A 274,694-nucleotide genomic window follows, 5' to 3' on the forward strand; every position below is an offset into this window, starting at 1 on the left:
ACTGTCGGTATCTGTGCGCACTGTCGGTCTCTGTGCGCACTGTCGGCCTCTATCCGCACTGTCGGTCTCTGTCCACACTCTCCGTCTCTGTCTACACTGTCCATCTCTGTCCACACTGTCCATCTCTGTCCACAGTGTCTTTCATGTCCGCACTGTCGGTCTCTGTGCGCACTGTCGGTCTCTGTGCGCACTGTCGGTCTCTGTGCGCACTGTCGGTCTCTGTGCGCACTGTCGGTCTCTGTCCACGCTGTCGGTCTCTGATCGCTCTGTCGGTCTCTGTCCGCACTCTCCGTCTCTGTCCACACTGTCCATCTCTGTCCGCAGTGTCTTTCACGTCCGCACTGTCGGTCTCTGTCCGCACTGTCGGGCTCTGTGCGCACTGTCGGTCTCTGTGCGCACTGTCGGTCTCTGTGCGCACTGTCGGTCTCTGTGCGCACTGTCGGTGTCTGTGCGCACTGTCGGTGTCTGTGCGCACTGTCGGTGTCTGTGCGCACTGTCGGTGTCTGTGCGCACTGTCGGTCTCTGTGCGCACTGTCGGTGTCTGTGCGCACATCGGTCTCTGTGCGCACTGTCGGTCTCTGTCCGCTCTGTCTGTCTCTGTGCGCACTGTCGGTATCTGTGCGCACTGTCGGTCTCTGTGCCCACTGTCGGCCTCTGTCCGCACTGTCGGTCTCTGTCCGCACTGTCGGTCTCTGTCCACACTGTTGGTGTCTGTCCACACTGTCTGTCTTTGTCCATAGTGTCTTTCTCTATCCACAGTGTCTGTGTCTGTCCGCACTCTCCGTCTCTGTCCGCGCTGTCGCTCTCTGTCCGCACTGTCGGTCTCTGTCCGCACTGTTGGTGTCTGTCCACACTGTCTGTCTTTGTCCATAGTGTCTTTCTCTATCCGCAGTGTCTGTCTGTCCGCACTGTCGCTCTCTGTCCGCGCTGTCGGACTCTGTCCGCGCTGTCGGTCTCTGTCCGCAGTGTCTTTCTCTGTCCGCGGAGTCAGTCTCTGTCTCCACTGTCAGTCTCTGTCCGCAGTGTCTTTCATGTCCCCACTGTCGGTCTCTGTGCGCACTGTCGGTCCCTGTGCGCACTGTGGGTCTCTGTCCGCTCTGTCGGTCTCTGCCCGTACTGTCGGTATCTGTCCACAGTGTCTTTCTCTGTCCCCACTGTCTGTTTCTGTCCGCACTGTCTGTCTTTGTCCATAGTGTCTTTATCTATCCGCACTGTCGGTGTCTGTCCGCGTAGTCAGTGTCTGTCCGCACTGTCGGTCTCTGTCCGCACTGTTGGTGTCTGTCCACACTGTCTGTCTTTGTCCGTAGTGTCTTTCTCTATCCACAGTGTCTGTGTCTGTCCGCACTCTCGGTCTCTGTCCGCGCTGTCGCTCTCTGTCGACGCTGTCGCTCTCTGTCCGCACTGTCGGTCTCTGTCCGCACTGTTGGTGTCTGTCCACACTGTCTGTCTTTGTCCATAGTGTCTTTCTCTATCCGCAGTGTCTGTGTCTGTCCGCACTGTCGCTCTCTGTCCGCGCTGTCGGACTCTGTCCGCGCTGTCGGTCTCTGTCCGCACTGGCGGTCTCTGTCCGCACTGTCGGTCTCTGTCCGCAGTGTCTTTCTCTGTCCGCGTAGTCAGTCTCTGTCTCCACTGTCAGTCTCTGTCCGCACTGTCGGTCTCTGTCCGCACTGGCGGTCACTGTCCGCACTGTCGGTCTCTGTGCGCACTGTCGGTCTCTGTGCGCACTGTCGGTCTCTGTGCGCACTGTCGGTCTCTGTGCGCACTCTCCGACTCTGTCCGCACTCTCCGTCTCTGTCCACACTCTCAGTCTCTGTCCACACTGTCCATCTCTGTCCGCAGTGTCTTTCATGTCCGCAATGTCGGTTTCTGTGCGCACTGTCGGTCTCTGTGCGCACTGTCGGTGTCTGTGCGCACTGTCGGTGTCTGTGCGCACTGTCGGTGTCTGTGCGCACTGTCGGTCTCTGTGCGCACTGTCGGTCTCTGTGCGCACTGTCGGTGTCTGTGCGCACTGTCGGTGTCTGTGCGCACTGTCGGTCTCTGTGCGCACTGTCGGTCTCTGTCCGCTCTGTCTGTCTCTGTGCGCACTGTCGGTATCTGTGCGCACTGTCGGTATCTGTGCGCACTGTCGGTCTCTGTGCGCACTGTCGGTGTCTGTGCGCACTGTCAGTATCTGTGCGCACTGTCGGTCTCTGTGCGCACTGTCGGTATCTGTGCGCACTGTCGGTGTCTGTGCGCACTGTCGGTGTCTGTGCGCACTGTCGGTCTCTGTGCGCACTGTCGGCCTCTATCCGCACTGTCGGTCTCTGTCCACACTCTCCGTCTCTGTCTACACTGTCCATCTCTGTCCGCAGTGTCTTTCATGTCCCCACTGTCGGTCTCTGTGCGCACTGTCGGCCTCTGTGCGCACTGTCGGTCCCTGTGCGCACTGTCGGTCCCTGTGCGCACTGTCGGTCCCTGTGCGCACTGTCGGTCCCTGTGCGCACTGTCGGTCCCTGTGCGCACTGTCGGTCCCTGTGCGCACTGTCGGTCCCTGTGCGCACTGTCGGTCCCTGTGCGCACTGTCGGTCCCTGTGAGCACTGTCGGTCTCTGTGCGCACTGTGGGTCTCTGTCCGCTCTGTCGGTCTCTGCCCGTACTGTCGGTATCTGTCCACAGTGTCTTTCTCTGTCCCCACTGTCTGTTTCTGTCCGCACTGTCTGTCTTTGTCCATAGTGTCTTTATCTATCCGCACTGTCGGTGTCTGTCCGCGTAGTCAGTGTCTGTCCGCACTGTCGGTCTCTGTCCGCACTGTTGGTGTCTGTCCACACTGTCTGTCTTTGTCCATAGTGTCTTTCTCTATCCACAGTGTCTGTGTCTGTCCGCACTCTCCGTCTCTGTCCGCGCTGTCGCTCTCTGTCCGCACTGTCGGTCTCTGTCCGCACTGTTGGTGTCTGTCCACACTGTCTGTCTTTGTCCATAGTGTCTTTCTCTATCCGCAGTGTCTGTGTCTCTCCGCACTGTCGCTCTCTGTCTGCGCTGTCGGACTCTGTCCGCGCTGTCGGTCTCTGTCTGCACTGGCGGTCTCTGTCCGCACTGTCGGTCTCTGTCCGCAGTGTCTTTCTCTGTCCGCGTAGTCAGTCTCTGTCTCCACTGTCAGTCTCTGTCCGCACTGTCGGTCTCTGTCCGCGCTGTCGGACTCTGTCCGCGCTGTCGGTCTCTGTCCGCGCTGTCGGTCTCTGTCCGCGTAGTCAGTCTCTGTCTCCACTGTCAGTCTCTGTCTCCACTGTCTGTCTCTGTCCGCACTGTCGGTCTCTGTCCGCACTGGCGGTCTCTGTCTGCACTGTCGGTCTCTGTCCGCACTGTCGGTCTCTGTCCGCACTGTCGGTCTCTGTCCGCACTGTCGGTCTCTGTCCGCACTGTCGGTCTCTGTGCGCACTGTCGGTCTCTGTCCGCGTAGTCAGTCTCTGTCTCCACTGTCAGTCTCTGTCCGCACTGTCGGTCTCTGTCCGCACTATCGGTGTCTGTCCGCGTAGTCGGTCTCTGTCCGCACTGTCGGTCTCTGTCTCCACCGTCGGTCTCTGTCCGCGTAGTCGGTCTCTGTCCGCACTGTCGGTCTCTGTCCGCACTGTCGGTCTCTGTCTGCACTGCCGGTGTCTGTCCGCGCTGTCGGTCTCTGTCCGCTCTGTCGGTCTCTGTCCGCACTGTCGGTCTCTGTCCGCACTTTGTGTCTCAGTCCGCCCTGTCTCTCTGTCCGCCCTGTCTCTCTGTCCACCCTGTCTCTCTGTCCACCCTGTCTCTCTGTCCGCCCTGTCTCTCTGTCCGCCCTGTCTCTCTGTCCGCCCTGTCTCTCTGTCCGCCCTGTCGGTCTCTGTCCGCCCTGTCTGTCTCTGTCCGCACTGTTTGTCTCTGTCCGCACTGTCTGTCTCTGTCCGCACTGTCTGTCTCTGTCCGCACTGTCTGTCTCTGTCCGCACTGTCTGTCTCTGTCCGCACTGTCTGTCTCTGTCCGCACTGTCTGTCTCTGTCCGCACTGTCGGTCTCGGTCCGCACTGTCGGTCTATGTCCGCACTGTCGGTCTATGTCCGCACTGTCGGTCTATGTCCGCACTGTCGGACTATGTCCGCACTGTCGGTCTCGGTCCGCACTGTCGGTCTCGGTCCGCACTGTCAGTCTCTGTCCGCACTGTCGGTCTTTGTCCACAGTGCCTTTCTCTATCTGCACTGTCCATCTCTGTCCGCACTCTCCGTCTCTGTCTGTGCTGTCAGTCTCTGTCTGCGCTGTCGGTCACTGTCCACAGTGTCTTTCTCTGTCTGCACTGTCGGTCTCTGTCCGCACTGTCGGTCTTTGTCCACAGTGTCTTTCTCTATCCGCGCTGTCAGTGTCTGTCTGCATAGTCAGTCTCTGTCTGCACTGTCGGTCTCTATCCGGACTGTCTATCTTTGTCCACAGTGTCTTTCTCTATCCGCGCTGTCGGTGTCTGTCCGCACTGTCGGTGTCTGTCCGCACTGTCGGTGTCTGTCCGCACTGTCGGTGTCTGTCCGCACTGTCGGTCTCTGTCCGCACTGTCGGTCTCTGTCCGCACTGTCGGTCTCTGTCCGCACTGTCGGTCTCTGTCCGCACTGTCGGTCTCTGTCCGCACTGTCGGTCTCTGTCCGCACTGTCGGTCTCTGTCCGCACTGTCGGTCTCTGTCCGCACTGTCGGTCTCTGTCCGCACTGTCGGTCTCTGTCCGCACTGTCTGCCTCTGTCCGCACTGTCTGTCTTTGTCCATCGTGTCTTTCTCTATCCGCACTGTCGGTGTCTATCCGCGTAGTCAGTCTCTGTCTGCTCTGTCGGTCTCTGTCTGCACTGTCGGTCTCTGTCCGCATTGTCGGTCTCTGTCCGCACTGTCTGTCTCTGTCCGCACTGTCTGTCTCTGTCCGCACTGTCTGTCTCTGTCCGCACTGTCTGTCTCTGTCCGCACTGTCGGTCTCTGTCCGCACTGTCGGTCTATGTCCGCAGTGCCTTTCTCTATCTGCACTGTCCATCTCTGTCCGCACTCTCCGTCTCTGTCTGTGCTGTCAGTCTCTGGCTGCGCTGTCGGTCACTGTCCACAGTGTCTTTCTCTGTCTGCACTGTCGGTCTCTGTCCGCACTGTCGGTCTTTGTCCACAGTGTCTTTCTCTATCCGCGCTGTCAGTGTCTGTCTGCATAGTCAGTCTCTGTCTGCACTGTCGGTGTCTGTCCGCACTGTCGGTGTCTGTCCGCACTGTCGGTGTCTGTCCGCACTGTCGGTGTCTGTCCGCACTGTCGGTGTCGGTCCGCACTGTCGGTCTCTGTCCGCACTGTCGGTCTCTGTCCGCACTGTCGGTCTCTGTCCGCACTGTCGGTCTCTGTCCGCACTGTCGGTCTCTGTCCGCACTGTCGGTCTCTGTCCGCACTGTCGGTCTCTGTCCGCACTGTCGGTCTCTGTCCGCACTGTCGGTCTCTGTCCGCACTGTCGGTCTCTGTCCGCACTGTCGGTCTCTGTCCGCACTGTCTGCCTCTGTCCGCACTGTCTGTCTTTGTCCATCGTGTCTTTCTCTATCCGCACTGTCGGTGTCTATCCGCGTAGTCAGTCTCTGTCTGCTCTGTCGGTCTCTGTCTGCACTGTCGGTCTCTGTCCGCATTGTTGGTCTCTGTCTGCACTGTCTGTCTCTGTCCGCATCGTCTGTCTCTGTCCGCACTTTCAGTCTCTGTCCACTCTGGCGGCCTCTGTCCGCTCTGTCGGTCTCTGTCCGCACTGGCGGTCTCTGTCCGCACTGTCGGTCTCTGTCCGCAGTGTCTTTCTCTGTCCGCGTAGTCAGTCTCTGTCTCCACTGTCAGTCTCTGTCCGCACTGTCGGTCTCTGTCCGCACTGTCGGTCTCTGTCCGCACTGGCGGTCTCTGTCTGCACTGTCGGTCTCTGTGCGCACTGTCGGTCTCTGTCCGCTCTGTCTGTCTCTGTGCGCACTGTCGGTATCTGTGCGCACTGTCGGTCTCTGTGCGCACTGTCGGCCTCTATCCGCACTGTCGGTCTCTGTCCACACTCTCCGTCTCTGTCTACACTGTCCATCTCTGTCCACACTGTCCATCTCTGTCCGCAGTGTCTTTCATGTCCGCACTGTCGGTCTCTGTGCGCACTGTCGGTCTCTGTGCGCACTGTCGGTCTCTGTGCGCACTGTCGGTCTCTGTGCGCACTGTCGGTCTCTGTCCACGCTGTCGGTCTCTGATCGCTCTGTCGGTCTCTGTCCGCACTCTCCGTCTCTGTCCACACTGTCCATCTCTGTCCGCAGTGTCTTTCACGTCCGCACTGTCGGTCTCTGTCCGCAATGTCGGGCTCTGTGCGCACTGTCGGTCTCTGTGCGCACTGTCGGTCTCTGTGCGCACTGTCGGTCTCTGTGCGCACTGTTGGTGTCTGTGCGCACTGTCGGTGTCTGTGCGCACTGTCGGTGTCTGTGCGCACTGTCGGTCTCTGTGCGCACTGTCGGTGTCTGTGCGCACTGTCGGTCTCTGTGCGCACTGTCGGTCTCTGTCCGCTCTGTCTGTCTCTGTGCGCACTGTCGGTATCTGTGCGCACTGTCGGTCTCTGTGCCCACTGTCGGCCTCTGTCCGCACTGTCGGTCTCTGTCCGCACTGTCGGTCTCTGTCCACACTGTTGGTGTCTGTCCACACTGTCTGTCTTTGTCCATAGTGTCTTTCTCTATCCACAGTGTCTGTGTCTGTCCGCACTCTCCGTCTCTGTCCGCGCTGTCGCTCTCTGTCCGCACTGTCGGTCTCTGTCCGCACTGTTGGTGTCTGTCCACACTGTCTGTCTTTGTCCATAGTGTCTTTCTCTATCCGCAGTGTCTGTCTGTCCGCACTGTCGCTCTCTGTCCGCGCTGTCGGACTCTGTCCGCGCTGTCGGTCTCTGTCCGCAGTGTCTTTCTCTGTCCGCGGAGTCAGTCTCTGTCTCCACTGTCAGTCTCTGTCCGCAGTGTCTTTCATGTCCCCACTGTCGGTCTCTGTGCGCACTGTCGGTCCCTGTGCGCACTGTCGGTCCCTGTGAGCACTGTCGGTCCCTGTGCGCACTGTGGGTCTCTGTCCGCTCTGTCGGTCTCTGCCCGTACTGTCGGTATCTGTCCACAGTGTCTTTCTCTGTCCCCACTGTCTGTTTCTGTCCGCACTGTCTGTCTTTGTCCATAGTGTCTTTATCTATCCGCACTGTCGGTGTCTGTCCGCGTAGTCAGTGTCTGTCCGCACTGTCGGTCTCTGTCCGCACTGTTGGTGTCTGTCCACACTGTCTGTCTTTGTCCGTAGTGTCTTTCTCTATCCACAGTGTCTGTGTCTGTCCGCACTCTCGGTCTCTGCCGGCGCTGTCGCTCTCTGTCGACGCTGTCGCTCTCTGTCCGCACTGTCGGTCTCTGTCCGCACTGTTGGTGTCTGTCCACACTGTCTGTCTTTGTCCATAGTGTCTTTCTCTATCCGCAGTGTCTGTGTCTGTCCGCACTGTCGCTCTCTGTCCGCGCTGTCGGACTCTGTCCGCGCTGTCGGTCTCTGTCCGCACTGGCGGTCTCTGTCCGCACTGTCGGTCTCTGTCCGCAGTGTCTTTCTCTGTCCGCGTAGTCAGTCTCTGTCTCCACTGTCAGTCTCTGTCCGCACTGTCGGTCTCTGTCCGCACTGTCGGTCTCTGTGCGCACTGTCGGTCTCTGTGCGCACTGTCGGTCTCTGTGCGCACTCTCCGACTCTGTCCGCACTCTCCGTCTCTGTCCACACTCTCAGTCTCTGTCCACACTGTCCATCTCTGTCCGCAGTGTCTTTCATGTCCGCAATGTCGGTTTCTGTGCGCACTGTCGGTCTCTGTGCGCACTGTCGGTGTCTGTGCGCACTGTCGGTGTCTGTGCGCACTGTCGGTGTCTGTGCGCACTGTCAGTCTCTGTGCGCACTGTCGGTCTCTGTGCGCACTGTCGGTGTCTGTGCGCACTGTCGGTGTCTGTGCGCACTGTCGGTCTCTGTGCGCACTGTCGGTCTCTGTCCGCTCTGTCTGTCTCTGTGCGCACTGTCGGTATCTGTGCGCACTGTCGGTATCTGTGCGCACTGTCGGTATCTGTGCGCACTGTCGGTATCTGTGCGCACTGTCGGTATCTGTGCGCACTGTCGGTCTCTGTGCGCACTGTCGGTGTCTGTGCGCACTGTCAGTATCTGTGCGCACTGTCGGTCTCTGTGCGCACTGTCGGTATCTGTGCGCACTGTCGGTGTCTGTGCGCACTGTCGGTGTCTGTGCGCACTGTCGGTCTCTGTGCGCACTGTCGGCCTCTATCCGCACTGTCGGTCTCTGTCCACACTCTCCGTCTCTGTCTACACTGTCCATCTCTGTCCGCAGTGTCTTTCATGTCCCCACTGTCGGTCTCTGTGCGCACTGTCGGCCTCTGTGCGCACTGTCGGTCCCTGTGCGCACTGTCGGTCCCTGTGCGCACTGTCGGTCCCTGTGCGCACTGTCGGTCCCTGTGCGCACTGTCGGTCCCTGTGCGCACTGTCGGTCCCTGTGCGCACTGTCGGTCCCTGTGCGCACTGTCGGTCCCTGTGCGCACTGTCGGTCCCTGTGAGCACTGTCGGTCTCTGTGCGCACTGTGGGTCTCTGTCCGCTCTGTCGGTCTCTGCCCGTACTGTCGGTATCTGTCCACAGTGTCTTTCTCTGTCCCCACTGTCTGTTTCTGTCCGCACTGTCTGTCTTTGTCCATAGTGTCTTTATCTATCCGCACTGTCGGTGTCTGTCCGCGTAGTCAGTGTCTGTCCGCACTGTCGGTCTCTGTCCGCACTGTTGGTGTCTGTCCACACTGTCTGTCTTTGTCCATAGTGTCTTTCTCTATCCACAGTGTCTGTGTCTGTCCGCACTCTCCGTCTCTGTCCGCGCTGTCGCTCTCTGTCCGCACTGTCGGTCTCTGTCCGCACTGTTGGTGTCTGTCCACACTGTCTGTCTTTGTCCATAGTGTCTTTCTCTATCCGCAGTGTCTGTGTCTGTCCGCACTGTCGCTCTCTGTCTGCGCTGTCGGACTCTGTCCGCGCTGTCGGTCTCTGTCTGCACTGGCGGTCTCTGTCCGCACTGTCGGTCTCTGTCCGCAGTGTCTTTCTCTGTCCGCGTAGTCAGTCTCTGTCTCCACTGTCAGTCTCTGTCCGCACTGTCGGTCTCTGTCCGCGCTGTCGGACTCTGTCCGCGCTGTCGGTCTCTGTCCGCGCTGTCGGTCTCTGTCCGCACTGGCGGTCTCTGTTCGCACTGTCCGTCTCTGTCCGCACTGTTGGTCTCTGTCCGCACTGTCGGTCTCTGTCCGCGTAGTCAGTCTCTGTCTCCACTGTCAGTCTCTGTCTCCACTGTCTGTCTCTGTCCGCACTGTCGGTCTCTGTCCGCACTGGCGGTCTCTGTCTGCACTGTCGGTCTCTGTCCGCACTGTCGGTCTCTGTCCGCACTGTCGGTCTCTGTCCGCACTGTCGGTCTCTGTCCGCACTGTCGGTCTCTGTCCGCACTGTCGGTCTCTGTGCGCACTGTCGGTCTCTGTCCGCGTAGTCAGTCTCTGTCTCCACTGTCAGTCTCTGTCCGCACTGTCGGTCTCTGTCCGCACTATCGGTGTCTGTCCGCGTAGTCGGTCTCTGTCCGCACTGTCGGTCTCTGTCTGCACCGTCGGTCTCTGTCCGCGTAGTCGGTCTCTGTCCGCACTGTCGGTCTCTGTCCGCACTGTCGGTCTCTGTCTGCACTGCCGGTGTCTGTCCGCGCTGTCGGTCTCTGTCCGCTCTGTCGGTCTCTGTCCGCACTGTCGGTCTCTGTCCGCACTTTGTGTCTCAGTCCGCCCTGTCTCTCTGTCCGCCCTGTCTCTCTGTCCACCCTGTCTCTCTGTCCACCCTGTCTCTCTGTCCGCCCTGTCTCTCTGTCTGCCCTGTCTCTCTGTCCGCCCTGTCTCTCTGTCCGCCCTGTCGGTCTCTGTCCGCCCTGTCTGTCTCTGTCCGCACTGTTTGTCTCTGTCCGCACTGTCTGTCTCTGTCCGCACTGTCTGTCTCTGTCCGCACTGTCTGTCTCTGTCCGCACTGTCTGTCTCTGTCCGCACTGTCTGTCTCTGTCCGCACTGTCTGTCTCTGTCCGCACTGTCGGTCTCTGTCCGCACTGTCGGTCTATGTCCGCACTGTCGGTCTATGTCCGCACTGTCGGTCGATGTCCGCACTGTCGGACTATGTCCGCACTGTCGGTCTCGGTCCGCACTGTCGGTCTCGGTCCGCACTGTCAGTCTCTGTCCGCACTGTCGGTCTTTGTCCACAGTGCCTTTCTCTATCTGCACTGTCCATCTCTGTCCGCACTCTCCGTCTCTGTCTGTGCTGTCAGTCTCTGTCTGCGCTGTCGGTCACTGTCCACAGTGTCTTTCTCTGTCTGCACTGTCGGTCTCTGTCCGCACTGTCGGTCTTTGTCCACAGTGTCTTTCTCTATCCGCGCTGTCAGTGTCTGTCTGCATAGTCAGTCTCTGTCTGCACTGTCGGTCTCTATCCGGACTGTCTATCTTTGTCCACAGTGTCTTTCTCTATCCGCGCTGTCGGTGTCTGTCCGCACTGTCGGTGTCTGTCCGCACTGTCGGTGTCTGTCCGCACTGTCGGTGTCTGTCCGCACTGTCGGTGTCTGTCCGCACTGTCGGTGTCTGTCCGCACTGTCGGTGTCTGTCCGCACTGTCGGTTTCTGTCCGCACTGTCGGTCTCTGTCCGCACTGTCGGTCTCTGTCCGCACTGTCGGTCTCTGTCCGCACTGTCGGTCTCTGTCCGCACTGTCGGTCTCTGTCCGCACTGTCGGTCTCTGTCCGCACTGTCGGTCTCTGTCCGCACTGTCGGTCTCTGTCCGCACTGTCGGTCTCTGTCCGCACTGTCGGTCTCTGTCCGCACTGTCTGCCTCTGTCCGCACTGTCTGTCTTTGTCCATCGTGTCTTTCTCTATCCGCACTGTCGGTGTCTATCCGCGTAGTCAGTCTCTGTCTGCTCTGTCGGTCTCTGTCTGCACTGTCGGTCTCTGTCCGCATTGTTGGTCTCTGTCCGCACTGTCTGTCTCTGTCCGCACTGTCTGTCTCTGTCCGCACTGTCTGTCTCTGTCCGCACTGTCGGTCTCTGTCCGCACTGTCGGTCTATGTCCGCAGTGCCTTTCTCTATCTGCACTGTCCATCTCTGTCCGCACTCTCCGTCTCTGTCTGTGCTGTCAGTCTCTGGCTGCGCTGTCGGTCACTGTCCACAGTGTCTTTCTCTGTCTGCACTGTCGGTCTCTGTCCGCACTGTCGGTCTTTGTCCACAGTGTCTTTCTCTATCCGCGCTGTCAGTGTCTGTCTGCATAGTCAGTCTCTGTCTGCACTGTCGGTCTCTATCCGGACTGTCTATCTTTGTCCACAGTGTCTTTCTCTATCCGCGCTGTCGGTGTCTGTCCGCACTGTCGGTGTCTGTCCGCACTGTCGGTGTCTGTCCGCACTGTCGGTGTCTGTCCGCACTGTCGGTGTCTGTCCGCACTGTCGGTCTCTGTCCGCACTGTCGGTCTCTGTCCGCACTGTCGGTCTCTGTCCGCACTGTCGGTCTCTGTCCGCACTGTCGGTCTCTGTCCGCACTGTCGGTCTCTGTCCGCACTGTCGGTCTCTGTCCGCACTGTCGGTCTCTGTCCGCACTGTCGGTCTCTGTCCGCACTGTCTGCCTCTGTCCGCACTGTCTGTCTTTGTCCATCGTGTCTTTCTCTATCCGCACTGTCGGTGTCTATCCGCGTAGTCAGTCTCTGTCTGCTCTGTCGGTCTCTGTCTGCACTGTCGGTCTCTGTCCGCATTGTTGGTCTCTGTCTGCACTGTCTGTCTCTGTCCGCATCGTCTGTCTCTGTCCGCACTTTCAGTCTCTGTCCACTCTGGCGGCCTCTGTCCGCTCTGTCGGTCTCTGTCCGCACTTGCGGTCTCTGCCCGCGCTGTCGGTCTCTGTCCACACTGTCTGTCTTTGTCCATAGTATCTTTCTCTATGCGCACTGTCCATCACTGTCCACACTGTTGGTCTCTGTCCGCACTGTCCATCTCTGTCCACACTGTCGGTCTCTGTCCGCACTGTCGGTCTTTGTCCACAGTGCCTTTCTCTATCTGCACTGTCCATCTCTGTCCGCACTCTCCGTCTCTGTCTGTGCTGTCAGTCTCTGTCTGCGCTGTCGGTCACTGTCCACAGTGTCTTTCTCTGTCTGCACTGTCGGTCTCTGTCCGCACTGTCGGTCTTTGTCCGCACTGTCGGTCTTTGTCCACAGTGTCTTTCTCTATCCGCGCTGTCAGTGTCTGTCCGCACTGTCGGTGTCTGTCCGCACTGTCGGTGTCTGTCCGCACTGTCGGTCTCTGTCTGCACTGTGGGTCTCTGTCTGCACTGTCATCTCTGTCCGCACTGTTGGTCTCTGTCCGCACTGTCGGTCTCTGTCCACGCTGTCGGTCTCTGTCCCCGCTGTCGGTCTCTGTCCACGCTGTCGGTCTCTGTCCGCACTTTGTGTCTCTGTCCGCCCTGTCTCTCTGTCCGCCCTGTCTCTCTGTCCACCCTGTCTCTCTGTCCGCCCTGTCTCTCTGTCCGCCCTGTCGGTCTCTGTCCGCCCTCTCTGTCTCTGTCTGCACTGTTTGTCTCTGTCCGCACTGTCTGTCTCTGTCCGCACTGTCTGTCTCTGTCCGCACTGTCTGTCTCTGTCCGCACTGTCTGTCTCTGTCCGCACTGTCGGTCTATGTCCGCACTGTCGGTCTATGTCCGCACTGTCGGTCTATGTCCGCACTGTCGGTCTATGTCCGCACTGTCGGTCTATGTCCGCACTGTCGGTCTCGGTCCGCACTGTCGGTCTCGGTCCGCACTGTCGGTCTCGGTCCGCACTGTCGGTCTCTGTCCGCACTCTCCGTCTCTGTCTGTGCTGTCAGTCTCTGTCTGCGCTGTCGGTCACTGTCCACAGTGTCTTTCTCTGTCTGCACTGTCGGTCTCTGTCCGCACTGTCGGTCTTTGTCCACAGTGTCTTTCTCTCTCCGCGCTGTCAGTGTCTGTCTGCATAGTCAGTCTCTGTCTGCACTGTCGGTCTCCATCCGGACTGTCTGTCTTTGTCCACAGTGTCTTTCTCTATCCGCGCTGTCGGTGTCTGTCCGCACTGTCGGTGTCTGTCCGCACTGTCGGCCTCTATCCGCACTGTCGGTCTCTGTCCGCACTGTCGGTCTCTGTGCGCACTGTCGGTCTCTGTCCGCACTGTCGGTCTCTGTCCGCACTGTCGGTCTCTGTCCGCACTGTCGGTCTCTGTCCGCACTGTCGGCCTCTGTGCGCACTGTCGGTCTCTTGCGCACTCTCCGTCTCTGTCCGCACTCTCCGTGTCTGTCCGCACTCTCCGTCTCTGTCCACACTCTCAGTCTCTGTCCACACTGTCCATCTCTGTCCGCAGTGTCTTTCATGTCCGCAATGTCGGTCTCTGTGCGCACTGTCGGTCTCTGTGTGCACTGTCGGTCTCTGTGCGCACTGTCGGTCTCTGTGCGCACTGTCGGTCTCTGTGCGCACTGTCGGTGTCTGTGCGCTCTGTCGCTGTCTGTGCGCACTGTCGGTGTCTGTGCGCACTGTCGGTCTCTGTGCGCACTGTCGGTCTCTGTCCGCTCTGTCTGTCTCTGTGCGCACTGTCGGTATCTGTGCGCACTGTCGGTCTCTGTGCCCACTGTCGGCCTCTGTCCGCACTGTCGGTCTCTGTCCGCACTGTTGGTCTCTGTCCACACTCTCCCTCTCTGTCCACACTGTCCATCTCTGTCCGCAGTGTCTTTCATGTCCGCACTGTCGGTCTCTGTGCGCACTGTCAGCCTCTGTGCTCAATGTCGGTCTCTGTGCGCACTGTCGGTCTCTGTGCGCACTGTGGGTCTCTGTCCGCTCTGTCGGTCTCTGTCCACGCTGTCGGTCTCTGCCCGTACTGTCGGTATCTGCCCACAGTGTCTTTCTCTGTCCCCACTGTCTGTTTCTGTCCGCACTGTCTGTCTTTGTCCACAGTGTCTTTCTCTATCCACAGTGTCTGTGTCTGTCCGCGTAGTCAGTGTCTGTCCGCACTGTCGGTCTCTGTCCACACTGTTGGTGTCTGTCCGTACTGTCTGTCTTTGTCCATAGTGTCTTTCTCTATCCACAGTGTCTGTGTCTGTCCGCACTCTCCGTCTCTGTCCGCGCTGTCGCTCTCTGTCCACGCTGTCGCTCTCTGTCCGTACTGTCACTCTCTGTCCGCACTGTCGGTCTCTGACCGCACTGTTGGTGTCTGTCCACACTGTCTGTCTTTGTCCATAGTGTCTTTCTCTATCCGCAGTGTCTGTGTCTATCCGCACTGTCGCTCTCTGTCCGCGCTGTCGGACTCTGTCCGCGCTGTCGGTCTCTGTCCACGCTGTCGGTCTCTGCCCGTACTGTCGGTATCTGTCCACAGTGTCTTTCTCTGTCCCCACTGTCTGTTTCTGTCCGCACTGTCTGTCTTTGTCCATAGTGTCTTTCTCTATCCACAGTGTCTGTGTCTGTCCGCACTCTCGGTCTCAGTCCGCGCTGTCGCTCTCTGTCCCCACTGTCAGCCTCTGTGCACAATGTCGGCCTCTGTGCGCACTGTCGGTCCCTGTGCGCACTGTCGGTCCCTGTGCGCACTGTCGGTCCCTGTGCGCACTGTCGGTCCCTGTGCGCACTGTCGGTCCCTGTGCGCACTGTCGGTCCCTGTGCGCACTGTCGGTCCCTGTGCGCACTGTCGGTCCCTGTGCGCACTGTCGGTCCCTGTGCGCACTGTCGGTCTCTGTGCGCACTGTCGGTGTCTGTGCGCACTGTCGCTGTCTGTGCGCACTGTCGCTGTCTGTGCGCACTGTCGGTGTCTGTGCGCACTGTCGGTCTCTGTGCGCACTGTCGGTCTCTGTCCGCTCTCTGTCTGTCTCTGTGCGCACTGTCGGTATCTGTGCGCACTGTCGGTCTCTGTGCCCACTGTCGGCCTCTGTCCGCACTGTCGGTCTCTGTCCGCACTGTCGGTCTCTGTCCACACTCTCCGTCTCTGTCCACACTGTCCATCTCTGTCTGCAGTGTCTTTCATGTCCGCACTGTCGGTCTCTGTGCGCACTGTCAGCCTCTGTGCTCAATGTCGGTCTCTGTGCGCACTGTCGGTCTCTGTGCGCACTGTGGGTCTCTGTCCGCTCTGTCGGTCTCTGTCCACGCTGTCGGTCTCTGCCCGTACTGTCGGTATCTGTCCACAGTGTCTTTCTCTGTCCCCACTGTCTGTTTCTGTCCGCACTGTCCGTCTTTGTCCATAGTGTCTTTCTCTATCCACAGTGCCAGTGTCTGTCCGCGTAGTCAGTGTCTGTCCGCACTGTCGGTCTCTGTCCGCACTGTTGGTGTCTGTCCACACTGTCTGTCTTTGTCCATAGTGTCTTTCTCTATCCACAGTGTCTGTGTCTGTCCGCACTCTCCGTCTCTGTCCGCGCTGTCGCTCTCTGTCCACGCTGTCGCTCTCTGTCCGCACTGTCAATCTCTGTCCACACTGTCGATTTCTGTCCGCACTGTCAGTCTCTGTCCGCACTGTGTGCTTCTGTCCGCACTGTCAGTCACTGTCCGCACTGTCAGTCACTGTCAGTCACTGTCCGCACTGTCAGTCTCTGTCCGCACTGTCAGTCTCTGTCCGCACTGTCAGTCTCTGTCCGCACTGTCAGTCTCTGTCCGCACTGTCAGTCACTGTCCGCACTGTCAGCACTGTCAGTCACTCTCCGCACTGTCAGTCACTCTCCGCACTGTCAGTCACTCTCCGCACTGTCAGTCACTCTCCGCACTGTCAGTCACTGTCCGCGCTGCCGGCCCCTCTCCGCGCTGCCGGCCCCTCTCCGCGCTGTCAGTCACTGTCCGCGCTGCCGGCCCCTCTCCGCGCTGCCGGCCCCCCTCCGCACTGCCGGTCCCTCCCCGCGCTGTCTGTCTTACTCCGCGCTGTCGGCCCCTCTCCGCGCTGCCGGCCCCCCTCCGCGCTGCCGGTCCCTCCCCGCGCTGTCTGTCTTACTCCATGCTGTCGGTCTCCGTCCGCACTGTCTGTCTCCGTCCGCACTGTCTGTCTCCGTCCGCACTGTCTGTCTCCGTCCGCACTGTCTGTCTCCGTCTGCACTGTCTGTCTCCGTCTGCACTGTCGGTCTCCGTCCGCACTGTCTGTCTCCGTCCGCACTGTCAGTCTCCGTCCGCACTGTCAATCTCTCTCCGCACTGTCGGTCCCTGTGCGCACTGTCGGTCCCTGTGCGCACTGTCGGTCCCTGTGCGCACTGTCGGTCCCTGTGCGCACTGTCGGTCCCTGTGCGCACTGTCGGTCCCTGTGCGCACTGTCGTTCCCTGTGCGCACTGTCGGTCCCTGTGCGCACTGTCGGTCCCTGTGCGCACTGTCGGTCCCTGTGAGCACTGTCGGTCCCTGTGCGCACTGTGGGTCTCTGTCCGCTCTGTCGGTCTCTGCCCGTACTGTCGGTATCTGTCCACAGTGTCTTTCTCTGTCCCCACTGTCTGTTTCTGTCCGCACTGTCTGTCTTTGTCCATAGTGTCTTTATCTATCCGCACTGTCGGTGTCTGTCCGCGTAGTCAGTGTCTGTCCGCACTGTCGGTCTCTGTCCGCACTGTTGGTGTCTGTCCACACTGTCTGTCTTTGTCCGTAGTGTCTTTCTCTATCCACAGTGCCTGTGTCTGTCCGCGTAGTCAGTGTCTGTCCGCACTGTCGGTCTCTGTCCGCACTGTTGGTGTCTGTCCACACTGTCTGTCTTTGTCCATAGTGTCTTTCTCTATCCACAGTGTCTGTGTCTGTCCGCACTCCGTCTCTGTCCGCGCTGTCGCTCTCTGTCCGCACTGTCGGTCTCTGTCCGCACTGTTGGTGTCTGTCCACACTGTCTGTCTTTGTCCATAGTGTCTTTCTCTATCCGCAGTGTCTGTGTCTGTCCGCACTGTCGCTCTCTGTCTGCGCTGTCGGACTCTGTCCGCGCTGTCGGTCTCTGTCCGCACTGGCGGTCTCTGTCCGCACTGTCGGTCTCTGTCCGCAGTGTCTTTCTCTGTCCGCGTAGTCAGTCTCTGTCTCCACTGTCAGTCTCTGTCCGCACTGTCGGTCTCTGTCCGCGCTGTCGGACTCTGTCCGCGCTATCGGTCTCTGTCCGCACTGGCGGTCTCTGTCCGCACTGTCCGTCTCTGTCCGCACTGTCGGTCTCTGTCCGCGTAGTCAGTCTCTGTCTCCACTGTCAGTCTCTGTCCGCACTGTCGGTCTCTGTCCGCACTGGCGGTCTCTGTCTGCACTGTCGGTCTCTGTCCGCACTGTCGGTCTCTGTCCGCACTGTCGGTCTCTGTCCGCACTGTCGGTCTCTGTCCGCACTGTCGGTCTCTGTCCGCACTGTCGGTCTCTGTCCGCACTGTCGGTCTCTGTGCGCACTGTCGGTCTCTGTCCGCGTAGTCAGTCTCTGTCTCCACTGTCAGTCTCTGTCCGCACTGTCGGTCTCTGTCCGCACTATCGGTGTCTGTCCGTGTAGTCGGTCTCTGTGCGCACTGTCGGTCTCTGTCTGCACCGTCGGTCTCTGTCCGCGTAGTCGGTCTCTGTCCGCACTGTCGGTCTCTGTCCGCACTGTCGGTCTCTGTCTGCACTGCCGGTCTCTGTCCGCGCTGTCGGTCTCTGTCCGCTCTGTCGGTCTCTGTCCGCACTGTCGGTCTCTGTCCGCACTTTGTGTCTCAGTCCGCCCTGTCTCTCTGTCCGCCCTGTCTCTCTGTCCGCCCTGTCTCTCTGTCCACCCTGTCTCTCTGTCCACCCTGTCTCTCTGTCCGCCCTGTCTCTCTGTCCGCCCTGTCTCTCTGTCCGCCCTGTCTCTCTGTCCGCCCTGTCGGTCTCTGTCCGCCCTGTCTGTCTCTGTCCGCACTGTTTGTCTCTGTCCGCACTGTCTCTGTCCGCACTGTTTGTCTCTGTCCGCACTGTCTGTCTCTGTCCGCACTGTCTGTCTCTGTCCGCACTGTCTGTCTCTGTCCGCACTGTCTGTCTCTGTCCGCACTGTCGGTCTCTGTCCGCACTGTCGGTCTATGTCCGCACTGTCGGTCTATGTCCGCACTGTCGGTCTATGTCCGCACTGTCGGTCTCGGTCCGCACTGTCGGTCTCGGTCCGCACTGTCAGTCTCTGTCCGCACTGTCGGTCTTTGTCCACAGTGCCTTTCTCTATCTGCACTGTCCATCTCTGTCCGCACTCTCCGTCTCTGTCTGTGCTGTCAGTCTCTGTCTGCGCTGTCGGTCACTGTCCACAGTGTCTTTCTCTGTCTGCACTGTCGGTCTCTGTCCGCACTGTCGGTCTTTGTCCACAGTGTCTTTCTCTATCCGCGCTGTCAGTCTCTGTCTGCACTGTCGGTCTCTATCCGGACTGTCTGTCTTTGTCCACAGTGTCTTTCTCTATCCGCGCTGTCGGTGTCTGTCCGCACTGTCGGTGTCTGTCCGCACTGTCGGTGTCTGTCCGCACTGTCGGTGTCTGTCCGCACTGTCGGTGTCTGTCCGCACTGTCGGTCTCTGTCCGCACTGTCGGTCTCTGTCCGCACTGTCGGTCTCTGTCCGCACTGTCGGTCTCTGTCCGCACTGTCGGTCTCTGTCCGCACTGTCGGTCTCTGTCCGCACTGTCGGTCTCTGTCCGCACTGTCGGTCTCTGTCCGCACTGTCGGTCTCTGTCCGCACTGTCGGTCTCTGTCCGCACTGTCGGTCTCTGTCCGCACTGTCGGTCTCTGTCCGCACTGTCGGTCTCTGTCCGCACTGTCGGTCTCTGTCCGCACTGTCGGTCTCTGTCCGCACTGTCGGTCTCTGTCCGCACTGTCGGTCTCTGTCCGCACTGTCGGTCTCTGTCCGCACTGTCTTTCTCTGTCCGCTCTGTCTGTCTCTGTCCGCACTGTCTGTCTTTGTCCATCGTGTCTTTCTCTATCCGCACTGTCGGTGTCTATCCGCGTAGTCAGTCTCTGTCTGCTCTGTCGGTCTCTGTCTGCACTGTCGGTCTCTGTCCGCATTGTTGGTCTCTGTCTGCACTGTCTGTCTCTGTCCGCATCGTCTGTCTCTGTCCGCACTTTCAGTCTCTGTCCACTCTGGCGGCCTCTGTCCGCTCTGTCGGTCTCTGTCCGCACTTGCGGTCTCTGCCCGCGCTGTCGGTCTCTGTCCACACTGTCTGTCTTTGTCCATAGTGTCTTTCTCTATGCGCACTGTCCATCACTGTCCACACTGTTGGTCTCTGTCCGCACTGTCCATCTCTGTCCACACTGTCGGTCTCTGTCCGCACTGTCGGTCTTTGTCCACAGTGCCTTTCTCTATCTGCACTGTCCATCTCTGTCCGCACTCTCCGTCTCTGTCTGTGCTGTCAGTCTCTGTCTGCGCTGTCGGTCACTGTCCACAGTGTCTTTCTCTATCCGCGCTGTCAGTGTCTGTCTGCATAGTCAGTCTCTGTCTGCACTCTCCGTCTCTGTCTGTGCTGTCAGTCTCTGTCTGCACTGTCGGTCTCTGTCCGCACTGTCGGTCTTTGTCCGCACTGTCGGTCTTTGTCCACAGTGTCTTTCTCTATCCGCGCTGTCAGTGTCTGTCTGCATAGTCAGTCTCTGTCTGCACTGTCGGTCTCTATCCGGACTGTCGGTCTTTGTCCACAGTGTCTTTCTCTATCCGCGCTGTCAGTGTCTGTCCGCACTGTCGGTGTCTGTCCGCACTGTCGGTGTCTGTCCGCACTGTCGGTCTCTGTCTGCACTGTGGGTCTCTGTCTGCACTGTCATCTCTGTCCGCACTGTTGGTCTCTGTCCGCACTGTTGGTCTCTGTCCGCACTGTCGGTCTCTGTCCACGCTGTCGGTCTCTGTCCACGCTGTCGGTCTCTGTCCGCACTTTGTGTCTCTGTCCGCCCTGTCTCTCTGTCCGCCCTGTCTCTCTGTCCACCCTGTCTCTCTGTCCGCCCTGTCTCTCTGTCCGCCCTGTCGGTCTCTGTCCGCCCTCTCTGTCTCTGTCCGCACTGTTTGTCTCTGTCCGCACTGTCTGTCTCTGTCCGCACTGTCTGTCTCTGTCCGCACTGTCTGTCTCTGTCCGCACTGTCTGTCTCTGTCCGCACTGTCTGTCTCTGTCCGCACTGTCGGTCTATGTCCGCACTGTCGGTCTATGTCCGCACTGTCGGTCTATGTCCGCACTGTCGGTCTCTGTCCGCGTAGTCAGTCTCTGTCTCCACTGTCAGTCTCTGTCTCCACTGTCTGTCTCTGTCCGCACTGTCGGTCTCTGTCCGCACTGGCGGTCTCTGTCTGCACTGTCGGTCTCTGTCCGCACTGTCGGTCTCTGTCCGCACTGTCGGTCTCTGTCCGCACTGTCGGTCTCTGTCCGCACTGTCGGTCTCTGTCCGCACTGTCGGTCTCTGTCCGCACTGTCGGTCTCTGTGCGCACTGTCGTTCTCTGTCCGCGTAGTCAGTCTCTGTCTCCACTGTCAGTCTCTGTCCGCACTGTCGGTCTCTGTCCGCACTATCGGTGTCTGTCCGCGTAGTCGGTCTCTGTCCGCACTGTCGGTCTCTGTCTGCACCGTCGGTCTCTGTCCGCGTAGTCGGTCTCTGTCCGCACTGTCGGTCTCTGTCCGCACTGTCGGTCTCTGTCCGCACTGTCGGTCTCTGTCTGCACTTCCGGTCTCTGTCCGCGCTGTCGGTCTCTGTCCGCTCTGTCGGTCTCTGTCCGCACTGTCGGTCTCTGTCCGCACTTTGTGTCTCAGTCCGCCCTGTCTCTCTGTCCGCCCTGTCTCTCTGTCCGCCCTGTCTCTCTGTCCACCCTGTCTCTCTGTCCACCCTGTCTCTCTGTCCGCCCTGTCTCTCTGTCCGCCCTGTCTCTCTGTCCGCCCTGTTGGTCTCTGTCCGCCCTGTCTGTCTCTGTCCGCACTGTTTGTCTCTGTCCGCACTGTCTGTCTCTGTCCGCACTGTCTGTCTCTGTCCGCACTGTCTGTCTCTGTCCGCACTGTCTGTCTCTGTCCGCACTGTCTGTCTCTGTCCGCACTGTCGGTCTCTGTCCGCACTGTCGGTCTATGTCCGCACTGTCGGTCTATGTCCGCACTGTCGGTCTATGTCCGCACTGTCGGTCTATGTCCGCACTGTCGGTCTCGGTCCGCACTGTCGGTCTCGGTCCGCACTGTCAGTCTCTGTCCGCATTGTCGGTCTTTGTCCACAGTGCCTTTCTCAATCTGCACTGTCCATCTCTGTCCGCACTCTCCGTCTCTGTCTGTGCTGTCAGTCTCTGTCTGCGCTGTCGGTCACTGTCCACAGTGTCTTTCTCTGTCTGCACTGTCGGTCTCTGTCCGCACTGTCGGTCTTTGTCCACAGTGTCTTTCTCTATCCGCGCTGTCAGTGTCTGTCTGCATAGTCAGTCTCTGTCTGCACTGTCGGTCTCTATCCGGACTGTCTATCTTTGTCCACAGTGTCTTTCTCTATCCGCGCTGTCGGTGTCTGTCCGCACTGTCGGTGTCTGTCCGCACTGTCGGTGTCTGTCCGCACTGTCGGTGTCTGTCCGCACTGTCGGTCTCTGTCCGCACTGTCGGTCTCTGTCCGCACTGTCGGTCTCTGTCCGCACTGTCGGTCTCTGTCCGCACTGTCGGTCTCTGTCCGCACTGTCGGTCTCTGTCCGCACTGTCGGTCTCTGTCCGCACTGTCGGTCTCTGTCCGCACTGTCTTTCTCTGTCCGCTCTGTCTGTCTCTGTCCGCACTGTCTGTCTTTGTCCATCGTGTCTTTCTCTATCCGCACTGTCGGTGTCTATCCGCGTAGTCAGTCTCTGTCTGCTCTGTCGGTCTCTGTCTGCACTGTCGGTCTCTGTCCGCATTGTTGGTCTCTGTCTGCACTGTCTGTCTCTGTCCGCATCGTCTGTCTCTGTCCGCACTTTCAGTCTCTGTCCACTCTGGCGGCCTCTGTCCGCTCTGTCGGTCTCTGTCCGCACTTGCGGTCTCTGCCCGCGCTGTCGGTCTCTGTCCACACTGTCTGTCTTTGTCCATAGTGTCTTTCTCTATGCGCACTGTCCATCACTGTCCACACTGTTGGTCTCTGTCCGCACTGTCCATCTCTGTCCACACTGTCGGTCTCTGTCCGCACTGTCGGTCTTTGTCCACAGTGCCTTTCTCTATCTGCACTGTCCATCTCTGTCCGCACTCTCCGTCTCTGTCTGTGCTGTCAGTCTCTGTCTGCGCTGTCGGTCACTGTCCACAGTGTCTTTCTCTATCCGCGCTGTCAGTGTCTGTCTGCATAGTCAGTCTCTGTCTGCACTCTCCGTCTCTGTCTGTGCTGTCAGTCTCTGTCTGCACTGTCGGTCTCTGTCCGCACTGTCGGTCTTTGTCCGCACTGTCGGTCTTTGTCCACAGTGTCTTTCTCTATCCGCGCTGTCAGTGTCTGTCTGCATAGTCAGTCTCTGTCTGCACTGTCGGTCTCTATCCGGACTGTCGGTCTTTGTCCACAGTGTCTTTCTCTATCCGCGCTGTCAGTGTCTGTCCGCACTGTCGGTGTCTGTCCGCACTGTCGGTGTCTGTCCGCACTGTCGGTCTCTGTCTGCACTGTGGGTCTCTGTCTGCACTGTCATCTCTGTCCGCCCTGTTGGTCTCTGTCCGCACTGTTGGTCTCTGTCCGCACTGTCGGTCTCTGTCCACGCTGTCGGTCTCTGTCCACGCTGTCGGTCTCTGTCCGCACTTTGTGTCTCTGTCTGCCCTGTCTCTCTGTCCGCCCTGTCTCTCTGTCCACCCTGTCTCTCTGTCCGCCCTGTCTCTCTGTCCGCCCTGTCGGTCTCTGTCCGCCCTCTCTGTCTGTCCGCACTGTTTGTCTCTGTCCGCACTGTCTGTCTCTGTCCGCACTGTCTGTCTCTGTCCGCACTGTCTGTCTCTGTCCGCACTGTCTGTCTCTGTCCGCACTGTCGGTCTATGTCCGCACTGTCGGTCTATGTCCGCACTGTCGGTCTATGTCCGCACTGTCGGTCTCTGTCCGCGTAGTCAGTCTCTGTCTCCACTGTCAGTCTCTGTCTCCACTGTCTGTCTCTGTCCGCACTGTCGGTCTCTGTCCGCACTGGCGGTCTCTGTCTGCACTGTCGGTCTCTGTCCGCACTGTCGGTCTCTGTCCGCACTGTCTGTCTCTGTCCGCACTGTCTGTCTCTGTCCGCACTGTCTGTCTCTGTCCGCACTGTCTGTCTCTGTCCGCACTGTCTGTCTCTGTCCGCACTGTCGGTCTATGTCCGCACTGTCGGTCTATGTCCGCACTGTCGGTCTATGTCCGCACTGTCGGTCTCTGTCCGCGTAGTCAGTCTCTGTCTCCACTGTCAGTCTCTGTCTCCACTGTCTGTCTCTGTCCGCACTGTCGGTCTCTGTCCGCACTGGCGGTCTCTGTCTGCACTGTCGGTCTCTGTCCGCACTGTCGGTCTCTGTCCGCACTGTCGGTCTCTGTCCGCACTGTCGGTCTCTGTCCGCACTGTCGGTCTCTGTCCGCACTGTCGGTCTCTGTCCGCACTGTCGGTCTCTGTCCGCACTGTCGGTCTCTGTCCGCACTGTCTTTCTCTGTCCGCTCTGTCTGTCTCTGTCCGCACTGTCTGTCTTTGTCCATCGTGTCTTTCTCTATCCGCACTGTCGGTGTCTATCCGCGTAGTCAGTCTCTGTCTGCTCTGTCGGTCTCTGTCTGCACTGTCGGTCTCTGTCCGCATTGTTGGTCTCTGTCTGCACTGTCTGTCTCTGTCCGCATCGTCTGTCTCTGTCCGCACTTTCAGTCTCTGTCCACTCTGGCGGCCTCTGTCCGCTCTGTCGGTCTCTGTCCGCACTTGCGGTCTCTGCCCGCGCTGTCGGTCTCTGTCCACACTGTCTGTCTTTGTCCATAGTGTCTTTCTCTATGCGCACTGTCCATCACTGTCCACACTGTTGGTCTCTGTCCGCACTGTCCATCTCTGTCCACACTGTCGGTCTCTGTCCGCACTGTCGGTCTTTGTCCACAGTGCCTTTCTCTATCTGCACTGTCCATCTCTGTCCGCACTCTCCGTCTCTGTCTGTGCTGTCAGTCTCTGTCTGCGCTGTCGGTCACTGTCCACAGTGTCTTTCTCTATCCGCGCTGTCAGTGTCTGTCTGCATAGTCAGTCTCTGTCTGCACTCTCCGTCTCTGTCTGTGCTGTCAGTCTCTGTCTGCACTGTCGGTCTCTGTCCGCACTGTCGGTCTTTGTCCGCACTGTCGGTCTTTGTCCACAGTGTCTTTCTCTATCCGCGCTGTCAGTGTCTGTCTGCATAGTCAGTCTCTGTCTGCACTGTCGGTCTCTATCCGGACTGTCGGTCTTTGTCCACAGTGTCTTTCTCTATCCGCGCTGTCAGTGTCTGTCCGCACTGTCGGTGTCTGTCCGCACTGTCGGTGTCTGTCCGCACTGTCGGTCTCTGTCTGCACTGTGGGTCTCTGTCTGCACTGTCATCTCTGTCCGCACTGTTGGTCTCTGTCCGCACTGTTGGTCTCTGTCCGCACTGTCGGTCTCTGTCCACGCTGTCGGTCTCTGTCCACGCTGTCGGTCTCTGTCCACGCTGTCGGTCTCTGTCCGCACTTTGTGTCTCTGTCCGCCCTGTCTCTCTGTCCGCCCTGTCTCTCTGTCCACCCTGTCTCTCTGTCCGCCCTGTCTCTCTGTCCGCCCTGTCGGTCTCTGTCCGCCCTCTCTGTCTCTGTCCGCACTGTTTGTCTCTGTCCGCACTGTCTGTCTCTGTCCGCACTGTCTGTCTCTGTCCGCACTGTCTGTCTCTGTCCGCACTGTCTGTCTCTGTCCGCACTGTCTGTCTCTGTCCGCACTGTCGGTCTATGTCCGCACTGTCGGTCTATGTCCGCACTGTCGGTCTATGTCCGCACTGTCGGTCTCTGTCCGCGTAGTCAGTCTCTGTCTCCACTGTCAGTCTCTGTCTCCACTGTCTGTCTCTGTCCGCACTGTCGGTCTCTGTCCGCACTGGCGGTCTCTGTCTGCACTGTCGGTCTCTGTCCGCACTGTCGGTCTCTGTCCGCACTGTCGGTCTCTGTCCGCACTGTCGGTCTCTGTCCGCACTGTCGGTCTCTGTCCGCACTGTCGGTCTCTGTCCGCACTGTCGGTCTCTGTCCGCACTGTCGGTCTCTGTGCGCACTGTCGTTCTCTGTCCGCGTAGTCAGTCTCTGTCTCCACTGTCAGTCTCTGTCCGCACTGTCGGTCTCTGTCCGCACTATCGGTGTCTGTCCGCGTAGTCGGTCTCTGTCCGCACTGTCGGTCTCTGTCTGCACCGTCGGTCTCTGTCCGCGTAGTCGGTCTCTGTCCGCACTGTCGGTCTCTGTCCGCACTGTCGGTCTCTGTCCGCACTGTCGGTCTCTGTCTGCACTTCCGGTCTCTGTCCGCGCTGTCGGTCTCTGTCCGCTCTGTCGGTCTCTGTCCGCACTGTCGGTCTCTGTCCGCACTTTGTGTCTCAGTCCGCCCTGTCTCTCTGTCCGCCCTGTCTCTCTGTCCGCCCTGTCTCTCTGTCCACCCTGTCTCTCTGTCCACCCTGTCTCTCTGTCCGCCCTGTCTCTCTGTCCGCCCTGTCTCTCTGTCCGCCCTGTCTCTCTGTCCGCCCTGTTGGTCTCTGTCCGCCCTGTCTGTCTCTGTCCGCACTGTTTGTCTCTGTCCGCACTGTCTGTCTCTGTCCGCACTGTCTGTCTCTGTCCGCACTGTCTGTCTCTGTCCGCACTGTCTGTCTCTGTCCGCACTGTCTGTCTCTGTCCGCACTGTCGGTCTCTGTCCGCACTGTCGGTCTATGTCCGCACTGTCGGTCTATGTCCGCACTGTCGGTCTATGTCCGCACTGTCGGTCTATGTCCGCACTGTCGGTCTATGTCCGCACTGTCGGTCTCGGTCCGCACTGTCGGTCTCGGTCCGCACTGTCAGTCTCTGTCCGCATTGTCGGTCTTTGTCCACAGTGCCTTTCTCAATCTGCACTGTCCATCTCTGTCCGCACTCTCCGTCTCTGTCTGTGCTGTCAGTCTCTGTCTGCGCTGTCGGTCACTGTCCACAGTGTCTTTCTCTGTCTGCACTGTCGGTCTCTGTCCGCACTGTCGGTCTTTGTCCACAGTGTCTTTCTCTATCCGCGCTGTCAGTGTCTGTCTGCATAGTCAGTCTCTGTCTGCACTGTCGGTCTCTATCCGGACTGTCTATCTTTGTCCACAGTGTCTTTCTCTATCCGCGCTGTCGGTGTCTGTCCGCACTGTCGGTGTCTGTCCGCACTGTCGGTGTCTGTCCGCACTGTCGGTGTCTGTCCGCACTGTCGGTCTCTGTCCGCACTGTCGGTCTCTGTCCGCACTGTCGGTCTCTGTCCGCACTGTCGGTCTCTGTCCGCACTGTCGGTCTCTGTCCGCACTGTCGGTCTCAGTCCGCACTGTTGGTCTCTGTCCGCACTGTCGGTCTCTGTCCGCACAGTCGGTCTCTGTCCGCACTGTCGGTCTCTGTCCGCACTGTCGGTCTCTGTCCGCACTGTCGGTCTCTGTCCGCACTGTCTGCCTCTGTCCGCACTGTCTGTCTTTGTCCATCGTGTCTTTCTCTATCCGCACTGTCGGTGTCTATCCGCGTAGTCAGTCTCTGTCTGCTCTGTCGGTCTCTGTCTGCACTGTCGGTCTCTGTCCGCATTGTTGGTCTCTGTCTGCACTGTCTGTCTCTGTCCGCATCGTCTGTCTCTGTCCGCACTTTCAGTCTCTGTCCACTCTGGCGGCCTCTGTCCGCTCTGTCGGTCTCTGTCCGCACTTGCGGTCTCTGCCCGCGCTGTCGGTCTCTGTCCACACTGTCTGTCTTTGTCCATAGTGTCTTTCTCTATGCGCACTGTCCATCACTGTCCACACTGTCGGTCTCTGTCTGCACCGTCGGTCTCTGTCCGCGTAGTCGGTCTCTGTCCGCACTGTCGGTCTCTGTCCGCACTGTCGGTCTCTGTCCGCACTGTCGGTCTCTGTCTGCACTTCCGGTCTCTGTCCGCGCTGTCGGTCTCTGTCCGCTCTGTCGGTCTCTGTCCGCACTGTCGGTCTCTGTCCGCACTTTGTGTCTCAGTCCGCCCTGTCTCTCTGTCCGCCCTGTCTCTCTGTCCGCCCTGTCTCTCTGTCCACCCTGTCTCTCTGTCCACCCTGTCTCTCTGTCCGCCCTGTCTCTCTGTCCGCCCTGTCTCTCTGTCCGCCCTGTCTCTCTGTCCGCCCTGTTGGTCTCTGTCCGCCCTGTCTGTCTCTGTCCGCACTGTTTGTCTCTGTCCGCACTGTCTGTCTCTGTCCGCACTGTCTGTCTCTGTCCGCACTGTCTGTCTCTGTCCGCACTGTCTGTCTCTGTCCGCACTGTCGGTCTCTGTCCGCACTGTCGGTCTCTGTCCGCACTGTCGGTCTATGTCCGCACTGTCGGTCTATGTCCGCACTGTCGGTCTATGTCCGCACTGTCGGTCTCGGTCCGCACTGTCGGTCTCGGTCCGCACTGTCAGTCTCTGTCCGCATTGTCGGTCTTTGTCCACAGTGCCTTTCTCTATCTGCACTGTCCATCTCTGTCCGCACTCTCCGTCTCTGTCTGTGCTGTCAGTCTCTGTCTGCGCTGTCGGTCACTGTCCACAGTGTCTTTCTCTGTCTGCACTGTCGGTCTCTGTCCGCACTGTCGGTCTTTGTCCACAGTGTCTTTCTCTATCCGCGCTGTCAGTGTCTGTCTGCATAGTCAGTCTCTGTCTGCACTGTCGGTCTCTATCCGGACTGTCTATCTTTGTCCACAGTGTCTTTCTCTATCCGCGCTGTCGGTGTCTGTCCGCACTGTCGGTGTCTGTCCGCACTGTCGGTGTCTGTCCGCACTGTCGGTGTCTGTCCGCACTGTCGGTCTCTGTCCGCACTGTCGGTCTCTGTCCGCACTGTCGGTCTCTGTCCGCACTGTCGGTCTCTGTCCGCACTGTCGGTCTCTGTCCGCACTGTCGGTCTCTGTCCGCACTGTCGGTCTCAGTCCGCACTGTTGGTCTCTGTCCGCACTGTCGGTCTCTGTCCGCACAGTCGGTCTCTGTCCGCACTGTCGGTCTCTGTCCGCACTGTCGGTCTCTGTCCGCACTGTCTGCCTCTGTCCGCACTGTCTGTCTTTGTCCATCGTGTCTTTCTCTATCCGCACTGTCGGTGTCTATCCGCGTAGTCAGTCTCTGTCTGCTCTGTCGGTCTCTGTCTGCACTGTCGGTCTCTGTCCGCATTGTTGGTCTCTGTCTGCACTGTCTGTCTCTGTCCGCATCGTCTGTCTCTGTCCGCACTTTCAGTCTCTGTCCACTCTGGCGGCCTCTGTCCGCTCTGTCGGTCTCTGTCCGCACTTGCGGTCTCTGCCCGCGCTGTCGGTCTCTGTCCACACTGTCTGTCTTTGTCCATAGTGTCTTTCTCTATGCGCACTGTCCATCACTGTCCACACTGTTGGTCTCTGTCCGCACTGTCCATCTCTGTCCACACTGTCGGTCTCTGTCCGCACTGTCGGTCTTTGTCCACAGTGCCTTTCTCTATCTGCACTGTCCATCTCTGTCCGCACTCTCCGTCTCTGTCTGTGCTGTCAGTCTCTGTCTGCGCTGTCGGTCACTGTCCACAGTGTCTTTCTCTATCCGCGCTGTCAGTGTCTGTCTGCATAGTCAGTCTCTGTCTGCACTCTCCGTCTCTGTCTGTGCTGTCAGTCTCTGTCTGCACTGTCGGTCTCTGTCCGCACTGTCGGTCTTTGTCCGCACTGTCGGTCTTTGTCCACAGTGTCTTTCTCTATCCGCGCTGTCAGTGTCTGTCTGCATAGTCAGTCTCTGTCTGCACTGTCGGTCTCTATCCGGACTGTCGGTCTTTGTCCACAGTGTCTTTCTCTATCCGCGCTGTCAGTGTCTGTCCGCACTGTCGGTGTCTGTCCGCACTGTCGGTGTCTGTCCGCACTGTCGGTCTCTGTCTGCACTGTGGGTCTCTGTCTGCACTGTCATCTCTGTCCGCACTGTTGGTCTCTGTCCGCACTGTTGGTCTCTGTCCGCACTGTCGGTCTCTGTCCACGCTGTCGGTCTCTGTCCACGCTGTCGGTCTCTGTCCGCACTTTGTGTCTCTGTCCGCCCTGTCTCTCTGTCCGCCCTGTCTCTCTGTCCACCCTGTCTCTCTGTCCGCCCTGTCTCTCTGTCCGCCCTGTCGGTCTCTGTCCGCCCTCTCTGTCTCTGTCCGCACTGTTTGTCTCTGTCCGCACTGTCTGTCTCTGTCCGCACTGTCTGTCTCTGTCCGCACTGTCTGTCTCTGTCCGCACTGTCTGTCTCTGTCCGCACTGTCTGTCTCTGTCCGCACTGTCGGTCTATGTCCGCACTGTCGGTCTATGTCCGCACTGTCGGTCTATGTCCGCACTGTCGGTCTCTGTCCGCGTAGTCAGTCTCTGTCTCCACTGTCAGTCTCTGTCTCCACTGTCTGTCTCTGTCCGCACTGTCGGTCTCTGTCCGCACTGGCGGTCTCTGTCTGCACTGTCGGTCTCTGTCCGCACTGTCGGTCTCTGTCCGCACTGTCGGTCTCTGTCCGCACTGTCGGTCTCTGTCCGCACTGTCGGTCTCTGTCCGCACTGTCGGTCTCTGTCCGCACTGTCGGTCTCTGTGCGCACTGTCGTTCTCTGTCCGCGTAGTCAGTCTCTGTCTCCACTGTCAGTCTCTGTCCGCACTGTCGGTCTCTGTCCGCACTATCGGTGTCTGTCCGCGTAGTCGGTCTCTGTCCGCACTGTCGGTCTCTGTCTGCACCGTCGGTCTCTGTCCGCGTAGTCGGTCTCTGTCCGCACTGTCGGTCTCTGTCCGCACTGTCGGTCTCTGTCCGCACTGTCGGTCTCTGTCTGCACTTCCGGTCTCTGTCCGCGCTGTCGGTCTCTGTCCGCTCTGTCGGTCTCTGTCCGCACTGTCGGTCTCTGTCCGCACTTTGTGTCTCAGTCCGCCCTGTCTCTCTGTCCGCCCTGTCTCTCTGTCCGCCCTGTCTCTCTGTCCACCCTGTCTCTCTGTCCACCCTGTCTCTCTGTCCGCCCTGTCTCTCTGTCCGCCCTGTCTCTCTGTCCGCCCTGTCTCTCTGTCCGCCCTGTTGGTCTCTGTCCGCCCTGTCTGTCTCTGTCCGCACTGTTTGTCTCTGTCCGCACTGTCTGTCTCTGTCCGCACTGTCTGTCTCTGTCCGCACTGTCTGTCTCTGTCCGCACTGTCTGTCTCTGTCCGCACTGTCTGTCTCTGTCCGCACTGTCTGTCTCTGTCCGCACTGTCGGTCTCTGTCCGCACTGTCGGTCTATGTCCGCACTGTCGGTCTATGTCCGCACTGTCGGTCTATGTCCGCACTGTCGGTCTATGTCCGCACTGTCGGTCTCGGTCCGCACTGTCGGTCTCGGTCCGCACTGTCAGTCTCTGTCCGCATTGTCGGTCTTTGTCCACAGTGCCTTTCTCTATCTGCACTGTCCATCTCTGTCCGCACTCTCCGTCTCTGTCTGTGCTGTCAGTCTCTGTCTGCGCTGTCGGTCACTGTCCACAGTGTCTTTCTCTGTCTGCACTGTCGGTCTCTGTCCGCACTGTCGGTCTTTGTCCACAGTGTCTTTCTCTATCCGCGCTGTCAGTGTCTGTCTGCATAGTCAGTCTCTGTCTGCACTGTCGGTCTCTATCCGGACTGTCTATCTTTGTCCACAGTGTCTTTCTCTATCCGCGCTGTCGGTGTCTGTCCGCACTGTCGGTGTCTGTCCGCACTGTCGGTGTCTGTCCGCACTGTCGGTGTCTGTCCGCACTGTCGGTCTCTGTCCGCACTGTCGGTCTCTGTCCGCACTGTCGGTCTCTGTCCGCACTGTCGGTCTCTGTCCGCACTGTCGGTCTCTGTCCGCACTGTCGGTCTCTGTCCGCACTGTCGGTCTCAGTCCGCACTGTTGGTCTCTGTCCGCACTGTCGGTCTCTGTCCGCACAGTCGGTCTCTGTCCGCACTGTCGGTCTCTGTCCGCACTGTCGGTCTCTGTCCGCACTGTCTGCCTCTGTCCGCACTGTCTGCCTCTGTCCGCACTGTCTGTCTTTGTCCATCGTGTCTTTCTCTATCCGCACTGTCGGTGTCTATCCGCGTAGTCAGTCTCTGTCTGCTCTGTCGGTCTCTGTCTGCACTGTCGGTCTCTGTCCGCATTGTTGGTCTCTGTCTGCACTGTCTGTCTCTGTCCGCATCGTCTGTCTCTGTCCGCACTTTCAGTCTCTGTCCACTCTGGCGGCCTCTGTCCGCTCTGTCGGTCTCTGTCCGCACTTGCGGTCTCTGCCCGCGCTGTCGGTCTCTGTCCACACTGTCTGTCTTTGTCCATAGTGTCTTTCTCTATGCGCACTGTCCATCACTGTCCACACTGTCGGTCTCTGTCTGCACCGTCGGTCTCTGTCCGCGTAGTCGGTCTCTGTCCGCACTGTCGGTCTCTGTCCGCACTGTCGGTCTCTGTCCGCACTGTCGGTCTCTGTCTGCACTTCCGGTCTCTGTCCGCGCTGTCGGTCTCTGTCCGCTCTGTCGGTCTCTGTCCGCACTGTCGGTCTCTGTCCGCACTTTGTGTCTCAGTCCGCCCTGTCTCTCTGTCCGCCCTGTCTCTCTGTCCGCCCTGTCTCTCTGTCCACCCTGTCTCTCTGTCCACCCTGTCTCTCTGTCCGCCCTGTCTCTCTGTCCGCCCTGTCTCTCTGTCCGCCCTGTCTCTCTGTCCGCCCTGTTGGTCTCTGTCCGCCCTGTCTGTCTCTGTCCGCACTGTCTGTCTCTGTCCGCACTGTCTGTCTCTGTCCGCACTGTCTGTCTCTGTCCGCACTGTCTGTCTCTGTCCGCACTGTCGGTCTCTGTCCGCACTGTCGGTCTATGTCCGCACTGTCGGTCTATGTCCGCACTGTCGGTCTATGTCCGCACTGTCGGTCTATGTCCGCACTGTCGGTCTCGGTCCGCACTGTCGGTCTCGGTCCGCACTGTCAGTCTCTGTCCGCATTGTCGGTCTTTGTCCACAGTGCCTATCTCTGTCCGCACTCTCCGTCTCTGTCTGTGCTGTCAGTCTCTGTCTGCGCTGTCGGTCACTGTCCACAGTGTCTTTCTCTGTCTGCACTGTCGGTCTCTGTCCGCACTGTCGGTCTTTGTCCACAGTGTCTTTCTCTATCCGCGCTGTCAGTGTCTGTCTGCATAGTCAGTCTCTGTCTGCACTGTCGGTCTCTATCCGGACTGTCTATCTTTGTCCACAGTGTCTTTCTCTATCCGCGCTGTCGGTGTCTGTCCGCACTGTCGGTGTCTGTCCGCACTGTCGGTGTCTGTCCGCACTGTCGGTGTCTGTCCGCACTGTCGGTCTCTGTCCGCACTGTCGGTCTCTGTCCGCACTGTCGGTCTCTGTCCGCACTGTCGGTCTCTGTCCGCACTGTCGGTCTCTGTCCGCACTGTCGGTCTCTGTCCGCACTGTCGGTCTCTGTCCGCACTGTCGGTCTCTGTCCGCACTGTCGGTCTCAGTCCGCACTGTTGGTCTCTGTCCGCACTGTCGGTCTCTGTCCGCACAGTCGGTCTCTGTCCGCACTGTCGGTCTCTGTCCGCACTGTCGGTCTCTGTCCGCACTGTCGGTCTCTGTCCGCACTGTCTGCCTCTGTCCGCACTGTCTGTCTTTGTCCATCGTGTCTTTCTCTATCCGCACTGTCGGTGTCTATCCGCGTAGTCAGTCTCTGTCTGCTCTGTCGGTCTCTGTCTGCACTGTCGGTCTCTGTCCGCATTGTTGGTCTCTGTCTGCACTGTCTGTCTCTGTCCGCATCGTCTGTCTCTGTCCGCACTTTCAGTCTCTGTCCACTCTGGCGGCCTCTGTCCGCTCTGTCGGTCTCTGTCCGCACTTGCGGTCTCTGCCCGCGCTGTCGGTCTCTGTCCACACTGTCTGTCTTTGTCCATAGTGTCTTTCTCTATGCGCACTGTCCATCACTGTCCACACTGTTGGTCTCTGTCCGCACTGTCCATCTCTGTCCACACTGTCGGTCTCTGTCCGCACTGTCGGTCTTTGTCCACAGTGCCTTTCTCTATCTGCACTGTCCATCTCTGTCCGCACTCTCCGTCTCTGTCTGTGCTGTCAGTCTCTGTCTGCGCTGTCGGTCACTGTCCACAGTGTCTTTCTCTATCCGCGCTGTCAGTGTCTGTCTGCATAGTCAGTCTCTGTCTGCACTCTCCGTCTCTGTCTGTGCTGTCAGTCTCTGTCTGCACTGTCGGTCTCTGTCCGCACTGTCGGTCTTTGTCCGCACTGTCGGTCTTTGTCCACAGTGTCTTTCTCTATCCGCGCTGTCAGTGTCTGTCTGCATAGTCAGTCTCTGTCTGCACTGTCGGTCTCTATCCGGACTGTCGGTCTTTGTCCACAGTGTCTTTCTCTATCCGCGCTGTCAGTGTCTGTCCGCACTGTCGGTGTCTGTCCGCACTGTCGGTGTCTGTCCGCACTGTCGGTCTCTGTCTGCACTGTGGGTCTCTGTCTGCACTGTCATCTCTGTCCGCACTGTTGGTCTCTGTCCGCACTGTTGGTCTCTGTCCGCACTGTCGGTCTCTGTCCACGCTGTCGGTCTCTGTCCACGCTGTCGGTCTCTGTCCGCACTTTGTGTCTCTGTCCGCCCTGTCTCTCTGTCCGCCCTGTCTCTCTGTCCACCCTGTCTCTCTGTCCGCCCTGTCTCTCTGTCCGCCCTGTCGGTCTCTGTCCGCCCTCTCTGTCTCTGTCCGCACTGTTTGTCTCTGTCCGCACTGTCTGTCTCTGTCCGCACTGTCTGTCTCTGTCCGCACTGTCTGTCTCTGTCCGCACTGTCTGTCTCTGTCCGCACTGTCTGTCTCTGTCCGCACTGTCGGTCTATGTCCGCACTGTCGGTCTATGTCCGCACTGTCGGTCTATGTCCGCACTGTCGGTCTATGTCCGCACTGTCGGTCTCTGTCCGCGTAGTCAGTCTCTGTCTCCACTGTCAGTCTCTGTCTCCACTGTCTGTCTCTGTCCGCACTGTCGGTCTCTGTCCGCACTGGCGGTCTCTGTCTGCACTGTCGGTCTCTGTCCGCACTGTCGGTCTCTGTCCGCACTGTCGGTCTCTGTCCGCACTGTCGGTCTCTGTCCGCACTGTCGGTCTCTGTCCGCACTGTCGGTCTCTGTCCGCACTGTCGGTCTCTGTGCGCACTGTCGTTCTCTGTCCGCGTAGTCAGTCTCTGTCTCCACTGTCAGTCTCTGTCCGCACTGTCGGTCTCTGTCCGCACTATCGGTGTCTGTCCGCGTAGTCGGTCTCTGTCCGCACTGTCGGTCTCTGTCTGCACCGTCGGTCTCTGTCCGCGTAGTCGGTCTCTGTCCGCACTGTCGGTCTCTGTCCGCACTGTCGGTCTCTGTCCGCACTGTCGGTCTCTGTCTGCACTTCCGGTCTCTGTCCGCGCTGTCGGTCTCTGTCCGCTCTGTCGGTCTCTGTCCGCACTGTCGGTCTCTGTCCGCACTTTGTGTCTCAGTCCGCCCTGTCTCTCTGTCCGCCCTGTCTCTCTGTCCGCCCTGTCTCTCTGTCCGCCCTGTCTCTCTGTCCACCCTGTCTCTCTGTCCACCCTGTCTCTCTGTCCGCCCTGTCTCTCTGTCCGCCCTGTCTCTCTGTCCGCCCTGTCTCTCTGTCCGCCCTGTCTCTCTGTCCGCCCTGTTGGTCTCTGTCCGCCCTGTCTGTCTCTGTCCGCACTGTTTGTCTCTGTCCGCACTGTCTGTCTCTGTCCGCACTGTCTGTCTCTGTCCGCACTGTCTGTCTCTGTCCGCACTGTCTGTCTCTGTCCGCACTGTCTGTCTCTGTCCGCACTGTCGGTCTCTGTCCGCACTGTCGGTCTATGTCCGCACTGTCGGTCTATGTCCGCACTGTCGGTCTATGTCCGCACTGTCGGTCTATGTCCGCACTGTCGGTCTCGGTCCGCACTGTCGGTCTCGGTCCGCACTGTCAGTCTCTGTCCGCATTGTCGGTCTTTGTCCACAGTGCCTTTCTCTATCTGCACTGTCCATCTCTGTCCGCACTCTCCGTCTCTGTCTGTGCTGTCAGTCTCTGTCTGCGCTGTCGGTCACTGTCCACAGTGTCTTTCTCTGTCTGCACTGTCGGTCTCTGTCCGCACTGTCGGTCTTTGTCCACAGTGTCTTTCTCTATCCGCGCTGTCAGTGTCTGTCTGCATAGTCAGTCTCTGTCTGCACTGTCGGTCTCTATCCGGACTGTCTATCTTTGTCCACAGTGTCTTTCTCTATCCGCGCTGTCGGTGTCTGTCCGCACTGTCGGTGTCTGTCCGCACTGTCGGTGTCTGTCCGCACTGTCGGTGTCTGTCCGCACTGTCGGTCTCTGTCCGCACTGTCGGTCTCTGTCCGCACTGTCGGTCTCTGTCCGCACTGTCGGTCTCTGTCCGCACTGTCGGTCTCTGTCCGCACTGTCGGTCTCAGTCCGCACTGTCGGTCTCTGTCCGCACTGTCGGTCTCTGTCCGCACAGTCGGTCTCTGTCCGCACTGTCGGTCTCTGTCCGCACTGTCGGTCTCTGTCCGCACTGTCGGTCTCTGTCCGCACTGTCTGCCTCTGTCCGCACTGTCTGTCTTTGTCCATCGTGTCTTTCTCTATCCGCACTGTCGGTGTCTATCCGCGTAGTCAGTCTCTGTCTGCTCTGTCGGTCTCTGTCTGCACTGTCGGTCTCTGTCCGCATTGTTGGTCTCTGTCTGCACTGTCTGTCTCTGTCCGCATCGTCTGTCTCTGTCCGCACTTTCAGTCTCTGTCCACTCTGGCGGCCTCTGTCCGCTCTGTCGGTCTCTGTCCGCACTTGCGGTCTCTGCCCGCGCTGTCGGTCTCTGTCCACACTGTCTGTCTTTGTCCATAGTGTCTTTCTCTATGCGCACTGTCCATCACTGTCCACACTGTCGGTCTCTGTCTGCACCGTCGGTCTCTGTCCGCGTAGTCGGTCTCTGTCCGCACTGTCGGTCTCTGTCCGCACTGTCGGTCTCTGTCCGCACTGTCGGTCTCTGTCTGCACTTCCGGTCTCTGTCCGCGCTGTCGGTCTCTGTCCGCTCTGTCGGTCTCTGTCCGCACTGTCGGTCTCTGTCCGCACTTTGTGTCTCAGTCCGCCCTGTCTCTCTGTCCGCCCTGTCTCTCTGTCCGCCCTGTCTCTCTGTCCACCCTGTCTCTCTGTCCACCCTGTCTCTCTGTCCGCCCTGTCTCTCTGTCCGCCCTGTCTCTCTGTCCGCCCTGTCTCTCTGTCCGCCCTGTTGGTCTCTGTCCGCCCTGTCTGTCTCTGTCCGCACTGTTTGTCTCTGTCCGCACTGTCTGTCTCTGTCCGCACTGTCTGTCTCTGTCCGCACTGTCTGTCTCTGTCCGCACTGTCTGTCTCTGTCCGCACTGTCTGTCTCTGTCCGCACTGTCGGTCTCTGTCCGCACTGTCGGTCTATGTCCGCACTGTCGGTCTATGTCCGCACTGTCGGTCTATGTCCGCACTGTCGGTCTATGTCCGCACTGTCGGTCTCGGTCCGCACTGTCGGTCTCGGTCCGCACTGTCAGTCTCTGTCCGCATTGTCGGTCTTTGTCCACAGTGCCTTTCTCTATCTGCACTGTCCATCTCTGTCCGCACTCTCCGTCTCTGTCTGTGCTGTCAGTCTCTGTCTGCGCTGTCGGTCACTGTCCACAGTGTCTTTCTCTGTCTGCACTGTCGGTCTCTGTCCGCACTGTCGGTCTTTGTCCACAGTGTCTTTCTCTATCCGCGCTGTCAGTGTCTGTCTGCATAGTCAGTCTCTGTCTGCACTGTCGGTCTCTATCCGGACTGTCTATCTTTGTCCACAGTGTCTTTCTCTATCCGCGCTGTCGGTGTCTGTCCGCACTGTCGGTGTCTGTCCGCACTGTCGGTGTCTGTCCGCACTGTCGGTGTCTGTCCGCACTGTCGGTCTCTGTCCGCACTGTCGGTCTCTGTCCGCACTGTCGGTCTCTGTCCGCACTGTCGGTCTCTGTCCGCACTGTCGGTCTCTGTCCGCACTGTCGGTCTCTGTCCGCACTGTCGGTCTCAGTCCGCACTGTTGGTCTCTGTCCGCACTGTCGGTCTCTGTCCGCACAGTCGGTCTCTGTCCGCACTGTCGGTCTCTGTCCGCACTGTCGGTCTCTGTCCGCACTGTCGGTCTCTGTCCGCACTGTCTGCCTCTGTCCGCACTGTCTGTCTTTGTCCATCGTGTCTTTCTCTATCCGCACTGTCGGTGTCTATCCGCGTAGTCAGTCTCTGTCTGCTCTGTCGGTCTCTGTCTGCACTGTCGGTCTCTGTCCGCATTGTTGGTCTCTGTCTGCACTGTCTGTCTCTGTCCGCATCGTCTGTCTCTGTCCGCACTTTCAGTCTCTGTCCACTCTGGCGGCCTCTGTCCGCTCTGTCGGTCTCTGTCCGCACTTGCGGTCTCTGCCCGCGCTGTCGGTCTCTGTCCACACTGTCTGTCTTTGTCCATAGTGTCTTTCTCTATGCGCACTGTCCATCACTGTCCACACTGTTGGTCTCTGTCCGCACTGTCCATCTCTGTCCACACTGTCGGTCTCTGTCCGCACTGTCGGTCTTTGTCCACAGTGCCTTTCTCTATCTGCACTGTCCATCTCTGTCCGCACTCTCCGTCTCTGTCTGTGCTGTCAGTCTCTGTCTGCGCTGTCGGTCACTGTCCACAGTGTCTTTCTCTATCCGCGCTGTCAGTGTCTGTCTGCATAGTCAGTCTCTGTCTGCACTCTCCGTCTCTGTCTGTGCTGTCAGTCTCTGTCTGCACTGTCGGTCTCTGTCCGCACTGTCGGTCTTTGTCCGCACTGTCGGTCTTTGTCCACAGTGTCTTTCTCTATCCGCGCTGTCAGTGTCTGTCTGCATAGTCAGTCTCTGTCTGCACTGTCGGTCTCTATCCGGACTGTCGGTCTTTGTCCACAGTGTCTTTCTCTATCCGCGCTGTCAGTGTCTGTCCGCACTGTCGGTGTCTGTCCGCACTGTCGGTGTCTGTCCGCACTGTCGGTCTCTGTCTGCACTGTGGGTCTCTGTCTGCACTGTCATCTCTGTCCGCACTGTTGGTCTCTGTCCGCACTGTTGGTCTCTGTCCGCACTGTCGGTCTCTGTCCACGCTGTCGGTCTCTGTCCACGCTGTCGGTCTCTGTCCGCACTTTGTGTCTCTGTCCGCCCTGTCTCTCTGTCCGCCCTGTCTCTCTGTCCACCCTGTCTCTCTGTCCGCCCTGTCTCTCTGTCCGCCCTGTCGGTCTCTGTCCGCCCTCTCTGTCTGTCCGCACTGTTTGTCTCTGTCCGCACTGTCTGTCTCTGTCCGCACTGTCTGTCTCTGTCCGCACTGTCTGTCTCTGTCCGCACTGTCTGTCTCTGTCCGCACTGTCTGTCTCTGTCCGCACTGTCGGTCTATGTCCGCACTGTCGGTCTATGTCCGCACTGTCGGTCTATGTCCGCACTGTCGGTCTCTGTCCGCGTAGTCAGTCTCTGTCTCCACTGTCAGTCTCTGTCTCCACTGTCTGTCTCTGTCCGCACTGTCGGTCTCTGTCCGCACTGGCGGTCTCTGTCTGCACTGTCGGTCTCTGTCCGCACTGTCGGTCTCTGTCCGCACTGTCTGTCTCTGTCCGCACTGTCTGTCTCTGTCCGCACTGTCTGTCTCTGTCCGCACTGTCTGTCTCTGTCCGCACTGTCTGTCTCTGTCCGCACTGTCGGTCTATGTCCGCACTGTCGGTCTATGTCCGCACTGTCGGTCTATGTCCGCACTGTCGGTCTCTGTCCGCGTAGTCAGTCTCTGTCTCCACTGTCAGTCTCTGTCTCCACTGTCTGTCTCTGTCCGCACTGTCGGTCTCTGTCCGCACTGGCGGTCTCTGTCTGCACTGTCGGTCTCTGTCCGCACTGTCGGTCTCTGTCCGCACTGTCGGTCTCTGTCCGCACTGTCGGTCTCTGTCCGCACTGTCGGTCTCTGTCCGCACTGTCGGTCTCTGTCCGCACTGTCGGTCTCTGTCCGCACTGTCGGTCTCTGTCCGCACTGTCTTTCTCTGTCCGCTCTGTCTGTCTCTGTCCGCACTGTCTGTCTTTGTCCATCGTGTCTTTCTCTATCCGCACTGTCGGTGTCTATCCGCGTAGTCAGTCTCTGTCTGCTCTGTCGGTCTCTGTCTGCACTGTCGGTCTCTGTCCGCATTGTTGGTCTCTGTCTGCACTGTCTGTCTCTGTCCGCATCGTCTGTCTCTGTCCGCACTTTCAGTCTCTGTCCACTCTGGCGGCCTCTGTCCGCTCTGTCGGTCTCTGTCCGCACTTGCGGTCTCTGCCCGCGCTGTCGGTCTCTGTCCACACTGTCTGTCTTTGTCCATAGTGTCTTTCTCTATGCGCACTGTCCATCACTGTCCACACTGTTGGTCTCTGTCCGCACTGTCCATCTCTGTCCACACTGTCGGTCTCTGTCCGCACTGTCGGTCTTTGTCCACAGTGCCTTTCTCTATCTGCACTGTCCATCTCTGTCCGCACTCTCCGTCTCTGTCTGTGCTGTCAGTCTCTGTCTGCGCTGTCGGTCACTGTCCACAGTGTCTTTCTCTATCCGCGCTGTCAGTGTCTGTCTGCATAGTCAGTCTCTGTCTGCACTCTCCGTCTCTGTCTGTGCTGTCAGTCTCTGTCTGCACTGTCGGTCTCTGTCCGCACTGTCGGTCTTTGTCCGCACTGTCGGTCTTTGTCCACAGTGTCTTTCTCTATCCGCGCTGTCAGTGTCTGTCTGCATAGTCAGTCTCTGTCTGCACTGTCGGTCTCTATCCGGACTGTCGGTCTTTGTCCACAGTGTCTTTCTCTATCCGCGCTGTCAGTGTCTGTCCGCACTGTCGGTGTCTGTCCGCACTGTCGGTGTCTGTCCGCACTGTCGGTCTCTGTCTGCACTGTGGGTCTCTGTCTGCACTGTCATCTCTGTCCGCACTGTTGGTCTCTGTCCGCACTGTTGGTCTCTGTCCGCACTGTCGGTCTCTGTCCACGCTGTCGGTCTCTGTCCACGCTGTCGGTCTCTGTCCGCACTTTGTGTCTCTGTCCGCCCTGTCTCTCTGTCCGCCCTGTCTCTCTGTCCACCCTGTCTCTCTGTCCGCCCTGTCTCTCTGTCCGCCCTGTCGGTCTCTGTCCGCCCTCTCTGTCTCTGTCCGCACTGTTTGTCTCTGTCCGCACTGTCTGTCTCTGTCCGCACTGTCTGTCTCTGTCCGCACTGTCTGTCTCTGTCCGCACTGTCTGTCTCTGTCCGCACTGTCTGTCTCTGTCCGCACTGTCGGTCTATGTCCGCACTGTCGGTCTATGTCCGCACTGTCGGTCTATGTCCGCACTGTCGGTCTCTGTCCGCGTAGTCAGTCTCTGTCTCCACTGTCAGTCTCTGTCTCCACTGTCTGTCTCTGTCCGCACTGTCGGTCTCTGTCCGCACTGGCGGTCTCTGTCTGCACTGTCGGTCTCTGTCCGCACTGTCGGTCTCTGTCCGCACTGTCGGTCTCTGTCCGCACTGTCGGTCTCTGTCCGCACTGTCGGTCTCTGTCCGCACTGTCGGTCTCTGTCCGCACTGTCGGTCTCTGTGCGCACTGTCGTTCTCTGTCCGCGTAGTCAGTCTCTGTCTCCACTGTCAGTCTCTGTCCGCACTGTCGGTCTCTGTCCGCACTATCGGTGTCTGTCCGCGTAGTCGGTCTCTGTCCGCACTGTCGGTCTCTGTCTGCACCGTCGGTCTCTGTCCGCGTAGTCGGTCTCTGTCCGCACTGTCGGTCTCTGTCCGCACTGTCGGTCTCTGTCCGCACTGTCGGTCTCTGTCTGCACTTCCGGTCTCTGTCCGCGCTGTCGGTCTCTGTCCGCTCTGTCGGTCTCTGTCCGCACTGTCGGTCTCTGTCCGCACTTTGTGTCTCAGTCCGCCCTGTCTCTCTGTCCGCCCTGTCTCTCTGTCCGCCCTGTCTCTCGGTCCACCCTGTCTCTCTGTCCACCCTGTCTCTCTGTCCGCCCTGTCTCTCTGTCCGCCCTGTCTCTCTGTCCGCCCTGTCTCTCTGTCCGCCCTGTTGGTCTCTGTCCGCCCTGTCTGTCTCTGTCCGCACTGTTTGTCTCTGTCCGCACTGTCTGTCTCTGTCCGCACTGTCTGTCTCTGTCCGCACTGTCTGTCTCTGTCCGCACTGTCTGTCTCTGTCCGCACTGTCTGTCTCTGTCCGCACTGTCGGTCTCTGTCCGCACTGTCGGTCTATGTCCGCACTGTCGGTCTATGTCCGCACTGTCGGTCTATGTCCGCACTGTCGGTCTATGTCCGCACTGTCGGTCTCGGTCCGCACTGTCGGTCTCGGTCCGCACTGTCAGTCTCTGTCCGCATTGTCGGTCTTTGTCCACAGTGCCTTTCTCAATCTGCACTGTCCATCTCTGTCCGCACTCTCCGTCTCTGTCTGTGCTGTCAGTCTCTGTCTGCGCTGTCGGTCACTGTCCACAGTGTCTTTCTCTGTCTGCACTGTCGGTCTCTGTCCGCACTGTCGGTCTTTGTCCACAGTGTCTTTCTCTATCCGCGCTGTCAGTGTCTGTCTGCATAGTCAGTCTCTGTCTGCACTGTCGGTCTCTATCCGGACTGTCTATCTTTGTCCACAGTGTCTTTCTCTATCCGCGCTGTCGGTGTCTGTCCGCACTGTCGGTGTCTGTCCGCACTGTCGGTGTCTGTCCGCACTGTCGGTGTCTGTCCGCACTGTCGGTCTCTGTCCGCACTGTCGGTCTCTGTCCGCACTGTCGGTCTCTGTCCGCACTGTCGGTCTCTGTCCGCACTGTCGGTCTCTGTCCGCACTGTCGGTCTCTGTCCGCACTGTCGGTCTCAGTCCGCACTGTTGGTCTCTGTCCGCACTGTCGGTCTCTGTCCGCACAGTCGGTCTCTGTCCGCACTGTCGGTCTCTGTCCGCACTGTCGGTCTCTGTCCGCACTGTCGGTCTCTGTCCGCACTGTCTGCCTCTGTCCGCACTGTCTGTCTTTGTCCATCGTGTCTTTCTCTATCCGCACTGTCGGTGTCTATCCGCGTAGTCAGTCTCTGTCTGCTCTGTCGGTCTCTGTCTGCACTGTCGGTCTCTGTCCGCATTGTTGGTCTCTGTCTGCACTGTCTGTCTCTGTCCGCATCGTCTGTCTCTGTCCGCACTTTCAGTCTCTGTCCACTCTGGCGGCCTCTGTCCGCTCTGTCGGTCTCTGTCCGCACTTGCGGTCTCTGCCCGCGCTGTCGGTCTCTGTCCACACTGTCTGTCTTTGTCCATAGTGTCTTTCTCTATGCGCACTGTCCATCACTGTCCACACTGTCGGTCTCTGTCTGCACCGTCGGTCTCTGTCCGCGTAGTCGGTCTCTGTCCGCACTGTCGGTCTCTGTCCGCACTGTCGGTCTCTGTCCGCACTGTCGGTCTCTGTCTGCACTTCCGGTCTCTGTCCGCGCTGTCGGTCTCTGTCCGCTCTGTCGGTCTCTGTCCGCACTGTCGGTCTCTGTCCGCACTTTGTGTCTCAGTCCGCCCTGTCTCTCTGTCCGCCCTGTCTCTCTGTCCGCCCTGTCTCTCTGTCCACCCTGTCTCTCTGTCCACCCTGTCTCTCTGTCCGCCCTGTCTCTCTGTCCGCCCTGTCTCTCTGTCCGCCCTGTCTCTCTGTCCGCCCTGTTGGTCTCTGTCCGCCCTGTCTGTCTCTGTCCGCACTGTTTGTCTCTGTCCGCACTGTCTGTCTCTGTCCGCACTGTCTGTCTCTGTCCGCACTGTCTGTCTCTGTCCGCACTGTCTGTCTCTGTCCGCACTGTCTGTCTCTGTCCGCACTGTCGGTCTCTGTCCGCACTGTCGGTCTATGTCCGCACTGTCGGTCTATGTCCGCACTGTCGGTCTATGTCCGCACTGTCGGTCTATGTCCGCACTGTCGGTCTCGGTCCGCACTGTCGGTCTCGGTCCGCACTGTCAGTCTCTGTCCGCATTGTCGGTCTTTGTCCACAGTGCCTTTCTCTATCTGCACTGTCCATCTCTGTCCGCACTCTCCGTCTCTGTCTGTGCTGTCAGTCTCTGTCTGCGCTGTCGGTCACTGTCCACAGTGTCTTTCTCTGTCTGCACTGTCGGTCTCTGTCCGCACTGTCGGTCTTTGTCCACAGTGTCTTTCTCTATCCGCGCTGTCAGTGTCTGTCTGCATAGTCAGTCTCTGTCTGCACTGTCGGTCTCTATCCGGACTGTCTATCTTTGTCCACAGTGTCTTTCTCTATCCGCGCTGTCGGTGTCTGTCCGCACTGTCGGTGTCTGTCCGCACTGTCGGTGTCTGTCCGCACTGTCGGTGTCTGTCCGCACTGTCGGTCTCTGTCCGCACTGTCGGTCTCTGTCCGCACTGTCGGTCTCTGTCCGCACTGTCGGTCTCTGTCCGCACTGTCGGTCTCTGTCCGCACTGTCGGTCTCTGTCCGCACTGTCGGTCTCAGTCCGCACTGTTGGTCTCTGTCCGCACTGTCGGTCTCTGTCCGCACAGTCGGTCTCTGTCCGCACTGTCGGTCTCTGTCCGCACTGTCGGTCTCTGTCCGCACTGTCGGTCTCTGTCCGCACTGTCTGCCTCTGTCCGCACTGTCTGTCTTTGTCCATCGTGTCTTTCTCTATCCGCACTGTCGGTGTCTATCCGCGTAGTCAGTCTCTGTCTGCTCTGTCGGTCTCTGTCTGCACTGTCGGTCTCTGTCCGCATTGTTGGTCTCTGTCTGCACTGTCTGTCTCTGTCCGCATCGTCTGTCTCTGTCCGCACTTTCAGTCTCTGTCCACTCTGGCGGCCTCTGTCCGCTCTGTCGGTCTCTGTCCGCACTTGCGGTCTCTGCCCGCGCTGTCGGTCTCTGTCCACACTGTCTGTCTTTGTCCATAGTGTCTTTCTCTATGCGCACTGTCCATCACTGTCCACACTGTTGGTCTCTGTCCGCACTGTCCATCTCTGTCCACACTGTCGGTCTCTGTCCGCACTGTCGGTCTTTGTCCACAGTGCCTTTCTCTATCTGCACTGTCCATCTCTGTCCGCACTCTCCGTCTCTGTCTGTGCTGTCAGTCTCTGTCTGCGCTGTCGGTCACTGTCCACAGTGTCTTTCTCTATCCGCGCTGTCAGTGTCTGTCTGCATAGTCAGTCTCTGTCTGCACTCTCCGTCTCTGTCTGTGCTGTCAGTCTCTGTCTGCACTGTCGGTCTCTGTCCGCACTGTCGGTCTTTGTCCGCACTGTCGGTCTTTGTCCACAGTGTCTTTCTCTATCCGCGCTGTCAGTGTCTGTCTGCATAGTCAGTCTCTGTCTGCACTGTCGGTCTCTATCCGGACTGTCGGTCTTTGTCCACAGTGTCTTTCTCTATCCGCGCTGTCAGTGTCTGTCCGCACTGTCGGTGTCTGTCCGCACTGTCGGTGTCTGTCCGCACTGTCGGTCTCTGTCTGCACTGTGGGTCTCTGTCTGCACTGTCATCTCTGTCCGCACTGTTGGTCTCTGTCCGCACTGTTGGTCTCTGTCCGCACTGTCGGTCTCTGTCCACGCTGTCGGTCTCTGTCCACGCTGTCGGTCTCTGTCCGCACTTTGTGTCTCTGTCCGCCCTGTCTCTCTGTCCGCCCTGTCTCTCTGTCCACCCTGTCTCTCTGTCCGCCCTGTCTCTCTGTCCGCCCTGTCGGTCTCTGTCCGCCCTCTCTGTCTCTGTCCGCACTGTTTGTCTCTGTCCGCACTGTCTGTCTCTGTCCGCACTGTCTGTCTCTGTCCGCACTGTCTGTCTCTGTCCGCACTGTCTGTCTCTGTCCGCACTGTCTGTCTCTGTCCGCACTGTCGGTCTATGTCTGCACTGTCGGTCTATGTCCGCACTGTCGGTCTATGTCCGCACTGTCGGTCTCTGTCCGCGTAGTCAGTCTCTGTCTCCACTGTCAGTCTCTGTCTCCACTGTCTGTCTCTGTCCGCACTGTCGGTCTCTGTCCGCACTGGCGGTCTCTGTCTGCACTGTCGGTCTCTGTCCGCACTGTCGGTCTCTGTCCGCACTGTCGGTCTCTGTCCGCACTGTCGGTCTCTGTCCGCACTGTCGGTCTCTGTCCGCACTGTCGGTCTCTGTCCGCACTGTCGGTCTCTGTGCGCACTGTCGTTCTCTGTCCGCGTAGTCAGTCTCTGTCTCCACTGTCAGTCTCTGTCCGCACTGTCGGTCTCTGTCCGCACTATCGGTGTCTGTCCGCGTAGTCGGTCTCTGTCCGCACTGTCGGTCTCTGTCTGCACCGTCGGTCTCTGTCCGCGTAGTCGGTCTCTGTCCGCACTGTCGGTCTCTGTCCGCACTGTCGGTCTCTGTCCGCACTGTCGGTCTCTGTCTGCACTTCCGGTCTCTGTCCGCGCTGTCGGTCTCTGTCCGCTCTGTCGGTCTCTGTCCGCACTGTCGGTCTCTGTCCGCACTTTGTGTCTCAGTCCGCCCTGTCTCTCTGTCCGCCCTGTCTCTCTGTCCGCCCTGTCTCTCTGTCCACCCTGTCTCTCTGTCCACCCTGTCTCTCTGTCCGCCCTGTCTCTCTGTCCGCCCTGTCTCTCTGTCCGCCCTGTCTCTCTGTCCGCCCTGTTGGTCTCTGTCCGCCCTGTCTGTCTCTGTCCGCACTGTTTGTCTCTGTCCGCACTGTCTGTCTCTGTCCGCACTGTCTGTCTCTGTCCGCACTGTCTGTCTCTGTCCGCACTGTCTGTCTCTGTCCGCACTGTCTGTCTCTGTCCGCACTGTCTGTCTCTGTCCGCACTGTCGGTCTCTGTCCGCACTGTCGGTCTATGTCCGCACTGTCGGTCTATGTCCGCACTGTCGGTCTATGTCCGCACTGTCGGTCTATGTCCGCACTGTCGGTCTCGGTCCGCACTGTCGGTCTCGGTCCGCACTGTCAGTCTCTGTCCGCATTGTCGGTCTTTGTCCACAGTGCCTTTCTCTATCTGCACTGTCCATCTCTGTCCGCACTCTCCGTCTCTGTCTGTGCTGTCAGTCTCTGTCTGCGCTGTCGGTCACTGTCCACAGTGTCTTTCTCTGTCTGCACTGTCGGTCTCTGTCCGCACTGTCGGTCTTTGTCCACAGTGTCTTTCTCTATCCGCGCTGTCAGTGTCTGTCTGCATAGTCAGTCTCTGTCTGCACTGTCGGTCTCTATCCGGACTGTCTATCTTTGTCCACAGTGTCTTTCTCTATCCGCGCTGTCGGTGTCTGTCCGCACTGTCGGTGTCTGTCCGCACTGTCGGTGTCTGTCCGCACTGTCGGTGTCTGTCCGCACTGTCGGTCTCTGTCCGCACTGTCGGTCTCTGTCCGCACTGTCGGTCTCTGTCCGCACTGTCGGTCTCTGTCCGCACTGTCGGTCTCTGTCCGCACTGTCGGTCTCTGTCCGCACTGTCGGTCTCAGTCCGCACTGTTGGTCTCTGTCCGCACTGTCGGTCTCTGTCCGCACAGTCGGTCTCTGTCCGCACTGTCGGTCTCTGTCCGCACTGTCGGTCTCTGTCCGCACTGTCGGTCTCTGTCCGCACTGTCTGCCTCTGTCCGCACTGTCTGTCTTTGTCCATCGTGTCTTTCTCTATCCGCACTGTCGGTGTCTATCCGCGTAGTCAGTCTCTGTCTGCTCTGTCGGTCTCTGTCTGCACTGTCGGTCTCTGTCCGCATTGTTGGTCTCTGTCTGCACTGTCTGTCTCTGTCCGCATCGTCTGTCTCTGTCCGCACTTTCAGTCTCTGTCCACTCTGGCGGCCTCTGTCCGCTCTGTCGGTCTCTGTCCGCACTTGCGGTCTCTGCCCGCGCTGTCGGTCTCTGTCCACACTGTCTGTCTTTGTCCATAGTGTCTTTCTCTATGCGCACTGTCCATCACTGTCCACACTGTCGGTCTCTGTCTGCACCGTCGGTCTCTGTCCGCGTAGTCGGTCTCTGTCCGCACTGTCGGTCTCTGTCCGCACTGTCGGTCTCTGTCCGCACTGTCGGTCTCTGTCTGCACTTCCGGTCTCTGTCCGCGCTGTCGGTCTCTGTCCGCTCTGTCGGTCTCTGTCCGCACTGTCGGTCTCTGTCCGCACTTTGTGTCTCAGTCCGCCCTGTCTCTCTGTCCGCCCTGTCTCTCTGTCCGCCCTGTCTCTCTGTCCACCCTGTCTCTCTGTCCACCCTGTCTCTCTGTCCGCCCTGTCTCTCTGTCCGCCCTGTCTCTCTGTCCGCCCTGTCTCTCTGTCCGCCCTGTTGGTCTCTGTCCGCCCTGTCTGTCTCTGTCCGCACTGTTTGTCTCTGTCCGCACTGTCTGTCTCTGTCCGCACTGTCTGTCTCTGTCCGCACTGTCTGTCTCTGTCCGCACTGTCTGTCTCTGTCCGCACTGTCTGTCTCTGTCCGCACTGTCGGTCTCTGTCCGCACTGTCGGTCTATGTCCGCACTGTCGGTCTATGTCCGCACTGTCGGTCTATGTCCGCACTGTCGGTCTATGTCCGCACTGTCGGTCTCGGTCCGCACTGTCGGTCTCGGTCCGCACTGTCAGTCTCTGTCCGCATTGTCGGTCTTTGTCCACAGTGCCTTTCTCTATCTGCACTGTCCATCTCTGTCCGCACTCTCCGTCTCTGTCTGTGCTGTCAGTCTCTGTCTGCGCTGTCGGTCACTGTCCACAGTGTCTTTCTCTGTCTGCACTGTCGGTCTCTGTCCGCACTGTCGGTCTTTGTCCACAGTGTCTTTCTCTATCCGCGCTGTCAGTGTCTGTCTGCATAGTCAGTCTCTGTCTGCACTGTCGGTCTCTATCCGGACTGTCTATCTTTGTCCACAGTGTCTTTCTCTATCCGCGCTGTCGGTGTCTGTCCGCACTGTCGGTGTCTGTCCGCACTGTCGGTGTCTGTCCGCACTGTCGGTGTCTGTCCGCACTGTCGGTCTCTGTCCGCACTGTCGGTCTCTGTCCGCACTGTCGGTCTCTGTCCGCACTGTCGGTCTCTGTCCGCACTGTCGGTCTCTGTCCGCACTGTCGGTCTCTGTCCGCACTGTCGGTCTCAGTCCGCACTGTTGGTCTCTGTCCGCACTGTCGGTCTCTGTCCGCACAGTCGGTCTCTGTCCGCACTGTCGGTCTCTGTCCGCACTGTCGGTCTCTGTCCGCACTGTCGGTCTCTGTCCGCACTGTCTGCCTCTGTCCGCACTGTCTGTCTTTGTCCATCGTGTCTTTCTCTATCCGCACTGTCGGTGTCTATCCGCGTAGTCAGTCTCTGTCTGCTCTGTCGGTCTCTGTCTGCACTGTCGGTCTCTGTCCGCATTGTTGGTCTCTGTCTGCACTGTCTGTCTCTGTCCGCATCGTCTGTCTCTGTCCGCACTTTCAGTCTCTGTCCACTCTGGCGGCCTCTGTCCGCTCTGTCGGTCTCTGTCCGCACTTGCGGTCTCTGCCCGCGCTGTCGGTCTCTGTCCACACTGTCTGTCTTTGTCCATAGTGTCTTTCTCTATGCGCACTGTCCATCACTGTCCACACTGTTGGTCTCTGTCCGCACTGTCCATCTCTGTCCACACTGTCGGTCTCTGTCCGCACTGTCGGTCTTTGTCCACAGTGCCTTTCTCTATCTGCACTGTCCATCTCTGTCCGCACTCTCCGTCTCTGTCTGTGCTGTCAGTCTCTGTCTGCGCTGTCGGTCACTGTCCACAGTGTCTTTCTCTATCCGCGCTGTCAGTGTCTGTCTGCATAGTCAGTCTCTGTCTGCACTCTCCGTCTCTGTCTGTGCTGTCAGTCTCTGTCTGCACTGTCGGTCTCTGTCCGCACTGTCGGTCTTTGTCCGCACTGTCGGTCTTTGTCCACAGTGTCTTTCTCTATCCGCGCTGTCAGTGTCTGTCTGCATAGTCAGTCTCTGTCTGCACTGTCGGTCTCTATCCGGACTGTCGGTCTTTGTCCACAGTGTCTTTCTCTATCCGCGCTGTCAGTGTCTGTCCGCACTGTCGGTGTCTGTCCGCACTGTCGGTGTCTGTCCGCACTGTCGGTCTCTGTCTGCACTGTGGGTCTCTGTCTGCACTGTCATCTCTGTCCGCACTGTTGGTCTCTGTCCGCACTGTTGGTCTCTGTCCGCACTGTCGGTCTCTGTCCACGCTGTCGGTCTCTGTCCACGCTGTCGGTCTCTGTCCGCACTTTGTGTCTCTGTCCGCCCTGTCTCTCTGTCCGCCCTGTCTCTCTGTCCACCCTGTCTCTCTGTCCGCCCTGTCTCTCTGTCCGCCCTGTCGGTCTCTGTCCGCCCTCTCTGTCTCTGTCCGCACTGTTTGTCTCTGTCCGCACTGTCTGTCTCTGTCCGCACTGTCTGTCTCTGTCCGCACTGTCTGTCTCTGTCCGCACTGTCTGTCTCTGTCCGCACTGTCTGTCTCTGTCCGCACTGTCGGTCTATGTCCGCACTGTCGGTCTATGTCCGCACTGTCGGTCTATGTCCGCACTGTCGGTCTCTGTCCGCGTAGTCAGTCTCTGTCTCCACTGTCAGTCTCTGTCTCCACTGTCTGTCTCTGTCCGCACTGTCGGTCTCTGTCCGCACTGGCGGTCTCTGTCTGCACTGTCGGTCTCTGTCCGCACTGTCGGTCTCTGTCCGCACTGTCGGTCTCTGTCCGCACTGTCGGTCTCTGTCCGCACTGTCGGTCTCTGTCCGCACTGTCGGTCTCTGTCCGCACTGTCGGTCTCTGTGCGCACTGTCGTTCTCTGTCCGCGTAGTCAGTCTCTGTCTCCACTGTCAGTCTCTGTCCGCACTGTCGGTCTCTGTCCGCACTATCGGTGTCTGTCCGCGTAGTCGGTCTCTGTCCGCACTGTCGGTCTCTGTCTGCACCGTCGGTCTCTGTCCGCGTAGTCGGTCTCTGTCCGCACTGTCGGTCTCTGTCCGCACTGTCGGTCTCTGTCCGCACTGTCGGTCTCTGTCTGCACTTCCGGTCTCTGTCCGCGCTGTCGGTCTCTGTCCGCTCTGTCGGTCTCTGTCCGCACTGTCGGTCTCTGTCCGCACTTTGTGTCTCAGTCCGCCCTGTCTCTCTGTCCGCCCTGTCTCTCTGTCCGCCCTGTCTCCCTGTCCACCCTGTCTCTCTGTCCGCCCTGTCTCTCTGTCCGCCCTGTCTCTCTGTCCGCCCTGTCTCTCTGTCCGCCCTGTTGGTCTCTGTCCGCCCTGTCTGTCTCTGTCCGCACTGTTTGTCTCTGTCCGCACTGTCTGTCTCTGTCCGCACTGTCTGTCTCTGTCCGCACTGTCTGTCTCTGTCCGCACTGTCTGTCTCTGTCCGCACTGTCTGTCTCTGTCCGCACTGTCTGTCTCTGTCCGCACTGTCGGTCTCTGTCCGCACTGTCGGTCTATGTCCGCACTGTCGGTCTATGTCCGCACTGTCGGTCTATGTCCGCACTGTCGGTCTATGTCCGCACTGTCGGTCTCGGTCCGCACTGTCGGTCTCGGTCCGCACTGTCAGTCTCTGTCCGCATTGTCGGTCTTTGTCCACAGTGCCTTTCTCTATCTGCACTGTCCATCTCTGTCCGCACTCTCCGTCTCTGTCTGTGCTGTCAGTCTCTGTCTGCGCTGTCGGTCACTGTCCACAGTGTCTTTCTCTGTCTGCACTGTCGGTCTCTGTCCGCACTGTCGGTCTTTGTCCACAGTGTCTTTCTCTATCCGCGCTGTCAGTGTCTGTCTGCATAGTCAGTCTCTGTCTGCACTGTCGGTCTCTATCCGGACTGTCTATCTTTGTCCACAGTGTCTTTCTCTATCCGCGCTGTCGGTGTCTGTCCGCACTGTCGGTGTCTGTCCGCACTGTCGGTGTCTGTCCGCACTGTCGGTGTCTGTCCGCACTGTCGGTCTCTGTCCGCACTGTCGGTCTCTGTCCGCACTGTCGGTCTCTGTCCGCACTGTCGGTCTCTGTCCGCACTGTCGGTCTCTGTCCGCACTGTCGGTCTCTGTCCGCACTGTCGGTCTCAGTCCGCACTGTTGGTCTCTGTCCGCACTGTCGGTCTCTGTCCGCACAGTCGGTCTCTGTCCGCACTGTCGGTCTCTGTCCGCACTGTCGGTCTCTGTCCGCACTGTCTGCCTCTGTCCGCACTGTCTGTCTTTGTCCATCGTGTCTTTCTCTATCCGCACTGTCGGTGTCTATCCGCGTAGTCAGTCTCTGTCTGCTCTGTCGGTCTCTGTCTGCACTGTCGGTCTCTGTCCGCATTGTTGGTCTCTGTCTGCACTGTCTGTCTCTGTCCGCATCGTCTGTCTCTGTCCGCACTTTCAGTCTCTGTCCACTCTGGCGGCCTCTGTCCGCTCTGTCGGTCTCTGTCCGCACTTGCGGTCTCTGCCCGCGCTGTCGGTCTCTGTCCACACTGTCTGTCTTTGTCCATAGTGTCTTTCTCTATGCGCACTGTCCATCACTGTCCACACTGTTGGTCTCTGTCCGCACTGTCCATCTCTGTCCACACTGTCGGTCTCTGTCCGCACTGTCGGTCTTTGTCCACAGTGCCTTTCTCTATCTGCACTGTCCATCTCTGTCCGCACTCTCCGTCTCTGTCTGTGCTGTCAGTCTCTGTCTGCGCTGTCGGTCACTGTCCACAGTGTCTTTCTCTGTCTGCACTGTCGGTCTCTGTCCGCACTGTCGGTCTTTGTCTGCACTGTCGGTCTTTGTCCGCACTGTCGGTCTTTGTCCACAGTGTCTTTCTCTATCCGCGCTGTCAGTGTCTGTCTGCATAGTCAGTCTCTGTCTGCACTGTCGGTCTCTATCCGCACTGTCGGTCTTTGTCCACAGTGTCTTTCTCTATCCGCGCTGTCAGTGTCTGTCCGCACTGTCGGTGTCTGTCCGCACTGTCGGTGTCTGTCCGCACTGTCGGTCTCTGTCTGTACTGTGGGTCTCTGTCTGCACTGTCATCTCTGTCCGCACTGTTGGTCTCTGTCCGCACTGTCGGTCTCTGTCCACGCTGTCGGTCTCTGTCCACGCTGTCGGTCTCTGTCCACGCTGTCGGTCTCTGTCCGCACTGTCGGTCTCTGTCCGCGCTGTCGGACTCTGTCCGCGCTATCGGTCTCTGTCCGCACTGGCGGTCTCTGTCCGCACTGTCCGTCTCTGTCCGCACTGTCGGTCTCTGTCCGCGTAGTCAGTCTCTGTCTCCACTGTCAGTCTCTGTCCGCACTGTCGGTCTCTGTCCGCACTGGCGGTCTCTGTCTGCACTGTCGGTCTCTGTCCGCACTGTCGGTCTCTGTCCGCACTGTCGGTCTCTGTCCGCACTGTCGGTCTCTTTCCGCACTGTCGGTCTCTGTCCGCACTGTCGGTCTCTGTGCGCACTGTCGGTCTCTGTCCGCGTAGTCAGTCTCTGTCTCCACTGTCAGTCTCTGTCCGCACTGTCGGTCTCTGTCCGCACTATCGGTGTCTGTCCGCGTAGTCGGTCTCTGTGCGCACTGTCGGTCTCTGTCTGCACCGTCGGTCTCTGTCCGCGTAGTCGGTCTCTGTCCGCACTGTCGGTCTCTGTCTGCACTGCCGGTCTCTGTCCGCGCTGTCGGTCTCTGTCCGCTCTGTCGGTCTCTGTCCGCACTGTCGGTCTCTGTCCGCACTTTGTGTCTCAGTCCGCCCTGTCTCTCTGTCCGCCCTGTCTCTCTGTCCGCCCTGTCTCTCTGTCCACCCTGTCTCTCTGTCCACCCTGTCTCTCTGTCCGCCCTGTCTCTCTGTCCGCCCTGTCTCTCTGTCCGCCCTGTCTCTCTGTCCGCCCTGTCGGTCTCTGTCCGCCCTGTCTGTCTCTGTCCGCACTGTTTGTCTCTGTCCGCACTGTCTCTGTCCGCACTGTTTGTCTCTGTCCGCACTGTCTGTCTCTGTCCGCACTGTCTGTCTCTGTCCGCACTGTCTGTCTCTGTCCGCACTGTCTGTCTCTGTCCGCACTGTCTGTCTCTGTCCGCACTGTCGGTCTCTGTCCGCACTGTCGGTCTATGTCCGCACTGTCGGTCTATGTCCGCACTGTCGGTCTATGTCCGCACTGTCGGTCTATGTCCGCACTGTCGGTCTCGGTCCGCACTGTCGGTCTCGGTCCGCACTGTCAGTCTCTGTCCGCACTGTCGGTCTTTGTCCACAGTGCCTTTCTCTATCTGCACTGTCCATCTCTGTCCGCACTCTCCGTCTCTGTCTGTGCTGTCAGTCTCTGTCTGCGCTGTCGGTCACTGTCCACAGTGTCTTTCTCTGTCTGCACTGTCGGTCTCTGTCCGCACTGTCGGTCTTTGTCCACAGTGTCTTTCTCTATCCGCGCTGTCAGTCTCTGTCTGCACTGTCGGTCTCTATCCGGACTGTCTGTCTTTGTCCACAGTGTCTTTCTCTATCCGCGCTGTCGGTGTCTGTCCGCACTGTCGGTGTCTGTCCGCACTGTCGGTGTCTGTCCGCACTGTCGGTGTCTGTCCGCACTGTCGGTGTCTGTCCGCACTGTCGGTGTCTGTCCGCACTGTCGGTCTCTGTCCGCACTGTCGGTCTCTGTCCGCACTGTCGGTCTCTGTCCGCACTGTCGGTCTCTGTCCGCACTGTCGGTCTCTGTCCGCACTGTCGGTCTCTGTCCGCACTGTCGGTCTCTGTCCGCACTGTCGGTCTCTGTCCGCACTGTCGGTCTCTGTCCGCACTGTCGGTCTCTGTCCGCACTGTCGGTCTCTGTCCGCACTGTCGGTCTCTGTCCGCACTGTCGGTCTCTGTCCGCACTGTCGGTCTCTGTCCGCACTGTCGGTCTCTGTCCACACTGTCTTTCTCTGTCCGCTCTGTCTGTCTCTGTCCGCACTGTCTGTCTTTGTCCATCGTGTCTTTCTCTATCCGCACTGTCGGTGTCTATCCGCGTAGTCAGTCTCTGTCTGCTCTGTCGGTCTCTGTCTGCACTGTCGGTCTCTGTCCGCATTGTTGGTCTCTGTCTGCACTGTCTGTCTCTGTCCGCATCGTCTGTCTCTGTCCGCACTTTCAGTCTCTGTCCACTCTGGCGGCCTCTGTCCGCTCTGTCGGTCTCTGTCCGCACTTGCGGTCTCTGCCCGCGCTGTCGGTCTCTGTCCACACTGTCTGTCTTTGTCCATAGTGTCTTTCTCTATGCGCACTGTCCATCACTGTCCACACTGTTGGTCTCTGTCCGCACTGTCCATCTCTGTCCACACTGTCGGTCTCTGTCCGCACTGTCGGTCTTTGTCCACAGTGCCTTTCTCTATCTGCACTGTCCATCTCTGTCCGCACTCTCCGTCTCTGTCTGTGCTGTCAGTCTCTGTCTGCGCTGTCGGTCACTGTCCACAGTGTCTTTCTCTATCCGCGCTGTCAGTGTCTGTCTGCATAGTCAGTCTCTGTCCGCACTCTCCGTCTCTGTCTGTGCTGTCAGTCTCTGTCTGCACTGTCGGTCTCTGTCCGCACTGTCGGTCTTTGTCCGCACTGTCGGTCTTTGTCCACAGTGTCTTTCTCTATCCGCGCTGTCAGTGTCTGTCTGCATAGTCAGTCTCTGTCTGCACTGTCGGTCTCTATCCGGACTGTCGGTCTTTGTCCACAGTGTCTTTCTCTATCCGCGCTGTCAGTGTCTGTCCGCACTGTCGGTGTCTGTCCGCACTGTCGGTGTCTGTCCGCACTGTCGGTCTCTGTCTGCACTGTGGGTCTCTGTCTGCACTGTCATCACTGTCCGCACTGTTGGTCTCTGTCCGCACTGTCGGTCTCTGTCCGCACTGTCGGTCTCTGTCCACGCTGTCGGTCTCTGTCCACGCTGTCGGTCTCTGTCCGCACTTTGTGTCTCTGTCCGCCCTGTCTCTCTGTCCGCCCTGTCTCTCTGTCCACCCTGTCTCTCTGTCCGCCCTGTCTCTCTGTCCGCCCTGTCGGTCTCTGTCCGCCCTCTCTGTCTCTGTCCGCACTGTTTGTCTCTGTCCGCACTGTCTGTCTCTGTCCGCACTGTCTGTCTCTGTTCCCACTGTCTGTCTCTGTCCGCACTGTCTGTCTCTGTCCGCACTGTCTGTCTCTGTCCGCACTGTCGGTCTATGTCCGCACTGTCGGTCTATGTCCGCACTGTCGGTCTATGTCCGCACTGTCGGTCTCTGTCCGCGTAGTCATTCTCTGTCTCCACTGTCAGTCTCTGTCTTCACTGTCTGTCTCTGTCCGCACTGTCGGTCTCTGTCCGCACTGGCGGTCTCTGTCTGCACTGTCGGTCTCTGTCCGCACTGTCGGTCTCTGTCCGCACTGTCGGTCTCTGTCCGCACTGTCGGTCTCTGTCCGCACTGTCGGTCTCTGTCCGCACTGTCGGTCTCTGTCCGCACTGTCGGTCTCTGTCCGCGTAGTCAGTCTCTGTCTCCACTGTCAGTCTCTGTCCGCACTGTCGGTCTCTGTCCGCACTATCGGTGTCTGTCCGCGTAGTCGGTCTCTGTCCGCACTGTCGGTCTCTGTCTGCACCGTCGGTCTCTGTCCGCGTAGTCGGTCTCTGTCCGCACTGTCGGTCTCTGTCCGCACTGTCGGTCTCTGTCCGCACTGTCGGTCTCTGTCTGCACTGCCGGTCTCTGTCCGCGCTGTCGGTCTCTGTCCGCTCTGTCGGTCTCTGTCCGCACTGTCGGTCTCTGTCCGCACTTTGTGTCTCAGTCCGCCCTGTCTCTCTGTCCGCCCTGTCTCTCTGTCCGCCCTGTCTCTCTGTCCACCCTGTCTCTCTGTCCACCCTGTCTCTCTGTCCGCCCTGTCTCTCTGTCCGCCCTGTCTCTCTGTCCGCCCTGTCTCTCTGTCCGCCCTGTCGGTCTCTGTCCGCCCTGTCTGTCTCTGTCCGCACTGTTTGTCTCTGTCCGCACTGTCTGTCTCTGTCCGCACTGTCTGTCTCTGTCCGCACTGTCTGTCTCTGTCCGCACTGTCTGTCTCTGTCCGCACTGTCGGTCTCTGTCCGCACTGTCGGTCTATGTCCGCACTGTCGGTCGATGTCCGCACTGTCGGTCTATGTCCGCACTGTCGGTCTATGTCCGCACTGTCGGTCTCGGTCCGCACTGTCGGTCTTTGTCCACAGTGTCTTTCTCTATCCGCGCTGTCAGTGTCTGTCCGCACTGTCGGTGTCTGTCCGCACTGTCGGTGTCTGTCCGCACTGTCGGTCTCTGTCTGCACTGTGGGTCTCTGTCTGCACTGTCATCACTGTCCGCACTGTTGGTCTCTGTCCGCACTGTCGGTCTCTGTCCGCACTGTCGGTCTCTGTCCACGCTGTCGGTCTCTGTCCACGCTGTCGGTCTCTGTCCGCACTTTGTGTCTCTGTCCGCCCTGTCTCTCTGTCCGCCCTGTCTCTCTGTCCACCCTGTCTCTCTGTCCGCCCTGTCTCTCTGTCCGCCCTGTCGGTCTCTGTCCGCCCTCTCTGTCTCTGTCCGCACTGTTTGTCTCTGTCCGCACTGTCTGTCTCTGTCCGCACTGTCTGTCTCTGTTCCCACTGTCTGTCTCTGTCCGCACTGTCTGTCTCTGTCCGCACTGTCTGTCTCTGTCCGCACTGTCGGTCTATGTCCGCACTGTCGGTCTATGTCCGCACTGTCGGTCTATGTCCGCACTGTCGGTCTCTGTCCGCGTAGTCATTCTCTGTCTCCACTGTCAGTCTCTGTCTTCACTGTCTGTCTCTGTCCGCACTGTCGGTCTCTGTCCGCACTGGCGGTCTCTGTCTGCACTGTCGGTCTCTGTCCGCACTGTCGGTCTCTGTCCGCACTGTCGGTCTCTGTCCGCACTGTCGGTCTCTGTCCGCACTGTCGGTCTCTGTCCGCACTGTCGGTCTCTGTCCGCACTGTCGGTCTCTGTCCGCACTGTCGGTCTCTGTCCGCGTAGTCAGTCTCTGTCTCCACTGTCAGTCTCTGTCCGCACTGTCGGTCTCTGTCCGCACTATCGGTGTCTGTCCGCGTCGTCGGTCTCTGTCCGCACTGTCGGTCTCTGTCTGCACCGTCGGTCTCTGTCCGCGTAGTCGGTCTCTGTCCGCACTGTCGGTCTCTGTCCGCACTGTCGGTCTCTGTCCGCACTGTCGGTCTCTGTCTGCACTGCCGGTCTCTGTCCGCGCTGTCGGTCTCTGTCCGCTCTGTCGGTCTCTGTCCGCACTGTCGGTCTCTGTCCGCACTTTGTGTCTCAGTCCGCCCTGTCTCTCTGTCCGCCCTGTCTCTCTGTCCGCCCTGTCTCTCTGTCCACCCTGTCTCTCTGTCCACCCTGTCTCTCTGTCCGCCCTGTCTCTCTGTCCGCCCTGTCTCTCTGTCCGCCCTGTCTCTCTGTCCGCCCTGTCGGTCTCTGTCCGCCCTGTCTGTCTCTGTCCGCACTGTTTGTCTCTGTCCGCACTGTCTGTCTCTGTCCGCACTGTCTGTCTCTGTCCGCACTGTCTGTCTCTGTCCGCACTGTCTGTCTCTGTCCGCACTGTCGGTCTCTGTCCGCACTGTCGGTCTATGTCCGCACTGTCGGTCGATGTCCGCACTGTCGGTCTATGTCCGCACTGTCGGTCTATGTCCGCACTGTCGGTCTCGGTCCGCACTGTCGGTCTCGGTCCGCACTGTCAGTCTCTGTCCGCACTGTCGGTCTTTGTCCACAGTGCCTTTCTCTATCTGCACTGTCCATCTCTGTCCGCACTCTCCGTCTCTGTCTGTGCTGTCAGTCTCTGTCTGCGCTGTCGGTCACTGTCCACAGTGTCTTTCTCTGTCTGCACTGTCGGTCTCTGTCCGCACTGTCGGTCTTTGTCCACAGTGTCTTTCTCTATCCGCGCTGTCAGTGTCTGTCTGCATAGTCAGTCTCTGTCTGCACTGTCGGTCTCTATCCGGACTGTCTATCTTTGTCCACAGTGTCTTTCTCTATCCGCGCTGTCGGTGTCTGTCCGCACTGTCGGTGTCTGTCCGCACTGTCGGTGTCTGTCCGCACTGTCGGTGTCTGTCCGCACTGTCGGTGTCTGTCCGCACTGTCGGTCTCTGTCCGCACTGTCGGTCTCTGTCCGCACTGTCGGTCTCTGTCCGCACTGTCTCTCTGTCCGCCCTGTCTCTCTGTCCACCCTGTCTCTCTGTCCGCCCTGTCTCTCTGTCCGCCCTGTCGGTCTCTGTCCGCCCTCTCTGTCTCTGTCCGCACTGTTTGTCTCTGTCCGCACTGTCTGTCTCTGTCCGCACTGTCTGTCTCTGTCCGCACTGTCTGTCTCTGTCCGCACTGTCTGTCTCTGTCCGCACTGTCTGTCTCTGTCCGCACTGTCGGTCTATGTCCGCACTGTCGGTCTATGTCCGCACTGTCGGTCTATGTCCGCACTGTCGGTCTCTGTCCGCGTAGTCAGTCTCTGTCTCCACTGTCAGTCTCTGTCTTCACTGTCTGTCTCTGTCCGCACTGTCGGTCTCTGTCCGCACTGGCGGTCTCTGTCTGCACTGTCGGTCTCTGTCCGCACTGTCGGTCTCTGTCCGCACTGTCGGTCTCTGTCCGCACTGTCGGTCTCTGTCCGCACTGTCGGTCTCTGCCCGCGCTGTCGGTCTCTGTCCACACTGTCTGTCTTTGTCCATAGTGTCTTTCTCTATGCGCACTGTCCATCACTGTCCACACTGTTGGTCTCTGTCCGCACTGTCCATCTCTGTCCACACTGTCGGTCTCTGTCCGCACTGTCGGTCTTTGTCCACAGTGCCTTTCTCTATCTGCACTGTCCATCTCTGTCCGCACTCTCCGTCTCTGTCTGTGCTGTCAGTCTCTGTCTGCGCTGTCGGTCACTGTCCACAGTGTCTTTCTCTATCCGCGCTGTCAGTGTCTGTCTGCATAGTCAGTCTCTGTCCGCACTCTCCGTCTCTGTCTGTGCTGTCAGTCTCTGTCTGCACTGTCGGTCTCTGTCCGCACTGTCGGTCTTTGTCCGCACTGTCGGTCTTTGTCCACAGTGTCTTTCTCTATCCGCGCTGTCAGTGTCTGTCTGCATAGTCAGTCTCTGTCTGCACTGTCGGTCTCTATCCGGACTGTCGGTCTTTGTCCACAGTGTCTTTCTCTATCCGCGCTGTCAGTGTCTGTCCGCACTGTCGGTGTCTGTCCGCACTGTCGGTGTCTGTCCGCACTGTCGGTCTCTGTCTGCACTGCGGGTCTCTGTCTGCACTGTCATCACTGTCCGCACTGTTGGTCTCTGTCCGCACTGTCGGTCTCTGTCCGCACTGTCGGTCTCTGTCCACGCTGTCGGTCTCTGTCCACGCTGTCGGTCTCTGTCCGCACTTTGTGTCTCTGTCCGCCCTGTCTCTCTGTCCGCCCTGTCTCTCTGTCCACCCTGTCTCTCTGTCCGCCCTGTCTCTCTGTCCGCCCTGTCGGTCTCTGTCCGCCCTCTCTGTCTCTGTCCGCACTGTTTGTCTCTGTCCGCACTGTCTGTCTCTGTCCGCACTGTCTGTCTCTGTTCCCACTGTCCGTCTCTGTCCGCACTGTCTGTCTCTGTCCGCACTGTCTGTCTCTGTCCGCACTGTCGGTCTATGTCCGCACTGTCGGTCTATGTCCGCACTGTCGGTCTATGTCCGCACTGTCGGTCTCTGTCCGCGTAGTCATTCTCTGTCTCCACTGTCAGTCTCTGTCTTCACTGTCTGTCTCTGTCCGCACTGTCGGTCTCTGTCCGCACTGGCGGTCTCTGTCTGCACTGTCGGTCTCTGTCCGCACTGTCGGTCTCTGTCCGCACTGTCGGTCTCTGTCCGCACTGTCGGTCTCTGTCCGCACTGTCGGTCTCTGTCCGCACTGTCGGTCTCTGTCCGCACTGTCGGTCTCTGTGCGCACTGTCGGTCTCTGTCCGCGTAGTCAGTCTCTGTCTCCACTGTCAGTCTCTGTCCGCACTGTCGGTCTCTGTCCGCACTATCGGTGTCTGTCCGCGTCGTCGGTCTCTGTCCGCACTGTCGGTCTCTGTCTGCACCGTCGGTCTCTGTCCGCGTAGTCGGTCTCTGTCCGCACTGTCGGTCTCTGTCCGCACTGTCGGTCTCTGTCCGCACTGTCGGTCTCTGTCTGCACTGCCGGTCTCTGTCCGCGCTGTCGGTCTCTGTCCGCTCTGTCGGTCTCTGTCCGCACTGTCGGTCTCTGTCCGCACTTTGTGTCTCAGTCCGCCCTGTCTCTCTGTCCGCCCTGTCTCTCTGTCCGCCCTGTCTCTCTGTCCGCCCTGTCTCTCTGTCCGCCCTGTCTCTCTGTCCGCCCTGTCGGTCTCTGTCCGCCCTCTCTGTCTCTGTCCGCACTGTTTGTCTCTGTCCGCACTGTCTGTCTCTGTCCGCACTGTCTGTCTCTGTCCGCACTGTCTGTCTCTGTCCGCACTGTCTGTCTCTGTCCGCACTGTCTGTCTCTGTCCGCACTGTCGGTCTATGTCCGCACTGTCGGTCTATGTCCGCACTGTCGGTCTATGTCCGCACTGTCGGTCTCTGTCCGCGTAGTCAGTCTCTGTCTCCACTGTCAGTCTCTGTCTTCACTGTCTGTCTCTGTCCGCACTGTCGGTCTCTGTCCGCACTGGCGGTCTCTGTCTGCACTGTCGGTCTCTGTCCGCACTGTCGGTCTCTGTCCGCACTGTCGGTCTCTGTCCGCACTGTCGGTCTCTGTCCGCACTTGCGGTCTCTGCCCGCGCTGTCGGTCTCTGTCCACACTGTCTGTCTTTGTCCATAGTGTCTTTCTCTATGCGCACTGTCCATCACTGTCCACACTGTTGATCTCTGTCCGCACTGTCCATCTCTGTCCACACTGTCGGTCTCTGTCCGCACTGTCGGTCTTTGTCCACAGTGCCTTTCTCTATCTGCACTGTCCATCTCTGTCCGCACTCTCCGTCTCTGTCTGTGCTGTCAGTCTCTGTCTGCGCTGTCGGTCACTGTCCACAGTGTCTTTCTCTATCCGCGCTGTCAGTGTCTGTCTGCATAGTCAGTCTCTGTCCGCACTCTCCGTCTCTGTCTGTGCTGTCAGTCTCTGTCTGCACTGTCGGTCTCTGTCCGCACTGTCGGTCTTTGTCCGCACTGTCGGTCTTTGTCCACAGTGTCTTTCTCTATCCGCGCTGTCAGTGTCTGTCTGCATAGTCAGTCTCTGTCTGCACTGTCGGTCTCTATCCGGACTGTCGGTCTTTGTCCACAGTGTCTTTCTCTATCCGCGCTGTCAGTGTCTGTCCGCACTGTCGGTGTCTGTCCGCACTGTCGGTGTCTGTCCGCACTGTCGGTCTCTGTCTGCACTGTGGGTCTCTGTCTGCACTGTCATCACTGTCCGCACTGTTGGTCTCTGTCCGCACTGTCGGTCTCTGTCCGCACTGTCGGTCTCTGTCCACGCTGTCGGTCTCTGTCCGCACTGTCGGTCTTTGTCCACAGTGCCTTTCTCTATCTGCACTGTCCATCTCTGTCCGCACTCTCCGTCTCTGTCTGTGCTGTCAGTCTCTGTCCGCACTGTCTGTCTCTGTCCGCACTGTCTGTCTCTGTCCGCACTGTCTGTCTCTGTCCGCACTGTCGGTCTATGTCCGCACTGTCGGTCTATGTCCGCACTGTCGGTCTATGTCCGCACTGTCGGTCTCTGTCCGCGTAGTCAGTCTCTGTCTCCACTGTCAGTCTCTGTCTTCACTGTCTGTCTCTGTCCGCACTGTCGGTCTCTGTCCGCACTGGCGGTCTCTGTCTGCACTGTCGGTCTCTGTCCGCACTGTCGGTCTCTGTCCGCACTGTCGGTCTCTGTCCGCACTGTCGGTCTCTGTCCGCACTTGCGGTCTCTGCCCGCGCTGACGGTCTCTGTGCGCACTGTCGGTCTCTGTCCGCGTCGTCAGTCTCTGTCTCCACTGTCAGTCTCTGTCCGCACTGTCGGTCTCTGTCCGCACTATCGGTGTCTGTCCGCGTAGTCGGTCTCTGTCCGCACTGTCGGTCTCTGTCTGCACCGTCGGTCTCTGTCCGCGCAGTCGGTCTCTGTCCGCACTGTCGGTCTCTGTCCGCACTGTCGGTCTCTGTCCGCACTGTCGGTCTCTGTCCGCACTGCCGGTCTCTGTCCGCGCTGTCGGTCTCTGTCCGCTCTGTCGGTCTCTGTCCGCACTGTCGGTCTCTGTCCGCACTTTGTGTCTCAGTCCGCCCTGTCTCTCTGTCCGCCCTGTCTCTCTGTCCACCCTGTCTCTCTGTCCACCCTGTCTCTCTGTCCACCCTGTCTCTCTGTCCACCCTGTCTCTCTGTCCGCCCTGTCTCTCTGTCCGCCCTGTCTCTCTGTCCGCCCTGTCTCTCTGTCCGCCCTGTCGGTCTCTGTCCGCCCTGTCTGTCTCTGTCCGCACTGTTTGTCTCTGTCCGCACTGTCTGTCTCTGTCCGCACTGTCTGTCTCTGTCCGCACTGTCTGTCTCTGTCCGCACTGTCTGTCTCTGTCCGCACTGTCTGTCTCTGTCCGCACTGTCGGTCTCTGTCCGCACTGTCGGTCTATGTCCGCACTGTCGGTCTATGTCCGCACTGTCGGTCTATGTCCGCACTGTCGGTCTATGTCCGCACTGTCGGTCTCGGTCCGCACTGTCGGTCTCGGTCCGCACTGTCAGTCTCTGTCCGCACTGTCGGTCTTTGTCCACAGTGCCTTTCTCTATCTGCACTGTCCATCTCTGTCCGCACTCTCCGTCTCTGTCTGTGCTGTCAGTCTCTGTCTGCGCTGTCGGTCACTGTCCACAGTGTCTTTCTCTGTCTGCACTGTCGGTCTCTGTCCGCACTGTCGGTCTTTGTCCACAGTGTCTTTCTCTATCCGCGCTGTCAGTGTCTGTCTGCATAGTCAGTCTCTGTCTGCACTGTCGGTCTCTATCCGGACTGTCTATCTTTGTCCACAGTGTCTTTCTCTATCCGCGCTGTCGGTGTCTGTCCGCACTGTCGGTGTCTGTCCGCACTGTCGGTGTCTGTCCGCACTGTCGGTGTCTGTCCGCACTGTCGGTCTCTGTCCGCACTGTCGGCCTCTGTCCGCACTGTCGGTCTCTGTCCGCACTGTCGGTCTCTGTCCGCACTGTCGGTCTCAGTCCGCACTGTCGGTCTCTGTCCGCACTGTCGGTCTCTGTCCGCACAGTCGGTCTCTGTCCGCACTGTCGGTCTCTGTCCGCACTGTCGGTCTCTGTCCGCACTGTCGGTCTCTGTCCGCACTGTCTGCCTCTGTCCGCACTGTCTGTCTTTGTCCATCGTGTCTTTCTCTATCCGCACTGTCGGTGTCTATCCGCGTAGTCAGTCTCTGTCTGCTCTGTCGGTCTCTGTCTGCACTGTCGGTCTCTGTCCGCATTGTTGGTCTCTGTCTGCACTGTCTGTCTCTGTCCGCATCGTCTGTCTCTGTCCGCACTTTCAGTCTCTGTCCACTCTGGCGGCCTCTGTCCGCTCTGTCGGTCTCTGTCCGCACTTGCGGTCTCTGCCCGCGCTGTCGGTCTCTGTCCACACTGTCTGTCTTTGTCCATAGTGTCTTTCTCTATGCGCACTGTCCATCACTGTCCACACTGTTGGTCTCTGTCCGCACTGTCCATCTCTGTCCACACTGTCGGTCTCTGTCCGCACTGTCGGTCTTTGTCCACAGTGCCTTTCTCTATCTGCACTGTCCATCTCTGTCCGCACTCTCCGTCTCTGTCTGTGCTGTCAGTCTCTGTCTGCGCTGTCGGTCACTGTCCACAGTGTCTTTCTCTGTCTGCATAGTCAGTCTCTGTCTGCACTGTCGGTCTCTATCCGGACTGTCAGTCTTTGTCCACAGTGTCTTTCTCTATCCGCGCTGTCAGTGTCTGTCCGCACTGTCGGTGTCTGTCCGCACTGTCGGTGTCTGTCCGCACTGTCGGTCTCTGTCTGCACTGTGGGTCTCTGTCTGCACTGTCATCTCTGTCCGCACTGTTGGTCTCTGTCCGCACTGTCGGTCTCTGTCCACGCTGTCGGTCTCTGTCCACGCTGTCGGTCTCTGTCCACGCTGTCGGTCTCTGTCCGCACTTTGTGTCTCTGTCCGCCCTGTCTCTCTGTCCGCCCTGTCTCTCTGTCCACCCTGTCTCTCTGTCCGCCCTGTCTCTCTGTCCGCCCTGTCGGTCTCTGTCCGCCCTCTCTGTCTCTGTCCGCACTGTTTGTCTCTGTCCGCACTGTCTGTCTCTGTCCGCACTGTCTGTCTCTGTCCGCACTGTCTGTCTCTGTCCGCACTGTCTGTCTCTGTCCGCACTGTCTGTCTCTGTCCGCACTGTCGGTGTCCGTCCGCACTGTCGGTGTCTGTCCGCACTGTCGGTGTCTGTCCGCACTGTCGGTGTCTGTCCGCACTGTCGGTGTCTGTCCGCACTGTCGGTCTCTGTCCGCACTGTCGGTCTCTGTCCGCACTGTCGGTCTCTGTCCGCACTGTCGGTCTCTGTCCGCACTGTCGGTCTCTGTCCGCACTGTCGGTCTCTGTCCGCACTGTCGGTCTCTGTCCGCACTGTCGGTCTCTGTCCGCACTGTCTTTCTCTGTCCGCTCTGTCTGTCTCTGTCCGCACTGTCTGTCTTTGTCCATCGTGTCTTTCTCTATCCGCACTGTCGGTGTCTATCCGCGTAGTCAGTCTCTGTCTGCTCTGTCGGTCTCTGTCTGCACTGTCGGTCTCTGTCCGCATTGTTGGTCTCTGTCTGCACTGTCTGTCTCTGTCCGCATCGTCTGTCTCTGTCCGCACTTTCAGTCTCTGTCCACTCTGGCGGCCTCTGTCCGCTCTGTCGGTCTCTGTCCGCACTGTCGGTCTTTGTCCACAGTGCCTTTCTCTATCTGCACTGTCCATCTCTGTCCGCACTCTCCGTCTCTGTCTGTGCTGTCAGTCTCTGTCTGCGCTGTCGGTCACTGTCCACAGTGTCTTTCTCTGTCTGCAGTGTCTGTGTCTGTCCGCACTGTCTGTCTCTGTCCGCAGTGTCTTTCTCTGTCCGCACTGTCTGTCTCTGTCCACACTGTCTGTCTCTGTCCGCACTGTCGGTCTCTGTCCGCACTGTCTTTGTCCATAGTGTCTTTCTCTATCCGCACTGTCGGTGTCTGTCCGCGTAGTCAGTCTCTGTCCGCACTGTCTGTGTCTGTCCGCACTGTCGTTCATTGTCCGCACTGTCGTTCATTGTCCGCACTGTCGTTCATTGTCCGCACTGTCGGTCTCTGTCCGCACTGTCGGTCTCTGTCCGCACTGTCGGTCTCTGTCCGCACTGTCGCTCTCTGTCCGCACTGTCGCTCTCTGTCCGCATTGTTGGTCTCTGTCTGCACTGTCTGTCTCTGTCCGCATCGTCTGTCTCTGTCCGCACTTTCAGTCTCTGTCCACTCTGGCGGCCTCTGTCCGCTCTGTCGGTCTCTGTCCGCACTTGCGGTCTCTGCCCGCGCTGTCGGTCTCTGTCCACACTGTCTGTCTTTGTCCATAGTGTCTTTCTCTATGCGCACTGTCCATCACTGTCCACACTGTTGGTCTCTGTCCGCACTGTCCATCTCTGTCCACACTGTCGGTCTCTGTCCGCACTGTCGGTCTTTGTCCACAGTGCCTTTCTCTATCTGCACTGTCCATCTCTGTCCGCACTCTCCGTCTCTGTCTGTGCTGTCAGTCTCTGTCTGCGCTGTCGGTCACTGTCCACAGTGTCTTTCTCTGTCTGCACTGTCTGTGTCTGTCCGCACTGTCTGTCTCTGTCCGCACTGTCTGCTCTGTCCGCACTGTCTGTCTCTGTCCACACTGTCTGTCTCTGTCCGCACTGTCGGTCTCTGTCCGCACTGTCTTTGTCCATAGTGTCTTTCTCTATCCGCACTGTCGGTGTCTGTCCGCGTAGTCAGTCTCTGTCCGCACTGTCTGTGTCTGTCCGCACTGTCGTTCATTGTCCGCACTGTCGTTCATTGTCCGCACTGTCGGTCTCTGTCCGCACTGTCGCTCTCTGTCCGCACTGTCGCTCTCTGTCCGCACTGTCGCTCTCTGTCCGCACTGTCGCTCTCTGTCCGCACTGTTGCTCTCTGTCCGCACTGTCGCTCTCTGTCCGCACTGTCGCTCTCTGTCCGCACTGTCGCTCTCTGTCCGCACTGTCCGTCTCTGTCCGCACTGTTGGTGTCTGTCCACACTGTCTGTCTTTGTCCATAGTGTCTTTCTCTATCCACAGTGTCTGTGTCTGTCCGCACTCTCCGTCTCTGTCCGCGCTGTCGCTCTCTGTCCGCACTGTCGGTCTCTGTCCGCACTGTCGGTCTTTGTCCACAGTGCCTTTCTCTATCTGCACTGTCCATCTCTGTCCGCACTCTCCGTCTCTGTCTGTGCTGTCAGTCTCTGTCTGCGCTGTCGATCACTGTCCACAGTGTCTTTCTCTGTCTGCGCTGTCGGTCACTGTCCACAGTGTCTTTCTCTGTCTGCACTGTCGGTCTCTGTCCGCACTGTCGGTCTTTGTCCGCACTGTCGGTCTTTGTCCACAGTGTCTTTCTCTATCCGCGCTGTCAGTGTCTGTCCGCACTGTCGGTGTCTGTCCGCACTGTCGGTGTCTGTCCGCACTGTCGGTGTCTGTCCGCACTGTCGGTGTCTGTCCGCACTGTCGGTCTCTGTCCGCACTGTGGGTCTCTGTCTGCACTGTCATCTCTGTCCGCACTGTCGGTCTCTGTCCGCACTGTCGGTCTCTGTCCACGCTGTCGGTCTCTGTCCACGCTGTCGGTCTCTGTCCACGCTGTCGGTCTCTGTCCGCACTTTGTGTCTCTGTCCGCCCTGTCTCTCTGTCCGCCCTGTCTCTCTGTCCACCCTGTCTCTCTGTCCACCCTGTCTCTCTGTCCGCCCTGTCTCTCTGTCCGCCCTGTCTCTCTGTCCGCCCTGTCGGTCTCTGTCCGCCCTCTCTGTCTCTGTCCGCACTGTTTGTCTCTGTCCGCACTGTCTGTCTCTGTCCGCACTGTCTGTCTCTGTCCGCACTGTCTGTCTCTGTCCGCACTGTCTGTCTCTGTCCGTACTGTCGGTCTATGTCCGCACTGTCGGTCTATGTCCGCACTGTCGGTCTATGTCCACAGTGTCTTTCTCTATCCGCGCTGTCTGTGTCTGTCTGCATAGTCAGTCTCTGTCCGCACTGTCCGTCTCTGTCCGCACTGTTGGTGTCTGTCCACACTGTCTGTCTTTGTCCATAGTGTCTTTCTCTATCCACAGTGTCTGTGTCTGTCCGCACTCTCCGTCTCTGTCCGCGCTGTCGCTCTCTGTCCGCACTGTCGGTCTCTGTCCGCACTGTCGGTCTTTGTCCACAGTGCCTTTCTCTATCTGCACTGTCCATCTCTGTCCGCACTCTCCGTCTCTGTCTGTGCTGTCAGTCTCTGTCTGCGCTGTCGATCACTGTCCACAGTGTCTTTCTCTGTCTGCGCTGTCGGTCACTGTCCACAGTGTCTTTCTCTGTCTGCACTGTCGGTCTCTGTCCGCACTGTCGGTCTTTGTCCGCACTGTCGGTCTTTGTCCACAGTGTCTTTCTCTATCCGCGCTGTCAGTGTCTGTCCGCACTGTCGGTGTCTGTCCGCACTGTCGGTGTCTGTCCGCACTGTCGGTGTCTGTCCGCACTGTCGGTGTCTGTCCGCACTGTCGGTCTCTGTCCGCACTGTGGGTCTCTGTCTGCACTGTCATCTCTGTCCGCACTGTCGGTCTCTGTCCGCACTGTCGGTCTCTGTCCACGCTGTCGGTCTCTGTCCACGCTGTCGGTCTCTGTCCACGCTGTCGGTCTCTGTCCGCACTTTGTGTCTCTGTCCGCCCTGTCTCTCTGTCCGCCCTGTCTCTCTGTCCACCCTGTCTCTCTGTCCACCCTGTCTCTCTGTCCGCCCTGTCTCTCTGTCCGCCCTGTCTCTCTGTCCGCCCTGTCGGTCTCTGTCCGCCCTCTCTGTCTCTGTCCGCACTGTTTGTCTCTGTCCGCACTGTCTGTCTCTGTCCGCACTGTCTGTCTCTGTCCGCACTGTCTGTCTCTGTCCGCACTGTCTGTCTCTGTCCGTACTGTCGGTCTATGTCCGCACTGTCGGTCTATGTCCGCACTGTCGGTCTATGTCCACAGTGTCTTTCTCTATCCGCGCTGTCTGTGTCTGTCTGCATAGTCAGTCTCTGTCTGCACTGTCGGTCTCTATCCGGACTGTCTGTCTTTGTCCACAGTGTCTTTCTCTATCCGCGCTGTCGGTGTCTGTCCGCACTGTCGGTGTCTGTCCGCACTGTCGGTGTCCGTCCGCACTGTCGGTGTCCGTCCGCACTGTCGGTCTCTGTCCGCACTGTCGGTCTCTGTCCGCACTGTCGGTCTCTGTCCGCACTGTCGGTCTCTGTCCGCACTGTCGGTCTCTGTCCGCACTGTCGGTCTCTGTCCGCACTGTCTTTCTCTGTCCGCTCTGTCTGTCTCTGTCCGCACTGTCTGTCTTTGTCCATCGTGTCTTTCTCTATCCGCACTGTCGGTGTCTATCCGCGTAGTCAGTCTCTGTCTGCTCTGTCGGTCTCTGTCTGCACTGTCGGTCTCTGTCCGCATTGTTGGTCTCTGTCTGCACTGTCTGTCTCTGTCCGCATCGTCTGTCTCTGTCCGCACTTTCAGTCTCTGTCCACTCTGGCGGCCTCTGTCCGCTCTGTCGGTCTCTGTCCGCACTTGCGGTCTCTGCCCGCGCTGTCGGTCTCTGTCCACACTGTCTGTCTTTGTCCAAGTGTCTTTCTCTATGCGCACTGTCCATCACTGTCCACACTGTTGGTCTCTGTCCGCACTGTCCATCTCTGTCCGCACTGTCGGTCTCGGTCCGCACTGTCGGTCTCGGTCCGCACTGTCGGTCTCTGTCCGCACTCTCCGTGCTGTCAGTCTCTGTCTGCGCTGTCGGTCACTGTCCACAGTGTCTTTCTCTGTCTGCACTGTCGGTCTCTGTCCGCACTGTCGGTCTTTGTCCACAGTGTCTTTCTCTATCCGCGCTGTCAGTGTCTGTCTGCATAGTCAGTCTCTGTCTGCACTGTCGGTCTCTATCCGGACTGTCTGTCTTTGTCCACAGTGTCTTTCTCTATCCGCGCTGTCGGTATCTGTCCGCACTGTCGGTCTCTGTCCGCACTGTCGGTCTCTGTCCGCACTGTCGGTCTCTGTCCGCACTGTCGGTCTCTGTCCGCACTGTCGGTCTCTGTCCGCACTGTCGGTCTCTGTCCGCACTGTCGGTCTCTGTCCGCACTGTCGGTCTCTGTCCGCACTGTCGGTCTCTGTCCGCACTGTCGGTCTCTGTCCGCACTGTCTTTCTCTGTCCGCTCTGTCTGTCTCTGTCCGCACTGTCTGTCTTTGTCCATCGTGTCTTTCTCTATCCGCACTGTCAGTGTCTATCCGCGTAGTCAGTCTCTGTCTGCTCTGTCGGTCTCTGTCTGCACTGTCGGTCTCTGTCCGCATTGTTGGTCTCTGTCTGCACTGTCTGTCTCTGTCCGCATCGTCTGTCTCTGTCTGCACTTTCAGTCTCTGTCCACTCTGGCGGCCTCTGTCCGCTCTGTCGGTCTCTGTCCGCACTTGCGGTCTCTGCCCGCGCTGTCGGTCTCTGTCCGCATCGTCTGTCTCTGTCCGCACTTTCAGTCTCTGTCCACTCTGGTGGCCTCTGTCCGCTCTGTCGGTCTCTGTCCGCACTTGCGGTCTCTGCCCGCGCTGTCGGTCTCTGTCCACACTGTCTGTCTTTGTCCATAGTGTCTTTCTCTATGCGCACTGTCCATCACTGTCCACACTGTTGGTCTCTGTCCGCACTGTCCATCTCTGTCCACACTGTCGGTCTCTGTCCGCACTGTCGGTCTTTGTCCACAGTGCCTTTCTCTATCTGCACTGTCCATCTCTGTCCGCACTCTCCGTCTCTGTCTGTGCTGTCAGTCTCTGTCTGCGCTGTCGGTCACTGTCCACAGTGTCTTTCTCTGTCTGCACTGTCTGTGTCTGTCCGCACTGCCTGTGTCTGTCCGCACTGTCGGTCTCTGTCCCCACTGTCTGTCTTTGTCCATAGTGTCTTTCTCTATCCGCACTGTCGGTGTCTGTCCGCGTAGTCAGTCTCTGTCCGCACTGTCTGTGTCTGTCCGCACTGTCGTTCATTGTCCGCACTGTCGTTCATTGTCCGCACTGTCGTTCATTGTCCGCACTGTCGGTGTCTGTCCGCACTGTCGGTCTCTGTCCGCACTGTCGCTCTCTGTCCGCACTGTCGCTCTCTGTCCGCACTGTCGCTCTCTGTCCGCACTGTCGCTCTCTGTCCGCACTGTCGCTCTCTGTCCGCACTGTCGCTCTCTGTCCGCACTGTCGCTCTCTGTCCGCACTGTCGCTCTCTGTCCGCACTGTCGGTCTCTGTCCGCATTGTCCATCTCTGTCCGCGGTGTCATTCATGTCCGCACTGTCGCTCTCTGTCCGCACTGTCGGACTCTGTCCACACTGTTGGTCTCTGTCCGCACTGTCGGTCTCTGTCCACGCTGTCGGTCTCTGTCCACGCTGTCGGTCTCTGTCCACGCTGTCGGTCTCTGTCCGCACTTTGTGTCTCTGTCCGCACTGTCTCTCTGTCCGCCCTGTCTCTCTGTCCGCCCTGTCTCTCTGTCCGCCCTGTCTCTCTGTCCGCCCTGTCTCTCTGTCCACCATGTCTCTCTGTCCACCCTGTCTCTCTGTCCGCCCTGTCTCTCTGTCCGCCCTGTCGGTCTCCGTCCGCCCTGTCTGTCTCTGTCCGCACTGTTTGTCTCTGTCCGCACTGTCTGTCTCTGTCCGCACTGTCTGTCTCTGTCCGCACTGTCGGTCTATGTCCGCACTGTCGGTCTATGTCCGCACTGTCGGTCTATGTCCGCACTGTCGGTCTATGTCCGCACTGTCGGTCTCGGTCCGCACTGTCGGTCTCGGTCCGCACTGTCGGTCTCTGTCCGCACTGTCGGTCTTTGTCCACAGTGCCTTTCTCTATCTGCACTGTCCATCTCTGTCCGCACTCTCCGTCTCTGTCTGTGCTGTCAGTCTCTGTCTGCGCTGTCGGTCACTGTCCACAGTGTCTTTCTCTGTCTGCACTGTCGGTCTCTGTCCGCACTGTCGGTCTTTGTCCACAGTGTCTTTCTCTATCCGCGCTGTCAGTGTCTGTCTGCATAGTCAGTCTCTGTCTGCACTGTCGGTCTCTATCCGGACTGTCTGTCTTTGTCCACAGTGTCTTTCTCTATCCGCGCTGTCGGTGTCTGTCCGCACTGTCGGTCTCTGTCCGCACTGTCGGTGTACGTCCGCACTGTCGGTGTCTGTCCGCACTGTCGGTCTCTGTCCGCACTGTCGGTCTCTGTCCGCACTTGCGGTCTCTGCCCGCGCTGTCGGTCTCTGTCCACACTGTCTGTCTTTGTCCATAGTGTCTTTCTCTATGCGCACTGTCCATCACTGTCCACACTGTTGGTCTCTGTCCGCACTGTCCATCTCTGTCCACACTGTCGGTCTCTGTCCGCACTGTCGGTCTTTGTCCACAGTGCCTTTCTCTATCTGCACTGTCCATCTCTGTCCGCACTCTCCGTCTCTGTCTGTGCTGTCAGTCTCTGTCTGCGCTGTCGGTCACTGTCCACAGTGTCTTTCTCTGTCTGCACTGTCGGTCTCTGTCCGCACTGTCGGTCTTTGTCCGCAGTGTCTTTCTCTATCCGCGCTGTCAGTGTCTGTCTGCATAGTCAGTCTCTGTCTGCACTGTCGGTCTCTATCCGGACTGTCGGTCTTTGTCCACAGTGTCTTTCTCGATCCGCGCTGTCAGTGTCTGTCCACACTGTCGGTGTCTGTCCGCACTGTCGGTGTCTGTCCGCACTGTCGGTGTCTGTCCGCACTGTCGGTGTCTGTCCGCACTGTCGGTGTCTGTCCGCACTGTCGGTCTCTGTCTGCACTGTGGGTCTCTGTCTGCCCTGTCTCTCTGTCCGCCCTGTCTCTCTGTCCACCCTGTCTCTCTGTCCACCCTGTCTCTCTGTCCGCCCTGTCTCTCTGTCCGCCCTGTCTCTCTGTCCGCCCTGTCGGTCTCTGTCCGCCCTCTCTGTCTCTGTCCGCACTGTTTGTCTCTGTCCGCACTGTCTGTCTCTGTCCGCACTGTCTGTCTCTGTCCGCACTGTCTGTCTCTGTCCGCACTGTCTGTCTCTGTCCGCACTGTCGGTCTATGTCCGCACTGTCGGTCTCAGTCCGCACTGTCGGTCTCGGTCCGCACTGTCGGTCTCGGTCCGCACTGTCGGTCTCGGTCCGCACTGTCGGTCTCTGGCCGCACTCTCCGTCTCTGTCTGTGCTGTCAGTCTCTGTCTGCGCTGTCGGTCACTGTCCACAGTGTCTTTCTCTGTCTGCACTGTCGGTCTCTGTCCGCACTGTCGGTCTTTGTCCACAGTGTCTTTCTCTATCCGCGCTGTCAGTGTCTGTCTGCATAGTCAGTCTCTGTCTGCACTGTCGGTCTCTATCCGGACTGTCTGTCTTTGTCCACAGTGTCTTTCTCTATCCGCGCTGTCGGTGTCTGTCCGCACTGTCGGTGTCTGTCCGCACTGTCGGTGTCCGTCCGCACTGTCGGTGTCTGTCCGCACTGTCGGTCTCTGTCCGCACTGTCGGTCTCTGTCCGCACTGTCGGTCTCTGTCCGCACTGTCGGTCTCTGTCCGCACTGTCGGTCTCTGTCCGCACTGTCGGTCTCTGTCCGCACTGTCGGTCTCTGTCCGCACTGTCTTTCTCTGTCCGCTCTGTCTGTCTCTGTCCGCACTGTCTGTCTTTGTCCATCGTGTCTTTCTCTATCCGCACTGTCGGTGTCTATCCGCGTAGTCAGTCTCTGTCTGCTCTGTCGGTCTCTGTCTGCACTGTCGGTCTCTGTCCGCATTGTTGGTCTCTGTCTGCACTGTCTGTCTCTGTCCGCATCGTCTGTCTCTGTCCGCACTTTCAGTCTCTGTCCACTCTGGCGGCCTCTGTCCGCTCTGTCGGTCTCTGTCCGCACTTGCGGTCTCTGCCCGCGCTGTCGGTCTCTGTCCACACTGTCTGTCTTTGTCCATAGTGTCTTTCTCTATGCGCACTGTCCATCACTGTCCACACTGTTGGTCTCTGTCCGCACTGTCCATCTCTGTCCGCACTGTCGGTCTCGGTCCGCACTGTCGGTCTCGGTCCGCACTGTCGGTCTCGGTCCGCACTGTCGGTCTCTGTCCGCACTCTCCGTCTCTGTCTGTGCTGTTAGTCTCTGTCTGCGCTGTCGGTCACTGTCCACAGTGTCTTTCTCTGTCTGCACTGTCGGTCTCTGTCCGCACTGTCGGTCTTTGTCCACAGTGTCTTTCTCTATCCGCGCTGTCAGTGTCTGTCTGCATAGTCAGTCTCTGTCTGCACTGTCGGTCTCTATCCGGACTGTCAGTCTTTGTCCACAGTGTCTTTCTCTATCCGCGCTGTCGGTATCTGTTCGCACTGTCGGTGTCTGTCCGCACTGTCGGTCTCTGTCCGCACTGTCGGTCTCCGTCCGCACTGTCGGTCTCTGTCCGCACTGTCGGTGTCTGTCCGCACTGTCGGTGTCTGTCCGCACTGTCGGTCTCTGTCTGCACTGTCGGTCTCTGTCCGCACTGTCGGTCTCTGTCCGCACTGTCGGTCTCTGTCCGCACTGTCGGTCTCTGTCCACACTGTCGGTCTCTGTCCGCACTGTCGGTCTCCGTCCGCACTGTCGGTCTCTGTCCGCACTGTCTTTCTCTGTCCGCTCTGTCTGTCTCTGTCCGCACTGTCTGTCTTTGTCCATCGTGTCTTTCTCTATCCGCACTGTCGGTGTCTATCCGCGTAGTCAGTCTCTGTCTGCTCTGTCGGTCTCTGTCTGCACTGTCGGTCTCTGTCCGCATTGTTGGTCTCTGTCTGCACTGTCTGTCTCTGTCCGCATCGTCTGTCTCTGTCTGCACTTTCAGTCTCTGTCCACTCTGGCGGCCTCTGTCCGCTCTGTCGGTCTCTGTCCGCACTTGCGGTCTCTGCCCGCGCTGTCGGTCTCTGTCCGCATCGTCTGTCTCTGTCCGCACTTTCAGTCTCTGTCCACTCTGGCGGCCTCTGTCCGCTCTGTCGGTCTCTGTCCGCACTTGCGGTCTCTGCCCGCGCTGTCGGTCTCTGTCCACACTGTCTGTCTTTGTCCATAGTGTCTTTCTCTATGCGCACTGTCCATCACTGTCCACACTGTTGGTCTCTGTCCGCACTGTCCATCTCAGTCCACACTGTCGGTCTCTGTCCGCACTGTCGGTCTTTGTCCACAGTGCCTTTCTCTATCTGCACTGTCCATCTCTGTCCGCACTCTCCGTCTCTGTCTGTGCTGTCAGTCTCTGTCTGCGCTGTCGGTCACTGTCCACAGTGTCTTTCTCTGTCTGCACTGTCTGTGTCTGTCCGCACTGCCTGTGTCTGTCCGCACTGTCGGTCTCTGTCCCCACTGTCTGTCTTTGTCCATAGTGTCTTTCTCTATCCGCACTGTCGGTGTCTGTCCGCGTAGTCAGTCTCTGTCCGCACTGTCTGTGTCTGTCCGCACTGTCGTTCATTGTCCGCACTGTCGTTCATTGTCCGCACTGTCGTCCATTGTCCGCACTGTCGGTGTCTGTCTGCACTGTCGGTGTCTGTCCGCACTGTCGGTCTCTGTCCGCACTGTCGCTCTCTGTCCGCACTGTCGCTCTCTGTCCGCACTGTCGCTCTCTGTCCGCACTGTCGCTCTCTGTCCGCACTGTCGCTCTCTGTCCGCACTGTCGCTCTCTGTCCGCACTGTCGCTCTCTGTCCGCACTGTAGGTCTCTGTCCGCATTGTCCATCTCTGTCCGCAGTGTCATTCATGTCCGCACTGTCGCTCTCTGTCCGCACTGTCGGACTCTGTCCGCACTGTTGGTCTCTGTCCGCACTGTCGGTCTCTGTCCACGCTGTCGGTCTCTGTCCACGCTGTCGGTCTCTGTCCACGCTGTCGGTCTCTGTCCGCACTTTGTGTCTCTGTCCGCACTGTCTCTCTGTCCGCCCTGTCTCTCTGTCCGCCCTGTCTCTCTGTCCGCCCTGTCTCTCTGTCCACCATGTCTCTCTGTCCACCCTGTCTCTCTGTCCGCCCTGTCTCTCTGTCCGCCCTGTCTCTCTGTCCGCCCTGTCGGTCTCTGTCCGCCCTGTCTGTCTCTGTCCGCACTGTTTGTCTCTGTCCGCACTGTCTGTCTCTGTCCGCACTGTCGGTCTATGTCCGCACTGTCGGTCTATGTCCGCACTGTCGGTCTATGTCCGCACTGTCGGTCTCGGTCCGCACTGTCGGTCTCGGTCCGCACTGTCGGTCTTTGTCCACAGTGCCTTTCTCTATCTGCACTGTCCATCTCTGTCCGCACTCTCCGTCTCTGTCTGTGCTGTCAGTCTCTGTCTGCGCTGTCGGTCACTGTCCACAGTGTCTTTCTCTGTCTGCACTGTCGGTCTCTGTCCGCACTGTCGGTCTTTGTCCACAGTGTCTTTCTCTATCCGCGCTGTCAGTGTCTGTCTGCATAGTCAGTCTCTGTCTGCACTGTCGGTCTCTATCCGGACTGTCTGTCTTTGTCCACAGTGTCTTTCTCTATCCGCGCTGTCGGTGTCTGTCCGCACTGTCGGTCTCTGTCCGCACTGTCGGTGTCCGTCCGCACTGTCGGTGTCTGTCCGCACTGTCGGTCTCTGTCCGCACTGTCGGTCTCTGTCCGCACTGTCGGTCTCTGTCCACACTGTCTGTCTTTGTCCATAGTGTCTTTCTCTATGCGCACTGTCCATCACTGTCCACACTGTTGGTCTCTGTCCGCACTGTCCATCTCTGTCCACACTGTCGGTCTCTGTCCGCACTGTCGGTCTTTGTCCACAGTGCCTTTCTCTATCTGCACTGTCCATCTCTGTCCGCACTCTCCGTCTCTGTCTGTGCTGTCAGTCTCTGTCTGCGCTGTCGGTCACTGTCCACAGTGTCTTTCTCTGTCTGCACTGTCTGTGTCTGTCCGCACTGTCTGTCTCTGTCCGCAGTGTCTTTCTCTGTCCGCACTGTCTGTCTCTGTCCACACTGTCTGTCTCTGTCCGCACTGTCGGTCTCTGTCCGCACTGTCTTTGTCCATAGTGTCTTTCTCTATCCGCACTGTCGGTGTCTGTCCGCGTAGTCAGTCTCTGTCCGCACTGTCTGTGTCTGTCCGCACTGTCGTTCATTGTCCGCACTGTCGTTCATTGTCCGCACTGTCGTTCATTGTCCGCACTGTCGGTCTCTGTCCGCACTGTCGCTCTCTGTCCGCACTGTCGCTCTCTGTCCGCACTGTCGCTCTCTGTCCGCATTGTTGGTCTCTGTCTGCACTGTCTGTCTCTGTCCGCATCGTCTGTCTCTGTCCGCACTTTCAGTCTCTGTCCACTCTGGTGGCCTCTGTCCGCTCTGTCGGTCTCTGTCCGCACTTGCGGTCTCTGCCCGCGCTGTCGGTCTCTGTCCACACTGTCTGTCTTTGTCCATAGTGTCTTTCTCTATGCGCACTGTCCATCACTGTCCACACTGTTGGTCTCTGTCCGCACTGTCCATCTCTGTCCACACTGTCGGTCTCTGTCCGCACTGTCGGTCTTTGTCCACAGTGCCTTTCTCTATCTGCACTGTCCATCTCTGTCCGCACTCTCCGTCTCTGTCTGTGCTGTCAGTCTCTGTCTGCGCTGTCGGTCACTGTCCACAGTGTCTTTCTCTGTCTGCACTGTCGGTCTCTGTCCGCACTGTCGGTCTTTGTCCGCACTGTCGGTCTTTGTCCACAGTGTCTTTCTCTATCCGCGCTGTCAGTGTCTGTCTGCATAGTCAGTCTCTGTCTGCACTGTCGGTCTCTATCCGGACTGTCGGTCTTTGTCCACAGTGTCTTTCTCTATCCGCGCTGTCAGTGTCTGTCCGCACTGTCGGTGTCTGTCCGCACTGTCGGTCTCTGTCTGCACTGTGGGTCTCTGTCTGCACTGTCATCTCTGTCCGCACTGTTGGTCTCTGTCCGCACTGTCGGTCTCTGTCCACGCTGTCGGTCTCTGTCCACGCTGTCGGTCTCTGTCCACGCTGTCGGTCTCTGTCCGCACTTTGTGTCTCTGTCCGCCCTGTCTCTCTGTCCGCCCTGTCTCTCTGTCCACCCTGTCTCTCTGTCCGCCCTGTCTCTCTGTCCGCCCTGTCGGTCTCTGTCCGCCCTCTCTGTCTCTGTCCGCACTGTTTGTCTCTGTCCGCACTGTCTGTCTCTGTCCGCACTGTCTGTCTCTGTCCGCACTGTCTGTCTCTGTCCGCACTGTCTGTCTCTGTCCGCACTGTCTGTCTCTGTCCGCACTGTCGGTCTATGTCCGCACTGTCGGTCTATGTCCGCACTGTCGGTCTATGTCCGCACTGTCGGTCTCTGTCCGCGTAGTCAGTCTCTGTCTCCACTGTCAGTCTCTGTCTCCACTGTCTGTCTCTGTCCGCACTGTCGGTCTCTGTCCGCACTGGCGGTCTCTGTCTGCACTTTCAGTCTCTGTCCACTCTGGAGGCCTCTGTCCGCTCTGTCGGTCTCTGTCCGCACTTGCGGTCTCTGCCCGCGCTGTCGGTCTCTGTCCACACTGTCTGTCTTTGTCCATAGTGTCTTTCTCTATGCGCACTGTCCATCACTGTCCACACTGTTGGTCTCTGTCCGCACTGTCCATCTCTGTCCACACTGTCGGTCTCTGTCCGCACTGTCGGTCTTTGTCCACAGTGCCTTTCTCTATCTGCACTGTCCATCTCTGTCCGCACTCTCCGTCTCTGTCTGTGCTGTCAGTCTCTGTCTGCGCTGTCGGTCACTGTCCACAGTGTCTTTCTCTGTCTGCACTGTCTGTGTCTGTCCGCACTGCCTGTGTCTGTCCGCACTGTCGGTCTCTGTCCCCACTGTCTGTCTTTGTCCATAGTGTCTTTCTCTATCCGCACTGTCGGTGTCTGTCCGCGTAGTCAGTCTCTGTCCGCACTGTCTGTGTCTGTCCGCACTGTCGTTCATTGTCCGCACTGTCGTTCATTGTCCGCACTGTCGTTCATTGTCCGCACTGTCGGTGTCTGTCCGCACTGTCGGTCTCTGTCCGCACTGTCGCTCTCTGTCCGCACTGTCGCTCTCTGTCCGCACTGTCGCTCTCTGTCCGCACTGTCGCTCTCTGTCCGCACTGTCGCTCTCTGTCCGCACTGTCGCTCTCTGTCCGCACTGTCGCTCTCTGTCCGCACTGTAGGTCTCTGTCCGCATTGTCCATCTCTGTCCGCGGTGTCATTCATGTCCGCACTGTCGCTCTCTGTCCGCACTGTCGGACTCTGTCCACACTGTTGGTCTCTGTCCGCACTGTCGGTCTCTGTCCACGCTGTCGGTCTCTGTCCACGCTGTCGGTCTCTGTCCACGCTGTCGGTCTCTGTCCGCACTTTGTGTCTCTGTCCGCACTGTCTCTCTGTCCGCCCTGTCTCTCTGTCCGCCCTGTCTCTCTGTCCGCCCTGTCTCTCTGTCCGCCCTGTCTCTCTGTCCACCATGTCTCTCTGTCCACCCTGTCTCTCTGTCCGCCCTGTCTCTCTGTCCGCCCTGTCGGTCTCCGTCCGCCCTGTCTGTCTCTGTCCGCACTGTTTGTCTCTGTCCGCACTGTCTGTCTCTGTCCGCACTGTCTGTCTCTGTCCGCACTGTCGGTCTATGTCCGCACTGTCGGTCTATGTCCGCACTGTCGGTCTATGTCCGCACTGTCGGTCTATGTCCGCACTGTCGGTCTCGGTCCGCACTGTCGGTCTCGGTCCGCACTGTCGGTCTCGGTCCGCACTGTCGGTCTCTGTCCGCACTGTCGGTCTTTGTCCACAGTGCCTTTCTCTATCTGCACTGTCCATCTCTGTCCGCACTCTCCGTCTCTGTCTGTGCTGTCAGTCTCTGTCTGCGCTGTCGGTCACTGTCCACAGTGTCTTTCTCTGTCTGCACTGTCGGTCTCTGTCCGCACTGTCGGTCTTTGTCCACAGTGTCTTTCTCTATCCGCGCTGTCAGTGTCTGTCTGCATAGTCAGTCTCTGTCTGCACTGTCGGTCTCTATCCGGACTGTCTGTCTTTGTCCACAGTGTCTTTCTCTATCCGCGCTGTCGGTGTCTGTCCGCACTGTCGGTCTCTGTCCGCACTGTCGGTGTACGTCCGCACTGTCGGTGTCTGTCCGCACTGTCGGTCTCTGTCCGCACTGTCGGTCTCTGTCCGCACTTGCGGTCTCTGCCCGCGCTGTCGGTCTCTGTCCACACTGTCTGTCTTTGTCCATAGTGTCTTTCTCTATGCGCACTGTCCATCACTGTCCACACTGTCGGTCTATGTCCGCACTGTCGGTCTATGTCCGCACTGTCGGTCTATGTCCGCACTGTCGGTCTCTGTCCGCGTAGTCAGTCTCTGTCTCCACTGTCAGTCTCTGTCTCCACTGTCTGTCTCTGTCCGCACTGTCGGTCTCTGTCCGCACTGGCGGTCTCTGTCTGCACTTTCAGTCTCTGTCCACTCTGGCGGCCTCTGTCCGCTCTGTCGGTCTCTGTCCGCACTTGCGGTCTCTGCCCGCGCTGTCGGTCTCTGTCCACACTGTCTGTCTTTGTCCATAGTGTCTTTCTCTATGCGCACTGTCCATCACTGTCCACACTGTTGGTCTCTGTCCGCACTGTCCATCTCTGTCCACACTGTCGGTCTCTGTCCGCACTGTCGGTCTTTGTCCACAGTGCCTTTCTCTATCTGCACTGTCCATCTCTGTCCGCACTCTCCGTCTCTGTCTGTGCTGTCAGTCTCTGTCTGCGCTGTCGGTCACTGTCCACAGTGTCTTTCTCTGTCTGCACTGTCTGTGTCTGTCCGCACTGCCTGTGTCTGTCCGCACTGTCGGTCTCTGTCCCCACTGTCTGTCTTTGTCCATAGTGTCTTTCTCTATCCGCACTGTCGGTGTCTGTCCGCGTAGTCAGTCTCTGTCCGCACTGTCTGTGTCTGTCCGCACTGTCGTTCATTGTCCGCACTGTCGTTCATTGTCCGCACTGTCGTTCATTGTCCGCACTGTCGGTGTCTGTCCGCACTGTCGGTCTCTGTCCGCACTGTCGCTCTCTGTCCGCACTGTCGCTCTCTGTCCGCACTGTCGCTCTCTGTCCGCACTGTCGCTCTCTGTCCGCACTGTCGCTCTCTGTCCGCACTGTCGCTCTCTGTCCGCACTGTCGCTCTCTGTCCGCACTGTAGGTCTCTGTCCGCATTGTCCATCTCTGTCCGCGGTGTCATTCATGTCCGCACTGTCGCTCTCTGTCCGCACTGTCGGACTCTGTCCACACTGTTGGTCTCTGTCCGCACTGTCGGTCTCTGTCCACGCTGTCGGTCTCTGTCCACGCTGTCGGTCTCTGTCCACGCTGTCGGTCTCTGTCCGCACTTTGTGTCTCTGTCCGCACTGTCTCTCTGTCCGCCCTGTCTCTCTGTCCGCCCTGTCTCTCTGTCCGCCCTGTCTCTCTGTCCGCCCTGTCTCTCTGTCCACCATGTCTCTCTGTCTACCCTGTCTCTCTGTCCGCCCTGTCTCTCTGTCCGCCCTGTCGGTCTCCGTCCGCCCTGTCTGTCTCTGTCCGCACTGTTTGTCTCTGTCCGCACTGTCTGTCTCTGTCCGCACTGTCTGTCTCTGTCCGCACTGTCGGTCTATGTCCGCACTGTCGGTCTATGTCCGCACTGTCGGTCTATGTCCGCACTGTCGGTCTATGTCCGCACTGTCGGTCTATGTCCGCACTGTCGGTCTCGGTCCGCACTGTCGGTCTCGGTCCGCACTGTCGGTCTCTGTCCGCACTGTCGGTCTTTGTCCACAGTGCCTTTCTCTATCTGCACTGTCCATCTCTGTCCGCACTCTCCGTCTCTGTCTGTGCTGTCAGTCTCTGTCTGCGCTGTCGGTCACTGTCCACAGTGTCTTTCTCTGTCTGCACTGTCGGTCTCTGTCCGCACTGTCGGTCTTTGTCCACAGTGTCTTTCTCTATCCGCGCTGTCAGTGTCTGTCTGCATAGTCAGTCTCTGTCTGCACTGTCGGTCTCTATCCGGACTGTCTGTCTTTGTCCACAGTGTCTTTCTCTATCCGCGCTGTCGGTGTCTGTCCGCACTGTCGGTCTCTGTCCGCACTGTCGGTGTACGTCCGCACTGTCGGTGTCTGTCCGCACTGTCGGTCTCTGTCCGCACTGTCGGTCTCTGTCCGCACTTGCGGTCTCTGCCCGCGCTGTCGGTCTCTGTCCACACTGTCTGTCTTTGTCCATAGTGTCTTTCTCTATGCGCACTGTCCATCACTGTCCACACTGTTGGTCTCTGTCCGCACTGTCCATCTCTGTCCACACTGTCGGTCTCTGTCCGCACTGTCGGTCTTTGTCCACAGTGCCTTTCTCTATCTGCACTGTCCATCTCTGTCCGCACTCTCCGTCTCTGTCTGTGCTGTCAGTCTCTGTTTGCGCTGTCGGTCACTGTCCACAGTGTCTTTCTCTGTCTGCACTGTCGGTCTCTGTCCGCACTGTCGGTCTTTGTCCGCAGTGTCTTTCTCTATCCGCGCTGTCAGTGTCTGTCTGCATAGTCAGTCTCTGTCTGCACTGTCGGTCTCTATCCGGACTGTCTGTCTTTGTCCACAGTGTCTTTCTCTATCCGCGCTGTCAGTGTCTGTCCACACTGTCGGTGTCTGTCCGCACTGTCGGTGTCTGTCCGCACTGTCGGTGTCTGTCCGCACTGTCGGTGTCTGTCCGCACTGTCGGTGTCTGTCCGCACTGTCGGTCTCTGTCTGCACTGTGGGTCTCTGTCTGCCCTGTCTCTCTGTCCGCCCTGTCTCTCTGTCCACCCTGTCTCTCTGTCCACCCTGTCTCTCTGTCCGCCCTGTCTCTCTGTCCGCCCTGTCTCTCTGTCCGCCCTGTCGGTCTCTGTCCGCCCTCTCTGTCTCTGTCCGCACTGTTTGTCTCTGTCCGCACTGTCTGTCTCTGTCCGCACTGTCTGTCTCTGTCCGCACTGTCTGTCTCTGTCCGCACTGTCTGTCTCTGTCCGCACTGTCGGTCTATGTCCGCACTGTCGGTCTCAGTCCGCACTGTCGGTCTCGGTCCGCACTGTCGGTCTCGGTCCGCACTGTCGGTCTCGGTCCGCACTGTCGGTCTCTGGCCGCACTCTCCGTCTCTGTCTGTGCTGTCAGTCTCTGTCTGCGCTGTCGGTCACTGTCCACAGTGTCTTTCTCTGTCTGCACTGTCGGTCTCTGTCCGCACTGTCGGTCTTTGTCCACAGTGTCTTTCTCTATCCGCGCTGTCAGTGTCTGTCTGCATAGTCAGTCTCTGTCTGCACTGTCGGTCTCTATCCGGACTGTCTGTCTTTGTCCACAGTGTCTTTCTCTATCCGCGCTGTCGGTGTCTGTCCGCACTGTCGGTGTCTGTCCGCACTGTCGGTGTCCGTCCGCACTGTCGGTGTCTGTCCGCACTGTCGGTCTCTGTCCGCACTGTCGGTCTCTGTCCGCACTGTCGGTCTCTGTCCGCACTGTCGGTCTCTGTCCGCACTGTCGGTCTCTGTCCGCACTGTCGGTCTCTGTCCGCACTGTCGGTCTCTGTCCGCACTGTCTTTCTCTGTCCGCTCTGTCTGTCTCTGTCCGCACTGTCTGTCTTTGTCCATCGTGTCTTTCTCTATCCGCACTGTCGGTGTCTATCCGCGTAGTCAGTCTCTGTCTGCTCTGTCGGTCTCTGTCTGCACTGTCGGTCTCTGTCCGCATTGTTGGTCTCTGTCTGCACTGTCTGTCTCTGTCCGCATCGTCTGTCTCTGTCCGCACTTTCAGTCTCTGTCCACTCTGGCGGCCTCTGTCCGCTCTGTCGGTCTCTGTCCGCACTTGCGGTCTCTGCCCGCGCTGTCGGTCTCTGTCCACACTGTCTGTCTTTGTCCATAGTGTCTTTCTCTATGCGCACTGTCCATCACTGTCCACACTGTTGGTCTCTGTCCGCACTGTCCATCTCTGTCCGCACTGTCGGTCTCGGTCCGCACTGTCGGTCTCGGTCCGCACTGTCGGTCTCGGTCCGCACTGTCGGTCTCTGTCCGCACTCTCCGTCTCTGTCTGTGCTGTCAGTCTCTGTCTGCGCTGTCGGTCACTGTCCACAGTGTCTTTCTCTGTCTGCACTGTCGGTCTCTGTCCGCACTGTCGGTCTTTGTCCACAGTGTCTTTCTCTATCCGCGCTGTCAGTGTCTGTCTGCATAGTCAGTCTCTGTCTGCACTGTCGGTCTCTATCCGGACTGTCAGTCTTTGTCCACAGTGTCTTTCTCTATCCGCGCTGTCGGTATCTGTTCGCACTGTCGGTGTCTGTCCGCACTGTCGGTCTCTGTCCGCACTGTCGGTCTCCGTCCGCACTGTCGGTCTCTGTCCGCACTGTCGGTGTCTGTCCGCACTGTCGGTGTCTGTCCGCACTGTCGGTGTCTGTCCGCACTGTCGGTCTCTGTCTGCACTGTCGGTCTCTGTCCGCACTGTCGGTCTCTGTCCGCACTGTCGGTCTCTGTCCGCACTGTCGGTCTCTGTCCGCACTGTCGGTCTCTGTCCGCACTGTCGGTCTCTGTCCGCACTGTCTTTCTCTGTCCGCTCTGTCTGTCTCTGTCCGCACTGTCTGTCTTTGTCCATCGTGTCTTTCTCTATCCGCACTGTCGGTGTCTATCCGCGTAGTCAGTCTCTGTCTGCTCTGTCGGTCTCTGTCCGCATTGTTGGTCTCTGTCTGCACTGTCTGTCTCTGTCCGCATCGTCTGTCTCTGTCTGCACTTTCAGTCTCTGTCCACTCTGGCGGCCTCTGTCCGCTCTGTCGGTCTCTGTCCGCACTTGCGGTCTCTGCCCGCGCTGTCGGTCTCTGTCCGCACCGTCTGTCTCTGTCCGCACTTTCAGTCTCTGTCCACTCTGGCGGCCTCTGTCCGCTCTGTCGGTCTCTGTCCGCACTTGCGGTCTCTGCCCGCGCTGTCGGTCTCTGTCCACACTGTCTGTCTTTGTCCATAGTGTCTTTCTCTATGCGCACTGTCCATCACTGTCCACACTGTTGGTCTCTGTCCGCACTGTCCATCTCAGTCCACACTGTCGGTCTCTGTCCGCACTGTCGGTCTTTGTCCACAGTGCCTTTCTCTATCTGCACTGTCCATCTCTGTCCGCACACTCCGTCTCTGTCTGTGCTGTCAGTCTCTGTCTGCGCTGTCGGTCACTGTCCACAGTGTCTTTCTCTGTCTGCACTGTCTGTGTCTGTCCGCACTGCCTGTGTCTGTCCGCACTGTCGGTCTCTGTCCCCACTGTCTGTCTTTGTCCATAGTGTCTTTCTCTATCCGCACTGTCGGTGTCTGTCCGCGTAGTCAGTCTCTGTCCGCACTGTCTGTGTCTGTCCGCACTGTCGTTCATTGTCCGCACTGTCGTTCATTGTCCGCACTGTCGTTCATTGTCCGCACTGTCGGTGTCTGTCTGCACTGTCGGTGTCTGTCCGCACTGTCGGTCTCTGTCCGCACTGTCGCTCTCTGTCCGCACTGTCGCTCTCTGTCCGCACTGTCGCTCTCTGTCCGCACTGTCGCTCTCTGTCCGCACTGTCGCTCTCTGTCCGCACTGTCGCTCTCTGTCCGCACTGTAGGTCTCTGTCCGCATTGTCCATCTCTGTCCGCAGTGTCATTCATGTCCGCACTGTCGCTCTCTGTCCGCACTGTCGGACTCTGTCCGCACTGTCGGTCTCTGTCCGCACTGTCGGTCTCTGTCCACGCTGTCGGTCTCTGTCCACGCTGTCGGTCTCTGTCCACGCTGTCGGTCTCTGTCCACGCTGTCGGTCTCTGTCCGCACTTTGTGTCTCTGTCCGCACTGTCTCTCTGTCCGCCCTGTCTCTCTGTCCGCCCTGTCTCTCTGTCCGCCCTGTCTCTCTGTCCACCATGTCTCTCTGTCCACCCTGTCTCTCTGTCCGCCCTGTCTCTCTGTCCGCCCTGTCTCTCTGTCCGCCCTGTCGGTCTCTGTCCGCCCTGTCTGTCTCTGTCCGCACTGTTTGTCTCTGTCCGCACTGTCTGTCTCTGTCCGCACTGTCGGTCTATGTCCGCACTGTCGGTCTATGTCCGCACTGTCGGTCTATGTCCGCACTGTCGGTCTCGGTCCGCACTGTCGGTCTCGGTCCGCACTGTCGGTCTTTGTCCACAGTGCCTTTCTCTATCTGCACTGTCCATCTCTGTCCGCACTCTCCGTCTCTGTCTGTGCTGTCAGTCTCTGTCTGCGCTGTCGGTCACTGTCCACAGTGTCTTTCTCTGTCTGCACTGTCGGTCTCTGTCCGCACTGTCGGTCTTTGTCCACAGTGTCTTTCTCTATCCGCGCTGTCAGTGTCTGTCTGCATAGTCAGTCTCTGTCTGCACTGTCGGTCTCTATCCGGACTGTCTGTCTTTGTCCACAGTGTCTTTCTCTATCCGCGCTGTCGGTGTCTGTCCGCACTGTCGGTCTCTGTCCGCACTGTCGGTGTCCGTCCGCACTGTCGGTGTCTGTCCGCACTGTCGGTCTCTGTCCGCACTGTCGGTCTCTGTCCGCACTGTCGGTCTCTGTCCACACTGTCTGTCTTTGTCCATAGTGTCTTTCTCTATGCGCACTGTCCATCACTGTCCACACTGTTGGTCTCTGTCCGCACTGTCCATCTCTGTCCACACTGTCGGTCTCTGTCCGCACTGTCGGTCTTTGTCCACAGTGCCTTTCTCTATCTGCACTGTCCATCTCTGTCCGCACTCTCCGTCTCTGTCTGTGCTGTCAGTCTCTGTCTGCGCTGTCGGTCACTGTCCACAGTGTCTTTCTCTGTCTGCACTGTCTGTGTCTGTCCGCACTGTCTGTCTCTGTCCGCAGTGTCTTTCTCTGTCCGCACTGTCTGTCTCTGTCCACACTGTCTGTCTCTGTCCGCACTGTCGGTCTCTGTCCGCACTGTCTTTGTCCATAGTGTCTTTCTCTATCCGCACTGTCGGTGTCTGTCCGCGTAGTCAGTCTCTGTCCGCACTGTCTGTGTCTGTCCGCACTGTCGTTCATTGTCCGCACTGTCGTTCATTGTCCGCACTGTCGTTCATTGTCCGCACTGTCGGTCTCTGTCCGCACTGTCGCTCTCTGTCCGCACTGTCGCTCTCTGTCCGCACTGTCGCTCTCTGTCCGCATTGTTGGTCTCTGTCTGCACTGTCTGTCTCTGTCCGCATCGTCTGTCTCTGTCCGCACTTTCAGTCTCTGTCCACTCTGGCGGCCTCTGTCCGCTCTGTCGGTCTCTGTCCGCACTTGCGGTCTCTGCCCGCGCTGTCGGTCTCTGTCCACACTGTCTGTCTTTGTCCATAGTGTCTTTCTCTATGCGCACTGTCCATCACTGTCCACACTGTTGGTCTCTGTCCGCACTGTCCATCTCTGTCCACACTGTCGGTCTCTGTCCGCACTGTCGGTCTTTGTCCACAGTGCCTTTCTCTATCTGCACTGTCCATCTCTGTCCGCACTCTCCGTCTCTGTCTGTGCTGTCAGTCTCTGTCTGCGCTGTCGGTCACTGTCCACAGTGTCTTTCTCTGTCTGCACTGTCGGTCTCTGTCCGCACTGTCGGTCTTTGTCCGCACTGTCGGTCTTTGTCCACAGTGTCTTTCTCTATCCGCGCTGTCAGTGTCTGTCTGCATAGTCAGTCTCTGTCTGCACTGTCGGTCTCTATCCGGACTGTCGGTCTTTGTCCACAGTGTCTTTCTCTATCCGCGCTGTCAGTGTCTGTCCGCACTGTCGGTGTCTGTCCGCACTGTCGGTCTCTGTCTGCACTGTGGGTCTCTGTCTGCACTGTCATCTCTGTCCGCACTGTTGGTCTCTGTCCGCACTGTCGGTCTCTGTCCACGCTGTCGGTCTCTGTCCACGCTGTCGGTCTCTGTCCACGCTGTCGGTCTCTGTCCGCACTTTGTGTCTCTGTCCGCCCTGTCTCTCTGTCCGCCCTGTCTCTCTGTCCACCCTGTCTCTCTGTCCGCCCTGTCTCTCTGTCCGCCCTGTCGGTCTCTGTCCGCCCTCTCTGTCTCTGTCCGCACTGTTTGTCTCTGTCCGCACTGTCTGTCTCTGTCCGCACTGTCTGTCTCTGTCCGCACTGTCTGTCTCTGTCCGCACTGTCGGTCTATGTCCGCACTGTCGGTCTATGTCCGCACTGTCGGTCTATGTCCGCACTGTCGGTCTCTGTCCGCGTAGTCAGTCTCTGTCTCCACTGTCAGTCTCTGTCTCCACTGTCTGTCTCTGTCCGCACTGTCGGTCTCTGTCCGCACTGGCGGTCTCTGTCTGCACTGTCGGTCTCTGTCCGCACTGTCGGTCTCTGTCCGCACTGTCGGTCTCTGTCCGCACTGTCGGTCTCTGTCCGCACTGTCGGTCTCTGTCCGCGTAGTCAGTCTCTGTCTCCACTGTCAGTCTCTGTCCGCACTGTCGGTCTCTGTCCGCACTATCGGTGTCTGTCCGCGTAGTCGGTCTCTGTCCGCACTGTCGGTCTCTGTCTGCACCGTCGGTCTCTGTCCGCGTAGTCGGTCTCTGTCCGCACTGTCGGTCTCTGTCCGCACTGTCGGTCTCTGTCTGCACTGCCGGTCTCTGTCCGCGCTGTCGGTCTCTGTCCGCTCTGTCGGTCTCTGTCCGCACTGTCGGTCTCTGTCCGCACTTTGTGTCTCAGTCCGCCCCGTCTCTCTGTCCGCCCTGTCTCTCTGTCCGCCCTGTCTCTCTGTCCACCCTGTCTCTCTGTCCGCCCTGTCTCTCTGTCCGCCCTGTCTCTCTGTCCGCCCTGTCTCTCTGTCCGCCCTGTCTCTCTGTCCGCCCTGTCGGTCTCTGTCCGCCCTGTCTGTCTCTGTCCGCACTGTTTGTCTCTGTCCGCACTGTCTGTCTCTGTCCGCACTGTCTGTCTCTGTCCGCACTGTCTGTCTCTGTCCGCACTGTCTGTCTCTGTCCGCACTGTCTGTCTCTGTCCGCACTGTCGGTCTATGTCCGCACTGTCGGTCTATGTCCGCACTGTCGGTCTATGTCCGCACTGTCGGTCTATGTCCGCACTGTCGGTCTCGGTCCGCACTGTCGGTCTCGGTCCGCACTGTCAGTCTCTGTCCGCACTGTCGGTCTTTGTCCACAGTGCCTTTCTCTATCTGCACTGTCCATCTCTGTCCGCACTCTCCGTCTCTGTCTGTGCTGTCAGTCTCTGTCTGCGCTGTCGGTCACTGTCCACAGTGTCTTTCTCTGTCTGCACTGTCGGTCTCTGTCCGCACTGTCGGTCTTTGTCCACAGTGTCTTTCTCTATCCGCGCTGTCAGTGTCTGTCTGCATATTCAGTCTCTGTCTGCACTGTCGGTCTCTATCCGGACTGTCGGTCTTTGTCCACAGTGTCTTTCTCTATCCGCGCTGTCAGTGTCTGTCCGCACTGTCGGTGTCTGTCCGCACTGTCGGTGTCTGTCCGCACTGTCGGTCTCTGTCTGCACTGTGGGTCTCTGTCTGCACTGTCATCTCTGTCCGCACTGTTGGTCTCTGTCCGCACTGTCGGTCTCTGTCCACGCTGTCGGTCTCTATCCACGCTGTCGGTCTCTGTCCACGCTGTCGGTCTCTGTCCGCACTTTGTGTCTCTGTCCGCCCTGTCTCTCTGTCCGCCCTGTCTCTCTGTCCACCCTGTCTCTCTGTCCGCCCTGTCTCTCTGTCCGCCCTGTCGGTCTCTGTCCGCCCTCTCTGTCTCTGTCCGCACTGTTTGTCTCTGTCCGCACTGTCTGTCTCTGTCCGCACTGTCTGTCTCTGTCCGCACTGTCTGTCTCTGTCCGCACTGTCTGTCTCTGTCCGCACTGTCTGTCTCTGTCCGCACTGTCGGTCTATGTCCGCACTGTCGGTCTATGTCCGCACTGTCGGTCTATGTCCGCACTGTCGGTCTATGTCCGCACTGTCGGTCTATGTCCGCACTGTCGGTCTCGGTCCGCACTGTCGGTCTCGGTCCACACTGTCGGTCTCGGTCCGCACTGTCGGTCTCTGTCCGCACTCTCCGTCTCTGTCTGTGCTGTCAGTCTCTGTCTGCGCTGTCGGTCACTGTCCACAGTGTCTTTCTCTGTCTGCACTGTCGGTCTCTGTCCGCACTGTCGGTCTTTGTCCACAGTGTCTTTCTCTATCCGCGCTGTCAGTGTCTGTCTGCATAGTCAGTCTCTGTCTGCACTGTCGGTCTCTATCCGGACTGTCTGTCTTTGTCCACAGTGTCTTTCTCTATCCGCGCTGTCGGTGTCTGTCCGCACTGTCGGTGTCTGTCCGCACTGTCGGTGTCCGTCCGCACTGTCGGTGTCTGTCCGCACTGTCGGTGTCTGTCCGCACTGTCGGTGTCTGTCCGCACTGTCGGTCTCTGTCCGCACTGTCGGTCTCTGTCCGCACTGTCGGTCTCTGTCCGCACTGTCGGTCTCTGTCCACACTGTCGGTCTCTGTCCGCACTGTCGGTCTCTGTCCGCACTGTCGGTCTCTGTCCGCACTGTCGGTCTCTGTCCGCACTGTCGGTCTCTGTCCGCACTGTCGGTCTCTGTCCGCACTGTCTTTCTCTGTCCGCTCTGTCTGTCTCTGTCCGCACTGTCTGTCTTTGTCCATCGTGTCTTTCTCTATCCGCACTGTCGGTGTCTATCCGCGTAGTCAGTCTCTGTCTGCTCTGTCGGTCTCTGTCTGCACTGTCGGTCTCTGTCCGCATTGTTGGTCTCTGTCTGCACTGTCTGTCTCTGTCCGCATCGTCTGTCTCTATCCGCACTTTCAGTCTCTGTCCACTCTGGCGGCCTCTGTCCGCTCTGTCGGTCTCTGTCCGCACTTGCGGTCTCTGCCCGCGCTGTCGGTCTCTGTCCACACTGTCTGTCTTTGTCCATAGTGTCTTTCTCTATGCGCACTGTCCATCACTGTCCACACTGTTGGTCTCTGTCCGCACTGTCCATCTCTGTCCGCACTGTCGGTCTCTGTCCGCACTGTCGGTCTCTGTCCGCGTAGTCAGTCTCTGTCTCCACTGTCAGTCTCTGTCCGCACTGTCGGTCTCTGTCCGCACTATCGGTGTCTGTCCGCGTAGTCGGTCTCTGTCCGCACTGTCGGTCTCTGTCTGCACCGTCGGTCTCTGTCCGCGTAGTCGGTCTCTGTCCGCACTGTCGGTCTCTGTCCGCACTGTCGGTCTCTGTCTGCACTGCCGGTCTCTGTCCGCGCTGTCGGTCTCTGTCCGCTCTGTCGGTCTCTGTCCGCACTGTCGGTCTCTGTCCGCACTTTGTGTCTCAGTCCGCCCCGTCTCTCTGTCCGCCCTGTCTCTCTGTCCGCCCTGTCTCTCTGTCCACCCTGTCTCTCTGTCCACCCTGTCTCTCTGTCCGCCCTGTCTCTCTGTCCGCCCTGTCTCTCTGTCCGCCCTGTCTCTCTGTCCGCCCTGTCGGTCTCTGTCCGCCCTGTCTGTCTCTGTCCGCACTGTTTGTCTCTGTCCGCACTGTCTGTCTCTGTCCGCACTGTCTGTCTCTGTCCGCACTGTCTGTCTCTGTCCGCACTGTCTGTCTCTGTCCGCACTGTCTGTCTCTGTCCGCACTGTCGGTCTATGTCCGCACTGTCGGTCTATGTCCGCACTGTCGGTCTATGTCCGCACTGTCGGTCTATGTCCGCACTGTCGGTCTCGGTCCGCACTGTCGGTCTCGGTCCGCACTGTCAGTCTCTGTCCGCACTGTCGGTCTTTGTCCACAGTGCCTTTCTCTATCTGCACTGTCCATCTCTGTCCGCACTCTCCGTCTCTGTCTGTGCTGTCAGTCTCTGTCTGCGCTGTCGGTCACTGTCCACAGTGTCTTTCTCTGTCTGCACTGTCGGTCTCTGTCCGCACTGTCGGTCTTTGTCCGCACTGTCGGTCTTTGTCCACAGTGTCTTTCTCTATCCGCGCTGTCAGTGTCTGTCTGCATAGTCAGTCTCTGTCTGCACTGTCGGTCTCTATCCGGACTGTCGGTCTTTGTCCACAGTGTCTTTCTCTATCCGCGCTGTCAGTGTCTGTCCGCACTGTCGGTGTCTGTCCGCACTGTCGGTCTCTGTCTGCACTGTGGGTCTCTGTCTGCACTGTCATCTCTGTCCGCACTGTTGGTCTCTGTCCGCACTGTCGGTCTCTGTCCACGCTGTCGGTCTCTGTCCACGCTGTCGGTCTCTGTCCACGCTGTCGGTCTCTGTCCGCACTTTGTGTCTCTGTCCGCCCTGTCTCTCTGTCCGCCCTGTCTCTCTGTCCACCCTGTCTCTCTGTCCGCCCTGTCTCTCTGTCCGCCCTGTCGGTCTCTGTCCGCCCTCTCTGTCTCTGTCCGCACTGTTTGTCTCTGTCCGCACTGTCTGTCTCTGTCCGCACTGTCTGTCTCTGTCCGCACTGTCTGTCTCTGTCCGCACTGTCTGTCTCTGTCCGCACTGTCGGTCTATGTCCGCACTGTCGGTCTATGTCCGCACTGTCGGTCTATGTCCGCACTGTCGGTCTCTGTCCGCGTAGTCAGTCTCTGTCTCCACTGTCAGTCTCTGTCTCCACTGTCTGTCTCTGTCCGCACTGTCGGTCTCTGTCCGCACTGGCGGTCTCTGTCTGCACTGTCGGTCTCTGTCCGCACTGTCGGTCTCTGTCCGCACTGTCGGTCTCTGTCCGCACTGTCGGTCTCTGTCCGCACTGTCGGTCTCTGTCCGCGTAGTCAGTCTCTGTCTCCACTGTCAGTCTCTGTCCGCACTGTCGGTCTCTGTCCGCACTATCGGTGTCTGTCCGCGTAGTCGGTCTCTGTCCGCACTGTCGGTCTCTGTCTGCACCGTCGGTCTCTGTCCGCGTAGTCGGTCTCTGTCCGCACTGTCGGTCTCTGTCCGCACTGTCGGTCTCTGTCTGCACTGCCGGTCTCTGTCCGCGCTGTCGGTCTCTGTCCGCTCTGTCGGTCTCTGTCCGCACTGTCGGTCTCTGTCCGCACTTTGTGTCTCAGTCCGCCCCGTCTCTCTGTCCGCCCTGTCTCTCTGTCCGCCCTGTCTCTCTGTCCGCCCTGTCTCTCTGTCCGCCCTGTCTCTCTGTCCGCCCTGTCTCTCTGTCCGCCCTGTCTCTCTGTCCGCCCTGTCTCTCTGTCCGCCCTGTCGGTCTCTGTCCGCCCTGTCTGTCTCTGTCCGCACTGTTTGTCTCTGTCCGCACTGTCTGTCTCTGTCCGCACTGTCTGTCTCTGTCCGCACTGTCTGTCTCTGTCCGCACTGTCTGTCTCTGTCCGCACTGTCTGTCTCTGTCCGCACTGTCGGTCTATGTCCGCACTGTCGGTCTATGTCCGCACTGTCGGTCTATGTCCGCACTGTCGGTCTATGTCCGCACTGTCGGTCTCGGTCCGCACTGTCGGTCTCGGTCCGCACTGTCAGTCTCTGTCCGCACTGTCGGTCTTTGTCCACAGTGCCTTTCTCTATCTGCACTGTCCATCTCTGTCCGCACTCTCCGTCTCTGTCTGTGCTGTCAGTCTCTGTCTGCGCTGTCGGTCACTGTCCACAGTGTCTTTCTCTGTCTGCACTGTCGGTCTCTGTCCGCACTGTCGGTCTTTGTCCACAGTGTCTTTCTCTATCCGCGCTGTCAGTGTCTGTCTGCATATTCAGTCTCTGTCTGCACTGTCGGTCTCTATCCGGACTGTCGGTCTTTGTCCACAGTGTCTTTCTCTATCCGCGCTGTCAGTGTCTGTCCGCACTGTCGGTGTCTGTCCGCACTGTCGGTGTCTGTCCGCACTGTCGGTCTCTGTCTGCACTGTGGGTCTCTGTCTGCACTGTCATCTCTGTCCGCACTGTTGGTCTCTGTCCGCACTGTCGGTCTCTGTCCACGCTGTCGGTCTCTATCCACGCTGTCGGTCTCTGTCCACGCTGTCGGTCTCTGTCCGCACTTTGTGTCTCTGTCCGCCCTGTCTCTCTGTCCGCCCTGTCTCTCTGTCCACCCTGTCTCTCTGTCCGCCCTGTCTCTCTGTCCGCCCTGTCGGTCTCTGTCCGCCCTCTCTGTCTCTGTCCGCACTGTTTGTCTCTGTCCGCACTGTCTGTCTCTGTCCGCACTGTCTGTCTCTGTCCGCACTGTCTGTCTCTGTCCGCACTGTCTGTCTCTGTCCGCACTGTCGGTCTATGTCCGCACTGTCGGTCTATGTCCGCACTGTCGGTCTATGTCCGCACTGTCGGTCTATGTCCGCACTGTCGGTCTATGTCCGCACTGTCGGTCTCGGTCCGCACTGTCGGTCTCGGTCCACACTGTCGGTCTCGGTCCGCACTGTCGGTCTCTGTCCGCACTCTCCGTCTCTGTCTGTGCTGTCAGTCTCTGTCTGCGCTGTCGGTCACTGTCCACAGTGTCTTTCTCTGTCTGCACTGTCGGTCTCTGTCCGCACTGTCGGTCTTTGTCCACAGTGTCTTTCTCTATCCGCGCTGTCAGTGTCTGTCTGCATAGTCAGTCTCTGTCTGCACTGTCGGTCTCTATCCGGACTGTCTGTCTTTGTCCACAGTGTCTTTCTCTATCCGCGCTGTCGGTGTCTGTCCGCACTGTCGGTGTCTGTCCGCACTGTCGGTGTCCGTCCGCACTGTCGGTGTCTGTCCGCACTGTCGGTGTCTGTCCGCACTGTCGGTGTCTGTCCGCACTGTCGGTCTCTGTCCGCACTGTCGGTCTCTGTCCGCACTGTCGGTCTCTGTCCGCACTGTCGGTCTCTGTCCACACTGTCGGTCTCTGTCCGCACTGTCGGTCTCTGTCCGCACTGTCGGTCTCTGTCCGCACTGTCGGTCTCTGTCCGCACTGTCGGTCTCTGTCCGCACTGTCTTTCTCTGTCCGCTCTGTCTGTCTCTGTCCGCACTGTCTGTCTTTGTCCATCGTGTCTTTCTCTATCCGCACTGTCGGTGTCTATCCGCGTAGTCAGTCTCTGTCTGCTCTGTCGGTCTCTGTCTGCACTGTCGGTCTCTGTCCGCATTGTTGGTCTCTGTCTGCACTGTCTGTCTCTGTCCGCATCGTCTGTCTCTATCCGCACTTTCAGTCTCTGTCCACTCTGGCGGCCTCTGTCCGCTCTGTCGGTCTCTGTCCGCACTTGCGGTCTCTGCCCGCGCTGTCGGTCTCTGTCCACACTGTCTGTCTTTGTCCATAGTGTCTTTCTCTATGCGCACTGTCCATCACTGTCCACACTGTTGGTCTCTGTCCGCACTGTCCATCTCTGTCCGCACTGTCGGTCTCTGTCCGCACTGTCGGTCTCTGTCCGCGTAGTCAGTCTCTGTCTCCACTGTCAGTCTCTGTCTCCACTGTCTGTCTCTGTCCGCACTGTCGGTCTCTGTCCGCACTGGCGGTCTCTGTCTGCACTGTCGGTCTCTGTCCGCACTGTCGGTCTCTGTCCGCACTGTCGGTCTCTGTCCGCACTGTCGGTCTCTGTCCGCACTGTCGGTCTCTGTCCGCGTAGTCAGTCTCTGTCTCCACTGTCAGTCTCTGTCCGCACTGTCGGTCTCTGTCCGCACTATCGGTGTCTGTCCGCGTAGTCGGTCTCTGTCCGCACTGTCGGTCTCTGTCTGCACCGTCGGTCTCTGTCCGCGTAGTCGGTCTCTGTCCGCACTGTCGGTCTCTGTCCGCACTGTCGGTCTCTGTCTGCACTGCCGGTCTCTGTCCGCGCTGTCGGTCTCTGTCCGCTCTGTCGGTCTCTGTCCGCACTGTCGGTCTCTGTCCGCACTTTGTGTCTCAGTCCGCCCCGTCTCTCTGTCCGCCCTGTCTCTCTGTCCGCCCTGTCTCTCTGTCCACCCTGTCTCTCTGTCCACCCTGTCTCTCTGTCCGCCCTGTCTCTCTGTCCGCCCTGTCTCTCTGTCCGCCCTGTCTCTCTGTCCGCCCTGTCGGTCTCTGTCCGCCCTGTCTGTCTCTGTCCGCACTGTTTGTCTCTGTCCGCACTGTCTGTCTCTGTCCGCACTGTCTGTCTCTGTCCGCACTGTCTGTCTCTGTCCGCACTGTCTGTCTCTGTCCGCACTGTCTGTCTCTGTCCGCACTGTCGGTCTATGTCCGCACTGTCGGTCTATGTCCGCACTGTCGGTCTATGTCCGCACTGTCGGTCTATGTCCGCACTGTCGGTCTCGGTCCGCACTGTCGGTCTCGGTCCGCACTGTCAGTCTCTGTCCGCACTGTCGGTCTTTGTCCACAGTGCCTTTCTCTATCTGCACTGTCCATCTCTGTCCGCACTCTCCGTCTCTGTCTGTGCTGTCAGTCTCTGTCTGCGCTGTCGGTCACTGTCCACAGTGTCTTTCTCTGTCTGCACTGTCGGTCTCTGTCCGCACTGTCGGTCTTTGTCCACAGTGTCTTTCTCTATCCGCGCTGTCAGTGTCTGTCTGCATATTCAGTCTCTGTCTGCACTGTCGGTCTCTATCCGGACTGTCGGTCTTTGTCCACAGTGTCTTTCTCTATCCGCGCTGTCAGTGTCTGTCCGCACTGTCGGTGTCTGTCCGCACTGTCGGTGTCTGTCCGCACTGTCGGTCTCTGTCTGCACTGTGGGTCTCTGTCTGCACTGTCATCTCTGTCCGCACTGTTGGTCTCTGTCCGCACTGTCGGTCTCTGTCCACGCTGTCGGTCTCTATCCACGCTGTCGGTCTCTGTCCACGCTGTCGGTCTCTGTCCGCACTTTGTGTCTCTGTCCGCCCTGTCTCTCTGTCCGCCCTGTCTCTCTGTCCACCCTGTCTCTCTGTCCGCCCTGTCTCTCTGTCCGCCCTGTCGGTCTCTGTCCGCCCTCTCTGTCTCTGTCCGCACTGTTTGTCTCTGTCCGCACTGTCTGTCTCTGTCCGCACTGTCTGTCTCTGTCCGCACTGTCTGTCTCTGTCCGCACTGTCTGTCTCTGTCCGCACTGTCTGTCTCTGTCCGCACTGTCTGTCTCTGTCCGCACTGTCGGTCTATGTCCGCACTGTCGGTCTATGTCCGCACTGTCGGTCTATGTCCGCACTGTCGGTCTATGTCCGCACTGTCGGTCTATGTCCGCACTGTCGGTCTCGGTCCGCACTGTCGGTCTCGGTCCACACTGTCGGTCTCGGTCCGCACTGTCGGTCTCTGTCCGCACTCTCCGTCTCTGTCTGTGCTGTCAGTCTCTGTCTGCGCTGTCGGTCACTGTCCACAGTGTCTTTCTCTGTCTGCACTGTCGGTCTCTGTCCGCACTGTCGGTCTTTGTCCACAGTGTCTTTCTCTATCCGCGCTGTCAGTGTCTGTCTGCATAGTCAGTCTCTGTCTGCACTGTCGGTCTCTATCCGGACTGTCTGTCTTTGTCCACAGTGTCTTTCTCTATCCGCGCTGTCGGTGTCTGTCCGCACTGTCGGTGTCTGTCCGCACTGTCGGTGTCCGTCCGCACTGTCGGTGTCTGTCCGCACTGTCGGTGTCTGTCCGCACTGTCGGTGTCTGTCCGCACTGTCGGTCTCTGTCCGCACTGTCGGTCTCTGTCCGCACTGTCGGTCTCTGTCCGCACTGTCGGTCTCTGTCCGCACTGTCGGTCTCTGTCCGCACTGTCGGTCTCTGTCCGCACTGTCGGTCTCTGTCCGCACTGTCGGTCTCTGTCCGCACTGTCGGTCTCTGTCCGCACTGTCTTTCTCTGTCCGCTCTGTCTGTCTCTGTCCGCACTGTCTGTCTTTGTCCATCGTGTCTTTCTCTATCCGCACTGTCGGTGTCTATCCGCGTAGTCAGTCTCTGTCTGCTCTGTCGGTCTCTGTCTGCACTGTCGGTCTCTGTCCGCATTGTTGGTCTCTGTCTGCACTGTCTGTCTCTGTCCGCATCGTCTGTCTCTATCCGCACTTTCAGTCTCTGTCCACTCTGGCGGCCTCTGTCCGCTCTGTCGGTCTCTGTCCGCACTTGCGGTCTCTGCCCGCGCTGTCGGTCTCTGTCCACACTGTCTGTCTTTGTCCATAGTGTCTTTCTCTATGCGCACTGTCCATCACTGTCCACACTGTTGGTCTCTGTCCGCACTGTCCATCTCTGTCCGCGTAGTCAGTCTCTGTCTCCACTGTCAGTCTCTGTCTCCACTGTCTGTCTCTGTCCGCACTGTCGGTCTCTGTCCGCACTGGCGGTCTCTGTCTGCACTGTCGGTCTCTGTCCGCGTAGTCGGTCTCTGTCCGCACTGTCGGTCTCTGTCCGCACTGTCGGTCTCTGTCCGCACTGTCGGTCTCTGTCCGCGTAGTCAGTCTCTGTCTCCACTGTCAGTCTCTGTCCGCACTGTCGGTCTCTGTCCGCACTATCGGTGTCTGTCCGCGTAGTCGGTCTCTGTCCGCACTGTCGGTCTCTGTCTGCACCGTCGGTCTCTGTCCGCGTAGTCGGTCTCTGTCCGCACTGTCGGTCTCTGTCCGCACTGTCGGTCTCTGTCTGCACTGCCGGTCTCTGTCCGCGCTGTCGGTCTCTGTCCGCTCTGTCGGTCTCTGTCCGCACTGTCGGTCTCTGTCCGCACTTTGTGTCTCAGTCCGCCCCGTCTCTCTGTCCGCCCTGTCTCTCTGTCCGCCCTGTCTCTCTGTCCACCCTGTCTCTCTGTCCACCCTGTCTCTCTGTCCGCCCTGTCTCTCTGTCCGCCCTGTCTCTCTGTCCGCCCTGTCTCTCTGTCCGCCCTGTCGGTCTCTGTCCGCCCTGTCTGTCTCTGTCCGCACTGTTTGTCTCTGTCCGCACTGTCTGTCTCTGTCCGCACTGTCTGTCTCTGTCCGCACTGTCTGTCTCTGTCCGCACTGTCTGTCTCTGTCCGCACTGTCTGTCTCTGTCCGCACTGTCGGTCTATGTCCGCACTGTCGGTCTATGTCCGCACTGTCGGTCTATGTCCGCACTGTCGGTCTATGTCCGCACTGTCGGTCTCGGTCCGCACTGTCGGTCTCGGTCCGCACTGTCAGTCTCTGTCCGCACTGTCGGTCTTTGTCCACAGTGCCTTTCTCTATCTGCACTGTCCATCTCTGTCCGCACTCTCCGTCTCTGTCTGTGCTGTCAGTCTCTGTCTGCGCTGTCGGTCACTGTCCACAGTGTCTTTCTCTGTCTGCACTGTCGGTCTCTGTCCGCACTGTCGGTCTTTGTCCACAGTGTCTTTCTCTATCCGCGCTGTCAGTGTCTGTCTGCATATTCAGTCTCTGTCTGCACTGTCGGTCTCTATCCGGACTGTCGGTCTTTGTCCACAGTGTCTTTCTCTATCCGCGCTGTCAGTGTCTGTCCGCACTGTCGGTGTCTGTCCGCACTGTCGGTGTCTGTCCGCACTGTCGGTCTCTGTCTGCACTGTGGGTCTCTGTCTGCACTGTCATCTCTGTCCGCACTGTTGGTCTCTGTCCGCACTGTCGGTCTCTGTCCACGCTGTCGGTCTCTATCCACGCTGTCGGTCTCTGTCCACGCTGTCGGTCTCTGTCCGCACTTTGTGTCTCTGTCCGCCCTGTCTCTCTGTCCGCCCTGTCTCTCTGTCCACCCTGTCTCTCTGTCCGCCCTGTCTCTCTGTCCGCCCTGTCGGTCTCTGTCCGCCCTCTCTGTCTCTGTCCGCACTGTTTGTCTCTGTCCGCACTGTCTGTCTCTGTCCGCACTGTCTGTCTCTGTCCGCACTGTCTGTCTCTGTCCGCACTGTCTGTCTCTGTCCGCACTGTCTGTCTCTGTCCGCACTGTCGGTCTATGTCCGCACTGTCGGTCTATGTCCGCACTGTCGGTCTATGTCCGCACTGTCGGTCTATGTCCGCACTGTCGGTCTATGTCCGCACTGTCGGTCTCGGTCCGCACTGTCGGTCTCGGTCCACACTGTCGGTCTCGGTCCGCACTGTCGGTCTCTGTCCGCACTCTCCGTCTCTGTCTGTGCTGTCAGTCTCTGTCTGCGCTGTCGGTCACTGTCCACAGTGTCTTTCTCTGTCTGCACTGTCGGTCTCTGTCCGCACTGTCGGTCTTTGTCCACAGTGTCTTTCTCTATCCGCGCTGTCAGTGTCTGTCTGCATAGTCAGTCTCTGTCTGCACTGTCGGTCTCTATCCGGACTGTCTGTCTTTGTCCACAGTGTCTTTCTCTATCCGCGCTGTCGGTGTCTGTCCGCACTGTCGGTGTCTTTCCGCACTGTCGGTGTCCGTCCGCACTGTCGGTGTCTGTCCGCACTGTCGGTGTCTGTCCGCACTGTCGGTGTCTGTCCGCACTGTCGGTCTCTGTCCGCACTGTCGGTCTCTGTCCGCACTGTCGGTCTCTGTCCGCACTGTCGGTCTCTGTCCGCACTGTCGGTCTCTGTCCGCACTGTCGGTCTCTGTCCGCACTGTCGGTCTCTGTCCGCACTGTCGGTCTCTGTCCGCACTGTCGGTCTCTGTCCGCACTGTCTTTCTCTGTCCGCTCTGTCTGTCTCTGTCCGCACTGTCTGTCTTTGTCCATCGTGTCTTTCTCTATCCGCACTGTCGGTGTCTATCCGCGTAGTCAGTCTCTGTCTGCTCTGTCGGTCTCTGTCTGCACTGTCGGTCTCTGTCCGCATTGTTGGTCTCTGTCTGCACTGTCTGTCTCTGTCCGCATCGTCTGTCTCTATCCGCACTTTCAGTCTCTGTCCACTCTGGCGGCCTCTGTCCGCTCTGTCGGTCTCTGTCCGCACTTGCGGTCTCTGCCCGCGCTGTCGGTCTCTGTCCACACTGTCTGTCTTTGTCCATAGTGTCTTTCTCTATGCGCACTGTCCATCACTGTCCACACTGTTGGTCTCTGTCCGCACTGTCCATCTCTGTCCACACTGTCGGTCTCTGTCCGCACTGTCGGTCTTTGTCCACAGTGCCTTTCTCTATCTGCACTGTCCATCTCTGTCCGCACTCTCCGTCTCTGTCTGTGCTGTCAGTCTCTGTCTGCGCTGTCGGTCACTGTCCACAGTGTCTTTCTCTGTCTGCACTGTCTGTGTCTGTCCGCACTGTCTGTCTCTGTCCGCACTGTCTGCTCTGTCCGCACTGTCTGTCTCTGTCCACACTGTCTGTCTCTGTCCGCACTGTCGGTCTCTGTCCGCACTGTCTTTGTCCATAGTGTCTTTCTCTATCCGCACTGTCGGTGTCTGTCCGCGTAGTCAGTCTCTGTCCGCACTGTCTGTGTCTGTCCGCAATGTCGTTCATTGTCCGCACTGTCGTTCATTGTCCGCACTGTCGGTCTCTGTCCGCACTGTCGCTCTCTGTCCGCACTGTCGCTCTCTGTCCGCACTGTCGCTCTCTGTCCGCACTGTCGCTCTCTGTCCGCACTGTTGCTCTCTGTCCGCACTGTCGCTCTCTGTCCGCACTGTCGCTCTCTGTCCGCACTGTCGCTCTCTGTCCGCACTGTCCGTCTCTGTCCGCATTGTCCATCTCTGTCCGCAGTGTCATTCATGTCCGCACTGTCGCTCTCTGTCCGCACTGTCGGACTCTGTCCGCACTGTCGGTCTATGTCCGCACTGTCGGTCTATGTCCGCACTGTCGGTCTATGTCCGCACTGTCGGTCTATGTCCGCACTGTCGGTCTCGGTCCGCACTGTCGGTCTCGGTCCGCACTGTCAGTCTCTGTCCGCACTGTCGGTCTTTGTCCACAGTGCCTTTCTCTATCTGCACTGTCCATCTCTGTCCGCACTCTCCGTCTCTGTCTGTGCTGTCAGTCTCTGTCTGCGCTGTCGGTCACTGTCCACAGTGTCTTTCTCTGTCTGCACTGTCGGTCTCTGTCCGCACTGTCGGTCTTTGTCCACAGTGTCTTTCTCTATCCGCGCTGTCAGTGTCTGTCTGCATATTCAGTCTCTGTCTGCACTGTCGGTCTCTATCCGGACTGTCGGTCTTTGTCCACAGTGTCTTTCTCTATCCGCGCTGTCAGTGTCTGTCCGCACTGTCGGTGTCTGTCCGCACTGTCGGTGTCTGTCCGCACTGTCGGTCTCTGTCTGCACTGTGGGTCTCTGTCTGCACTGTCATCTCTGTCCGCACTGTTGGTCTCTGTCCGCACTGTCGGTCTCTGTCCACGCTGTCGGTCTCTATCCACGCTGTCGGTCTCTGTCCACGCTGTCGGTCTCTGTCCGCACTTTGTGTCTCTGTCCGCCCTGTCTCTCTGTCCGCCCTGTCTCTCTGTCCACCCTGTCTCTCTGTCCGCCCTGTCTCTCTGTCCGCCCTGTCGGTCTCTGTCCGCCCTCTCTGTCTCTGTCCGCACTGTTTGTCTCTGTCCGCACTGTCTGTCTCTGTCCGCACTGTCTGTCTCTGTCCGCACTGTCTGTCTCTGTCCGCACTGTCTGTCTCTGTCCGCACTGTCTGTCTCTGTCCGCACTGTCTGTCTCTGTCCGCACTGTCGGTCTATGTCCGCACTGTCGGTCTATGTCCGCACTGTCGGTCTATGTCCGCACTGTCGGTCTATGTCCGCACTGTCGGTCTATGTCCGCACTGTCGGTCTCGGTCCGCACTGTCGGTCTCGGTCCACACTGTCGGTCTCGGTCCGCACTGTCGGTCTCTGTCCGCACTCTCCGTCTCTGTCTGTGCTGTCAGTCTCTGTCTGCGCTGTCGGTCACTGTCCACAGTGTCTTTCTCTGTCTGCACTGTCGGTCTCTGTCCGCACTGTCGGTCTTTGTCCACAGTGTCTTTCTCTATCCGCGCTGTCAGTGTCTGTCTGCATAGTCAGTCTCTGTCTGCACTGTCGGTCTCTATCCGGACTGTCTGTCTTTGTCCACAGTGTCTTTCTCTATCCGCGCTGTCGGTGTCTGTCCGCACTGTCGGTGTCTGTCCGCACTGTCGGTGTCCGTCCGCACTGTCGGTGTCTGTCCGCACTGTCGGTGTCTGTCCGCACTGTCGGTGTCTGTCCGCACTGTCGGTCTCTGTCCGCACTGTCGGTCTCTGTCCGCACTGTCGGTCTCTGTCCGCACTGTCGGTCTCTGTCCGCACTGTCGGTCTCTGTCCGCACTGTCGGTCTCTGTCCGCACTGTCGGTCTCTGTCCGCACTGTCGGTCTCTGTCCGCACTGTCGGTCTCTGTCCGCACTGTCTTTCTCTGTCCGCTCTGTCTGTCTCTGTCCGCACTGTCTGTCTTTGTCCATCGTGTCTTTCTCTATCCGCACTGTCGGTGTCTATCCGCGTAGTCAGTCTCTGTCTGCTCTGTCGGTCTCTGTCTGCACTGTCGGTCTCTGTCCGCATTGTTGGTCTCTGTCTGCACTGTCTGTCTCTGTCCGCATCGTCTGTCTCTATCCGCACTTTCAGTCTCTGTCCACTCTGGCGGCCTCTGTCCGCTCTGTCGGTCTCTGTCCGCACTTGCGGTCTCTGCCCGCGCTGTCGGTCTCTGTCCACACTGTCTGTCTTTGTCCATAGTGTCTTTCTCTATGCGCACTGTCCATCACTGTCCACACTGTTGGTCTCTGTCCGCACTGTCCATCTCTGTCCACACTGTCGGTCTCTGTCCGCACTGTCGGTCTTTGTCCACAGTGCCTTTCTCTATCTGCACTGTCCATCTCTGTCCGCACTCTCCGTCTCTGTCTGTGCTGTCAGTCTCTGTCTGCGCTGTCGGTCACTGTCCACAGTGTCTTTCTCTGTCTGCACTGTCTGTGTCTGTCCGCACTGTCTGTCTCTGTCCGCACTGTCTGCTCTGTCCGCACTGTCTGTCTCTGTCCACACTGTCTGTCTCTGTCCGCACTGTCGGTCTCTGTCCGCACTGTCTTTGTCCATAGTGTCTTTCTCTATCCGCACTGTCGGTGTCTGTCCGCGTAGTCAGTCTCTGTCCGCACTGTCTGTGTCTGTCCGCAATGTCGTTCATTGTCCGCACTGTCGTTCATTGTCCGCACTGTCGGTCTCTGTCCGCACTGTCGCTCTCTGTCCGCACTGTCGCTCTCTGTCCGCACTGTCGCTCTCTGTCCGCACTGTCGCTCTCTGTCCGCACTGTTGCTCTCTGTCCGCACTGTCGCTCTCTGTCCGCACTGTCGCTCTCTGTCCGCACTGTCGCTCTCTGTCCGCACTGTCCGTCTCTGTCCGCATTGTCCATCTCTGTCCGCAGTGTCATTCATGTCCGCACTGTCGCTCTCTGTCCGCACTGTCGGACTCTGTCCGCACTGTTGGTCTCTGTCCGCACTGTCGGTCTCTGTCCACGCTGTCGGTCTCTGTCCACGCTGTCGGTCTCTGTCCACGCTGTCGGTCTCTGTCCGCACTTTGTGTCTCTGTCCGCCCTGTCTCTCTGTCCGCCCTGTCTCTCTGTCCGCCCTGTCTCTCTGTCCACCATGTCTCTCTGTCCGCCCTGTCTCTCTGTCCGCCCTGTCTCTCTGTCCGCCCTGTCTCTCTGTCCGCCCTGTCTCTCTGTCCGCCCTGTCTCTCTGTCCGCCCTGTCTGTCTCTGTCCGCACTGTCTGTCTATGTCCGCACTGTCTGTCTCTGTCCGCACTGTCGGTCTATGTCCGCACTGTCGGTCTATGTCCGCACTGTCGGTCTATGTCCGCACTGTCGGTCTATGTCCGCACTGTCGGTCTCGGTCCGCACTGTCGGTCTCGGTCCGCACTGTCGGTCTCTGTCCGCACTGTCGGTCTTTGTCCACAGTGCCTTTATCTGCACTGTCCATCTCTGTCCGCACTCTCCGTCTCTGTCTGTGCTGTCAGTCTCTGTCTGCGCTGTCGGTCACTGTCCACAGTGTCTTTCTCTGTCTGCACTGTCGGTCTCTGTCCGCACTGTCGGTCTTTGTCCACAGTGTCTTTCTCTATCCGCGCTGTCAGTGTCTGTCTGCATAGTCAGTCTCTGTCTGCACTGTCGGTCTCTATCCGGACTGTCTGTCTTTGTCCACAGTGTCTTTCTCTATCCGCGCTGTCGGTGTCTGTCCGCACTGTCGGTCTCTGTCCGCACTGTCGGTGTCCGTCCGCACTGTCGGTGTCTGTCCGCACTGTCGGTCTCTGTCCGCACTGTCGGTCTCTGTCCGCACTGTCGGTCTCTGTCCGCACTGTCGGTCTCTGTCCGCACTGTCGGTCTCTGTCCGCACTGTCGGTCTCTGTCCGCACTTGCGGTCTCTGCCCGCGCTGTCGGTCTCTGTCCACACTGTCTGTCTTTGTCCATAGTGTCTTTCTCGATGCGCACTGTCCATCACTGTCCACACTGTTGGTCTCTGTCCGCACTGTCCATCTCTGTCCACACTGTCGGTCTCTGTCCGCACTGTCGGTCTTTGTCCACAGTGCCTTTCTCTATCTGCACTGTCCATCTCTGTCCGCACTCTCCGTCTCTGTCTGTGCTGTCAGTCTCTGTCTGCGCTGTCGGTCACTGTCCACAGTGTCTTTCTCTGTCTGCACTGTCGGTCTCTGTCCGCACTGTCGGTCTTTGTCCGCAGTGTCTTTCTCTATCCGCGCTGTCAGTGTCTGTCTGCATAGTCAGTCTCTGTCTGCACTGTCGGTCTCTATCCGCACTGTCGGTCTTTGTCCACAGTGTCTTTCTCTATCCGCGCTGTCGGTGTCTGTCCGCACTGTCGGTGTCTGTCCGCACTGTCGGTGTCTGTCCGCACTGTCGGTGTCTGTCCGCACTGTCGGTGTCTGTCCGCACTGTTGGTCTCTGTCCGCACTGTGGGTCTCTGTCTGCACTGTCATCTCTGTCCGCACTGTCGGTCTCTGTCCGCACTGTCGGTCTCTGTCCACGCTGTCGGTCTCTGTCCACGCTGTCGGTCTCTGTCCACGCTGTCGGTCTCTGTCCGCACTTTGTGTCTCTGTCCGCCCTGTCTCTCTGTCCACCCTGTCTCTCTGTCCGCCCTGTCTCTCTGTCCACCCTGTCTCTCTGTCCACCCTGTCTCTCTGTCCGCCCTGTCTCTCTGTCCGCCCTGTCGGTCTCTGTCCGCCCTCTCTGTCTCTGTCCGCACTGTTTGTATCTGTCCGCACTGTCTGTCTCTGTCCGCACTGTCTGTCTCTGTCCGCACTGTCTGTCTCTGTCCGCACTGTCTGTCTCTGTCCGCACTGTCGGTCTATGTCCGCACTGTCGGTCTATGTCCGCACTGTCGGTCTTTGTCCGCACTGTCGGTCTATGTCCACAGTGTCTTTCTCTATCCGCGCTGTCAGTGTCTGTCTGCATAGTCAGTCTCTGTCTGCACTGTCGGTCTCGATCCGGACTGTCTGTCTTTGTCCACAGTGTCTTTCTCTATCCGCGCTGTCGGTGTCTGTCCGCACTGTCGGTGTCTGTCCGCACTGTCGGTGTCCGTCCGCACAGTCGGTGTCTGTCCGCACTGTCGGTCTCTGTCCGCACTGTCGGTCTCTGTCCGCACTGTCGGTCTCTGTCCGCACTGTCGGTCTCTGTCCGCACTGTCTTTCTCTGTCCGCTCTGTCTGTCTCTGTCCGCACTGTCTGTCTTTGTCCATCGTGTCTTTCTCTATCCGCACTGTCGGTGTCTATCCGCGTAGTCAGTCTCTGTCTGCTCTGTCGGTCTCTGTCTGCACTGTCGGTCTCTGTCCGCATTGTTGGTCACTGTCTGCACTGTCTGTCTCTGTCCGCATCGTCTGTCTCTGTCCGCACTTTCAGTCTCTGTCCACTCTGGCGGCCTCTGTCCGCTCTGTCGGTCTCTGTCCGCACTTGCGGTCTCTGCCCGCGCTGTCGGTCTCTGTCCACACTGTCGGTCTCTGTCCACACTGTCTGTCTTTGTCCATAGTGTCTTTCTCTATGCGCACTGTCCATCACTGTCCACACTGTTGGTCTCTGTCCGCACTGTCCATCTCTGTCCACACTGTCGGTCTCTGTCCGCACTGTCGGTCTTTGTCCACAGTGCCTTTCTCTATCTGCACTGTCCATCTCTGTCCGCACTCTCCGTCTCTGTCTGTGCTGTCAGTCTCTGTCTGTGCTGTCAGTCTCTGTCTGCGCTGTCGGTCACTGTCCACAGTGTCTTTCTCTGTCTGCACTGTCTGTGTCTGTCCGCACTGTCTGTCTCTGTCCGCAGTGTCTTTCTCTGTCCGCACTGTCTGTCTCTGTCCACACTGTCTGTCTCTGTCCGCACTGTCGGTCTCTGTCCGCACTGTCTTTGTCCATAGTGTCTTTCTCTATCCGCACTGTCGGTGTCTGTCCGCGTAGTCAGTCTCTGTCCGCACTGTCTGTGTCTGTCCGCACTGTTGTTCATTGTCCGCACTGTCGTTCATTGTCCGCACTGTCGTTCATTGTCCGCACTGTCGGTCTCTGTCCGCACTGTCGCTCTCTGTCCGCACTGTCGCTCTCTGTCCGCACTGTCGCTCTCTGTCCGCATTGTTGGTCTCTGTCTGCACTGTCTGTCTCTGTCCGCATCGTCTGTCTCTGTCCGCACTTTCAGTCTCTGTCCACTCTGGCGGCCTCTGTCCGCTCTGTCGGTCTCTGTCCGCACTTGCGGTCTCTGCCCGCGCTGTCGGTCTCTGCCCACACTGTCTGTCTTTGTCCATAGTGTCTTTCTCTATGCGCACTGTCCATCACTGTCCACACTGTTGGTCTCTGTCCGCACTGTCCATCTCTGTCCACACTGTCGGTCTCTGTCCGCACTGTCGGTCTTTGTCCACAGTGCCTTTCTCTATCTGCACTGTCCATCTCTGTCCGCACTCTCCGTCTCTGTCTGTGCTGTCAGTCCCTGTCTGCGCTGTCGGTCACTGTCCACAGTGTCTTTCTCTGTCTGCACTGTCGGTCTCTGTCCGCACTGTCGGTCTTTGTCCGCAGTGTCTTTCTCTATCCGCGCTGTCAGTGTCTGTCTGCATTGTCAGTCTCTGTCTGCACTGTCGGTCTCTATCCGGACTGTCGGTCTTTGTCCACAGTGTCTTTCTCTATCCGCGCTGTCAGTGTCTGTCCGCACTGTCGGTGTCTGTCCGCACTGTCGGTGTCTGTCCGCACTGTCGGTGTCTGTCCGCACTGTCGGTCTCTGTCTGCACTGTGGGTCTCTCTCTGCCCTGTCTCTCTGTCCGCCCTGTCTCTCTGTCCACCCTGTCTCTCTGTCCACCCTGTCTCTCTGTCCGCCCTGTCTCTCTGTCCGCCCTGTCTCTCTGTCCGCCCTGTCGGTCTCTGTCCGCCCTCTCTGTCTCTGTCCGCACTGTTTGTCTCTGTCCGCACTGTCTGTCTCTGTCCGCACTGTCTGTCTCTGTCCGCACTGTCTGTCTCTGTCCGCACTGTCTGTCTCTGTCCGCACTGTCGGTCTATGTCCGCACTGTCGGTCTATGTCCGCACTGTCGGTCTATGTCCGCACTGTCGGTCTCGGTCCGCACTGTCGGTCTCGGTCCGCACTGTCGGTCTCGGTCCGCACTGTCGGTCTCTGGCCGCACTCTCCGTCTCTGTCTGTGCTGTCAGTCTCTGTCTGCGCTGTCGGTCACTGTCCACAGTGTCTTTCTCTGTCTGCACTGTCGGTCTCTGTCCGCACTGTCGGTCTTTGTCCACAGTGTCTTTCTCTATCCGTGCTGTCAGTGTCTGTCTGCATAGTCAGTCTCTGTCTGCACTGTCGGTCTCTATCCGGACTGTCTGTCTTTGTCCACAGTGTCTTTCTCTATCCGCGCTGTCGGTGTCTGTCCGCACTGTCGGTGTCTGTCCGCACTGTCGGTGTCCGTCCGCACTGTCGGTGTCTGTCCGCACTGTCGGTGTCTGTCCGCACTGTCGGTCTCTGTCCGCACTGTCGGTCTCTGTCCGCACTGTCGGTCTCTGTCCGCACTGTCGGTCTCTGTCCGCACTGTCGGTCTCTGTCCGCACTGTCGGTCTCTGTCCGCACTGTCTTTCTCTGTCCGCTCTGTCTGTCTCTGTCCGCACTGTCTGTCTTTGTCCATCGTGTCTTTCTCCATCCGCACTGTCGGTGTCTATCCGCGTAGTCAGTCTCTGTCTGCTCTGTTGGTCTCTGTCTGCACTGTCGGTCTCTGTCCGCATTGTTGGTCTCTGTCTGCACTGTCTGTCTCTGTCCGCATCGTCTGTCTCTGTCCGCACTTTCAGTCTCTGTCCACTCTGGCGGCCTCTGTCCGCTCTGTCGGTCTCTGTCCGCACTTGCGGTCTCTGCCCGCGCTGTCGGTCTCTGTCCACACTGTCTGTCTTTGTCCATAGTGTCTTTCTCTATGCGCACTGTCCATCACTGTCCACACTGTTGGTCTCTGTCCGCACTGTCCATCTCTGTCCGCACTGTCGGTCTCGGTCCGCACTGTCGGTCTCGGTCCGCACTGTCGGTCTCTGTCCGCACTCTCCGTCTCTGTCTGTGCTGTCAGTCTCTGTCTGCGCTGTCGGTCACTGTCCACAGTGTCTTTCTCTGTCTGCACTGTCGGTCTCTGTCCGCACTGTCGGTCTTTGTCCACAGTGTCTTTCTCTATCCGCGCTGTCAGTGTCTGTCTGCATAGTCAGTCTCTGTCTGCACTGTCGGTCTCTATCCGGACTGTCTGTCTTTGTCCACAGTGTCTTTCTCTATCCGCGCTGTCGGTGTCTGTCCGCACTGTCGGTCTCTGTCCGCACTGTCGGTGTCCGTCCGCACTGTCGGTGTCTGTCCGCACTGTCGGTCTCTGTCCGCACTGTCGGTCTCTGTCCGCACTGTCGGTCTCTGTCCGCACTGTCGGTCTATGTCCGCACTGTCGGTCTTTGTCCGCACTTGCGGTCTCTGCCCGCGCTGTCGGTCTCTGTCCGCACTTGCGGTCTCTGCCCGCGCTGTCGGTCTCTGTCCACACTGTCTGTCTTTGTCCATAGTGTCTTTCTCGATGCGCACTGTCCATCACTGTCCACACTGTTGGTCTCTGTCCGCACTGTCCATCTCTGTCCACACTGTCGGTCTCTGTCCGCACTGTCGGTCTTTGTCCACAGTGCCTTTCTCTATCTGCACTGTCCATCTCTGTCCGCACTCTCCGTCTCTGTCTGTGCTGTCAGTCTCTGTCTGCGCTGTCGGTCACTGTCCACAGTGTCTTTCTCTGTCTGCACTGTCGGTCTCTGTCCGCACTGTCGGTCTTTGTCCGCAGTGTCTTTCTCTATCCGCGCTGTCAGTGTCTGTCTGCATAGTCAGTCTCTGTCTGCACTGTCGGTCTCTATCCGCACTGTCGGTCTTTGTCCACAGTGTCTTTCTCTATCCGCGCTGTCGGTGTCTGTCCGCACTGTCGGTGTCTGTCCGCACTGTCGGTGTCTGTCCGCACTGTCGGTGTCTGTCCGCACTGTCGGTGTCTGTCCGCACTGTCGGTCTCTGTCCGCACTGTGGGTCTCTGTCTGCACTGTCATCTCTGTCCGCACTGTCGGTCTCTGTCCGCACTGTCGGTCTCTGTCCACGCTGTCGGTCTCTGTCCACGCTGTCGGTCTCTGTCCACGCTGTCGGTCTCTGTCCGCACTTTGTGTCTCTGTCCGCCCTGTCTCTCTGTCCACCCTGTCTCTCTGTCCGCCCTGTCTCTCTGTCCACCCTGTCTCTCTGTCCACCCTGTCTCTCTGTCCGCCCTGTCTCTCTGTCCGCCCTGTCGGTCTCTGTCCGCCCTCTCTGTCTCTGTCCGCACTGTTTGTATCTGTCCGCACTGTCTGTCTCTGTCCGCACTGTCTGTCTCTGTCCGCACTGTCTGTCTCTGTCCGCACTGTCTGTCTCTGTCCGCACTGTCGGTCTATGTCCGCACTGTCGGTCTATGTCCGCACTGTCGGTCTATGTCCGCACTGTCGTTCTATGTCCACAGTGTCTTTCTCTATCCGCGCTGTCAGTGTCTGTCTGCATAGTCAGTCTCTGTCTGCACTGTCGGTCTCGATCCGGACTGTCTGTCTTTGTCCACAGTGTCTTTCTCTATCCGCGCTGTCGGTGTCTGTCCGCACTGTCGGTGTCTGTCCGCACTGTCGGTGTCCGTCCGCACAGTCGGTGTCTGTCCGCACTGTCGGTCTCTGTCCGCACTGTCGGTCTCTGTCCGCACTGTCGGTCTCTGTCCGCACTGTCGGTCTCTGTCCGCACCGTCTTTCTCTGTCCGCTCTGTCTGTCTCTGTCCGCACTGTCTGTCTTTGTCCATCGTGTCTTTCTCTATCCGCACTGTCGGTGTCTATCCGCGTAGTCAGTCTCTGTCTGCTCTGTCGGTCTCTGTCTGCACTGTCGGTCTCTGTCCGCATTGTTGGTCTCTGTCTGCACTGTCTGTCTCTGTCCGCATCGTCTGTCTCTGTCCGCACTTTCAGTCTCTGTCCACTCTGGCGGCCTCTGTCCGCTCTGTCGGTCTCTGTCCGCACTTGCGGTCTCTGCCCGCGCTGTCGGTCTCTGTCCACACTGTCGGTCTCTGTCCACACTGTCTGTCTTTGTCCATAGTGTCTTTCTCTATGCGCACTGTCCATCACTGTCCACACTGTTGGTCTCTGTCCGCACTGTCCATCTCTGTCCACACTGTCGGTCTCTGTCCGCACTGTCGGTCTTTGTCCACAGTGCCTTTCTCTATCTGCACTGTCCATCTCTGTCCGCACTCTCCGTCTCTGTCTGTGCTGTCAGTCTCTGTCTGTGCTGTCAGTCTCTGTCTGCGCTGTCGGTCACTGTCCACAGTGTCTTTCTCTGTCTGCACTGTCTGTGTCTGTCCGCACTGTCTGTCTCTGTCCGCAGTGTCTTTCTCTGTCCGCACTGTCTGTCTCTGTCCACACTGTCTGTCTCTGTCCGCACTGTCGGTCTCTGTCCGCACTGTCTTTGTCCATAGTGTCTTTCTCTATCCGCACTGTCGGTGTCTGTCCGCGTAGTCAGTCTCTGTCCGCACTGTCTGTGTCTGTCCGCACTGTTGTTCATTGTCCGCACTGTCGTTCATTGTCCGCACTGTCGTTCATTGTCCGCACTGTCGGTCTCTGTCCGCACTGTCGCTCTCTGTCCGCACTGTCGCTCTCTGTCCGCACTGTCGCTCTCTGTCCGCATTGTTGGTCTCTGTCTGCACTGTCTGTCTCTGTCCGCATCGTCTGTCTCTGTCCGCACTTTCAGTCTCTGTCCACTCTGGCGGCCTCTGTCCGCTCTGTCGGTCTCTGTCCGCACTTGCGGTCTCTGCCCGCGCTGTCGGTCTCTGCCCACACTGTCTGTCTTTGTCCATAGTGTCTTTCTCTATGCGCACTGTCCATCACTGTCCACACTGTTGGTCTCTGTCCGCACTGTCCATCTCTGTCCACACTGTCGGTCTCTGTCCGCACTGTCGGTCTTTGTCCACAGTGCCTTTCTCTATCTGCACTGTCCATCTCTGTCCGCACTCTCCGTCTCTGTCTGTGCTGTCAGTCTCTGTCTGCGCTGTCGGTCACTGTCCACAGTGTCTTTCTCTGTCTGCACTGTCGGTCTCTGTCCGCACTGTCGGTCTTTGTCCGCAGTGTCTTTCTCTATCCGCGCTGTCAGTGTCTGTCTGCATAGTCAGTCTCTGTCTGCACTGTCGGTCTCTATCCGGACTGTCGGTCTTTGTCCACAGTGTCTTTCTCTATCCGCGCTGTCAGTGTCTGTCCGCACTGTCGGTGTCTGTCCGCACTGTCGGTGTCTGTCCGCACTGTCGGTGTCTGTCCGCACTGTCGGTCTCTGTCTGCACTGTGGGTCTCTGTCTGCCCTGTCTCTCTGTCCGCCCTGTCTCTCTGTCCACCCTGTCTCTCTGTCCACCCTGTCTCTCTGTCCGCCCTGTCTCTCTGTCCGCCCTGTCTCTCTGTCCGCCCTGTCGGTCTCTGTCCGCCCTCTCTGTCTCTGTCCGCACTGTTTGTCTCTGTCCGCACTGTCTGTCTCTGTCCGCACTGTCTGTCTCTGTCCGCACTGTCTGTCTCTGTCCGCACTGTCTGTCTCTGTCCGCACTGTCGGTCTATGTCCGCACTGTCGGTCTATGTCCGCACTGTCGGTCTATGTCCGCACTGTCGGTCTCGGTCCGCACTGTCGGTCTCGGTCCGCACTGTCGGTCTCGGTCCGCACTGTCGGTCTCTGGCCGCACTCTCCGTCTCTGTCTGTGCTGTCAGTCTCTGTCTGCGCTGTCGGTCACTGTCCACACTGTCTTTCTCTGTCTGCACTGTCGGTCTCTGTCCGCACTGTCGGTCTTTGTCCACAGTGTCTTTCTCTATCCGTGCTGTCAGTGTCTGTCTGCATAGTCAGTCTCTGTCTGCACTGTCGGTCTCTATCCGGACTGTCTGTCTTTGTCCACAGTGTCTTTCTCTATCCGCGCTGTCGGTGTCTGTCCGCACTGTCGGTGTCTGTCCGCACTGTCGGTGTCCGTCCGCACTGTCGGTGTCTGTCCGCACTGTCGGTCTCTGTCCGCACTGTCGGTCTCTGTCCGCACTGTCGGTCTCTGTCCGCACTGTCGGTCTCTGTCCGCACTGTCGGTCTCTGTCCGCACTGTCGGTCTCTGTCCGCACTGTCTTTCTCTGTCCGCTCTGTCTGTCTCTGTCCGCACTGTCTGTCTTTGTCCATCGTGTCTTTCTCTATCCGCACTGTCGGTGTCTATCCGCGTAGTCAGTCTCTGTCTGCTCTGTCGGTCTCTGTCTGCACTGTCGGTCTCTGTCCGCATTGTTGGTCTCTGTCTGCACTGTCTGTCTCTGTCCGCATCGTCTGTCTCTGTCCGCACTTTCAGTCTCTGTCCACTCTGGCGGCCTCTGTCCGCTCTGTCGGTCTCTGTCCGCACTTGCGGTCTCTGCCCGCGCTGTCGGTCTCTGTCCACACTGTCTGTCTTTGTCCATAGTGTCTTTCTCTATGCGCACTGTCCATCACTGTCCACACTGTTGGTCTCTGTCCGCACTGTCCATCTCTGTCCGCACTGTCGGTCTCGGTCCGCACTGTCGGTCTCGGTCCGCACTGTCGGTCTCTGTCCGCACTCTCCGTCTCTGTCTGTGCTGTCAGTCTCTGTCTGCACTGTCGGTCTCTATCCGGACTGTCTGTCTTTGTCCACAGTGTCTTTCTCTATCCGCGCTGTCGGTGTCTGTCCGCACTGTCGGTCTCTGTCCGCACTGTCGGTGTCCGTCCGCACTGTCGGTGTCTGTCCGCACTGTCGGTCTCTGTCCGCACTGTCGGTCTCTGTCCGCACTGTCGGTCTCTGTCCGCACTGTCGGTCTATGTCCGCACTGTCGGTCTATGTCCGCACTGTCGGTCTCAGTCCGCACTGTCGGTCTCGGTCCGCACTGTCGGTCTCGGTCCGCACTGTCGGTCTCGGTCCGCACTGTCGGTCTCGGTCCGCACTGTCGGTCTCTGGCCGCACTCTCCGTCTCTGTCTGTGCTGTCAGTCTCTGTCTGCGCTGTTGGTGTCTGTCCGCACTGTCGGTGTCGGTCCGCACTGTCGGTGTCTGTCCGCACTGTCGGTGTCTGTCCGCACTGTCGGTGTCCGTCCGCACTGTCGGTGTCCGTCCGCACTGTCGGTCTCTGTCCGCACTGTCGGTCTCTGTCCGCACTGTCGGTCTCTGTCCGCACTGTCGGTCTCTGTCCGCACTGTCGGTCTCTGTCCGCACTGTCGGTCACTGTCCGCACTGTCTTTCTCTGTCCGCTCTGTCTGTCTCTGTCCGCACTGTCTGTCTTTGTCCATCGTGTCTTTCTCTATCCGCACTGTCGGTGTCTATCCGCGTAGTCAGTCTCTGTCTGCTCTGTCGGTCTCTGTCTGCACTGTCGGTCTCTGTCCGCATTGTTGGTCTCTGTCTGCACTGTCTGTCTCTGTCCGCATCGTCTGTCTCTGTCCGCACTTTCAGTCTCTGTCCACTCTGGCGGCCTCTGTCTGCTCTGTCGGTCTCTGTCCGCACTTGCGGTCTCTGCCCGCGCTGTCGGTCTCTGTCCACACTGTCTGTCTTTGTCCATCGTGTCTTTCTCTATGCGCACTGTCCATCACTGTCCACACTGTTGGTCTTTGTCCGCACTGTCCATCTCTGTCCGCCCTGTCGGTCTCGGTCCGCACTGTCGGTCTCGGTCCGCACTGTCGGTCTCGGTCCGCACTGTCGGTCTCTGTCCGCACTCTCCGTCTCTGTCTGTGCTGTCAGTCTCTGTCTGCGCTGTCGGTCACTGTCCACAGTGTCTTTCTCTGTCTGCACTGTCGGTCTCTGTCCGCACTGTCGGTCTTTGTCCACAGTGTCTTTCTCTATCCGCGCTGTCAGTGTCTGTCTGCATAGTCAGTCTCTGTCTGCACTGTCGGTCTCTATCCGGACTGTCTGTCTTTGTCCACAGTGTCTTTCTCTATCCGCGCTGTCGGTATCTGTCCGCACTGTCGGTCTCTGTCCGCACTGTCGGTCTCTGTCCGCACTGTCGGTCTCTGTCCGCACTGTCGGTCTCTGTCCGCACTGTCGGTCTCTGTCCGCACTGTCGGTCTCTGTCCGCACTGTCGGTCTCTGTCCGCACTGTCGGTCTCTGTCCGCACTGTCGGTCTCTGTCCGCACTGTCGGTCTCTGTCCGCACTGTCGGTCTCTGTCCGCACTGTCTTTCTCTGTCCGCTCTGTCTGTCTCTGTCCGCACTGTCTGTCTTTGTCCATCGTGTCTTTCTCTATCCGCACTGTCGGTGTCTATCCGCGTAGTCAGTCTCTGTCTGCTCTGTCGGTCTCTGTCTGCACTGTCGGTCTCTGTCCGCATTGTTGGTCTCTGTCTGCACTGTCTGTCTCTGTCCGCATCGTCTGTCTCTGTCTGCACTTTCAGTCTCTGTCCACTCTGGCGGCCTCTGTCCGCTCTGTCGGTCTCTGTCCGCACTTGCGGTCTCTGCCCGCGCTGTCGGTCTCTGTCCACACTGTCTGTCTTTGTCCATAGTGTCTTTCTCTATGCGCACTGTCCATCACTGTCCACACTGTTGGTCTCTGTCCGCACTGTCCATCTCTGTCCACACTGTCGGTCTCTGTCCGCACTGTCGGTCTTTGTCCACAGTGCCTTTCTCTATCTGCACTGTCCATCTCTGTCCGCACTCTCCGTCTCTGTCTGTGCTGTCAGTCTCTGTCTGCGCTGTCGGTCACTGTCCACAGTGTCTTTCTCTGTCTGCACTGTCTGTGTCTGTCCGCACTGCCTGTGTCTGTCCGCACTGTCGGTCTCTGTCCCCACTGTCTGTCTTTGTCCATAGTGTCTTTCTCTATCCGCACTGTCGGTGTCTGTCCGCGTAGTCAGTCTCTGTCCGCACTGTCTGTGTCTGTCCGCACTGTCGTTCATTGTCCGCACTGTCGTTCATTGTCCGCACTGTCGTTCATTGTCCGCACTGTCGGTGTCTGTCCGCACTGTCGGTGTCTGTCCGCACTGTCGGTCTCTGTCCGCACTGTCGCTCTCTGTCCGCACTGTCGCTCTCTGTCCGCACTGTCGCTCTCTGTCCGCACTGTCGCTCTCTGTCCGCACTGTCGCTCTCTGTCCGCACTGTCGCTCTCTGTCCGCACTGTCGCTCTCTGTCCGCACTGTAGGTCTCTGTCCGCATTGTCCATCTCTGTCCGCAGTGTCATTCATGTCCGCACTGTCGCTCTCTGTCCGCACTGTCGGACTCTGTCCGCACTGTCGGTCTCTGTCCGCACTGTCGGTCTCTGTCCACGCTGTCGGTCTCTGTCCACGCTGTCGGTCTCTGTCCACGCTGTCGGTCTCTGTCCACGCTGTCGGTCTCTGTCCGCACTTTGTGTCTCTGTCCGCACTGTCTCTCTGTCCGCCCTGTCTCTCTGACCGCCCTGTCTCTCTGTCCGCCCTGTCTCTCTGTCCACCATGTCTCTCTGTCCACCCTGTCTCTCTGTCCGCCCTGTCTCTCTGTCCGCCCTGTCTCTCTGTCCGCCCTGTCAGTCTCTGTCCGCCCTCTCTGTCTCTGTCCGCACTGTTTGTCTCTGTCCGCACTGTCTGTCTCTGTCCGCACTGTCGGTCTATGTCCGCACTGTCGGTCTATGTCCGCACTGTCGGTCTATGTCCGCACTGTCGGTCTATGTCCGCACTGTCGGTCTCGGTCCGCACTGTCGGTCTCGGTCCGCACTGTCGGTCTCTGTCCGCACTGTCGGCCTTTGTCCACAGTGCCTTTCTCTATCTGCACTGTCCATCTCTGTCCGCACTCTCCGTCTCTGTCTGTGCTGTCAGTCTCTGTCTGCGCTGTCGGTCACTGTCCACAGTGTCTTTCTCTGTCTGCACTGTCGGTCTCTGTCCGCACTGTCGGTCTTTGTCCACAGTGTCTTTCTCTATCCGCGCTGTCAGTGTCTGTCTGCATAGTCAGTCTCTGTCTGCACTGTCGGTCTCTATCCGGACTGTCTGTCTTTGTCCACAGTGTCTTTCTCTATCCGCGCTGTCGGTGTCTGTCCGCACTGTCGGTCTCTGTCCGCACTGTCGGTGTCCGTCCGCACTGTCGGAGTCTGTCCGCACTGTCGGTATCTGTCCGCACTGTCGGTCTCTGTCCGCACTGTCGGTCTCTGTCCACACTGTCTGTCTTTGTCCATCGTGTCTTTCTCTATGCGCACTGTCCATCACTGTCCACACTGTTGGTCTTTGTCCGCACTGTCCATCTCTGTCCGCCCTGTCGGTCTCGGTCCGCACTGTCGGTCTCGGTCCGCACTGTCGGTCTCGGTCCGCACTGTCGGTCTCTGTCCGCACTCTCCGTCTCTGTCTGTGCTGTCAGTCTCTGTCTGCGCTGTCGGTCACTGTCCACAGTGTCTTTCTCTGTCTGCACTGTCGGTCTCTGTCCGCACTGTCGGTCTTTGTCCACAGTGTCTTTCTCTATCCGCGCTGTCAGTGTCTGTCTGCATAGTCAGTCTCTGTCTGCACTGTCGGTCTCTATCCGGACTGTCTGTCTTTGTCCACAGTGTCTTTCTCTATCCGCGCTGTCGGTATCTGTCCGCACTGTCGGTCTCTGTCCGCACTGTCGGTCTCTGTCCGCACTGTCGGTCTCTGTCCGCACTGTCGGTCTCTGTCCGCACTGTCGGTCTCTGTCCGCACTGTCGGTCTCTGTCCGCACTGTCGGTCTCTGTCCGCACTGTCGGTCTCTGTCCGCACTGTCGGTCTCTGTCCGCACTGTCGGTCTCTGTCCGCACTGTCGGTCTCTGTCCGCACTGTCGGTCTCTGTCCGCACTGTCTTTCTCTGTCCGCTCTGTCTGTCTCTGTCCGCACTGTCTGTCTTTGTCCATCGTGTCTTTCTCTATCCGCACTGTCGGTGTCTATCCGCGTAGTCAGTCTCTGTCTGCTCTGTCGGTCTCTGTCTGCACTGTCGGTCTCTGTCCGCATTGTTGGTCTCTGTCTGCACTGTCTGTCTCTGTCCGCATCGTCTGTCTCTGTCTGCACTTTCAGTCTCTGTCCACTCTGGCGGCCTCTGTCCGCTCTGTCGGTCTCTGTCCGCACTTGCGGTCTCTGCCCGCGCTGTCGGTCTCTGTCCACACTGTCTGTCTTTGTCCATAGTGTCTTTCTCTATGCGCACTGTCCATCACTGTCCACACTGTTGGTCTCTGTCCGCACTGTCCATCTCTGTCCACACTGTCGGTCTCTGTCCGCACTGTCGGTCTTTGTCCACAGTGCCTTTCTCGATCTGCACTGTCCATCTCTGTCCGCACTCTCCGTCTCTGTCTGTGCTGTCAGTCTCTGTCTGCGCTGTCGGTCACTGTCCACAGTGTCTTTCTCTGTCTGCACTGTCGGTCTCTGTCCGCACTGTCGGTCTTTGTCCGCAGTGTCTTTCTCTATCCGCGCTGTCAGTGTCTGTCTGCATAGTCAGTCTCTGTCTGCACTGTCGGTCTCTATCCGGACTGTCGGTCTTTGTCCACAGTGTCTTTCTCTATCCGCGCTGTCAGTGTCTGTCCACACTGTCGGTGTCTGTCCGCACTGTCGGTGTCTGTCCGCACTGTCGGTGTCTGTCCGCACTGTCGGTGTCTGTCCGCACTGTCGGTCTCTGTCTGCACTGTGGGTCTCTGTCTGCCCTGTCTCTCTGTCCGCCCTGTCTCTCTGTCCACCCTGTCTCTCTGTCCACCCTGTCTCTCTGTCCACCCTGTCTCTCTGTCCGCCCTGTCGGTCTCTGTCCGCCCTCTCTGTCTCTGTCCGCACTGTCTGTCTCTGTCCGCACTGTCTGTCTCTGTCCGCACTGTCTGTCTCTGTCCGCACTGTCTGTCTCTGTCCGCACTGTCGGTCTATGTCCGCACTGTCGGTCTATGTCCGCACTGTCGGTCTCAGTCCGCACTGTCGGTCTCGGTCCGCACTGTCGGTCTCGGTCCGCACTGTCGGTCTCGGTCCGCACTGTCGGTCTCTGGCCGCACTCTCCGTCTCTGTCCGTGCTGTCAGTCTCTGTCTGCGCTGTCGGTCACTGTCCACAGTGTCTTTCTCTGTCTGCACTGTCGGTCTCTGTCCGCACTGTCGGTCTTTGTCCACAGTGTCTTTCTCTATCCGCGCTGTCAGTGTCTGTCTGCATAGTCAGTCTCTGTCTGCACTGTCGGTCTCTATCCGGACTGTCTGTCTTTGTCCACAGTGTCTTTCTCTATCCGCGCTGTCGGTGTCTGTCCGCACTGTCGGTGTCTGTCCGCACTGTCGGTGTCCGTCCGCACTGTCGGTGTCTGTCCGCACTGTCGGTCTCTGTCCGCACTGTCGGTCTCTGTCCGCACTGTCGGTCTCTGTCCGCACTGTCGGTCTCTGTCCGCACTGTCGGTCTCTGTCCGCACTGTCGGTCTCTGTCCGCACTGTCTTTCTCTGTCCGCTCTGTCTGTCTCTGTCCGCACTGTCTGTCTTTGTCCATCGTGTCTTTCTCTATCCGCACTGTCGGTGTCTATCCGCGTAGTCAGTCTCTGTCTGCTCTGTCGGTCTCTGTCTGCACTGTCGGTCTCTGTCCGCATTGTTGGTCTCTGTCTGCACTGTCTGTCTCTGTCCGCATCGTCTGTCTCTGTCCGCACTTTCAGTCTCTGTCCACTCTGGCGGCCTCTGTCCGCTCTGTCGGTCTCTGTCCGCACTTGCGGTCTCTGCCCGCGCTGTCGGTCTCTGTCCACACTGTCTGTCTTTGTCCATCGTGTCTTTCTCTATGCGCACTGTCCATCACTGTCCACACTGTTGGTCTCTGTCCGCACTGTCCATCTCTGTCCGCACTGTCGGTCTCGGTCCGCACTGTCGGTCTCGGTCCGCACTGTCGGTCTCGGTCCGCACTGTCGGTCTCTGTCCGCACTCTCCGTCTCTGTCTGTGCTGTCAGTCTCTGTCTGCGCTGTCGGTCACTGTCCACAGTGTCTTTCTCTGTCTGCACTGTCGGTCTCTGTCCGCACTGTCGGTCTTTGTCCACAGTGTCTTTCTCTATCCGCGCTGTCAGTGTCTGTCTGCATAGTCAGTCTCTGTCTGCACTGTCGGTCTCTATCCGGACTGTCTGTCTTTGTCCACAGTGTCTTTCTCTATCCGCGCTGTCGGTATCTGTCCGCACTGTCGGTCTCTGTCCGCACTGTCGGTCTCTGTCCGCACTGTCGGTGTCTGTCCGCACTGTCGGTCTCTGTCCGCACTGTCGGTCTCTGTCCGCACTGTCGGTCTCTGTCCGCACTGTCGGTCTCTGTCCGCACTGTCGGTCTCTGTCCGCACTGTCGGTCTCTGTCCGCACTGTCGGTCTCTGTCCGCACTGTCGGTCTCTGTCCGCACTGTCTTTCTCTGTCCGCTCTGTCTGTCTCTGTCCGCACTGTCTGTCTTTGTCCATCGTGTCTTTCTCTATCCGCACTGTCGGTGTCTATCCACGGAGTCAGTCTCTGTCTGCACTGTCTGTCTCTGTCCGCATCGTCTGTCTCTGTCTGCACTTTCAGTCTCTGTCCACTCTGGCGGCCTCTGTCCGCTCTGTCGGTCTCTGTCCGCACTTGCGGTCTCTGCCCGCGCTGTCGGTCTCTGTCCGCATCGTCTGTCTTTGTCCATCGTGTCTTTCTCTATGCGCACTGTCCATCACTGTCCACACTGTTGGTCTCTGTCCGCACTGTCCATCTCTGTCCGCACTGTCGGTCTCGGTCCGCACTGTCGGTCTCGGTCCGCACTGTCGGTCTCGGTCCGCACTGTCGGTCTCTGTCCGCACTCTCCGTCTCTGTCTGTGCTGTCAGTCTCTGTCTGCGCTGTCGGTCACTGTCCACAGTGTCTTTCTCTGTCTGCACTGTCGGTCTCTGTCCGCACTGTCGGTCTTTGTCCACAGTGTCTTTCTCTATCCGCGCTGTCGGTATCTGTCCGCACTGTCGGTCTCTGTCCGCACTGTCGGTCTCTGTCCGCACTGTCGGTCTCTGTCCGCACTGTCGGTCTCTGTCCGCACTGTCGGTCTCTGTCCGCACTGTCGGTCTCTGTCCGCACTGTCGGTCTCTGTCCGCACTGTCGGTCTCTGTCCGCACTGTCGGTCTCTGTCCGCACTGTCGGTCTCTGTCCGCACTGTCGGTCTCTGTCCGCACTGTCGGTCTCTGTCCGCACTGTCGGTCTCTGTCCGCACTGTCTTTCTCTGTCCGCTCTGTCTGTCTCTGTCCGCACTGTCTGTCTTTGTCCATCGTGTCTTTCTCTATCCGCACTGTCGGTGTCTATCCACGGAGTCAGTCTCTGTCTGCTCTGTCGGTCTCTGTCTGCACTGTCGGTCTCTGTCCGCATTGTTGGTCTCTGTCTGCACTGTCTGTCTCTGTCCGCATCGTCTGTCTCTGTCTGCACTTTCAGTCTCTGTCCACTCTTGCGGCCTCTGTCCGCTCTGTCGGTCTCTGTCCGCACTTGCGGTCTCTGCCCGCGCTGTCGGTCTCTGTCCGCATCGTCTGTCTCTGTCCGCACTTTCAGTCTCTGTCCACTCTGGCGGCCTCTGTCCGCTCTGTCGGTCTCTGTCCGCACTTGCGGTCTCTGCCCGCGCTGTCGGTCTCTGTCCACACTGTCTGTCTTTGTCCATAGTGTCTTTCTCTATGCGCACTGTCCATCACTGTCCACACTGTTGGTCTCTGTCCGCACTGTCCATCTCTGTCCACACTGTCGGTCTCTGTCCGCACTGTCGGTCTTTGTCCACAGTGCCTTTCTCTATCTGCACTGTCCATCTCTGTCCGCACTCTCCGTCTCTGTCTGTGCTGTCAGTCTCTGTCTGCGCTGTCGGTCACTGTCCACAGTGTCTTTCTCTGTCTGCACTGTCGGTCTCTGTCCGCACTGTCGGTCTTTGTCCGCAGTGTCTTTCTCTATCCGCGCTGTCAGTGTCTGTCTGCACTGTCGGTCTCTGTCCGCACTGTCGGTCTTTGTCCACAGTGTCTTTCTCTATCCGCGCTGTCAGTGTCTGTCTGCATAGTCAGTCTCTGTCTGCACTGTCGGTCTCTATCCGGACTGTCGGTCTTTGTCCACAGTGTCTTTCTCTATCCGCGCTGTCAGTGTCTGTCCACACTGTCGGTGTCTGTCCGCACTGTCGGTGTCTGTCCGCACTGTTGGTGTCTGTCCGCACTGTCGGTGTCTGTCCGCACTGTCGGTCTCTGTCTGCACTGTGGGTCTCTGTCCGCCCTGTCTCTCTGTCCGCCCTGTCTCTCTGTCCACCCTGTCTCTCTGTCCACCCTGTCTCTCTGTCCGCCCTGTCTCTCTGTCCGCCCTGTCTCTCTGTCCGCCCTGTCGGTCTCTGTCCGCCCTCTCTGTCTCTGTCCGCACTGTTTGTCTCTGTCCGCACTGTCTGTCTCTGTCCGCACTGTCTGTCTCTGTCCGCACTGTCTGTCTCTGTCCGCACTGTCTGTCTCTGTCCGCACTGTCTGTCTCTGTCCGCACTGTCGGTCTATGTCCGCACTGTCGGTCTATGTCTGCACTGTCGGTCTATGTCCGCACTGTCGGTCGATGTCCGCACTGTCGGTCTCGGTCCGCACTGTCGGTCTCGGTCCGCACTGTCGGTCTCTGTCCGCACTCTCCGTCTCTGTCTGTGCTGTCAGTCTCTGTCTGCGCTGTCGGTCACTGTCCACAGTGTCTTTCTCTGTCTGCACTGTCGGTCTCTGTCCGCACTGTCGGTCTTTGTCCACAGTGTCTTTCTCTATCCGCACTGTCAGTGTCTGTCTGCATAGTCAGTGTCTGTCTGCACTGTCGGTCTCTATCCGGACTGTCTGTCTTTGTCCACAGTGTCTTTCTCTATCCGCGCTGTCGGTGTCTGTCCGCACTGTCGGTGTCTGTCCGCACTGTCGATGTCCGTCCGCACTGTCGGTGTCTGTCCGCACTGTCGGTCTCTGTCCGCACTGTCGGTCTCTGTCCGCACTGTCGGTCTCTGTCCGCACTGTCGGTCTCTGTCCGCACTGTCGGTCTCTGTCCGCACTGTCGGTCTCTGTCCGCACTGTCGGTCTCTGTCCGCACTGTCGGTCTCTGTCCGCACTGTCTTTCTCTGTCCGCTCTGTCTGTCTCTGTCCGCACTGTCTGTCTTTGTCCATCGTGTCTTTCTCTATCCGCACTGTCGGTGTCTCTCCGCGTAGTCAGTCTCTGTCTGCTCTGTCGGTCTCTGTCTGCACTGTCGGTCTCTGTCCGCATTGTTGGTCTCTGTCTGCACTGTCTGTCTCTGTCCGCATCGTCTGTCTCTGTCCGCACTTTCAGTCTCTGTCCACTCTGGCGGCCTCTGTCCGCTCTGTCGGTCTCTGTCCGCACTTGCGGTCTCTGCCCGCGCTGTCGGTCTCTGTCCACACTGTCTGTCTTTGTCCATAGTGTCTTTCTCTATGCGCACTGTCCATCACTGTCCACACTGTTGGTCTCTGTCCGCACTGTCCATCTCTGTCCACACTGTCGGTCTCTGTCCGCACTGTCGGTCTTTGTCCACAGTGCCTTTCTCTATCTGCACTGTCCATCTCTGTCCGCACTCTCCGTCTCTGTCTGTGCTGTCAGTCTCTGTCTGCGCTGTCGGTCACTGTCCACAGTGTCTTTCTCTGTCTGCACTGTCGGTCTCTGTCCGCACTGTCGGTCTTTGTCCGCAGTGTCTTTCTCTATCCGCGCTGTCAGTGTCTGTCTGCATAGTCAGTCTCTGTCTGCACTGTCGGTCTCTATCCGGACTGTCGGTCTTTGTCCACAGTGTCTTTCTCTATCCGCGCTGTCAGTGTCTGTCCACACTGTCGGTGTCTGTCCGCACTGTCGGTGTCTGTCCGCACTGTCGGTGTCTGTCCGCACTGTCGGTGTCTGTCCGCACTGTCGGTCTCTGTCTGCACTGTGGGTCTCTGTCTGCCCTGTCTCTCTGTCCGCCCTGTCTCTCTGTCCACCCTGTCTCTCTGTCCACCCTGTCTCTCTGTCCGCCCTGTCTCTCTGTCCGCCCTGTCTCTCTGTCCGCCCTGTCGGTCTCTGTCCGCCCTCTCTGTCTCTGTCCGCACTGTTTGTCTCTGTCCGCACTGTCTGTCTCTGTCCGCACTGTCTGTCTCTGTCCGCACTGTCTGTCTCTGTCCGCACTGTCTGTCTCTGTCCGCACTGTCGGTCTATGTCCGCACTGTCGGTCTATGTCTGCACTGTCGGTCTATGTCCGCACTGTCGGTCGATGTCCGCACTGTCGGTCTCGGTCCGCACTGTCGGTCTCGGTCCGCACTGTCGGTCTCTGTCCGCACTCTCCGTCTCTGTCTGTGCTGTCAGTCTCTGTCTGCGCTGTCGGTCACTGTCCACAGTGTCTTTCTCTGTCTGCACTGTCGGTCTCTGTCCGCACTGTCGGTCTTTGTCCACAGTGTCTTTCTCTATCCGCACTGTCAGTGTCTGTCTGCATAGTCAGTGTCTGTCTGCACTGTCGGTCTCTATCCGGACTGTCTGTCTTTGTCCACAGTGTCTTTCTCTATCCGCGCTGTCGGTGTCTGTCCGCACTGTCGATGTCTGTCCGCACTGTCGGTGTCCGTCCGCACTGTCGGTGTCCGTCCGCACTGTCGGTGTCTGTCCGCACTGTCGATGTCCGTCCGCACTGTCGGTGTCCGTCCGCACTGTCGGTCTCTGTCCGCACTGTCGGTCTCTGTCCGCACTGTCGGTCTCTGTCCGCACTGTCGGTCTCTGTCCGCACTGTCGGTCTCTGTCCGCACTGTCGGTCTCTGTCCGCACTGTCGGTCTCTGTCCGCACTGTCGGTCTCTGTCCGCACTGTCGGTCTCTGTCCGCACTGTCTTTCTCTGTCCGCTCTGTCTGTCTCTGTCCGCACTGTCTGTCTTTGTCCATCGTGTCTTTCTCTATCCGCACTGTCGGTGTCTCTCCGCGTAGTCAGTCTCTGTCTGCTCTGTCGGTCTCTGTCTGCACTGTCGGTCTCTGTCCGCATTGTTGGTCTCTGTCTGCACTGTCTGTCTCTGTCCGCATCGTCTGTCTCTGTCCGCACTTTCAGTCTCTGTCCACTCTGGCGGCCTCTGTCCGCTCTGTCGGTCTCTGTCCGCACTTGCGGTCTCTGCCCGCGCTGTCGGTCTCTGTCCACACTGTCTGTCTTTGTCCATAGTGTCTTTCTCTATGCGCACTGTCCATCACTGTCCACACTGTTGGTCTCTGTCCGCACTGTCCATCTCTGTCCACACTGTCGGTCTCTGTCCGCACTGTCGGTCTTTGTCCACAGTGCCTTTCTCTATCTGCACTGTCCATCTCTGTCCGCACTCTCCGTCTCTGTCTGTGCTGTCAGTCTCTGTCTGCGCTGTCGGTCACTGTCCACAGTGTCTTTCTCTGTCTGCACTGTCGGTCTCTGTCCGCACTGTCGGTCTTTGTCCGCAGTGTCTTTCTCTATCCGCGCTGTCAGTGTCTGTCTGCATAGTCAGTCTCTGTCTGCACTGTCGGTCTCTATCCGGACTGTCGGTCTTTGTCCACAGTGTCTTTCTCTATCCGCGCTGTCAGTGTCTGTCCACACTGTCGGTGTCTGTCCGCACTGTCGGTGTCTGTCCGCACTGTCGGTGTCTGTCCGCACTGTCGGTGTCTGTCCGCACTGTCGGTCTCTGTCTGCACTGTGGGTCTCTGTCTGCCCTGTCTCTCTGTCCGCCCTGTCTCTCTGTCCACCCTGTCTCTCTGTCCACCCTGTCTCTCTGTCCGCCCTGTCTCTCTGTCCGCCCTGTCTCTCTGTCCGCCCTGTCGGTCTCTGTCCGCCCTCTCTGTCTCTGTCCGCACTGTTTGTCTCTGTCCGCACTGTCTGTCTCTGTCCGCACTGTCTGTCTCTGTCCGCACTGTCTGTCTCTGTCCGCACTGTCTGTCTCTGTCCGCACTGTCGGTCTATGTCCGCACTGTCGGTCTATGTCTGCACTGTCGGTCTATGTCCGCACTGTCGGTCGATGTCCGCACTGTCGGTCTCGGTCCGCACTGTCGGTCTCGGTCCGCACTGTCGGTCTCTGTCCGCACTCTCCGTCTCTGTCTGTGCTGTCAGTCTCTGTCTGCGCTGTCGGTCACTGTCCACAGTGTCTTTCTCTGTCTGCACTGTCGGTCTCTGTCCGCACTGTCGGTCTTTGTCCACAGTGTCTTTCTCTATCCGCACTGTCAGTGTCTGTCTGCATAGTCAGTGTCTGTCTGCACTGTCGGTCTCTATCCGGACTGTCTGTCTTTGTCCACAGTGTCTTTCTCTATCCGCGCTGTCGGTGTCTGTCCGCACTGTCGGTGTCTGTCCGCACTGTCGGTGTCCGTCCGCACTGTCGGTGTCTGTCCGCACTGTCGGTCTCTGTCCGCACTGTCGGTCTCTGTCCGCACTGTCGGTCTCTGTCCGCACTGTCGGTCTCTGTCCGCACTGTCGGTCTCTGTCCGCACTGTCGGTCTCTGTCCGCACTGTCGGTCTCTGTCCGCACTGTCGGTCTCTGTCCGCACTGTCGGTCTCTGTCCGCACTGTCGGTCTCTGTCCGCACTGTCGGTCTCTGTCCGCACTGTCTTTCTCTGTCCGCTCTGTCTGTCTCTGTCCGCACTGTCTGTCTTTGTCCATCGTGTCTTTCTCTATCCGCACTGTCGGTGTCTCTCTGCGTAGTCAGTCTCTGTCTGCTCTGTCGGTCTCTGTCTGCACTGTCGGTCTCTGTCCGCATTGTTGGTCTCTGTCTGCACTGTCTGTCTCTGTCCGCATCGTCTGTCTCTGTCCGCACTTTCAGTCTCTGTCCACTCTGGCGGCCTCTGTCCGCTCTGTCGGTCTCTGTCCGCACTTGCGGTCTCTGCCCGCGCTGTCGGTCTCTGTCCACACTGTCTGTCTTTGTCCATAGTGTCTTTCTCTATGCGCACTGTCCATCACTGTCCACACTGTTGGTCTCTGTCCGCACTGTCCATCTCTGTCCGCACTGTCGGTCTCTGTCCGCACTGTCGGTGTCTGTCCGCGTAGTCAGTCTCTGTCCGCACTGTCCATCACTGTCCACACTGTTGGTCTCTGTCCGCACTGTCCATCTCTGTCCGCACTGTCGGTCTCGGTCCGCACTGTCGGTCTCGGTCCGCACTGTCGGTCTCGGTCTGCACTGTCGGTCTCTGTCCGCACTCTCCGTCTCTGTCTGTGCTGTCAGTCTCTGTCTGCGCTGTCGGTCACTGTCCACAGTGTCTTTCTCTGTCTGCACTGTCGGTCTCTGTCCGCACTGTCGGTCTTTGTCCACAGTGTCTTTCTCTATCCGCGCTGTCAGTGTCTGTCTGCATAGTCAGTCTCTGTCTGCACTGTCGGTCTCTATCCGGACTGTCTGTCTTTGTCCACAGTGTCTTTCTCTATCCGCGCTGTCGGTGTCTGTCTGCACTGTCGGTGTCTGTCCGCACTGTCGGTGTCCGTCCGCACTGTCGGTGTCTGTCCGCACTGTCGGTCTCTGTCCGCACTGTCGGTCTCTGTCCGCACTGTCGGTCTCTGTCCGCACTGTCGGTCTCTGTCCGCACTGTCGGTCTCTGTCCGCACTGTCGGTCTCTGTCCGCACTGTCGGTCTCTGTCCGCACTGTCGGTCTCTGTCCGCACTGTCGGTCTCTGTCCGCACTGTCTTTCTCTGTCCGCTCTGTCTGTCTCTGTCCGCACTGTCTGTCTTTGTCCATCGTGTCTTTCTCTATCCGCACTGTCGGTGTCTATCCGCGTAGTCAGTCTCTGTCTGCTCTGTCGGTCTCTGTCTGCACTGTCTGTCTCTGTCCGCATCGTCTGTCTCTGTCCGCACTTTCAGTCTCTGTCCACTCTGGCGGCCTCTGTCCGCTCTGTCGGTCTCTGTCCGCACTTGCGGTCTCTGCCCGCGCTGTCGGTCTCTGTCCACACTGTCGGTCTCTGTCCACACTGTCTGTCTTTGTCCATAGTGTCTTTCTCTATGCGCACTGTCCATCACTGTCCACACTGTTGGTCTCTGTCCGCACTGTCCATCTCTGTCCACACTGTCGGTCTCTGTCCGCACTGTCGGTCTTTGTCCACAGTGCCTTTCTCTATCTGCACTGTCCATCTCTGTCCGCACTCTCCGTCTCTGTCTGTGCTGTCAGTCTCTGTCTGCGCTGTCGGTCACTGTCCACAGTGTCTTTCTCTGTCTGCACTGTCTGTGTCTGTCCGCACTGTCTGTCTCTGTCCGCACTGTCTGCTCTGTCCGCACTGTCTGTCTCTGTCCACACTGTCTGTCTCTGTCCGCACTGTCGGTCTCTGTCCGCACTGTCTTTGTCTGTCCGCACTGTCATTCATTGTCCGCACTGTCGTTCATTGTCCGCACTGTCGTTCATTGTCCGCACTCTCGGTCTCTGTCCGCACTGTCGCTCTCTGTCCGCACTGTCGCTCTCTGTCCGCACTGTGGGTCTCTGTCCGCACTGTCGCTCTCTGTCCGCACTGTCGCTCTCTGTCCGCACTGTCGCTCTCTGTCCGCACTGTCGCTCTCTGTCCGCACTGTCGCTCTCTGTCCGCACTGTCGGTCTCTGTCCGCATTGTCCATCTCTGTCCGCAGTGTCATTCATGTCCGCACTGTCGCTCTCTGTCCGCACTGTCGGACTCTGTCCGCACTGTTGGTCTCTGTCCGCACTGTCGGTCTCTGTCCACGCTGTCGGTCTCTGTCCACGCTGTCGGTCTCTGTCCACGCTGTCGGTCTCTGTCCGCACTTTGTGTCTCTGTCCGCCCTGTCTCTCTGTCCGCCCTGTCTCTCTGTCCGCCCTGTCTCTCTGTCCGCCCTGTCTCTCTGTCCGCCCTGTCTCTCTGTCCACCATGTCTCTCTGTCCACCCTGTCTCTCTGTCCGCCCTGTCTCTCTGTCCGCCCTGTCTCTCTGTCCGCCCTGTCTCTCTGTCCGCCCTGTCGGTCTCTGTCCGCCCTGTCTGTCTCTGTCCGCACTGTTTGTCTCTGTCCGCACTGTCTGTCTCTGTCCGCACTGTCGGTCTATGTCCGCACTGTCGGTCTATGTCCGCACTGTCGGTCTATGTCCGCACTGTCGGTCGATGTCCGCACTGTCGGTCTATGTCCACACTGTCGGTCTATGTCCGCACTGTCGGTCGATGTCCGCACTGTCGGTGTCTGTCCGCACTGTCGGTCTCGGTCCGCACTGTCGGTCTCTGTCCGCACTGTCGGTCTTTGTCCACAGTGCCTTTCTCTATCTGCACTGTCCATCTCTGTCCGCACTCTCCGTCTCTGTCTGTGCTGTCAGTCTCTGTCTGCGCTGTCGGTCACTGTCCACAGTGTCTTTCTCTGTCTGCACTGTCGGTCTCTGTCCGCACTGTCGGTCTTTGTCCACAGTGTCTTTCTCTATCCGCGCTGTCAGTGTCTGTCTGCATAGTCAGTCTCTGTCTGCACTGTCGGTCTCTATCCGGACTGTCTGTCTTTGTCCACAGTGTCTTTCTCTATCCGCGCTGTCGGTGTCTGTCCGCACTGTCGGTCTCTGTCCGCACTGTCGGTGTCCGTCCGCACTGTCGGTGTCTGTCCGCACTGTCGGTCTCTGTCCGCACTGTCGGTCTCTGTCCGCACTGTCGGTCTCTGTCCGCACTGTCGGTCTCTGTCCGCACTGTCGGTCTCTGTCCGCACTGTCGGTCTCTGTCCGCACTGTCGGTCTCTGTCCGCACTGTCGGTCTCTGTCCGCACTGTCGGTCTCTGTCCGCACTGTCGGTCTCTGTCCGCACTGTCTGTCTCTGTCCGCACTGTCTGTCTTTGTCCATCGTGTCTTTCTCTATCCGCACTGTCGGTGTCTATCCGCGTAGTCAGTCTCTGTCTGCTCTGTCGGTCTCTGTCTGCACTGTCGGTCTCTGTCCGCATTGTTGGTCTCTGTCTGCACTGTCTGTCTCTGTCCGCATCGTCTGTCTCTGTCCGCACTTTCAGTCTCTGTCTACTCTGGCGGCCTCTGTCCGCTCTGTCGGTCTCTGTCCGCACTTGCGGTCTCTGCCCGCGCTGTCGGTCTCTGTCCACACTGTCTGTCTTTGTCCATAGTGTCTTTCTCTATGCGCACTGTCCATCACTGTCCACACTGTTGGTCTCTGTCCGCACTGTCCATCTCTGTCCACACTGTCGGTCTCTGTCCGCACTGTCGGTCTTTGTCCACAGTGCCTTTCTCTATCTGCACTGTCCATCTCTGTCCGCACTCTCCGTCTCTGTCTGTGCTGTCAGTCTCTGTCTGCGCTGTCGGTCACTGTCCACAGTGTCTTTCTCTGTCTGCACTGTCTGTGTCTGTCCGCACTGTCTGTCTCTGTCCGCACTGTCTGCTCTGTCCGCACTGTCTGTCTCTGTCCATACTGTCTGTCTCTGTCCGCACTGTCGGTCTCTGTCCGCACTGTCTTTGTCCATAGTGTCTTTCTCTATCCGCACTGTCGGTGTCTGTCCGCGTAGTCAGTCTCTGTCCGCACTGTCTGTGTCTGTCCGCACTGTCGTTCATTGTCCGCACTGTCGTTCATTGTCCGCACTGTCGTTCATTGTCCGCACTGTCGGTCTCTGTCCGCACTGTGGGTCTCTGTCCGCACTGTCGCTCTCTGTCCGTACTGTCGCTCTCTGTCCGCACTGTCGCTCTCTGTCCGCACTGTCGCTCTCTGTCCGCACTGTCGCTCTCTGTCCGCACTGTCGCTCTCTGTCCGCACTGTTGGTCTCTGTCCGCACTGTCGGTCTCTGTCCACGCTGTCGGTCTCTGTCCACGCTGTCGGTCTCTGTCCACGCTGTCGGTCTCTGTCCGCACTTTGTGTCTCTGTCCGCCCTGTCTCTCTGTCCGCCCTGTCTCTCTGTCCACCATGTCTCTCTGTCCACCCTGTCTCTCTGTCCGCCCTGTCTCTCTGTCCGCCCTGTCTCTCTGTCCGCCCTGTCTCTCTGTCCGCCCTGTCTCTCTGTCCGCCCTGTCGGTCTCTGTCCGCCCTGTCTGTCTCTGTCCGCACTGTTTGTCTCTGTCCGCACTGTCTGTCTCTGTCCGCACTGTCGGTCTATGTCCGCACTGTCGGTCTATGTCCGCACTGTCGGTCTATGTCCGCACTGTCGGTCTATGTCCGCACTGTCGGTCTCGGTCCGCACTGTCGGTCTCGGTCCGCACTGTCGGTCTCTGTCCGCACTGTCGGTCTTTGTCCACAGTGCCTTTCTCTATCTGCACTGTCCATCTCTGTCCGCACTCTCCGTCTCTGTCTGTGCTGTCAGTCTCTGTCTGCGCTGTCGGTCACTGTCCACAGTGTCTTTCTCTGTCTGCACTGTCGGTCTCTGTCCGCACTGTCGGTCTTTGTCCACAGTGTCTTTCTCTATCCGCGCTGTCAGTGTCTGTCTGCGTAGTCAGTCTCTGTCTGCACTGTCGGTCTCTATCCGGACTGTCTGTCTTTGTCCACAGTGTCTTTCTCTATCCGCGCTGTCGGTGTCTGTCCGCACTGTCGGTGTCTGTCCGCACTGTCGGTGTCTGTCCGCACTTTCAGTCTCTGCCCGCGCTGTCTGTTTCTGTCCACACTTTCGGTCTTTGTCCACAGTGCCTTTCTCTATCTGCACTGTCCATCTCTGTCCGCACTCTCCGTCTCTGTCTGTGCTGTCAGTCTCTGTCTGCGCTGTCGGTCACTGTCCACGGTGTCTTTCTCTGTCTGCACTGTCTGTGTCTGTCCGCACTGTCTGTCTCTGTCCGCACTGTCTGCTCTGTCCGCACTGTCTGTCTCTGTCCACACTGTCTGTCTCTGTCTGCACTGTCGGTCTCTGTCCGCACTGTCTTTGTCCATAGTGTCTTTCTCTATCCGCACTGTCGGTGTCTGTCCGCGGAGTCAGTCTCTGTCCGCACTGTCTGTGTCTGTCCGCACTGTCGTTCATTGTCCGCACTGTCGTTCATTGTCCGCACTGTCGTTCATTGTCCGCACTGTCGGTCTCTGTCCGCACTGTCGCTCTCTGTCCGCACTGTCGCTCTCTGTCCGCACTGTCGCTCTCTGTCCGCACTGTCTGTGTCTGTCCGCACTGTCTTTCTCTGCCCGCTCTGTCTGTCTCTGTCCGCACTGTCTGTCTTTGTCCATAGTGTCTTTCTCTATCCGCACTGTCAGTGTCTATCCGTGTTGTCAGTCTCTGTCTGCTCTGTCGGTCTCTGTCTGCACTGTCTGTTTCTGTCCGCACTGTCTGTCTTGGTCCGCACTTCCAGTCTCTGTCTGCTCTGGCGGACTCTGTCCGCTCTGGCGGTCTCTGTCCGCACTTTCAGTCTCTGCCCGCGCTGTCTGTTTCTGTCCACGCTTTCGGTCTCTGTCCACACTGTCTGTCTTTGTCCATAGTGTCTTTCTCTGTCCACACAGTCGGTCTCTGTCCGCACTGACGGTCTCTGTCCGCACTGTCGGTCTCGGTCCGCACTGTCGGTCTCTGTCCGCACTGTCGGTCTTTGTCCACAGTGCCTTTCTCTATCTGCACTGTCCATCTCTGTCCGCACTCTCCGTCTCTGTCTGTCTCTGTGCGCACTGTCGGTCTCTGTCCGCACTGTTGGTCTCTGTCCGCACTGTCCATCTCTGTCCACACTGTTGGTCTCTGTCCGCACTGTCGGTCTCTGTCCGCACTCTCGGTCTCTATCCGCACTGTCGGTCTCTGTCCGCACTGTCGGTCTCTGTCAGCACTGTCGGTCTCTGTCTGCACTGTCGGTCTCTGTCCGCACTGTCGGTCTTTGTCCACAGTGTCTTTCTCTATCCGCGCTGTCGGTGTCTGTCCGCACTGTCGGTCTCTGTCCGCACTGTCGGTCTCTGTCCGCACTGTCGGTCTCTGTCCGCACTGTCGGTCTCTGTCCGCACTGTCGGTCTCTGTCCGCACTGTCGGTCTCTGTCCGCACTGTCGGTCTCTGTCCGCACTCTCCGTCTCTGTCTGTGCTGTCAGTCTCTGTCTGCGCTGTCGGTCACTGTCCACAGTGTCTTTCTCTGTCTGCACTGTCGGTCTCTGTCCGCACTGTCGGTCTTTGTCCACAGTGTCTTTCTCTATCCGCGCTGTCAGTGTCTGTCTGCGTAGTCAGTCTCTGTCTGCACTGTCGGTCTCTATCCGGACTGTCTGTCTTTGTCCACAGTGTCTTTCTCTATCCGCGCTGTCGGTGTCTGTCCGCACTGTCGGTGTCTGTCCGCACTGTGGGTCTCTGTCCGCACTGTCGGTCACTGTCCGCACTGACGGTCTCTGTCCGCACTGTCGGTCTCGGTCCGCACTGTCGGTCTCTGTCCGCACTGTCGGTCTTTGTCCACAGTGCCTTTCTCTATCTGCACTGTCCATCTCTGTCCGCACTCTCCGTCTCTGTCTGTCTCTGTGCGCACTGTCGGTCTCTGTCCGCACTGTTGGTCTCTGTCCGCACTGTCCATCTCTGTCCACACTGTCGGTCTCTGTCCGCACTGTCGGTCTCTATCCGCACTGTCGGTCTCTGTCCGCACTGTCGGTCTCTGTCCGCACTGTCGGTCTCTGTCTGCACTGTCGGTCTCTGTCCGCACTGTCGGTCTTTGTCCACAGTGTCTTTCTCTATCCGCGCTGTCGGTGTCTGTCCGCACTGTCGGTCTCTGTCCGCACTGTCGGTCTCTGTCCGCACTGTCGGTCTCTGTCCGCACTGTCGGTCTCTGTCCGCACTGTCGGTCTCTGTCCGCACTGTCGGTCTCTGTCCGCACTGTCGGTCTCTGTCCGCACTGTCGGTCTCTGTCCGCTCTCTCTGTCTCTGTCCGCACTGTCTGTCTTTGTCCATCGTGTCTTTCTCTATCCGCACTGTCGGTGTCTATCCGCGTAGTCAGTCTCTGTCTGCTCTGTCGGTCTCTGTCTGCACTGTCGGTCTCTGTCCGCATTGTTCGTCTCTGTCTGCACTGTCTGTCTCTGTCCGCATCGTCTGTCTCTGTCCGCTCTTTCAGTCTCTGTCCACTCTGGCGGCCTCTGTCTGCTCTGTCGGTCTCTGTCCGCACTTGCGGTCTCTGCCCGCGCTGTCGGTCTCTGTCCACACTGTCTGTCTTTGTCCATAGTGTCTTTCTCTATGCGCACTGTCCATCACTGTCCACACTGTTGGTCTCTGTCCGCACAGTCCATCTCTGTCCACACTGTCGGTCTCTGTCCGCACTGTCGGTCTCTGTCCGCACTATCGGTCTCTATCCGCACTGTCGGTCTCTGTCCGCACTGTCGGTCTCTGTACGCACTGTCGGTCTCTGTACGCACTGTCGGTCTCTGTCTGCACTGTCGCTCTCTGTCCGCACTGTCGGTCTCTGTCCGCACTGTCGGTCTCTGTCCGCACTTTCGGTCTCTGTCAGCACTGTCGGTCTCTGTGCGCCCTGTCGGTCTCTGTGCGCACTGTCGGTCTCTGTGAGCACTGTCGGTCTCTGTGCGCACTGTCGGTCTCTGTGCGCACTGTCGGTCTCTGTGCGCACTGTCGGTCTCTGTCCGCACTGTCGGTCTCTGTCCGCACAGTCGGTCTCTGTCCGCACTGTCTGTGTCTGTCCGCACTGTCTTTCTCTGTCCGCTCTGTCTGTCTCTGTCCGCACTGTCTGTCTTTGTCCATAGTGTCTTTCTCTATCCGCACTGTCAGTGTCTATCCACGTAGTCAGTCTCTGTCTGCTCTGTCGGTCTCTGTCTGCACTGTCGGTCTCTGTCCGCATTGTTGGTCTCTGTCTGCACTGTCTGTCTCTGTCCGCATCGTCTGTCTCTGTCCACACTTTCAGTCTCTGTCCACTCTGGCGGCCTCTGTCCGCTCTGTCGGTCTCTGTCCGCACTTGCGGTCTCTGCCCGCGCTGTCGGTCTCTGTCCACACTGTCTGTCTTTGTCCAGAGTGTCTTTCTCTATGCGCACTATCCATCACTGTCCACACTGTTGGTCTCTGTCCGCACTGTCCATCTCTGTCCACACTGTCGGTCTCTGTCCGCACTGTCGGTCTTTGTCCACAGTGCCTTTCTCTATCTGCACTGTCCATCTCTGTCCGCACTCTCCGTCTCTGTCTGTGCTGTCAGTCTCTGTCTGCGCTGTCGGTCACTGTCCACAGTGTCTTTCTCTGTCTGCACTGTCTGTGTCTGTCCGCACTGTCTGTCTCTGTCCGCACTGTCTGCTCTGTCCGCACTGTCTGTCTCTGTCCACACTGTCTGTCTCTGTCCGCACTGTCGGTCTCTGTCCGCACTGTCTTTGTCCACAGTGTCTTTCTCTATCCGCACTGTCGGTGTCTGTCCGCGTAGTCAGTCTCTGTCCGCACTGTCTGTGTCTGTCCGCACTGTCGTTCATTGTCCGCACTGTCGTTCATTGTCCGCACTGTCGTTCATTGTCCGCACTGTCGGTCTCTGTCCGCACTGTCGGTCTCTGTCCGCACTGTCGGTCTCTGTCCGCACTGTCGCTCTCTGTCCGCACTGTCGCTCTCTGTCCGCACTGTCGCTCTCTGTCCGCACTGTCGCTCTCTGTCCGCACTGTCGCTCTCTGTCCGCACTGTCGCTCTCTGTCCGCACTGTCGCTCTCTGTCCGCACTGTCGGTCTATGTCCGCACTGTCGGTCTATGTCCGCACTGTCGGTCTATGTCCGCACTGTCGGTCTATGTCCGCACTGTCGGTCTATGTCCGCACTGTCGGTCTATGTCCGCACTTTCGGTCTATGTCCGCACTGTCGGTCTCGGTCCGCACTGTCGGTCTCGGTCCGCACAGTCGGTCTCTGTCCGCACTGTCGGTCTTTGTCCACAGTGCCTTTCTCTATCTGCACTGTCCATCTCTGTCCGCACTCTCCGTCTCTGTCTGTGCTGTCAGTCTCTGTCTGCGCTGTCGGTCACTGTCCACAGTGTCTTTCTCTGTCTGCACTGTCGGTCTCTGTCCGCACTGTCGGTCTTTGTCCACAGTGTCTTTCTCTATCCGCGCTGTCAGTGTCTGTCTGCATAGTCAGTCTCTGTCTGCACTGTCGGTCTCTATCCGGACTGTCTGTCTTTGTCCACAGTGTCTTTCTCTATCCGCGCTGTCGGTGTCTGTCCGCACTGTCGGTGTCTGTCCGCACTGTCGGTGTCTGTCCGCACTTTCAGTCTCTGCCCGCGCTGTCTGTTTCTGTCCACACTTTCGGTCTTTGTCCACAGTGCCTTTCTCTATCTGCACTGTCCATCTCTGTCCGCACTCTCCGTCTCTGTCTGTGCTGTCAGTCTCTGTCTGCGCTGTCGGTCACTGTCCACGGTGTCTTTCTCTGTCTGCACTGTCTGTGTCTGTCCGCACTGTCTGTCTCTGTCCGCACTGTCTGCTCTGTCCGCACTGTCTGTCTCTGTCCACACTGTCTGTCTCTGTCCGCACTGTCGGTCTCTGTCCGCACTGTCTTTGTCCATAGTGTCTTTCTCTTTCCGCACTGTCGGTGTCTGTCCGCGTAGTCAGTCTCTGTCCGCACTGTCTGTGTCTGTCCGCACTGTCGTTCATTGTCCGCACTGTCGTTCATTGTCCGCACTGTCGTTCATTGTCCGCACTGTCGGTCTCTGTCCGCACTGTCGCTCTCTGTCCGCACTGTCGCTCTCTGTCCGCACTGTCGCTCTCTGTCCGCACTGTCTGTGTCTGTCCGCACTGTCTTTCTCTGCCCGCTCTGTCTGTCTCTGTCCGCACTGTCTGTCTTTGTCCATAGTGTCTTTCTCTATCCGCACTGTCAGTGTCGATCCGTGTAGTCAGTCTCTGTCTGCTCTGTCGGTCTCTGTCTGCACTGTCTGTTTCTGTCCGCACTGTCTGTCTTGGTCCGCACTTCCAGTCTCTGTCTGCTCTGGCGGCCTCTGTCCGCTCTGGCGGTCTCTGTCCGCACTTTCAGTCTCTGCCCGCGCTGTCTGTTTCTGTCCACACTTTCGGTCTCTGTCCACACTGTCTGTCTTTGTCCATAGTGTCTTTCTCTGTCCACACAGTCGGTCTCTGTCCGCACTGTCGGTCTCTGTCCGCACTGTCGGTCACTGTCCGCACTGACGGTCTCTGTCCGCACTGTCGGTCTCGGTCCGCACTGTCGGTCTCTGTCCGCACTGTCGGTCTTTGTCCACAGTGCCTTTCTCTATCTGCACTGTCCATCTCTGTCCGCACTCTCCGTCTCTGTCTGTCTCTGTGCGCACTGTCGGTCTCTGTCCGCACTGTTGGTCTCTGTCCGCACTGTCCATCTCTGTCCACACTGTCGGTCTCTGTCCGCAATGTCGGTCTCTGTCCGCACTGTCGGTCTCTATCCGCACTGTCGGTCTCTGTCCGCACTGTCGGTCTCTGTCCGCACTGTCGGTCTCTGTCTGCACTGTCGGTCTCTGTCCGCACTGTCGGTCTTTGTCCACAGTGTCTTTCTCTATCCGCGCTGTCGGTGTCTGTCCGCACTGTCGGTCTCTGTCCGCACTGTCGGTCTCTGTCCGCACTGTCGGTCTCTGTCCGCACTGTCGGTCTCTGTCCGCACTGTCGGTCTCTGTCCGCACTGTTGGTCTCTGTCCGCACTGTCGGTCTCTGTCCGCTCTCTCTGTCTCTGTCCGCACTGTCTGTCTTTGTCCATCGTGTCTTTCTCTATCCGCACTGTCGGTGTCTATCCGCGTAGTCAGTCTCTGTCTGCTCTGTCGGTCTCTGTCTGCACTGTCGGTCTCTGTCCGCATTGTTGGTCTCTGTCTGCACTGTCTGTCTCTGTCCGCATCGTCTGTCTCTGTCCGCACTTTCAGTCTCTGTCCACTCTGGCGGCCTCTGTCCGCTCTGTCGGTCTCTGTCCGCACTTGCGGTCTCTGCCCGCGCTGTCGGTCTCTGTCCGCATCGTCTGTCTCTGTCCGCACTTTCAGTCTCTGTCCACTCTGGCGGCCTCTGTCCGCTCTGTCGGTCTCTGTCCGCACTTGCGGTCTCTGCCCGCGCTGTCGGTCTCTGTCCACACTGTCTGTCTTTGTCCATAGTGTCTTTCTCTATGCGCACTGTCCATCACTGTCCACACTGTTGGTCTCTGTCCGCACTGTCCATCTCTGTCCGCACTGTCGGTCTCGGTCCGCACTGTCGGTCTCTGTCCACACTGTCTGTCTTTGTCCATAGTGTCTTTCTCTATGCGCACTGTCCATCACTGTCCACACTGTCGGTGTCTATCCACGGAATCAGTCTCTGTCTGCTCTGTCGGTCTCTGTCTGCACTGTCGGTCTCTGTCCACATTGTTGGTCTCTGTCTGCACTGTCTGTCTCTGTCCGCATCGTCTGTCTCTGTCCGCACTTTCAGTCTCTGTCCACTCTGGCGGCCTCTGTCCGCTCTGTCGGTCTCTGTCCGCACTTGCGGTCTCTGCCCGCGCTGTCGGTCTCTGTCCACACTGTCTGTCTTTGTCCATAGTGTCTTTCTCTATGCGCACTGTCCATCACTGTCCACACTGTTGGTCTCTGTCCGCACAGTCCATCTCTGTCCACACTGTCGGTCTCTGTCCGCACTGTCGGTCTCTGTCCGCACTATCGGTCTCTATCCGCACTGTCGGTCTCTGTCCGCACTGTCGGTCTCTGTACGCACTGTCGGTCTCTGTACGCACTGTCGGTCTCTGTCTGCACTGTCGCTCTCTGTCCGCACTGCCGGTCTCTGTCCGCACTGTCGGTCTCTGTCCGCACTTTCGGTCTCTGTCAACACTGTCGGTCTCCGTGCGCACTGTCGGTCTCTGTGCGCCCTGTCGGTCTCTGTGCGCACTGTCGGTCTCTGTGAGCATTGTCGGTCTCTGTGCGCACTGTCGGTCTCTGTGCGCACTGTCGGTCTCTGTGCGCACTGTCGGTCTCTGTCCGCACTGTCGGTCTCTGTCCGCACTGTCGGTCTCTGTCCGCACTGTCGGTCTCTGTCCGCACTGTCGGTCTCTGTCCGCACTGTCGGTCTCTGTCCGCACTGTCTGTGTCTGTCCGCACTGTCTTTCTCTGTCCGCTCTGTCTGTCTCTGTCCGCACTGTCTGTCTTTGTCCATAGTGTCTTTCTCTATCCGCACTGTCAGTGTCTATCCGCGTAGTCAGTCTCTGTCTGCTCTGTCTTTCTCTGTCCGCACTGTCTGTTTCTGTCCGCACTGTCTGTCTTGGTCCGCACTTCCAGTCTCTGTCTGCTCTGGCGGCCTCTGTCCGCTCTGGCGATCTCTGTCCGCACTTTCAGTCTCTGCCCGCGCTGTCTGTTTCTGTCCACACTTTCGGTCTCTGTCCACACTGTCTGTCTTTGTCCATAGTGTCTTTCTCTGTCCACACAGTCGGTCTCTGTCCGCACTGTCGGTCTCTGTCCGCACTGTCGGTCACTGTCCGCACTGACGGTCTCTGTCCGCACTGTCGGTCTCTGTCCACCCTGTCTATCTCTGTCCGCCCTGTCTGTCTCTGTCCGCCCTGTCTGTCTCTCTCCGCTCTGTCTGTCTCTGTGCGTACTGTCGGTCTCTGTCCACACTGTCGGTCTCTGTCCGCACTGTCAGTCTCTGTCCACACTGGCGGCCTCTGTCCGCTCTGTCGGCCTCTGTCCGCTCTGTCGGTCTCTGTCCGCACTGTCGGTCTCTGTCCGCACTGTCGGACTCTGTCCGCACTGTCGGTCACTGTCCGCACTGTCGGTCACTGTCCGCACTGTCTGTGTCTGTCCGCACTGTCTTTCTCTGCCCGCTCTGTCTGTCTCTGTCCGCACTGTCTGTCTTTGTCCATAGTGTCTTTCTCGATCCGCACTGTCAGTGTCGATCCGTGTTGTCAGTCTCTGTCTGCTCTGTCGGTCTCTGTTTGCACTGTCTGTTTCTGTCCGCACTGTCTGTCTTGGTCCGCACTTCCAGCCTCTGTCCGCTCTGGCGGTCTCTGTCCGCACTTTCAGTCTCTGCCCGCGCTGTCTGTTTCTGTCCACACTTTCGGTCTCTGTCCACACTGTCTGTCTTTGTCCATAGTGTCTTTCTCTGTCCACACAGTCGGTCTCTGTCCGCACTGTCGGTCTCTGTCCGCACTGTCGGTCACTGTCCGCACTGACGGTCTCTGTCCGCACTGTCGGTCTCTGTCTGCACTGTCGGTCTCTGTCCACCCTGTCTATCTCTGTCCGCCCTGTCTGTCTCTGTCCGCCCTGTCTGTCTCTCTCCGCTCTGTCTGTCACTGTGCGCACTGTCGGTCTCTGTCCGCACTGTCGGTCTCTGTCCACACTGGCGGCCTCTGTCCGCTCTGTCGGTCTCTGTCCGCACTGTCGGTCTCTGTCCGCACTGTCGGACTCTGTCCGCACTGTCGGTCACTGTCCGCACTGTCGGTCACTGTCCGCACTGTCTGTGTCTGTCCGCACTGTCTTTCTCTGCCCGCTCTGTCTGTCTCTGTCCGCACTGTCTGTCTTTGTCCATAGTGTCTTTCTCGATCCGCACTGTCAGTGTCGATCCGTGTCGTCAGTCTCTGTCTGCTCTGTCGGTCTCTGTTTGCACTGTCTGTTTCTGTCCGCGCTGTCTGTCTTGGTCCGCACTTCCAGCCTCTGTCCGCTCTGGCGGTCTCTGTCCGCACTTTCAGTCTCTGCCCGCGCTGTCTGTTTCTGTCCACACTTTCGGTCTCTGTCCACACTGTCTGTCTTTGTCCATAGTGTCTTTCTCTGTCCACACAGTCGGTCTCTGTCCGCACTGTCGGTCTTTGTCCACAGTGCCTTTCTCTATCTGCACTGTCCATCTCTGTCCGCACTCTCCGTCTCTGTCTGTGCTGTCAGTCTCTGTCTGCGCTGTCGGTCACTGTCCACAGTGTCTTTCTCTGTCTGCACTGTCGGTCTCTGTCCGCACTGTCGGTCTCTGTCCGCACTGTTGGTCTCTGTCCGCACTGTCCATCTCTGTCCACACTGTCGGTCTCTGTCCGCACTGTCGGTCTCTGTCCACACTGTCGGTCTCTGTCCGCACTGTCGGTCTCTATCCGCACTGTCGGTCTCTGTCCGCACTGTCGGTCTCTGTCCGCACTGTCGGTCTCTGTCTGCACTGTCGGTCTCTGTCCGCACTGTCGGTCTTTGTCCACAGTGTCTTTCTCTATCCGCGCTGTCGGTGTCTGTCCGCACTGTCGGTCTCTGTCCGCACTGTCGGTCTCTGTCCGCACTGTCGGTCTCTGTCCGCACTGTCGGTCTCTGTCCGCACTGTCGGTCTCTGTCCGCACTGTCGGTCTCTGTCCGCACTGTCGGTCTCTGTCCGCTCTCTCTGTCTCTGTCCGCACTGTCTGTCTTTGTCCATCGTTCTTTCTCTATCCGCACTGTCGGTGTCTATCCGCGTAGTCAGTCTCTGTCTGCTCTGTCGGTCTCTGTCTGCACTGTCGGTCTCTGTCCGCATTGTTGGTCTCTGTCTGCACTGTCTGTCTCTGTCCGCATCGTCTGTCTCTGTCCGCTCTTTCAGTCTCTGTCCACTCTGGCGGCCTCTGTCTGCTCTGTCGGTCTCTGTCCGCACTTGCGGTCTCTGCCCGCGCTGTCGGTCTCTGTCCACACTGTCTGTCTTTGTCCATAGTGTCTTTCTCTATGCGCACTGTCCATCACTGTCCACACTGTTGGTCTCTGTCCGCACAGTCCATCTCTGTCCACACTGTCGGTCTCTGTCCGCACTGTCGGTCTCTGTACGCACTGTCGGTCTCTGTACGCACTTGCGGTCTCTGCCCGCGCTGTCGGTCTCTGTGCACACTGTCTGTCTTTGTCCATAGTGTCTTTCTCTATGCGCACTGTCCATCACTGTCCACACTGTTGGTCTCTGTCCGCACAGTCCATCTCTGTCCACACTGTCGGTCTCTGTCCGCACTGTCGGTCTCTGTCCGCACTATCGGTCTCTATCCGCACTGTCGGTCTCTGTCCGCACTGTCGGTCTCTGTACGCACTGTCGGTCTCTGTACGCACTGTCGGTCTCTGTCTGCACTGTCGGTCTCTGTCTGCACTGTCGCTCTCTGTCCGCACTGCCGGTCTCTGTCCGCACTGTCGGTCTCTGTCCGCACTTTCGGTCTCTGTCAGCACTGTCGGTCTCTGTGAGCACTGTCGGTCTCTGTCCGCACTGTCGGTCTCTGTCCGCACTGTCGGTCTTTGTCCACAGTGCCTTTCTCTATCTGCACTGTCCATCTCTGTCCGCACTCTCCGTCTCTGTCTGTGCTGTCAGTCTCTGTCTGCGCTGTCGGTCACTGTCCACGGTGTCCTTCTCTGTCTGCACTGTCTGTGTCTGTCCGCACTGTCTGTCTCTGTCCGCACTGTCTGCTCTGTCCGCACTGTCTGTCTCTGTCCACACTGTCTGTCTCTGTCCGCACTGTCGGTCTCTGTCCGCACTGTCTTTGTCCATAGTGTCTTTCTCTATCCGCACTGTCGGTGTCTGTCCGCGTAGTCAGTCTCTGTCCGCACTGTCTGTGTCTGTCCGCACTGTCGTTCATTGTCCGCACTGTCGTTCATTGTCCGCACTGTCGTTCATTGTCCGCACTGTCGGTCTCTGTCCGCACTGTCGCTCTCTGTCCGCACTGTCGCTCTCTGTCCGCACTGTCGCTCTCTGTCCGCACTGTCTGTGTCTGTCCGCACTGTCTTTCTCTGCCCGCTCTGTCTGTCTCTGTCCGCACTGTCTGTCTTTGTCCATAGTGTCTTTCTCTATCCGCACAGTCAGTGTCGATCCGTGTAGTCAGTCTCTGTCTGCTCTGTCGGTCTCTGTCTGCACTGTCTGTTTCTGTCCGCACTGTCTGTCTTGGTCCGCACTTCCAGTCTCTGTCTGCTCTGGCGGCCTCTGTCCGCTCTGGCGGTCTCTGTCCGCACTTTCAGTCTCTGCCCGCGCTGTCTGTTTCTGTCCACACTTTCGGTCTCTGTCCACACTGTCTGTCTTTGTCCATAGTGTCTTTCTCTGTCCACACAGTCGGTCTCTGTCCACACTGTCGGTCTCTGTCCGCACTGTCGGTCTCTGTCCGCACTGTCGGTCACTGTCCGCACTGACGGTCTCTGTCCGCACTGTCGGTCTCGGTCCGCACTGTCGGTCTCTGTCCGCACTGTCGGTCTTTGTCCACAGTGCCTTTCTCTATCTGCACTGTCCATCTCTGTCCGCACTCTCCGTCTCTGTCTGTTTCTGTGCGCACTGTCGGTCTCTGTCCGCACTGTTGGTCTCTGTCCGCACTGTCCATCTCTGTCCACACTGTCGGTCTCTGTCCGCACTGTCGGTCTCTGTCCGCACTGTCGGTCTCTATCCGCACTGTCGGTCTCTGTCCGCACTGTCGGTCTCTGTCTGCACTGTCGGTCTCTGTCCGCACTGTCGGTCTTTGTCCACAGTGTCTTTCTCTATCCGCGCTGTCGGTCTCTGTCCGCACTGTCGGTCTCTGTCCGCACTGTCGGTCTCTGTCCGCACTGTCGGTCTCTGTCCGCACTGTCGGTCTCTGTCCGCACTGTCGGTCTCTGTCCGCACTGTCGGTCTCTGTCCGCACTGTCGGTCTCTGTCCACACTGTCTGTCTTTGTCCATAGTGCCTTTCTCCATCCGCACTGTCCATCTCTGTCCACACTGTCAGTCTCTGTCCGCACTGTCGGTCTCTGCCCGCACTGTCGGTCTCTGTCCGCACTGTCGGTCTCTGTCCGCACTGTCGGTCTCTGTCCGCACTGTCAGTCTCTGTCCGCGCTGTCGGTCACTGTCCACAGTGTCTTTCTCTGTCCGCACTGTCGGTCTCTGTCCGCACTGTCGGTCACTGTCCGCACTGACGGTCACTGTCCGCACTGACGGTCTCTGTCCGCACTGTCGGTCTCTGTCCGCCCTTTCTGTCCCTGTCCGCCCTGTCTGTCTCTGTCCGCCCTGTCTGTCTCTCTCCGCTCTGTCTGTCTCTGTGCGCACTGTCGGTCTCTGTCCGCACTGTCGGTCTCTGTCCGCACTGTCGGTCTCTGTCCGCACTGTCGGTGTCTGTCCACACTGGCGGCCTCTGTCCGCTCTGTCGGTCTCTGTCCGCACTGTCTGTCTCTGGCCGCACTGTCTGTCTCTGTCCGCACTGTCGGTCTCTGTCCGCACTGTCGGTCTCTGTCCGCACTGTCGGACTCTGTCCGCACTGTCGGTCACTGTCCGCACTGTCCGTCTCTACCCGCGCTGTCGGTCTCTGTCCGCACTGCCTGTGTCTGTCCGCACTGCCTGTGTCTGTCCGCACTGTCTGTCTCTGTCCGCACTGTCTGTCTCTGTCCGCACTGTCTGTCTCTGTCCGCACTGTCTGTCTCTGTCCGCACTGTCTGTCCCTGTCCGCACTGTCTGTCTCTGCCCGCACTGTCGTTCTCTGTCCCCACTGTCTGTCTTTGTCCATAGTGTCTTTCTCTATCCGCACTGTCGGTGTCTGTCCGCGTAGTCAGTCTCTGTCCGCACTGTCTGTGTCTGTCTGCAGTGTCTGTCTCTGTCCGCACTGTCTGCCTCTGTCCGCACTGTCTGTCCTGGTCCGCACTTTCAGTCTCTGTCTGCTCTGGCGGCCTCTGTCCGCTCTGTCGGTCTCTGTCCGCACTGTCTGTCTCTGGCCGCACTGTCGGTCTCTGTCCGCCCTGTCGGTCTCTGTCTGCACTGTCGGTCTCTGTCCGCACTTTCAGTCTCTATCCGCACTGTTTGTCTCTGTCCGCACTGTCGGTCTCTGTCCGCACTGTCTGTCTCTGTCCGCACTGTCTGCCTCTGTCCGCACTGTCTGTCCTGGTCCGCACTTTCAGTCTCTGTCTGCTCTGGCGGCCTCTGTCCGCTCTGTCGGTCTCTGTCCGCACTGTCTGTCTCTGGCCGCACTGTCGGTCTCTGTCCGCCCTGTCGGTCTCTGTCTGCACTGTCGGTCTCTGTCCGCACTTTCAGTCTCTATCCGCACTGTCAGTCTCTGTCCGCACTTTCAGTCTCTGCCCGCGCTGGCTGTCTCTGTCCACACTGTCAGTCTCTGTCTGCACTGTCGGTCTTTGTCCGCACTGTCGGTCTCTGTCCGCACTGTCGGTCTCTGTCCGCACTGTCGGTCTCTGTCCGCGCTGTCGGTCACTGTCCACAGTGTCTTTCTCTGTCTGCACTGTCGGTCTCTGTCCGGGCTGTCTGTCTTTGTCCACAGTGTCTTTCTCTATCCGCGCTGTCGGTGTCTGTCCGCACTCTCCGCCTCTGTCCGCAATGTCTTTCATGTCCGCACTGTCGGACTCTGTTCGCGCTGTTTGTCTCTGTCCGCACTGTCGGTCTTTGTCCGCACTGTCGGTCTTTGTCCGCACTGTCTGTCTCTGTCCGCACTGTCTGTCTCTGTCCGCACTGTCTGTCTCTGCCCGCACTGTCGTTCTCTGTCCCCACTGTCTGTCTTTGTCCATAGTGTCTTTCTCTATCCGCACTGTCGGTGTCTGTCCGCGTAGTCAGTCTCTGTCCGCACTGTCTGTGTCTGTCTGCAGTGTCGGTCTTTGTCCGCACTGTTTGTCTCTGTCCGCACTGTCGGTCTCTGTCCGCACTGTCTGTCTCTGTCCGCACTGTCTGCCTCTGTCCGCACTGTCTGTCCTGGTCCGCACTTTCAGTCTCTGTCTGCTCTGGCGGCCTCTGTCCACTCTGTCGGTCTCTGTCCGCACTTTCAGTCTCTGCCCGCGCTGTCTGTCTCTGTCCGCACTGTCTGTCTCTGGCCGCACTGTCGGTCTCTGTCCGCCCTGTCGGTCTCTGTCTGCACTGTCGGTCTCTGTCCGCACTTTCAGTCTCTATCCGCACTGTCAGTCTCTGTCCGCACTTTCAGTCTCTGCCCGCGCTGGCTGTCTCTGTCCACACTGTCAGTCTCTGTCTGCACTGTCGGTCTTTGTCCGCACTGTCGGTCTCTGTCCGCACTGTCGGTCTCTGTCCGCACTGTCGGTCTCTGTCCGCGCTGTCGGTCACTGTCCACAGTGTCTTTCTCTGTCTGCACTGTCGGTCACTGTCCGGGCTGTCTGTCTTTGTCCACAGTGTCTTTCTCTATCCGCGCTGTCGGTGTCTGTCCGCACTCTCCGTCTCTGTCCGCAATGTCTTTCATGTCCGCACTGTCGGACTCTGTTCGCGCTGTTTGTCTCTGTCCGCACTGTCGGTCTTTGTCCGCACTGTCGGTCTTTGTCCACACTGACGGTCTCTGTCCGCACTGTCTGTGTCTGTCCGCACTGTCTGTGTCTGTCCGCACTGTCTGTCTCTGTCCGCACTGTCTGTCTCTGTCCGCACTGTCTGTCTCTGTCCACACTGTCTGTCTCTGTCCGCACTGTCGCTCTCTGTCCGCACTGTCGCTCTCTGTCCGCACTGTCGCTCTCTGTCCGCACTGTCGCTCTCTGTCCGCCCTGGCGGAATCTGTCCGCACTGTCGGTCTCTGTCCGCACTGTCGGTCTCTGTCCTCACTGTCTGTCTCTGTCCGCACTGTCGGCCTCTGTCCGCACTGTCGGTTTCTGTCCGCACTGTCGGTCTCTGTCCGCACTGTCGGTCTCTGTCTGCACTGTGGGTCTCTGTCTGCACTGTCATCTCTGTCCGTACTGTTGGTCTCTGTCCGCACTGTCGGTCTCTGTCCGCACTGTCGGTCTCTGTCCACGCTGTCGGTCTCTGTCCACGCTGTCGGTCTCTGTCCACGCTGTCGGTCTCTGTCCGCACTGTCGGTCTCTGTCCGCACTGTCGGTCTCTGTCCGCACTGTCGGTCTCTGTCCACGCTGTCGGTCTCTGTCCACGCTGTCGGTCTCTGTCCGCGCTGTCAGTCACTGTCCGCGCTGTCGGTCTTTGTCCGCACTTTGTGTCTCTGTCCTCCCTGTCTCTCTGTCCGCCCTGTCTCTCTGTCCGCCCTGTCTCTCTGTCCGCCCTGTCGGTCTCTGTCTTTCCTGTCTGTCTCTGTCCGCACTGTCTGTCTCTGTCCGCACTGTCTGTCTCTGTCCGCACTGTCTGTCTCTGTCCGCACTGTCGGTCTATGTCCGCACTGTCGGTCTATGTCCGCACTGTCGGTCTATGTCCGCACTGTCGGTCTATGTCCGCACTGTCGGTCTATGTCCGCACTGTCGGTCTATGTCCGCACTGTCGGTCTCGGTCCGCACTGTCGGTCTCGGTCCGCACAGTCGGTCTCTGTCCGCACTGTCGGTCTATGTCCGCACTGTCGGTCTATGTCCGCACTGTCGGTCTATGTCCGCACTGTCGGTCTCGGTCCGCACTGTCGGTCTCGGTCCGCACAGTCGGTCTCTGTCTGCACTGTCGGTCTTTGTCCACAGTGCCTTTCTCTATCTGCACTGTCCATCTCTGTCCGCACTCTCCGTCTCTGTCTGTGCTGTCAGTCTCTGTCTGCGCTGTCGGTCACTGTCCACAGTGTCTTTGTCTGCACTGTCCGTCTCTGTCCGCACTGTCGGTCTTTGTCCACAGTGTCTTTCTCTATCCGCACTGTCGGTGTCTGTCCGCGTAGTCAGTCTCTGTCCGCACTGTCTGTGTCTGTCTGCAGTGTCGGTCTTTGTCCGCACTGTTTGTCTCTGTCCGCACTGTCGGTCTCTGTCCGCACTGTCTGTCTCTGTCCGCACTGTCTGTCACTGTCCGCACTGTCTGCCTCTGTCCGCACTGTCTGTCCTGGTCCGCACTTTCAGTCTCTGTCTGCTCTGGCGGCCTCTGTCCGCTCTGTCGGTCTCTGTCCGCACTTTCAGTCTCTGCCCGCGCTGTCTGTCTCTGTCCGCACTGTCTGTCTCTGGCCGCACTGTCGGTCTCTGTCCGCCCTGTCGGTCTCTGTCTGCACTGTCGGTCTCTGTCCGCACTTTCAGTCTCTATCCGCACTGTCAGTCTCTGTCCGCACTTTCAGTCTCTGCCCGCGCTGGCTGTCTTTGTCCGCACATTCGGTCTCTGTCCGCACTGTCGGTCTCTGTCCGCACTGTCGGTCTCTGTCCGCGCTGTTGGTCACTGTCCACAGTGTCTTTCTCTATCCGCGCTGTCGGTGTCTGTCCGCACTCTCCGTCTCTGTCCGCAATGTCTTTCATGTCCGCACTGTCGGACTCTGTTCGCGCTGTTTGTCTCTGTCCGCACTGTCGGTCTTTGTCCGCACTGTCGGTCTTTGTCCGCACTGTCGGTCTCTGTCCGCACTGTCTGTGTCTGTCCGCACTGTCTGTGTCTGTCCGCACTGTCTGTCTCTGTCCGCACTGTCTGTCTCTGTCCGCACTGTCTGTCTCTGTCCGCACTGTCGCTCTCTGTCCGCACTGTCGCTCTCTGTCCGCACTGTCGCTCTCTGTCTGCACTGTCGCTCTCTGTCCGCACTGTCGCTCTCTGTCCGCACTGTCGCTCTCTGTCCGCACTGTCGGTCTCTGTCCGCACTGTCGGTCTCTGTCCGCCCTGGCGGAATCTGTCCGGGCTGTCGGTCTCTATCCGCACTTTCCGTCTCTGTCCGCAGTGTCATTCATGTCCGCACTGTCGCTCTCTGTCCGCACTTTCAGACTCTGTCCGCACTGTCGGCCTCTGTCCGCACTGTCGGCCTCTGTCCGCACTGTCGGTTTCTGTCCGCACTGTCGGTCTCTGTCCGCACTGTCGGTCTCTGTCTGCACTGTGGGTCTCTGTCTGCACTGTCATCTCTGTCCGTACTGTTGGTCTCTGTCCACGCTGTCGGTCTCTGTCCGCGCTGTCGGTCTTTGTCCGCACTTTGTGTCTCTGTCCTCCCTGTCTCTCTGTCCGCCCTGTCTCTCTGTCCGTCCTGTCTCTCTGTCCGCCCTGTCGGTCTCTGTCTTTCCTGTCTGTCTCTGTCCGCACTGTCTGTCTCTGTCCGCACTGTCTGTCTCTGTCCGCACTGTCTGTCTCTGTCCACACTGTCTGTCTTTGTCCATAGTGTCTTTCTCTATGCACACTGTCCATCACTGTCCACACTGTCGGTCTCTGTCCGCACTGTCGGTCTCTGTCCACACTGTCGGTCTCTGTCCGCACTGTCGGTCTCTGTCCGCCCTGGCGGTCTCTATCCGCACTGTCGGTCTCTGTCCGCACTGTCGGTCTCTGTCCGCACTGTCGGTCTCTGTACGCACTGTCGTTCTCTGTCTGCACTGTCGCTCTCTGTCCGCACTGCCGGTCTCTGTGCGCGCTGTCGGTCTCTGTGCACCCTGTCGGTCTCTGTGCGCACTGTCTGTCTCTGTCCGCACTGTCGGTCTCTGTCCGCACTGTCGGTCTCTGTCCGCGCTGTCGGTCTCTGTCCGCGCTGTCGGTCTCTGTCCGCGCTGTCGGTCTCTGTCCGCAATGTCGGTCTCTGTCCGCACTGTCGGTCTCTGTCCGCACTGTCGGTCTCTGTCCGCACTGTCGGTCTCTGTCCGCACTGTCTGTGTCTGTCCGCACTGTCTTTCTCTATCCGCCATGTCTGTCTCTGTCCGCACTGTCTGTCTTTGTCCATAGTGTCTTTCTCTATCCGCACTGTCAGTGTCTATCCGCGTAGTCAGTCTCTGTCTGCTCTGTCGGTCTCTGTCTGCACTGTCTCTTTCTGTCCGCACTGTCTGTCTTGGTCCGCACTTCCAGTCTCTGTCTGCTCTGGCGGCCTCTGTCCGCTCTGGCGGTCTCTGTCCGCACTTTCAGTCTCTGCCCGCGCTGTCTGTTTCTGTCCACACTTTCGGTCTCTGTCCGCACTGTCTGTCTCTGGCCGCACTGTCGGTCTCTGTCCGCACTGTCGGCCTCTGTCCGCACTGTCAGTCTCTGTCCGCACTGTCGGTCTATGTCTGCACTGTCGGTCTCTGTCCGCACTTTCAGTCTCTATCCGCACTGTCAGTCTCTGTCCGCACTTTCAGTCTCTGCCCGCGCTGTCTGTCTTTGTCCACACTGTCTGTCTTTGTCCATCGTGTCTTTCTCTGTCCACACTGTCGGTCTCTGTCCGCACTGTCGGTCTCTGTCCGCACTGTCGGTCTCTGTCCGCACTGTCGGTCACTGTCCGCACTGACGGTCTCTGTCCGCACTGTCGGTCTCTGTCCGCACTGTCGGTCTCTGTCCACCCTGTCTATCTCTGTCCGCCCTGTCTGTCTCTGTCCGCCCTGTCTGTCTCTCTCCGCTCTGTCTGTCTCTGTGCGCTCTGTCGGTCTCTGTCCACGCTGTCGGTCTCTGTCCACACTGTCGGTCTCTGTCCGCACTGTCGGTCTCTGTCCACACTGGCGGCCTCTGTCCGCTCTGTCGGTCTCTGTCCGCACTGTCGGTCACTGTCCGCACTGTCTGTCTCTCCCCGTGCTGTCGGTCTCTGTCCGCACTGCCTGTGTCTGTCCGCACTGCCTGTGTCTGTCAGCACTGTCTGTGTCTGTCCGCACTGTCTGTCTCTGTCCTCACTGTCTGTCTCTGTCCGCACTGTCTGTCTCTGTCCGCACTGTCCGTCTCTGTCCGCACTGTCTGTGTCTGTCCGCACTGTCTGTCTTTGTCCATAGTGTCTTTCTCTATCCGCACTGTCAGTGTCTGTCCGCGTAGTCAGTCTCTGTCCGCACTGTCTGTGTCTGTCTGCACCGTTGGTCTTTGTCCGCACTGTCGGTCTCTGTCCGCAGTGTCGGTCTCTGTCCGCACTGTCGGTCTCTGTCCGCACTGTCGGTCTCTGTCCGCACTGTCGGTCTCTGTCCGCACTGTCGGTCTCTGTCCGCACTGTCGGTCTCTGTCCGCACTGTCGGTCTCTGTCCGCACTGTCGGTCTCTGTCCGCACTGTCTGTGTCTGTCCGCACTGTCTTTCTCTGTCCGCTCTGTCTGTCTCTGTCCGCACTGTCTGTCTTTGTCCATAGTGTCTTTCTCTATCCGCACTGTCAGTGTCTATCCGCGTAGTCAGTCTCTGTCTGCTCTGTCGGTCTCTGTCTGCACTGTCTGTTTCTGTCCGCACTGTCTGTCTTGGTCCGCACTTCCAGTCTCTGTCTGCTCTGGCGGCCTCTGTCCGCTCTGGCGGTCTCTGTCCGCACTTTCAGTCTCTGCCCGCGCTGTCTGTTTCTGTCCACACTTTCGGTCTCTGTCCGCACTGTCTGTCTCTGGCCGCACTGTCGGTCTCTGTCCGCACTGTCGGCCTCTGTCCGCACTGTCAGTCTCTGTCCGCACTGTCGGTCTATGTCTGCACTGTCGGTCTCTGTCCGCACTTTCAGTCTCTATCCGCACTGTCAGTCTCTGTCCACACTGTCTGTCTTTGTCCATCGTGTCTTTCTCTGTCCACACTGTCGGTCTCTGTCCGCACTGTCGGTCTCTGTCCGCACTGTCGGTCTCTGTCCGCACTGTCGGTCTCTGTCCGCACTGTCGGTCACTGTCCGCACTGACGGTCTCTGTCCGCACTGTCGGTCTCTGTCCGCACTGTCGGTCTCTGTCCACCCTGTCTATCTCTGTCCGCCCTGTCTGTCTCTGTCCGCCCTGTCTGTCTCTCTCCGCTCTGTCTGTCTCTGTGCGCTCTGTCGGTCTCTGTCCACGCTGTCGGTCTCTGTCCACACTGTCGGTCTCTGTCCGCACTGTCGGTCTCTGTCCACACTGGCGGCCTCTGTCCGCTCTGTCGGTCTCTGTCCGCATTGTCGGTCACTGTCCGCACTGTCTGTCTCTCCCCGTGCTGTCGGTCTCTGTCCGCACTGCCTGTGTCTGTCCGCACTGCCTGTGTCTGTCAGCACTGTCTGTGTCTGTCCGCACTGTCTGTCTCTGTCCTCACTGTCTGTCTCTGTCCGCACTGTCTGTCTCTGTCCGCACTGTCCGTCTCTGTCCGCACTGTCTGTCTCTGTCCGCACTGTCTGTCTTTGTCCATAGTGTCTTTCTCTATCCGCACTGTCAGTGTCTGTCCGCGTAGTCAGTCTCTGTCCGCACTGTCTGTGTCTGTCTGCACTGTTGGTCTTTGTCCGCACTGTCGGTCTCTGTCCGCAGTGTCGGTCTCTGTCCGCACTGTCGGTCTCTGTCCGCACTGTCGGTCTCTGTCCGCACTGTCGGTCTCTGTCCGCACTGTCGGTCTCTGTCCGCACTGTCGGTCTCTGTCCGCACTGTCGGTCTCTGTCCGCACTGTCTGTGTCTGTCCGCACTGTCTTTCTCTGTCCGCTCTGTCTGTCTCTGTCCGCACTGTCTGTCTTTGTCCATAGTGTCTTTCTCTATCCGCACTGTCAGTGTCTATCCGTGTAGTCAGTCTCTGTCTGCTCTGTCGGTTTCTGTCTGCACTGTCTGTTTCTGTCCGCACTGTCTGTCTTGGTCCGCACTTCCAGTCTCTGTCTGCTCTGGCGGCCTCTGTCCGCTCTGGCGCTCTCTGTCCGCACTTTCAGTCTCTGCCCGCGCTGTCTGTTTCTGTCCACACTTTCGGTCTCTGTCCGCACTGTCTGTCTCTGTCCGCACTGTCTGCCTCTGTCCGCACTGTCTGTCCTGGTCCGCACTTTCAGTCTCTGTCTGCTCTGGCGGCCTCTGTCCGCTCTGTCGGTCTCTGTCCGCACTTTCAGTCTCTGCCCGCACTGTCGGTCTCTGTCCGCCCTGTCTATCTCTGTCCGCCCTGTCTGTCTCTGTCCGCCCTGTCTGTCTCTCTCCGCTCTGTCTGTCTCTGTGCGCACTGTCGGTCTCTGTCCGCACTGTCACTCTCTGTCCGCACTGTCGGTCTCTGTCCACACTGGCGGCCTCTGTCCGCTCTGTCGGTCTCTGTCCGCACTGTCTGTCTCTGGCCGCACTGTCTGTCTCTGTCCGCACTGTCGGTCTCTGCCCGCACTGTCGGTCTCTGCCCGCACTGTCGGTCTCTGCCCGCACTGTCGGTCTCTGCCCGCACTGTCGGTCTCTGTCCGCACTGTCGGTCTCTGTCCGCACTGTCGGTCTCTGTCCGCACTGTCGGTCTCTGTCCGCACTGTCGGTCTCTGTCCGCACTGTCGGTCTCTGTCCGCACTGTCGGTCTCTGTCCGCACTGTCGGTCTCTGTCCGCACTGTCGGTCTCTGTCCGCACTGTCTTTCTCTGTCCGCTCTGTCTGTGTCTGTCCGCACTGTCTGTCTTTGTCCATCGTGTCTTTCTCTATCCGCACTGTCAGTGTCTATCCGCGTAGTCAGTCTCTGTCTGCTCTGTCGGTCTCTGTCTGCACTGTCGGTCTCTGTCCGCATTGTTGGTCTCTGTCTGCACTGTCTGTCTCTGTCCGCATCGTCTGTCACTGTCCGCACTTTCAGTCACTGTCCACTCTGGCGGCCTCTGTCCGCTCTGTCGGTCTCTGTCCGCACTTGCGGTCTCTGCCCGCGCTATCGGTCTCTGTCCACACTGTCTGTCTTTGTCCATAGTGTCTTTCTCTATGCGCACTGTCCATCACTGTCCACACTGTTGGTCTCTGTCCGCACTGTCCATCTCTGTCCACACTGTCGGTCTCTGTCCGCACTGTCGGTCTCTGTCCGCACTGTCGGTCTCTGTCCGCACTGTCGGTCTCTGTCCGCACTGTCGGTCTCTGGAGGCACTGTCGGTCTCTGTCTGCACTGTCGCTCTCTGTCCGCACTGCCGGTCTCTGTCCGCACTGTCGGTCTCTGTCCGCACTTTCGGTCTCTGTCCGCACTGTCGGTCTCTGTGCGCACTGTCGGTCTCTGTGAGCACTGTCGGTCTTTGTCCACAGTGCCTTTCTCTATCTGCACTGTCCATCTCTGTCCGCCCTCTCCGTCTCTGTCTGTGCTGTCAGTCTCTGTCTGCGCTGTCGGTCACTGTCCACAGTGTCTTTCTCTGTCTGCACTGTCGGTCTCTGTCCGCACTGTCGGTCTTTGTCCACAGTGTCTTTCTCTATCCGCGCTGTCGGTCTCTGTCCGCACTGTCGGTCTCTGCCCGCACTGTCGGTCTCTGTCCGCACTGTCGGTCTCTGTCCGCACTGTCGGTCTCTGTCCGCACTGTCGGTCTCTGTCCGCACTGTCGGTCTCTGTCCGCACTGTCGGTCTCTGTCCGCACTGTCTGTGTCTGTCCGCACTGTCTTTCTCTGTCCGCTCTGTCTGTCTCTGTCCGCACTGTCTGTCTTTGTCCATAGTGTCTTTCTCTATCCGCACTGTCAGTGTCTATCCGTGTAGTCAGTCTCTGTCTGCTCTGTCGGTCTCTGTCTGCACTGTCTGTTTCTGTCCGCACTGTCTGTCTTGGTCCGCACTTCCAGTCTCTGTCTGCTCTGGCGGCCTCTGTCCGCACTTTCAGTCTCTGCCCGTGCTGTCTGTTTCTGTCCACACTTTCGGTCTCTGTCCGCACTGTCTGTCTCTGGCCGCACTGTCGGTCTCTGTCTGCACTGTCGGTCTCTGTCCGCACTGTCGGTCTCTGTCCGCACTGTCGGTCTCTGTCTGCACTGTCGGTCTCTGTCCGCACTTTCAGTCTCTATCCGCACTGTCAGTCTCTGTCCGCACTTTCAGTCTCTGCCCGCGCTGTCTGTCTCTGTCCACACTGTCTGTCTTTGTCCATAGTGTCTTTCTCTATCCACACTGTCGGTCTCCGTCCGCACTGTCGGTCTCTGTCCGCACTGTAGGTCACTGTCCGCACTGTCGGTCTCTGTCCGCACTGTCGGTCTCTGTCCGCACTGTCGCTCTCTGTCCGCACTGTCGGTCTCTGTCCGCCCTGTCTGTCTTTGTCCATAGTGTCTTTCTCTGTCCACACTGTCGGTCTCTGTCCGCACTGTCGGTCTCTGTCCGCACTGTCGGTCTCTGTCCGCACTGTCGCTCTCTGTCCGCACTGTCGGTCTCTGTCCGCCCTGTCTATCTCTGTCCGCCCTGTCTGTCTCTGTCCGCCCTGTCTGTCTCTCTCCGCTCTGTCTGTCTCTGTGCGCACTGTCGGTCTCTGTCCGCACTGTCGGTCTCTGTCCGCACTGTCGGTCTCTGTCCACACTGGCGGCCTCTGTCCGCTCTGTCGGTCTCTGTCGGCACTGTCTGTCTCTGGCCGCACTGTCTGTCTCTGTCCGCACTGTCGCTCTCTGTCCGCACTGTCGCTCTCTGTCCGCACTGTCGGTCTCTGTCCGCACTGTCGGTCTCTGTCCGCACTGTCGGTCTCTGTCCGCACTGTCGGTCTCTGTCCGCCCTGGCGGAATCTGTCCGGGCTGTCGGTCTCTATCCACACTTTCCGTCTCTGTCCGCAGTGTCATTCATGTCCGCACTGTCGCTCTCTGTCCGCAGTGTCAGACTCTGTCCGCACTGTCGGCCTCTGTCCGCACTGTCGGTTTCTGTCCGCACTGTCGGTCTCTGTCCGCACTGTCGGTCTCTGTCTGCACTGTGGGTCTCTGTCTGCACTGTCATCTCTGTCCGTACTGTTGGTCTCTGTCCGCACTGTCGGTCTCTGTCCGCACTGTCGGTCTCTGTCCACGCTGTCGGTCTCTGTCCGCGCTGTCAGTCACTGTCCGCGCTGTCGGTCTTTGTCCGCACTTTGTGTCTCTGTCCTCCCTGTCTCTCTGTCCGCCCTGTCTCTCTGTCCGTCCTGTCTCTCTGTCCGCCCTGTCGGTCTCTGTCTTTCCTGTCTGTCTCTGTCCGCACTGTCTGTCTCTGTCCGCACTGTCTGTCTCTGTCCGCACTGTCTGTCTCTGTCCGCACTGTCGGTCTATGTCCGCACTGTCGGTCTATGTCCGCACTGTCGGTCTATGTCCGCACTGTCCGTCTATGTCCGCACTGTCGGTCTATGTCCGCACTGTCGGCCTCGGTCCGCACTGTCGGTCTCGGTCCGCACAGTCGGTCTCTGTCCGCACTGTCGGTCTATGTCCGCACTGTCGGTCTATGTCCGCACTGTCGGTCTATGTCCACACTGTCTGTCTCTGTCCGCCCTGTCTATCTCTGTCCGCCCTGTCTGTCTCTGTCCGCCCTGTCTGTCTCTCTCCGCTCTGTCTGTCTCTGTGCGCACTGTCGGTCTCTGTCCGCACTGTCGGTCTCTGTCCGCACTGTCGGTCTCTGTCCACACTGGCGGCCTCTGTCCGCTCTGTCGGTCTCTGTCGGCACTGTCTGTCTCTGGCCGCACTGTCTGTCTCTGTCCGCACTGTCGGTCTCTGTCCGCACTGTCGGTCTCTGTCCGCACTGTCGGACTCTGTCCGCACTGTCGGTCACTGTCCGCACTGTCTGTCTCTGCCCGCGCTGTCGGTCTCTGTCCGCACTGCCTGTGTCTGTCCGCACTGCCTGTGTCTGTCCGCACTGCCTGTGTCTGTCCGCACTGTCTGTGTCTGTCCGCACTGTCTGTCTCTGTCCGCACTGTCTGTCTCTGTCCGCACTGTCTGTCTCTGTCCACACTGTCTGTCTCTGTCCGCACTGTCGGTCTCTGTCCCCACTGTCTGTCTTTGTCCATAGTGTCTTTCTCTATCCGCACTGTCGGTGTCTGTCCGCGTAGTCAGTCTCTGTCCGCACTGTCTGTGTCTGTCTGCAGTGTCGGTCTTTGTCCGCACTCTTTGTCTCTGTCCGCACTGTCGGTCTCTGTCCGGACTGTCTGTCTCTGTCTGCACTGTCTGCCTCTGTCCGCACTGTCTGTCCTGGTCCGCACTTTCAGTCTCTGTCTGCTCTGGCGACCTCTGTCCGCACTTTCAGTCTCTGCCCGCGCTGTCTGTCTCTGTCCGCACTGTCTGTCTCTGGCCGCACTGTCAGTCTCTGTCCGCCCTGTCGGGCTCTGTCTGCACTGTCGGTCTCTGTCCGCACTTTCAGTCTCTATCCGCACTGTCATTCTCTGTCCGCACTTTCAGTCTCTGCCCGCGCCGTCTGTCTCTGTCCACACTGTCTGTCTTTGTCCATAGTGCCTTTCTCCATCCGCACTGTCCATCTCTGTCCACACTGTCAGTCTCTGTCCGCACTGTCGGTCTCTGTCCGCACTGTCGGTCTCTGTCCGCACTGTCGGTCTCTGTCCGCACTGTCAGTCTCTGTCCGCGCTGTCGGTCACTGTCCACAGTGTCTTTCTCTGTCCGCACTGTCGGTCTCTGTCCGCACTGTCGGTCTCTGTCCGCACTGTCGGTCTCTGTCCGCACTGTCAGTCTCTGTCCGCGCTGTCGGTCACTGTCCACAGTGTCTTTCTCTGTCCGCACTGTCGGTCTCTGTCCGCACTGTCGGTCACTGTCCGCACTGACGGTCACTGTCCCCACTGACGGTCTCTGTCCGCACTGTCGCTCTCTGTCCGCACTGTCGCTCTCTGTCCGCCCTTTCTGTCTCTGTCCGCCCTTTCTGTCTCTGTCCGCACTGTCGATCTATGTCCGCACTGTCGGTCTATGTCCGCACTGTCGGTCTATGTCCGCACTGTCGGTCTATGTCCGCACTGTCGGTCTCGGTCCGCACTGTCGGTCTCGGTCCGCACTGTCGGTCTCTGTCCGCACTGTCGGTCTTTGTCCACAGTGCCTTTCTCTATCTGCACTGTCCATCTCTGTCCGCCCTCTCCGTCTCTGTCTGTGCTGTCAGTCTCTGTCTGCGCTGTCGGTCACTGTCCACAGTGTCTTTCTCTGTCTGCACTGTCGGTCTCTGTCCGCACTGTCGGTCTTTGTCCACAGTGTCTTTCTCTATCCGCGCTGTCGGTCTCTGTCCGCACTGTCGGTCTCTGCCCGCACTGTCGGTCTCTGTCCGCACTGTCGGTCTCTGTCCGCACTGTCGGTCTCTGTCCGCACTGTCGGTCTCTGTCCGCACTGTCGGTCTCTGTCCGCACTGTCGGTCTCTGTCCGCACTGTCGGTCTCTGTCCGCACTGTCGGTCTCTGTCCGCACTGTCGGTCTCTGCCCGCGCTGTCTGTCTCTGTCCACACTGTCTGTCTTTGTCCATAGTGTCTTTCTCTGTCCACACTGTCGGTCTCTGTCCGCACTGTCGGTCTCTGTCCGCACTGTAGGTCACTGTCCGCACTGACGGTCTCTGTCCGCACTGTCGGTCTCTGTCTGCACTGTCGGTCTCTGTCTGCACTGTCGGTCTCTGTCCGCACTGTCTGTGTCTGTCCGCACTGTCTTTCTCTGTCCGCTCTGTCTGTCTCTGTCCGCACTGTCTGTCTTTGTCCATCGTGTCTTTCTCTATCCGCACTGTCAATGTCTATCCGTGTACTCAGTCTCTGTCTGCTCTGTCGTTCTCTGTCTGCACTGTCTGTTTCTGTCCGCACTGTCTGTCTTGGTCCGCACTTCCAGTCTCTGTCTGCTCTGGCGGCCTCTGTCCGCTCTGGCGGTCTCTGTCCGCACTTTCAGTCTCTGCCCGCGCTGTCTGTTTCTGTCCACACTTTCGGTCTCTGTCCGCACTGTCTGTCTCTGGCCGCACTGTCGGCCTCTGTCTGCACTGTCGGTCTCTGTCCGCACTGTCGGTCTCTGTCCGCACTGTCGGTCTCTGTCTGCACTGTCGGTCTCTGTCCGCACTTTCAGTCTCTGCCCGCGCTGTCTGTCTCTGTCCACACTGTCTGTCTTTGTCCATAGTGTCTTTCTCTGTCCACACTGTCGGTCTCTGTCCGCACTGTCGGTCTCTGTCCGCACTGTCGGTCTCTGTCCGCACTGTCGCTCTCTGTCCGCACTGTCGGTCTCTGTCCGCCCTGTCTATCTCTGTCCGCCCTGTCTGTCTCTGCCCGCCCTGTCTGTCTCTCTCCGCTCTGTCTGTCTCTGTGCGCACTGTCGGTCTCTGTCCGCACTGTCGGTCTCTGTCCGCACTGTCGGTCTCTGTCCACACTGGCGGCCTCTGTCCGCTCTGTCGGTCTCTGTCGGCACTGTCTGTCTCTGGCCGCACTGTCTGTCTCTGTCCGCACTGTCGCTCTCTGTCCGCACTGTCAGACTCTGTCCGCACTGTCGGTCTCTGTCCGCACTGTCGGTCTCTGTCCGCACTGTCGCTCTCTGTCCGCCCTGGCGGAATCTGTCCGGGCTGTCGGTCTCTATCCACACTTTCCGTCTCTGTCCGCAGTGTCATTCATGTCCGCACTGTCGCTCTCTGTCCGCAGTGTCAGACTCTGTCCGCACTGTCGGCCTCTGTCCGCACTGTCGGTTTCTGTCCGCACTGTCGGTCTCTGTCCGCACTGTCGGTCTCTGTCTGCACTGTGGGTCTCTGTCTGCACTGTCATCTCTGTCCGTACTGTTGGTCTCTGTCCGCACTGTCGGTCTCTGTCCGCACTGTCGATCTCTGTCCACGCTGTCGGTCTCTGTCCACGCTGTCGGTCTCTGTCCGCGCTGTCAGTCACTGTCCGCGCTGTCGGTCTTTGTCCGCACTTTGTGTCTCTGTCCTCCCTGTCTCTCTGTCCGCCCTGTCTCTCTGTCCGTCCTGTCTCTCTGTCCGCCCTGTCGGTCTCTGTCTTTCCTGTCTGTCTCTGTCCGCACTGTCTGTCTCTGTCCGCACTGTCTGTCTCTGTCCGCACTGTCTGTCTCTGTCCGCACTGTCGGTCTATGTCCGCACTGTCGGTCTATGTCCGCACTGTCGGTCTATGTGCGCACTGTCGGTCTATGTCCGCACTGTCGGTCTATGTCCGCACTGTCCGTCTATGTCCGCACTGTCGGTCTATGTCCGCACTGTCGGTCTCGGTCCGCACTGTCGGTCTCGGTCCGCACAGTCGGTCTCTGTCCGCACTGTCGGTCTATGTCCGCACTGTCGGTCTATGTCCGCACTGTCGGTCTATGTCCACACTGTCTGTCTCTGTCCGCCCTGTCTATCTCTGTCCGCCCTGTCTGTCTCTGTCCGCCCTGTCTGTCTCTCTCCGCTCTGTCTGTCTCTGTGCGCACTGTCGGTCTCTGTCGGCACTGTCTGTCTCTGGCCGCACTGTCTGTCTCTGTCCGCACTGTCGGTCTCTGTCCGCACTGTCGGTCTCTGTCCGCACTGTCGGACTCTGTCCGCACTGTCGGTCACTCTCCGCACTGTCGGTCTCTGTCCGCACTGCCTGTATCTGTCCGCACTGCCTGTGTCTGTCCGCACTGTCTGTCTCTGTCCGCACTGTCTGTCTCTGTCCGCACTGTCTGTCTCTGTCCGCACTGTCTGTCTCTGTCCGCACTGTCTGTCTCTGTCCGCACTGTCGTTCTCTGTCCCCACTGTCTGTCTTTGTCCATAGTGTCTTTCTCTATCCGCACTGTCAGTGTCTATCCGTGTAGTCAGTCTCTGTCTGCTCTGTCGGTCTCTGTCTGCACTGTCTGTTTCTGTCCGCACTGTCTTGGTCCGCACTTCCAGTCTCTGTCTGCTCTGGCGGCCTCTGTCCGCTCTGCCGGTCTCTGTCCGCACTTTCAGTCTCTGCCCGCGCTGTCTGTTTCTGTCCACACTTTCGGTCTCTGTCCGCACTGTTTGTCTCTGGCCGCACTGTCGGTCTCTGTCTGCACTGTCGGTCTCTGTCCGCACTGTCGGTCTCTGTCCGCACTGTCGGTCTCTGTCCGCACTGTCGGTCTCTGTCTGCACTGTCGGTCTCTGTCCGCACTTTCAGTCTCTGCCCGCGCTGTCTGTCTCTGTCCACACTGTCTGTCTTTGTCCATAGTGTCTTTCTCTATCCGCACTGTCGGTGTCTGTCCGCGTAGTCAGTCTCTGTCCGCACTGTCTGTGTCTGTCTGCAGTGTCGGTCTTTGTCCGCACTCTTTGTCTCTGTCCGCACTGTCGGTCTCTGTCCGGACTGTCTGTCTCTGTCCGCACTGTCTGCCTCTGTCCGCACTGTCTGTCCTGGTCCGCACTTTCAGTCTCTGTCTGCTCTGGCGGCCTCTGTCCGCTCTGTCGGTCTCTGTCCGCACTTTCAGTCTCTGCCCGCGCTGTCTGTCTCTGTCCGCACTGTCTGTCTCTGGCCGCACTGTCGGTCTCTGTCCGCCCTGTCGGTCTCTGTCCGCCCTGTCGGTCTCTGTCCGCACTTTCAGTCTCTATCCGCACTGTCAGTCTCTGTCCGCACTTTCAGTCTCTGCCCGCGCTGTCTGTCTCTGTCCACACTGTCTGTCTTTGTCCATAGTGCCTTTCTCCATCCGCACTGTCCATCTCTGTCCACACTGTCAGTCTCTGTCCGCACTGTCGGTCTCTGTCCGCACTGTCGGTCTCTGTCCGCACTGTCGGTCTCTGTCCGCACTGTCAGTCTCTGTCCGCGCTGTCGGTCACTGTCCACAGTGTCTTTCTCTGTCCGCACTGTCGGTCTCTGTCCGCACTGTCGGTCACTGTCCGCACTGACGGTCACTGTCCGCTCTGGCGGTCTCTGTCCGCACTTTCAGTCTCTGCCCGCGCTGTCTGTTTCTGTCCACACTTTCGGTCTCTGTCCGCACTGTCTGTCTCTGGCCGCACTGTCGGCCTCTGTCTGCACTGTCGGTCTCTGTCCGCACTGTCGGTCTCTGTCCGCACTGTCGGTCTCTGTCTGCACTGTCGGTCTCTGTCCGCACTTTCAGTCTCTGCCCGCGCTGTCTGTCTCTGTCCACACTGTCTGTCTTTGTCCATAGTGTCTTTCTCTGTCCACACTGTCGGTCTCTGTCCGCACTGTCGGTCTCTGTCCGCACTGTCGGTCTCTGTCCGCACTGTCGCTCTCTGTCCGCACTGTCGGTCTCTGTCCGCCCTGTCTATCTCTGTCCGCCCTGTCTGTCTCTGCCCGCCCTGTCTGTCTCTCTCCGCTCTGTCTGTCTCTGTGCGCACTGTCGGTCTCTGTCCGCACTGTCGGTCTCTGTCCGCACTGTCGGTCTCTGTCCACACTGGCGGCCTCTGTCCGCTCTGTCGGTCTCTGTCGGCACTGTCTGTCTCTGGCCGCACTGTCTGTCTCTGTCCGCACTGTCGCTCTCTGTCCGCACTGTCAGACTCTGTCCGCACTGTCGGTCTCTGTCCGCACTGTCGGTCTCTGTCCGCACTGTCGCTCTCTGTCCGCCCTGGCGGAATCTGTCCGGGCTGTCGGTCTCTATCCACACTTTCCGTCTCTGTCCGCAGTGTCATTCATGTCCGCACTGTCGCTCTCTGTCCGCAGTGTCAGACTCTGTCCGCACTGTCGGCCTCTGTCCGCACTGTCGGTTTCTGTCCGCACTGTCGGTCTCTGTCCGCACTGTCGGTCTCTGTCCGCACTGTCCGTCTCTGTCCGCACTGTCTGTCTCTGTCCGCACTGTCTGTCTTTGTCCATAGTGTCTTTCTCTATCCGCACTGTCAGTGTCTGTCCGCGTAGTCAGTCTCTGTCCGCACTGTCTGTGTCTGTCTGCACCGTTGGTCTTTGTCCGCACTGTCGGTCTCTGTCCGCAGTGTCGGTCTCTGTCCGCACTGTCGGTCTCTGTCCGCACTGTCGGTCTCTGTCCGCACTGTCGGTCTCTGTCCGCACTGTCGGTCTCTGTCCGCACTGTCGGTCTCTGTCCGCACTGTCGGTCTCTGTCCGCACTGTCTGTGTCTGTCCGCACTGTCTTTCTCTGTCCGCTCTGTCTGTCTCTGTCCGCACTGTCTGTCTTTGTCCATAGTGTCTTTCTCTATCCGCACTGTCAGTGTCTATCCGCGTAGTCAGTCTCTGTCTGCTCTGTCGGTCTCTGTCTGCACTGTCTGTTTCTGTCCGCACTGTCTGTCTTGGTCCGCACTTCCAGTCTCTGTCTGCTCTGGCGGCCTCTGTCCGCTCTGGCGGTCTCTGTCCGCACTTTCAGTCTCTGCCCGCGCTGTCTGTTTCTGTCCACACTTTCGGTCTCTGTCCGCACTGTCTGTCTCTGGCCGCACTGTCGGTCTCTGTCCGCACTGTCGGCCTCTGTCCGCACTGTCAGTCTCTGTCCGCACTGTCGGTCTATGTCTGCACTGTCGGTCTCTGTCCGCACTTTCAGTCTCTATCCGCACTGTCAGTCTCTGTCCACACTGTCTGTCTTTGTCCATCGTGTCTTTCTCTGTCCACACTGTCGGTCTCTGTCCGCACTGTCGGTCTCTGTCCGCACTGTCGGTCTCTGTCCGCACTGTCGGTCTCTGTCCGCACTGTCGGTCACTGTCCGCACTGACGGTCTCTGTCCGCACTGTCGGTCTCTGTCCGCACTGTCGGTCTCTGTCCACCCTGTCTATCTCTGTCCGCCCTGTCTGTCTCTGTCCGCCCTGTCTGTCTCTCTCCGCTCTGTCTGTCTCTGTGCGCTCTGTCGGTCTCTGTCCACGCTGTCGGTCTCTGTCCACACTGTCGGTCTCTGTCCGCACTGTCGGTCTCTGTCCACACTGGCGGCCTCTGTCCGCTCTGTCGGTCTCTGTCCGCATTGTCGGTCACTGTCCGCACTGTCTGTCTCTCCCCGTGCTGTCGGTCTCTGTCCGCACTGCCTGTGTCTGTCCGCACTGCCTGTGTCTGTCAGCACTGTCTGTGTCTGTCCGCACTGTCTGTCTCTGTCCTCACTGTCTGTCTCTGTCCGCACTGTCTGTCTCTGTCCGCACTGTCTGTCTCTGTCCGCACTGTCTGTCTCTGTCCGCACTGTCTGTCTTTGTCCATAGTGTCTTTCTCTATCCGCACTGTCAGTGTCTGTCCGCGTAGTCAGTCTCTGTCCGCACTGTCTGTGTCTGTCTGCACTGTTGGTCTTTGTCCGCACTGTCGGTCTCTGTCCGCAGTGTCGGTCTCTGTCCGCACTGTCGGTCTCTGTCCGCACTGTCGGTCTCTGTCCGCACTGTCGGTCTCTGTCCGCACTGTCGGTCTCTGTCCGCACTGTCGGTCTCTGTCCGCACTGTCGGTCTCTGTCCGCACTGTCTGTGTCTGTCCGCACTGTCTTTCTCTGTCCGCTCTGTCTGTCTCTGTCCGCACTGTCTGTCTTTGTCCATAGTGTCTTTCTCTATCCGCACTGTCAGTGTCTATCCGTGTAGTCAGTCTCTGTCTGCTCTGTCGGTTTCTGTCTGCACTGTCTGTTTCTGTCCGCACTGTCTGTCTTGGTCCGCACTTCCAGTCTCTGTCTGCTCTGGCGGCCTCTGTCCGCTCTGGCGCTCTCTGTCCGCACTTTCAGTCTCTGCCCGCGCTGTCTGTTTCTGTCCACACTTTCGGTCTCTGTCCGCACTGTCTGTCTCTGTCCGCACTGTCTGCCTCTGTCCGCACTGTCTGTCCTGGTCCGCACTTTCAGTCTCTGTCTGCTCTGGCGGCCTCTGTCCGCTCTGTCGGTCTCTGTCCGCACTTTCAGTCTCTGCCCGCACTGTCGGTCTCTGTCCGCCCTGTCTATCTCTGTCCGCCCTGTCTGTCTCTGTCCGCCCTGTCTGTCTCTCTCCGCTCTGTCTGTCTCTGTGCGCACTGTCGGTCTCTGTCCGCACTGTCACTCTCTGTCCGCACTGTCGGTCTCTGTCCACACTGGCGGCCTCTGTCCGCTCTGTCGGTCTCTGTCCGCACTGTCTGTCTCTGGCCGCACTGTCTGTCTCTGTCCGCACTGTCGGTCTCTGCCCGCACTGTCGGTCTCTGCCCGCACTGTCGGTCTCTGCCCGCACTGTCGGTCTCTGCCCGCACTGTCGGTCTCTGTCCGCACTGTCGGTCTCTGTCCGCACTGTCGGTCTCTGTCCGCACTGTCGGTCTCTGTCCGCACTGTCGGTCTCTGTCCGCACTGTCGGTCTCTGTCCGCACTGTCGGTCTCTGTCCGCACTGTCGGTCTCTGTCCGCACTGTCTTTCTCTGTCCGCTCTGTCTGTGTCTGTCCGCACTGTCTGTCTTTGTCCATCGTGTCTTTCTCTATCCGCACTGTCAGTGTCTATCCGCGTAGTCAGTCTCTGTCTGCTCTGTCGGTCTCTGTCTGCACTGTCGGTCTCTGTCCGCATTGTTGGTCTCTGTCTGCACTGTCTGTCTCTGTCCGCATCGTCTGTCACTGTCCGCACTTTCAGTCACTGTCCACTCTGGCGGCCTCTGTCCGCTCTGTCGGTCTCTGTCCGCACTTGCGGTCTCTGCCCGCGCTATCGGTCTCTGTCCACACTGTCTGTCTTTGTCCATAGTGTCTTTCTCTATGCGCACTGTCCATCACTGTCCACACTGTTGGTCTCTGTCCGCACTGTCCATCTCTGTCCACACTGTCGGTCTCTGTCCGCACTGTCGGTCTCTGTCCGCACTGTCGGTCTCTGTCCGCACTGTCGGTCTCTGTCCGCACTGTCGGTCTCTGGAGGCACTGTCGGTCTCTGTCTGCACTGTCGCTCTCTGTCCGCACTGCCGGTCTCTGTCCGCACTGTCGGTCTCTGTCCGCACTTTCGGTCTCTGTCCGCACTGTCGGTCTCTGTGCGCACTGTCGGTCTCTGTGAGCACTGTCGGTCTTTGTCCACAGTGCCTTTCTCTATCTGCACTGTCCATCTCTGTCCGCCCTCTCCGTCTCTGTCTGTGCTGTCAGTCTCTGTCTGCGCTGTCGGTCACTGTCCACAGTGTCTTTCTCTGTCTGCACTGTCGGTCTCTGTCCGCACTGTCGGTCTTTGTCCACAGTGTCTTTCTCTATCCGCGCTGTCGGTCTCTGTCCGCACTGTCGGTCGCTGCCCGCACTGTCGGTCTCTGTCCGCACTGTCGGTCTCTGTCCGCACTGTCGGTCTCTGTCCGCACTGTCGGTCTCTGTCCGCACTGTCGGTCTCTGTCCGCACTGTCGGTCTCTGTCCGCACTGTCGGTCTCTGTCCGCACTGTCTGTGTCTGTCCGCACTGTCTTTCTCTGTCCGCTCTGTCTGTCTCTGTCCGCACTGTCTGTCTTTGTCCATAGTGTCTTTCTCTATCCGCACTGTCAGTGTCTATCCGTGTAGTCAGTCTCTGTCTGCTCTGTCGGTCTCTGTCTGCACTGTCTGTTTCTGTCCGCACTGTCTGTCTTGGTCCGCACTTCCAGTCTCTGTCTGCTCTGGCGGCCTCTGTCCGCACTTTCAGTCTCTGCCCGTGCTGTCTGTTTCTGTCCACACTTTCGGTCTCTGTCCGCACTGTCTGTCTCTGGCCGCACTGTCGGTCTCTGTCTGCACTGTCGGTCTCTGTCCGCACTGTCGGTCTCTGTCCGCACTGTCGGTCTCTGTCTGCACTGTCGGTCTCTGTCCGCACTTTCAGTCTCTATCCGCACTGTCAGTCTCTGTCCGCACTTTCAGTCTCTGCCCGCGCTGTCTGTCTCTGTCCACACTGTCTGTCTTTGTCCATAGTGTCTTTCTCTATCCACACTGTCGGTCTCCGTCCGCACTGTCGGTCTCTGTCCGCACTGTAGGTCACTGTCCGCACTGTCGGTCTCTGTCCGCACTGTCGGTCTCTGTCCGCACTGTCGCTCTCTGTCCGCACTGTCGGTCTTTGTCCGCCCTGTCTGTCTTTGTCCATAGTGTCTTTCTCTGTCCACACTGTCGGTCTCTGTCCGCACTGTCGGTCTCTGTCCGCACTGTCGGTCTCTGTCCGCACTGTCGCTCTCTGTCCGCACTGTCGGTCTCTGTCCGCCCTGTCTATCTCTGTCCGCCCTGTCTGTCTCTGTCCGCCCTGTCTGTCTCTCTCCGCTCTGTCTGTCTCTGTGCGCACTGTCGGTCTCTGTCCGCACTGTCGGTCTCTGTCCGCACTGTCGGTCTCTGTCCACACTGGCGGCCTCTGTCCGCTCTGTCGGTCTCTGTCGGCACTGTCTGTCTCTGGCCGCACTGTCTGTCTCTGTCCGCACTGTCGCTCTCTGTCCGCACTGTCGCTCTCTGTCCGCACTGTCGGTCTCTGTCCGCACTGTCGGTCTCTGTCCGCACTGTCGGTCTCTGTCCGCACTGTCGGTCTCTGTCCGCCCTGGCGGAATCTGTCCGGGCTGTCGGTCTCTATCCACACTTTCCGTCTCTGTCCGCAGTGTCATTCATGTCCGCACTGTCGCTCTCTGTCCGCAGTGTCAGACTCTGTCCGCACTGTCGGCCTCTGTCCGCACTGTCGGTTTCTGTCCGCACTGTCTTTCTCTGTCCGCACTGTCGGTCTCTGTCTGCACTGTGGGTCTCTGTCCGCACTGTCGGTCTCTGTCCGCACTGTCGGTCTCTGTCCGCACTGTCGGTCTCTGTCCGCACTGTCGGTCTCTGCCCGCGCTGTCTGTCTCTGTCCACACTGTCTGTCTTTGTCCATAGTGTCTTTCTCTGTCCACACTGTCGGTCTCTGTCCGCACTGTCGGTCTCTGTCCGCACTGTAGGTCACTGTCCGCACTGACGGTCTCTGTCCGCACTGTCGGTCTCTGTCTGCACTGTCGGTCTCTGTCTGCACTGTCGGTCTCTGTCCGCACTGTCTGTGTCTGTCCGCACTGTCTTTCTCTGTCCGCTCTGTCTGTCTCTGTCCGCACTGTCTGTCTTTGTCCATCGTGTCTTTCTCTATCCGCACTGTCAATGTCTATCCGTGTACTCAGTCTCTGTCTGCTCTGTCGTTCTCTGTCTGCACTGTCTGTTTCTGTCCGCACTGTCTGTCTTGGTCCGCACTTCCAGTCTCTGTCTGCTCTGGCGGCCTCTGTCCGCTCTGGCGGTCTCTGTCCGCACTTTCAGTCTCTGCCCGCGCTGTCTGTTTCTGTCCACACTTTCGGTCTCTGTCCGCACTGTCTGTCTCTGGCCGCACTGTCGGCCTCTGTCTGCACTGTCGGTCTCTGTCCGCACTGTCGGTCTCTGTCCGCACTGTCGGTCTCTGTCTGCACTGTCGGTCTCTGTCCGCACTTTCAGTCTCTGCCCGCGCTGTCTGTCTCTGTCCACACTGTCTGTCTTTGTCCATAGTGTCTTTCTCTGTCCACACTGTCGGTCTCTGTCCGCACTGTCGGTCTCTGTCCGCACTGTCGGTCTCTGTCCGCACTGTCGCTCTCTGTCCGCACTGTCGGTCTCTGTCCGCCCTGTCTATCTCTGTCCGCCCTGTCTGTCTCTGCCCGCCCTGTCTGTCTCTCTCCGCTCTGTCTGTCTCTGTGCGCACTGTCGGTCTCTGTCCGCACTGTCGGTCTCTGTCCGCACTGTCGGTCTCTGTCCACACTGGCGGCCTCTGTCCGCTCTGTCGGTCTCTGTCGGCACTGTCTGTCTCTGGCCGCACTGTCTGTCTCTGTCCGCACTGTCGCTCTCTGTCCGCACTGTCAGACTCTGTCCGCACTGTCGGTCTCTGTCCGCACTGTCGGTCTCTGTCCGCACTGTCGCTCTCTGTCCGCCCTGGCGGAATCTGTCCGGGCTGTCGGTCTCTATCCACACTTTCCGTCTCTGTCCGCAGTGTCATTCATGTCCGCACTGTCGCTCTCTGTCCGCAGTGTCAGACTCTGTCCGCACTGTCGGCCTCTGTCCGCACTGTCGGTTTCTGTCCGCACTGTCGGTCTCTGTCCGCACTGTCGGTCTCTGTCTGCACTGTGGGTCTCTGTCTGCACTGTCATCTCTGTCCGTACTGTTGGTCTCTGTCCGCACTGTCGGTCTCTGTCCGCACTGTCGATCTCTGTCCACGCTGTCGGTCTCTGTCCACGCTGTCGGTCTCTGTCCGCGCTGTCAGTCACTGTCCGCGCTGTCGGTCTTTGTCCGCACTTTGTGTCTCTGTCCTCCCTGTCTCTCTGTCCGCCCTGTCTCTCTGTCCGTCCTGTCTCTCTGTCCGCCCTGTCGGTCTCTGTCTTTCCTGTCTGTCTCTGTCCGCACTGTCTGTCTCTGTCCGCACTGTCTGTCTCTGTCCGCACTGTCTGTCTCTGTCCGCACTGTCGGTCTATGTCCGCACTGTCGGTCTATGTCCGCACTGTCGGTCTATGTGCGCACTGTCGGTCTATGTCCGCACTGTCGGTCTATGTCCGCACTGTCCGTCTATGTCCGCACTGTCGGTCTATGTCCGCACTGTCGGTCTCGGTCCGCACTGTCGGTCTCGGTCCGCACAGTCGGTCTCTGTCCGCACTGTCGGTCTATGTCCGCACTGTCGGTCTATGTCCGCACTGTCGGTCTATGTCCACACTGTCTGTCTCTGTCCGCCCTGTCTATCTCTGTCCGCCCTGTCTGTCTCTGTCCGCCCTGTCTGTCTCTCTCCGCTCTGTCTGTCTCTGTGCGCACTGTCGGTCTCTGTCGGCACTGTCTGTCTCTGGCCGCACTGTCTGTCTCTGTCCGCACTGTCGGTCTCTGTCCGCACTGTCGGTCTCTGTCCGCACTGTCGGACTCTGTCCGCACTGTCGGTCACTCTCCGCACTGTCGGTCTCTGTCCGCACTGCCTGTATCTGTCCGCACTGCCTGTGTCTGTCCGCACTGTCTGTCTCTGTCCGCACTGTCTGTCTCTGTCCGCACTGTCTGTCTCTGTCCGCACTGTCTGTCTCTGTCCGCACTGTCTGTCTCTGTCCGCACTGTCGTTCTCTGTCCCCACTGTCTGTCTTTGTCCATAGTGTCTTTCTCTATCCGCACTGTCAGTGTCTATCCGTGTAGTCAGTCTCTGTCTGCTCTGTCGGTCTCTGTCTGCACTGTCTGTTTCTGTCCGCACTGTCTTGGTCCGCACTTCCAGTCTCTGTCTGCTCTGGCGGCCTCTGTCCGCTCTGCCGGTCTCTGTCCGCACTTTCAGTCTCTGCCCGCGCTGTCTGTTTCTGTCCACACTTTCGGTCTCTGTCCGCACTGTTTGTCTCTGGCCGCACTGTCGGTCTCTGTCTGCACTGTCGGTCTCTGTCCGCACTGTCGGTCTCTGTCCGCACTGTCGGTCTCTGTCCGCACTGTCGGTCTCTGTCTGCACTGTCGGTCTCTGTCCGCACTTTCAGTCTCTGCCCGCGCTGTCTGTCTCTGTCCACACTGTCTGTCTTTGTCCATAGTGTCTTTCTCTATCCGCACTGTCGGTGTCTGTCCGCGTAGTCAGTCTCTGTCCGCACTGTCTGTGTCTGTCTGCAGTGTCGGTCTTTGTCCGCACTCTTTGTCTCTGTCCGCACTGTCGGTCTCTGTCCGGACTGTCTGTCTCTGTCCGCACTGTCTGCCTCTGTCCGCACTGTCTGTCCTGGTCCGCACTTTCAGTCTCTGTCTGCTCTGGCGGCCTCTGTCCGCTCTGTCGGTCTCTGTCCGCACTTTCAGTCTCTGCCCGCGCTGTCTGTCTCTGTCCGCACTGTCTGTCTCTGGCCGCACTGTCGGTCTCTGTCCGCCCTGTCGGTCTCTGTCCGCCCTGTCGGTCTCTGTCCGCACTTTCAGTCTCTATCCGCACTGTCAGTCTCTGTCCGCACTTTCAGTCTCTGCCCGCGCTGTCTGTCTCTGTCCACACTGTCTGTCTTTGTCCATAGTGCCTTTCTCCATCCGCACTGTCCATCTCTGTCCACACTGTCAGTCTCTGTCCGCACTGTCGGTCTCTGTCCGCACTGTCGGTCTCTGTCCGCACTGTCGGTCTCTGTCCGCACTGTCAGTCTCTGTCCGCGCTGTCGGTCACTGTCCACAGTGTCTTTCTCTGTCCGCACTGTCGGTCTCTGTCCGCACTGTCGGTCACTGTCCGCACTGACGGTCACTGTCCGCTCTGGCGGTCTCTGTCCGCACTTTCAGTCTCTGCCCGCGCTGTCTGTTTCTGTCCACACTTTCGGTCTCTGTCCGCACTGTCTGTCTCTGGCCGCACTGTCGGCCTCTGTCTGCACTGTCGGTCTCTGTCCGCACTGTCGGTCTCTGTCCGCACTGTCGGTCTCTGTCTGCACTGTCGGTCTCTGTCCGCACTTTCAGTCTCTGCCCGCGCTGTCTGTCTCTGTCCACACTGTCTGTCTTTGTCCATAGTGTCTTTCTCTGTCCACACTGTCGGTCTCTGTCCGCACTGTCGGTCTCTGTCCGCACTGTCGGTCTCTGTCCGCACTGTCGCTCTCTGTCCGCACTGTCGGTCTCTGTCCGCCCTGTCTATCTCTGTCCGCCCTGTCTGTCTCTGCCCGCCCTGTCTGTCTCTCTCCGCTCTGTCTGTCTCTGTGCGCACTGTCGGTCTCTGTCCGCACTGTCGGTCTCTGTCCGCACTGTCGGTCTCTGTCCACACTGGCGGCCTCTGTCCGCTCTGTCGGTCTCTGTCGGCACTGTCTGTCTCTGGCCGCACTGTCTGTCTCTGTCCGCACTGTCGCTCTCTGTCCGCACTGTCAGACTCTGTCCGCACTGTCGGTCTCTGTCCGCACTGTCGGTCTCTGTCCGCACTGTCGCTCTCTGTCCGCCCTGGCGGAATCTGTCCGGGCTGTCGGTCTCTATCCACACTTTCCGTCTCTGTCCGCAGTGTCATTCATGTCCGCACTGTCGCTCTCTGTCCGCAGTGTCAGACTCTGTCCGCACTGTCGGCCTCTGTCCGCACTGTCGGTTTCTGTCCGCACTGTCGGTCTCTGTCCGCACTGTCGGTCTCTGTCCGCACTGTCCGTCTCTGTCCGCACTGTCTGTCTCTGTCCGCACTGTCTGTCTTTGTCCATAGTGTCTTTCTCTATCCGCACTGTCAGTGTCTGTCCGCGTAGTCAGTCTCTGTCCGCACTGTCTGTGTCTGTCTGCACCGTTGGTCTTTGTCCGCACTGTCGGTCTCTGTCCGCAGTGTCGGTCTCTGTCCGCACTGTCGGTCTCTGTCCGCACTGTCGGTCTCTGTCCGCACTGTCGGTCTCTGTCCGCACTGTCGGTCTCTGTCCGCACTGTCGGTCTCTGTCCGCACTGTCGGTCTCTGTCCGCACTGTCGGTCTCTGTCCGCACTGTCTGTGTCTGTCCGCACTGTCTTTCTCTGTCCGCTCTGTCTGTCTCTGTCCGCACTGTCTGTCTTTGTCCATAGTGTCTTTCTCTATCCGCACTGTCAGTGTCTATCCGCGTAGTCAGTCTCTGTCTGCTCTGTCGGTCTCTGTCTGCACTGTCTGTTTCTGTCCGCACTGTCTGTCTTGGTCCGCACTTCCAGTCTCTGTCTGCTCTGGCGGCCTCTGTCCGCTCTGGCGGTCTCTGTCCGCACTTTCAGTCTCTGCCCGCGCTGTCTGTTTCTGTCCACACTTTCGGTCTCTGTCCGCACTGTCTGTCTCTGGCCGCACTGTCGGTCTCTGTCCGCACTGTCGGCCTCTGTCCGCACTGTCAGTCTCTGTCCGCACTGTCGGTCTATGTCTGCACTGTCGGTCTCTGTCCGCACTTTCAGTCTCTGTCCGCACTGTCGGTCTCTGTCCGCACTGTCGGTCTCTGTCCGCACTGTCGGTCTCTGTCCACACTGGCGGCCTCTGTCCGCTCTGTCGGTCTCTGTCGGCACTGTCTGTCTCTGGCCGCACTGTCTGTCTCTGTCCGCACTGTCGCTCTCTGTCCGCACTGTCGCTCTCTGTCCGCACTGTCGGTCTCTGTCCGCACTGTCGGTCTCTGTCCGCACTGTCGGTCTCTGTCCGCACTGTCGGTCTCTGTCCGCCCTGGCGGAATCTGTCCGGGCTGTCGGTCTCTATCCACACTTTCCGTCTCTGTCCGCAGTGTCATTCATGTCCGCACTGTCGCTCTCTGTCCGCAGTGTCAGACTCTGTCCGCACTGTCGGCCTCTGTCCGCACTGTCGGTTTCTGTCCGCACTGTCGGTCTCTGTCCGCACTGTCGGTCTCTGTCTGCACTGTGGGTCTCTGTCCGCACTGTCGGTCTCTGTCCGCACTGTCGGTCTCTGTCCGCACTGTCGGTCTCTGTCCGCACTGTCGGTCTCTGCCCGCGCTGTCTGTCTCTGTCCACACTGTCTGTCTTTGTCCATAGTGTCTTTCTCTGTCCACACTGTCGGTCTCTGTCCGCACTGTCGGTCTCTGTCCGCACTGTAGGTCACTGTCCGCACTGACGGTCTCTGTCCGCACTGTCGGTCTCTGTCTGCACTGTCGGTCTCTGTCTGCACTGTCGGTCTCTGTCCGCACTGTCTGTGTCTGTCCGCACTGTCTTTCTCTGTCCGCTCTGTCTGTCTCTGTCCGCACTGTCTGTCTTTGTCCATCGTGTCTTTCTCTATCCGCACTGTCAATGTCTATCCGTGTACTCAGTCTCTGTCTGCTCTGTCGTTCTCTGTCTGCACTGTCTGTTTCTGTCCGCACTGTCTGTCTTGGTCCGCACTTCCAGTCTCTGTCTGCTCTGGCGGCCTCTGTCCGCTCTGGCGGTCTCTGTCCGCACTTTCAGTCTCTGCCCGCGCTGTCTGTTTCTGTCCACACTTTCGGTCTCTGTCCGCACTGTCTGTCTCTGGCCGCACTGTCGGCCTCTGTCTGCACTGTCGGTCTCTGTCCGCACTGTCGGTCTCTGTCCGCACTGTCGGTCTCTGTCTGCACTGTCGGTCTCTGTCCGCACTTTCAGTCTCTGCCCGCGCTGTCTGTCTCTGTCCACACTGTCTGTCTTTGTCCATAGTGTCTTTCTCTGTCCACACTGTCGGTCTCTGTCCGCACTGTCGGTCTCTGTCCGCACTGTCGGTCTCTGTCCGCACTGTCGCTCTCTGTCCGCACTGTCGGTCTCTGTCCGCCCTGTCTATCTCTGTCCGCCCTGTCTGTCTCTGCCCGCCCTGTCTGTCTCTCTCCGCTCTGTCTGTCTCTGTGCGCACTGTCGGTCTCTGTCCGCACTGTCGGTCTCTGTCCGCACTGTCGGTCTCTGTCCACACTGGCGGCCTCTGTCCGCTCTGTCGGTCTCTGTCGGCACTGTCTGTCTCTGGCCGCACTGTCTGTCTCTGTCCGCACTGTCGCTCTCTGTCCGCACTGTCAGACTCTGTCCGCACTGTCGGTCTCTGTCCGCACTGTCGGTCTCTGTCCGCACTGTCGCTCTCTGTCCGCCCTGGCGGAATCTGTCCGGGCTGTCGGTCTCTATCCACACTTTCCGTCTCTGTCCGCAGTGTCATTCATGTCCGCACTGTCGCTCTCTGTCCGCAGTGTCAGACTCTGTCCGCACTGTCGGCCTCTGTCCGCACTGTCGGTTTCTGTCCGCACTGTCGGTCTCTGTCCGCACTGTCGGTCTCTGTCTGCACTGTGGGTCTCTGTCTGCACTGTCATCTCTGTCCGTACTGTTGGTCTCTGTCCGCACTGTCGGTCTCTGTCCGCACTGTCGATCTCTGTCCACGCTGTCGGTCTCTGTCCACGCTGTCGGTCTCTGTCCGCGCTGTCAGTCACTGTCCGCGCTGTCGGTCTTTGTCCGCACTTTGTGTCTCTGTCCTCCCTGTCTCTCTGTCCGCCCTGTCTCTCTGTCCGTCCTGTCTCTCTGTCCGCCCTGTCGGTCTCTGTCTTTCCTGTCTGTCTCTGTCCGCACTGTCTGTCTCTGTCCGCACTGTCTGTCTCTGTCCGCACTGTCTGTCTCTGTCCGCACTGTCGGTCTATGTCCGCACTGTCGGTCTATGTCCGCACTGTCGGTCTATGTGCGCACTGTCGGTCTATGTCCGCACTGTCGGTCTATGTCCGCACTGTCCGTCTATGTCCGCACTGTCGGTCTATGTCCGCACTGTCGGTCTCGGTCCGCACTGTCGGTCTCGGTCCGCACAGTCGGTCTCTGTCCGCACTGTCGGTCTATGTCCGCACTGTCGGTCTATGTCCGCACTGTCGGTCTATGTCCACACTGTCTGTCTCTGTCCGCCCTGTCTATCTCTGTCCGCCCTGTCTGTCTCTGTCCGCCCTGTCTGTCTCTCTCCGCTCTGTCTGTCTCTGTGCGCACTGTCGGTCTCTGTCGGCACTGTCTGTCTCTGGCCGCACTGTCTGTCTCTGTCCGCACTGTCGGTCTCTGTCCGCACTGTCGGTCTCTGTCCGCACTGTCGGACTCTGTCCGCACTGTCGGTCACTCTCCGCACTGTCGGTCTCTGTCCGCACTGCCTGTATCTGTCCGCACTGCCTGTGTCTGTCCGCACTGTCTGTCTCTGTCCGCACTGTCTGTCTCTGTCCGCACTGTCTGTCTCTGTCCGCACTGTCTGTCTCTGTCCGCACTGTCTGTCTCTGTCCGCACTGTCGTTCTCTGTCCCCACTGTCTGTCTTTGTCCATAGTGTCTTTCTCTATCCGCACTGTCAGTGTCTATCCGTGTAGTCAGTCTCTGTCTGCTCTGTCGGTCTCTGTCTGCACTGTCTGTTTCTGTCCGCACTGTCTTGGTCCGCACTTCCAGTCTCTGTCTGCTCTGGCGGCCTCTGTCCGCTCTGCCGGTCTCTGTCCGCACTTTCAGTCTCTGCCCGCGCTGTCTGTTTCTGTCCACACTTTCGGTCTCTGTCCGCACTGTTTGTCTCTGGCCGCACTGTCGGTCTCTGTCTGCACTGTCGGTCTCTGTCCGCACTGTCGGTCTCTGTCCGCACTGTCGGTCTCTGTCCGCACTGTCGGTCTCTGTCTGCACTGTCGGTCTCTGTCCGCACTTTCAGTCTCTGCCCGCGCTGTCTGTCTCTGTCCACACTGTCTGTCTTTGTCCATAGTGTCTTTCTCTATCCGCACTGTCGGTGTCTGTCCGCGTAGTCAGTCTCTGTCCGCACTGTCTGTGTCTGTCTGCAGTGTCGGTCTTTGTCCGCACTCTTTGTCTCTGTCCGCACTGTCGGTCTCTGTCCGGACTGTCTGTCTCTGTCCGCACTGTCTGCCTCTGTCCGCACTGTCTGTCCTGGTCCGCACTTTCAGTCTCTGTCTGCTCTGGCGGCCTCTGTCCGCTCTGTCGGTCTCTGTCCGCACTTTCAGTCTCTGCCCGCGCTGTCTGTCTCTGTCCGCACTGTCTGTCTCTGGCCGCACTGTCGGTCTCTGTCCGCCCTGTCGGTCTCTGTCCGCCCTGTCGGTCTCTGTCCGCACTTTCAGTCTCTATCCGCACTGTCAGTCTCTGTCCGCACTTTCAGTCTCTGCCCGCGCTGTCTGTCTCTGTCCACACTGTCTGTCTTTGTCCATAGTGCCTTTCTCCATCCGCACTGTCCATCTCTGTCCACACTGTCAGTCTCTGTCCGCACTGTCGGTCTCTGTCCGCACTGTCGGTCTCTGTCCGCACTGTCGGTCTCTGTCCGCACTGTCAGTCTCTGTCCGCGCTGTCGGTCACTGTCCACAGTGTCTTTCTCTGTCCGCACTGTCGGTCTCTGTCCGCACTGTCGGTCACTGTCCGCACTGACGGTCACTGTCCGCTCTGGCGGTCTCTGTCCGCACTTTCAGTCTCTGCCCGCGCTGTCTGTTTCTGTCCACACTTTCGGTCTCTGTCCGCACTGTCTGTCTCTGGCCGCACTGTCGGCCTCTGTCTGCACTGTCGGTCTCTGTCCGCACTGTCGGTCTCTGTCCGCACTGTCGGTCTCTGTCTGCACTGTCGGTCTCTGTCCGCACTTTCAGTCTCTGCCCGCGCTGTCTGTCTCTGTCCACACTGTCTGTCTTTGTCCATAGTGTCTTTCTCTGTCCACACTGTCGGTCTCTGTCCGCACTGTCGGTCTCTGTCCGCACTGTCGGTCTCTGTCCGCACTGTCGCTCTCTGTCCGCACTGTCGGTCTCTGTCCGCCCTGTCTATCTCTGTCCGCCCTGTCTGTCTCTGCCCGCCCTGTCTGTCTCTCTCCGCTCTGTCTGTCTCTGTGCGCACTGTCGGTCTCTGTCCGCACTGTCGGTCTCTGTCCGCACTGTCGGTCTCTGTCCACACTGGCGGCCTCTGTCCGCTCTGTCGGTCTCTGTCGGCACTGTCTGTCTCTGGCCGCACTGTCTGTCTCTGTCCGCACTGTCGCTCTCTGTCCGCACTGTCAGACTCTGTCCGCACTGTCGGTCTCTGTCCGCACTGTCGGTCTCTGTCCGCACTGTCGCTCTCTGTCCGCCCTGGCGGAATCTGTCCGGGCTGTCGGTCTCTATCCACACTTTCCGTCTCTGTCCGCAGTGTCATTCATGTCCGCACTGTCGCTCTCTGTCCGCAGTGTCAGACTCTGTCCGCACTGTCGGCCTCTGTCCGCACTGTCGGTTTCTGTCCGCACTGTCGGTCTCTGTCCGCACTGTCGGTCTCTGTCCGCACTGTCCGTCTCTGTCCGCACTGTCTGTCTCTGTCCGCACTGTCTGTCTTTGTCCATAGTGTCTTTCTCTATCCGCACTGTCAGTGTCTGTCCGCGTAGTCAGTCTCTGTCCGCACTGTCTGTGTCTGTCTGCACCGTTGGTCTTTGTCCGCACTGTCGGTCTCTGTCCGCAGTGTCGGTCTCTGTCCGCACTGTCGGTCTCTGTCCGCACTGTCGGTCTCTGTCCGCACTGTCGGTCTCTGTCCGCACTGTCGGTCTCTGTCCGCACTGTCGGTCTCTGTCCGCACTGTCGGTCTCTGTCCGCACTGTCGGTCTCTGTCCGCACTGTCTGTGTCTGTCCGCACTGTCTTTCTCTGTCCGCTCTGTCTGTCTCTGTCCGCACTGTCTGTCTTTGTCCATAGTGTCTGTCTCTATCCGCACTGTCAGTGTCTATCCGCGTAGTCAGTCTCTGTCTGCTCTGTCGGTCTCTGTCTGCACTGTCTGTTTCTGTCCGCACTGTCTGTCTTGGTCCGCACTTCCAGTCTCTGTCTGCTCTGGCGGCCTCTGTCCGCTCTGGCGGTCTCTGTCCGCACTTTCAGTCTCTGCCCGCGCTGTCTGTTTCTGTCCACACTTTCGGTCTCTGTCCGCACTGTCTGTCTCTGGCCGCACTGTCGGTCTCTGTCCGCACTGTCGGCCTCTGTCCGCACTGTCAGTCTCTGTCCGCACTGTCGGTCTATGTCTGCACTGTCGGTCTCTGTCCGCACTTTCAGTCTCTATCCGCACTGTCAGTCTCTGTCCACACTGTCTGTCTTTGTCCATCGTGTCTTTCTCTGTCCACACTGTCGGTCTCTGTCCGCACTGTCGGTCTCTGTCCGCACTGTCGGTCTCTGTCCGCACTGTCGGTCTCTGTCCGCACTGTCGGTCACTGTCCGCACTGACGGTCTCTGTCCGCACTGTCGGTCTCTGTCCGCACTGTCGGTCTCTGTCCACCCTGTCTATCTCTGTCCGCCCTGTCTGTCTCTGTCCGCCCTGTCTGTCTCTCTCCGCTCTGTCTGTCTCTGTGCGCTCTGTCGGTCTCTGTCCACGCTGTCGGTCTCTGTCCACACTGTCGGTCTCTGTCCGCACTGTCGGTCTCTGTCCACACTGGCGGCCTCTGTCCGCTCTGTCGGTCTCTGTCCGCATTGTCGGTCACTGTCCGCACTGTCTGTCTCTCCCCGTGCTGTCGGTCTCTGTCCGCACTGCCTGTGTCTGTCCGCACTGCCTGTGTCTGTCAGCACTGTCTGTGTCTGTCCGCACTGTCTGTCTCTGTCCTCACTGTCTGTCTCTGTCCGCACTGTCTGTCTCTGTCCGCACTGTCCGTCTCTGTCCGCACTGTCTGTCTCTGTCCGCACTGTCTGTCTTTGTCCATAGTGTCTTTCTCTATCCGCACTGTCAGTGTCTGTCCGCGTAGTCAGTCTCTGTCCGCACTGTCTGTGTCTGTCTGCACTGTTGGTCTTTGTCCGCACTGTCGGTCTCTGTCCGCAGTGTCGGTCTCTGTCCGCACTGTCGGTCTCTGTCCGCACTGTCGGTCTCTGTCCGCACTGTCGGTCTCTGTCCGCACTGTCGGTCTCTGTCCGCACTGTCGGTCTCTGTCCGCACTGTCGGTCTCTGTCCGCACTGTCTGTGTCTGTCCGCACTGTCTTTCTCTGTCCGCTCTGTCTGTCTCTGTCCGCACTGTCTGTCTTTGTCCATAGTGTCTTTCTCTATCCGCACTGTCAGTGTCTATCCGTGTAGTCAGTCTCTGTCTGCTCTGTCGGTTTCTGTCTGCACTGTCTGTTTCTGTCCGCACTGTCTGTCTTGGTCCGCACTTCCAGTCTCTGTCTGCTCTGGCGGCCTCTGTCCGCTCTGGCGCTCTCTGTCCGCACTTTCAGTCTCTGCCCGCGCTGTCTGTTTCTGTCCACACTTTCGGTCTCTGTCCGCACTGTCTGTCTCTGTCCGCACTGTCTGCCTCTGTCCGCACTGTCTGTCCTGGTCCGCACTTTCAGTCTCTGTCTGCTCTGGCGGCCTCTGTCCGCTCTGTCGGTCTCTGTCCGCACTTTCAGTCTCTGCCCGCACTGTCGGTCTCTGTCCGCCCTGTCTATCTCTGTCCGCCCTGTCTGTCTCTGTCCGCCCTGTCTGTCTCTCTCCGCTCTGTCTGTCTCTGTGCGCACTGTCGGTCTCTGTCCGCACTGTCACTCTTTGTCCGCACTGTCGGTCTCTGTCCACACTGGCGGCCTCTGTCCGCTCTGTCGGTCTCTGTCCGCACTGTCTGTCTCTGGCCGCACTGTCTGTCTCTGTCCGCACTGTCGGTCTCTGCCCGCACTGTCGGTCTCTGCCCGCACTGTCGGTCTCTGCCCGCACTGTCGGTCTCTGCCCGCACTGTCGGTCTCTGTCCGCACTGTCGGTCTCTGTCCGCACTGTCGGTCTCTGTCCGCACTGTCGGTCTCTGTCCGCACTGTCGGTCTCTGTCCGCACTGTCGGTCTCTGTCCGCACTGTCGGTCTCTGTCCGCACTGTCGGTCTCTGTCCGCACTGTCTTTCTCTGTCCGCTCTGTCTGTGTCTGTCCGCACTGTCTGTCTTTGTCCATCGTGTCTTTCTCTATCCGCACTGTCAGTGTCTATCCGCGTAGTCAGTCTCTGTCTGCTCTGTCGGTCTCTGTCTGCACTGTCGGTCTGTGTCCGCATTGTTGGTCTCTGTCTGCACTGTCTGTCTCTGTCCGCATCGTCTGTCACTGTCCGCACTTTCAGTCACTGTCCACTCTGGCGGCCTCTGTCCGCTCTGTCGGTCTCTGTCCGCACTTGCGGTCTCTGCCCGCGCTATCGGTCTCTGTCCACACTGTCTGTCTTTGTCCATAGTGTCTTTCTCTATGCGCACTGTCCATCACTGTCCACACTGTTGGTCTCTGTCCGCACTGTCCATCTCTGTCCACACTGTCGGTCTCTGTCCGCACTGTCGGTCTCTGTCCGCACTGTCGGTCTCTGTCCGCACTGTCGGTCTCTGTCCGCACTGTCGGTCTCTGGAGGCACTGTCGGTCTCTGTCTGCACTGTCGCTCTCTGTCCGCACTGCCGGTCTCTGTCCGCACTGTCGGTCTCTGTCCGCACTTTCGGTCTCTGTCCGCACTGTCGGTCTCTGTGCGCACTGTCGGTCTCTGTGAGCACTGTCGGTCTTTGTCCACAGTGCCTTTCTCTATCTGCACTGTCCATCTCTGTCCGCCCTCTCCGTCTCTGTCTGTGCTGTCAGTCTCTGTCTGCGCTGTCGGTCACTGTCCACAGTGTCTTTCTCTGTCTGCACTGTCGGTCTCTGTCCGCACTGTCGGTCTTTGTCCACAGTGTCTTTCTCTATCCGCGCTGTCGGTCTCTGTCCGCACTGTCGGTCGCTGCCCGCACTGTCGGTCTCTGTCCGCACTGTCGGTCTCTGTCCGCACTGTCGGTCTCTGTCCGCACTGTCGGTCTCTGTCCGCACTGTCGGTCTCTGTCCGCACTGTCGGTCTCTGTCCGCACTGTCGGTCTCTGTCCGCACTGTCTGTGTCTGTCCGCACTGTCTTTCTCTGTCCGCTCTGTCTGTCTCTGTCCGCACTGTCTGTCTTTGTCCATAGTGTCTTTCTCTATCCGCACTGTCAGTGTCTATCCGTGTAGTCAGTCTCTGTCTGCTCTGTCGGTCTCTGTCTGCACTGTCTGTTTCTGTCCGCACTGTCTGTCTTGGTCCGCACTTCCAGTCTCTGTCTGCTCTGGCGGCCTCTGTCCGCACTTTCAGTCTCTGCCCGTGCTGTCTGTTTCTGTCCACACTTTCGGTCTCTGTCCGCACTGTCTGTCTCTGGCCGCACTGTCGGTCTCTGTCTGCACTGTCGGTCTCTGTCCGCACTGTCGGTCTCTGTCCGCACTGTCGGTCTCTGTCTGCACTGTCGGTCTCTGTCCGCACTTTCAGTCTCTATCCGCACTGTCAGTCTCTGTCCGCACTTTCAGTCTCTGCCCGCGCTGTCTGTCTCTGTCCACACTGTCTGTCTTTGTCCATAGTGTCTTTCTCTATCCACACTGTCGGTCTCCGTCCGCACTGTCGGTCTCTGTCCGCACTGTAGGTCACTGTCCGCACTGTCGGTCTCTGTCCGCACTGTCGGTCTCTGTCCGCACTGTCGCTCTCTGTCCGCACTGTCGGTCTTTGTCCGCCCTGTCTGTCTTTGTCCATAGTGTCTTTCTCTGTCCACACTGTCGGTCTCTGTCCGCACTGTCGGTCTCTGTCCGCACTGTCGGTCTCTGTCCGCACTGTCGCTCTCTGTCCGCACTGTCGGTCTCTGTCCGCCCTGTCTATCTCTGTCCGCCCTGTCTGTCTCTGTCCGCCCTGTCTGTCTCTCTCCGCTCTGTCTGTCTCTGTGCGCACTGTCGGTCTCTGTCCGCACTGTCGGTCTCTGTCCGCACTGTCGGTCTCTGTCCACACTGGCGGCCTCTGTCCGCTCTGTCGGTCTCTGTCGGCACTGTCTGTCTCTGGCCGCACTGTCTGTCTCTGTCCGCACTGTCGCTCTCTGTCCGCACTGTCGCTCTCTGTCCGCACTGTCGGTCTCTGTCCGCACTGTCGGTCTCTGTCCGCACTGTCGGTCTCTGTCCGCACTGTCGGTCTCTGTCCGCCCTGGCGGAATCTGTCCGGGCTGTCGGTCTCTATCCACACTTTCCGTCTCTGTCCGCAGTGTCATTCATGTCCGCACTGTCGCTCTCTGTCCGCAGTGTCAGACTCTGTCCGCACTGTCGGCCTCTGTCCGCACTGTCGGTTTCTGTCCGCACTGTCGGTCTCTGTCCGCACTGTCGGTCTCTGTCTGCACTGTGGGTCTCTGTCTGCACTGTCATCTCTGTCCGTACTGTTGGTCTCTGTCCGCACTGTCGGTCTCTGTCCGCACTGTCGGTCTCTGTCCACGCTGTCGGTCTCTGTCCGCGCTGTCAGTCACTGTCCGCGCTGTCGGTCTTTGTCCGCACTTTGTGTCTCTGTCCTCCCTGTCTCTCTGTCCGCCCTGTCTCTCTGTCCGTCCTGTCTCTCTGTCCGCCCTGTCGGTCTCTGTCTTTCCTGTCTGTCTCTGTCCGCACTGTCTGTCTCTGTCCGCACTGTCTGTCTCTGTCCGCACTGTCTGTCTCTGTCCGCACTGTCGGTCTATGTCCGCACTGTCGGTCTATGTCCGCACTGTCGGTCTATGTCCGCACTGTCCGTCTATGTCCGCACTGTCGGTCTATGTCCGCACTGTCGGCCTCGGTCCGCACTGTCGGTCTCGGTCCGCACAGTCGGTCTCTGTCCGCACTGTCGGTCTATGTCCGCACTGTCGGTCTATGTCCGCACTGTCGGTCTATGTCCACACTGTCTGTCTCTGTCCGCCCTGTCTATCTCTGTCCGCCCTGTCTGTCTCTGTCCGCCCTGTCTGTCTCTCTCCGCTCTGTCTGTCTCTGTGCGCACTGTCGGTCTCTGTCCGCACTGTCGGTCTCTGTCCGCACTGTCGGTCTCTGTCCACACTGGCGGCCTCTGTCCGCTCTGTCGGTCTCTGTCGGCACTGTCTGTCTCTGGCCGCACTGTCTGTCTCTGTCCGCACTGTCGGTCTCTGTCCGCACTGTCGGTCTCTGTCCGCACTGTCGGACTCTGTCCGCACTGTCGGTCACTGTCCGCACTGTCTGTCTCTGCCCGCGCTGTCGGTCTCTGTCCGCACTGCCTGTGTCTGTCCGCACTGCCTGTGTCTGTCCGCACTGCCTGTGTCTGTCCGCACTGTCTGTGTCTGTCCGCACTGTCTGTCTCTGTCCGCACTGTCTGTCTCTGTCCGCACTGTCTGTCTCTGTCCACACTGTCTGTCTCTGTCCGCACTGTCGGTCTCTGTCCCCACTGTCTGTCTTTGTCCATAGTGTCTTTCTCTATCCGCACTGTCGGTGTCTGTCCGCGTAGTCATGTCTCTGTCCGCACTGTCTGTGTCTGTCTGCAGTGTCGGTCTTTGTCCGCACTCTTTGTCTCTGTCCGCACTGTCGGTCTCTGTCCGGACTGTCTGTCTCTGTCCGCACTGTCTGCCTCTGTCCGCACTGTCTGTCCTGGTCCGCACTTTCAGTCTCTGTCTGCTCTGGCGACCTCTGTCCGCACTTTCAGTCTCTGCCCGCGCTGTCTGTCTCTGTCCGCACTGTCTGTCTCTGGCCGCACTGTCAGTCTCTGTCCGCCCTGTCGGGCTCTGTCTGCACTGTCGGTCTCTGTCCGCACTTTCAGTCTCTATCCGCACTGTCATTCTCTGTCCGCACTTTCAGTCTCTGCCCGCGCCGTCTGTCTCTGTCCACACTGTCTGTCTTTGTCCATAGTGCCTTTCTCCATCCGCACTGTCCATCTCTGTCCACACTGTCAGTCTCTGTCCGCACTGTCGGTCTCTGTCCGCACTGTCGGTCTCTGTCCGCACTGTCGGTCTCTGTCCGCACTGTCAGTCTCTGTCCGCGCTGTCGGTCACTGTCCACAGTGTCTTTCTCTGTCCGCACTGTCGGTCTCTGTCCGCACTGTCGGTCTCTGTCCGCACTGTCGGTCTCTGTCCGCACTGTCAGTCTCTGTCCGCGCTGTCGGTCACTGTCCACAGTGTCTTTCTCTGTCCGCACTGTCGGTCTCTGTCCGCACTGTCGGTCTCTGTCCGCACTGTCGGTCTCTGTCCGCACTGTCAGTCTCTGTCCGCACTGTCGGTCTCTGTCCGCACTGTCGGTCTCTGTCCACGCTGTCGGTCTCTGTCCGCGCTGTCAGTCACTGTCCGCGCTGTCGGTCTTTGTCCGCACTTTGTGTCTCTGTCCTCCCTGTCTCTCTGTCCGCCCTGTCTCTCTGTCCGTCCTGTCTCTCTGTCCGCCCTGTCGGTCTCTGTCTTTCCTGTCTGTCTCTGTCCGCACTGTCTGTCTCTGTCCGCACTGTCTGTCTCTGTCCGCACTGTCTGTCTCTGTCCGCACTGTCGGTCTATGTCCGCACTGTCGGTCTATGTCCGCACTGTCGGTCTATGTCCGCACTGTCCGTCTATGTCCGCACTGTCGGTCTATGTCCGCACTGTCGGCCTCGGTCCGCACTGTCGGTCTCGGTCCGCACAGTCGGTCTCTGTCCGCACTGTCGGTCTATGTCCGCACTGTCGGTCTATGTCCGCACTGTCGGTCTATGTCCACACTGTCTGTCTCTGTCCGCCCTGTCTATCTCTGTCCGCCCTGTCTGTCTCTGTCCGCCCTGTCTGTCTCTCTCCGCTCTGTCTGTCTCTGTGCGCACTGTCGGTCTCTGTCCGCACTGTCGGTCTCTGTCCGCACTGTCGGTCTCTGTCCACACTGGCGGCCTCTGTCCGCTCTGTCGGTCTCTGTCGGCACTGTCTGTCTCTGGCCGCACTGTCTGTCTCTGTCCGCACTGTCGGTCTCTGTCCGCACTGTCGGTCTCTGTCCGCACTGTCGGACTCTGTCCGCACTGTCGGTCACTGTCCGCACTGTCTGTCTCTGCCCGCGCTGTCGGTCTCTGTCCGCACTGCCTGTGTCTGTCCGCACTGCCTGTGTCTGTCCGCACTGCCTGTGTCTGTCCGCACTGTCTGTGTCTGTCCGCACTGTCTGTCTCTGTCCGCACTGTCTGTCTCTGTCCGCACTGTCTGTCTCTGTCCACACTGTCTGTCTCTGTCCGCACTGTCGGTCTCTGTCCCCACTGTCTGTCTTTGTCCATAGTGTCTTTCTCTATCCGCACTGTCGGTGTCTGTCCGCGTAGTCATGTCTCTGTCCGCACTGTCTGTGTCTGTCTGCAGTGTCGGTCTTTGTCCGCACTCTTTGTCTCTGTCCGCACTGTCGGTCTCTGTCCGGACTGTCTGTCTCTGTCCGCACTGTCTGCCTCTGTCCGCACTGTCTGTCCTGGTCCGCACTTTCAGTCTCTGTCTGCTCTGGCGACCTCTGTCCGCACTTTCAGTCTCTGCCCGCGCTGTCTGTCTCTGTCCGCACTGTCTGTCTCTGGCCGCACTGTCAGTCTCTGTCCGCCCTGTCGGGCTCTGTCTGCACTGTCGGTCTCTGTCCGCACTTTCAGTCTCTATCCGCACTGTCATTCTCTGTCCGCACTTTCAGTCTCTGCCCGCGCCGTCTGTCTCTGTCCACACTGTCTGTCTTTGTCCATAGTGCCTTTCTCCATCCGCACTGTCCATCTCTGTCCACACTGTCAGTCTCTGTCCGCACTGTCGGTCTCTGTCCGCACTGTCGGTCTCTGTCCGCACTGTCGGTCTCTGTCCGCACTGTCAGTCTCTGTCCGCGCTGTCGGTCACTGTCCACAGTGTCTTTCTCTGTCCGCACTGTCGGTCTCTGTCCGCACTGTCGGTCTCTGTCCGCACTGTCGGTCTCTGTCCGCACTGTCAGTCTCTGTCCGCGCTGTCGGTCACTGTCCACAGTGTCTTTCTCTGTCCGCACTGTCGGTCTCTGTCCGCACTGTCGGTCACTGTCCGCACTGACGGTCACTGTCCCCACTGACGGTCTCTGTCCGCACTGTCGCTCTCTGTCCGCACTGTCGCTCTCTGTCCGCCCTTTCTGTCTCTGTCCGCCCTTTCTGTCTCTGTCCGCACTGTCGATCTATGTCCGCACTGTCGGTCTATGTCCGCACTGTCGGTCTATGTCCGCACTGTCGGTCTATGTCCGCACTGTCGGTCTCGGTCCGCACTGTCGGTCTCGGTCCGCACTGTCGGTCTCTGTCCGCACTGTCGGTCTTTGTCCACAGTGCCTTTCTCTATCTGCACTGTCCATCTCTGTCCGCCCTCTCCGTCTCTGTCTGTGCTGTCAGTCTCTGTCTGCGCTGTCGGTCACTGTCCACAGTGTCTTTCTCTGTCTGCACTGTCGGTCTCTGTCCGCACTGTCGGTCTTTGTCCACAGTGTCTTTCTCTATCCGCGCTGTCGGTCTCTGTCCGCACTGTCGGTCTCTGCCCGCACTGTCGGTCTCTGTCCGCACTGTCGGTCTCTGTCCGCACTGTCGGTCTCTGTCCGCACTGTCGGTCTCTGTCCGCACTGTCTGTCTCTGTCCGCACTGTCGGTCTCTGTCCGCACTGTCGGTCTCTGTCCGCACTGTCGGTCTCTGTCCGCACTGTCGGTCTCTGCCCGCGCTGTCTGTCTCTGTCCACACTGTCTGTCTTTGTCCATAGTGTCTTTCTCTGTCCACACTGTCGGTCTCTGTCCGCACTGTCGGTCTCTGTCCGCACTGTAGGTCACTGTCCGCACTGACGGTCTCTGTCCGCACTGTCGGTCTCTGTCTGCACTGTCGGTCTCTGTCTGCACTGTCGGTCTCTGTCCGCACTGTCTGTGTCTGTCCGCACTGTCTTTCTCTGTCCGCTCTGTCTGTCTCTGTCCGCACTGTCTGTCTTTGTCCATCGTGTCTTTCTCTATCCGCACTGTCAATGTCTATCCGTGTACTCAGTCTCTGTCTGCTCTGTCGTTCTCTGTCTGCACTGTCTGTTTCTGTCCGCACTGTCTGTCTTGGTCCGCACTTCCAGTCTCTGTCTGCTCTGGCGGCCTCTGTCCGCTCTGGCGGTCTCTGTCCGCACTTTCAGTCTCTGCCCGCGCTGTCTGTTTCTGTCCACACTTTCGGTCTCTGTCCGCACTGTCTGTCTCTGGCCGCACTGTCGGCCTCTGTCTGCACTGTCGGTCTCTGTCCGCACTGTCGGTCTCTGTCCGCACTGTCGGTCTCTGTCTGCACTGTCGGTCTCTGTCCGCACTTTCAGTCTCTGCCCGCGCTGTCTGTCTCTGTCCACACTGTCTGTCTTTGTCCATAGTGTCTTTCTCTGTCCACACTGTCGGTCTCTGTCCGCACTGTCGGTCTCTGTCCGCACTGTCGGTCTCTGTCCGCACTGTCGCTCTCTGTCCGCACTGTCGGTCTCTGTCCGCCCTGTCTATCTCTGTCCGCCCTGTCTGTCTCTGCCCGCCCTGTCTGTCTCTCTCCGCTCTGTCTGTCTCTGTGCGCACTGTCGGTCTCTGTCCGCACTGTCGGTCTCTGTCCGCACTGTCGGTCTCTGTCCACACTGGCGGCCTCTGTCCGCTCTGTCGGTCTCTGTCGGCACTGTCTGTCTCTGGCCGCACTGTCTGTCTCTGTCCGCACTGTCGCTCTCTGTCCGCACTGTCAGACTCTGTCCGCACTGTCGGTCTCTGTCCGCACTGTCGGTCTCTGTCCGCACTGTCGCTCTCTGTCCGCCCTGGCGGAATCTGTCCGGGCTGTCGGTCTCTATCCACACTTTCCGTCTCTGTCCGCAGTGTCATTCATGTCCGCACTGTCGCTCTCTGTCCGCAGTGTCAGACTCTGTCCGCACTGTCGGCCTCTGTCCGCACTGTCGGTTTCTGTCCGCACTGTCGGTCTCTGTCCGCACTGTCGGTCTCTGTCTGCACTGTGGGTCTCTGTCTGCACTGTCATCTCTGTCCGTACTGTTGGTCTCTGTCCGCACTGTCGGTCTCTGTCCGCACTGTCGATCTCTGTCCACGCTGTCGGTCTCTGTCCACGCTGTCGGTCTCTGTCCGCGCTGTCAGTCACTGTCCGCGCTGTCGGTCTTTGTCCGCACTTTGTGTCTCTGTCCTCCCTGTCTCTCTGTCCGCCCTGTCTCTCTGTCCGTCCTGTCTCTCTGTCCGCCCTGTCGGTCTCTGTCTTTCCTGTCTGTCTCTGTCCGCACTGTCTGTCTCTGTCCGCACTGTCTGTCTCTGTCCGCACTGTCTGTCTCTGTCCGCACTGTCGGTCTATGTCCGCACTGTCGGTCTATGTCCGCACTGTCGGTCTATGTGCGCACTGTCGGTCTATGTCCGCACTGTCGGTCTATGTCCGCACTGTCCGTCTATGTCCGCACTGTCGGTCTATGTCCGCACTGTCGGTCTCGGTCCGCACTGTCGGTCTCGGTCCGCACAGTCGGTCTCTGTCCGCACTGTCGGTCTATGTCCGCACTGTCGGTCTATGTCCGCACTGTCGGTCTATGTCCACACTGTCTGTCTCTGTCCGCCCTGTCTATCTCTGTCCGCCCTGTCTGTCTCTGTCCGCCCTGTCTGTCTCTCTCCGCTCTGTCTGTCTCTGTGCGCACTGTCGGTCTCTGTCGGCACTGTCTGTCTCTGGCCGCACTGTCTGTCTCTGTCCGCACTGTCGGTCTCTGTCCGCACTGTCGGTCTCTGTCCGCACTGTCGGACTCTGTCCGCACTGTCGGTCACTCTCCGCACTGTCGGTCTCTGTCCGCACTGCCTGTATCTGTCCGCACTGCCTGTGTCTGTCCGCACTGTCTGTCTCTGTCCGCACTGTCTGTCTCTGTCCGCACTGTCTGTCTCTGTCCGCACTGTCTGTCTCTGTCCGCACTGTCTGTCTCTGTCCGCACTGTCGTTCTCTGTCCCCACTGTCTGTCTTTGTCCATAGTGTCTTTCTCTATCCGCACTGTCAGTGTCTATCCGTGTAGTCAGTCTCTGTCTGCTCTGTCGGTCTCTGTCTGCACTGTCTGTTTCTGTCCGCACTGTCTTGGTCCGCACTTCCAGTCTCTGTCTGCTCTGGCGGCCTCTGTCCGCTCTGCCGGTCTCTGTCCGCACTTTCAGTCTCTGCCCGCGCTGTCTGTTTCTGTCCACACTTTCGGTCTCTGTCCGCACTGTTTGTCTCTGGCCGCACTGTCGGTCTCTGTCTGCACTGTCGGTCTCTGTCCGCACTGTCGGTCTCTGTCCGCACTGTCGGTCTCTGTCCGCACTGTCGGTCTCTGTCTGCACTGTCGGTCTCTGTCCGCACTTTCAGTCTCTGCCCGCGCTGTCTGTCTCTGTCCACACTGTCTGTCTTTGTCCATAGTGTCTTTCTCTATCCGCACTGTCGGTGTCTGTCCGCGTAGTCAGTCTCTGTCCGCACTGTCTGTGTCTGTCTGCAGTGTCGGTCTTTGTCCGCACTCTTTGTCTCTGTCCGCACTGTCGGTCTCTGTCCGGACTGTCTGTCTCTGTCCGCACTGTCTGCCTCTGTCCGCACTGTCTGTCCTGGTCCGCACTTTCAGTCTCTGTCTGCTCTGGCGGCCTCTGTCCGCTCTGTCGGTCTCTGTCCGCACTTTCAGTCTCTGCCCGCGCTGTCTGTCTCTGTCCGCACTGTCTGTCTCTGGCCGCACTGTCGGTCTCTGTCCGCCCTGTCGGTCTCTGTCCGCCCTGTCGGTCTCTGTCCGCACTTTCAGTCTCTATCCGCACTGTCAGTCTCTGTCCGCACTTTCAGTCTCTGCCCGCGCTGTCTGTCTCTGTCCACACTGTCTGTCTTTGTCCATAGTGCCTTTCTCCATCCGCACTGTCCATCTCTGTCCACACTGTCAGTCTCTGTCCGCACTGTCGGTCTCTGTCCGCACTGTCGGTCTCTGTCCGCACTGTCGGTCTCTGTCCGCACTGTCAGTCTCTGTCCGCGCTGTCGGTCACTGTCCACAGTGTCTTTCTCTGTCCGCACTGTCGGTCTCTGTCCGCACTGTCGGTCACTGTCCGCACTGACGGTCACTGTCCGCTCTGGCGGTCTCTGTCCGCACTTTCAGTCTCTGCCCGCGCTGTCTGTTTCTGTCCACACTTTCGGTCTCTGTCCGCACTGTCTGTCTCTGGCCGCACTGTCGGCCTCTGTCTGCACTGTCGGTCTCTGTCCGCACTGTCGGTCTCTGTCCGCACTGTCGGTCTCTGTCTGCACTGTCGGTCTCTGTCCGCACTTTCAGTCTCTGCCCGCGCTGTCTGTCTCTGTCCACACTGTCTGTCTTTGTCCATAGTGTCTTTCTCTGTCCACACTGTCGGTCTCTGTCCGCACTGTCGGTCTCTGTCCGCACTGTCGGTCTCTGTCCGCACTGTCGCTCTCTGTCCGCACTGTCGGTCTCTGTCCGCCCTGTCTATCTCTGTCCGCCCTGTCTGTCTCTGTCCGCCCTGTCTGTCTCTCTCCGCTCTGTCTGTCTCTGTGCGCACTGTCGGTCTCTGTCCGCACTGTCGGTCTCTGTCCGCACTGTCGGTCTCTGTCCACACTGGCGGCCTCTGTCCGCTCTGTCGGTCTCTGTCGGCACTGTCTGTCTCTGGCCGCACTGTCTGTCTCTGTCCGCACTGTCGCTCTCTGTCCGCACTGTCAGACTCTGTCCGCACTGTCGGTCTCTGTCCGCACTGTCGGTCTCTGTCCGCACTGTCGGTCTCTGTCCGCACTGTCGCTCTCTGTCCGCCCTGGCGGAATCTGTCCGGGCTGTCGGTCTCTATCCACACTTTCCGTCTCTGTCCGCAGTGTCATTCATGTCCGCACTGTCGCTCTCTGTCCGCAGTGTCAGACTCTGTCCGCACTGTCGGCCTCTGTCCGCACTGTCGGTTTCTGTCCGCACTGTCGGTCTCTGTCCGCACTGTCGGTCTCTGTCTGCACTGTGGGTCTCTGTCTGCACTGTCATCTCTGTCCGTACTGTTGGTCTCTGTCCGCACTGTCGGTCTCTGTCCGCACTGTCGATCTCTGTCCACGCTGTCGGTCTCTGTCCACGCTGTCGGTCTCTGTCCGCGCTGTCAGTCACTGTCCGCGCTGTCGGTCTTTGTCCGCACTTTGTGTCTCTGTCCTCCCTGTCTCTCTGTCCGCCCTGTCTCTCTGTCCGTCCTGTCTCTCTGTCCGCCCTGTCGGTCTCTGTCTTTCCTGTCTGTCTCTGTCCGCACTGTCTGTCTCTGTCCGCACTGTCTGTCTCTGTCCGCACTGTCTGTCTCTGTCCGCACTGTCGGTCTATGTCCGCACTGTCGGTCTATGTCCGCACTGTCGGTCTATGTGCGCACTGTCGGTCTATGTCCGCACTGTCGGTCTATGTCCGCACTGTCCGTCTATGTCCGCACTGTCGGTCTATGTCCGCACTGTCGGTCTCGGTCCGCACTGTCGGTCTCGGTCCGCACAGTCGGTCTCTGTCCGCACTGTCGGTCTATGTCCGCACTGTCGGTCTATGTCCGCACTGTCGGTCTATGTCCACACTGTCTGTCTCTGTCCGCCCTGTCTATCTCTGTCCGCCCTGTCTGTCTCTGTCCGCCCTGTCTGTCTCTCTCCGCTCTGTCTGTCTCTGTGCGCACTGTCGGTCTCTGTCGGCACTGTCTGTCTCTGGCCGCACTGTCTGTCTCTGTCCGCACTGTCGGTCTCTGTCCGCACTGTCGGTCTCTGTCCGCACTGTCGGACTCTGTCCGCACTGTCGGTCACTCTCCGCACTGTCGGTCTCTGTCCGCACTGCCTGTATCTGTCCGCACTGCCTGTGTCTGTCCGCACTGTCTGTCTCTGTCCGCACTGTCTGTCTCTGTCCGCACTGTCTGTCTCTGTCCGCACTGTCTGTCTCTGTCCGCACTGTCTGTCTCTGTCCGCACTGTCGTTCTCTGTCCCCACTGTCTGTCTTTGTCCATAGTGTCTTTCTCTATCCGCACTGTCAGTGTCTATCCGTGTAGTCAGTCTCTGTCTGCTCTGTCGGTCTCTGTCTGCACTGTCTGTTTCTGTCCGCACTGTCTTGGTCCGCACTTCCAGTCTCTGTCTGCTCTGGCGGCCTCTGTCCGCTCTGCCGGTCTCTGTCCGCACTTTCAGTCTCTGCCCGCGCTGTCTGTTTCTGTCCACACTTTCGGTCTCTGTCCGCACTGTTTGTCTCTGGCCGCACTGTCGGTCTCTGTCTGCACTGTCGGTCTCTGTCCGCACTGTCGGTCTCTGTCCGCACTGTCGGTCTCTGTCCGCACTGTCGGTCTCTGTCTGCACTGTCGGTCTCTGTCCGCACTTTCAGTCTCTGCCCGCGCTGTCTGTCTCTGTCCACACTGTCTGTCTTTGTCCATAGTGTCTTTCTCTATCCGCACTGTCGGTGTCTGTCCGCGTAGTCAGTCTCTGTCCGCACTGTCTGTGTCTGTCTGCAGTGTCGGTCTTTGTCCGCACTCTTTGTCTCTGTCCGCACTGTCGGTCTCTGTCCGGACTGTCTGTCTCTGTCCGCACTGTCTGCCTCTGTCCGCACTGTCTGTCCTGGTCCGCACTTTCAGTCTCTGTCTGCTCTGGCGGCCTCTGTCCGCTCTGTCGGTCTCTGTCCGCACTTTCAGTCTCTGCCCGCGCTGTCTGTCTCTGTCCGCACTGTCTGTCTCTGGCCGCACTGTCGGTCTCTGTCCGCCCTGTCGGTCTCTGTCCGCCCTGTCGGTCTCTGTCCGCACTTTCAGTCTCTATCCGCACTGTCAGTCTCTGTCCGCACTTTCAGTCTCTGCCCGCGCTGTCTGTCTCTGTCCACACTGTCTGTCTTTGTCCATAGTGCCTTTCTCCATCCGCACTGTCCATCTCTGTCCACACTGTCAGTCTCTGTCCGCACTGTCGGTCTCTGTCCGCACTGTCGGTCTCTGTCCGCACTGTCGGTCTCTGTCCGCACTGTCAGTCTCTGTCCGCGCTGTCGGTCACTGTCCACAGTGTCTTTCTCTGTCCGCACTGTCGGTCTCTGTCCGCACTGTCGGTCACTGTCCGCACTGACGGTCACTGTCCGCTCTGGCGGTCTCTGTCCGCACTTTCAGTCTCTGCCCGCGCTGTCTGTTTCTGTCCACACTTTCGGTCTCTGTCCGCACTGTCTGTCTCTGGCCGCACTGTCGGCCTCTGTCTGCACTGTCGGTCTCTGTCCGCACTGTCGGTCTCTGTCCGCACTGTCGGTCTCTGTCTGCACTGTCGGTCTCTGTCCGCACTTTCAGTCTCTGCCCGCGCTGTCTGTCTCTGTCCACACTGTCTGTCTTTGTCCATAGTGTCTTTCTCTGTCCACACTGTCGGTCTCTGTCCGCACTGTCGGTCTCTGTCCGCACTGTCGGTCTCTGTCCGCACTGTCGCTCTCTGTCCGCACTGTCGGTCTCTGTCCGCCCTGTCTATCTCTGTCCGCCCTGTCTGTCTCTGCCCGCCCTGTCTGTCTCTCTCCGCTCTGTCTGTCTCTGTGCGCACTGTCGGTCTCTGTCCGCACTGTCGGTCTCTGTCCGCACTGTCGGTCTCTGTCCACACTGGCGGCCTCTGTCCGCTCTGTCGGTCTCTGTCGGCACTGTCTGTCTCTGGCCGCACTGTCTGTCTCTGTCCGCACTGTCGCTCTCTGTCCGCACTGTCAGACTCTGTCCGCACTGTCGGTCTCTGTCCGCACTGTCGGTCTCTGTCCGCACTGTCGCTCTCTGTCCGCCCTGGCGGAATCTGTCCGGGCTGTCGGTCTCTATCCACACTTTCCGTCTCTGTCCGCAGTGTCATTCATGTCCGCACTGTCGCTCTCTGTCCGCAGTGTCAGACTCTGTCCGCACTGTCGGCCTCTGTCCGCACTGTCGGTTTCTGTCCGCACTGTCGGTCTCTGTCCGCACTGTCGGTCTCTGTCCGCACTGTCCGTCTCTGTCCGCACTGTCTGTCTCTGTCCGCACTGTCTGTCTTTGTCCATAGTGTCTTTCTCTATCCGCACTGTCAGTGTCTGTCCGCGTAGTCAGTCTCTGTCCGCACTGTCTGTGTCTGTCTGCACCGTTGGTCTTTGTCCGCACTGTCGGTCTCTGTCCGCAGTGTCGGTCTCTGTCCGCACTGTCGGTCTCTGTCCGCACTGTCGGTCTCTGTCCGCACTGTCGGTCTCTGTCCGCACTGTCGGTCTCTGTCCGCACTGTCGGTCTCTGTCCGCACTGTCGGTCTCTGTCCGCACTGTCGGTCTCTGTCCGCACTGTCTGTGTCTGTCCGCACTGTCTTTCTCTGTCCGCTCTGTCTGTCTCTGTCCGCACTGTCTGTCTTTGTCCATAGTGTCTGTCTCTATCCGCACTGTCAGTGTCTATCCGCGTAGTCAGTCTCTGTCTGCTCTGTCGGTCTCTGTCTGCACTGTCTGTTTCTGTCCGCACTGTCTGTCTTGGTCCGCACTTCCAGTCTCTGTCTGCTCTGGCGGCCTCTGTCCGCTCTGGCGGTCTCTGTCCGCACTTTCAGTCTCTGCCCGCGCTGTCTGTTTCTGTCCACACTTTCGGTCTCTGTCCGCACTGTCTGTCTCTGGCCGCACTGTCGGTCTCTGTCCGCACTGTCGGCCTCTGTCCGCACTGTCAGTCTCTGTCCGCACTGTCGGTCTATGTCTGCACTGTCGGTCTCTGTCCGCACTTTCAGTCTCTATCCGCACTGTCAGTCTCTGTCCACACTGTCTGTCTTTGTCCATCGTGTCTTTCTCTGTCCACACTGTCGGTCTCTGTCCGCACTGTCGGTCTCTGTCCGCACTGTCGGTCTCTGTCCGCACTGTCGGTCTCTGTCCGCACTGTCGGTCACTGTCCGCACTGACGGTCTCTGTCCGCACTGTCGGTCTCTGTCCGCACTGTCGGTCTCTGTCCACCCTGTCTATCTCTGTCCGCCCTGTCTGTCTCTGTCCGCCCTGTCTGTCTCTCTCCGCTCTGTCTGTCTCTGTGCGCTCTGTCGGTCTCTGTCCACGCTGTCGGTCTCTGTCCACACTGTCGGTCTCTGTCCGCACTGTCGGTCTCTGTCCACACTGGCGGCCTCTGTCCGCTCTGTCGGTCTCTGTCCGCATTGTCGGTCACTGTCCGCACTGTCTGTCTCTCCCCGTGCTGTCGGTCTCTGTCCGCACTGCCTGTGTCTGTCCGCACTGCCTGTGTCTGTCAGCACTGTCTGTGTCTGTCCGCACTGTCTGTCTCTGTCCTCACTGTCTGTCTCTGTCCGCACTGTCTGTCTCTGTCCGCACTGTCCGTCTCTGTCCGCACTGTCTGTCTCTGTCCGCACTGTCTGTCTTTGTCCATAGTGTCTTTCTCTATCCGCACTGTCAGTGTCTGTCCGCGTAGTCAGTCTCTGTCCGCACTGTCTGTGTCTGTCTGCACTGTTGGTCTTTGTCCGCACTGTCGGTCTCTGTCCGCAGTGTCGGTCTCTGTCCGCACTGTCGGTCTCTGTCCGCACTGTCGGTCTCTGTCCGCACTGTCGGTCTCTGTCCGCACTGTCGGTCTCTGTCCGCACTGTCGGTCTCTGTCCGCACTGTCGGTCTCTGTCCGCACTGTCTGTGTCTGTCCGCACTGTCTTTCTCTGTCCGCTCTGTCTGTCTCTGTCCGCACTGTCTGTCTTTGTCCATAGTGTCTTTCTCTATCCGCACTGTCAGTGTCTATCCGTGTAGTCAGTCTCTGTCTGCTCTGTCGGTTTCTGTCTGCACTGTCTGTTTCTGTCCGCACTGTCTGTCTTGGTCCGCACTTCCAGTCTCTGTCTGCTCTGGCGGCCTCTGTCCGCTCTGGCGCTCTCTGTCCGCACTTTCAGTCTCTGCCCGCGCTGTCTGTTTCTGTCCACACTTTCGGTCTCTGTCCGCACTGTCTGTCTCTGTCCGCACTGTCTGCCTCTGTCCGCACTGTCTGTCCTGGTCCGCACTTTCAGTCTCTGTCTGCTCTGGCGGCCTCTGTCCGCTCTGTCGGTCTCTGTCCGCACTTTCAGTCTCTGCCCGCACTGTCGGTCTCTGTCCGCCCTGTCTATCTCTGTCCGCCCTGTCTGTCTCTGTCCGCCCTGTCTGTCTCTCTCCGCTCTGTCTGTCTCTGTGCGCACTGTCGGTCTCTGTCCGCACTGTCACTCTTTGTCCGCACTGTCGGTCTCTGTCCACACTGGCGGCCTCTGTCCGCTCTGTCGGTCTCTGTCCGCACTGTCTGTCTCTGGCCGCACTGTCTGTCTCTGTCCGCACTGTCGGTCTCTGCCCGCACTGTCGGTCTCTGCCCGCACTGTCGGTCTCTGCCCGCACTGTCGGTCTCTGCCCGCACTGTCGGTCTCTGTCCGCACTGTCGGTCTCTGTCCGCACTGTCGGTCTCTGTCCGCACTGTCGGTCTCTGTCCGCACTGTCGGTCTCTGTCCGCACTGTCGGTCTCTGTCCGCACTGTCGGTCTCTGTCCGCACTGTCGGTCTCTGTCCGCACTGTCTTTCTCTGTCCGCTCTGTCTGTGTCTGTCCGCACTGTCTGTCTTTGTCCATCGTGTCTTTCTCTATCCGCACTGTCAGTGTCTATCCGCGTAGTCAGTCTCTGTCTGCTCTGTCGGTCTCTGTCTGCACTGTCGGTCTGTGTCCGCATTGTTGGTCTCTGTCTGCACTGTCTGTCTCTGTCCGCATCGTCTGTCACTGTCCGCACTTTCAGTCACTGTCCACTCTGGCGGCCTCTGTCCGCTCTGTCGGTCTCTGTCCGCACTTGCGGTCTCTGCCCGCGCTATCGGTCTCTGTCCACACTGTCTGTCTTTGTCCATAGTGTCTTTCTCTATGCGCACTGTCCATCACTGTCCACACTGTTGGTCTCTGTCCGCACTGTCCATCTCTGTCCACACTGTCGGTCTCTGTCCGCACTGTCGGTCTCTGTCCGCACTGTCGGTCTCTGTCCGCACTGTCGGTCTCTGTCCGCACTGTCGGTCTCTGGAGGCACTGTCGGTCTCTGTCTGCACTGTCGCTCTCTGTCCGCACTGCCGGTCTCTGTCCGCACTGTCGGTCTCTGTCCGCACTTTCGGTCTCTGTCCGCACTGTCGGTCTCTGTGCGCACTGTCGGTCTCTGTGAGCACTGTCGGTCTTTGTCCACAGTGCCTTTCTCTATCTGCACTGTCCATCTCTGTCCGCCCTCTCCGTCTCTGTCTGTGCTGTCAGTCTCTGTCTGCGCTGTCGGTCACTGTCCACAGTGTCTTTCTCTGTCTGCACTGTCGGTCTCTGTCCGCACTGTCGGTCTTTGTCCACAGTGTCTTTCTCTATCCGCGCTGTCGGTCTCTGTCCGCACTGTCGGTCGCTGCCCGCACTGTCGGTCTCTGTCCGCACTGTCGGTCTCTGTCCGCACTGTCGGTCTCTGTCCGCACTGTCGGTCTCTGTCCGCACTGTCGGTCTCTGTCCGCACTGTCGGTCTCTGTCCGCACTGTCGGTCTCTGTCCGCACTGTCTGTGTCTGTCCGCACTGTCTTTCTCTGTCCGCTCTGTCTGTCTCTGTCCGCACTGTCTGTCTTTGTCCATAGTGTCTTTCTCTATCCGCACTGTCAGTGTCTATCCGTGTAGTCAGTCTCTGTCTGCTCTGTCGGTCTCTGTCTGCACTGTCTGTTTCTGTCCGCACTGTCTGTCTTGGTCCGCACTTCCAGTCTCTGTCTGCTCTGGCGGCCTCTGTCCGCACTTTCAGTCTCTGCCCGTGCTGTCTGTTTCTGTCCACACTTTCGGTCTCTGTCCGCACTGTCTGTCTCTGGCCGCACTGTCGGTCTCTGTCTGCACTGTCGGTCTCTGTCCGCACTGTCGGTCTCTGTCCGCACTGTCGGTCTCTGTCTGCACTGTCGGTCTCTGTCCGCACTTTCAGTCTCTATCCGCACTGTCAGTCTCTGTCCGCACTTTCAGTCTCTGCCCGCGCTGTCTGTCTCTGTCCACACTGTCTGTCTTTGTCCATAGTGTCTTTCTCTATCCACACTGTCGGTCTCCGTCCGCACTGTCGGTCTCTGTCCGCACTGTAGGTCACTGTCCGCACTGTCGGTCTCTGTCCGCACTGTCGGTCTCTGTCCGCACTGTCTGTTTCTGTCCGCACTGTCTGTCTTGGTCCGCACTTCCAGTCTCTGTCTGCTCTGGCGGCCTCTGTCCGCTCTGGCGGTCTCTGTCCGCACTTTCAGTCTCTGCCCGCGCTGTCTGTTTCTGTCCACACTTTCGGTCTCTGTCCGCACTGTCTGTCTCTGGCCGCACTGTCGGCCTCTGTCTGCACTGTCGGTCTCTGTCCGCACTGTCGGTCTCTGTCCGCACTGTCGGTCTCTGTCTGCACTGTCGGTCTCTGTCCGCACTTTCAGTCTCTGCCCGCGCTGTCTGTCTCTGTCCACACTGTCTGTCTTTGTCCATAGTGTCTTTCTCTGTCCACACTGTCGGTCTCTGTCCGCACTGTCGGTCTCTGTCCGCACTGTCGGTCTCTGTCCGCACTGTCGCTCTCTGTCCGCACTGTCGGTCTCTGTCCGCCCTGTCTATCTCTGTCCGCCCTGTCTGTCTCTGCCCGCCCTGTCTGTCTCTCTCCGCTCTGTCTGTCTCTGTGCGCACTGTCGGTCTCTGTCCGCACTGTCGGTCTCTGTCCGCACTGTCGGTCTCTGTCCACACTGGCGGCCTCTGTCCGCTCTGTCGGTCTCTGTCGGCACTGTCTGTCTCTGGCCGCACTGTCTGTCTCTGTCCGCACTGTCGCTCTCTGTCCGCACTGTCAGACTCTGTCCGCACTGTCGGTCTCTGTCCGCACTGTCGGTCTCTGTCCGCACTGTCGCTCTCTGTCCGCCCTGGCGGAATCTGTCCGGGCTGTCGGTCTCTATCCACACTTTCCGTCTCTGTCCGCAGTGTCATTCATGTCCGCACTGTCGCTCTCTGTCCGCAGTGTCAGACTCTGTCCGCACTGTCGGCCTCTGTCCGCACTGTCGGTTTCTGTCCGCACTGTCGGTCTCTGTCCGCACTGTCGGTCTCTGTCTGCACTGTGGGTCTCTGTCTGCACTGTCATCTCTGTCCGTACTGTTGGTCTCTGTCCGCACTGTCGGTCTCTGTCCGCACTGTCGATCTCTGTCCACGCTGTCGGTCTCTGTCCACGCTGTCGGTCTCTGTCCGCGCTGTCAGTCACTGTCCGCGCTGTCGGTCTTTGTCCGCACTTTGTGTCTCTGTCCTCCCTGTCTCTCTGTCCGCCCTGTCTCTCTGTCCGTCCTGTCTCTCTGTCCGCCCTGTCGGTCTCTGTCTTTCCTGTCTGTCTCTGTCCGCACTGTCTGTCTCTGTCCGCACTGTCTGTCTCTGTCCGCACTGTCTGTCTCTGTCCGCACTGTCGGTCTATGTCCGCACTGTCGGTCTATGTCCGCACTGTCGGTCTATGTGCGCACTGTCGGTCTATGTCCGCACTGTCGGTCTATGTCCGCACTGTCCGTCTATGTCCGCACTGTCGGTCTATGTCCGCACTGTCGGTCTCGGTCCGCACTGTCGGTCTCGGTCCGCACAGTCGGTCTCTGTCCGCACTGTCGGTCTATGTCCGCACTGTCGGTCTATGTCCGCACTGTCGGTCTATGTCCACACTGTCTGTCTCTGTCCGCCCTGTCTATCTCTGTCCGCCCTGTCTGTCTCTGTCCGCCCTGTCTGTCTCTCTCCGCTCTGTCTGTCTCTGTGCGCACTGTCGGTCTCTGTCGGCACTGTCTGTCTCTGGCCGCACTGTCTGTCTCTGTCCGCACTGTCGGTCTCTGTCCGCACTGTCGGTCTCTGTCCGCACTGTCGGACTCTGTCCGCACTGTCGGTCACTCTCCGCACTGTCGGTCTCTGTCCGCACTGCCTGTATCTGTCCGCACTGCCTGTGTCTGTCCGCACTGTCTGTCTCTGTCCGCACTGTCTGTCTCTGTCCGCACTGTCTGTCTCTGTCCGCACTGTCTGTCTCTGTCCGCACTGTCTGTCTCTGTCCGCACTGTCGTTCTCTGTCCCCACTGTCTGTCTTTGTCCATAGTGTCTTTCTCTATCCGCACTGTCAGTGTCTATCCGTGTAGTCAGTCTCTGTCTGCTCTGTCGGTCTCTGTCTGCACTGTCTGTTTCTGTCCGCACTGTCTTGGTCCGCACTTCCAGTCTCTGTCTGCTCTGGCGGCCTCTGTCCGCTCTGCCGGTCTCTGTCCGCACTTTCAGTCTCTGCCCGCGCTGTCTGTTTCTGTCCACACTTTCGGTCTCTGTCCGCACTGTTTGTCTCTGGCCGCACTGTCGGTCTCTGTCTGCACTGTCGGTCTCTGTCCGCACTGTCGGTCTCTGTCCGCACTGTCGGTCTCTGTCCGCACTGTCGGTCTCTGTCTGCACTGTCGGTCTCTGTCCGCACTTTCAGTCTCTGCCCGCGCTGTCTGTCTCTGTCCACACTGTCTGTCTTTGTCCATAGTGTCTTTCTCTATCCGCACTGTCGGTGTCTGTCCGCGTAGTCAGTCTCTGTCCGCACTGTCTGTGTCTGTCTGCAGTGTCGGTCTTTGTCCGCACTCTTTGTCTCTGTCCGCACTGTCGGTCTCTGTCCGGACTGTCTGTCTCTGTCCGCACTGTCTGCCTCTGTCCGCACTGTCTGTCCTGGTCCGCACTTTCAGTCTCTGTCTGCTCTGGCGGCCTCTGTCCGCTCTGTCGGTCTCTGTCCGCACTTTCAGTCTCTGCCCGCGCTGTCTGTCTCTGTCCGCACTGTCTGTCTCTGGCCGCACTGTCGGTCTCTGTCCGCCCTGTCGGTCTCTGTCCGCCCTGTCGGTCTCTGTCCGCACTTTCAGTCTCTATCCGCACTGTCAGTCTCTGTCCGCACTTTCAGTCTCTGCCCGCGCTGTCTGTCTCTGTCCACACTGTCTGTCTTTGTCCATAGTGCCTTTCTCCATCCGCACTGTCCATCTCTGTCCACACTGTCAGTCTCTGTCCGCACTGTCGGTCTCTGTCCGCACTGTCGGTCTCTGTCCGCACTGTCGGTCTCTGTCCGCACTGTCAGTCTCTGTCCGCGCTGTCGGTCACTGTCCACAGTGTCTTTCTCTGTCCGCACTGTCGGTCTCTGTCCGCACTGTCGGTCACTGTCCGCACTGACGGTCACTGTCCGCTCTGGCGGTCTCTGTCCGCACTTTCAGTCTCTGCCCGCGCTGTCTGTTTCTGTCCACACTTTCGGTCTCTGTCCGCACTGTCTGTCTCTGGCCGCACTGTCGGCCTCTGTCTGCACTGTCGGTCTCTGTCCGCACTGTCGGTCTCTGTCCGCACTGTCGGTCTCTGTCTGCACTGTCGGTCTCTGTCCGCACTTTCAGTCTCTGCCCGCGCTGTCTGTCTCTGTCCACACTGTCTGTCTTTGTCCATAGTGTCTTTCTCTGTCCACACTGTCGGTCTCTGTCCGCACTGTCGGTCTCTGTCCGCACTGTCGGTCTCTGTCCGCACTGTCGCTCTCTGTCCGCACTGTCGGTCTCTGTCCGCCCTGTCTATCTCTGTCCGCCCTGTCTGTCTCTGTCCGCCCTGTCTGTCTCTCTCCGCTCTGTCTGTCTCTGTGCGCACTGTCGGTCTCTGTCCGCACTGTCGGTCTCTGTCCGCACTGTCGGTCTCTGTCCACACTGGCGGCCTCTGTCCGCTCTGTCGGTCTCTGTCGGCACTGTCTGTCTCTGGCCGCACTGTCTGTCTCTGTCCGCACTGTCGCTCTCTGTCCGCACTGTCAGACTCTGTCCGCACTGTCGGTCTCTGTCCGCACTGTCGGTCTCTGTCCGCACTGTCGGTCTCTGTCCGCACTGTCGCTCTCTGTCCGCCCTGGCGGAATCTGTCCGGGCTGTCGGTCTCTATCCACACTTTCCGTCTCTGTCCGCAGTGTCATTCATGTCCGCACTGTCGCTCTCTGTCCGCAGTGTCAGACTCTGTCCGCACTGTCGGCCTCTGTCCGCACTGTCGGTTTCTGTCCGCACTGTCGGTCTCTGTCCGCACTGTCGGTCTCTGTCTGCACTGTGGGTCTCTGTCTGCACTGTCATCTCTGTCCGTACTGTTGGTCTCTGTCCGCACTGTCGGTCTCTGTCCGCACTGTCGATCTCTGTCCACGCTGTCGGTCTCTGTCCACGCTGTCGGTCTCTGTCCGCGCTGTCAGTCACTGTCCGCGCTGTCGGTCTTTGTCCGCACTTTGTGTCTCTGTCCTCCCTGTCTCTCTGTCCGCCCTGTCTCTCTGTCCGTCCTGTCTCTCTGTCCGCCCTGTCGGTCTCTGTCTTTCCTGTCTGTCTCTGTCCGCACTGTCTGTCTCTGTCCGCACTGTCTGTCTCTGTCCGCACTGTCTGTCTCTGTCCGCACTGTCGGTCTATGTCCGCACTGTCGGTCTATGTCCGCACTGTCGGTCTATGTGCGCACTGTCGGTCTATGTCCGCACTGTCGGTCTATGTCCGCACTGTCCGTCTATGTCCGCACTGTCGGTCTATGTCCGCACTGTCGGTCTCGGTCCGCACTGTCGGTCTCGGTCCGCACAGTCGGTCTCTGTCCGCACTGTCGGTCTATGTCCGCACTGTCGGTCTATGTCCGCACTGTCGGTCTATGTCCACACTGTCTGTCTCTGTCCGCCCTGTCTATCTCTGTCCGCCCTGTCTGTCTCTGTCCGCCCTGTCTGTCTCTCTCCGCTCTGTCTGTCTCTGTGCGCACTGTCGGTCTCTGTCGGCACTGTCTGTCCCTGGCCGCACTGTCTGTCTCTGTCCGCACTGTCGGTCTCTGTCCGCACTGTCGGTCTCTGTCCGCACTGTCGGACTCTGTCCGCACTGTCGGTCACTCTCCGCACTGTCGGTCTCTGTCCGCACTGCCTGTATCTGTCCGCACTGCCTGTGTCTGTCCGCACTGTCTGTCTCTGTCCGCACTGTCTGTCTCTGTCCGCACTGTCTGTCTCTGTCCGCACTGTCTGTCTCTGTCCGCACTGTCTGTCTCTGTCCGCACTGTCGTTCTCTGTCCCCACTGTCTGTCTTTGTCCATAGTGTCTTTCTCTATCCGCACTGTCAGTGTCTATCCGTGTAGTCAGTCTCTGTCTGCTCTGTCGGTCTCTGTCTGCACTGTCTGTTTCTGTCCGCACTGTCTTGGTCCGCACTTCCAGTCTCTGTCTGCTCTGGCGGCCTCTGTCCGCTCTGCCGGTCTCTGTCCGCACTTTCAGTCTCTGCCCGCGCTGTCTGTTTCTGTCCACACTTTCGGTCTCTGTCCGCACTGTTTGTCTCTGGCCGCACTGTCGGTCTCTGTCTGCACTGTCGGTCTCTGTCCGCACTGTCGGTCTCTGTCCGCACTGTCGGTCTCTGTCCGCACTGTCGGTCTCTGTCTGCACTGTCGGTCTCTGTCCGCACTTTCAGTCTCTGCCCGCGCTGTCTGTCTCTGTCCACACTGTCTGTCTTTGTCCATAGTGTCTTTCTCTATCCGCACTGTCGGTGTCTGTCCGCGTAGTCAGTCTCTGTCCGCACTGTCTGTGTCTGTCTGCAGTGTCGGTCTTTGTCCGCACTCTTTGTCTCTGTCCGCACTGTCGGTCTCTGTCCGGACTGTCTGTCTCTGTCCGCACTGTCTGCCTCTGTCCGCACTGTCTGTCCTGGTCCGCACTTTCAGTCTCTGTCTGCTCTGGCGGCCTCTGTCCGCTCTGTCGGTCTCTGTCCGCACTTTCAGTCTCTGCCCGCGCTGTCTGTCTCTGTCCGCACTGTCTGTCTCTGGCCGCACTGTCGGTCTCTGTCCGCCCTGTCGGTCTCTGTCCGCCCTGTCGGTCTCTGTCCGCACTTTCAGTCTCTATCCGCACTGTCAGTCTCTGTCCGCACTTTCAGTCTCTGCCCGCGCTGTCTGTCTCTGTCCACACTGTCTGTCTTTGTCCATAGTGCCTTTCTCCATCCGCACTGTCCATCTCTGTCCACACTGTCAGTCTCTGTCCGCACTGTCGGTCTCTGTCCGCACTGTCGGTCTCTGTCCGCACTGTCGGTCTCTGTCCGCACTGTCAGTCTCTGTCCGCGCTGTCGGTCACTGTCCACAGTGTCTTTCTCTGTCCGCACTGTCGGTCTCTGTCCGCACTGTCGGTCACTGTCCGCACTGACGGTCACTGTCCGCACTGACGGTCTCTGTCCGCACTGTCGGTCTCTGTCCGCCCTTTCTGTCCCTGTCCGCCCTGTCTGTCTCTGTCCGCCCTGTCTGTCTCTCTCCGCTCTGTCTGTCTCTGTGCGCACTGTCGGTCTCTGTCCGCACTGTCGGTCTCTGTCCGCACTGTCGGTCTCTGTCCGCACTGTCGGTGTCTGTCCACACTGGCGGCCTCTGTCCGCTCTGTCGGTCTCTGTCCGCACTGTCTGTCTCTGGCCGCACTGTCTGTCTCTGTCCGCACTGTCGGTCTCTGTCCGCACTGTCGGTCTCTGTCCGCACTGTCGGACTCTGTCCGCACTGTCGGTCACTGTCCGCACTGTCTGTCTCTACCCGCGCTGTCGGTCTCTGTCCGCACTGCCTGTGTCTGTCCGCACTGCCTGTGTCTGTCCGCACTGTCTGTCTCTGTCCGCACTGTCTGTCTCTGTCCGCACTGTCTGTCTCTGTCCGCACTGTCGGTCTCTGTCCGCACTGTCAGTCTCTGTCCGCGCTGTCGGTCACTGTCCACAGTGTCTTTCTCTGTCCGCACTGTCGGTCTCTGTCCGCACTGTCGGTCACTGTCCGCACTGACGGTCACTGTCCCCACTGACGGTCTCTGTCCGCACTGTCGCTCTCTGTCCGCACTGTCGCTCTCTGTCCGCCCTTTCTGTCTCTGTCCGCCCTTTCTGTCTCTGTCCGCACTGTCGGTCTATGTCCGCACTGTCGGTCTATGTCCGCACTGTCGGTCTCGGTCCGCACTGTCGGTCTCGGTCCGCACTGTCGGTCTCTGTCCGCACTGTCGGTCTTTGTCCACAGTGCCTTTCTCTATCTGCACTGTCCATCTCTGTCCGCCCTCTCCGTCTCTGTCTGTGCTGTCAGTCTCTGTCTGCGCTGTCGGTCACTGTCCACAGTGTCTTTCTCTGTCTGCACTGTCGGTCTCTGTCCGCACTGTCGGTCTTTGTCCACAGTGTCTTTCTCTATCCGCGCTGTCGGTCTCTGTCCGCACTGTCGGTCTCTGCCCGCACTGTCGGTCTCTGTCCGCACTGTCGGTCTCTGTCCGCACTGTCGGTCTCTGTCCGCACTGTCGGTCTCTGTCCGCACTGTCGGTCTCTGTCCGCACTGTCGGTCTCTGTCCGCACTGTCGGTCTCTGTCCGCACTGTCGGTCTCTGTCCGCACTGTCGGTCTCTGCCCGCGCTGTCTGTCTCTGTCCACACTGTCTGTCTTTGTCCATAGTGTCTTTCTCTGTCCACACTGTCGGTCTCTGTCCGCACTGTCGGTCTCTGTCCGCACTGTAGGTCACTGTCCGCACTGACGGTCTCTGTCCGCACTGTCGGTCTCTGTCTGCACTGTCGGTCTCTGTCCGCACTGTCTGTGTCTGTCCGCACTGTCTTTCTCTGTCCGCTCTGTCTGTCTCTGTCCGCACTGTCTGTCTTTGTCCATCGTGTCTTTCTCTATCCGCACTGTCAATGTCTATCCGTGTACTCAGTCTCTGTCTGCTCTGTCGGTCTCTGTCTGCACTGTCTGTTTCTGTCCGCACTGTCTGTCTTGGTCCGCACTTCCAGTCTCTGTCTGCTCTGGCGGCCTCTGTCCGCTCTGGCGGTCTCTGTCCGCACTTTCAGTCTCTGCCCGCGCTGTCTGTTTCTGTCCACACTTTCGGTCTCTGTCCGCACTGTCTGTCTCTGGCCGCACTGTCGGCCTCTGTCTGCACTGTCGGTCTCTGTCCGCACTGTCGGTCTCTGTCCGCACTGTCGGTCTCTGTCTGCACTGTCGGTCTCTGTCCGCACTTTCAGTCTCTGCCCGCGCTGTCTGTCTCTGTCCACACTGTCTGTCTTTGTCCATAGTGTCTTTCTCTGTCCACACTGTCGGTCTCTGTCCGCACTGTCGGTCTCTGTCCGCACTGTCGGTCTCTGTCCGCACTGTCGGTCTCTGTCCGCACTGTCGGTCTCTGTCCGCACTGTCGGTCTCTGTCCACACTGGCGGCCTCTGTCCGCTCTGTCGGTCTCTGTCGGCACTGTCTGTCTCTGGCCGCACTGTCTGTCTCTGTCCGCACTGTCGCTCTCTGTCCGCACTGTCGCTCTCTGTCCGCACTGTCGGTCTCTGTCCGCACTGTCGGTCTCTGTCCGCCCTGGCGGAATCTGTCCGACTGTCGGTCTCTATCCACACTTTCCGTCTCTGTCCGCAGTGTCATTCATGTCCGCACTGTCGCTCTCTGTCCGCAGTGTCAGACTCTGTCCGCACTGTCGGCCTCTGTCCGCACTGTCAGTTTCTGTCCGCACTGTCGGTCTCTGTCCGCACTGTCGGTCTCTGTCTGCACTGTGGGTCTCTGTCTGCACTGTCATCTCTGTCCGTACTGTTGGTCTCTGTCCGCACTGTCGGTCTCTGTCCGCACTGTCGGTCTCTGTCCACGCTGTCGGTCTCTGTCCACGCTGTCGGTCTCTGTCCGCGCTGTCAGTCACTGTCCGCGCTGTCGGTCTTTGTCCGCACTTTGTGTCTCTGTCCTCCCTGTCTCTCTGTCCGCCCTGTCTCTCTGTCCGTCCTGTCTCTCTGTCCGCCCTGTCGGTCTCTGTCTTTCCTGTCTGTCTCTGTCCGCACTGTCTGTCTCTGTCCGCACTGTCTGTCTCTGTCCGCACTGTCTGTCTCTGTCCGCACTGTCGGTCTATGTCCGCACTGTCGGTCTATGTCCGCACTGTCGGTCTATGTGCGCACTGTCGGTCTATGTCCGCACTGTCGGTCTATGTCCGCACTGTCCGTCTATGTCCGCACTGTCGGTCTATGTCCGCACTGTCGGTCTCGGTCCGCACTGTCGGTCTCGGTCCGCACAGTCGGTCTCTGTCCGCACTGTCGGTCTATGTCCGCACTGTCGGTCTATGTCCGCACTGTCGGTCTATGTCCACACTGTCTGTCTCTGTCCGCCCTGTCTATCTCTGTCCGCCCTGTCTGTCTCTGTCCGCCCTGTCTGTCTCTCTCCGCTCTGTCTGTCTCTGTGCGCACTGTCGGTCTCTGTCCGCACTGTCGGTCACTGTCCGCACTGTCGGTCTCTGTCCGCACTGTCGGTCTCTGTCCACACTGGCGGCCTCTGTCCGCTCTGTCGGTCTCTGTCGGCACTGTCTGTCTCTGGCCGCACTGTCTGTCTCTGTCCGCACTGTCGGTCTCTGTCCGCACTGTCGGTCTCTGTCCGCACTGTCGGACTCTGTCCGCACTGTCGGTCACTCTCCGCACTGTCGGTCTCTGTCCGCACTGCCTGTATCTGTCCGCACTGCCTGTGTCTGTCCGCACTGTCTGTCTCTGTCCGCACTGTCTGTCTCTGTCCGCACTGTCTGTCTCTGTCCGCACTGTCTGTCTCTGTCCGCACTGTCTGTCTCTGTCCGCACTGTCTGTCTCTGTCCGCACTGTCGTTCTCTGTCCCCACTGTCTGTCTTTGTCCATAGTGTCTTTCTCTATCCGCACTGTCAGTGTCTATCCGTGTAGTCAGTCTCTGTCTGCTCTGTCGGTCTCTGTCTGCACTGTCTGTTTCTGTCCGCACTGTCTTGGTCCGCACTTCCAGTCTCTGTCTGCTCTGGCGGCCTCTGTCCGCTCTGCCGGTCTCTGTCCGCACTTTCAGTCTCTGCCCGCGCTGTCTGTTTCTGTCCACACTTTCGGTCTCTGTCCGCACTGTTTGTCTCTGGCCGCACTGTCGGTCTCTGTCTGCACTGTCGGTCTCTGTCCGCACTGTCGGTCTCTGTCCGCACTGTCGGTCTCTGTCCGCACTGTCGGTCTCTGTCTGCACTGTCGGTCTCTGTCCGCACTTTCAGTCTCTGCCCGCGCTGTCTGTCTCTGTCCACACTGTCAGTCTCTGTCCGCACTGTCGGTCTATGTCCGCACTGTCGGTCTATGTCCGCACTGTCGGTCTATGTCCACACTGTCTGTCTCTGTCCGCCCTGTCTATCTCTGTCCGCCCTGTCTGTCTCTGTCCGCCCTGTCTGTCTCTCTCCGCTCTGTCTGTCTCTGTGCGCACTGTCGGTCTCTGTCCGCACTGTCGGTCACTGTCCGCACTGTCGGTCTCTGTCCGCACTGTCGGTCTCTGTCCACACTGGCGGCCTCTGTCCGCTCTGTCGGTCTCTGTCGGCACTGTCTGTCTCTGGCCGCACTGTCTGTCTCTGTCCGCACTGTCGGTCTCTGTCCGCACTGTCGGTCTCTGTCCGCACTGTCGGACTCTGTCCGCACTGTCGGTCACTCTCCGCACTGTCGGTCTCTGTCCGCACTGCCTGTATCTGTCCGCACTGCCTGTGTCTGTCCGCACTGTCTGTCTCTGTCCGCACTGTCTGTCTCTGTCCGCACTGTCTGTCTCTGTCCGCACTGTCTGTCTCTGTCCGCACTGTCTGTCTCTGTCCGCACTGTCTGTCTCTGTCCGCACTGTCGTTCTCTGTCCCCACTGTCTGTCTTTGTCCATAGTGTCTTTCTCTATCCGCACTGTCAGTGTCTATCCGTGTAGTCAGTCTCTGTCTGCTCTGTCGGTCTCTGTCTGCACTGTCTGTTTCTGTCCGCACTGTCTTGGTCCGCACTTCCAGTCTCTGTCTGCTCTGGCGGCCTCTGTCCGCTCTGCCGGTCTCTGTCCGCACTTTCAGTCTCTGCCCGCGCTGTCTGTTTCTGTCCACACTTTCGGTCTCTGTCCGCACTGTTTGTCTCTGGCCGCACTGTCGGTCTCTGTCTGCACTGTCGGTCTCTGTCCGCACTGTCGGTCTCTGTCCGCACTGTCGGTCTCTGTCCGCACTGTCGGTCTCTGTCTGCACTGTCGGTCTCTGTCCGCACTTTCAGTCTCTGCCCGCGCTGTCTGTCTCTGTCCACACTGTCAGTCTCTGTCCGCACTGTCGGTCTCTGTCCGCACTGTCGGTCTCTGTCCGCACTGTCGGTCTCTGTCCGCACTGTCAGTCTCTGTCCGCGCTGTCGGTCACTGTCCACAGTGTCTTTCTCTGTCCGCACTGTCGGTCTCTGTCCGCACTGTCGGTCACTGTCCGCACTGACGGTCACTGTCCGCACTGACGGTCTCTGTCCGCACTGTCGGTCTCTGTCCGCCCTTTCTGTCCCTGTCCGCCCTGTCTGTCTCTGTCCGCCCTGTCTGTCTCTCTCCGCTCTGTCTGTCTCTGTGCGCACTGTCGGTCTCTGTCCGCACTGTCGGTCTCTGTCCGCACTGTCGGTCTCTGTCCGCACTGTCGGTGTCTGTCCACACTGGCGGCCTCTGTCCGCTCTGTCGGTCTCTGTCCGCACTGTCTGTCTCTGGCCGCACTGTCTGTCTCTGTCCGCACTGTCGGTCTCTGTCCGCACTGTCGGACTCTGTCCGCACTGTCGGTCACTGTCCGCACTGTCTGTCTCTACCCGCGCTCTCGGTCTCTGTCCGCACTGCCTGTGTCTGTCCGCACTGCCTGTGTCTGTCCGCACTGTCTGTCTCTGTCCGCACTGTCTGTCTCTGTCCGCACTGTCTGTCTCTGTCCGCACTGTCTGTCTCTGTCCGCACTGTCTGTCTCTGCCCGCACTGTCGTTCTCTGTCCCCACTGTCTGTCTTTGTCCATAGTGTCTTTCTCTATCCGCACTGTCGGTGTCTGTCCGCGTAGTCAGTCTCTGTCCGCACTGTCTGTGTCTGTCTGCAGTGTCGGTCTTTGTCCGCACTGTTTGTCTCTGTCCGCACTGTCGGTCTCTGTCCGCACTGTCTGTCTCTGTCCGCACTGTCTGCCTCTGTCCGCACTGTCTGTCCTGGTCCGCACTTTCAGTCTCTGTCTGCTCTGGCGGCCTCTGTCCGCTCTGTCGGTCTCTGTCCGCACTGTCTGTCTCTGGCCGCACTGTCGGTCTCTGTCCGCCCTGTCGGTCTCTGTCTGCACTGTCGGTCTCTGTCCGCACTTTCAGTCTCTATCCGCACTGTCAGTCTCTGTCCGCACTTTCAGTCTCTGCCCGCGCTGGCTGTCTCTGTCCACACTGTCAGTCTCTGTCTGCACTGTCGGTCTTTGTCCGCACTGTCGGTCTCTGTCCGCACTGTCGGTCTCTGTCCGCACTGTCGGTCTCTGTCCGCGCTGTCGGTCACTGTCCACAGTGTCTTTCTCTGTCTGCACTGTCGGTCTCTGTCCGGGCTGTCTGTCTTTGTCCACAGTGTCTTTCTCTATCCGCGCTGTCGGTGTCTGTCCGCACTCTCCGTCTCTGTCCGCAATGTCTTTCATGTCCGCACTGTCGGACTCTGTTCGCGCTGTTTGTCTCTGTCCGCACTGTCGGTCTTTGTCCGCACTGTCGGTCTTTGTCCGCACTGTCTGTCTCTGTCCGCACTGTCTGTCTCTGTCCGCACTGTCTGTCTCTGCCCGCACTGTCGTTCTCTGTCCCCACTGTCTGTCTTTGTCCATAGTGTCTTTCTCTATCCGCACTGTCGGTGTCTGTCCGCGTAGTCAGTCTCTGTCCGCACTGTCTGTCTCTGTCTGCAGTGTCGGTCTTTGTCCGCACTGTTTGTCTCTGTCCGCACTGTCGGTCTCTGTCCGCACTGTCTGTCTCTGTCCGCACTGTCTGCCTCTGTCCGCACTGTCTGTCCTGGTCCGCACTTTCAGTCTCTGTCTGCTCTGGCGGCCTCTGTCCACTCTGTCGGTCTCTGTCCGCACTTTCAGTCTCTGCCCGCGCTGTCTGTCTCTGTCCGCACTGTCTGTCTCTGGCCGCACTGTCGGTCTCTGTCCGCCCTGTCGGTCTCTGTCTGCACTGTCGGTCTCTGTCCGCACTTTCAGTCTCTATCCGCACTGTCAGTCTCTGTCCGCACTTTCAGTCTCTGCCCGCGCTGGCTGTCTCTGTCCACACTGTCAGTCTCTGTCTGCACTGTCGGTCTTTGTCCGCACTGTCGGTCTCTGTCCGCACTGTCGGTCTCTGTCCGCACTGTCGGTCTCTGTCCGCGCTGTCGGTCACTGTCCACAGTGTCTTTCTCTGTCTGCACTGTCGGTCTCTGTCCGGGCTGTCCGTCTTTGTCCACAGTGTCTTTCATGTCCGCACTGTCGGACTCTGTTCGCGCTGTTTGTCTCTGTCCGCACTGTCGGTCTTTGTCCGCACTGTCGGTCTTTGTCCGCACTGTCGGTCTCTGTCCGCACTGTCTGTGTCTGTCCGCACTGTCTGTGTCTGTCCGCACTGTCTGTCTCTGTCCGCACTGTCTGTCTCTGTCCGCACTGTCTGTCTCTGTCCACACTGTCTGTCTCTGTCCGCACTGTCGCTCTCTGTCCGCACTGTCGCTCTCTGTCCGCACTGTCGCTCTCTGTCCGCACTGTCGCTCTCTGTCCGCACTGTCGCTCTCTGTCCGCACTGTCGGTCTCTGTCCGCACTGTCGCTCTCTGTCCGCACTGTCGCTCTCTGTCCGCACTGTCGGTCTCTATCCGCACTTTCCGTCTCTGTCCGCAGTGTCATTCATGTCCGCACTGTCGCTCTCTGTCCGCACTGTCGGCCTCTGTCCGCACTGTCGGCCTCTGTCCGCACTGTCGGTTTCTGTCCGCACTGTCGGTCTCTGTCCGCACTGTCGGTCTCTGTCTGCACTGTGGGTCTCTGTCTGCACTGTCATCTCTGTCCGTACTGTTGGTCTCTGTCCGCACTGTCGGTCTCTGTCCGCACTGTCGGTCTCTGTCCACGCTGTCGGTCTCTGTCCACGCTGTCGGTCTCTGTCCGCGCTGTCAGTCACTGTCCGCGCTGTTGGTCTTTGTCCGCACTTTGTGTCTCTGTCCTCCCTGTCTCTCTGTCCGCCCTGTCTCTCTGTCCGCCCTGTCTCTCTGTCCGCCCTGTCGGTCTCTGTCTTTCCTGTCTGTCTCTGTCCGCACTGTCTGTCTCTGTCCGCACTGTCTGTCTCTGTCCGCACTGTCTGTCTCTGTCCGCACTGTCGGTCTATGTCCGCACTGTCGGTCTATGTCCGCACTGTCGGTCTATGTCCGCACTGTCGGTCTATGTCCGCACTGTCGGTCTATGTCCGCACTGTCGGTCTATGTCCGCACTGTCGGTCTATGTCCGCACTGTCGGTCTATGTCCGCACTGTCGGTCTCGGTCCGCACTGTCGGTCTCGGTCCGCACAGTCGGTCTCTGTCCGCACTGTCGGTCTATGTCCGCACTGTCGGTCTATGTCCGCACTGTCGGTCTATGTCCGCACTGTCGGTCTCGGTCCGCACTGTCGGTCTCGGTCCGCACAGTCGGTCTCTGTCCGCACTGTCGGTCTTTGTCCACAGTGCCTTTCTCTATCTGCACTGTCCATCTCTGTCCGCACTCTCCGTCTCTGTCTGTGCTGTCAGTCTCTGTCTGCGCTGTCGGTCACTGTCCACAGTGTCTTTGTCTGCACTGTCCGTCTCTGTCCGCACTATCGGTCTTTGTCCACAGTGTCTTTCTCTATCCGCACTGTCGGTGTCTGTCCGCGTAGTCAGTCTCTGTCCGCACTGCCTGTGTCTGTCTGCAGTGTCGGTCTTTGTCCGCACTGTTTGTCTCTGTCCGCACTGTCGGTCTCTGTCCGCACTGTCTGTCTCTGTCCGCACTGTCTGTCACTGTCCGCACTGTCTGCCTCTGTCCGCACTGTCTGTCCTGGTCCGCACTTTCAGTCTCTGTCTGCTCTGGCGGCCTCTGTCCGCTCTGTCGGTCTCTGTCCGCACTTTCAGTCTCTGCCCGCGCTGTCTGTCTCTGTCCGCACTGTCTGTCTCTGGCCGCACTGTCGGTCTCTGTCCGCCCTGTCGGTCTCTGTCTGCACTGTCGGTCTCTGTCCGCACTTTCAGTCTCTATCCGCACTGTCAGTCTCTGTCCGCACTTTCAGTCTCTGCCCGCGCTGGCTGTCTCTGTCCACACTGTCAGTCTCTGTCTGCACTGTCGGTCTTTGTCCGCACTGTCGGTCTCTGTCCGCACTGTCGGTCTCTGTCCGCACTGTCGGTCTCTGTCCGCGCTGTCGGTCACTGTCCACAGTGTCTTTCTCTGTCTGCACTGTCGGTCTCTGACCGGGCTGTCTGTCTTTGTCCACAGTGTCTTTCTCTATCCGCGCTGTCGGTGTCTGTCCGCACTCTCCGCCTCTGTCCGCAATGTCTTTCATGTCCGCACTGTCGGACTCTGTTCGCGCTGTTTGTCTCTGTCCGCACTGTCGGTCTTTGTCCGCACTGTCGGTCTTTGTCCGCACTGTCGGTCTCTGTCCGCACTGTCTGTGTCTGTCCGCACTGTCTGTGTCTGTCCGCACTGTCTGTCTCTGTCCGCACTGTCTGTCTCTGTCCGCACTGTCTGTCTCTGTCCGCACTGTCGCTCTCTGTCCGCACTGTCGCTCTCTGTCCGCACTGTCGCTCTCTGTCCGCACTGTCGCTCTCTGTCTGCACTGTCGCTCTCTGTCCGCACTGTCGCTCTCTGTCCGCACTGTCGGTCTCTGTCCGCACTGTCGGTCTCTGTCCGCACTGTCGGTCTCTGTCCGCACTGTCGGTCTCTGTCCGCTCTGTCGGTCTCTGTCCGCCCTGGCGGAATCTGTCCGGGCTGTCGGTCTCTGTCCGCACTGTCGGTCTCTGTCCGCACTGTCGGTCTCTGTCCGCACTGTCGGTCTCTGTCCGCACTGTCGGTCTCTGTCTGCACTGTGGGTCTCTGTCCGCACTGTCGGTCTCTGTCCGCACTGTCGGTCTCTGTCCGCACTGTCGGTCTCTGTCCGCTCTGTCGGTCTCTGTCCGCACTGTCGGTCTCTGTCCGCACTGTCGGTCTCTGTCCGCACTGTCGGTCTCTGTCCGCACTGTCGGTCTCTGTCCGCACTGTCGCTCTCTGTCCGCCCTGGCGGAATCTGTCCGGGCTGTCGGTCTCTGTCCGCACTGTCGGTCTCTGTCCGCACTGTCGGTCTCTGTCCGCACTGTCGGTCTCTGTCCGCACTGTCGGTCTCTGTCCGCACTGTCGGTCTCTGTCCGCACTGTCGCTCTCTGTCCGCCCTGGCGGAATCTGTCCGGGCTGTCGGTCTCTATCCGCACTTTCCGTCTCTGTCCGCAGTGTCATTCATGTCCGCACTGTCGCTCTCTGTCCGCACTGTCAGACTCTGTCCGCACTGTCGGCCTCTGTCCGCACTGTCGGCCTCTGTCCGCACTGTCGGTCTCTGTCCGCACTGTCGGTCTCTGTCTGCACTGTGGGTCTCTGTCTGCACTGTCATCTCTGTCCGTACTGTTGGTCTCTGTCCGCACTGTCGGTCTCTGTCCGCACTGTCGGTCTCTGTCCACGCTGTCGGTCTTTGTCCACGCTGTCGGTCTCTGTCCACGCTGTCAGTCACTGTCCGCGCTGTCGGTCTTTGTCCGCACTTTGTGTCTCTGTCCTCCCTGTCTCTCTGTCCGCCCTGTCTCTCTGTCCGCCCTGTCTCTCTGTCCGCCCTGTCGGTCTCTGTCTGCCCTGTCTGTCTCTGTCCGCACTGTTTGTCTCTGTCCGCACTGTCTGTCTCTGTCCGCACTGTCTGTCTCTGTCCGCACTGTCTGTCTCTGTCCGCACTGTTGGTCTATGTCCGCACTGTCGGTCTATGTCCGCACTGTCGGTCTATGTCCGCACTGTCGGTCTATGTCCGCACTGTCGGTCTATGTCCGCACTGTCGGTCTCGGTCCGCACAGTCGGTCTCTGTCCGCACTGTCGGTCTTTGTCCACAGTGCCTTTCTCTATCTGCACTGTCCATCTCTGTCCGCACTCTCCGTCTCTGTCTGTGCTGTCAGTCTCTGTCTGCGCTGTCGGTCACTGTCCACAGTGTCTTTGTCTGCACTGTCGGTCTCTGTCCGCACTGTCGGTCTTTGTCCACAGTGTCTTTCTCTATCCGCGCTGTCAGTGTCTGTCTGCGTAGTCAGTCTCTGTCTGCACTGTCGGTCTCTATCCGGACTGTCTATCTTTGTCCACAGTGTCTTTCTCTATCCGCGCTGTCGGTGTCTGTCCGCACTGTCGGTCTCTGTCCGCACTGTCGGTCTCTGTCCGCACTGTCGGTCTCTGTCCGCACTGTCGGTCTCTGTCCGCACTGTCGGTCTCTGTCCGCACTGTCGGTCTCTGTCCGCACTGTCGGTCTCTGTCCGCACTGTCTTTCTCTGTCCGCTCTGTCTGTCTCTGTCCGCACTGTCTGTCTTTGTCCATCGTGTCTTTCTCTATCCGCACTGTCGGTGTCTATCCACGGAGTCAGTCTCTGTCTGCTCTGTCGGTCTCTGTCTGCACTGTCGGTCTCTGTCCGCATTGTTGGTCTCTGTCTGCACTGTCTGTCTCTGTCCGCACTTTCAGTCTCTGTCCACTCTGGCGGCCTCTGTCCGCTCTGTCGGTCTCTGTCCGCACTTTCAGTCTCTGCCCGCGCTGTCGGTCTCTGTCCACACTGTCTGTCTTTGTCCATAGTGTCTTTCTCTATGTGCACTGTCCATCACTGTCCACACTGTCGGTGTCTATCCACGGAATCAGTCTCTGTCTGCTCTGTCGGTCTCTGTCTGCACTGTCGGTCTCTGTCCACATTGTTGGTCTCTGTCTGCACTGTCTGTCTCTGTCCGCATCGTCTGTCTCTGTCCGCACTTTCAGTCTCTGTCCACTCTGGCGGCCTCTGTCCGCTCTGTCGGTCTCTGTCCGCACTTGCGGTCTCTGCCCGCGCTGTCGGTCTCTGTCCACACTGTCTGTCTTTGTCCATAGTGTCTTTCTCTATGCGCACTGTCCATCACTGTCCACACTGTCGGTCTCTGTCCGCACTGTCGGTCTCTGTCCACACTGTCGGTCTCTGTCCGCACTGTCGGTCTCTGTCCGCACTGTCGGTCTCTATCCGCACTGTCGGTCTCTGTCCGCACTGTTGGTCTCTGTCCGCACTGTCGGTCTCTGTCCGCACTGTCTGTGTCTGTCCGCACTGTCTGTCTTTGTCCATAGTGTCTTTCTCTATCCGCACTGTCAGTGTCTGTCCGCGTAGTCAGTCTCTGTCCGCACTGTCTGTGTCTGTCTGCACTGTTGGTCTTTGTCCGCACTGTCGGTCTCTGTCCGCAGTGTCGGTCTCTGTCCGCACTGTCGGTCTCTGTCCGCACTGTCGGTCTCTGTCCGCACTGTCGGTCTCTGTCCGCACTGTCGGTCTCTGTCCGCACTGTCGGTCTCTGTCCGCACTGTCGGTCTCTGTCCGCACTGTCTGTGTCTGTCCGCACTGTCTGTCTCTGTCCGCACTGTCTGTCTCTGTCCGCACTGTTGGTCTATGTCCGCACTGTCGGTCTATGTCCGCACTGTCGGTCTATGTCCGCACTGTCGGTCTATGTCCGCACTGTCGGTCTATGTCCGCACTGTCGGTCTCGGTCCGCACAGTCGGTCTCTGTCCGCACTGTCGGTCTTTGTCCACAGTGCCTTTCTCTATCTGCACTGTCCATCTCTGTCCGCACTCTCCGTCTCTGTCTGTGCTGTCAGTCTCTGTCTGCGCTGTCGGTCACTGTCCACAGTGTCTTTGTCTGCACTGTCGGTCTCTGTCCGCACTGTCGGTCTTTGTCCACAGTGTCTTTCTCTATCCGCGCTGTCAGTGTCTGTCTGCGTAGTCAGTCTCTGTCTGCACTGTCGGTCTCTATCCGGACTGTCTATCTTTGTCCACAGTGTCTTTCTCTATCCGCGCTGTCGGTGTCTGTCCGCACTGTCGGTCTCTGTCCGCACTGTCGGTCTCTGTCCGCACTGTCGGTCTCTGTCCGCACTGTCGGTCTCTGTCCGCACTGTCGGTCTCTGTCCGCACTGTCGGTCTCTGTCCGCACTGTCGGTCTCTGTCCGCACTGTCTTTCTCTGTCCGCTCTGTCTGTCTCTGTCCGCACTGTCTGTCTTTGTCCATCGTGTCTTTCTCTATCCGCACTGTCGGTGTCTATCCACGGAGTCAGTCTCTGTCTGCTCTGTCGGTCTCTGTCTGCACTGTCGGTCTCTGTCCGCATTGTTGGTCTCTGTCTGCACTGTCTGTCTCTGTCCGCACTTTCAGTCTCTGTCCACTCTGGCGGCCTCTGTCCGCTCTGTCGGTCTCTGTCCGCACTTTCAGTCTCTGCCCGCGCTGTCGGTCTCTGTCCACACTGTCTGTCTTTGTCCATAGTGTCTTTCTCTATGCGCACTGTCCATCACTGTCCACACTGTCGGTGTCTATCCACGGAATCAGTCTCTGTCTGCTCTGTCGGTCTCTGTCTGCACTGTCGGTCTCTGTCCACATTGTTGGTCTCTGTCTGCACTGTCTGTCTCTGTCCGCATCGTCTGTCTCTGTCCGCACTTTCAGTCTCTGTCCACTCTGGCGGCCTCTGTCCGCTCTGTCGGTCTCTGTCCGCACTTGCGGTCTCTGCCCGCGCTGTCGGTCTCTGTCCACACTGTCTGTCTTTGTCCATAGTGTCTTTCTCTATGCGCACTGTCCATCACTGTCCACACTGTCGGTCTCTGTCCGCACTGTCGGTCTCTGTCCACACTGTCGGTCTCTGTCCGCACTGTCGGTCTCTGTCCGCACTGTCGGTCTCTATCCGCACTGTCGGTCTCTGTCCGCACTGTTGGTCTCTGTCCGCACTGTCGGTCTCTGTACGCACTGTCGGTCTCTGTCTGCACTGTCGCTCTCTGTCCGCACTGCCGGTCTCTGTGCGCACTGTCGGTCTCTGTGCACCCTGTCGGTCTCTGTGCGCACTGTCTGTCTCTGTCCGCACTGTCGGTCTCTGTCCGCACTGTCGGTCTCTGTCCGCGCTGTCGGTCTCTGTCCGCGCTGTCGGTCTCTGTCCGCAATGTCGGTCTCTGTCCGCACTGTCGGTCTCTGTCCGCACTGTCGGTCTCTGTCCGCACTGTCGGTCTCTGTCCGCACTGTCTGTCACTGTCCGCACTGTCTGTCTCTGTCCGCACTGTCTGTCTTTGTCCATAGTGTCTTTCTCTATCCGCACTGTCAGTGTCTATCCGCGTAGTCAGTCTCTGTCTGCTCTGTCGGTCTCTGTCTGCACTGTCTGTTTCTGTCCGCACTGTCTGTCTTGGTCCGCACTTCCAGTCTCTGTCTGCTCTGGCGGCCTCTGTCCGCTCTGGCGGTCTCTGTCCGCACTTTCAGTCTCTGCCCGCGCTGTCTGTTTCTGTCCACACTTTCGGTCTCTGTCCGCACTGTCTGTCTCTGGCCGCACTGTCGGTCTCTGTCCGCACTGTCGGCCTCTGTCCGCACTGTCAGTCTCTGTCCGCACTGTCGGTCTATGTCTGCACTGTCGGTCTCTGTCCGCACTTTCAGTCTCTATCCGCACTGTCAGTCTCTGTCCGCACTTTCAGTCTCTGCCCGCGCTGTCTGTCTTTGTCCACACTGTCTGTCTTTGTCCATCGTGTCTTTCTCTGTCCACACTGTCGGTCTCTGTCCGCACTGTCGGTCTCTGTCCGCACTGTCGGTCTCTGTCCGCACTGTCGGCCACTGTCCGCACTGACGGTCTCTGTCCGCACTGTCGGTCTCTGTCCGCACTGTCGGTCTCTGTCCACCCTGTCTATCTCTGTCCGCCCTGTCTGTCTCTGTCCGCCCTGTCTGTCTCTCTCCGCTCTGTCTGTCTCTGTGCGCTCTGTCGGTCTCTGTCCACGCTGTCGGTCTCTGTCCACACTGTCGGTCTCTGTCCGCACTGTCGGTCTCTGTCCACACTGGCGGCCTCTGTCCGCTCTGTCGGTCTCTGTCCGCACTGTCGGTCACTGTCCGCACTGTCTGTCTCTCCCCGTGCTGTCGGTCTCTGTCCGCACTGCCTGTGTCTGTCCGCACTGCCTGTGTCTGTCAGCACTGTCTGTGTCTGTCCGCACTGTCTGTCTCTGTCCTCACTGTCTGTCTCTGTCCGCACTGTCTGTCTCTGTCCGCACTGTCCGTCTCTGTCCGCACTGTCTGTGTCTGTCCGCACTGTCTGTCTTTGTCCATAGTGTCTTTCTCTATCCGCACTGTCAGTGTCTGTCCGCGTAGTCAGTCTCTGTCCGCACTGTCTGTGTCTGTCTGCACTGTGGGTCTCTGTCCGCACTGTCGGTCTCTGTCCGCACTGTCGGTCTCTGTCCGCACTGTCGGTCTCTGTCCGCTCTGTCGGTCTCTGTCCGCACTGTCGGTCTCTGTCCGCACTGTCGGTCTCTGTCCGCACTGTCGGTCTCTGTCCGCACTGTCGGTCTCTGTCCGCACTGTCGCTCTCTGTCCGCCCTGGCGGAATCTGTCCGGGCTGTCGGTCTCTGTCCGCACTGTCGGTCTCTGTCCGCACTGTCGGTCTCTGTCCGCACTGTCGGTCTCTGTCCGCACTGTCGGTCTCTGTCCGCACTGTCGGTCTCTGTCCGCACTGTCGCTCTCTGTCCGCCCTGGCGGAATCTGTCCGGGCTGTCGGTCTCTATCCGCACTTTCCGTCTCTGTCCGCAGTGTCATTCATGTCCGCACTGTCGCTCTCTGTCCGCACTGTCAGACTCTGTCCGCACTGTCGGCCTCTGTCCGCACTGTCGGCCTCTGTCCGCACTGTCGGTCTCTGTCCGCACTGTCGGTCTCTGTCTGCACTGTGGGTCTCTGTCTGCACTGTCATCTCTGTCCGTACTGTTGGTCTCTGTCCGCACTGTCGGTCTCTGTCCGCACTGTCGGTCTCTGTCCACGCTGTCGGTCTTTGTCCACGCTGTCGGTCTCTGTCCACGCTGTCAGTCACTGTCCGCGCTGTCGGTCTTTGTCCGCACTTTGTGTCTCTGTCCTCCCTGTCTCTCTGTCCGCCCTGTCTCTCTGTCCGCCCTGTCTCTCTGTCCGCCCTGTCGGTCTCTGTCTGCCCTGTCTGTCTCTGTCCGCACTGTTTGTCTCTGTCCGCACTGTCTGTCTCTGTCCGCACTGTCTGTCTCTGTCCGCACTGTCTGTCTCTGTCCGCACTGTTGGTCTATGTCCGCACTGTCGGTCTATGTCCGCACTGTCGGTCTATGTCCGCACTGTCGGTCTATGTCCGCACTGTCGGTCTATGTCCGCACTGTCGGTCTCGGTCCGCACAGTCGGTCTCTGTCCGCACTGTCGGTCTTTGTCCACAGTGCCTTTCTCTATCTGCACTGTCCATCTCTGTCCGCACTCTCCGTCTCTGTCTGTGCTGTCAGTCTCTGTCTGCGCTGTCGGTCACTGTCCACAGTGTCTTTGTCTGCACTGTCGGTCTCTGTCCGCACTGTCGGTCTTTGTCCACAGTGTCTTTCTCTATCCGCGCTGTCAGTGTCTGTCTGCGTAGTCAGTCTCTGTCTGCACTGTCGGTCTCTATCCGGACTGTCTATCTTTGTCCACAGTGTCTTTCTCTATCCGCGCTGTCGGTGTCTGTCCGCACTGTCGGTCTCTGTCCGCACTGTCGGTCTCTGTCCGCACTGTCGGTCTCTGTCCGCACTGTCGGTCTCTGTCCGCACTGTCGGTCTCTGTCCGCACTGTCGGTCTCTGTCCGCACTGTCGGTCTCTGTCCGCACTGTCTTTCTCTGTCCGCTCTGTCTGTCTCTGTCCGCACTGTCTGTCTTTGTCCATCGTGTCTTTCTCTATCCGCACTGTCGGTGTCTATCCACGGAGTCAGTCTCTGTCTGCTCTGTCGGTCTCTGTCTGCACTGTCGGTCTCTGTCCGCATTGTTGGTCTCTGTCTGCACTGTCTGTCTCTGTCCGCACTTTCAGTCTCTGTCCACTCTGGCGGCCTCTGTCCGCTCTGTCGGTCTCTGTCCGCACTTTCAGTCTCTGCCCGCGCTGTCGGTCTCTGTCCACACTGTCTGTCTTTGTCCATAGTGTCTTTCTCTATGCGCACTGTCCATCACTGTCCACACTGTCGGTGTCTATCCACGGAATCAGTCTCTGTCTGCTCTGTCGGTCTCTGTCTGCACTGTCGGTCTCTGTCCACATTGTTGGTCTCTGTCTGCACTGTCTGTCTCTGTCCGCATCGTCTGTCTCTGTCCGCACTTTCAGTCTCTGTCCACTCTGGCGGCCTCTGTCCGCTCTGTCGGTCTCTGTCCGCACTTGCGGTCTCTGCCCGCGCTGTCGGTCTCTGTCCACACTGTCTGTCTTTGTCCATAGTGTCTTTCTCTATGCGCACTGTCCATCACTGTCCACACTGTCGGTCTCTGTCCGCACTGTCGGTCTCTGTCCACACTGTCGGTCTCTGTCCGCACTGTCGGTCTCTGTCCGCACTGTCGGTCTCTATCCGCACTGTCGGTCTCTGTCCGCACTGTTGGTCTCTGTCCGCACTGTCGGTCTCTGTACGCACTGTCGGTCTCTGTCTGCACTGTCGCTCTCTGTCCGCACTGCCGGTCTCTGTGCGCACTGTCGGTCTCTGTGCACCCTGTCGGTCTCTGTGCGCACTGTCTGTCTCTGTCCGCACTGTCGGTCTCTGTCCGCACTGTCGGTCTCTGTCCGCGCTGTCGGTCTCTGTCCGCGCTGTCGGTCTCTGTCCGCAATGTCGGTCTCTGTCCGCACTGTCGGTCTCTGTCCGCACTGTCGGTCTCTGTCCGCACTGTCGGTCTCTGTCCGCACTGTCTGTCACTGTCCGCACTGTCTGTCTCTGTCCGCACTGTCTGTCTTTGTCCATAGTGTCTTTCTCTATCCGCACTGTCAGTGTCTATCCGCGTAGTCAGTCTCTGTCTGCTCTGTCGGTCTCTGTCTGCACTGTCTGTTTCTGTCCGCACTGTCTGTCTTGGTCCGCACTTCCAGTCTCTGTCTGCTCTGGCGGCCTCTGTCCGCTCTGGCGGTCTCTGTCCGCACTTTCAGTCTCTGCCCGCGCTGTCTGTTTCTGTCCACACTTTCGGTCTCTGTCCGCACTGTCTGTCTCTGGCCGCACTGTCGGTCTCTGTCCGCACTGTCGGCCTCTGTCCGCACTGTCAGTCTCTGTCCGCACTGTCGGTCTATGTCTGCACTGTCGGTCTCTGTCCGCACTTTCAGTCTCTATCCGCACTGTCAGTCTCTGTCCGCACTTTCAGTCTCTGCCCGCGCTGTCTGTCTTTGTCCACACTGTCTGTCTTTGTCCATCGTGTCTTTCTCTGTCCACACTGTCGGTCTCTGTCCGCACTGTCGGTCTCTGTCCGCACTGTCGGTCTCTGTCCGCACTGTCGGCCACTGTCCGCACTGACGGTCTCTGTCCGCACTGTCGGTCTCTGTCCGCACTGTCGGTCTCTGTCCACCCTGTCTATCTCTGTCCGCCCTGTCTGTCTCTGTCCGCCCTGTCTGTCTCTCTCCGCTCTGTCTGTCTCTGTGCGCTCTGTCGGTCTCTGTCCACGCTGTCGGTCTCTGTCCACACTGTCGGTCTCTGTCCGCACTGTCGGTCTCTGTCCACACTGGCGGCCTCTGTCCGCTCTGTCGGTCTCTGTCCGCACTGTCGGTCACTGTCCGCACTGTCTGTCTCTCCCCGTGCTGTCGGTCTCTGTCCGCACTGCCTGTGTCTGTCCGCACTGCCTGTGTCTGTCAGCACTGTCTGTGTCTGTCCGCACTGTCTGTCTCTGTCCTCACTGTCTGTCTCTGTCCGCACTGTCTGTCTCTGTCCGCACTGTCCGTCTCTGTCCGCACTGTCTGTGTCTGTCCGCACTGTCTGTCTTTGTCCATAGTGTCTTTCTCTATCCGCACTGTCAGTGTCTGTCCGCGTAGTCAGTCTCTGTCCGCACTGTCTGTGTCTGTCTGCACTGTGGGTCTCTGTCCGCACTGTCGGTCTCTGTCCGCACTGTCGGTCTCTGTCCGCACTGTCGGTCTCTGTCCGCTCTGTCGGTCTCTGTCCGCACTGTCGGTCTCTGTCCGCACTGTCGGTCTCTGTCCGCACTGTCGGTCTCTGTCCGCACTGTCGGTCTCTGTCCGCACTGTCGCTCTCTGTCCGCCCTGGCGGAATCTGTCCGGGCTGTCGGTCTCTGTCCGCACTGTCGGTCTCTGTCCGCACTGTCGGTCTCTGTCCGCACTGTCGGTCTCTGTCCGCACTGTCGGTCTCTGTCCGCACTGTCGGTCTCTGTCCGCACTGTCGGTCTCTGTCCGCACTGTCGCTCTCTGTCCGCCCTGGCGGAATCTGTCCGGGCTGTCGGTCTCTATCCGCACTTTCCGTCTCTGTCCGCAGTGTCATTCATGTCCGCACTGTCGCTCTCTGTCCGCACTGTCAGACTCTGTCCGCACTGTCGGCCTCTGTCCGCACTGTCGGCCTCTGTCCGCACTGTCGGTCTCTGTCCGCACTGTCGGTCTCTGTCTGCACTGTGGGTCTCTGTCTGCACTGTCATCTCTGTCCGTACTGTTGGTCTCTGTCCGCACTGTCGGTCTCTGTCCGCACTGTCGGTCTCTGTCCACGCTGTCGGTCTTTGTCCACGCTGTCGGTCTCTGTCCACGCTGTCAGTCACTGTCCGCGCTGTCGGTCTTTGTCCGCACTTTGTGTCTCTGTCCTCCCTGTCTCTCTGTCCGCCCTGTCTCTCTGTCCGCCCTGTCTCTCTGTCCGCCCTGTCGGTCTCTGTCTGCCCTGTCTGTCTCTGTCCGCACTGTTTGTCTCTGTCCGCACTGTCTGTCTCTGTCCGCACTGTCTGTCTCTGTCCGCACTGTCTGTCTCTGTCCGCACTGTTGGTCTATGTCCGCACTGTCGGTCTATGTCCGCACTGTCGGTCTATGTCCGCACTGTCGGTCTATGTCCGCACTGTCGGTCTATGTCCGCACTGTCGGTCTCGGTCCGCACAGTCGGTCTCTGTCCGCACTGTCGGTCTTTGTCCACAGTGCCTTTCTCTATCTGCACTGTCCATCTCTGTCCGCACTCTCCGTCTCTGTCTGTGCTGTCAGTCTCTGTCTGCGCTGTCGGTCACTGTCCACAGTGTCTTTGTCTGCACTGTCGGTCTCTGTCCGCACTGTCGGTCTTTGTCCACAGTGTCTTTCTCTATCCGCGCTGTCAGTGTCTGTCTGCGTAGTCAGTCTCTGTCTGCACTGTCGGTCTCTATCCGGACTGTCTATCTTTGTCCACAGTGTCTTTCTCTATCCGCGCTGTCGGTGTCTGTCCGCACTGTCGGTCTCTGTCCGCACTGTCGGTCTCTGTCCGCACTGTCGGTCTCTGTCCGCACTGTCGGTCTCTGTCCGCACTGTCGGTCTCTGTCCGCACTGTCGGTCTCTGTCCGCACTGTCGGTCTCTGTCCGCACTGTCTTTCTCTGTCCGCTCTGTCTGTCTCTGTCCGCACTGTCTGTCTTTGTCCATCGTGTCTTTCTCTATCCGCACTGTCGGTGTCTATCCACGGAGTCAGTCTCTGTCTGCTCTGTCGGTCTCTGTCTGCACTGTCGGTCTCTGTCCGCATTGTTGGTCTCTGTCTGCACTGTCTGTCTCTGTCCGCACTTTCAGTCTCTGTCCACTCTGGCGGCCTCTGTCCGCTCTGTCGGTCTCTGTCCGCACTTTCAGTCTCTGCCCGCGCTGTCGGTCTCTGTCCACACTGTCTGTCTTTGTCCATAGTGTCTTTCTCTATGCGCACTGTCCATCACTGTCCACACTGTCGGTGTCTATCCACGGAATCAGTCTCTGTCTGCTCTGTCGGTCTCTGTCTGCACTGTCGGTCTCTGTCCACATTGTTGGTCTCTGTCTGCACTGTCTGTCTCTGTCCGCATCGTCTGTCTCTGTCCGCACTTTCAGTCTCTGTCCACTCTGGCGGCCTCTGTCCGCTCTGTCGGTCTCTGTCCGCACTTGCGGTCTCTGCCCGCGCTGTCGGTCTCTGTCCACACTGTCTGTCTTTGTCCATAGTGTCTTTCTCTATGCGCACTGTCCATCACTGTCCACACTGTCGGTCTCTGTCCGCACTGTCGGTCTCTGTCCACACTGTCGGTCTCTGTCCGCACTGTCGGTCTCTGTCCGCACTGTCGGTCTCTATCCGCACTGTCGGTCTCTGTCCGCACTGTTGGTCTCTGTCCGCACTGTCGGTCTCTGTACGCACTGTCGGTCTCTGTCTGCACTGTCGCTCTCTGTCCGCACTGCCGGTCTCTGTGCGCACTGTCGGTCTCTGTGCACCCTGTCGGTCTCTGTGCGCACTGTCTGTCTCTGTCCGCACTGTCGGTCTCTGTCCGCACTGTCGGTCTCTGTCCGCACTGTCGGTCTCTGTCCACACTGTCGGTCTCTGTCCGCACTGTCGGTCTCTGTCCGCACTGTCGGTCTCTATCCGCACTGTCGGTCTCTGTCCGCACTGTCGGTCTCTGTCCGCACTGTCGGTCTCTGTACGCACTGTCGGTCTCTGTCTGCACTGTCGCTCTCTGTCCGCACTGCCGGTCTCTGTGCGCACTGTCGGTCTCTGTGCACCCTGTCGGTCTCTGTGCGCACTGTCTGTCTCTGTCCGCACTGTCGGTCTCTGTCCGCACTGTCGGTCTCTGTCCGCGCTGTCGGTCTCTGTCCGCGCTGTCGGTCTCTGTCCGCAATGTCGGTCTCTGTCCGCACTGTCGGTCTCTGTCCGCACTGTCGGTCTCTGTCCGCACTGTCGGTCTCTGTCCGCACTGTCTGTCACTGTCCGCACTGTCTGTCTCTGTCCGCACTGTCTGTCTTTGTCCATAGTGTCTTTCTCTATCCGCACTGTCAGTGTCTATCCGCGTAGTCAGTCTCTGTCTGCTCTGTCGGTCTCTGTCTGCACTGTCTGTTTCTGTCCGCACTGTCTGTCTTGGTCCGCACTTCCAGTCTCTGTCTGCTCTGGCGGCCTCTGTCCGCTCTGGCGGTCTCTGTCCGCACTTTCAGTCTCTGCCCGCGCTGTCTGTTTCTGTCCACACTTTCGGTCTCTGTCCGCACTGTCTGTCTCTGGCCGCACTGTCGGTCTCTGTCCGCACTGTCGGCCTCTGTCCGCACTGTCAGTCTCTGTCCGCACTGTCGGTCTATGTCTGCACTGTCGGTCTCTGTCCGCACTTTCAGTCTCTATCCGCACTGTCAGTCTCTGTCCGCACTTTCAGTCTCTGCCCGCGCTGTCTGTCTTTGTCCACACTGTCTGTCTTTGTCCATCGTGTCTTTCTCTGTCCACACTGTCGGTCTCTGTCCGCACTGTCGGTCTCTGTCCGCACTGTCGGTCTCTGTCCGCACTGTCGGCCACTGTCCGCACTGACGGTCTCTGTCTGCACTGTCGGTCTCTGTCCGCACTGTCGGTCTCTGTCCACCCTGTCTATCTCTGTCCGCCCTGTCTGTCTCTGTCCGCCCTGTCTGTCTCTCTCCGCTCTGTCTGTCTCTGTGCGCTCTGTCGGTCTCTGTCCACGCTGTCGGTCTCTGTCCACACTGTCGGTCTCTGTCCGCACTGTCGGTCTCTGTCCACACTGGCGGCCTCTGTCCGCTCTGTCGGTCTCTGTCCGCACTGTCGGTCACTGTCCGCACTGTCTGTCTCTCCCCGTGCTGTCGGTCTCTGTCCGCACTGCCTGTGTCTGTCCGCACTGCCTGTGTCTGTCAGCACTGTCTGTGTCTGTCCGCACTGTCTGTCTCTGTCCTCACTGTCTGTCTCTGTCCGCACTGTCTGTCTCTGTCCGCACTGTCCGTCTCTGTCCGCACTGTCTGTGTCTGTCCGCACTGTCTGTCTTTGTCCATAGTGTCTTTCTCTATCCGCACTGTCAGTGTCTGTCCGCGTAGTCAGTCTCTGTCCGCACTGTCTGTGTCTGTCTGCACTGTTGGTCTTTGTCCGCACTGTCGGTCTCTGTCCGCAGTGTCGGTCTCTGTCCGCACTGTCGGTCTCTGTCCGCACTGTCGGTCTCTGTCCGCACTGTCGGTCTCTGTCCGCACTGTCGGTCTCTGTCCGCACTGTCGGTCTCTGTCCGCACTGTCGGTCTCTGTCCGCACTGTCTGTGTCTGTCCGCACTGTCTGTCTCTGTCCGCACTGTCTGTCTCTGTCCGCACTGTTGGTCTATGTCCGCACTGTCGGTCTATGTCCGCACTGTCGGTCTATGTCCGCACTGTCGGTCTATGTCCGCACTGTCGGTCTATGTCCGCACTGTCGGTCTCGGTCCGCACAGTCGGTCTCTGTCCGCACTGTCGGTCTTTGTCCACAGTGCCTTTCTCTATCTGCACTGTCCATCTATGTCCGCACTCTCCGTCTCTGTCTGTGCTGTCAGTCTCTGTCTGCGCTGTCGGTCACTGTCCACAGTGTCTTTGTCTGCACTGTCGGTCTCTGTCCGCACTGTCGGTCTTTGTCCACAGTGTCTTTCTCTATCCGCGCTGTCAGTGTCTGTCTGCGTAGTCAGTCTCTGTCTGCACTGTCGGTCTCTATCCGGACTGTCTATCTTTGTCCACAGTGTCTTTCTCTATCCGCGCTGTCGGTGTCTGTCCGCACTGTCGGTCTCTGTCCGCACTGTCGGTCTCTGTCCGCACTGTCGGTCTCTGTCCGCACTGTCGGTCTCTGTCCGCACTGTCGGTCTCTGTCCGCACTGTCGGTCTCTGTCCGCACTGTCGGTCTCTGTCCGCACTGTCGGTCTCTGTCCGCACTGTCTTTCTCTGTCCGCTCTGTCTGTCTCTGTCCGCACTGTCTGTCTTTGTCCATCGTGTCTTTCTCTATCCGCACTGTCGGTGTCTATCCACGGAGTCAGTCTCTGTCTGCTCTGTCGGTCTCTGTCTGCACTGTCGGTCTCTGTCCGCATTGTTGGTCTCTGTCTGCACTGTCTGTCTCTGTCCGCACTTTCAGTCTCTGTCCACTCTGGCGGCCTCTGTCCGCTCTGTCGGTCTCTGTCCGCACTTTCAGTCTCTGCCCGCGCTGTCGGTCTCTGTCCACACTGTCTGTCTTTGTCCATAGTGTCTTTCTCTATGCGCACTGTCCATCACTGTCCACACTGTCGGTGTCTATCCACGGAATCAGTCTCTGTCTGCTCTGTCGGTCTCTGTCTGCACTGTCGGTCTCTGTCCACATTGTTGGTCTCTGTCTGCACTGTCTGTCTCTGTCCGCATTGTCTGTCTCTGTCCGCACTTTCAGTCTCTGTCCACTCTGGCGGCCTCTGTCCGCTCTGTCGGTCTCTGTCCGCACTTGCGGTCTCTGCCCGCGCTGTCGGTCTCTGTCCACACTGTCTGTCTTTGTCCATAGTGTCTTTCTCTATGCGCACTGTCCATCACTGTCCACACTGTCGGTCTCTGTCCGCACTGTCGGTCTCTGTCCACACTGTCGGTCTCTGTCCGCACTGTCGGTCTCTGTCCGCACTGTCGGTCTCTATCCGCACTGTCGGTCTCTGTCCGCACTGTTGGTCTCTGTCCGCACTGTCGGTCTCTGTACGCACTGTCGGTCTCTGTCTGCACTGTCGCTCTCTGTCCGCACTGCCGGTCTCTGTGCGCACTGTCGGTCTCTGTGCACCCTGTCGGTCTCTGTGCGCACTGTCTGTCTCTGTCCGCACTGTCGGTCTCTGTCCGCACTGTCGGTCTCTGTCCGCACTGTCGGTCTCTGTCCGCACTGTCGGTCTCTGTCCGCACTGTCGGTCTCTGTCCGCACTGTCGGTCTCTATCCGCACTGTCGGTCTCTGTCCGCACTGTCGGTCTCTGTCCGCACTGTCGGTCTCTGTACGCACTGTCGGTCTCTGTCTGCACTGTCGCTCTCTGTCCGCACTGCCGGTCTCTGTGCGCACTGTCGGTCTCTGTGCACCCTGTCGGTCTCTGTGCGCACTGTCTGTCTCTGTCCGCACTGTCGGTCTCTGTCCGCACTGTCGGTCTCTGTCCGCGCTGTCGGTCTCTGTCCGCGCTGTCGGTCTCTGTCCGCAATGTCGGTCTCTGTCCGCACTGTCGGTCTCTGTCCGCACTGTCGGTCTCTGTCCGCACTGTCGGTCTCTGTCCGCACTGTCTGTCACTGTCCGCACTGTCTGTCTCTGTCCGCACTGTCTGTCTTTGTCCATAGTGTCTTTCTCTATCCGCACTGTCAGTGTCTATCCGCGTAGTCAGTCTCTGTCTGCTCTGTCGGTCTCTGTCTGCACTGTCTGTTTCTGTCCGCACTGTCTGTCTTGGTCCGCACTTCCAGTCTCTGTCTGCTCTGGCGGCCTCTGTCCGCTCTGGCGGTCTCTGTCCGCACTTTCAGTCTCTGCCCGCGCTGTCTGTTTCTGTCCACACTTTCGGTCTCTGTCCGCACTGTCTGTCTCTGGCCGCACTGTCGGTCTCTGTCCGCACTGTCGGCCTCTGTCCGCACTGTCAGTCTCTGTCCGCACTGTCGGTCTATGTCTGCACTGTCGGTCTCTGTCCGCACTTTCAGTCTCTATCCGCACTGTCAGTCTCTGTCCGCACTTTCAGTCTCTGCCCGCGCTGTCTGTCTTTGTCCACACTGTCTGTCTTTGTCCATCGTGTCTTTCTCTGTCCACACTGTCGGTCTCTGTCCGCACTGTCGGTCTCTGTCCGCACTGTCGGTCTCTGTCCGCACTGTCGGCCACTGTCCGCACTGACGGTCTCTGTCCGCACTGTCGGTCTCTGTCCGCACTGTCGGTCTCTGTCCACCCTGTCTATCTCTGTCCGCCCTGTCTGTCTCTGTCCGCCCTGTCTGTCTCTCTCCGCTCTGTCTGTCTCTGTGCGCTCTGTCGGTCTCTGTCCACGCTGTCGGTCTCTGTCCACACTGTCGGTCTCTGTCCGCACTGTCGGTCTCTGTCCACACTGGCGGCCTCTGTCCGCTCTGTCGGTCTCTGTCCGCACTGTCGGTCACTGTCCGCACTGTCTGTCTCTCCCCGTGCTGTCGGTCTCTGTCCGCACTGCCTGTGTCTGTCCGCACTGCCTGTGTCTGTCAGCACTGTCTGTGTCTGTCCGCACTGTCTGTCTCTGTCCTCACTGTCAGTCTCTGTCCGCACTTTCAGTCTCTGCCCGCGCTGTCTGTCTTTGTCCACACTGTCTGTCTTTGTCCATCGTGTCTTTCTCTGTCCACACTGTCGGTCTCTGTCCGCACTGTCGGTCTCTGTCCGCACTGTCGGTCTCTGTCCGCACTGTCGGCCACTGTCCGCACTGACGGTCTCTGGCCGCACTGTCGGTCTCTGTCCGCACTGTCGGTCTCTGTCCACCCTGTCTATCTCTGTCCGCCCTGTCTGTCTCTGTCCGCCCTGTCTGTCTCTCTCCGCTCTGTCTGTCTCTGTGCGCTCTGTCGGTCTCTGTCCACGCTGTCGGTCTCTGTCCACACTGTCGGTCTCTGTCCGCACTGTCGGTCTCTGTCCACACTGGCGGCCTCTGTCCGCTCTGTCGGTCTCTGTCCGCACTGTCGGTCACTGTCCGCACTGTCTGTCTCTCCCCGTGCTGTCGGTCTCTGTCCGCACTGCCTGTGTCTGTCCGCACTGCCTGTGTCTGTCAGCACTGTCTGTGTCTGTCCGCACTGTCTGTCTCTGTCCTCACTGTCTGTCTCTGTCCGCACTGTCTGTCTCTGTCCGCACTGTCCGTCTCTGTCCGCACTGTCTGTGTCTGTCCGCACTGTCTGTCTTTGTCCATAGTGTCTTTCTCTATCCGCACTGTCAGTGTCTGTCCGCGTAGTCAGTCTCTGTCCGCACTGTCTGTGTCTGTCTGCACTGTTGGTCTTTGTCCGCACTGTCGGTCTCTGTCCGCAGTGTCGGTCTCTGTCCGCACTGTCGGTCTCTGTCCGCACTGTCGGTCTCTGTCCGCACTGTCGGTCTCTGTCCGCACTGTCGGTCTCTGTCCGCACTGTCGGTCTCTGTCCGCACTGTCGGTCTCTGTCCGCACTGTCTGTGTCTGTCCGCACTGTCTGTCTCTGTCCGCACTGTCTGTCTCTGTCCGCACTGTTGGTCTATGTCCGCACTGTCGGTCTATGTCCGCACTGTCGGTCTATGTCCGCACTGTCGGTCTATGTCCGCACTGTCGGTCTATGTCCGCACTGTCGGTCTCGGTCCGCACAGTCGGTCTCTGTCCGCACTGTCGGTCTTTGTCCACAGTGCCTTTCTCTATCTGCACTGTCCATCTCTGTCCGCACTCTCCGTCTCTGTCTGTGCTGTCAGTCTCTGTCTGCGCTGTCGGTCACTGTCCACAGTGTCTTTGTCTGCACTGTCGGTCTCTGTCCGCACTGTCGGTCTTTGTCCACAGTGTCTTTCTCTATCCGCGCTGTCAGTGTCTGTCTGCGTAGTCAGTCTCTGTCTGCACTGTCGGTCTCTATCCGGACTGTCTATCTTTGTCCACAGTGTCTTTCTCTATCCGCGCTGTCGGTGTCTGTCCGCACTGTCGGTCTCTGTCCGCACTGTCGGTCTCTGTCCGCACTGTCGGTCTCTGTCCGCACTGTCGGTCTCTGTCCGCACTGTCGGTCTCTGTCCGCACTGTCGGTCTCTGTCCGCACTGTCTTTCTCTGTCCGCTCTGTCTGTCTCTGTCCGCACTGTCTGTCTTTGTCCATCGTGTCTTTCTCTATCCGCACTGTCGGTGTCTATCCACGGAGTCAGTCTCTGTCTGCTCTGTCGGTCTCTGTCTGCACTGTCGGTCTCTGTCCGCATTGTTGGTCTCTGTCTGCACTGTCTGTCTCTGTCCGCACTTTCAGTCTCTGTCCACTCTGGCGGCCTCTGTCCGCTCTGTCGGTCTCTGTCCGCACTTTCAGTCTCTGCCCGCGCTGTCGGTCTCTGTCCACACTGTCTGTCTTTGTCCATAGTGTCTTTCTCTATGTGCACTGTCCATCACTGTCCACACTGTCGGTGTCTATCCACGGAATCAGTCTCTGTCTGCTCTGTCGGTCTCTGTCTGCACTGTCGGTCTCTGTCCACATTGTTGGTCTCTGTCTGCACTGTCTGTCTCTGTCCGCATCGTCTGTCTCTGTCCGCACTTTCAGTCTCTGTCCACTCTGGCGGCCTCTGTCCGCTCTGTCGGTCTCTGTCCGCACTTGCGGTCTCTGCCCGCGCTGTCGGTCTCTGTCCACACTGTCTGTCTTTGTCCATAGTGTCTTTCTCTATGCGCACTGTCCATCACTGTCCACACTGTCGGTCTCTGTCCGCACTGTCGGTCTCTGTCCACACTGTCGGTCTCTGTCCGCACTGTCGGTCTCTGTCCGCACTGTCGGTCTCTATCCGCACTGTCGGTCTCTGTCCGCACTGTTGGTCTCTGTCCGCACTGTCGGTCTCTGTACGCACTGTCGGTCTCTGTCTGCACTGTCGCTCTCTGTCCGCACTGCCGGTCTCTGTGCGCACTGTCGGTCTCTGTGCACCCTGTCGGTCTCTGTGCGCACTGTCTGTCTCTGTCCGCACTGTCGGTCTCTGTCCGCACTGTCGGTCTCTGTCCGCACTGTCGGTCTCTGTCCACACTGTCGGTCTCTGTCCGCACTGTCGGTCTCTGTCCGCACTGTCGGTCTCTATCCGCACTGTCGGTCTCTGTCCGCACTGTCGGTCTCTGTCCGCACTGTCGGTCTCTGTACGCACTGTCGGTCTCTGTCTGCACTGTCGCTCTCTGTCCGCACTGCCGGTCTCTGTGCGCACTGTCGGTCTCTGTGCACCCTGTCGGTCTCTGTGCGCACTGTCTGTCTCTGTCCGCACTGTCGGTCTCTGTCCGCACTGTCGGTCTCTGTCCGCGCTGTCGGTCTCTGTCCGCGCTGTCGGTCTCTGTCCGCAATGTCGGTCTCTGTCCGCACTGTCGGTCTCTGTCCGCACTGTCGGTCTCTGTCCGCACTGTCGGTCTCTGTCCGCACTGTCTGTCACTGTCCGCACTGTCTGTCTCTGTCCGCACTGTCTGTCTTTGTCCATAGTGTCTTTCTCTATCCGCACTGTCAGTGTCTATCCGCGTAGTCAGTCTCTGTCTGCTCTGTCGGTCTCTGTCTGCACTGTCTGTTTCTGTCCGCACTGTCTGTCTTGGTCCGCACTTCCAGTCTCTGTCTGCTCTGGCGGCCTCTGTCCGCTCTGGCGGTCTCTGTCCGCACTTTCAGTCTCTGCCCGCGCTGTCTGTTTCTGTCCACACTTTCGGTCTCTGTCCGCACTGTCTGTCTCTGGCCGCACTGTCGGTCTCTGTCCGCACTGTCGGCCTCTGTCCGCACTGTCAGTCTCTGTCCGCACTGTCGGTCTATGTCTGCACTGTCGGTCTCTGTCCGCACTTTCAGTCTCTATCCGCACTGTCAGTCTCTGTCCGCACTTTCAGTCTCTGCCCGCGCTGTCTGTCTTTGTCCACACTGTCTGTCTTTGTCCATCGTGTCTTTCTCTGTCCACACTGTCGGTCTCTGTCCGCACTGTCGGTCTCTGTCCGCACTGTCGGTCTCTGTCCGCACTGTCGGCCACTGTCCGCACTGACGGTCTCTGTCCGCACTGTCGGTCTCTGTCCGCACTGTCGGTCTCTGTCCACCCTGTCTATCTCTGTCCGCCCTGTCTGTCTCTGTCCGCCCTGTCTGTCTCTCTCCGCTCTGTCTGTCTCTGTGCGCTCTGTCGGTCTCTGTCCACGCTGTCGGTCTCTGTCCACACTGTCGGTCTCTGTCCGCACTGTCGGTCTCTGTCCACACTGGCGGCCTCTGTCCGCTCTGTCGGTCTCTGTCCGCACTGTCGGTCACTGTCCGCACTGTCTGTCTCTCCCCGTGCTGTCGGTCTCTGTCCGCACTGCCTGTGTCTGTCCGCACTGCCTGTGTCTGTCAGCACTGTCTGTGTCTGTCTGCACTGTTGGTCTTTGTCCGCACTGTCGGTCTCTGTCCGCAGTGTCGGTCTCTGTCCGCACTGTCGGTCTCTGTCCGCACTGTCGGTCTCTGTCCGCACTGTCGGTCTCTGTCCGCACTGTCGGTCTCTGTCCGCACTGTCGGTCTCTGTCCGCACTGTCGGTCTCTGTCCGCACTGTCTGTGTCTGTCCGCACTGTCTTTCTCTGTCCGCTCTGTCTGTCTCTGTCCGCACTGTCTGTCTTTGTCCATAGTGTCTTTCTCTATCCGCACTGTCAGTGTCTATCCGTGTAGTCAGTCTCTGTCTGCTCTGTCGGTTTCTGTCTGCACTGTCTGTTTCTGTCCGCACTGTCTGTCTTGGTCCGCACTTCCAGTCTCTGTCTGCTCTGGCGGCCTCTGTCCGCTCTGGCGGTCTCTGTCCGCACTTTCAGTCTCTGCCCGCGCTGTCTGTTTCTGTCCACACTTTCGGTCTCTGTCCGCACTGTCTGTCTCTGTCCGCACTGTCTGCCTCTGTCCGCACTGTCTGTCCTGGTCCGCACTTTCAGTCTCTGTCTGCTCTGGCGGCCTCTGTCCGCTCTGTCGGTCTCTGTCCGCACTTTCAGTCTCTGCCCGCACTGTCGGTCTCTGACCGCCCTGTCTATCTCTGTCCGCCCTGTCTGTCTCTGTCCGCCCTGTCTGTCTCTCTCCGCTCTGTCTGTCTCTGTGCGCACTGTCGGTCTCTGTCCGCACTGTCGCTCTCTGTCCGCACTGTCGGTCTCTGTCCGCAGTGGCGGCCTCTGTCCGCTCTGTCGGTCTCTGTCCGCACTGTCTGTCTCTGGCCGCACTGTCTGTCTCTGTCCGCACTGTCGGTCTCTGCCCGCACTGTCGGTCTCTGCCCGCACTGTCGGTCTCTGCCCGCACTGTCGGTCTCTGTCCGCACTGTCGGTCTCTGTCCGCACTGTCGGTCTCAGTCCGCACTGTCGGTCTCTGTCCGCACTGTCGGTCTCTGTCCGCACTGTCGGTCTCTGTCCGCACTGTCGGTCTCTGTCCGCACTGTCGGTCTCTGTCCGCACTGTCTTTCTCTGTCCGCTCTGTCTGTGTCTGTCCGCACTGTCTGTCTTTGTCCATCGTGTCTTTCTCTATCCGCACTGTCAGTGTCTATCCGCGTAGTCAGTCTCTGTCTGCTCTGTCGGTCTCTGTCTGCACTGTCGGTCTCTGTCCGCATTGTTGGTCTCTGTCTGCACTGTCTGTCTCTGTCCACACTGTCGGTCTCTGTCCGCACTGTCGGTCTCTGTCCGCACTGTCGGTCTCTATCCGCACTGTCGGTCTCTGTCCGCACTGTCGGTCTCTGTCCGCACTGTCGGTCTTTGTCCGCACTGTCGGTCTTTGTCCGCACTGTCGGTCTCTGTCCGCACTGTCTGTGTCTGTCCGCACTGTCTGTGTCTGTCCGCACTGTCAGTCTCTGCCCGCGCTGTCGGTCTCTGTCCACACTGTCTGTCTTTGTCCATAGTGTCTTTCTCTATGCGCACTGTCCATCACTGTCCACACTGTCGGTGTCTATCCACGGAATCAGTCTCTGTCTGCTCTGTCGGTCTCTGTCTGCACTGTCGGTCTCTGTCCGCATTGTTGGTCTCTGTCTGCACTGTCTGTCTCTGTCCGCATCGTCTGTCTCTGTCCGCACTTTCAGTCTCTGTCCACTCTGGCGGCCTCTGTCCGCTCTGTCGGTCTCTGTCCGCACTTGCGGTCTCTGCCCGCGCTGTCGGTCTCTGTCCACACTGTCTGTCTTTGTCCATAGTGTCTTTCTCTATGCGCACTGTCCATCACTGTCCACACTGTTGGTCTCTGTCCGCACTGTCCATCTCTGTCCACACTGTCGGTCTCTGTCCGCACTGTCGGTCTTTGTCCACAGTGCCTTTCTCTATCTGCACTGTCAGTCTCTGTCCGCACTGTCGGTCTATGTCTGCACTGTCGGTCTCTGTCCGCACTTTCAGTCTCTATCCGCACTGTCAGTCTCTGTCCGCACTTTCAGTCTCTGCCCGCGCTGTCTGTCTTTGTCCACACTGTCTGTCTTTGTCCATCGTGTCTTTCTCTGTCCACACTGTCGGTCTCTGTCCGCACTGTCGGTCTCTGTCCGCACTGTCGGTCTCTGTCCGCACTGTCGGCCACTGTCCGCACTGACGGTCTCTGTCCGCACTGTCGGTCTCTGTCCGCACTGTCGGTCTCTGTCCACCCTGTCTATCTCTGTCCGCCCTGTCTGTCTCTGTCCGCCCTGTCTGTCTCTCTCCGCTCTGTCTGTCTCTGTGCGCTCTGTCGGTCTCTGTCCACGCTGTCGGTCTCTGTCCACACTGTCGGTCTCTGTCCGCACTGTCGGTCTCTGTCCACACTGGCGGCCTCTGTCCGCTCTGTCGGTCTCTGTCCGCACTGTCGGTCACTGTCCGCACTGTCTGTCTCTCCCCGTGCTGTCGGTCTCTGTCCGCACTGCCTGTGTCTGTCCGCACTGCCTGTGTCTGTCAGCACTGTCTGTGTCTGTCTGCACTGTTGGTCTTTGTCCGCACTGTCGGTCTCTGTCCGCAGTGTCGGTCTCTGTCCGCACTGTCGGTCTCTGTCCGCACTGTCGGTCTCTGTCCGCACTGTCGGTCTCTGTCCGCACTGTCGGTCTCTGTCCGCACTGTCGGTCTCTGTCCGCACTGTCGGTCTCTGTCCGCACTGTCTGTGTCTGTCCGCACTGTCTTTCTCTGTCCGCTCTGTCTGTCTCTGTCCGCACTGTCTGTCTTTGTCCATAGTGTCTTTCTCTATCCGCACTGTCAGTGTCTATCCGTGTAGTCAGTCTCTGTCTGCTCTGTCGGTTTCTGTCTGCACTGTCTGTTTCTGTCCGCACTGTCTGTCTTGGTCCGCACTTCCAGTCTCTGTCTGCTCTGGCGGCCTCTGTCCGCTCTGGCGGTCTCTGTCCGCACTTTCAGTCTCTGCCCGCGCTGTCTGTTTCTGTCCACACTTTCGGTCTCTGTCCGCACTGTCTGTCTCTGTCCGCACTGTCTGCCTCTGTCCGCACTGTCTGTCCTGGTCCGCACTTTCAGTCTCTGTCTGCTCTGGCGGCCTCTGTCCGCTCTGTCGGTCTCTGTCCGCACTTTCAGTCTCTGCCCGCACTGTCGGTCTCTGACCGCCCTGTCTATCTCTGTCCGCCCTGTCTGTCTCTGTCCGCCCTGTCTGTCTCTCTCCGCTCTGTCTGTCTCTGTGCGCACTGTCGGTCTCTGTCCGCACTGTCGCTCTCTGTCCGCACTGTCGGTCTCTGTCCGCAGTGGCGGCCTCTGTCCGCTCTGTCGGTCTCTGTCCGCACTGTCTGTCTCTGGCCGCACTGTCTGTCTCTGTCCGCACTGTCGGTCTCTGCCCGCACTGTCGGTCTCTGCCCGCACTGTCGGTCTCTGCCCGCACTGTCGGTCTCTGTCCGCACTGTCGGTCTCTGTCCGCACTGTCGGTCTCAGTCCGCACTGTCGGTCTCTGTCCGCACTGTCGGTCTCTGTCCGCACTGTCGGTCTCTGTCCGCACTGTCGGTCTCTGTCCGCACTGTCGGTCTCTGTCCGCACTGTCTTTCTCTGTCCGCTCTGTCTGTGTCTGTCCGCACTGTCTGTCTTTGTCCATCGTGTCTTTCTCTATCCGCACTGTCAGTGTCTATCCGCGTAGTCAGTCTCTGTCTGCTCTGTCGGTCTCTGTCTGCACTGTCGGTCTCTGTCCGCATTGTTGGTCTCTGTCTGCACTGTCTGTCTCTGTCCACACTGTCGGTCTCTGTCCGCACTGTCGGTCTCTGTCCGCACTGTCGGTCTCTATCCGCACTGTCGGTCTCTGTCCGCACTGTCGGTCTCTGTCCGCACTGTCGGTCTTTGTCCGCACTGTCGGTCTTTGTCCGCACTGTCGGTCTCTGTCCGCACTGTCTGTGTCTGTCCGCACTGTCTGTGTCTGTCCGCACTGTCAGTCTCTGCCCGCGCTGTCGGTCTCTGTCCACACTGTCTGTCTTTGTCCATAGTGTCTTTCTCTATGCGCACTGTCCATCACTGTCCACACTGTCGGTGTCTATCCACGGAATCAGTCTCTGTCTGCTCTGTCGGTCTCTGTCTGCACTGTCGGTCTCTGTCCGCATTGTTGGTCTCTGTCTGCACTGTCTGTCTCTGTCCGCATCGTCTGTCTCTGTCCGCACTTTCAGTCTCTGTCCACTCTGGCGGCCTCTGTCCGCTCTGTCGGTCTCTGTCCGCACTTGCGGTCTCTGCCCGCGCTGTCGGTCTCTGTCCACACTGTCTGTCTTTGTCCATAGTGTCTTTCTCTATGCGCACTGTCCATCACTGTCCACACTGTCGGTCTCTGTCCGCACTGTCGGTCTCTGTCCACACTGTCGGTCTCTGTCCGCACTGTCGGTCTCTGTCCACAGTGCCTTTCTCTATCTGCACTGTCCATCTCTGTCCGCACTCTCCGTCTCTGTCTGTGCTGTCAGTCTCTGTCTGCGCTGTCGGTCACTGTCCACAGTGTCTTTCTCTGTCTGCACTGTCGGTCTCTGTCCGCACTGTCGGTCTTTGTCCACAGTGTCTTTCTCTATCCGCGCTGTCGGTCTCTGTCCGCACTGTCGGTCTCTGCCCGCACTGTCGGTCTCTGTCCGCACTGTCGGTCTCTGTCCGCACTGTCGGTCTCTGTCCGCACTGTCGGTCTCTGTCCGCACTGTCGGTCTCTGTCCGCACTGTCGGTCTCTGTCCGCACTGTCGGTCTCTGTCCGCACTGTCGGTCTCTGTCCGCACTGTCGGTCTCTGCCCGCGCTGTCTGTCTCTGTCCACACTGTCTGTCTTTGTCCATAGTGTCTTTCTCGGTCCACACTGTCGGTCTCTGTCCGCACTGTCGGTCTCTGTCCGCACTGTAGGTCACTGTCCGCACTGACGGTCTCTGTCCGCACTGTCGGTCTCTGTCTGCACTGTCGGTCTCTGTCCGCACTGTCTGTGTCTGTCCGCACTGTCTTTCTCTGTCCGCTCTGTCTGTCTCTGTCCGCACTGTCTGTCTTTGTCCATGGTGTCTTTCTCTATCCGCACTATCAATGTCTATCCGTGTACTCAGTCTCTGTCTGCTCTGTCGGTCTCTGTCTGCACTGTCTGTTTCTGTCCGCACTGTCTGTCTTGGTCCGCACTTCCAGTCTCTGTCTGCTCTGGCGGCCTCTGTCCGCTCTGGCGGTCTCTGTCCGCACTTTCAGTCTCTGCCCGCGCTGTCTGTTTCTGTCCACACTTTCGGTCTCTGTCCGCACTGTCTGTCTCTGGCCGCACTGTCGGCCTCTGTCTGCACTGTCGGTCTCTGTCCGCACTGTCGGTCTCTGTCCGCACTGTCGGTCTCTGTCTGCACTGTCGGTCTCTGTCCGCACTTTCAGTCTCTGCCCGCGCTGTCTGTCTCTGTCCACACTGTCTGTCTTTGTCCATCGTGTCTTTCTCTGTCCACACTGTCGGTCTCTGTCCGCACTGTCGGTCTCTGTCCGCACTGTCGGTCTCTGTCCGCACTGTCGGTCTCTGTCCGCACTGTCGGTCTCTGTCCGCCCTGTCTATCTCTGTCCGCCCTGTCTGTCTCTGTCCGCCCTGTCTGTCTCTCTCCGCTCTGTCTGTCTCTGTGCGCACTGTCGGTCTCTGTCCGCACTGTCGGTCTCTGTCCGCACTGTCGGTCTCTGTCCACACTGGCGGCCTCTGTCCGCTCTGTCGGTCTCTGTCGGCACTGTCTGTCTCTGGCCGCACTGTCTGTCTCTGTCCGCACTGTCGCTCTCTGTCCGCACTGTCGCTCTCTGTCCGCACTGTCGGTCTCTGTCCGCACTGTCGGTCTCTGTCCGCCCTGGCGGAATCTGTCCGGGCTGTCGGTCTCTATCCACACTTTCCGTCTCTGTCCGCAGTGTCATTCATGTCCGCACTGTCGCTCTCTGTCCGCACTGTCAGACTCTGTCCGCACTGTCGGCCTCTGTCCGCACTGTCGGTTTCTGTCCGCACTGTCGGTCTCTGTCTGCACTGTGGGTCTCTGTCTGCACTGTCATCTCTGTCCGTACTGTTGGTCTCTGTCCGCACTGTCGGTCTCTGTCCGCACTGTCGGTCTCTGTCCACGCTGTCGGTCTCTGTCCACGCTGTCGGTCTCTGTCCGCGCTGTCAGTCACTGTCCGCGCTGTCGGTCTTTGTCCGCACTTTGTGTCTCTGTCCTCCCTGTCTCTCTGTCCGCCCTGTCTCTCTGTCCGCCCTGTCTCTCTGTCCGCCCTGTCGGTCTCTGTCTTTCCTGTCTGTCTCTGTCCGCACTGTCTGTCTCTGTCCGCACTGTCTGTCTCTGTCCGCACTGTCTGTCTCTGTCCGCACTGTCGGTCTATGTCCGCACTGTCGGTCTATGTCCGCACTGTCGGTCTATGTCCGCACTGTCGGTCTATGTCCGCACTGTCCGTCTATGTCCGCACTGTCGGTCTATGTCCGCACTGTCGGTCTCGGTCCGCACTGTCGGTCTCGGTCCGCACAGTCGGTCTCTGTCCGCACTGTCGGTCTATGTCTGCACTGTCGGTCTATGTCCGCACTGTCGGTCTATGTCCACACTGTCTGTCTCTGTCCGCCCTGTCTATCTCTGTCCGCCCTGTCTGTCTCTGTCCGCTCTGTCTGTCTCTGTGCGCACTGTCGGTCTCTGTCCGCACTGTCGGTCTCTGTCCGCACTGTCGGTCTCTGTCCACACTGGCGGCCTCTGTCCGCTCTGTCGGTCTCTGTCGGCACTGTCTGTCTCTGGCCGCACTGTCTGTCTCTGTCCGCACTGTCGGTCTCTGTCCGCACTGTCGGTCTCTGTCCGCACTGTCGGACTCTGTCCGCACTGTCGGTCACTCTCCGCACTGTCGGTCTCTGTCCGCACTGCCTGTATCTGTCCGCACTGCCTGTGTCTGTCCGCACTGTCTGTCTCTGTCCGCACTGTCTGTCTCTGTCCGCACTGTCTGTCTCTGTCCGCACTGTCTGTCTCTGTCCGCACTGTCTGTCTCTGTCCGCACTGTCTGTCTCTGTCCGCACTGTCGTTCTCTGTCCCCACTGTCTGTCTTTGTCCATAGTGTCTTTCTCTATCCGCACTGTCAGTGTCTTTCCGTGTAGTCAGTCTCTGTCTGCTCTGTCGGTCTCTGTCTGCACTGTCTGTTTCTGTCCGCACTGTCTGTCTTGGTCCGCACTTCCAGTCTCTGTCTGCTCTGGCGGCCTCTGTCCGCTCTGCCGGTCTCTGTCCGCACTTTCAGTCTCTGCCCGCGCTGTCTGTTTCTGTCCACACTTTCGGTCTCTGTCCGCACTGTTTGTCTCTGGCCGCACTGTCGGTCTCTGTCTGCACTGTCGGTCTCTGTCCGCACTGTCGGTCTCTGTCCGCACTGTCGGTCTCTGTCCGCACTGTCGGTCTCTGTCTGCACTGTCGGTCTCTGTCCGCACTTTCAGTCTCTGCCCGCGCTGTCTGTCTCTGTCCACACTGTCTGTCTTTGTCCATAGTGTCTTTCTCTGTCCACACTGTCGGTCTCTGTCCGCACTGTCGGTCTCTGTCCGCACTGTCGGTCTCTGTCCGCACTGTCGGTCTCTGTCCGCCCTGTCTATCTCTGTCTGCCCTGTCTGTCTCTGTCCGCCCTGTCTGTCTCTCTCCGCTCTGTCTGTCTCTGTGCGCACTGTCGGTCTCTGTCCGCACTGTCGGTCTCTGTCCGCACTGTCGGTCTCTGTCCACACTGGCGGCCACTGTCCGCTCTGTCGGTCTCTGTCCGCACTGTCTGTCTCTGGCCGCACTGTCTGTCTCTGTCCGCACTGTCGGTCTCTGTCCGCACTCTCGGTCTCTGTCCGCACTGTCGGACCCTGTCCGCACTGTCGGTCACTGTCCGCACTGTCTGTCTCTGCCCGCGCTGTCGGTCTCTGTCCGCACTGCCTGTGTCTGTCCGCACTGCCTGTGTCTGTCCGCACTGTCTGTGTCTGTCCGCACTGTCTGTCTCTGTCCGCACTGTCTGTCTCTGTCCGCACTGTCTGTCTCTGTCCACACTGTCTGTCTCTGTCCGCACTGTCGCTCTCTGTCCGCACTGTCGCTCTCTGTCCGCACTGTCGCTCTCTGTCCGCACTGTCGCTCTCTGTCCGCACTGTCGGTCTCTGTCCGCACTGTCGGTCTCTGTCCGCCCTGGCGGAATCTGTCCGGGCTGTCGGTCTCTATCCGCACTTTCCGTCTCTGTCCGCAGTGTCATTCATGTCCGCACTGTCGCTCTCTGTCCGCACTGTCAGACTCTGTCCGCACTGTCGGCCTCTGTCCGCACTGTCGGTTTCTGTCCGCACTGTCGGTCTCTGTCTGCACTGTCATCTCTGTCCGTACTGTTGGTCTCTGTCCGCACTGTCGGTCTCTGTCCGCACTGTCGGTCTCTGTCCACGCTGTCGGTCTCTGTCCACGCTGTCGGTCTCTGTCCGCACTGTCAGTCACTGTCCGCGCTGTCGGTCTTTGTCCGCACTTTGTGTCTCTGTCCTCCCTGTCTCTCTGTCCGCCCTGTCTCTCTGTCCGCCCTGTCTCTCTGTCCGCCCTGTCGGGCTCTGTCTTTCCTGTCTGTCTCTGTCCGCACTGTCTGTCTCTGTCCGCACTGTCTGTCTCTGTCCGCACTGTCTGTCTCTGTCCGCACTGTCTGTCTCTGTCCGCACTGTCGGTCTATGTCCGCACTGTCGGTCTATGTCCGCACTGTCGGTCGATGTCCGCACTGTCGGTCTATGTCCGCACTGTCGGTCTATGTCCGCACTGTCTGTCTCTGTCCGCACTGTCTGTCTCTGTCCGCACTGTCTGTCTCTGTCCGCACTGTCCGTCTATGTCCGCACTGTCGGTCTATGTCCGCACTGTCTGTCTCTGTCCGCACTGTCTGTCTCTGTCCGCACTGTCCGTCTATGTCCGCACTGTCGGTCTATGTCCGCACTGTCGGTCTCGGTCCGCACTGTCGGTCTATGTCCGCACTGTCGGTCTATGTCCGCACTGTCGGTCTATGTCCGCACTGTCTGTCTCTGTCCGCACTGTCTGTCTCTGTCCGCACTGTCCGTCTATGTCCGCACTGTCGGTCTCTGTCCGCACTGTCGGTCTCGGTCCGCACTGTCGGTCTCTGTCCGCACTGTCGGTTTCTGTCCGCACTGTCGGTCTCTGTCCGCACTGTCGGTCTCTGTCTGCACTGTGGGTCTCTGTCTGCACTGTCATCTCTGTCCGTACTGTTGGTCTCTGTCCGCACTGTCGGTCTCTGTCCGCGCTGTCGGTCTCTGTCCACGCTGTCGGTCTCTGTCCACGCTGTCGGTCTCTGTCCGCGCTGTCAGTCACTGTCCGCGCTGTCGGTCTTTGTCCGCACTTTGTGTCTCTGTCCTCCCTGTCTCTCTGTCCGCCCTGTCTCTCTGTCCGCCCTGTCTCTCTGTCCACCCTGTCTCTCTGTCCGCCCTGTCGGTCTCTGTCTTTCCTGTCTGTCTCTGTCCGCACTGTCTGTCTCTGTCCGCACTGTCTGTCTCTGTCCGCACTGTCTGTCTCTGTCCGCACTGTCGGTCTATGTCCGCACTGTCGGTCTATGTCCGCACTGTCGGTCTATGTCCGCACTGTCGGTCTATGTCCGCACTGTCGGTCTATGTCCGCACTGTCGGTCTATGTCCGCACTGTCGGTCTATGTCCGCACTGTCGGTCTCGGTCCGCACTGACGGTCTCGGTCCGCACAGTCGGTCTCTGTCCGCACTGTCGGTCTATGTCCGCACTGTCGGTCTATGTCCGCACTGTCGGTCTATGTCCACACTGTCTGTCTCTGTCCGCCCTGTCTATCTCTGTCCGCCCTGTCTGTCTCTGTCCGCCCTGTCTGTCTCTCTCCGCTCTGTCTGTCTCTGTGCGCACTGTCGGTCTCTGTCCGCACTGTCGGTCTCTGTCCGCACTGTCGGTCTCTGTCCACACTGGCGGCCTCTGTCCGCTCTGTCGGTCTCTGTCGGCACTGTCTGTCTCTGGCCGCACTGTCTGTCTCTGTCCGCACTGTCGGTCTCTGTCCGCACTGTCGGTCTCTGTCCGCACTGTCGGACTCTGTCCGCACTGTCGGTCACTCTCCGCACTGTCGGTCTCTGTCCGCACTGCGTGTATCTGTCCGCACTGCCTGTGTCTGTCCGCACTGTCTGTCTCTGTCCGCACTGTCTGTCTCTGTCCGCACTGTCTGTCTCTGTCCGCACTGTCTGTCTCTGTCCGCACTGTCTGTCTCTGTCCGCACTGTCTGTCTCTGTCCGCACTGTCTGTCTCTGTCCGCACTGTCCTTCTCTGTCCCCACTGTCTGTCTTTGTCCATAGTGTCTTTCTCTATCCGCACTGTCAGTGTCTATCCGTGTAGTCAGTCTCTGTCTGCTCTGTCGGTCTCTGTCTGCACTGTCTGTTTCTGTCCGCACTGTCTGTCTTGGTCCGCACTTCCAGTCTCTGTCTGCTCTGGCGGCCTCTGTCCGCTCTGCCGGTCTCTGTCCGCACTTTCAGTCTCTGCCCGCGCTGTCTGTTTCTGTCCACACTTTCGGTCTCTGTCCGCACTGTTTGTCTCTGGCCGCACTGTCGGTCTCCGTCTGCACTGTCGGTCTCTGTCCGCACTGTCGGTCTCTGTCCGCACTGTCGGTCTCTGTCCGCACTGTCGGTCTCTGTCTGCACTGTCGGTCTCTGTCCGCACTTTCAGTCTCTGCCCGCGCTGTCTGTCTCTGTCCACACTGTCTGTCTTTGTCCATAGTGTCTTTCTCTGTCCACACTGTCGGTCTCTGTCCGCACTGTCGGTCTCTGTCCGCACTGTCGGTCTCTGTCCGCACTGTCGGTCTCTGTCCGCACTGTCGGTCTCTGTCCGCACTGTCGGTCTCTGTCCGCCCTGTCTATCTCTGTCTGCCCTGTCTGTCTCTGTCCGCCCTGTCTGTCTCTCTCCGCTCTGTCTGTCTCTGTGCGCACTGTCGGTCTCTGTCCGCACTGTCGGTCTCTGTCCGCACTGTCGGTCTCTGTCCACACTGGCGGCCACTGTCCGCTCTGTCGGTCTCTGTCCGCACTGTCTGTCTCTGGCCGCACTGTCTGTCTCTGTCCGCACTGTCGGTCTCTGTCCGCACTCTCGGTCTCTGTCCGCACTGTCGGACCCTGTCCGCACTGTCGGTCACTGTCCGCACTGTCTGTCTCTGCCCGCGCTGTCGGTCTCTGTCCGCACTGCCTGTGTCTGTCCGCACTGCCTGTGTCTGTCCGCACTGTCTGTGTCTGTCCGCACTGTCTGTCTCTGTCCGCACTGTCTGTCTCTGTCCGCACTGTCTGTCTCTGTCCACACTGTCTGTCTCTGTCCGCACTGTCGCTCTCTGTCCGCACTGTCGCTCTCTGTCCGCACTGTCGCTCTCTGTCCGCACTGTCGCTCTCTGTCCGCACTGTCGGTCTCTGTCCGCACTGTCGGTCTCTGTCCGCCCTGGCGGAATCTGTCCGGGCTGTCGGTCTCTATCCGCACTTTCCGTCTCTGTCCGCAGTGTCATTCATGTCCGCACTGTCGCTCTCTGTCCGCACTGTCAGACTCTGTCCGCACTGTCGGCCTCTGTCCGCACTGTCGGTTTCTGTCCGCACTGTCGGTTTCTGTCCGCACTGTCGGTCTCTGTCTGCACTGTCATCTCTGTCCGTACTGTTGGTCTCTGTCCGCACTGTCGGTCTCTGTCCGCACTGTCGGTCTCTGTCCACGCTGTCGGTCTCTGTCCACGCTGTCGGTCTCTGTCCGCACTGTCAGTCACTGTCCGCGCTGTCGGTCTTTGTCCGCACTTTGTGTCTCTGTCCTCCCTGTCTCTCTGTCCGCCCTGTCTCTCTGTCCGCCCTGTCTCTCTGTCCGCCCTGTCGGGCTCTGTCTTTCCTGTCTGTCTCTGTCCGCACTGTCTGTCTCTGTCCGCACTGTCTGTCTCTGTCCGCACTGTCTGTCTCTGTCCGCACTGTCTGTCTCTGTCCGCACTGTCGGTCTATGTCCGCACTGTCGGTCTATGTCCGCACTGTCGGTCGATGTCCGCACTGTCGGTCTATGTCCGCACTGTCGGTCTATGTCCGCACTGTCTGTCTCTGTCCGCACTGTCTGTCTCTGTCCGCACTGTCTGTCTCTGTCCGCACTGTCCGTCTATGTCCGCACTGTCGGTCTATGTCCGCACTGTCTGTCTCTGTCCGCACTGTCTGTCTCTGTCCGCACTGTCCGTCTATGTCCGCACTGTCGGTCTATGTCCGCACTGTCGGTCTCGGTCCGCACTGTCGGTCTATGTCCGCACTGTCGGTCTATGTCCGCACTGTCGGTCTATGTCCGCACTGTCTGTCTCTGTCCGCACTGTCTGTCTCTGTCCGCACTGTCCGTCTATGTCCGCACTGTCGGTCTCTGTCCGCACTGTCGGTCTCGGTCCGCACTGTCGGTCTCTGTCCGCACTGTCGGTTTCTGTCCGCACTGTCGGTCTCTGTCCGCACTGTCGGTCTCTGTCTGCACTGTGGGTCTCTGTCTGCACTGTCATCTCTGTCCGTACTGTTGGTCTCTGTCCGCACTGTCGGTCTCTGTCCGCGCTGTCGGTCTCTGTCCACGCTGTCGGTCTCTGTCCACGCTGTCGGTCTCTGTCCGCGCTGTCAGTCACTGTCCGCGCTGTCGGTCTTTGTCCGCACTTTGTGTCTCTGTCCTCCCTGTCTCTCTGTCCGCCCTGTCTCTCTGTCCGCCCTGTCTCTCTGTCCACCCTGTCTCTCTGTCCGCCCTGTCGGTCTCTGTCTTTCCTGTCTGTCTCTGTCCGCACTGTCTGTCTCTGTCCGCACTGTCTGTCTCTGTCCGCACTGTCTGTCTCTGTCCGCACTGTCGGTCTATGTCCGCACTGTCGGTCTATGTCCGCACTGTCGGTCTATGTCCGCACTGTCGGTCTATGTCCGCACTGTCGGTCTATGTCCGCACTGTCGGTCTATGTCCGCACTGTCGGTCTATGTCCGCACTGTCGGTCTCGGTCCGCACTGACGGTCTCGGTCCGCACAGTCGGTCTCTGTCCGCACTGTCGGTCTATGTCCGCACTGTCGGTCTATGTCCGCACTGTCGGTCTATGTCCACACTGTCTGTCTCTGTCCGCCCTGTCTATCTCTGTCCGCCCTGTCTGTCTCTGTCCGCCCTGTCTGTCTCTCTCCGCTCTGTCTGTCTCTGTGCGCACTGTCGGTCTCTGTCCGCACTGTCGGTCTCTGTCCGCACTGTCGGTCTCTGTCCACACTGGCGGCCTCTGTCCGCTCTGTCGGTCTCTGTCGGCACTGTCTGTCTCTGGCCGCACTGTCTGTCTCTGTCCGCACTGTCGGTCTCTGTCCGCACTGTCGGTCTCTGTCCGCACTGTCGGACTCTGTCCGCACTGTCGGTCACTCTCCGCACTGTCGGTCTCTGTCCGCACTGCGTGTATCTGTCCGCACTGCCTGTGTCTGTCCGCACTGTCTGTCTCTGTCCGCACTGTCTGTCTCTGTCCGCACTGTCTGTCTCTGTCCGCACTGTCTGTCTCTGTCCGCACTGTCTGTCTCTGTCCGCACTGTCTGTCTCTGTCCGCACTGTCTGTCTCTGTCCGCACTGTCCTTCTCTGTCCCCACTGTCTGTCTTTGTCCATAGTGTCTTTCTCTATCCGCACTGTCAGTGTCTATCCGTGTAGTCAGTCTCTGTCTGCTCTGTCGGTCTCTGTCTGCACTGTCTGTTTCTGTCCGCACTGTCTGTCTTGGTCCGCACTTCCAGTCTCTGTCTGCTCTGGCGGCCTCTGTCCGCTCTGCCGGTCTCTGTCCGCACTTTCAGTCTCTGCCCGCGCTGTCTGTTTCTGTCCACACTTTCGGTCTCTGTCCGCACTGTTTGTCTCTGGCCGCACTGTCGGTCTCCGTCTGCACTGTCGGTCTCTGTCCGCACTGTCGGTCTCTGTCCGCACTGTCGGTCTCTGTCCGCACTGTCGGTCTCTGTCTGCACTGTCGGTCTCTGTCCGCACTTTCAGTCTCTGCCCGCGCTGTCTGTCTCTGTCCACACTGTCTGTCTTTGTCCATAGTGTCTTTCTCTGTCCACACTGTCGGTCTCTGTCCGCACTGTCGGTCTCTGTCCGCACTGTCGGTCTCTGTCCGCACTGTCGGTCTCTGTCCGCCCTGTCTATCTCTGTCTGCCCTGTCGGTCTCTGTCCGCCCTGTCTGTCTCTCTCCGCTCTGTCTGTCTCTGTGCGCACTGTCGGTCTCTGTCCGCACTGTCGGTCTCTGTCCGCACTGTCGGTCTCTCTCCACACTGGCGGCCACTGTCCGCTCTGTCGGTCTCTGTCCGCACTGTCTGTCTCTGGCCGCACTGTCTGTCTCTGTCCGCACTGTCGGTCTCTGTCCGCACTGTCGGTCTCTGTCCGCACTGTCGGACTCTGTCCGCACTGTCGGTCACTGTCCGCACTGTCTGTCTCTGCCCGCGCTGTCGGTCTCTGTCCGCACTGCCTGTGTCTGTCCGCACTGCCTGTGTCTGTCCGCACTGTCTGTGTCTGGCCGCACTGTCTGTCTCTGTCCGCACTGTCTGTCTCTGTCCGCACTGTCTGTCTCTGTCCACACTGTCTGTCTCTGTCCGCACTGTCGGTCTCTGTCCCCACTATCTGTCTTTGTCCATAGTGTCTTTCTCTATCCGCACTGTCGGTGTCTGTCCGCGTAGTCAGTCTCTGTCCGCACTGTCTGTGTCTGTCTGCAGTGTCGGTCTTTGTCCGCACTCTTTGTATCTGTCCGCACTGTCGGTCTCTGTCCGGACTGTCTGTCTCTGTCCGCACTGTCTGCCTCTGTCCGCACTGTCTGTCCTGGTCCGCACTTTCAGTCTCTGCCCGCGCTGTCTGTCTCTGTCCGCACTGTCTGTCTCTGGCCGCACTGTCGGTCTCTGTCCGCCCTGTCGGTCTCTGTCCGCCCTGTCGGTCTCTGTCCGCACTTTCAGTCTCTATCCGCACTGTCAGTCTCTGTCCGCACTTTCAGTCTCTGCCCGCGCTGTCTGTCTCTGTCCACACTGTCTGTCTTTGTCCATAGTGCCTTTCTCCATCCGCACTGTCCATCTCTGTCCACACTGTCAGTCTCTGTCCGCACTGTCGGTCTCTGTCCGCACTGTCGGTCTCTGTCCGCACTGTCGGTCTCTGTCCGCACTGTCAGTCTCTGTCCGCGCTGTCGGTCACTGTCCACAGTGTCTTTCTCTGTCCGCACTGTCGGTCTCTGTCCGCACTGCGGTCACTGTCCGCACTGACGGTCACTGTCCGCACTGACGGTCTCTGTCCGCACTGTCGGTCTCTGTCCGCCCTTTCTGTCCCTGTCCGCCCTGTCTGTCTCTGTCCGCCCTGTCTGTCTCTCTCCGCTCTGTCTGTCTCTGTGCGCACTGTCGGTCTCTGTCCGCACTGTCGGTCTCTGTCCGCACTGTCGGTCTCTGTCCGCACTGTCGGTGTCTGTCCACACTGGCGGCCTCTGTCCGCTCTGTCGGTCTCTGTCCGCACTGTCTGTCTCTGGCCGCACTGTCTGTCTCTGTCCGCACTGTCGGTCTCTGTCCGCACTGTCGGTCACTGTCCGCACTGTCTGTCTCTACCCGCGCTGTCGGTCTCTGTCCGCACTGCCTGTGTCTGTCCGCACTGCCTGTGTCTGTCCGCACTGTCTGTCTCTATCCGCACTGTCTGTCTCTGTCCGCACTGTCTGTCTCTGTCCGCACTGTCTGTCTCTGTCCGCACTGTCTGTCTCTGTCCGCACTGTCTGTCTCTGCCCGCACTGTCGTTCTCTGTCCCCACTGTCTGTCTTTGTCCATAGTGTCTTTCTCTATCCGCACTGTCGGTGTCTGTCCGCGTAGTCAGTCTCTGTCCGCACTGTCTGTGTCTGTCTGCAGTGTCGGTCTTTGTCCGCACTGTTTGTCACTGTCCGCACTGTCGGTCTCTGTCCGCACTGTCTGCCTCTGTCCGCACTGTCTGTCCTGGTCCGCACTTTCAGTCTCTGTCTGCTCTGGCGGCCTCTGTCCGCTCTGTCGGTCTCTGTCCGCACTTTCAGTCTCTGCCCGCGCTGTCTGTCTCTGTCCGCACTGTCTGTCTCTGGCCGCACTGTCGGTCTCTGTCCGCCCTGTCGGTCTCTGTCTGCACTGTCGGTCTCTGTCCGCACTTTCAGTCTCTATCCGCACTGTCAGTCTCTGTCCGCACTTTCAGTCTCTGCCCGCGCTGGCGGTCTCTGTCCACACTGTCAGTCTCTGTCTGCACTGTCGGTCTTTGTCCGCACTGTCGGTCTCTGTCCGCACTGTCGGTCTCTGTCCGCACTGTCGGTCTCTGTCCGCGCTGTCGGTCACTGTCCACAGTGTCTTTCTCTGTCTGCACTGTCGGTCTCTGTCCGGGCTGTCTGTCTTTGTCCACAGTGTCTTTCTCTATCCGCGCTGTCGGTGTCTGTCCGCACTCTCCGTCTCTGTCCGCAATGTCTTTCATGTCCGCACTGTCGGACTCTGTTCGCGCTGTTTGTCTCTGTCCGCACTGTCGGTCTTTGTCCGCACTGTCGGTCTTTGTCCGCACTGTCTGTCTCTGTCCGCACTGTCTGTCTCTGTCCGCACTGTCTGTCTCTGCCCGCACTGTCGTTCTCTGTCCCCACTGTCTGTCTTTGTCCATAGTGTCTTTCTCTATCCGCACTGTCGGTGTCTGTCCGCGTAGTCAGTCTCTGTCCGCACTGTCTGTGTCTGTCTGCAGTGTCGGTCTTTGTCCGCACTGTTTGTCTCTGTCCGCACTGTCGGTCTCTGTCCGCACTATCTGTCACTGTCCGCACTGTCTGCCTCTGTCCGCACTGTCTGTCCTGGTCCGCACTTTCAGTCTCTGTCTGCTCTGGCGGCCTCTGTCCGCTCTGTCGGTCTCTGTCCGCACTTTCAGTCTCTGCCCGCGCTGTCTGTCTCTGTCCGCACTGTCTGTCTCTGTCTGCACTGTCGGTCTCTGTCCGCACTTTCAGTCTCTATCCGCACTGTCAGTCTCTGTCCGCACTTTCAGTCTCTGCCCGCGCTGGCTGTCTCTGTCCACACTGTCAGTCTCTGTCTGCACTGTCGGTCTTTGTCCGCACTGTCGGTCTCTGTCCGCACTGTCGGTCTCTGTCCGCACTGTCGGTCTCTGTCCGCGCTGTCGGTCACTGTCCACAGTGTCTTTCTCTGTCTGCACTGTCGGTCTCTGACCGGACTGTCTGTCTTTGTCCACAGTGTCTTTCTCTATCCGCGCTGTCGGTGTCTGTCCGCACTCTCCGTCTCTGTCCGCAATGTCTTTCATGTCCGCACTGTCGGACTCTGTTCGCGCTGTCGCTCTCTGTCCGCACTGTCGGTCTCTGTCCACACTGTCAGTCTCTGTCCGCCCTGGCGGAATCTGTCCGGGCTGTCGGTCTCTATCCGCACTTTCCGTCTCTGTCCGCAGTGTCATTCATGTCCGCACTGTCGCTCTCTGTCCGCACTGTCAGACTCTGTCCGCACTGTCGGCCTCTGTCCGCACTGTCGGTCTCTGTCCGCACTGTCGGTCACTGTCTGCACTGTGGGTCTCTGTCTGCACTGTCATCTCTGTCCGTACTGTTGGTCTCTGTCCGCACTGTCGGTCTCTGTCCACGCTGTCGGTCTCTGTCCACGCTGTCGGTCTCTGTCCGCGCTGTCAGTCACTGTCCGCGCTGTCGGTCTTTGTCCGCACTTTGTGTCTCTGTCCTCCCTGTCTCTCTGTCCGCCCTGTCTCTCTGTCCGCCCTGTCTCTCTGTCCGCCCTGTCTCTCTGTCCGCCCTGTCGGTCTCTGTCTTTCCTGTCTGTCTCTGTCCGCACTGTCTGTCTCTGTCCGCACTGTCTGTCTCTGTCCGCACTGTCTGTCTCTGTCCGCACTGTCGGTCTATGTCCGCACTGTCGGTCTATGTCCGCACTGTCGGTCTATGTCCGCACTGTCGGTCTATGTCCGCACTGTCGGTCTATGTCCGCACTGTCGGTCTATGTCCGCACTGTCGGTCTATGTCCGCACTGTCGGTCTATGTCCGCACTGTCGGTCTCGGTCCGCACTGTCGGTCTCGGTCCGCACAGTCGGTCTCTGTCCGCACTGTCGGTCTTTGTCCACAGTGCCTTTCTCTATCTGCACTGTCCATCTCTGTCCGCACTCTCCGTCTCTGTCTGTGCTGTCAGTCTCTGTCTGCGCTGTCGGTCACTGTCCACAGTGTCTTTGTCTGCACTGTCCGTCTCTGTCCCCACTGTCTGTCTTTGTCCATAGTGTCTTTCTCTATCCGCACTGTTGGTGTCTGTCCGCGTAGTCAGTCTCTGTCCGCACTGTCTGTGTCTGTCTGCAGTGTCGGTCTTTGTCCGCACTGTTTGTCTCTGTCCGCACTGTCGGTCTCTGTCCGCACTATCTGTCTCTGTCCGCACTGTCTGCCTCTGTCCGCACTGTCTGTCCTGGTCCGCACTTTCAGTCTCTGTTAGTCTCTGTCCGCACTGTTAGTCTCCGTCCGCACTGTTAGTCTCCGTCCGCACTGTCAGTCTCTGTCCGCACTGTCTGTCTCTGTCCACACTGTTTGTCTCTGTCCGCAATGTTAGTCTCAGTCCATACCATTCTGTCTCTGTCCGCACTGTCAGTCTCAGTCCAGACTGTCTGTCTCTGTCCACACTGTCTGTCTCTGTCCGCACTGTCAGTCTCTGCCCACACTGTCAATCTCTGTCCACACTGTCAGTCTCTGTTCACACTGTCAATCACTGTCTGCACTGTCAATCATTGTCCGCATCTCAGTTCACACTGTCAATCTCTGCTCACACTGTCAATTTCTGTCCACACTGTCAATTTCTGTCCACATTATCAATCTCTGTCTTTTCTCTCAATCTCTGTCCGCACTGTCAGTCTCTGTCCGCGATGTGAGTCTCTGTCCGCACTGTCAGTCTATGTCTGCACTCTCAGTGTATGTCTGCACTGTCTGTCTCTCACCGCACTGTCAGTCTCTGTCCGCACTGTCAGTCTCTGTCCGCACTGTCAGTCTCTGTCCGCACTGTCAGTCTCTGTCCGCACTGTTCGTCTCTGTCCGCACTGTTAGTCTCTGTCCGCACTGTTAGTCTCTGTCCGCACTGTTAGTCTCTGTCCGCACTGTTAGTCTCTGTCCGCACTCTTAGTCTCTGTCCGCACTGTCAGTCTAGTCTGCACTGTCAGTCTATGTCCGCACTGTCAATCTCTGTCCCCACTGTGAGTCCCTGATGGCACTGTCAGTCTCTGTCCGCACTGTTAGTCTCTGTCTGCACTGTCAGTCTCTGTCTGCACTGTTAGTCTCTGTCCATGCTCTTCAGTCTCTGTCCGCGTTGTCAGTCTCAGTCCAGACTGTCTGTCTCTGTCCGCACTGTCTGTCTCTGTCCGCACTGTCTGTCTCTTTCCGCACTGTCAGTCTCTGTGCCCACTGCCAGTCTATGTCCGCACTGTCAGTCTCTGTCTGCACTGTCTGTCTCTGTCCGCAATGTTCGTCTCTGTCTCCACTGTCAGTCTCTGTCCGCACTGTCAATCCCTGTCCGCACTGTCAATCCCTGTCCGCACTGTCAATCCCTGTCCGCACTGTCAATCCCTGTCCGCACTGTCAATCCCTGTCCGCACTGTCAATCCCTGTCCGCACTGTCAATCTCTGTCCGCACTGTCAATCCCTGTCCGCACTGTCAATCCCTTTCCTCACTGTCAATCCCTGTCCGCACTGTCAATCCCCCGCTGCACTGTCAATCCCTCGCTGCACTGAAAATCCCAGTCCGCACTCTCAAACCCTGTCCGCAGTGTCAATCACTGTCTGCATTGTCAGTCCCTTTCTGCACTGTCGGTCTCTGTCCGCACTGTCAGTCTCTGTCCGCACTGTCAGTCTCTGTCCGCACTGTCAGTCTCTGTTCCCACTGTCAGTCTCTGTCCGCACTGTTAGTCTCTGTCCGCACTGTTAGTCTCTGTCCGCACTGTTCGTCTCTGTCCGCATTGTTAGTCTCTGTCCGCACTGTCAGTCCAGTCTGCACTGTCAGTCTATGTCCGCACTGTCAATCTCTGTCACCACTGTGAGTCCCTGATGGCACTGTCAGTCTCTGTCCGCACTGTTAGTCTCTGTCCGCACTGTTTGTCTCTGTCCGCACTGTCAGTCTCTGTCTGCACTGTTAGTCTCTGTCCATGCTCTTCAGTCTCTGTCCGTGTTGTCAGTCTCAGTCCAGACTGTCTGTCTCTGTCCGCACTGTCTGTCTCTGTCCGCACTGTCTGTCTCTTTCCGCACTGTCAGTCTCTGTGCCCACTGCCAGTCTATGTCCGCACTGTCAGTCTCTGTCTGCACTGTCTGTCTCTGTCCGCAATGTTCGTCTCTGTCTCCACTGTCAGTCTCTGTCCGCACTTTCAATCCCTGTCCGCACTGTCAATCCCTGTCCGCAGTGTCAATCACTGTCTGCATTGTCAGTCCCTTTCTGCACTGTCGGTCTCTGTCCGCACTGTCAGTCTCTGTCCGCACTGTCAGTCTCTGTCCGCACTGTCAGTCTCTGTCCGCACTGTCAGTCTCTGACCGCACTGTTAGTCTCTGTCCGCACTGTTAGTCTCTGTCCGCACTGTTAGTCTCTGTCCGCATTGTTAGTCTCTGTCCGCACTGTCAGTCTAGTCTGCACTGTCAGTCTATGTCCGCACTGTCAATCTCTGTCCCCACTGTGAGTCCCTGATGGCACTGTCAGTCTCTGTCCGCACTGTTAGTCTCTGTCCGCACTGTTTGTCTCTGTCCGCACTGTCAGTCTCTGTCCGCACTGTTAGTCTCTGTCCGCATTTTTAGTCTCTGTCCGCACTGTCAGTCGAGTCTGCACTGTCAGTCTATGTCCGCACTGTCAATCTCTGTCCCCACTGTGAGTCCCTGATGGCACTGTCAGTCTCTGTCCGCACTGTTAGTCTCTGTCCGCACTGTTTGTCTCTGTCCGCACTGTCAGTCTCTGTCTGCACTGTTAGTCTCCGTCCGCACTGTCTGTCCCTGTCCGCACTGTCTGTCTCTGTCCGCCCTGTCTATCTCTGTCCGCCCTGTCTGTCTCTGTCCGCCCTGTCTGTCTCTCTCCGCTCTGTCTGTCTCTGTGCGCACTGTCGGTCTCTGTCCGCACTGTCGGTCTCTGTCCACACTGGCGGCCTCTGTCCGCTCTGTCGGTCTCTGTCGGCACTGTCTGTCTCTGGCCGCACTGTCTGTCTCTGTCCGCACTGTCGGTCTCTGTCCGCACTGTCGGTCTCTGTCCGCACTGTCGGTCTCTGTCCGCACTGTCGGACTCTGTCCGCACTGTCGGTCACTCTCCGCACTGTCGGTCTCTGTCCGCACTGCGTGTATCTGTCCGCACTGCCTGTGTCTGTCCGCACTGTCTGTCTCTGTCCGCCCTGTCTGTCTCTGTCCGCACTGTCTGTCTCTGTCCGCACTGTCTGTCTCTGTCCGCACTGTCTGTCTCTGTCCGCACTGTCTGTCTCTGTCCGCACTGTCTGTCTCTGTCCGCACTGTCCTTCTCTGTCCCCACTGTCTGTCTTTGTCCATAGTGTCTTTCTCTATCCGCACTGTCAGTGTCTATCCGTGTAGTCAGTCTCTGTCTGCTCTGTCGGTCTCTGTCTGCACTGTCTGTTTCTGTCCGCACTGTCTGTCTTGGTCCGCACTTCCAGTCTCTGTCTGCTCTGGCGGCCTCTGTCCGCTCTGCCGGTCTCTGTCCGCACTTTCAGTCTCTGCCCGCGCTGTCTGTTTCTGTCCACACTTTCGGTCTCTGTCCGCACTGTTTGTCTCTGGCCGCACTGTCGGTCTCTGTCTGCACTGTCGGTCTCTGTCCGCACTGTCGGTCTCTGTCCGCACTGTCGGTCTCTGTCCGCACTGTCGGTCTCTGTCCGCACTGTCGGTCTCTGTCCGCACTGTCGGTCTCTGTCTGCACTGTCGGTCTCTGTCCGCACTTTCAGTCTCTGCCCGCGCTGTCTGTCTCTGTCCACACTGTCTGTCTTTGTCCATAGTGTCTTTCTCTGTCCACACTGTCGGTCTCTGTCCGCACTGTCGGTCTCTGTCCGCACTGTCGGTCTCTGTCCGCACTGTCGGTCTCTGTCCGCACTGTCGGTCTCTGTCCGCCCTGTCTATCTCTGTCTGCCCTGTCGGTCTCTGTCCGCCCTGTCTGTCTCTCTCCGCTCTGTCTGTCTCTGTGCGCACTGTCGGTCTCTGTCCGCACTGTCGGTCTCTGTCCGCACTGTCGGTCTCTGTCCGCACTGTCGGTCTCTGTCCGCACTGTCGGTCTCTGTCCGCACTGTCGGACTCTGTCCGCACTGTCGGTCACTCTCCGCACTGTCGGTCTCTGTCCGCACTGCGTGTATCTGTCCGCACTGCCTGTGTCTGTCCGCACTGTCTGTCTCTGTCCGCCCTGTCTGTCTCTGTCCGCACTGTCTGTCTCTGTCCGCACTGTCTGTCTCTGTCCGCCCTGTCTATCTCTGTCTGCCCTGTCGGTCTCTGTCCGCCCTGTCTGTCTCTCTCCGCTCTGTCTGTCTCTGTGCGCACTGTCTGTCTCTGGCCGCACTGTCTGTCTCTGTCCGCACTGTCGGTCTCTGTCCGCACTGTCGGTCTCTGTCCGCACTGTCGGTCTCTGTCCGCACTGTCGGACTCTGTCCGCACTGTCGGTCACTCTCCGCACTGTCGGTCTCTGTCCGCACTGCGTGTATCTGTCCGCACTGCCTGTGTCTGTCCGCACTGTCTGTCTCTGTCCGCCCTGTCTGTCTCTGTCCGCACTGTCTGTCTCTGTCCGCACTGTCTGTCTCTGTCCGCACTGTCCTTCTCTGTCCCCACTGTCTGTCTTTGTCCATAGTGTCTTTCTCTATCCGCACTGTCAGTGTCTATCCGTGTAGTCAGTCTCTGTCTGCTCTGTCGGTCTCTGTCTGCACTGTCTGTTTCTGTCCGCACTGTCTGTCTTGGTCCGCACTTCCAGTCTCTGTCTGCTCTGGCGGCCTCTGTCCGCTCTGCCGGTCTCTGTCCGCACTTTCAGTCTCTGCCCGCGCTGTCTGTTTCTGTCCACACTTTCGGTCTCTGTCCGCACTGTTTGTCTCTGGCCGCACTGTCGGTCTCTGTCTGCACTGTCGGTCTCTGTCCGCACTGTCGGTCTCTGTCCGCACTGTCGGTCTCTGTCCGCACTGTCGGTCTCTGTCCGCACTGTCGGTCTCTGTCCGCACTGTCGGTCTCTGTCCGCACTTTCAGTCTCTGCCCGCGCTGTCTGTCTCTGTCCACACTGTCTGTCTTTGTCCATAGTGTCTTTCTCTGTCCACACTGTCGGTCTCTGTCCGCACTGTCGGTCTCTGTCCGCACTGTCGGTCTCTGTCCGCACTGTCGGTCTCTGTCTGCACTGTCGGTCTCTGTCCGCACTGTCGGTCTCTGTCCGCCCTGTCTATCTCTGTCTGCCCTGTCGGTCTCTGTCCGCCCTGTCTGTCTCTCTCCGCTCTGTCTGTCTCTGTGCGCACTGTCGGTCTCTGTCCGCACTGTCGGTCTCTGTCCGCACTGTCGGTCTCTGTCCACACTGGCGGCCACTGTCCGCTCTGTCGGTCTCTGTCCGCACTGTCTGTCTCTGGCCGCACTGTCTGTCTCTGTCCGCACTGTCGGTCTCTGTCCGCACTGTCGGTCTCTGTCCGCACTGTCGGACTCAGTCCGCACTGTCGGTCACTGTCCGCACTGTCTGTCTCTGCCCGCGCTGTCGGTCTCTGTCCGCACTGCCTGTGTCTGTCCGCACTGCCTGTGTCTGTCCGCACTGTCTGTGTCTGGCCGCACTGTCTGTCTCTGTCCGCACTGTCTGTCTCTGTCCGCACTGTCTGTCTCTGTCCACACTGTCTGTCTCTGTCCGCACTGTCGGTCTCTGTCCCCACTATCTGTCTTTGTCCATAGTGTCTTTCTCTATCCGCACTGTCGGTGTCTGTCCGCGTAGTCAGTCTCTGTCCGCACTGTCTGTGTCTGTCTGCAGTGTCGGTCTTTGTCCGCACTCTTTGTCTCTGTCCGCACTGTCGGTCTCTGTCCGGACTGTCTGTCTCTGTCCACACTGTCTGCCTCTGTCCGCACTGTCTGTCCTGGTCCGCACTTTCAGTCTCTGCCCGCGCTGTCTGTCTCTGTCCGCACTGTCTGTCTCTGGCCGCACTGTCGGTCTCTGTCCGCCCTGTCGGTCTCTGTCCGCCCTGTCGGTCTCTGTCCGCACTTTCAGTCTCTATCCGCACTGTCAGTCTCTGTCCGCACTTTCAGTCTCTGCCCGCGCTGTCTGTCTCTGTCCACACTGTCTGTCTTTGTCCATAGTGCCTTTCTCCATCCGCACTGTCCATCTCTGTCCACACTGTCAGTCTCTGTCCGCACTGTCGGTCTCTGTCCGCACTGTCGGTCTCTGTCCGCACTGTCGGTCTCTGTCCGCACTGTCAGTCTCTGTCCGCGCTGTCGGTCACTGTCCACAGTGTCTTTCTCTGTCCGCACTGTCGGTCTCTGTCCGCACTGCGGTCACTGTCCGCACTGACGGTCACTGTCCGCACTGACGGTCTCTGTCCGCACTGTCGGTCTCTGTCCGCCCTTTCTGTCCCTGTCCGCCCTGTCTGTCTCTGTCCGCCCTGTCTGTCTCTCTCCGCTCTGTCTGTCTCTGTGCGCACTGTCGGTCTCTGTCCGCACTGTCGGTCTCTGTCCGCACTGTCGGTCTCTGTCCGCACTGTCGGTGTCTGTCCACACTGGCGGCCTCTGTCCGCTCTGTCGGTCTCTGTCCGCACTGTCTGTCTCTGGCCGCACTGTCTGTCTCTGTCCGCACTGTCGGTCTCTGTCCGCACTGTCGGTCTCTGTCCGCACTGTCGGACTCTGTCCGCACTGTCGGTCACTGTCCGCACTGTCTGTCTCTACCCGCGCTGTCGGTCTCTGTCCGCACTGCCTGTGTCTGTCCGCACTGCCTGTGTCTGTCCGCACTGCCTGTGTCTGTCCGCACTGTCTGTCTCTGTCCGCACTGTCTGTCTCTGTCCGCACTGTCTGTCTCTGTCCGCACTGTCTGTCTCTGTCCGCACTGTCTGTCTCTGTCCGCACTGTCTGTCTCTGCCCGCACTGTCGTTCTCTGTCCCCACTGTCTGTCTTTGTCCATAGTGTCTTTCTCTATCCGCACTGTCGGTGTCTGTCCGCGTAGTCAGTCTCTGTCCGCACTGTCTGTGTCTGTCTGCAGTGTCGGTCTTTGTCCGCACTGTTTGTCACTGTCCGCACTGTCGGTCTCTGTCCGCACTGTCTGTCTCTGTCCGCACTGTCTGCCTCTGTCCGCACTGTCTGTCCTGGTCCGCACTTTCAGTCTCTGTCTGCTCTGGCGGCCTCTGTCCGCTCTGTCGGTCTCTGTCCGCACTTTCAGTCTCTGCCCGCGCTGTCTGTCTCTGTCCGCACTGTCTGTCTCTGGCCGCACTGTCGGTCTCTGTCCGCCCTGTCGGTCTCTGTCTGCACTGTCGGTCTCTGTCCGCACTTTCAGTCTCTATCCGCACTGTCAGTCTCTGTCCGCACTTTCAGTCTCTGCCCGCGCTGGCGGTCTCTGTCCACACTGTCAGTCTTTGTCCGCACTGTCGGTCTCTGTCCGCACTGTCGGTCTCTGTCCGCACTGTCGGTCTCTGTCCGCGCTGTCGGTCACTGTCCACAGTGTCTTTCTCTGTCTGCACTGTCGGTCTCTGTCCGGGCTGTCTGTCTTTGTCCACAGTGTCTTTCTCTATCCGCGCTGTCGGTGTCTGTCCGCACTCTCCGTCTCTGTCCGCAATGTCTTTCATGTCCGCACTGTCGGACTCTGTTCGCGCTGTTTGTCTCTGTCCGCACTGTCGGTCTTTGTCCGCACTGTCGGTCTTTGTCCGCACTGTCTGTCTCTGTCCGCACTGTCTGTCTCTGTCCGCACTGTCTGTCTCTGCCCGCACTGTCGTTCTCTGTCCCCACTGTCTGTCTTTGTCCATAGTGTCTTTCTCTATCCGCACTGTCGGTGTCTGTCCGCGTAGTCAGTCTCTGTCCGCACTGTCTGTGTCTGTCTGCAGTGTCGGTCTTTGTCCGCACTGTTTGTCTCTGTCCGCACTGTCGGTCTCTGTCCGCACTATCTGTCTCTGTCCGCACTGTCAGCCTCTGTCCGCACTGTCTGTCCTGGTCCGCACTTTCAGTCTCTGCCCGCGCTGTCTGTCTCTGTCCGCACTGTCTGTCTCTGTCAGCACTGTCGGTCTCTGTCCGCACTTTCAGTCTCTATCCGCACTGTCAGTCTCTGTCCGCACTTTCAGTCTCTGCCCGCGCTGGCTGTCTCTGTCCACACTGTCAGTCTCTGTCTGCACAGTCGGTCTTTGTCCGCACTGTCGGTCTCTGTCCGCACTGTCGGTCTCTGTCCGCACTGTCGGTCTCTGTCCGCGCTGTCGGTCACTGTCCACAGTGTCTTTCTCTGTCTGCACTGTCGGTCTCTGTCCGGGCTGTCTGTCTTTGTCCACAGTGTCTTTCTCTATCCGCGCTGTCGGTGTCTGTCCGCACTCTCCGTCTCTGTCCGCAATGTCTTTCATGTCCGCACTGTCGGACTCTGTTCGCGCTGTTTGTCTCTGTCCGCACTGTCGGTCTTTGTCCGCACTGTCGGTCTCTGTCCGCACTGTCTGTGTCTGTCCGCACTGTCTGTGTCTGTCCGCACTGTCTGTCTCTGTCCGCACTGTCTGTCTCTGTCCGCACTGTCTGTCTCTGTCCACACTGTCTGTCTCTGTCCGCACTGTCGCTCTCTGTCCGCACTGTCGCTCTCTGTCCGCACTGTCGCTCTCTGTCCGCACTGTCGCTCTCTGTCCGCACTGTCGCTCTCTGTCCGCACTGTCGGTCTCTGTCCGCCCTGGCGGAATCTGTCCGGGCTGTCGGTCTCTATCCGCACTTTCCGTCTCTGTCCGCAGTGTCATTCATGTCCGCACTGTCGCTCTCTGTCCGCACTGTCAGACTCTGTCCGCACTGTCGGCCTCTGTCCGCACTGTCGGTCTCTGTCCGCACTGTCGGTCTCTGTCTGCACTGTGGGTCTCTGTCTGCACTGTCATCTCTGTCCGTACTGTTGGTCTCTGTCCGCACTGTCGGTCTCTGTCCGCACTGTCGGTCTCTGTCCACGCTGTCGGTCTCTGTCCACGCTGTCGGTCTCTGTCCGCGCTGTCAGTCACTGTCCGCGCTGTCGGTCTTTGTCCGCACTTTGTGTCTCTGTCCTCCCTGTCTCTCTGTCCGCCCTGTCTCTCTGTCCGCCCTGTCTCTCTGTCCGCCCTGTCGGTCTCTGTCTTTCCTGTCTGTCTCTGTCCGCACTGTCTGTCTCTGTCCGCACTGTCTGTCTCTGTCCGCACTGTCTGTCTCTGTCCGCACTGTCGGTCTATGTCCGCACTGTCGGGCTATGTCCGCACTGTCGGTCTATGTCCGCACTGTCGGTCTATGTCCGCACTGTCGGTCTATGTCCGCACTGTCGGTCTATGTCCGCACTGTCGGTCTATGTCCGCACTGTCGGTCTCGGTCCGCACTGTCGGTCTCGGTCCGCACAGTCGGTCTCTGTCCGCACTGTCGGTCTATGTCCGCACTGTCGGTCTATGTCCGCACTGTCGGTCTATGTCCGCACTGTCGGTCTCGGTCCGCACTGTCGGTCTCGGTCCGCACAGTCGGTCTCTGTCCGCACTGTCGGTCTTTGTCCACAGTGCCTTTCTCTATCTGCACTGTCCATCTCTGTCCGCACTCTCCGTCTCTGTCTGTGCTGTCAGTCTCTGTCTGCGCTGTCGGTCACTGTCCACAGTGTCTTTGTCTGCACTGTCCGTCTCTGTCCCCACTGTCTGTCTTTGTCCATAGTGTCTTTCTCTATCCGCACTGTTGGTGTCTGTCCGCGTAGTCAGTCTCTGTCCGCACTGTCTGTGTCTGTCTGCAGTGTCGGTCTTTGTCCGCACTGTTTGTCTCTGTCCGCACTGTCGGTCTCTGTCCGCACTATCTGTCTCTGTCCGCACTGTCTGCCTCTGTCCGCACTGTCTGTCCTGGTCCGCACTTTCAGTCTCTGTTAGTCTCTGTCCGCACTGTTAGTCTCCGTCCGCACTGTTAGTCTCCGTCCGCACTGTCAGTCTCTGTCCGCACTGTCTGTCTCTGTCCACACTGTTTGTCTCTATCCGCAATGTTAGTCTCAGTCCATACCATTCTGTCTCTGTCCGCACTGTCAGTCTCAGTCCAGACTGTCTATCTCTGTCCGCACTGTCTGTCTCTGTCCGCACTGTCAGTCTCTGCCCACACTGTCAATCTCTGTCCACACTGTCAGTCTCTGTTCACACTGTCAATCACTGTCTGCACTGTCAATCATTGTCCGCATCTCAGTTCACACTGTCAATCTCTGCTCACACTGTCAATTTCTGTCCACACTGTCAATTTCTGTCCACATTATCAATCTCTGTCTTTTCTCTCAATCTCTGTCCGCACTGTCAGTCTCTGTCCGCGATGTGAGTCTCTGTCCGCACTGTCAGTCTATGTCTGCACTCTCAGTGTATGTCTGCACTGTCTGTCTCTCACCGCACTGTCAGTCTCTGTCCGCACTGTCAGTCTCTGTCCGCACTGTCAGTCTCTGTCCGCACTGTCAGTCTCTGTCCGCACTGTTCGTCTCTGTCCGCACTGTTAGTCTCTGTCCGCACTGTTAGTCTCTGTCCGCACTGTTAGTCTCTGTCCGCACTCTTAGTCTCTGTCCGCACTGTCAGTCTAGTCTGCACTGTCAGTCTATGTCCGCACTGTCAATCTCTGTCCCCACTGTGAGTCCCTGATGGCACTGTCAGTCTCTGTCCGCACTGTTAGTCTCTGTCTGCACTGTCAGTCTCTGTCTGCACTGTTAGTCTCTGTCCATGCTCTTCAGTCTCTGTCCGCGTTGTCAGTCTCAGTCCAGACTGTCTGTCTCTGTCCGCACTGTCTGTCTCTGTCCGCACTGTCTGTCTCTTTCCGCACTGTCAGTCTCTGTGCCCACTGCCAGTCTATGTCCGCACTGTCAGTCTCTGTCTGCACTGTCTGTCTCTGTCCGCAATGTTCGTCTCTGTCTCCACTGTCAGTCTCTGTCCGCACTGTCAATCCCTGTCCGCACTGTCAATCCCTGTCCGCACTGTCAATCCCTGTCCGCACTGTCAATCCCTGTCCGCACTGTCAATCCCTGTCCGCACTGTCAATCCCTGTCCGCACTGTCAATCTCTGTCCGCACTGTCAATCCCTGTCCGCACTGTCAATCCCTTTCCTCACTGTCAATCCCTGTCCGCACTGTCAATCCCCCGCTGCACTGTCAATCCCTCGCTGCACTGAAAATCCCAGTCCGCACTCTCAAACCCTGTCCGCAGTGTCAATCACTGTCTGCATTGTCAGTCCCTTTCTGCACTGTCGGTCTCTGTCCGCACTGTCAGTCTCTGTCCGCACTGTCAGTCTCTGTCCGCACTGTCAGTCTCTGTTCCCACTGTCAGTCTCTGTCCGCACTGTTAGTCTCTGTCCGCACTGTTAGTCTCTGTCCGCACTGTTCGTCTCTGTCCGCATTGTTAGTCTCTGTCCGCACTGTCAGTCCAGTCTGCACTGTCAGTCTATGTCCGCACTGTCAATCTCTGTCACCACTGTGAGTCCCTGATGGCACTGTCAGTCTCTGTCCGCACTGTTAGTCTCTGTCCGCACTGTTTGTCTCTGTCCGCACTGTCAGTCTCTGTCTGCACTGTTAGTCTCTGTCCATGCTCTTCAGTCTCTGTCCGTGTTGTCAGTCTCAGTCCAGACTGTCTGTCTCTGTCCGCACTGTCTGTCTCTGTCCGCACTGTCTGTCTCTTTCCGCACTGTCAGTCTCTGTGCCCACTGCCAGTCTATGTCCGCACTGTCAGTCTCTGTCTGCACTGTCTGTCTCTGTCCGCAATGTTCGTCTCTGTCTCCACTGTCAGTCTCTGTCCGCACTTTCAATCCCTGTCTGCACTGTCAATCCCTGTCCGCACTGTCAATCCCTGTCCGCAGTGTCAATCACTGTCTGCATTGTCAGTCCCTTTCTGCACTGTCGGTCTCTGTCCGCACTGTCAGTCTCTGTCCGCACTGTCAGTCTCTGTCCGCACTGTCAGTCTCTGTCCGCACTGTTAGTCTCTGTCCGCACTGTTAGTCTCTGTCCGCACTGTTAGTCTCTGTCCGCATTGTTAGTCTCTGTCCGCACTGTCAGTCTAGTCTGCACTGTCAGTCTATGTCCGCACTGTCAATCTCTGTCCCCACTGTGAGTCCCTGATGGCACTGTCAGTCTCTGTCCGCACTGTTAGTCTCTGTCCGCACTGTTAGTCTCTGTCCGCACTGTCAGTCTCTGTCCGCACTGTTAGTCTCTGTCCGCATTTTTAGTCTCTGTCCGCACTGTCAGTCGAGTCTGCACTGTCAGTCTATGTCCGCACTGTCAATCTCTGTCCCCACTGTGAGTCCCTGATGGCACTGTCAGTCTCTGTCCGCACTGTTAGTCTCTGTCCGCACTGTTTGTCTCTGTCCGCACTGTCAGTCTCTGTCTGCACTGTTAGTCTCCGTCCGCACTGTCTGTCCCTGTCCGCACTGTCTGTCTCTGTCCGCACTGTTTGTCTCTGTCCGCACTGTTAGTCTCAGTCCATACCATTCAGTCTCTGTCCGCGTTGTCAGTCTCAGTCCAGACTGTCTGTCTCTGTCCGCACTGTCTGTCTCTGTCCGCACTGTCTGTCTCTTTCCGCACTGTCAGTCTCTGGGCCCACTGCCAGTCTATGTCCGCACTGTCAGTCTCTGTCTGCACTGTCTGTCTCTGTCCGCAATGTTCGTCTCTGTCTCCACTGTCAGTCTCTGTCCGCACTTTCAATCCCTGTCTGCACTGTCAATCCCTGTCCGCACTGTCAATCCCTCGCTGCACTGAAAATCCCAGTCCGCACTCTCAATCACTGTACGCAGTGTCAATCACTGTCTGCATTGTCAGTCCATTTCTGCACTGTCGATCTCTGTCCGCACAGTCTGTCTGTGTCCGCACTGTCAATCCCTGTCCGCACTGTCAATCCCTATCGGCACTGTCAATCCCTGTCCGCACTGAAAATCCCAGTCCGCACTCTCAAACCCTGTCCGCAGTGTCAATCACTGTCTGCATTGTCAGTCCCTTTCTGCACTGTCGATCTCTGTCAACACAGTCTGTCTGTGTCCGCACTGTCAATCCCTGTCCGCACTGTCAATCCCTATCGGCACTGTCAATCCCTCGCTGCACTGAAAATCCCAGTCCGCACTGTCAATCCCTGTCCGCACTGTCAGTCTCTGTCCACACTGTCAGTCTCTGTCTGCACTGTCAGTCTCTGTCTGCAATGTTCGTCTCCTTCCACACTGTCAGTCTCTTTCCGCACTGTCAGTCTCTGTCTCCACTGTCAGTCTCTGTCCGCACTGTCAATCCCTGTCCGCACTGTCAATCCCTGTCCGCACTATCAATCCCTGTCCGCACTGTCAATCCCTGTCCGCACTGTCAATCCCTGTCCGCACTGTCAATCCCTGTCCGCACTGTCAATCCCTGTCCGCACTGTCAATCCCTGTCCGCACTGTCAATCCCTTTCCTCACTGTCAATCCCTGTCCGCACTGTCAATCCCTTTCCTCACTGTCAATCCCTGTCCGCACTGTCAATCCCTTTCCTCACTGTCAATCCCTGTCCGCACTGTCAATCCCTTTCCTCACTGTCAATCCCTGTCCGCCCTCTCAAACCCTGTCCGCAGTGTCAATCACTGTCTGCATTGGCCGTCCCTTTCTGCACTGTCGGTCTCTGTCCGCACTGTCTGTCTGTGTCCGCACTGCCAGTCCCTGTCCCCACTGTCTGTCTCTGTCCACACTGTCAGTCTCTGTTCACACTGTCAATCACTGTCTGCACTGTCAATCTTTGTCCGCTCTGTCAATCTCAGTTCACACTGTCAATTTCTGTCCACACTGTCAATTTCTGTCCACACTTTCAATCTCTGTATTTCCTCTCAATCTCTGTCCGCACTGACAAACTCTGTTCACACTGTCAATCTCTGTCCACACTGTCAATCAATGTCCACCCTGGCAAACTCTGTCCACACTGCCTGTCTCTGTCCGCACTGTTAGTCTCTGTCCACACTGTTAGTCTCTGTCCGCACTGTTAGTCTCTGTCCGCACTGTTAGTCTCCGTCCGCACTGTCTGTCCCTGTCTGCACTGTCTGTCTCTGTCCGCACTGTTTGTCTCTGTCCGCACTGTTAGTCTCAGTCCATACCATTCTGCCTCTGTCCGCGTTGTCAGTCTCTGTCCACACTGTCAATCTCTGTCCACACTGTCAGTCTCTGTTCACACTGTCAATCTCTGCTCACTCTGTCAATTTCTGTCCACACTGTCAATATCTGTCCACACTATCAATCTCTGTCTTTACTCTCAATCTCTGTCCGCACTGACAAACTCTGTTCACACTGTCAATCTCTGTCCACACTGTCAATCAATGTCCGCCCTGGCAAACTCTGTCCACACTTCCAGTCTCTGTCCGCACTGTCAGTCTCTGTCCGCACTGTCAGTCTCTGTCCGCACTGTTAGTCTCTGTCCGCACTGTTAGTCTCTGTCCGCACTGTTAGTCTCTGTCCGCATTGTTAGTCTCTGTCCGCACTGTCAGTCTAGTCTGCACTGTCAGTCTATGTCCGCACTGTCAATCTCTGTCCCCACTGTGAGTCCCTGATGGCACTGTCAGTCTCTGTCCGCACTGTCTGTCTCTGTCCGCACTGTCTGTCTCTTTCCGCACTGTCAGTCTCTGTGCCCGCTGCCAGTCTATGTCCGCACTGTCAGTCTCTGTCTGCACTGTCTGTCTCTGTCCGCAATGTTCGTCTCTGTCTCCACTGTCAGTCTCTGTCCGCACTTTCAAACCCTGTCCGCACTGTCAATCCTTGTCCGCACTGTCAATCCCTGTCCGCACTGTCAATCCCTGTCCGCACTGTCAATCCCTTTCCTCACTGTCAATCCCTGTCCGCACTGTCAATCCCTCGCTGCACTGTCAATCCCTCGCTGCACTGAAAATCCCAGTCCGCACTCTCAAACCCTGTCCGCAGTGTCAATCACTGTCTGCATTGGCCGTCCCTTTCTGCACTGTCGGTCTCTGTCCGCACTGTCTGTCTGTGTCCGCACTGTCACTCCCTGTCCGCACTGTCAGTCTCTGTCCACACTGTCAGTCTCTGTCTGCACTGTCAGTCTCTGTCCGCAATGTTCGTCTCCTTCCGCACTGTCAGTCTCTGTCTCCACTGTCAGTCTCTGTCTCCACTGTCAGTCTCTGTCCGCACTGTCTATCCCTGTCCGCACTGTCAATCCCTGTCCGCACTGTCAATCCCTGTCCGCACTGTCAATCCTTGTCCGCACTGTCAATCCCTGTCCGCACTGTCAATCCCTGTCCGCACTGTCAATCCCTTTCCTCACTGTCAATCCCTGTCCACACTGTCAATCCCTGTCCGCACTGTCAATCCCTCGCTGCACTGAAAATCCCAGTCCGCACTCTCAAACCCTGTCCGCAGTGTCAATCACTGTCTGCATTGTCAGTCCATTTCTGCACTGTCGGTCTCTGTCCGCACTGTCTGTCTGTGTCCGCACTGTCAATCCCTGTCCGCACTGTCAATCCCTGTCCGCACTGTCAATCCCTGCCCACACTGTCAATCCCTGTCCGCACTGTCAGTCTCTGTCCACACTGTCAGTCTCTGTCTGCACTGTCAGTCTCTGTCCGCAATGTTCGTCTCCTTCCACACTGTCAGTCTCTTTCCGCACTGTCAGTCTCTGTCTCCACTGTCAGTCTCTCTCCGCACTGTCAATCCCTGTCCGCACTGTCAATCCCTGTCCGCACTGTCAATCCCTGTCCGCACTGTCAATCCCTGTCCGCACTGTCAATCCCTGTCCGCACTGTCAGTCTCTGTCCACACTGTCTGTCTGTGTCCGCACTGCCAGTCCCTGTCCCCACTGTCTGTCTCTGTCCACACTGTCAGTCTCTGTCCACACTGTCAGTCTCTGTCCACACTGTCAATGCCTGTCCACACTGTCAGTCTCTGTTCACACTGTCAATCACTGTCTGCACTGTCAATCTTTGTCCGCACTGTCAATCTCAGTTCACACTGTCAATCTCTGTCCACACTGACAAACTCTGTTCACACTGTCAATCTCTGTCCACAATGTCAATCAATGTCCGCCCTGGCAAACTCTGTCCACACTGCCAGTCTCTGTCCGCACTGTCAGTCTCTGTCCGCACTGTCAGTCTCTGTCCGCACTGTCAGTCTCTGTCCGCACTGACAAACTCTGTTCACACTGTCAATCTCTGTCCACACTGTCAGTCTCTGTCCGCAATGTTCGTCTCCTTCCACACTGTCAATCTCTGTCCGTACTGTTAGTCTCTGTCTGCACTGTCAGTCTCTGTCCGCACTGTCAATCTCTGTCTGCGTTTTCAGTCTCTGCACAAACTGTAAGTCTCTGGCCGCACTGTCAGTCTCTGGCCGCGCTGCCACTCGATGTCCGCACTGAAAGTCTCTGTCTGCACTGTCAGTCTCTGTCAGCAATGTTAGTCTATGTCTGCACTGTCAGTCTAGTCTGCACTGTCAATCTATGTCCGCACTGTCAATCTCTGTCCCCACTGTGAGTCCCTGACGGCACTGTCAGTCTCTGTCCGCACTGTTTGTCTCTGTCCGCACTGTTTGTCTCTGTCCGCACTGTTTGTCTCTGTCCGCACTGTTAGTCTCTGTCCGCACTGTTAGTCTCTGTCCGCACTGTTAGTCTCTGTCTGCACTGTTAGTCTCTGTCCACACTCTCAATCTCTGTCCACACTATCAGTCTCTGTCCGCACTGCCAGTCCCTGTCCCCACTGTCTGTCTCTGTCCACACTGTCAGTCTCTGTCCACACTGTCAATCCCTCGCTGCACTGAAAATCCCAGTCCGCACTCTCAAACCCTGTCCGCAGTGTCAATCACTGTCTGCATTGGCCGTCCCTTTCTGCACTGTCGGTCTCTGTCCGCACTGTCTGTCTGTGTCCGCACTGCCAGTCCCTGTCCCCACTGTCTGTCTCTGTCCACACTGTCAGTCTCTGTCCACACTGTCAATCACTGTCTGCACTGTCAATCTTTGTCCGCACTGTCAATCTCAGTTCACACTGTCAATTTCTGTCCACACAGTCAATTTCTGTCCACACTTTCAATCTCTGTCTTTACTCTCAATCTCTGTCCGCACTGACAAACTCTGTCCACACTGTCAATCTCTGTCCACACTGTCAGTCTCTGTCCGCAATGTTCGACTCCTTCCACACTGTCAATCTTTGTCCGTACTGTTAGTCTCTGTCTGCACTGTAAGTCTCTGGCCGCACTGTCAGTCTCTGGCCGCACTGCCAGTCGATGTCCGCACTGAAAGTCTCTGTCTGCACTGTCAGTCTCTGTCAGCAATGTTAGTCTATGTCTGCACTGTCAGTCTAGTCTGCACTGTCAATCTATGTCCGCACTGTCAATCTCTGTCCCCACTGTGAGTCCCTGACGGCACTGTCAGTCTCTGTCCGCACTGTTTGTCTCTGTCCGCACTGTTTGTCTCTGTCCGCACTGTTAGTCTCTGTCCGCACTGTTAGTCTCTGTCCGCACAGTTAGTCTCTGTCTGCACTGTTAGTCTCTGTCCACACTCTCAATCTCTGTCCACACTATCAGTCTCTGTCCGCACTGCCAGTCCCTGTCCCCACTGTCTGTCTCTGTCCACACTGTCAGTCTCTGTCCACACTGTCAATCTCTGTCCACACTGTCAATGCCTGTCCGCACTGTCAGTCTCTGTACACACTGTTAGTCTCTGTCCGCACTGTTAGTCTCTGTCCGCACTGTTAGTCTCTGTCCGCACTGTTAGTCTCTGTCCGCACTGTTAGTCTCCGTCCGCACTGTTAGTCTCCGTCCGCACTGTCTGTCTCTGTCCGCACTGTCTGTCTCTGTCCGCACTGTTTGTCTCTGCCCACACTGTCAATCTCTGTCCACACTGTCAGTCTCTGTTCACACTGTCAATCACTGTCTGCACTGTCAATCATTGTCCGCACTGTCAATCTCAGTTCACACTGTCAATCTCTGCTCACACTGTCAATTTCTGTCCACACTGTCAATTTCTGTCCACATTATCAATCTCTGTCTTTTCTCTCAATCTCTGTCCGCACTGTCAGTCTCTGTCCGCACTGTCAGTCTCTGTCCGCGATGTGAGTCTCTGTCCGCACTGTCAGTCTATGTCTGCAGTGTCAGTGTATGTCTGCACTGTCTGTCTCTCACCGCACTGTCAGTCTCTGTCCGCACTGTCAGTCTCTGTCCGCACTGTCAGTCTCTGTCCGCACTGTCAGTCTCTGTCCGCACTGTTAGTCTCTGTCCGCACTGTTAGTCTCTGTCCGCACTGTTAGTCTCTGTCCATGCTCTTCAGTCTCTGTCCGCGTTGTCAGTCTCAGTCCAGACTGTCTGTCTCTGTCCGCACTGTCTGTCTCTGTCCACACTGTCTGTCTCTGTCCGCACTGTCTGTCTCTTTCCGCACTGTCAGTCTCTGTGCCCACTGCCAGTCTATGTCCGCACTGTCAGTCTCTGTCTGCACTGTCTGTCTCTGTCCACAATGTTCGTCTCTGTCTCCACTGTCAGTCTCTGTCCGCACTGTCAATCCCTGTCCGCACTGTCAATCCCTGTCCGCACTGTCAATCCCTGTCCGCACTGTCAATCCCTCTCCGCACTGTCAATCCCTGTCCGCACTGTCAATCCCTGTCCGCACTGTCAATCCCTTTCCTCACTGTCAATCCCTGTCCGCACTGTCAATCCCCCGCTGCATTGTCAATCCCTGTCCGCACTGTCAATCCCTTTCCTCACTGTCAATCCCTGTCCGCACTGTCAATCCCCCGCTGCATTGTCAATCCCTGTCCGCACTGTCAATACCTTTCCTCACTGTCAATCCCTGTCCGCACTGTCAATCCCTCGCTGCACTGAAAATCCCAGTCCGCACTCTCAAACCCTGTCCGCAGTGTCAATCACTGTCTGCATTGGCCGTCCCTTTCTGCACTGTCGGTCTCTGTCCGCACTGTCTGTCTGTGTCCGCACTGTCAATCCCTTTCTGCACTGTCGGTCTCTGTCCGCACTGTCAGTCTCTGTCCGCACTGTCAGTCTCTGTCCGCACTGTCAGTCTCTGTCCGCACTGTCAGTCTCTGTCCGCACTGTCAGTCTCTGTCCGCACTGTCAGTCTCTGTCCGCACTGTTAGTCTCTGTCCGCACTGTTAGTCTCTGTCCGCATTGTTAGTCTCTGTCCGCACTGTCAGTCTAGTCTGCACTGTCAGTCTATGTCCGCACTGTCAATCTCTGTCCCCACTGTGAGTCCCTGATGGCACTGTCAGTCTCTGTCCGCACTGTTAGTCTCTGTCCGCACTGTTTGTCTCTGTCCGCACTGTCAGTCTCTGTCTGCACTGTTCGTCTCTGTCCATGCTCTTCAGTCTCTGTCCGCGTTGTCAGTCTCAGTCCAGACTGTCTGTCTCTGTCCGCACTGTCTGTCTCTGTCCGCACTGTCTGTCTCTTTCCGCACTGTCAGTCTCTGTGCCCACTGCCAGTCTATGTCCGCACTGTCAGTCTCTGTCTGCACTGTCTGTCTCTGTCCGCAATGTTCGTCTCTGTCTCCACTGTCAGTCTCTGTCCGCACTTTCAATCCCTGTCCGCACTGTCAATCCCTGTCCGCACTGTCAATCCCTGTCCGCACTGTCAATCCCTGTCCGCACTGTCAATCCCTGTCTGTACTGTCAATCCCTTTCCTCACTGTCAATCCCTTTCCTCACTGTCAATCCCTGTCCACACTGTCAATCCCTGTCCGCACTGTCAATCCCTTTCCTCACTGTCAATCCCTGTCCACACTGTCAATCCCTGGCTGCACTGAAAATCCCAGTCCGCACTCTCAAACCCTGTCCGCAGTGTCAATCACTGTCTGCATTGTCAGTCCATTTCTGCACTGTCGGTCTCTGTCCGCACTGTCTGTCTGTGTCCGCACTGTCAATCCCTGTCCGCACTGTCAATCCCTGTCCGCACTGTCAATCCCTGCCCACACTGTCAATCCCTGTCCGCACTGTCAGTCTCTGTCCACACTGTCAGTCTCTGTCTGCACTGTCAGTCTCTGTCCGCAATGTTCGTCTCAGTCCAGACTGTCTGTCTCTGTCCGCACTGTCTGTCTCTGTCCGCACTGTCTGTCTCTTTCCGCACTGTCAGTCTCTGTGCCCACTGCCAGTCTATGTCCGCACTGTCAGTCTCTGTCTGCACTGTCTGTCTCTGTCCGCAATGTTCGTCTCTGTCTCCACTGTCAGTCTCTGTCCGCACTTTCAATCCCTGTCCGCACTGTCAATCCCTGTCTGTACTGTCAATCCCTTTCCTCACTGTCAATCCCTTTCCTCACTGTCAATCCCTGTCCACACTGTCAATCCCTGTCCGCACTGTCAATCCCTTTCCTCACTGTCAATCCCTGTCCACACTGTCAATCCCTGGCTGCACTGAAAATCCCAGTCCGCACTCTCAAACCCTGTCCGCAGTGTCAATCACTGTCTGCATTGTCAGTCCATTTCTGCACTGTCGGTCTCTGTCCGCACTGTCTGTCTGTGTCCGCACTGTCAATCCCTGTCCGCACTGTCAATCCCTGTCCGCACTGTCAATCCCTGCCCACACTGTCAATCCCTGTCCGCACTGTCAGTCTCTGTCCACACTGTCAGTCTCTGTCTGCACTGTCAGTCTCTGTCCGCAATGTTCGTCTCAGTCCAGACTGTCTGTCTCTGTCCGCACTGTCTGTCTCTGTCCGCACTGTCTGTCTCTTTCCGCACTGTCAGTCTCTGTGCCCACTGCCAGTCTATGTCCGCACTGTCAGTCTCTGTCTGCACTGTCTGTCTCTGTCCGCAATGTTCGTCTCTGTCTCCACTGTCAGTCTCTGTCCGCACTTTCAATCCCTGTCCGCACTGTCAATCCCTGTCCGCACTGTCAATCCCTGTCCGCACTGTCAATCCCTGTCCGCACTGTCAATCCCTGTCCGCACTTTCAATCCCTTTCCTCACTGTCAATCCCTGTCCACACTGTCAATCCCTGTCCGCACTGTCAATCCCTCGCTGCACTGAAAATCCCAGTCCGCACTCTCAAACCCTGTCCGCAGTGTCAATCACTGTCTGCATTGTCAGTCCATTTCTGCACTGTCGGTCTCTGTCCGCACTGTCTGTCTGTGTCCGCACTGTCAATCCCTGTCCGCACTGTCAATCCCTGTCCGCACTGTCAATCCCTGCCCACACTGTCAATCCCTGTCCGCACTGTCAGTCTCTGTCCACACTGTCAGTCTCTGTCTGCACTGTCAGTCTCTGTCCGCAATGTTCGTCTCCTTCCACACTGTCAGTCTCTGTCCGCACTGTCAATCCCTGTCCGCACTGTCAATCCCTGTCCGCACTGTCAATCCCTGTCCGCACTGTCAATCCCTGTCCGCACTGTCAATCCCTGTCCGCACTGTCAATCCCTGTCCGCACTGTCAATCCCTGTCTGCACTGTCAATCCCTGTCCGCACTGTCAATCCCTGTCCGCACTGTCAGTCTCTGTCCACACTGTCTGTCTGTGTCCGCACTGCCAGTCCCTGTCCCCACTGTCTGTCTCTGTCCACACTGTCAGTCTCTGTCCACACTGTCAGTCTCTGTCCACACTGTCAATGCCTGTCCACACTGTCAGTCTCTGTTCACACTGTCAATCACTGTCTGCACTGTCAATCTTTGTCCGCACTGTCAATCTCAGTTCACACTGTCAATCTCTGTCCACACTGACAAACTCTGTTCACACTGTCAATCTCTGTCCACACTGTCAATCAATGTCCGCCCTGGCAAACTCTGTCCACACTGCCAGTCTCTGTCCGCACTGTCAGTCTCTGTCCGCACTGTCAGTCTCTGTCCGCACTGTCAGTCTCTGTCCGCACTGACAAACTCTGTTCACACTGTCAATCTCTGTCCACACTGTCAGTCTCTGTCCGCAATGTTCGTCTCCTTCCACACTGTCAATCTCTGTCCGTACTGTTAGTCTCTGTCTGCACTGTCAGTCTCTGTCCGCACTGTCAATCTCTGTCTGCGTTTTTAGTCTCTGCACAAACTGTAAGTCTCTGGCCGCACTGTCAGTCTCTGGCCGCGCTGCCACTCGATGTCCGCACTGAAAGTCTCTGTCTGCACTGTCAGTCTCTGTCAGCAATGTTAGTCTATGTCTGCACTGTCAGTCTAGTCTGCACTGTCAATCTATGTCCGCACTGTCAATCTCTGTCCCCACTGTGAGTCCCTGACGGCACTGTCAGTCTCTGTCCGCACTGTTTGTCTCTGTCCGCACTGTTTGTCACTGTCCGCACTGTTAGTCTCTGTCCGCACTGTTAGTCTCTGTCCGCACTGTTAGTCTCTGTCTGCACTGTTAGTCTCTGTCCACACTCTCAATCTCTGTCCACACTATCAGTCTCTGTCCGCACTGCCAGTCCCTGTCCCCACTGTCTGTCTCTGTCCACACTGTCAGTCTCTGTCCACACTGTCAGTCTCTGTCCACACTGTCAGTCTCTGTCCACACTGTCAATGCCTGTCCACACTGTCAGTCTCTGTTCACACTGTCAATCACTGTCTGCACTGTCAATCTTTGTCCGCACTGTCAATCTCAGTTCACACTGTCAATTTCTGTCCACACTTTCAATCTCTGTCTTTACTCTCAATCTCTGTCCGCACTGACAAACTCTGTCCACACTGTCAATCTCTGTCCACACTGTCAGTCTCTGTCCGCAATGTTCGACTCCTTCCACACTGTCAATCTTTGTCCGTACTGTTAGTCTCTGTCTGCACTGTAAGTCTCTGGCCGCACTGCCAGTCTATGTCCGCACTGAAAGTCTCTGTCTGCACTGTCAGTCTCTGTCAGCAATGTTAGTCTATGTCTGCACTGTCAGTCTAGTCTGCACTGTCAATCTATGTCCGCACTGTCAATCTCTGTCCACACTGTGAGTCCCTGACGGCACTGTCAGTCTCTGTCCGCACTGTTTGTCTCTGTCCGCACTGTTTGTCTCTGTCCGCACTGTTAGTCTCTGTCCGCACTGTTAGTCTCTGTCCGCACTGTTAGTCTCTGTCCGCACTGTTAGTCTCCGTCCGCACTGTTAGTCTCCGTCCGCACTGTCTGTCTCTGTCCGCACTGTCTGTCTCTGTCCGCACTGTTTGTCTCTGCCCACACTGTCAATCTCTGTCCACACTGTCAGTCTCTGTTCACACTGTCAATCACTGTCTGCACTGTCAATCATTGTCCGCACTGTCAATCTCAGTTCACACTGTCAATCTCTGCTCACACTGTCAATTTCTGTCCACACTGTCAATTTCTGTCCACATTATCAATCTCTGTCTTTTCTCTCAATCTCTGTCCGCACTGTCAGTCTCTGTCCGCACTGTCAGTCTCTGTCCGCGATGTGAGTCTCTGTCCGCACTGTCAGTCTATGTCTGCAGTGTCAGTGTATGACTGCACTGTCTGTCTCTCACCGCACTGTCAGTCTCTGTCCGCACTGTCAGTCTCTGTCCGCACTGTCAGTCTCTGTCCACACTGTCAATGCCTGTCCACACTGTCAGTCTCTGTTCACACTGTCAATCACTGTCTGCACTGTCAATCTTTGTCCGCACTGTCAATCTCAGTTCACACTGTCAATCTCTGTCCACACTGACAAACTCTGTTCACACTGTCAATCTCTGTCCACACTGTCAATCAATGTCCGCCCTGGCAAACTCTGTCCACACTGCCAGTCTCTGTCCGCACTGTCAGTCTCTGTCCGCACTGTCAGTCTCTGTCCGCACTGTCAGTCTCTGTCCGCACTGACAAACTCTGTTCACACTGTCAATCTCTGTCCACACTGTCAGTCTCTGTCCGCAATGTTCGTCTCCTTCCACACTGTCAATCTCTGTCCGTACTGTTAGTCTCTGTCTGCACTGTCAGTCTCTGTCCGCACTGTCAATCTCTGTCTGCGTTTTTAGTCTCTGCACAAACTGTAAGTCTCTGGCCGCACTGTCAGTCTCTGGCCGCGCTGCCACTCGATGTCCGCACTGAAAGTCTCTGTCTGCACTGTCAGTCTCTGTCAGCAATGTTAGTCTATGTCTGCACTGTCAGTCTAGTCTGCACTGTCAATCTATGTCCGCACTGTCAATCTCTGTCCCCACTGTGAGTCCCTGACGGCACTGTCAGTCTCTGTCCGCACTGTTTGTCTCTGTCCGCACTGTTTGTCTCTGTCCGCACTGTTAGTCTCTGTCCGCACTGTTAGTCTCTGTCCGCACTGTTAGTCTCTGTCTGCACTGTTAGTCTCTGTCCACACTCTCAATCTCTGTCCACACTATCAGTCTCTGTCCGCACTGCCAGTCCCTGTCCCCACTGTCTGTCTCTGTCCACACTGTCAGTCTCTGTCCACACTGTCAATGCCTGTCCACACTGTCAGTCTCTGTTCACACTGTCAATCACTGTCTGCACTGTCAATCTTTGTCCGCACTGTCAATCTCAGTTCACACTGTCAATTTCTGTCCACACTTTCAATCTCTGTCTTTACTCTCAATCTCTGTCCGCACTGACAAACTCTGTCCACACTGTCAATCTCTGTCCACACTGTCAGTCTCTGTCCGCAATGTTCGACTCCTTCCACACTGTCAATCTTTGTCCGTACTGTTAGTCTCTGTCTGCACTGTAAGTCTCTGGCCGCACTGCCAGTCTATGTCCGCACTGAAAGTCTCTGTCTGCACTGTCAGTCTCTGTCAGCAATGTTAGTCTATGTCTGCACTGTCAGTCTAGTCTGCACTGTCAATCTATGTCCGCACTGTCAATCTCTGTCCACACTGTGAGTCCCTGACGGCACTGTCAGTCTCTGTCCGCACTGTTTGTCTCTGTCCGCACTGTTTGTCTCTGTCCGCACTGTTAGTCTCTGTCCGCACTGTTAGTCTCTGTCTGCACTGTTAGTCTCTGTCCACACTCTCAATCTCTGTCCACACTATCAGTCTCTGTCTGCACTGCCAGTCCCTGTCCCCACTGTCTGTCTCTGTCCACACTGTCAGTCTCTGTCCACACTGTCAATCTCTGTCCACACTGTCAATGCCTGTCCGCACTGTCAGTCTCTGTACACACTGTTAGTCTCTGTCCGCACTGTTAGTCTCTGTCCGCACTGTTAGTCTCTGTCCGCACTGTTAGTCTCTGTCCGCACTGTTAGTCTCTGTCCGCACTGTTAGTCTCCGTCCGCACTGTTAGTCTCCGTCCGCACTGTCTGTCTCTGTCCGCACTGTCTGTCTCTGTCCGCACTGTTTGTCTCTGCCCACACTGTCAATCTCTGTCCACACTGTCAGTCTCTGTTCACACTGTCAATCACTGTCTGCACTGTCAATCATTGTCCGCACTGTCAATCTCAGTTCACACTGTCAATCTCTGCTCACACTGTCAATTTCTGTCCACACTGTCAATTTCTGTCCACATTATCAATCTCTGTCTTTTCTCTCAATCTCTGTCCGCACTGTCAGTCTCTGTCCGCACTGTCAGTCTCTGTCCGCGATGTGAGTCTCTGTCCGCACTGTCAGTCTATGTCTGCAGTGTCAGTGTATGACTGCACTGTCTGTCTCTCACCGCACTGTCAGTCTCTGTCCGCACTGTCAGTCTCTGTCCGCACTGTCAGTCTCTGTCCACACTGTCAATGCCTGTCCACACTGTCAGTCTCTGTTCACACTGTCAATCACTGTCTGCACTGTCAATCTTTGTCCGCACTGTCAATCTCAGTTCACACTGTCAATCTCTGTCCACACTGACAAACTCTGTTCACACTGTCAATCTCTGTCCACACTGTCAATCAATGTCCGCCCTGGCAAACTCTGTCCACACTGCCAGTCTCTGTCCGCACTGTCAGTCTCTGTCCGCACTGTCAGTCTCTGTCCGCACTGTCAGTCTCTGTCCGCACTGTCAGTCTCTGTCCGCACTGACAAACTCTGTTCACACTGTCAATCTCTGTCCACACTGTCAGTCTCTGTCCGCAATGTTCGTCTCCTTCCACACTGTCAATCTCTGTCCGTACTGTTAGTCTCTGTCTGCACTGTCAGTCTCTGTCCGCACTGTCAATCTCTGTCTGCGTTTTTAGTCTCTGCACAAACTGTAAGTCTCTGGCCGCACTGTCAGTCTCTGGCCGCGCTGCCACTCGATGTCCGCACTGAAAGTCTCTGTCTGCACTGTCAGTCTCTGTCAGCAATGTTAGTCTATGTCTGCACTGTCAGTCTAGTCTGCACTGTCAATCTATGTCCGCACTGTCAATCTCTGTCCCCACTGTGAGTCCCTGACGGCACTGTCAGTCTCTGTCCGCACTGTTTGTCTCTGTCCGCACTGTTTGTCTCTGTCCGCACTGTTAGTCTCTGTCCGCACTGTTAGTCTCTGTCCGCACTGTTAGTCTCTGTCTGCACTGTTAGTCTCTGTCCACACTCTCAATCTCTGTCCACACTATCAGTCTCTGTCCGCACTGCCAGTCCCTGTCCCCACTGTCTGTCTCTGTCCACACTGTCAGTCTCTGTCCACACTGTCAATGCCTGTCCACACTGTCAGTCTCTGTTCACACTGTCAATCACTGTCTGCACTGTCAATCTTTGTCCGCACTGTCAATCTCAGTTCACACTGTCAATTTCTGTCCACACTTTCAATCTCTGTCTTTACTCTCAATCTCTGTCCGCACTGACAAACTCTGTCCACACTGTCAATCTCTGTCCACACTGTCAGTCTCTGTCC

The sequence above is a fragment of the Mustelus asterias genome, chromosome 9 (assembly GCF_964213995.1).
Source record: "Mustelus asterias chromosome 9, sMusAst1.hap1.1, whole genome shotgun sequence".
Classification (NCBI taxonomy): domain Eukaryota; kingdom Metazoa; phylum Chordata; class Chondrichthyes; order Carcharhiniformes; family Triakidae; genus Mustelus; species Mustelus asterias.